Source organism: Leucoraja erinacea, chromosome 39, assembly GCF_028641065.1.
Source record: "Leucoraja erinacea ecotype New England chromosome 39, Leri_hhj_1, whole genome shotgun sequence".
Lineage (NCBI taxonomy): Eukaryota > Metazoa > Chordata > Chondrichthyes > Rajiformes > Rajidae > Leucoraja > Leucoraja erinaceus.
The window spans coordinates 5,341,993-5,630,350 of record NC_073415.1 but is presented as its reverse complement, the minus strand read 5'-3'; the positions used below and the strand labels follow the sequence as shown (position 1 = coordinate 5,630,350).

The window sequence follows — 288,358 nt, the reverse complement described above, 5'->3', positions numbered from 1 at the left end:
AATCCCTTCCCTCAATTGTCTGGGCTCTGTGCCGTCCCTGGAGCTGACCCACTGCACCGAGAACAAATGGAAATATAAAGTAAGGCATGAAGTAACTGAAAGGCAAGGGTCTGTGTCAAGTGTGTGTGTGTGTGTGTGCGCGCTTATGCATGTAAATGTACAGTAACTTCATTGATGCCCTATGGTGATACATATTTTATCATCCAGCACAGGGAAGTGGTGAAAAGGATTGAAGATTAAACATGAGTTAATCTGCTGACAAACTGCCCGCATCTGGTTTTAAGGGCGGGTAATCAGTATCATGAATCAATCGTCACCCTGACGATAAGGGCAGAAAGGCACCTCTACTGGAGCGAAGAGGGCCAAGAAAACAGGTCCAACTATGATCGCCTATCAAAGCCATAACTATACAGTTGGGGCGGCATGGTGGCACAGCGGTAGAGATGCTGCCTTACAGCCCACAGACCCCGGTTCGATCCTGACTACGGTTCTGTCAGGACGGAGTTTGTACGTTCTCCCCGTGACCGCGTGGGTTTTTCCCGGGTTCTCCGGTTTCCTCCCACATTCCAAAGAAGTACAGGTTTGCATGTTAATTGACTTGGTAAAGATTGTAAATTGTCCCTAGTGTGTAGGATAGTGTTAAGTGTTAGTGTATGGGGATCGCTGGTCGGCGCGGACTTGGTGGGTCGAAGGGCCTGTTTTCGCAATGTATCTCTGAACTAAACCAGCAGGCCAGGCAGCATCTATGGCCTAAATGGACAGGACACATTTGGGTTGGGCCCTGTCCAGTTTGGCCAAAGCAGAGTTTACCTTCAGCAGTCCAACACATTAGTGCACAGTGGCATTAAAACTAATAAGATCTGTGGCTGGAAAATACAGATAACAAAATTAATATTTATCAAAGCTAGTCAGAATTAGTCATTGCAAATCCCTCAAGGCTTTTAAGTATTTAATGAAACAAATATTACTTTCTGTTATAATAAGAAAGCACTCCCTCAGATAATTAATGATACCTCTCAGAAAACGACACATTTTTTAAGTCTCTTTCAGAATCAAATGCCCGAGGTCAGTTGTTAAGAACATTTTGGGTATGGCATTTCACTCAGGATGGATTCTTGCTTGCACTCAGCTGTGACTAAATGAGTGCACAACAGAGCCTGAAAGGTCTACTGACCAAGCTGTGGTGTGGAACTGCATTCCAATGACAGGCCCCTGGCATTTCGAACTTGAGATTCAAGTTATGCAGGAAAATGATCTAAGACCGACGGGCAATTACAGCGATGGTCATGGCTCTGGGAGACCTGTTTGCTTAAAAAATATAGTATCAATTGATGGTGATCAAAGTGGAAGAAAGCAGAAATTGTACTGTGGCACATAGAAAATTTCAGCAAGACGCAGGAATAACTCAGTTATTGGACCAACATCAACCGCGATGTGTTTTCATACATGAATGGCCACTAGGCATGCCGTTTCCTTCATTTGTCTTATTTAAATGTTTCCCAGTCTATTTCTCAGTGATTAAACTCATGACCTTAACTAAAGAATGTTCCAATCCCGACCTGAAGTGTTCCCAGTACATGATGTTTAAAATCACAGCCAGGTGAAGTCACGTTTTGCAATGAAATTCCTTCCTGATGTTGGTGAATCCGCCTCATAGTGGGAAGCCTGTGCTAGGTTTCTTTTCCAAATGTTGTCTTATAATTCACTGCTGACCAGCAAGACAAAGGGACTGTGATATCATGAAGGAGATGTCTACCAGCAGGCTCAATTCTGGTGCACCAGCAAGAGATGGGACTCGAGAATGGGACTCGGGTGGCATGGTGGCACAGCAGTAGAGTTGCTGCCCTATAGGTTCAATCCTGATTACGACGGGTGCTGTCCACACGGAGTTTGTACATTCTCCCCGTGACTGCATGGGTTTTCTCACGGTTTCCACACATACTTCAAAGACATATAGATTGATTGGGCAATTGGCTGTAGTAAGTTGTAAAATTGTCCCGAGTGTGTAGGATTATATTAGTGTACGGAGTGATTGCTGGTCGGTGCAGACTCGATGGGCCGAAAGGCCTGTTTCTCTAAAGTCTAAAGTCAAATCTAATGAATTCTTACACCTGATAATGATCTAGTATCCTAGAAGGTCTGCAGATATGCACATCGGGGTAAAAATCCAACCTTGGTTGGATGTGCCCGAATAGACTTTCCATGTGGAACTCTTTTTCAAAAACTCACTTCTGTTGCTGCAGTGGAATTTAAGAAGTGGAATTCAATGCACACACATCAGCATATTCCTTGTATAAGTGTTCATCTGTAGTGCTCCTGACTTTGGAATCAGGCTAGTAAACTCGCCATCAAACAAACTCTGAACTATAACAGCCTATTGCACTTTATCTATTTATTTATGTGTATATATATATGGTCTATGTGCTATATAGACACACTGAAATGTTCAGTATTTATGCTTACTATATTCTGTTGTGCTGCAGCAAGCAAGAATTCCATTGTCCTATCTGGGACACATGACAATAAACTCTCTTTGACTTGACTTAAGTGAAGTAATATCACTGGGAGCAGAATTTTGAAGAACTTTCCTATGTCCAACAATGCTACCCAACCGTACAAATATTTGGTGTCATTCCTTGGCCAGAAATGAAGCCATTTCCCACAAACATGTAAAACAATCTTTGATATGTGGCAGCACAGTGGCACAACTGGTAGAGCTGCTGCCTCACAGCGCCAGAGACCCGGGTTCAATCCTGACCTCAGGTGCTGTCTGTGTGGAGTTTGGACATTCTGCCTGTGACAGAGTGGGTGGAAACCCACACCCCAAAGACTTGCGAGTTTGTAGATTAATTAGCCTCTGTAAATTGTCCCCATGTGTGTAGAGAGTGAATGAAAAAAAATGGGATAACATAGAACTAGTGTGAATGGGTGATTCATAGTCAGCATGAACATGGTGGGCCAAAGTACCCGTTTCCATTCTATATCTTTCAGTGATTCAATGGGTATGGAGTCTTGTGGAAATATAATGGGTGAGGGTGTTGACATTAGGAGTACAGTAGGAGGTTCATGAGCCAGCTCGCAGGCAATGTGATTAGAATTTCATTGTCCTGTCAGTTTGTGCAGGTGCTCGCTATGGGAAGAAAAAGTTAATTCCTGAAACTCTCAATAAAGATAAAACGAATAATTGCTAAATCTGAAAGATTGAGATTAAAAAAAGCAGAGCACTATGGAAATACACCGCAGGTCAGTCGGTGTCTTAAACGTTTTTCTTTTAAGTGCTGAGCCATCTATTCTATTTTAAATGCTCGTGGTCTTACCATATATTTGCAATAAATTCTGTTTCTGTTCAAAAAGAACAGGAGAAGGGGAAAAATAAACCTATGCCATTCCTGTAAATATTGTTAATGTTTTAGCCACTGTTTTTGTTGTACTTTGGATGCTAATTCTTCTGCAAAGCAGCCCTAGGCAGATACAATGTGTAATACTTACGAGCTGTTCTCATTACAATTGTTCCCATTACACATTGCACATAGGAATGACCAACATCCTTGTCCATTACGCTTCAGATCATTATTTATGTACATATTAGTCTCAATGCCAGAAATAACAACAGTCATATCAGACTTAAAATTTCCAATCCTTATTTGGGAATATCAAGTGAAAGAATTTTTCCTTCCTGACCCTAAAAAAGTTTCCCGTGACATCATTAGCTCCAGTACACAAGTAACTGCGTGTCTGAGTTGACAGTGGTGCAAACCGGTTTGATAGTGTGGTTGTTTACGGACTTTCATTGTGGTTTCATGTGAGAGACTCATACGTTCAGAGGTATTGGTCACTCTTCCATATCAAGCACCTACAAAAACTGACAGGACAAACAGATTCCAACCACTTGCGAACATTTCTGGTGAGCTGGCTATAAAATGGCACAATAACCTCCTAATGTACGCAGAGATAGATAGATTCTCGATTAGTACGGGTGTCAGAGGTTGTGGGGAGAAGGCAGGGGAATGGGGTTAGGGGGGAGAGATAGATAAGAGTGTATGGTGGAGTAGACTTGATGGGCCGATTGGCCTAATTCCGCTCCTATCACTTATGACCTTATGTACTCCTTAAACATTCGACAATCAAACATGGGTACTGCCCAAATCAGACCCTAACTCTACAGTAACTAATGAAAATTACAGTGGATGAAATTACTCCAGATTATTGAAGGCAGCAAAGCTTGCCTCAAGGAGAACATTAGAAACATCTCAATGTACAACTAGTAGAGCTGCCGCCTCGGCCAGAGATCCAGGTCACTTGCTCTCCACCTCCTCTCCCAGATAAATATAAATGAATGGTTTAACTGAATAAGATGCTCATCAACACACAAGGGTGTTGTGAAAGAAAAACTGACAGGTAGTGACTGGAAATTAGATTAGAGAGAAAATGGTAATCAGATCTATAAAGGCTCCAGTGTACTAGATTCTCTGTTTTGCAATGCTGGTGGAACATTTGAATCATCATAATAGGATAACACAAAACTTGTTCTTCCTGAAGGAGAACTTTGATATATTAAAAAAAACTACACATGAAGCCTTGGGAACGAGTTTAAATTCTCTGCGATTGGCCCATATTCGATTTACAACAACATTAATAAATAGAGTGTTAAAAGAGTTTGTCACATCTATTTGAGAAGTTTATTGTTTGTTTTAAATTGCTATATTGAGCACTTTTTTGTTCCACTGTTAATCCCCTCCAGGTTAACTTGATGGTGCACTCTGTGCATTTACTGAACAGACACACAAATAGCTTGTTCTGAGATTTCTCCCAATGCTGCTACGTGAGATCTATTGGTAAGGTGTAAAACTAATAAGCCCTGCGATTTAATTCCAGAGGAACTGCAGTGTAAAATGGGGAGGTCATGCTAAAACAAAATTGAACCTTGATTGGACTAGACGTAGAACACAGATTTGAGTTGGAGTCTTACAGCACAGACACAGACCCTTTAGCACACATTGCCCAAGCTGTCCTACATGCACCCATCTCAACAGGTAGCAAGGATAAAGCCCAGGATGACAAAAATGCTGGAGAAACTCAACGGGTGAGGCAGCATCTATGGAGCGAAGGAAATAGGCAACGTTTCAGGTCGAAACCCTTCTTCAGACCCTTCTTTGCCACCTTGTGATACAAAGAGTGGAACAAGAATTCTGTTGCCACAAAATCTATGGAGACATCATAAGTAAACCTACTTCTGAACTGATATTAACTCCTGTCATTAAAAAAATATTATGTAGCATTTACAAAACTGGATAAAAAACCTCTGGGCAATTCATTTCACATGTCATGTTTTGTTTTGATGTACTGCAGAAAACAATTTCTCATCAATGGATCCACCTGTTTAAAGTATGAGCCAAATCCAAAGTCCTAGCTTGGCGAATTGTTCAGGTGCTCCCAGTGTAATAAGAGTACATGGGCTGAGATCCCACTGCTCAGCAGAACAACAGGTGAAACGGGGAGCATTAAACGTGATGAGCTAATGTTGTAAAAACCTGCCATAATTCATCGCATGACGTCTTATGAAATTGACGCTCGAATTAGGACTTGTGAGGGGTGGGCAAATAGAACCATAACAAGAAAAGCTGGAAATCTATAGAAAGTCACACTGCAGCTGAATTGATTAAGAAAAAGGAAAACAGTTTTAATATGTAGAGCAATAGGGGACGGGGAACAAAAGGGAAGATTTATTATAAGGTGGAAGGCAGGAAAAAAATATCACAAAAAGGAAAATGTATCAAGGTAACAAAAGCCGAGGAGGAAATTGTACAATGATTATCTGACGCATAAATGAGGATGATTACCAATAATTATCTGATTCACATATGGTTATCGCAATGATTATCACAATGATTATCTGAATCACAAATAAGGATACTTGAGAAAGGCACTGGAAACTGTCAGCACCCATGGATCTATAAAATGAGCAATGGCACTGGTCACAATGGACAGCTAAAGTTCCTGTACAAAATATACATAGAATTATTAATTTCCACATAACTCATGGAAAACAGTGCCCCTGCGCGTTGAGAATTCTGCGCAGTTTGCTGCGAGGAGCAAAAGCATTGTGACGTCATCCAGCTCGCTTCAGCACATTAGATTTTTAAAAGATGTCAGATCGGTGAACAATTGTAGTAAAAAGCTCGGGAAATAATGAATGATGATACTTTTACAATCCAAAATATAACTTCACCAAGAATATTAAAGCATGGAACATAGAAAAATAAAAGCCACCACATGATCAGACCCTTTGGCCCACAATAACCATGCCGAACATGAGGCCGAGTTAAACTAATCTTCTCTGCCTGCGTGTGATTAAACTAATCTTCTCTGCCTGCGTGTGAACAATATTTCTCCATTTCCTGCATATCCGTGCACCTTTTAACATTGCTAAAAGTCAAGATGCACCAAATGCACAGAGAAAAATGAATGACTAACAGGGAGAAGCCAATCTGCAACTCAATCAAATGGTTCAGGTACTATTGCAATCACCATTTACCCTCACAAACCATGGAAAATGTGACGCCTCAGCAGTTTGTAAACACCACCAAAAGCTTGAGAACATGCAGAAGTGGAGATGGTATCAGGATTTATTTATGATTCAGATTTGAACTGCCTGATTGAAAAGCAATGAAACACAAGGCCAGTGTCTTCAGGAGTGTAGGTGTGGGAATGGGGGTCATATCCCATCAAACTGTCACATAGGAGGTATTCACACACCATTGAGATTGCAAAAGGAAAGAATGCAAGTTCCCATAGGTTGCATCCCTTCAGGATTGTTGCTTCCAACAAATTTCACACACACTAAAAAGTTCATGCTTGCTAATGTTATGACATGCCCACTTTTCCTCAGAAACAGCAGGATCTATCTGATTGCATCAATTGCTTGTTTTCCAAACAAGTTAAATGTGAAAAGGAAAGGTAAATGCTTCTTTCCAATTCATCACAGTCCCACAATGTGCTTCAATGCTGACTACACTACTACGATAACAATGATTTTGCAGCCTTTTTCATCAAGGCAAGATAGAGACACTGTGCTCGGTTATTTTGTCTCAACATTCAGCTGTTATGCCACCTCGGGGTTGGAACATTGAAAATAAACATGGACGTCCTTGCAGAAAGTGTATGCGAAAATAGGATCATAGTTGACCAGAGTTGTACAGTCTGCCAGTATTCATTGCTTAGTCTTCCATGATCAGAATGACTTCTCAGAGAAGTTACTAAAGGTTTTGCACCCCAACAACTATCAATACTTCCAACAGGGGGGGGGGGGGGGGGGGGGGGGGGGTGAAGGCAAATGATGAAGAGAAAGCAGTACTTGTACTTAAGACCAACTCTGGACTACTTTTTTGAATGCACTTAATGGTGTTATAGCAGTTAGTGGCTGAGGCAGCAAAGGCCATGGAGAAGCAGTTGGAGAGCAGAGGTAGGAGATCCAGAAGTAGGGGTGATCTACCACAGATAATTCAGCAGCTAATGAGGGCTGGAGCTACAACATGTATTGTACATTCTCCAACACAGGGAGAAAGTAGGATGGTGGAGTCATGGGATTCTACCCGCTACTAAACTGTATAGGAGCTCCAAGGGCTGCTGGTGTAAATTGCACCTCATGTGTAGGTGTGTGGTAAATCTGGGGGGAAATTGCTGACAATATCGAGAGAATAAAAATTGGATTAGATTAGCGTAGGATTAGCATAAATAGATAGTTGAAGGGCAATGTGGATTCGATGGGCCAAATAACCTGTTTTGATGTTGTATCTCTCCCATTCTCTCATTCCATAACGTCAGTGGATCCTGCATATACTACCATGAAAACTGTGGCCAATCCACACCTAAATGCTAGACTTGCAAGTGTCTGCTTTATATTACAGAGAGTTCAAATTACGGTCTTGAGTAATCCGGTGTAAAGTTGCATGCTGAAACCAGACTTTCAGTCATGCTTCATCTGCACAGCACCAACTCTGTGCCTCTTTCAGCTGAAGCATATGTCAACAGATAAGCTGTGCTGCTATCAGCTCCTTCCAAATTTCCAACGCATACAGACCCATGAATTAAAGCAAAGGGGCATCGAACCTCTTTACTTGAGACTACTGTCCCAGGTTTGTAGTTACTTGTGGCTATGCTGAACACCCTGTCCATCACACCTAGTTGTTCACTTACCTTATCTCAGCGACTTTAGAGATAAAGTGTGGAAACATGCCATTCGTCCCACCGAGTTCACGGCGACCAGCGATCACCTGCATATAGGTTCTATCTTACACCAGGGGCAATTTACAGAAGCCAATTAACCTACAAACCTGCACACTTTTGGAATGTGGGAGGAAATTGGAGCACTCCGAGAAGACCCGTGGTCACAAGGAGAACGTGGAAACTCCGTGCGATCAGCACCTGATGTCAGGATCAAACTCGGGTCTCTGGCGCTGTAAGGCAGCAACCCTAATACTGTGCCACTGTGCCACCCGTTACAATTAATTTATAATATAGTACTTCTGTCATAACATACATGAAAAATTATTAAAAATGGAAACAAACATCTGAAGCTACAGTCTGTGTTGGAATATTCAGGTGAGAATATATTGCCCCATTTATTAGATAGACCCCTGCAAACTACATTGTTGATTGCTCTCAATATAATGCACTCAATTTTGAACTCACAAAAATTACACCAAGAATCAAATTCTGTTTAGGTTAGAGATTTAGTTTAGAGATACAGCACGGAAACAGGCAATTCAGCCCACCGTGTTCATGCCAGCCATCAATCACCTGCTCTATCTAGTTCTACGTTTCCCATTTTTGCATCTACTCCCTATGCACTAGGGGCAATTTACAGAGGCCCTACAAGCCTGCACATTTTGGGATGTGGGAGGAAACTAGAGTACCCGGGGGAAACTACACAATATTAGGGAGAACGTGCAAACTCCACACCGACAGCATCCAAGGTCGGAATTGAACCTAGGTCTCTGGTTTTGTGAGGCCGCAGCTCCATCAGCTGTGCCACCCTCATCAAAAAGTATTGATAGTCGTGCATCATGAACTATCTATCGAAACAAAGATATAAAATGCTTATTTTTAAAATGCACTAGTTGTCAATTGTCTGTTGGGCCACAAAGTGAAGCATTTATCAGGACAAGCCACAGCTGTCTGACTTCAGCAGCTTTTACAAGGGTTAAAAATACCAATGGCTCCTGATGACTCCGTTGACACTCACTCTACGCAAAGTGACAGGCTGAGTGGGTTAGAGAAGTGAACTCTTTGACATTTGCAGCAGAGGTCAGGTGCAGTGATATTAGACTTTGCGCTGACAGTTCCATCAGAAACGATGCTTTGTGGTCATGCACCAGGTCTGGAACAACTCCAGCGTCACCTTAAACCACATTCAGAACTTTTGTGAAGCCAATTTACCAAATTCCTCCACATCACAAACACAATAGAATGAAGTAGCTTTCTTCCTGCACCACCATAGGTCCCTCCTGGAGCTTTCTCCCATGTTATTTGCATATCTACAGTATTTTTTTACAGCTCTCTCTTTTCCTGTGATATTAAATGTCCACTGGCCAGGGATTTACCCTCTCCCCTCCCACCCCGCCCCAACTACCAACCGACTGAATAACCTCCCTTGCCCCCACTACCAATCCCAACCCAATCAATGATCCTCCCCAACCACTTTTCCCAACATGTGTTAGAAAGAACTGCAGATGCTGGTTTAAATCGAAGGTGGACACAAAATGCTGGAGTAATACAGCTGGACAGACAGCATCTCTTCTGTACAAAATATGCATGTTAGTAGGGCCTCTGTAAATTGCCCCTAGTGCATAGGTAGCAGATGCGCAAATGGGGAAACATAGAACTACAGTGAGCACAGTGGGCTGAATTGCCTGTTTCCGTGCTGTATCTTTGAACTAAATCTCTAAACTAAACAGAATTTGATTCTTGGTGTAATTTTGGGAGTTCAAAATTGAGTGCATTATATTGAAATCAATCAGCAATGTAGTTAAAGTGCTGAGCAACCGGGAGATCAGGTAAGTTAAGGCGGACTCTCCAGAGTTAAGTTAAGGCATAGATCTCTCCAGAAAACCTCTCCTAGTTTTTCCTCTTTCAATGGTCATTCTCAGTGGAATTGAGAAATCCCAATAATCCACTGTGGTGAAATTTCACTGCCCGCAAGAAGAAATTCAAGGTTAATAAATAGAGTGCTTTCTGGGAAGCTCTCCTTCCTTTTAAACAGTCATTCATTCTAATAGTAGTGCTTTGTGCTGATGTAATTTGTATTTAGGTCCAAGAACGAATAACCCAATGAACTCACATTGTTTTCCAGGCCGTTAGTGACAAAAGCCAGCTCGGAGTAGAGGTGAATTTATTTATTGGCTATGTGATTATCAAGAGATTCATACTGATTTCTGTTACGTATACGCAGATTGGTCAGGACCACATAACTTTGCGATGCAATGTCAAATTAAAATGGGTATATGTTCTAAGGTGGAAACCAAGGGCAGTGACCCAGTCTAATGTCAACTGACAAACAGGCAAATGGTCTTCATAAAGGTGATTGGTTTTGACAGCTCAGGCTGTGCTCTTGTTTATTTTCGGTGGGGTAGGAGGTGGTGGCTTGTATTCATTCTGTCTCAGACAATAAGCAGAAGTTGGAAAATGCAAGGGTGTTGACACGGCGCAACGCTGCAAAAGCGCTGCCCTCAGAGGCGGTGATTGTGCTGCTTCACACAGCAGCATGGCTGTCTTGGATGGGAACCAGGTCAGTGAGCTTGAGCACTGTCACACGGACCTTATTAAGATAATAAATGGGTCAGTTTCCAGAAGCCAGTCTGGAAGAACTTGCCAAATGGTGAGGAAGCACACTGAATCAATTGTTTAACTATGCCACCCTGCTGCCCATAGTACATCAGCCCCCTCATCCCCTCATCACCATCCTATGCCAACCAGTTATCATTTTTTGCTCATGAATACAAGTTATTTGGAGCATCGTGTTTAGCTACCAATGTGTCCCCATGGAAACAAATTTGCACTTGAGAGACAGTTCCAGTATCAGCACCCTGAGAGACCCCTTCCACCCCTGCAACGGACTGTTCCAGCTGCTACGGTCAGGCAAACGCCTTCGTTGCCATACGGTGAGAACGGAGAGGTTGAGAAGGAGTTTCTTCCCAGAGGCAATTCGGACCGTAAACGCCTATCTCACCAGGGACTAACTCTACAGAACGTTTTTCCTTCTATTATTTATTATGTAAAAGAATATGTGTGTTATGATTGTGTTTATAATTTGTTTGGTTGTTTTGTTGTTTGTCTTTTGCACAAAAAATCCACGAGCATTGCCACTTTCATTTCACTGCACATCTCGTATATGTATGTGACAAATAAACTTGACTTGACTTGACTTATGCCCCTGTCCCACTTAGGAAACCTGAACGGAAACCTCTGGAGACTTTGCGCCCCACCCAAGGTTTCCGTGTGGTTCCCGGAGGTTTTCGTCAGCCTCCCTACCTGCTTCCACTACCTGCAACCTCCGGCAACCACCTGCAACCTCCGGGAACCGCACGGAAACCTTGGGTGGGGCGCAAAGTCTCCAGAGGTTTCTGTTCAGGTTTCCTAAGTGGGACAGGGTCATAACTATCTGGAGAGAAAGAAGAACTGAGTGACTTTTCCTGCCAGCTCTGAGGTTGTAAGGTGGCCAGGCCATGTAGCTTTTACCTTAAGGGAATTTTCCAAGGTTCAGCTCAAACAATGAGAATGTTGGTTATGTTTTTATCTTTTGAAAGTTCTCCAGCCACGCCACATTCTTGCAAATAATTCCATGGCCTTTGATGCCTTCCTGCCTGTGAGCTTAAGTGTTCAATTTAGCTTAGTTTAGTTTAGAGATACAGCACGGAAGTAGGATCTCCAGCCACCGAATCCGTGCCGACCAGCGATCTGCGCATGCTAACACTATCCTAGGGATAATTTTGTAATTTTACCAAGCCAATTAACCAACGAACCTGTACGTCTTTGGAATGTGGGAGGAAACTGGAGCTCCCGGAGAAAACCCACGCAGGTCATGAGGAGGCCGTACAAACTCCATACAGACATATACAGACATACAGTCAGGATCGTAGTCTCTGGTGCTGCAAGGCAGCAACTCTACCATTGTGCCGCCCTTTGAATCATAGCTAGAACCAATCCTATTTGCATTTAACACATACATTTCAAAGAGGTACAGTTTAAATAAATGACCACCAACGAGCAAGTCTGTGGCAGAGATAGCTAGATTCTTGATTAGTGCAGGTGTCAGAGGTTATGGGGAGAAGGTAGGAGAATGGGGTTAAGAGGAAAATGTAGATCAGCCATGATTGATTGTTGAGGATAGACTTGATAGGCCAAATGGCCCAATTCTGTTCCTATCACTTATGACAATTAACAATCCCCTGATATCCTGCAAAACTATCAGGAGACACGGAGCATGACACAGAATTTCTTCCCTCTTGCTGACAAAACAGACAGCTTTTCCTTTTACGTGCAAGGGCAAGCAATGTGCTTGCCAACTGCTCTATATCGTGGGATGTCACAAGTGATTCTGTCCTAAGTCCACGATGAAAAACGTGCACATTTCAGCATGCATCCTGAGATAGAGATCAGGAGCAGGAGTCATGGTTTAAATTCCCTTCCCCAGGACAGGGATAAAAGGCTAATTGTATCCAGAATCACCCAAATTAAATTAGTAACTCAGTCTAGGCTGGGAATTAAACCTGGGATGTAATCTGCAATGCTGATAGAATCTATAATGTCCTTGAGACTCTTGAAAAGCGCCCATAAATAAAATTTATTATTATTATTATTATTGGTGGCATCTTACTATTAATGAATGAGTGAATTTCAGCTGAAAGAAATCATTATTTTTGAGCACTGCTTAAAGAAACCAGCTGATAGCTTCATCTGCTTGTAAGGCAACAGCAATTTTACCCACGGTTCCACTTTAGTTAATACCAGCTGTTCATAAAGACACAATTTGAGTTGCAAAAATTTCCCATATTTTAGCACTCTTCTATCTTGGCTTCCAATGATGCTAATCATATACAACCCTCAAACTGTGATTTTGTTGCGATTTAAAAAACGTTGATCTGAATTACAGGCGATGCTATTGACTTCTGGAAGATCTAGGTTTTAACAATTTTGGAGACCATTCGGAGAATGTTGCGTTGCTCTCTACTAAATACATCTCGAGTAGACCAAACAAAATTGGGAGCTCTAGGCCACACCCGAGGTCATTTCAATGGGTTCTTCCTCAAAATTGTGGCCAGCAATGCCAGAAGAAATTGGGCATAAAATGAGTCCACATTCATCAAGTTTTAAAGAAAACAAGAGAGAGAGACTTCTGACAAGAGGTAGCATCAAAAGGCAGCACAATGACAGAGCTGGTAGAACTGCTGCCTCACAGCACCAGGGGCCCCATGTTCAATTCTGACCCTGGGTGCTGTCTGTCTGGAGTTTTCACAATCTCCCTGTGGCCACATGGGTTTTCTCCGGGTGCTCCAGTTTCTTCCCACAACTCCAAGACATTCAGGTTTGGCTGTTAATTGGCCTCCGAAACTTGTTCCTAGGGTGTAGGAGTTGGATGCAAAAGTGGGATATATAGAACTAGAACTAGTGTGAATGGGTTTCCATGCTGTATCTCTAAACTAAACTGAAACTTTCTTCACCTGACCTCAGATAGTAGCTGTCAGGGAGACACACTACAACCTAGCCAGCGATCGTTCACCTAGAGCTTTTTGAAGATAAGAAGGCAGCTTTTTGGAGCAATGAGCACAGGGCAGACGAATGGCATGCCACTGAAGTATGTATAACAATACGAGCACTTCAGCCTAAGATCACATTCAAACACTGTGGACTTAGACAGCACAGTTTTATTTGCTTTCTACAACAGAGATATGTCAAATATGGCAAAAATAATCAAAAGTTTGGAGCAAAATTCTAACAAGGCACTCCTGAATTTGGCAATAGTGTAGGCTCATGTTTATTCCCTTTAGCACAGAAAACAGGTAGCACAGTGGCGCAGTTAGTAGAGCTGCTGCCTCACAGCACCAGAGGCCCAGGCTCGATGTTGACCTTGGGTGCTGTTGCGTAGAGTTTGCATGTTCTCCCTGTAACTTCCTGGTGTTCCTCTGGGTGCTCCGTTTTCCCCCCCCCTCCCACATCCCAATGTGATTTATAGGTTAATTGGATGCTCCCCCTCTTCTCATTACGCCACCTATCTTTCCTCACCACTCTCATGGAGTAGGGTCTCGGTCTAAAATGTCAGCAAGATGGCAATGGTGTGTCAGTTACATGGTGTGAAGAGCTAACAAGAAGTGGAGATATGGAACCCCATGTTAATGTGAAGTAAATGCCAGACTTCTTTTAACTAGTATTGGCAACACACTTTGGAACACAAGATGATTTTTTTTTTTTTTTTTTTTTTTTTTTAAATTAGAAGTACATTAAGTTGCAGTAATACACACCACATATATCTCATTACATTTGTTGTACCCCTTCATTTTGGAACTTTAAAAAAGATAGAAATAAAAGAAGTAAGGAAAGTGAGGAACACAAGATGATAATGCCACTAAGATTAATTTAGTAATCCTCCTGGTTAGACTATTATGGAGTTTCATCACCCTCCCCAAGAGGGAATTCCTACTGAACCAACGGTTTGCCTTCCAATGGAAGACACAAGACCCTGACTGGACTGATCATTAACAACCTGGACACCATACAGAATTTAGTTAATAAATAATGAAATGTTTTCAGACCATGTTCTTTTGACAGTGCTCAGTCAGATAAAACTGACTGGAAACTTATTAAAACGGTGCAAGAATGTTTAAGAATCACTCACCCTTATCATCATGCAGAAGAAACTACCCACTTCTGAGACAGGCCTGTGGCTCCATCTGGTGGTATGATTAAAAAAGACAATTAAATGTCATTCATTTTGAACACACATACAGCCTTAAATTTATTTTTTTGCTTTCCTAAGCGACAAGGGCTGAATGACAAGGTTACAACAAGGTTAGATGGAGTAGTGAGATAAATTAGCACGATGACTTATTCTATAACTTTGAATAACGTGACAAAGAAATCAACACAAGTAGCTCAAGTAGGAAAGAAGGCATATGGTATATTTGCCTTTATTGGTCTGGGCATTGGATATAAGTCAGGAGGTCATGTTGAGCTCTATAATACTCTTGTTATGTTACAATTGAAGTATTCTATGCAATTCGGGTCACCCCAATATAAGATGGACCTGGCTTTGGAGGGGGTGCAAAAGAGTTTTACCAGAATTCTGAGGTATTAGCTACAAGGAGCAAACTTGGAAGTTTTCTCTGGAAAGCCAGTGTCCGAGGGGAAATCCGATTAAAAAAATATATAAAATTATGAAGGGGTGTATATACTGTATATATATATAGGGTAGACAGTTAGAACCTCTTTCTTGGTGGAAATGTCAAAGACTAGATGGCATAACGTTAAGTGAAAGGAGGAAAGATTAAAGGAGATGTACAGGAGGAAGTTTCACATGGATATGTAGGGAATGGAGGAATATGGATTATGTGCAGGTAGATAAGAGTTGTTCTTGGCATCATGTTTGGCACAGACATTGTGGACTAAGGGGCCAATTCCTGTTCTATGTAATACCTTTCACCATCATGTTTTAAAGTTCATTTCAGCCGAGTATGAACTTCTTAAGTACTTTTTCAAAGTACATTTTGTGCATAACAGCTTCCCACAAACAGCAACATGGTAATAGCAAGAGGCTCTTTTTTGACAATGTTAAATGAGAATAAATGTTGGCCAGAACACCAGTTACAAAACTTGACATGCTTCAAAATAATGCCATGAAATCCATACTCCTGAGACAAAAAATTCCCACCTCCAATCAACCTTGCTTTAGTGACAGATTTGTATATCGTTTCAAGGATTCTTTCCTTTAGTCACTTTGATTCAAGATTCCAATATTCAAGAGAGTTTATTGTCATGTGTCCCAGATAGGACAATGAAATTCTTGCTTTGCTTCAGCACAACAGAATATAGTAGGGATAAATAAATACAGAGCGGAACAGATCAGTGTGACCATATACCAATGAATATGTATATATATACATATATACACACATATATATGTATATATATATATATACACACACACACACACATAAATAAACAGATAAAGTGCAATGGGCTATTAATGATCAGAGTTTTGTTTGAGTTGAGTTTAATAGCCTGATGGCTGCCGGGAAGCAGCTATTCCTGAACCTGGATGTTGCAGATTTCAGGCTCCTGTAACATCCAGGTTCAGGAATAGCCGCTTCCCCACAGCCATCAGGCTATTAAACTATTAATTGAAGACAGCGGATCAGAAGACAATCAATACACACTCACGAGACATTCAATGCCGTCGAAAGATAAATCATCCAAACACAGTCTCTTGATTAATAGTTTCTTTATTATAGTCGTAAAAACAGTAAGATATTCATCCAAACTTCTTATATAAGTACATTTTAATTTTACTCGTGGTCATACTCGTGCATGGTCGAAAGCTGTGACCTCTCCCCCATGCTTCTTCAAACTAAACTAACTACTAGCGAGTCTGCGCGATAAACCCAGCCGCAAACACGCCTCAGACTACGTATAAATCCTACCCACATAATTACAGCAGATAAAATTTAAAGGTAACTGGTTATAGTTATAACTCACTGAGTTAAGCTAAATGGCTATTAGACTCGCTGCAACCCATGCACTTTCTTTATCTGCAATTTCTCTGTTGCAAGCAAGTCAGAGTGGTAATAGGATGGATAGTTGAAGTGATGAGTGACTGGAAGTTTAGAGCTGGACTTGCAAACTGAGAAGGTGGTGATGCTTAGAGTGGTCACCTAACCTTGGTTTCCCAGGAACCAAAGTCATGATGTCAGCACAGACTCTGTGAGTTTAAGGGACTATTTTGATGCTACATGATTCATCTATTTGTACTAAGTGCTTGGAGTTAGCAATGAGTCCGGCAGCATCTGTAGAGGGAATGGACATGCGATGTTTTGGGTCAGGACCCTTCTTTAGACTCCGGAGTCTGAAGACGAGTCCCGATCAGATAAGTTGCCTGTCCATTCCCTCCATAAATACTGCCTGATCCACTCTTCCTCCAGCACATTGTCCTTTTGCTCAGGAATCCAGCAGTTTTTTGTGTCTCCGCCTTTCATTGAGGCACCTTACAGTCTTCTTGGCCCAACACCAAGTTCTACAATACGATTAGATATGATTATTCTATTTCTCTTTACACCTCCTTGCTATTGGTATTAGTTTATTATTGTCATATGTACACAAGTAAAATAAAAATCTTTTAATGGATGCTATCCAATTAAATCAGATCAAATCATAAATGAACACAATCTTGCCATACACAACCACAACAGATAATGCAAAGAGAAAAATACCAGAGTGCAGAATGTAGTTTAGTATACCTAGTAATCCTGATAGATTTGCAGTTGGGAATACAGCTTTACAAGAGTAGACTCTCTTCTGGGACCAGCACGTCAAGCACCATCACACATCTGTGCCAAATTTCACCATCAGTCCTTTTCACCCCTGCATTCCTCTGCATGTTAAAAGCTGTGGGCTTGATAGACACAGGGGCCACAATTTTCTCTCATTTTCATAAAATCAAAAAATTCTCTCATTTTCATAAAATCAAAAAATTCTCTCATTTTGATGTAAACATTTTGATGCCTCAAAAAGGCTGGCAGTATCATCAAAGACCCACACCATCCTGGCCACACACTCATCTCCCTGCTACCTTCAGGTAGTAGGTACAGGAGCCTGAAGACTGCAACAACCAGGTTCAGGAATAGCTACTTCCCCTCAGCCATCAGACTATTAAACCTGGCTCGGACAAAACTTTGATTATTAATAACCACTTTCTGTTATTTGTACTTTACCAGTTTATTTATTCATGTGTGTATATATTTATATCATGGTATATGACACATTTATCTGTTTTGTAGTAAATGCCTACTATTTTTTCTGTGTGCTTAAGCAAAGCAAGAATTTCATTGTCCTATACAGGGACACATGACAATAAACTCACTTGAATTTGAACTTGAACCTCTCACAATTTACTCTCATTCTGATTTTTTTTTAAAAAACTCACACAGTACTTGCGGTAAAATTTCAGTTTTCTCTCATTTTGATTGCAAACTCAAATTTGTTCCCCCATTCTGATTAAACATGCAATTTAACTTTCATTTGGATGAAAACTCACCAAATTACTCTCAGTTTGATGAAAACTCATTTATTTTGTCTCCCCCTGGATTTGATGCTGGGTTTTGTTAAGTATTTCCAGCTGAATTTGACTTAATTCCCTCAGTATTTCTGATCTTTCGAAAGGAATGATTTTTATCACCAGATTAGAATGTTGTTAATGCATATTTTTGTTAATGCATTAAAAAAAACTATTCTTTTAAAATCTACAAAATGCACTTCAACTTGATACTGCCTTCCTACAACAATTCCTAATAACAAAATAAATCAAACTTTATTATCTAAATTATATTATTTAGCCCCTATTTGGAGAATATTTTAAAAATATAATTTAATCAAAGCAGGATACAAATTCAAAAGACAAAAATAAATTTATATTTTCAATGATTTGATTTATCTTTGATTAGTATTATTAAAATAAAGATTTATCCCCCCCCCCCCCGCCCCATCGGTTAATATAAACCTCGAGACAAAAATGAATTTATATATTATTTTAATGTTATTTCATAATTATAATTCTAAAATACATTATAAAGATTTCTGCAGTACCATGTTTCTCTATAGATGTATTCCCCCATTTGGTTTGGATAATCTAAAGAGAGCATAAAGCACGGGTTTTGTTTTAATACATATAAAATATAATATATATATTAGTATTCTTAGTCTTAATAAATAATTGCGAAAGTTCTATTCGACATAGTCAGGTGGAGACAAAAAGAACTCGACTCCGCCGGGACTCGAACCCGGAACCTTTGAATCGCTTCACCCACTAGAAGTCCAATGCGCTATCCATTGCGCCACGGAGCCACCTGTTGGATCCAAGCTGGAAATAGTCTATTCATTCTCGCATCAGAAGCGTACGATAATCACCTCGCATTTTCTGTCGATTCTCATCGCCTTGCAAAGGTGGCGTCTAAATGTTTCGACTCCCGGAGGTTCGGAGTCGCGAACGAGCTTCCATTTCACTTAATAGATATAGTTTAATTGGGTTTTGTTTTAATGTTAGTGTGAGAGTGTGTGTGAGGCCGGAGTGTGGTGAAGCGCTGGCTGCGACCGCTAGGAGCTCCTCGGCCCGGCTCCGTGTGACGTTAAGTGTGGGGGCGGGGGCGCGCTCGAGCCGTTGCCATTGGCAACACCCTCGGGGCCAACGGCCGCGGCCGTTCGATCTTTGGTTCGAATGTCGGCGCGCGCCGCGGCCGTTGCGTTCAAAATGGCGGCGGCAGCGCCTCAGATCCAGATTCAATTTTAATTGTCATTGTCAGTGTACAGTACAGAGACAACGAAATGTATTTAGCATCTCCCTGGAAGAGCAACATAGAATATGATTTCAATAAATAAATCTATTTACATGCATACAGTCATAGTGTTTTTCCTGTGGGAGGAGTGTCCGGGGAGGTTTGCAGTCACCGAGGTACATTGTTGAGTAGAGTGACAGCCGCAGGGAAGAAGCTGTTCCTCGACCTGCTGGTTCGACAACGGAGAGACCAGTAGCGCCTCCCGGATGGTAGGAGGGTAAACAGTCCATGGTTGGGGTGAGAGCAGTCCTTGGCGATGCTGAGCGCCCTCCGCAGACAGCGCTTGCTTTGGACAGACTCAATGGAGGGGAGCGAGGAACCGGTGATGCGTTGGGCAATTTTCACCACCCTCTGCAATGCTTTCCGGTCGGAGACAGAGCAGTTGCCATACCATACTGTGATACAGTTGGTAAGGATGCTCTCGATGGTGCAGCGGTAGAAGTTCACCAGGATCTGAGGAGACAGATGGACCTTCTTCAGTCTCCTCAGGAAGAAGAGACGCTGGTGAGCCTTCTTGACCAGAGTCGCCTAGCCCCGCAAGCTTCGACCTGAGTGAGTCCATGCACATAACACACGGCGGCAGCAGCAGCTGACAAGCAAGGGCCCACTGATAGTTCTGCCTACTCCAACCGCAGATGTAGATTCTGAAAGAACTTCAGAGGGTGATGAACCTTTCGTCCACAGTGATAATACAACATCATAACCAGAACCACAACCAGAGCATGATATCTCAGATAACATGCAAAATCCAACACAGACAGATAGATGCATGTCTAGTAGAGTTGCAAGAACACCTAAAAGATTTGATAATTTTGTTATTTATAAGTGTAACATATAGTTGGCACAAAGCAATGTGTCCTTTATTTGGTTTGTCACACCACATTTAAGGAAGATGTGTGGAATGTAACAATCATAAGTACCAAGTTTAGATAAACGGTTTACTTTATGCATGGTTATTACTGCCTGGTAAAGTATGCGGGGTATAATGGTTTAAACATCAGGTCTTGTTTGCGTAATCAAATAAATTTTATAAGTTTTGGTGTTACAGTAAGGAGTTTGTGTAAAAGATCATAAAGAGTGAAGATTGTGTTATCTGCGTCCAAGTTAAAGGGGGAGGAGTGTTGTGTATGAGACTATGAATGGTATAATTGAATGACTTGCACAATTGTACGCATGTGCAGTGAGACTCAAGATGGCGATTTCAATACAACAAGCATGTTAAATTACTGGTGTGTTCCGAGTCTTATTTTAAATCAGATTCCAGCACCAATACATCACAATATTCATTAATTATTTTCAGCAACTGGACTAATCACTGCTCAAATAGCTGGGGAGTGGGAACTGAACCCACGTCAACCATCTGTTGGAAAGTTGGATGGGCCAAATGGCCTTCTTCCATGAGCAGGAAGGAACTACAGATGCTGGTTTACACTGAAGATAGACGCAAGATGCTGGCGTAATTCAGCTGGCCAGGCAACATCTGGAGTGAGGGAATGGGTGAAGTTTTGGGAAGGGTCTCGACCCGATACATCACCCATTCCTTCTCTCCAGAGATGCTGTCGGGCTTCTTCCATGATGGAGAGGTCTCTGATTCCAAATTGTTAGTGAAAATGTTTTGTTCTTTCCAATTGGTATGTTGGAATGCTTTGGTCATCCAGATCTGACAATGCCACTGTAAGAATTATTATTATCACCAGTTTGCTTGCCCGAATCGGAATGATGAGGAGACACAAGAGAATGCAGACAATTGAAAAGTATAGCACAGGAACAGGCCCACGATGTCTGTGCCGATCATAATGCCAAGATAAACTAATCTCATCTGCCTCCACATGATCCATAACCCTCCACTCTTTGCATATCCATGTACCTATATAAAAGCCTCTTAAACATTTTACCATCTCTCCTCAGTGCACTAATCACCCACTGGCCCCAGTCTCACCTCTTTCCCATTCCTCATTTTGCACAGGTTATCTTTGCCCATCGAAATCTGACAATGCCATTATAAGATGTCACCGGTGTATGTCCGAGTTAGAAGGATAAGATGCACAGGGGACGAGATGCTTCAACTTCACCTTCACCTGTCCAGAGTCCACCAATCACTCGCATTCCCCAGTCATCTTAAACTCATGTTCACTAGACTCCTCTGCCTCTTTTAAAAATATATTGTTGATTATATCTATGCCCCCTCAAAATGTTATAAACCTCCTTAAGGTCACCACTCAACCTCCTACATTCCAACTAGAGTAACTCCAGCCTCTCCATTCTCTCCTGATATCTTCAGCCCTCCATTCCAGTCAACATCTTAATTACCAAACACAAAGTACTGGACAGTCTTAGCGGATCACTCAGCATCTGGGGAGGGAATGGATAGGTGATTATTCGAATTGAGACCCTTCAGTCTGAAGAAGGGTCCCCACCTGAAACAATGCCTGTCCGTTCCCTCCCCAAATGCTGCCTGGCCTGCTGAGTTCCTACAGCCATAGATACAGTTCCTACAGCCTTTGTGTTTTGCCTGAAATTCCAGCATCTGTAATTTCTTATCAACAATTGATGAGTCTCGTCTTCACACCCTATATGGTGCTACCACATTCAATATATTTTGTATAAAATTACAAGTATAACAAGTATAACAAATATCCTCGCTGATTTGGATGGAGGAAGGGAATTATTCCAGATATCCTGCTCTCCTATAGATATTCCTCATTCAACATCATTGTAACAGAATGTCTAATCATGATCATATTGCTGCTTGTGGAAGCTTGCTGTGTGCAAATTGAATAGCTTTTCTTCCTTCAGCTGGGTGTAGTGTAGAGGGCTCTGACCAGTTGCTACAGCAAAATATAACAATAAAATAATCAAACCTGTATAGAAGTGTAAATAATGTAGGGAGGGGGTGGTTCATACTTGACAAAAAACAACAATGCTATGAAGATTTCTGAACCCATTGCTCGATTCACATAAGATTGCAGCTCCAAGGATTGCGACTCCAAGGATGCCAATCTGATTTCTAGGTGTATTATGTTAAATATACTCCCACTGCACAATATGGCACACAAACATGCTACATTTTTCATGCTATAAGAAAGCATAGATTTCAGAATGCAGGTGAAATGCTTCCAGCAGAGGGTGCACGTAACCAAAAGAACTTTCCAAAAGCTTCAGCATTACAGTCGCTCATCGGAAGCCAATGTGAGAACAGAATACCATTGCAAGGGGACAGAGTTCCCAGGGAGAAAGGAAATGGATTTCAGTTGGCATAGTAACAATCACATTATCTGATTAACCTCGTCTGGGAAACAGGTAGAGACCGACATGATTTATGACTGATGATCAAACTCCAGTATTATGTTGATAGAGCTTAAGCCTTTGAGAGTGACGAACCATTGACTCATTCATATATGGAGGCCATTTGGCCCATTGTATCTATACTACTTCTTTGAAAGGACTGTCCAATGAACCCAACTGTCCCACAACTCTGAAATTGGTCTTCATTTATGAAAACGGCAAATCTAGCTGAAGGAGTCAACAGGATGGCTCGAGTCAAATCAAAGAGGCCCAAGAAGGGAGAGGCTTGTCCGCACCAACCCTAGATCGCTGTCATCCTTCCAGTAGCCCAGAGGGAAATGAGTAAATGCTAGTAGTCACCTGATTAATACAAACAGGAAGTGCAGCCTGACTGGTTATCCCCTGTTGCGGCTTGGGTTTTGCTTCAAGGCAAAGTACATGGCAACTAACTGGGGAGAAAGGATTGGGAGAAAGAACAAAATTGAAAGATATAATTGGATACTCGCAAAGGCACAATGGATCAATTCCTTCTATGCCATTTGAATTTATGATTCACCATATGCCGTTTACATTCAATTAATATAATAGTATAATCCACTCATTAAATGCCTCAAACCATTCCAGTACTGTAAACTACAGCTAGTGAATATTTAGTTAACTGATGTTGGTAGTGGCCACTTGCCAATCTGCGCCTCCCTATTGTTTGAATGTACTGAAGAAGTTAAACATTGATGTGAAAATTATCATTGGGACTTAACTTGCATCATCTGACACTTGATTTCATTACTTTATTGGGCCCACTAATTGTTTCAGGCAGCAATCATAGTTGTTTGAAAACAAGTAATTATCTCAGGTCAATAGGTGCCTAGGGAGTCTTTCAAGCTCAAAGGATGATTTGCTCCCACTCTAGTTTTGGATAATCGAAAGAGGCTAACATGTTTACGCAAGAATGCTGATTCTTCCACAAATGGAGCAAAAAGAAAAGTGGGTCTGTATTTTAGGATAATGTACACTTCCGCTGCTATTTGCGCATTGCCTCTGTGTGCTCCTGTCACTGAAACTCAAGGGTCTCAGTCCCATCCCAAATACTGCTCAATTTTAAACAGGGTTTCCCTTCGGTGATTGTGAATGTTACATTTCTTCTAGGTGGCTTTAAGAACATCTTTGAAGCACTTTCTCTGCCTTCCTAGAAATGTCTGCCTGTTACTGAACTCAAGGTAGAATGATTGCTTTTGAAAGGCTGGTGACAGACATATCCACAATGCATCTCATTCAATGAAGGCTGTTGAATATGACCAGGCCTCGCTGCTCAGTACATTGAGTTCATCAATCTTGCTTCACCTCTCCTGCCAAATGACTTGCAGGATTTTGTGGACATAATAATGGCACTATTTCTCCAGTTCCTAAGGTCTCTACTGTGGGTTGGGATTGACCCAGCAATGATCACTACTGATCCATAGGCCAGGAGCTTGAGATTTTGGCCATTGTTCATCCTTCATCAGCCAAGGGATGACTGTTGCACTGCAGGTGATGAATTTTGTTATCAATTTCTTCACCATGAAAAAGAAATGTAACACTCAAAATGGAGGAGCATTTTGGATGATCCAAAGAACCATGTGCTTTGATGAAGGTCCTGGGATAAGAACATTAATTTGCAGTTTCAAGCTACAATTGGTTATTGTAGGGAGCAGTGATTATAATGTAGCAAAGCAAGATTAGTAGTGGACATTTGTCTTCTGGATGTTTTGTGTGAGAACCATCTTTTCACTAAATTAAAGGAGTCAATGATGTGGAGCATGTTTTCTAAAGTCGGACTATCTTGACTTTGAAGAAGAGGCAACAGAAATTGAACAGTTTTCTGCTCCAAATGTAGACCAACACTCCAGTTGGAGGTGAAGTGCAGTGTTTCAGTGAGGAAGTTTGATAGATCACAGATTCTATATGATTGGGCAGCAGATGTTGGATCCAATGGCTTTTGGAAGACAGCCACATCTGAAAGGAATCATCCATATTTGGGCGGTGTTAAATGTTTATACAGTATCAAAAAAGATTTTATGGTTGGAGCTGTCTTCTGCATTTTTCATTGATTTTTCACATGCAGCAATATGTTCATAGGATTTCTTCATGGAAATTTGCTATCATAACTCCTCAGCTGATATGAGGGGACAGATGAGGAGGATCTTTGTGAGGACTTTCCCTGCATCAGATAACTGGAAGACCCCACTATAATTACCGTAATAAGACCTCCATTCTTGAGGAACACCAGGTTACAGATACTATAATCAGAAGCCAGAAAAAGGAGGGAAACTGGAAGAAATTAGCGGGTCAGGCAGCATCTGTGGAGGGAAATAAATAGTCGGTGTTTTGGATCGAGGCTTTTCATCAAGGCAGTGGCTATGATCATAGCATTTCTAACGCTCTCTTGCATTCTCTCATCATCTTATATGTGGGAAATGAGATCATGAGTTAGTGTCAAAAGTACTTCTCCACCATGTTTTAATACATCTCAATGGGATTTCCCCGCTCCAGAGGCCTTGTACAACAAAAGATTCCCACATTTGTCATTCAGAAGATAGATTTAGGAATGTCTTCCCCAGACTGGATGAAGAAGCAAATTAATTGCTTGGAGATGGCAACAGCAAACTCAGTTGAAATTATATAAAATAACATGTGAATTTGTATCACTATAAATGACAGGTAAAGTAACAGACAAAGATATTTGTTTAAAAAGGAACTGCAGATGCTGGAACAATTGAAGGTAGACAAAAATGCTGGAGAAACACAACGGGTGAGGCAGCATCTATGGAGCGAAGGAATGAGTGACGTTTCAGGTCGAGGCCCTTTTTCAGAACAAAGATATTTTGTTCATTGTTCATGATTCTGCTATTGGTATGAATTGTAGTTAAGAGTCCAACTGAAATATGAGTCCTAAAGTACTTAATCTTGCATTATCTACAGTTTATACCAATACTAGAATGATGAGCAATGAACAAAATATCGTTGTCAAAATACTTAACCTGTCATTTAGCAAGATTAAGTACTTTAGGACTCGTATCTCATTGTGGATTTGGTAGTTTTGGGATAATGGGCCTGCTGTCAAACATTATAACCCACTCAGTTTCTACTTTGCACTTTGAAGTTACATCTTTGTGAATTCTCTAAAGTCCACAATCATAACACATATTCTTAGTTCTATTTATTATAACTACCTCACCATTATAAATCGAGAAACAGTATTAATGTTCATTAATATTAAATAAAATAATATTTTGTATAATAGGCATGAATGGATCTGGAAGGCCAAATGACCTATTTTGGGGCTACTCATTCTTTGCACTGTTTTGCAAATTAGGCTTCCGGCTAGAATAACCATCCTCTAATTGAAGGAGCACTTATGCCAAATAGAGCTCACCCACCTGCTGCTAATTTACATCAAATCAGCAGTTGAACCTAATGCTCTGTTCATTTGTTATGGTTCTTCAGCCACTGTCTAGAGCAGCAAAAAGATTTGAAAAGCCTTTAATTACCTGTTGACATTTTGTTTGAAACAACCAAGGATAAATGTGTGTTGCTTCACCAAATGAAACAGTCAAATGTTTTTCCTTCCTAGACTCAGGTCTCCGACTCCCTTGATGATTCAGTGCAATAGAGTGAAGTTTTGATGATATTTACTTTATGACTTCCTTAGTTTGTACTCACATTTATTGGCCTCTGGCTTCCAATCCCGTTCAAATAACTTTTCACACTCCAGGCTAGTACCTTTCTCTTAATAACTATTGAGGAAGTGAAAAAGTTAAACAATCCCTAACAAAAGCTCAGGATAATGTCCAGAATATATCCAGGAGGTCCTGCAAGCTACAGTCAAAGTCTTTAACTCTAGTCAGGCACATTTTAACCTTGATTGGCTTATTCCTACCTCGTTGAGACTTGCCTGTTTGATCATTTGGCTGTTTTCATGGAATTCCTTTGAGGCAGCTCTGAATGGTATGTCGGTAATGTATCGACAAGTCTACACTGAACAAATGCCTAAAAAATAACTCACTTACATTGTTGATCAGCAAAGCAACTGATTTCAGCCCCAGACAAAAAGTATCTTACTGGGAAACAGTCCATTTGTTGATAGACTCAAAATGCTGAAGTAATTCAGCGGGACATGCAGCATCTCTGGATAGAAGAAATGGGTAACGTTTTGGGTCTCAATCCAAGACATCACCCATTCCTTCTATCCAGAAATGCAACCTGTCCCGCTGAGTTACTCCAGCATTTTGTGTCTATCATCGATGTAAACCAGCATCTGAGTTCCTTCCTAAACAGTTTTCCACTTAACTTGTTGCAATCATCAATGTTGTTGCTTAAACCAAATAAAAATGAAACATGTTATTTTGCTAGGTGGAAAGTGCCTAGACATTTTCCCTATGAGATTTAAACTCCTTGCGCTATCCTTCAGGGGATAAGATAGTATTGTAGTTAACTTGGAATCACAAGGAACTGCAGATGCTGGAATCTTGAGCAAAACACAAAGTGCTGTAGTAACAGGCCAGGCAGTATCTGTGGACAGAAATGGATAGTGACATTTTGAGTTGGGATCCTTCTCCAAAGATCCTGAATCTGACCCTGATAATAAATGGTCAGTGACACTTATATTCTCTTGCATAAATACTTTTTATTTGAAATGTGACATCATTCCATGACCCCATCTGCTTTCAGTTGGGACAAATGATCCAAGGGCACTATTTTTCCTTTGTTTTCCAACCAATACTATCCCCTTCAAAATAACTTTATTTATATTTGTGGGAGCTTGCTATCCATAATGTGACTACTGAGATGACCTGATTATGAAATTGACCATTAATAAAAAAAATCTTGGTTGACAGTATACATTTTTGGGATGATGTGACTATAAATGCAAATTGTTCAATTTTGTGGAAAAAAATTACTCAATAATTGTCAGCTATTCTTCAATACATCCATAAGCTTCTTTCGAAATATTTTATTTTACGTTTCTGGATTTTAAAAAAAAACTTGAACTATGAATTCAACATTAATTTTTCAAAGCACATTATTATGTAATTGTTGTTGTCGGCCCAAAGCCAAGATCCAGTTACCCAGGCACCATGATAACATCACAGTTCCAACAGTAGAGATTTTGAGGGGTTAGGACTACAATAACACATACCCCATTGAGATGTCGCTGGTGCAGGCATTCCAAAACTGTCTAACTGGGATATGTCTGCTTGGCTGTGTTTCGAACACATTAACAACAAAATGAAAATAAAAAAATACCAACATCCCCTATTAATTACTTGCTGGATCACAACAATATTGATTATGTTAAGTTAAAGAAAGGCTTGTATTACAAGGATAGGAGCATTTTACCATCCAATGAATTCTAATAACCACGTCCAAGGAAATGCAAGCACAATTTACATAATTTCTTCTTGGCAATTAGCCCTTGCGGCCCTAATAATATTCTGATGAATCTGGGCTGCACTCTGTTAACATAACTTTATTTTAGTTTGATACTCAGCAGAGTACAGAGTATTCCAAATATAAGGTAGATACAAAATGTTGGAGTAACTCAGCGGGACAGGTAGCATCTCTGGGGAGAAGGAATGGGTGACGTTTCGGGTCGAGACCCTTCTTCAGCCTGATCAGAGATAGTGAGTTTGCTGAAAATATGATTTGATAATGAATCCAAAAGACAGCAATACAGAAGATGGGGTATTGTTCCCAAGTTTACATTACAACAGGGACGGAGGCCACAATAGGGCAGAGTGGGAGTGGGGTAGAGAATTGAAGTGTGAGGGAAAAAAGAAAACTCAGTGACACCGCTGTGGCGACTGCAGGTATTCTGCAAAGCAATCACCACATCTGAGGTTTGTGTAAAGGAAACCACCTTGAGAGCACTGAATGGAATATATTACCTTAGAGGAAGTGCAAGTGGATCATTCTTTCAACTGCAGGGAATGTTTGAATGGTAGAAAGAGAAGAGATAAAAGAACAGGTGTTGCACCTGGTGCAGTTGTGTGGGAAAGTGCCAAAGCAACCTGGGGCTGAGTACTATTACACCAAAACCAGTGTCCAGGTGCTAGACTAATATTTGTATTTGAATCGGCAGGATTTGGAATACCGGAAAATATTTGTCTCTTTGATTGATACATCACGTCTCGGTGTTATTAAATAACTATGAGCATCCAACTTAGGCCGATGTTTGGGTTCAGTGAGTCAAAGACGGTCTAATCACAGCTGGTAAGTAAAGCTATCAAAACAAGCAATAATGGTGTATGAAAAGCAAAGGAAGATGGATGCTGGAAATCTAAATGTGGAAGAGAAAAGAGCGTGATGAAATACCTGGCAAGATAGGCTGCATCTGTAGAGAGAGTAAACTTCACACAAAGGGTGGTGGGTGTATGGAACAAGCTGCTAGATGAGGTAGTTGAGGCAGGGACTATTCCAACGTTTAAGAAACAGACAGGTACATGGATAGGACAGGTTTGGAGGGATATAGACATGGAGGGATATGGACGGAGGGATATGGACATGGAGGGATATGGACATGGAGGGATATGGACATGGAGGGATATGTACATGGAGGGATATGGACATGGAGGGATATGTACATGGAGGGATATGGACATGGAGGGATATGGACATGGAGGGATATGGACATGGAGGGATATGGCAGGTGGGACTAGTGTAGCTGACACATGTTGGCCAGTGGGGAAGTTGGACCTGTTTCCAAGCTGTAACACTCTATGACTCTCTCTCAGGAGAGAGAATAAACTGGGTAAATGTTACAAATAGATAACCTTTCATTACATAATCTGATACAGTCTTGAAATGGTGACTATCTGAAATTGCTGAATTCAGTGATGAATCCTGAGGGCTTTACTGTTCCAGGTCAAAAGATCAGACATTGTTTCTGAAGCATATTTTACTGGAAGAGGGTACAAAACTAAAGACAGAGGGGGCAATGGGGGAGTGGGATGGGGAATTAAAGTGACAGGCAACTGGAAGCTCAAGGTCACCTTTGCAGATTAGATAAAGCTGTGTTTCATAAAGTGGTTCGATTTCTCCAAATAGAAGAGACTGCATTGTGTACACTAAATGCAATACACTAGAATGAGAGTACATCAACCATGGATTCACCTGAATTCAAACTGGATCGCTAGATAGCGAGAAGGGGAGAGCTAAAAGGGCAAGTTGCAAGGGAAGTTTTGGTGGAGATGGAAGAATGAAGCTGGAAGTTGCAAAATGGTCCCTTTAGATTGTTGAAAGATGAGAGAATGGGAAGATGCATCCAGTGGTGGCTTTCAGTAGCATAAATAATCGAGGAAATGTGTTAAATATAGAGACTGGTGGGTGGAAGTGGGAGGACAAAGAGATTCCTATATTTTTGTTGCGTGGGAGAAGAGGAGGTTAAGAACAGAATTGTGGGAAATGGAACAAATGTGATTGAGAGCCCTGTTAATTATGAAGAGGAGTCACAGCACTATTGACAATTAAGAAGAAAGGAAAACATCATTATTTTTAATTGCTGTCTAGCTGCATGAGGAGAGACGTGTAATGCCATAGCAATACTCTGGGTGATGTGTGTTTTTGCTGCCTATGCCAACTTGGAATTAAAACATCGACCATAAATTTGTCAAATTATAATATAAAACTCAACTGGTTAATCTCAGTTCAACCTGCCCCCTGTGAGAAGTGTTGATATCAGATTTCACTCTTGCACCATTTCTCCTCTCTGACCCAACAAGCCCCTCAACTGTGTCAAACAGAAGTAAGAGTTCCTTCAACACATCGTACAAGCAAGGAAGTGTAGATGCTAGTTTATAGACTACTGAGGAGAAGTCCCGACCCGAAATGTCACCTATCCACGTTCTGCAGAGATGCTGCCTGACTCGTTGAGTTACTACAGCACTGTATGTCCTTTCCTTCAATACAAAACTGAATGCTTTAAGAAAAAGGTGACTCACACCACCTACTCAAAGATAAATATAGTTAGCCAATAAATGTTAGGTTATTCAAGCAGTGATCATCCAGCCTTTGCCATTTGCCATAATGATAAAAATGAATCCTAATAAAGTACTTAACAGCTTGAAAGAAAAGAAGGATTTTGTTGAAATGGTGCAACAGTATGAGTGAATGAAGCTGTCATCTCTTCATCAAGCAAATAGTTCCAGCATCAATTAATTGAATTCTGCAGCATAATTACTTTGAATGCTTGTTACAGACATCATTGGTTCAATGGAAACGTGCAATAGTGGGCTGAAATCATCTGTAAATTTTCCTGGAATGAATGAAGCTTGCAGAACATTCATTTGTTCATTAGTCCAACTCCCTCTTTTTGAAAAATATTACTTAAATTGCATCCTGCATCCTTCCAAACAGTGAATATCGCTCATAAAACTATAGAACAACTTATTTTTGACAATTGTCTTAAATCTGTGTGTTTTTTGATTAACAGTCCATCTTACCGAAGCAGCTTTTCCCTAACTAAATGAAGTCCCTCAAATTTTGGATTCCTCTATTGAATCTTCTCTTTTCCTCTTCTTTGATTTACTTCCCCAATCTCTTCATTTTATGCTCACTGGTATCTTGAAGTAGATGATGCAGAGTGAATTGCATAAAGAAAATTCAGCCCGGTATCAGAAATGTTGTATTCCCTCTGCATGAATTACACAGAATTGGTCATGCATCAAAGACTATTTGGTCAGTGCTGGTGTGTATGACCTTTTACAAGCCTTCTCCACCTCTCTTCATCTCAGTTTATTCCTCTTATCGTTCATTCGTCAGTACCTTAATCTCGTTTCTCCTGGTCTGCTCTATTCCTTCTGTATTTCTATCATAATCACCATAACTTCATCTCAGTTTATAAGCTGAGATGAGGAGAGGTAGAGGTTTGTAAAGGACATAAACATCAGCACTGACTAAAAAATGTTAGATTTCTATCAAATCACTATAACATACCCTTTTCAAAAAGAGTTCCAGCTTGTTCAATCTTACCTGAAGGGTGGAATCTCCTATAGTTCTGAAATTAATCTTGTAAATCACTTCTGCACCTTCTGATATGTTTTGTTATGCTTTTACAATATGGACACCAGAATATGTTTCATTAAACACTGTATTTGCTAAGCTGCTAATGATGAACATTTAGACTGTAAGAGAATCAAGGGTAATACTAAATGGGCAGGAAAGTGGAGTAGAAGCCCACAATTATATCAGATCTGATTATATTAAATGGTTAAATAGTGAAGTGGGTTGCATGGTCTACATCTGTCACTTGTAATGGTTTTATGTGATCTCAACTGTCTGCTCTAATCAAGGTTTGATATATTTTACGTTCCTGCTTTTTAGTTCTACCTTCAGAAATGAACCCGTTGTTTTGCAGAAGTCCAAAGAGGCTGCAGATATTGGAAACTACAGCAAAGAACAAACTGCTGAAGGAACTCAGTGGGTCAGGCAGTATCTGTGGAGGGAAATGGAAGGGAATGGAAGACTTTATTGTCATCTGTGACAAGGCACGGGGAATTTCTTTGCTTACATACCCAAGGTATGCAAATAGACGCCACAACTCTCCTTGTTACTGTCAGCTCCTCCTTTGTTCTCCCCTCCCCCTCCAGGTCCCCATTGTTCTTCCTCCACTCCCCTCCCACTGGGTGGTCCCACCAAGGCAGGTCCTCCATTGTTCATTGTTCTTCCCCCTCCCTCACCGCGGTCCCCCCACACCGGGTCAGATACCATCATCAAAATAAAGAAGGGTGCTGACTCAAAACATCGTCAGTCCATTTGCCTCCGCGAATGTTGCATTAGGGTTTTAGCTGTACGTCTCCATGGCTCTTAACTACATGCACTCAATAAATGTAGCCATTTAAGAGAGATGTAATGCCAGTCCCCATTGAACTAAGTGGCAGGGCCCGGCAAGCAGAAGCTCTTGGGTAAAAGCCAAAGCATCTATTATTCATCACTGTCTGCAAGTGCTGCCAAATCTACCTGGGTGTGTCCTGAGGTTTCATCGTATGATCTTGCTGTGTGCAATTCTGTTTGCCATGCTACAGGAAGGATGTGATAATGTTGGAAAGCGTGCAGAATAGATTCACAAGAATGTTGCCAGGACGAGGTTTAAAGAAAGATTGAATAGGCAGGGACTCTTTTCCCAGGGAGGGCTGAATTTACAGATGTTAATGAGTTTCTTTTCTCAGGGTAAGTGTGTCTAAAACTAGGAGACAGAGTTTTAAGATGAGGGAGGAAATAGTTGAAGGGACTCTGAGCAGCAAGCTTCACCCACAGTGTGATGGATATATGGAATGAGCTGCCATAGGAGGTGGTTGAGGCAGGTGCAATTGCAATATTTAAAAGACATTTGGATAGGTACGATGAAAGGAAATGTTTTGGGAGATATGAGTGAAATGTAGATTGATAGGATTAACATAAAGAGGCAAAATGTTTAAGAAGGTACTGCAAATGCTGGAAAATCGAAGGTAGACAAAAATGCTGGAGAAGCTCAGCGGGTGCAGCAGCATCTATGGAGCAAAGGAAATAGGCAACGTTTCGGACTGAAGAAGGGTTTTGGCCCGGAACGTTGCCTATTTCCTTAGCTCCATAGATGCTGCTGCACCCGCTGAGTTTCTCCAGCATTTTTGTCTAACATAAAGAGGCATGCTGGTTGGTTGGCATGGACAAGTTTGGCTGAAGAGCATACTTCCATGCAGAAAAACTCTAGTACATTTCCCTCTTGCCCTGGCCTTGGCAGTTTAATATCCAGCTATTTTTTTTTAACATTTCTGGTATTGTCACAAATGAAAAGTACACAATTATTACATACACCTATTGCACGGTGCAGTACTCTAGATGTTTTGATTGCTGAGCAACCCTTATGGTTGGTCATCTTGATTGGGTATTTGCAAGAGGGAAGGGCACTGTTTGCACAATTTATCCAGTTCCTGATCTGAATGACATGCATTAAAGGTAGGCAGATTTGCTGTCAGGTGTCCTCTACACTAAGCTAAAGGGTGGAGTACAGTACTGGGATATTCCACATTCTGTGGGGGTGCCCTGCCTCTCAAACGCTCAGTAGACTAGTAGCACTAAATGGAATCAGAGTTGTCACTTTATTTGTTAAGGGGTTGCATAAGGAAATGACTGGCTCTGCTGCGTCACTGAGGTTGTGCTCCCCATCAGGTATGAGTGTACCTGTCAACTCTCTTCAGACCCCTTGCATCTTGCTAGCTAATAGGTTTCCCTGGAGGTGCGGCTCCCCAGGGCTATGTTGAGGTGTTCTGCCACTTCTTACTAAAACCTCCACCCTAAATGGCTGTACCTTATTACAGGACCAACAACCGGAGAAAAGAAGGTGAAGGTAGGCAAGAAAAACTAATCGGTGGTTCTTTGTGGCACAGAAACTGAGACTTTGCGAGAAAAATGTGTGGAATGTGATTGACGAAGTGGTTGAGCTTTCACTCTGTATTTGCAAAGAGAGTTGTGTCAGACTTGTACAAACCAGTACCAGCGTGTTCAGGCTACTGTAGCCATGAGAAAAGTAATATTATTTTCATTAAAATGGAAAGAAATATTTGGAAGGAACATTAACCCATGTAATTAACTTTAATGTTTTTATATAAGGTAAATAGAGAGATTGTTCCCATTATTGGGTGAAATGAGGACATAATTAAATTGATATACAAAGGATATGAGGGGCTGGTAGGAATTACGAGGAATACAAGGAAATTGTTTTTTTTTTAAACTGCGGTTATGATGTGCAGATTGCCACCTTTGAGAGGAGTGAAAATATACTTTTCAGAAAAGAGCTGAAAAAGGTTGAGGGAAAATAATTTGCAAGCCTGTTGTGAAAGAACATGGATAGACACAAAATGCTGGAGTAACCCAGCGGGACAGGCAGCATCTCTGGAGAGAAGGAATGGGTGATGTTTCGGGTCGAGACCCTTCTTCTCACAAACAAATTGAGTTGAATGATGAAGAACCAGCAGAGCCTGAATGGGCAAATGGCCTCCTGTGCCATAACGATTCTAACTTCTGAATTAGCTCTTTGTCAATTTCTTGCACTGTCAGCTAAAGCATTTATAATTTTTGATGGAAGAATTGATACAAATCAATTTTTAACATCTGAACCCTGTTCCAATAAAAACACTTCTTGTCACTTTCATAAGAACACTGGAAAATAGAAGCAGGAACAGTCTAAAGAAGGGACTCGACCTGAAACATTAGCTATCCGTGTTTTCCAGGTGTGCTGCCTGTCCCACTGAGTTACTCCAGCACTTTGTCTTTTTCCAAAAAGGAAGCAGGTACAGGTTATCGGACCCCTCCTCTTTAATACAATCATAGCTCATCTATGCTGACCTTAACTCCTCTTTTGTGCCAGTTTCTCACACCCCTCAATTCCTTAAATTTCAAATATTTTTCCACCTCTGTCTTAAATGTATCTAATGCATCTGCATCCCTTTGGGGTCCCTTATTTTCTATGCAGCTTTATTTTACAGCTATGCCCATTTGATCATAACTCTCCCACAGGTTTTCTGCCAGGAGTCTCCATAGGCGGGTAACTGCCATAGAAAGAGGGAATAAGTTTATTGGCCAAGTAGTCACATACAAGGAATTTGCCTTGGTGCTCTGCCCGCAAGTGACAACATGACATAGAGAGACAGTTAGGAATGACACATAGAACATTAAATATTGAGACTGCTTAATCATCATAGAGCAGAGTTTCAAATTCTTATTGGTTTGAACTACCCAGCATCAATAAGAATGATGTTTTGAATACTGCACCTACAGTACCTCTCCTCAGAACTTCCCAAAACACTTCACAGTTAATGAAGTAAAAGAGATAGACTTTGAAGTGCTGTCATTGTGATAGTAGATGAAAATCAGCATCCAATCTTTGCTGAGTGAGTTCCCACAAATAGCAATGTCATAACATATAGATAATCTGCTTTTAATCATTATGGATTAACATAGGCCAAGATATCAAAGAATCATAACAAAATCTAGGAAAAGGCCATTTGGCCCATTGCTTTTATTCCAGTTCTGCATCTCCTAAATCAAATTTCCAGTACGTGATCGCAAATCATTGCTTCCTCAGGACATGTTCACACATGTTCTAAATGCAATGAGGATGTCTACCTATTTCTGTTCACTGTGAGGGAGCAAATTCAAGACCTCTAACACTGTCTGAATAAATAAACATTCCCTCATTCCCCTCTCATTCTTTATTTCAAACAATTACCTCCGAATTATTGGTTCCTCAAACCGGAAAAATATTCCTTCCTTCTTTTTCACTCTGTCTGGACTAAGTCTCCACGCACCCTCTGTATCAAAATGGCCCTAGCCCATCCTCATTCTCGCCTATCATCATATAATTTTCCAATCCTGATAGCTTTCTCATGACTCCGATGCACTCATTCTGGTGCAATCACACGTCATGGATTATATCCTGCTCTTCTCATTAAATGATGCTGTGGAAACCTTTCACCTAAGAGAGAAAACAATGCCTTGATGACACATCTGATGGATGACTCCTGCTCAACATTCCCTGACTGGTGTGCCATCCTAGGATGGGCCTTGAACCAATATCCTTATACGGAGAGAGGCAAGATTGCTACCCTTGGGCCATGCCAGACAACATCAGATAAGATTGCCGTTGGGGTTAGCACTTTATATTCTGCGTGAGAGATAGAACTCAGTTAACACTGTTACAAATGAGCCATACAGTTAAACAACGCTGATTGATCTGCGCCCTCTGTTGACATTTCTACTTCCGGATTTTCAGTTCAGCCTGACTGGTTAGATTTGTATATCATAGGTTAGGGCAGCATTTTGTATTCATTAATTCTCACAAAAAATAGCAGAGAAACCATAAACAGGGAAAATTATAACCACCTAATTAGCAGATCTTAGCAAGCTGGATTGCACATTTTTACACATACTGATTATTTCCCCCCCCATGGGGTCTGAATAATTCATCTTCTGGCACTGAGATCAAATGGGTTCAAAGTTCTTATCTGCTGATTGCATTCAGCTTTTGGGAGAGCTGAATATCAGAGGGTAAGCCAACATCGTCAAACACATTTAGCATAGGAACTGAAGATATATTTATCCTCAGTGAGCCTCCATTAGGCTTTTTATGACCATTTTATTTCACTTTGGTCTTTTGGAAATATTTCCTGTTGATTTGGAAGAGGTTTTTTTCTGTGTGGTGCAGAATAAACAGTCCGGAAATCATCAACTGAATGATTATTAAGGAAAGACTTGAATTTTACACCACTTCTTATAAAATCAAGGTACCTCATAGAGTTTTGTAGTCAAAGAAGGATTGTTGTAGTCAGTCAGTATTGCCATTGAACACACATAATCCTCCAAAATTTCAGCCACCTCCAACGGGATCCCACCACAAACCACATATTCCCATCTCCACCCCTTTCCGCCTTCCACAGAGACCGTTCCCTAGCAACTCCCTGGTTATTGCCCCTGTCCCACTTAGGAAACCTGAACGGAAACCTCTGGAGACTTTGCGCCCCACCCAAGGTTTCCGTGCTGTTCCCGGAGGTTGCAGGTGGTTGCCGGCGGTTGCAGGTAGTGGAAGCAGGTAGGGAGACTGACAAAAAACCTCCGGGAACCGCACGGAAACCTTGGGTGGAGCGCAAACTCTCCAGAGGTTTCCGTTCAGGTTTCCTAAGTGGGACAGGGGCATAACTCTTTCTCCAGAGATGCTGCCTGACCCGCTAAGTTACTCCAGCATTTTGTGTCTATCTTTGCTATAAATCATCATCTGTAGTTCCTCCCTGCATGGTGCATCAGTGATAATGGATATTCTGATTTAGTGATCTAATTATTAGTACAAGGTGTAACTTGGCATTAATCTCATTTTTTTTTTCCAGTGGGCTACTGATAACGTATAATGGCCTCTGTGAAAGATCCACTAACAAAGGAGCTGGAGGAGGAACTAAAACTGAATACCGATGATATCCGTAGCCATGCCTGGTTCCATGGTCCTATCCCACGGCAGGTTGGAAATCTCTGTCCATTTCCCCCTATGTCTGTGAACCATGAAAATAATATTTAAGTAATTTCATACCAGCTGTATAATTTGCCTTTTCATAATTACCAAGGATTATGCAATTGACATTTTATTTCTTTTGAAGTTAAGCACCTTTGTCACCACCTCAGGGTCATTCTGTGTCACTCCAAAATTTAAGTAGGCACTTGGGGCAGCATGGTGGCGCAGTAGCATAATTGCTGCCTTGCAGCGCCAGAGACCCGGGTTCGATCCAGACTACGGGCGCTGTCTGAATGTAGTTTGTATGTTCTCCCCGTGACCACGTGGGTTTTCTCCAGGTGCTCTGGTCTTGTCCCACACTTCGAGGACTTGCAGGTTTGTAGGTTAATTGGCTCGATAAAAATTGTAAATTGTCCCCAGTGTGTGTAGGATAGTGTTAGTGTACCGGGTGATAGCTGGTCAACACCGACTGGGTTGTCCAAAGGGCATGTTTCCGCGCTGTATCTCTAAAACTAAAACTAGAACTAAAGCTTTGTGGCATCAGTCACTTCTGCATTCTTTTGGAGTTTTGACAGAGGGATGCCATTCCAAGTGCATCACTCATAAAGGAATCTTGTAGGGGAAGGTGGGCCACATTGCGTTGCCCATCTACTAGGTGAAATTTCCCTCCCCCTGTATTTAATTCTGCTGGTCCCGATTCCTTCTATCGTTTCTATAAATACCATACCCAGTGATTTTGCAGATACTTTTTCTACCCTTTATCCCAATGCCATTGATTCTGCCGGATCTTGACCAGTCCCCGTTCTATTACATTCACGAACATGTAGCAGGCAGGATTGGGTGTTGATCGTGAAGATTGGTTATCAGTTGACTTTTGGTGTTTAAAGTAGGAAAATGCTCTAATCCCAACCTGGAAACTATTATTTATAAAAATAAATTGAAAAAGCAAAGAATTCTTTTACTTTAGCTGTTGAATACTAAATGAAGGCTGATTCACCTCTTTGTTAATTCAGGAAGCCGAAGTTCTAATAGAGAGAGATGGAGATTTCCTCATCCGAGAGTCTCGCTCCAGTCCAGGAGACTTTGTACTGAGCTGCAGCTGGAAACATGAGCCTATCCACTTCAAGATCATCCGCGTGGTCCTCCGGCGTAAGGAGTCCTACACGCGAGTGCTGTATCAGTTTGAACAGGAGAGCTTCGATAACCTCCCAGCACTGGTACGATTCTACGTGGGGAATCGCAGACCGATTTCAGAGGAAAGTGGAGCAATAATCTTTCATCCAATAAACCGCATTGTACCCTTAAGATGCATTGAGGAAAAACACAGATCGGCAGTAGGTCAGAGATTACAACACAGAGAACAGGCAGCCAGAGGCACTGATCAAAATAAAAGATTCAGTTTAAATCTATCCGGAGGAATATCGTTGGACCAGCTTGAAGTGGATAGCAATCTTCTGAGGTAATTAATGATTTGGATTCATCAATCAGTTAAACTCCCCAATGGCTTCATGTCAAGTTTAATAGATTATAAAGTGTAATCCATCATCTTCCATGCTCCATAAACATGGGTCATCAAAACTCTTCTGATATATGCCAGCATTCACCATGTGCCATTCATTCACCGTTCCCTGAGCTCACTGACCTACATTGATTCCAGGTTTGTCTGCACTTAAATTTAGAAATCCTTGTTTTCAAATCCTTCAGTGGTTTGGCCTCTTCCAATCACAACAATTTTCTCCATCCCCATCCAGTTTCCCAATTCTCAAACTTTCTGTGCTGGGAGTTTATCGAAGCTCTCCTGTTCAAACTGTGCCCTAAATTTCTCCAGCCAGCTATCTTTCTCTTCCCCTTTATACCTTAAAGCTTTTGGTGACATAACTTGATTTCTCATTGAAAGTTTGGTCACTCTCTGTAAAGTGCCTTGGGAATCTTTCAGTGTACTAATCCCAACAGAAGCTGGGACATCCCTTGAAATCCACAGGGAAGGAAATAAATAAATCAGACAGAGATTTCTCTAGCAGGCAGTCTGATGATGGGGAAGAATAATATTAGGTTTGGCCATGAAGCTTGGATGGCTCTTTTCAATGAGGAAGCACAAGACTTCAATGAACTATTCAATTAGTCCCCCTGTAACAATCATGTGCACATTTTCATCCTTTAAATACATCCTATTTCCTTGTGAGGGTTACTATTGAACCGACTTCCACCAACTTTTCAAACAATTTATGCTCGATCAGAACTCACTGCCCAAAAAATATTTTCACATTTATTCAAAAGTCTTCTCCGACACCCACTCCTCTGCCACTGGGAACTACTTCCCTTATTTACCCTATCAAAATTATTTGTGATTTTAAAAGCCTCAATCCAAATCTTGTCTTTGCTGGAGGAGGTAATATATGATTAGGATTAATTATTAATTTTGCTCTTGTTGTCTCTCCTCACACTATCTGCATACTTGAGATAGCTGCAAACCTCCTTGTCGGCCAGAAAACGTTTGGTTGGAGCCCCATTGAACATTAATATCCAAGTTCCCAATGCAATACTAAGACAGTTGCATTTTATACATTGTGGTTTATTGTCAGTTGGTCTTCGAGTCCTCAGTAGTTACAGAAGAAATATGCTGAAATGGAGAAATAAATCAACTCTCAGAGTATGTAACTAATATGATTAATGTTTCCCACATTACAGCATTTCCATCAATAGACTGTAGATTGTTTAAAGGTTATGAAAACACTATAGAAATGTATGTTCTTTAACATTGCCAGTTGTATTTTACAATATCAATTTTTTGGTAAAGTGTAATCAGCAATGGCATTTCTATGTTTATCGGCATGTTTTTATGGCAGGAATAAGGACAAGAGTGGCAGCCATCCAAATATTCTGGACTGGATTGACAAAAGGCCATTGCAATCTGCCCAGTCTGACAGTTACCTTTCTGGAGGTGAGTCCATTTAGAAATCTCTCTGGGACTAGATGTATTCTTATCCAACTTGGAGATTTTCCCTCGAAGATAGACCCAAAATGCTGGAGAAACTCAGCGGGACAGGCAGCATCTCTGGAGAGAAGGGAAGGGTGACGTTTCGGGTTGAGACCCTTCTTCAGACTGAAGAACGGTCTCAACTTGAAATATCATCCATTCCTTCTCTCCAGAGATGCTGCCTGTCCCGCTGAATTACTCCAGCATTTTGTGTCTATCTTCAGTGTATAACCAGCATCTGCAGTTCCTTCCTACATTGTAGATTTTTCCTGCTGCATTATTATTTCAACTTTTGAAATAATATTTCTAGACGGTAATATTTTATGCAGCTGCACCATATTCTCTTTGATCTGGGGACTGAGTGTTGTTGTGGGATAAAAGTGGTAAATTATGAGCATGGATTGTTTATACTGGTTTTGTGTTCCCTGGAGTATAAATCAAAAGAGATGATTTTAATTGATGTATCTAAGATAATGAAAGGACTTGTTGAACTATTTCCTCTAGTGGGAGAATCCAAAACAAGGAACCTTAAATTTAGAACTAAGCCATTCAGAGTTGATGCAAGGAAATACTTCTTCACTCAAATAATTGTTCCCCAATAGATAGACACAAAGAGCTGGAGTAACTCAGGAGAGAAGGAAAGGGTGACGTTTCGGGTTGAGACCCTTCGTGAAGAGTTGTGTGTTGTCAAGCTAGAGGAAGGAATGTAGGTGGAATGGGGAGGGGAGAAATGGGCGCAAGTCCAGGCGGTAGTAAAGAAGAGGGGTGACCCGAGGATTCATGCTTAAGATGTTTGGGAAAGAATGACAAGAGATTCAAGGCAAACAATTTTCTACATTAAATACCTCTGAAATGACAGCGGAAGCAGAGGCAATGGTGAGCTTCACAAGAAAATTGGATGAATATTCAAAGGGGAAAATAATTATTACATATGGGGCAGGATTGTGAGAATGCAACTCATTGGGTAGTTAATTCATGGAGCCAGCATGGGTTCAAATGGCTTCTAAATGTCCTTATCCTTTTATAATCATGTTGCCTATCTTTGTGGTTAGTGTAAGACAGATGTGGTTATAAATTGGTGAAGCAGGTAAAAGTTATGACTGTATTCGATGTGGGGTTTTCATCCGTTTAACAAGCTGTTATTTCTCAGTTACCTTTTCATTTAAGCTCTTTGACAAGTTCCCACATGATAGGCTTGTTGAGAAAGTTAGTTCAAGGTGGTTGGTAAACTAGATCAAAGATTGTTTTGGTGGTGGGAATAGAGGGTAGTGGTGAAGGGTTATTTTTCTGACCATAAGTCTGTAACAATGGTGTATGAGTGCTGGGATCTTTGTTGTTTGACATACGTAAGATGCATAAGAATGTCTGTCGTCTGATAAGTACTTTTGCCGATGACACAAAGATTGGTGGACATGTAGATAGCGAGGATGTTTGCAGAAAAGTGCAGAGAGACATAGATCAGCTGAAAAGTTGGGCAAAATGTGTAGGAATGGAACATGAGCCAGACAAGTGTAAGGTAATGCATTTTGCCTCGACTACTACTGGTTGGTAAACATCAAGAAACTTAGAAATGACAATGCACAGAGGGAGTTTGAATTGCAAATTCATATTCTCTGAAAATGGCGAAACAGATGAATAAGATAGTATAAATCACAATTTAGTTTGCTCGCCTTCATGGCCAGGGGTATCGACTATAATAGTTGGGACATCATATTACAGTGATGCAAGATACATTCTGAAGAAGGGTCTCGACCCAAAACATCACCCACTCCTTCTCTCCAGAGATGCTGCCTGTCCCGCTGAGTTACTGCAGCTTTTTATGTCGTAACAGTGATACAAGGTATTGGCTAGTCCACACTCGCAGTTCTGGTCGCACCTGAAAGAATGCAAATAAAATTTACCGGGAATGTTATCCAAAATGGAGGCCTCTAGTTAGAAGGAGAGATTGAATAGGCTAGGGTTGTTTTTATTAGACCCCAGGAGGCTAAAGAGGGACCGTATGAAAATGAAAGGACGAGTACATTACGAGATTAACATAATTCACCATTTATATTAACACTTGTGTTTCTCTGCCACAGGACCCAGGGACTTCATTCAAGCAAATGGGACGCAGAAAATCATTCGCTCTTCGTCTGTAATGTATAGAGCAGGGAGTGATCCATTAATCAACCCGAAAGTGGGCTTAAGACGCCTTGGTTCCCAGTCCAGTATTGGATCGAGAGGTTCTGAAGGACAGTTGTACTCCAAGGCACCTCCAAAGCCATTCAGAGTTCCATCTGTCATGGTCACAGACACCCCACACGATCCAAACTTGGATGGAAATGTCTATAGTGAGCTGGTGCCCAATATACAAATACAAAGTCAGACACCCTCACCGCCAAAGAGTCATGTGGAGAGATTACGAGCTGCAGAACGATCGCAGGTCAGAACTCGAATGACAGACACCAATTTTTGCCTCCTGGATTTAGATATAAACTCAATTTCCATGAAGGCATGCCAGGAAGAATTTGTGAAGGATGATGGCTGGTCATTCACTCGGCCAGAACTGGAAGCTACAAGCTCATTTAAACTTGACACCTTTACATCAATCTTACTTCCCTTTGACAACAGATCTCTAGATCCGAATGTGCTTAAGCGTCTCAAAGAAATATTTCATGAAAATGATGCAAAGACTATTGCACAGCATATTCTGAAAGAGGATTGTCAGGTACATAAGTGTTCGTGATCAGCCTGTTTATTATATGTCCTTGCTCTTAGATTTATTTTGCATTGCTTTCACCTTTAAATAATTTATTTGAATAGGTAAACGGTAAATAACTGGCTCTGCGTTTAAACCTCTAGTAGAGAAAGCAGTGAGAAATGCCACATGAGGCCATTTGGCCCATTGGGACCATGCAGAGTAGCAGAGGCTCCCCCATCAATACTCCTTTACTTGTATCCTTATCACTCACCTGCACAAAGGGATAATTTACCGTGACAGAACAGAGCTAAGATTTAGATGCTTTAAGGAGGTCATAAATATAACTAAACTTTATGGTCTGTCTGTAGACATAGACTTGAACTAGAGGCCATATAAATATAATAAATCTAATAATGAAATCAGGATTACCTGTCAAACAGAAAATGGTTAAGTTATAGAAAAGTATGTAGAGACAGAACCATACAGAAACAATTTTGAGACCGGCCCCTCAGCTCATTTGCCACACCCATTTTTACACAAATCGTACCCTAACCCATTTTATTCTCCCCATATTCCCATCAGATCAACCCCCACCACTCACTTGGACACTAGACGCAGTTTACACTGGAATAATAACCCGTGCAGTCCTAATACTAACTACACCACCCCCATTACAGCAGTAGGCCATTCATCTCCTAGAGTTTGTGCTAGCAATTCAACCAGTCCCATCCCCCTGGCCTTCAAATTACTTTTAATCTGCCTATCCAATCCCATTTGTAAAATAACCCAAATTGATTTTGTTTCACGACCCTATGTGCAAGTTTCTTCCAGTTACACAAAAAAACATATTTCCCCTTGAACATTTGCCCAGAACATTAAATTTGTTTCTGGTCCCTGAAGACAGCTTCTCTCTATTTACCCAATCTAAACCAGTGTTGATCTTGTATACCGCTTGTGAATAAAAACTAAATAAATATGAGCAGGAATAAACCAAACAGCCCACAAGCCTTCACCGCTACTCATTAAGATTATTGTTGATATTCTACCCATTTTCCACTAGTCATTTCCTCTGTCATTTCCGTGCCATTTTTCACTACTGTCCCCTAAAGTTCAGAAATCTGTAGACTAATGTCTTGAATGAACACAGTGGCTGATCCTCCACCGCCCTCTGTGTGAGAGAACCTCAAAGATGAGGAAAGTTCCCACCTCACTTCAGTCCTAAACGGTCTACCCTTTATTTTAAAACTGTGCCACTGGTCCTGCACAGCTCGGGGGGAAAACCTGCCCTGCAGAAAGCTTGTCAAATCCTTGAAGAATGGCGAGTTATGATGGGATTTCTTATTTTTCTGTACACTGGTTAACACAACCCCAGTCTGCTCCATCTCTGTTCACTCACACTGCAAACCCTCTAAATCTGAAACCACTCAGGTGAATTCTCATTTCACTCTCTCAGTGGCAAATACATTCTTTCTTGGGTAAAGAGACCTAAACTATACCCCAGGTGCAGTCTCAGTTATAATGAGACTTCCATCCTTTTTTTCCCCCAATCATTTTGCAATAAAGCTAACATACATTTTGCCTTTTCAATTGCTTGCTGCATCTGCCCAATGACCTGTGATCTGAACACCTAAGCACCTTTGATAATCAATGTTTTCCAGTCTCTCTCCACTTAACAAATATTTCAGAGTTCTATTATACCTACCAAAGGATACTACAAGCGGCACACTTCCCACACTATATTCCAATAGTATATTATCACCCACTTACTCAGCATGTCTCCTTCTCCTCTTCAAATCCTCTTTCTCCACGATTGCAATATTCAACCTAATCTATTATCAACACACTGATCCAGCTTATGAAAAACTGGGGGCCCAAACAGCAACCCCTGCAGTACATCACTATCACAGCCGGCCAACCTGAGATCAATCCATTTATTTCCACTCTTTGCTTTTCATCCGAGTACAAAATCTCCATCCATGTCAGTTCCTTACTTCCAATTCCATGTAATAATAATAATAATAATAATAATAATAATATATTTTATTGTCATTGCACAGAGGTGCAATGAGATTTGGTATTTTATATTTCTCTGCTGACCAACCTCCTGTGTGAAATTTATTTCAGTCCTAAGCGGTCTACCCTTTATTTTAAAACTGTGCCACTGGTCCTGCACAGCTCGGGGGAAAAACGGGTGGTGAAAATTGCCCAACGCATCACCGGTTCCTCGCTCCCCTCCATTGAGTCTGTCCAAAGCAAGCGCTGTCTGCGGAGGGCGCTCAGCATCGCCAAGGACTGCTCTCACCCCAACCATGGACTGTTTACCCTCCTACCATCCGGGAGGCGCTACAGGTCTCTCCGTTGCCGAACCAGCAGGTCGAGGAACAGCTTCTTTCCGGCGGTTGTCACTCTACTCAACAACGTACCTCGGTGACTGCCAATCACCACCCCCCCCCCCCCGGACACTTATTATTATTTATTCAAATCGTTTGCTATGTCGCTCTTCCAGGGAGATGCTAAATGCATTTCGTTGTCTCTGTACTGTACACTGACAATGACAATTAAAATTGAATCTGAATCTGAATTTAGTGATAATGGAATTCTTCCATCCCATTATTCTCATGAGTTCCATTTCCTTCCTATTCTTGCTGCTGACATTTGCACATGAATCATTGTGAGGAAAGCCATAATGCTATATACATGTATATCAGTAGTGGTCTTCAGTGGCCCCATATACTCTGAAGGAAAAGTCTTGGTGTCCACAAACATTTGTCATTTGAATCTAGACTTCAATGTAAATGTTGAATGTTTGTGTGCGGTTACTTGCAGAATAGGTAAGCCATTACACCAGAAACTGAGGACTCCTTTGGAAACAAAGTAGGAGTAGGAGCAGCAAATTATTTTAAGCTCACAGTAAGATTGATGTGCTTTGGAATACACAAAGTACTGAAGTAACTCAGCGGGTCAGGCAGCATTTCTGAAGAACATTGATAGGTGAAGTTTTGGATCGGGATGCATTATATCCAGAGATGGTGCCTGACCCACTGAGTTAGTCCAGCACTTTGTTTCTTCTTTTGTAAGCCAGCATCTGCAGTTCCTTGTTTCTTCATGTGCTTTGGTCTTGTAGGTGGCTCGCATCATCAATGTGTCCGCAGAACAGAAGAAGATGATGGGCGTGAACTCAGGACTTGATCTGATTACGTTGCCTCATGGACACCAGCTGAGGATGGACCTCATGGATAGGTAATATATCAGCAATACCAACAAAGCACTCAGTAACATTAGATACAGATTCTAATAGGTCTGAGTTTCTGTTGTGGACAATTGATAAAGAAACTATGACTGTTTTATAAAACAAACAGAAACCAAAAGCAGCAGGTCAGACCGCATCCGCTGAGATTATTGCAGATTAATGACTTTTTGTCCATAGATATCTTGCCACAAGAAATAGATGCAATCCTGGATAAAGTGGATGTGGAGAAGATGTTTCTACAAGTGGGAAGAGTCTACGAACAGAGGCCAGAGCCTCTGAATAAAAGGTCTCTGTTCGTAAGGAGATGAGGAGGAATTTCTTCAGTCAGAGGGTGGTGAATCAGTCCAATTCAAAGCCACTTTCACGACCTAATTCACAACCTTTTTTACTCATGGCCATTTTTCATCAGGCTAGGAAAATGCCTCGACCTAATTGATGCCACGAGTATCTACGACTAGCATCACGACCTGCCTTCGACCTCGTGACGACCATGCTGCTGCGAGTATGAGTCAAGGGCAAACTCGGCAGAGGTCGTCAATTAGGTCTTGAAAGTGGGACAGGCCCTTAAGGCTGTGGAGGCCATGTCAATGGATATTTTTAAGTCGAAGATTGGTAGATTCTTGATTAGTTCGGGTATCAGGGGTTCTGGGGAGAAGGCAGGGGAATGGGATTAAGAGGGAAAGATAGATCAGCCATGATTGAATGGCGGAGGAAACCTGATGGACCGAATGGCCTAATTCTGCTCCTATAATTTATGAAGATGAATTAAAATATTGTTATTAACCTTCACCTATTGTTTTTATTCAGGCATCATTTAATAGCACTGGGTATTGCTGTGGACATCCTAGGTTGCACAGGAAGTGTTGGACAAAGATCGGCAGTGCTGCATAAAGTTGTCCAACTTGCAGTTGAGCTGAAAGATTCCATGGGAGATCTTTTTGCATTCTCAGCAGTGATGAAAGCATTGGAGCTGCCTCAGGTACTTGGATGGGTACCTGTGTTTTTACTTTCTCGTTTCCCACCTCTTGGGTTACTTTTAGTCTCTTTTCAATTCTAACTCCTCCGAGGACTTGAGAATCACAACAGAGCATAATCTGCATCCTTCATATGTTCAGCAGAGTTAAAAATTGAATGATTAGAGCATTTCACAGAACGAGGCCATAATCTCCGCTGTGCCAAATCATGATCTAATTAGCTTCCGCGTCCTACTTTTTTCCCCTAACCCTGAAAATGTTTCCTTCTCATGTGCATGCACGTCCTATTTGAATCTGCTTCCACCACCCTTTTCCAGCAACTCATTGCAAGCATAACAATTAAATGCAGAAAAAAAATATTATTTTCTCCTCATCTAATTCTGTTGCTATTTTCAAGTTCTTGAACCTCTGTTGGGTTTAGATTGTTTCATTATTTGTAAGTCAGGGTGATTTAATGATACGGAATTCGATCAACTACATTTGTAGCAGTCCCCCAAATCCAAATTGGGCTGAGTCTCTTTTAATTTATTTGAACGTAATTGAGCAAGAAGCTTGAAAGCTGTGAAGACAGGCTTCCACAGGCAGCAAGAATTCAGAAATCACTGACTGAAAGGGCAGTGAAAGAAGTTTCATTCGTAACTTTCAGAGGGGAATTGGATGAATACTTAGAGGGGAGAAATTTGCTGGGCTGTGGAAAAACGAGAAGGGAGTGAGTCTAATTTCACGGTTTTTCCAATGATCCAGCACAGGCATCATAATAAAACCAAGTCTCTGCCTTGCTTAACTCCGGTATGATCCTGTGTGCCTGGTAAATTTCTGGTGGACTTTAGTAATGTAACTGTGCAGATGTAACAGAATAAACCTGTAGTCTATTATACCACAACGTGAGAAATGCCCTGCACTTACACATCAACAATTGAAAGGTGGACAAAAATGCTGGAAAAACTCCATAGATGTTGACTCACCCGCTGAGTTTCTCCAGCATTTATGTCTACCTTCGATTATCCAGCATCTGCTGTTCCTTCTTGAACAATTGAAAGGTGATCATTTTCAGAAACAATTTCAACAACTTCATTTTTTTTAATTTGATTTTGATTTTTGATGACTGCTGTCCATTTCATAATCATTAGTTCTGAATGTATTTTGTGCTTGGGAATACACTCTGGGCAGGCTCAGGAGGCACTTGAATATAGCGGGCAATAAAGTTGCCCATATCTGATATTCTCATGCTGTACAGAAAATAATGATTATAATCAATGCACATTTTTAAAAGGTTTTCCCATTCCTGGTATATATAGGATTGCAAAGGTCAGATTTTTAAACTGGCAAGTCCAGCTATCTTATTGCAGACCAGATATCAAACCACCATGGTCTGCTGGTGACTCTAGGGTTATTCAGAGTAGAAGATTATTCAACCCAAGCCTGTTCCAAGATTCTCATTTTAGCTGCGGATTTCTCAGTAACCTTATCAACAATAATCTATCAATCTTGGTCATAAAAGCAACAGTTGGTTCATTGTACACTGTCTTTTAGAAGAGGTAGTGCCAGTTTCCACTACGCCGTGTGCCAAAATGTGTTTTGATTTCACTCTTATACAATCAAGCTTCCATTTTACGATTGTTTCAAATTTCCCCACCAGGTTAAATTATCTTATCTCTATTCACCCTTTCAAATCTCTTAAACATTTTAAACAACGTCAAAACAAGCCCTTAATGAGTTAGTGAAAAAGTGCATGCTTGGGATACCGTTTGAAGAAGGGTTTCGGCCCGAAACGTTGCCTATTTCCTTCGCTCCATAGATGCTGCTGCACCCGCTGAGTTTCTCCAGCTTTTTTGTGTAACCTGCTTGGGATACAAGTTGGTTGTGATATAATTTGAGCATAGGCTGTGTAACATTTGCTTGTATTCATTTGTTTAGAAGATTGAGGGTTGATCGAGATATCTTCATATGATTTCCTACAGTCTTCTAAGTTTAAAGGAACACCAGACAGTATTACATAAAATTAAACAACCCATTCTAATCACATAACAGTCCAAACAGTTTCATTCTGTGACCTGACACTGAAATCCCTCTTAGTCCAATATATTATTTGAAGTGCTGTACACAAATCTGTTGGTATTTGATCAAGGCTGTGAACAATTCAAGCAACATTTCCTTCCCTTTGAATTCCCTCCCCACCTCCAACTCCAAGCTAATGGGTGGCGGTAATTATAATTTTGTTCCTTGACCTTACTGTATTCGGACAGTCGACCAGTAATCTAGAGACCTAGATTAACAATCCAGAGATATGAATTCAAATCCCACAGTGACTGCTGTGGAATTTACATTTCAGCTAAAGGACTGGATTTTTTTCTTAAATTGGAATTTATGATCATGACCACAAAAATGACAGAATTTTTAAAAGCTCTTTATGGGAGAAAGCCATCCTTACTTAGACTGGTCAAAATGTGGCCAGCTCCGCAACGATCTAGTACAGCACTCAGTTCAAAAGCATTTATGGGTCGACAATAAATAGTAGTTTTGGCAGTGACATTCGCATCCTGAACAAATGAAGTAAAGGCAATGAAATGTTAAAAATGTATTGTGTCATTTGGAGTTTGGGAAAGACTTCATAGAAAGTAGAAACTATTCAAAATAAAATCTCAAAATACAACTAATTAGCAGGAACTTAACAAGTTCTCCCACAACAATCTCTCCACATAATGGAGTGAGTTAAAGATAGTTACATAATTCAGAGTTTCCCCGTAAAACCAATTCTGGTCATTTACGACTGTTGTGTCTGCGGATGGCTGAGAAGGGTAGTTAATCTATGCTGGCCTCTTATGCTGGCAGCCTTTACAACGGCCATGTCAACCACATGAAAACCTGGGAACTAAACCTCCACTGTTGATTGGAAATTGTTCAACTCCAGAAATAGAGTAACGAGGAGTTAGAAAAATCCCACTGTTGATGTTAATTTTTTTTCTTCTCCTTCCAGATTGTGCGTCTGGAACATACGTGGAGGACTCTGCGCAGAAATTACACAGAAAGTGCCATCAAGTTCGAAAAGGAACTCAAACCTTTCTTCAAATCCTTGAATGAGGGAAAAAGTAGGTGTACATTTTCTAGAAGATAGACACAAAATGCGGGAGTAACTCAGCGGGACACAGTCTGAAGAAGGGACCCTGTGTGTAGGAAGGAACTGCAGATGCTGGTTTATGCCATATATAGACACAAAATGGTGGAGTAACTCAGCAAGGCAGGCAACATCTCTGGAGAGAAGAAATGGGTGACGTTTTTGGCAATCGATCCCTCTTCCGACTGAAGACGGTCTGAGCAGACTGATCAGTTCAAAGGGTCTCGACCCGAAACATTGCCAGTCCCGCTGAGTTACTACCGCATTTTGTGTCTATCTTTGGTTTAAACCAGCATCTGCAGTTCCTTCCCACACTATACATTTACTAGAAACAGTTAATCGGTGATGTGGGTCTTTGACCAGATGAGGGCAGATTTAAGTTAGCATTTTCAGAACAAAATATCCACCCACAAAATTGTTTTTATTTTAAAGTTATGTTCAAGTGTACTCCAAGGCCTCAGTATTCATACACTTCTGTCATTCTATGTATCTGCTGAGCAGTAAACCCTGCAGCTGAAAGGAATGGTATCTGTAGTAGTTAACTAGGTCTCGTGATTAACTGAACAAATCTTATCAGTTTGGATAATTGGTACAAATGAGAAGAAATCATGTGCATTCCTACGGCAAACACATTATTTAACGCTTTCAGTAGCTTCAAGCTGGATAGTCATGCACAACAAAACAAAGAATAAGCTACAGTCTGTTACTGAATGGTGTGCAGAGACATGGAGATCTAGGATTTATAGAATGCAGAACAGTACAACATAGGAAGAGGCCCTTCAGCCCACAATGTTTGTGCTGAACATGACGCTTCAGCCTACACATGATCCATTTCCATCCAGATTCATGTGCCTAGGTAAAAGATTCTTAAACACCAATTTCATATCTGCTTCCAACACCATCCCTGGCAGTGCCTTCCAGGCACCTACCAATTTCTGTGTAAAAAAAAACCTATCCTATACAACTTTATAAATACACAAGGGGGAAAAAGGTAACTAGAGAGAGAGTGGGACCCCACATGAATCAAAGTGGTCACCTCTGTGTGGAGCCACAGGAGGTGGGCAAGGTCCTCAATAAGTATTTCCCCTCTGTATTTACTGTGGAGAAAGACAGGAGGACGGAGGAACTTGGGGCAGTCAATGGAAGTGTCTTCAGAGCAGTCAGTGTTACAGTGTTATGGTCGAAGAGGTGCTGAAGGTACTATCTTCTATGTCTTCTAGACAAATCACCAGAACATGAGTATATAGATCTGAGGGCATTGTGGGGAAGACAGACGTAATTGCTGGAGCCCTGGTTGAAATTTACGAGTCGTCTTTAAATACAGGAGAGGTGCCAGAAGACTGGAGGGTGGCAATATTTTGCCTTTATTTGAGAAGGGGCTGTAGGGAAAATGCTGGGAACTATATGCCAGTGAGCTTAACATCGGTAGTTTGAAAATTACTAGAGGGTATTCTGAGGGAAAGGATCTGTTTGGTAGCACTCCTAGAAGAAAAAATTACATCCGAGGACCGGTTCCTTCGACCCACAATGTCCATGCCGAACATGATCAACTAATCTCATTTGCCTGAGCATGATCCCTATTCTTCCATTTCTTGCACATCCTTCTTGGTTGTGCAAGAAAGGCTTATAGTAACTTGTCAGTTTCGTTGGGAAGAATGTGCCTATCTAAAAGCATCTTAAAGGCCACTCCCGTATCTGCCTCCACCACACTCCAAATAATGTGAGGCATTTATACTACATCAATGATGTTATACAAATTAAAGTGAAACATTCTAAAGATGTTATTTTTCAACCCAGGCGAGCTTCCTCTGCAAAGTACCACCATTCCGCACATTTTGCCTATTATCAGGCTAATGGAGACGCATTCCGTGTCTGATTTTATGGAAAGCTGGGATAACATTGAGTTGGAGTGTGGATTCTTGTTAAAAATGCTGGAAGCAGCTCGCGTTGTGACAATGCACATTGCAACATACAGAGCCAACGCTGAAGGCAAACTAAAAGGTATGTTCCTCTTCCTATATTATCTAACACGATTAATGTTAAATCCAGTGTTTCCTTTCAGTCCCAGGATTGATCCCAGGTCTGGTGTCTCAGCTGTGCCTCCGTAAGTAGCTTTCTTGCCTCTGCCAGAAAGTCAAGGGTTCAAGGTCCATCTAGATCCTAACTGACACTCCCGATGGAATACTGAAGGAATGTTGTACACAGAGATACAATCTTTCAGATTAAACATTAAAGCAAGGCCCCTCTCCACTCTTTCATCTGGATATAAAAGATACCGTGGCAATGTTTTGAAGAGTTATTTATTCTGTACTAATACTTGTTGGATGTTATGGAATATAACCATTACCATACAGCACAAGCCCAGCTTCGTCCCACGCACGAAGTACCCATCTGTACTGGCCCAGTTTAGCAACACGTGCATTGTCGCTCTCTATGTCTTGGTGATTCTAGGAGCATGGGACAAAACCCACACAGGTCACAGGGAGAACGGTTTAAACTCTGCCCAGACGGCATCCAGTCAGGATCAAACCCGGGTCACTGGCTCTGTAAGGCAGGAACTCTACTGCTGTGCCACCGTGCCATCCCTTCCCTAATAATTTTGTACACCATCAGGTAACCTCCTCAGCCTCCTCCATTCCAAAGAAAACAAAGGCAGCCAATACAGCTGAAAAGCAGTGAGGAGGAGAGACGATATATCTCAGCAACATCTTCCCATAAGGTGGTGATCAGAACTGTACACAATACTTCAGCTGTTGCCTAACTAATATTAGTTAATGTTATATTATATGAGTCTGAAGAAGAGTCTCGACCCGAAACATCACCCATTCCTTCTCTCCAGTTCTGCTGCCTGTCCCGCTGAGTTACTCCAGCTTTTTGTGTCCATATTCCAATATGTTGTAAACTTGTACCATAACCTCCTTGCTGTTATATTCCTTAGGAAATCCTGGGAGAACATATGATATTACAAGTATCAATTACAAAAATGATCTTCCATCACTCTATATTACAAAGCTAATTTTGGATCCAATTTGCTATTGAGCCCATGGACTCATAGCTTTTTTTGTTTATTTTCTCACACAAGCCCTTGAAAATGCCTAACTGAAGCAATATGATACTTTGGAATTAAGCACTGAGATAGATCTATTTCATTTTTCTCAGTGTACCACACTATTCTCTACGCTATCAACAACACCAACATTCATATCATCTGCAAATTGACCAATCGTACATTCAAAGTGTTATTATATATGTAGTATAAAGTGTTAGCATCATCCATGGGCTATAATATAATTTAAATGTTTCACAGGTGGTTTAACAAAATTCAATAGTGGCGCATGTAGAAAGATATAACACATGACCAAAAGCTTGTCAAAGGGGGTTAATTCTAAAGGAAGAACTGGAGGGAGAGAGTTTTATATGTTGAAAATTTAGCGGGGACCAGAAAAACGCTACGACTTTTTGCGCGACTGAAGGGACTACTCCCGGCGACCACATGGTGACAAACTAGTCGCCTGTAGTTGCCTAAAAAAATTGCCCATAAGGTCTAAAGTTTAAAAAATCTTCCAAAGTTGGTAAGGATGAAGGAGTTGACAGAGATTGGAATTGCTTTGGTTACATGCATTTTACATATTTAGCAAAATACTTTAGAAAAATTACAAACAAGTGCTTGCATGGCTGAACCTTCATGAAACAACAATCACTCTGACACAACCTCCCACACAGTATATTATGGGCTGTATGAGCCCGATGGGAACCAAACATTACAATGCGCCCATGAACGAAGGAATGGGTGACGTTTCGGGTCGAGACCCTTCTTCAGACAGAAGAATGGTCTCGACCCGAAAAGGTCACTCTTCAGAGATGCTGCCTGTCCCGCTGAGCTACTCCAGCATTTTGTGTCTATCTTGTGTTAAAACCAACATCTGCAGTTCCTTCCTACACATTACAATGCGCTCTCTGTCTTATCCCATCTGATGAATCTCTGGGGATTGCCCGTCATGGCCAACGTTCATAACCACAAGGAAATAGCAGAGGAAGTGATAGTGTCACATTGGGTCAAGAGGCTTTCCTGTGAGGCTGGAACTGGGGTTGATGTATTTCAGATTTCAGAGGGTCCTGTGAATGCTCAGCTAGCTCACCGACTGCAAACTGAGGCCTGGAAGCAAAAATGTTCAAACAAACAGACGCACAACATGAAGGCTCTCGGGTCACACTTTCTGTCAATCTCTTTCTCACTTCCTCATCTCATGCTTTTGCTTTCAATTTGTCTCATCCTCATTCTCCCTCCCATATGTACTCCTTCTCAATTGGAAACCCAGAATTGTCACAAAGCAAATAATCCAGTCATGGACAGCTTTGTGCAGTTCAAATTCATTCTTCAAATATGCAGTTCAATTTCAATTTCAAAATCCCTTTTCAAAATGAGAAATCTGTGTGAAATGTTGTCATCTGCATCCTCTTTCGTAAGAATTAGGAACCAAAATGTGGGCGCAACTACATTTCTGTCATGGGTCAAATATTAGGTCAAAATGAGAGTGGAGAGGCACAAGTCCTCCACCAACCCTCATCCTGATCCCCCTAATGCGCCTGTCCCACTTAGGTGATTTTTTAGGCAACTACAGACGACTAGTTTGTCACCACATGTTCACCGGTGATCGCCGGGAGTCGTCTCCTCAGTCGCGCAAAAAAGTCGTAGCGTCTTGTCACCGCTAAATTTTCAACATGTTGAAAACTTTTCGCCGACAGTGGGTTTGATGCCAATGAGCGTAGCTTGACTTCGCCTGACGTAGGGGTTGTCGTAGGTTGTCGCCAGGATGACGTAGGTTGTCGCCGTTTTTTTGCCGAACTGCTACGACTATGACAGTCGCCGGCAGTTGCCTAAAAAAATCGGCAAGTTGGACAGGCCCATAATTGTGGACAAACTGCCTTTAATCATACTTATCCAAGACAGCACTGGTTGGAAACTACAGATCACAGCGCTTTGAGAGATTGTCCTAATTTAAGCTCTCCCAGGTATCACATCGAGGCCATGTCAGAACGTTTCGACCAGTTAGTAGTTTTGTAACTAAGACGAGGATGAAAGCAGAAACCTGACCCATTTGCCAAGGCTCATTTCTGTTGTCCCTGCACAGCATGGGGCTGAATAAGGTTCTAAAGAATCGTCTCAGTGTAGTTCCTGCTCTGAGTTTAACTACTTCAGCTCAGCTGGATTGTGCCACAGGCACTGAGGTTAGACTCATTGTCCCCGAGTTGAAAGGAGCAATATAACAAATAAGCCGAGATTCTTGCTTCAGATCACAACAAAGTGAATCCTACTGAAGGTGCATCTCTATTCGAGAAGATGAAACGATATGGTATTGTGTGTTAATTCAGAAGCCTCTTTTGTTTGAATCTCTAAATGGAGTTTGAGCAACTTTATAAAATGTAATGGAGCGTTAGTAACTATCTTCAGGAAAGAAAAGGGCGACCTAATCCACGAATTAAAAACAGTGTCTTTGACCTTCAAACTCGGGGGCACTCGCCTGGAAAACCTCGAGCTGGAGCGACCGTCTGCGTTAAAACCGCGAGCTGGATCGACCGACCACACACACACACACGCACACACGTCGCGAAGGCGGGGGCCAGGGAAAGCGGGGGTGCGCTGTCTGCACGTTGAAGAGGAAGGTAAACGGCTGCCACAGTGTACGGTAACACCTTTAGAGAGCATGGGGGGGGAGACAAGGGGAGAGAAGTGGAGAGAAGGGGGGGGGAGAAGGAGTGGAGACACTTTTAAGAAGTTTAATTAAGTTTAGCGGGCATTTTACCTACCGGTAGGTTTTCCTTAGTCCCGAAAACTCCAATGAGCCAATCAAAATGCCCGGTCAGCGAAGGAGACTGCTTACGGCTGCCCTCGACTGCCTGTAACTGAATAGCGACCCCACTCCACTGCACTACGAGTCAAAAAGACCCATGCCAGCCAAAGTTTACTCGCGGAAAATTTTTCAACTTGCTGAAAAATTTCCCGCGACCTAGCTGAGGCCACGACCATTCGGGAACTTCCCTTGAGCATGAAGGAGAGTTCCATCAACATCATAGGACCTCCTAAGAACCAAGTGTCGACCATGCTGCGAGTTTGAAGGTTGAAGACACTCTTCTAAACTCGCAGATTAGGTCACCCAAGTGGGACAGCCCCTAAAGGCAGCAAATTGGAAAAAGAAAAGCTTATTGGGCTCCCCATCTCAGTCACAAAATTAAGAGTTTGTGTTTACACAAAGTCATTAAAATGGTCAATTGGCTGGGAGCATTACAAAGTTAAATTTAACAGCAAATAACTCCATACATACTGTATGAATAAAAGCCTAGTTGGAGAGAGATTTTACATTGGAAGCATTAAGAAAAAGTTGGGAAGGTTAGTATGTTTAAGCATTGTAGCTGAAGGCACAACAGCCAATGATGGAATAAAGTGCATTGAAACATTCAGGTGTCAGAGGTTAGCTGGAGAAGGCAGAAGAATGGGGTTGGGAGAAAGAGATAGATCAGCCATGATTGATTGACGGCGTAGACTTGATGGGCCGAATGGCTTAATTCTACTCCTATTCCTTATGGTTAGCAAGAAATTGGAAATATGTGAGCACTGAGGTTTCAAAGTTATTTCATAGAGAAGTGTTTCTGTCAACTTACACTCAAGAACATAACTGATTGAATTCTGGTTCCCCTCCTAACATCACTACTTCAGCTAATGGGCATTCTTTCTTTTCCAGATGTTCAAGTTAAAGACGAACTGTTGGAGGCCTTCAAGACAGAATTTGCTCTGAAATTGTTCTGGGGAGCTAATGCAACTGAAGTTGCTCGCAATGATAGATATGAGAAATTTGATAAAATTCTAAGTGCCTTGTCACGGAAATTGGAGCCGTTGGGCCATTCAGAGCTTTAGGTGGGCAGGGCAGACATCCCTCAGGAGGAGCGGCCATTATGAAAAACGTACCACTGGTGAAGATCTCCTAATGTTCAGTGACTCATGAATGAACAATGTGCATAAAATGAGTTAAGTGCTTTATCCCACATATGGGAAATGTCTTGTTCTTCAGGGCACGGATCCCCAACAGTGTGGAAAGTATTACTTTTTGACAGGAAACGTTGCTTCTTTGATTGCACCTTCCAACGCCACATTCTCTAGCACTAAGGAAAACAAGACCGGCAGCAAGGGAAAACCATCACATCAATGTCTCACACTGGATGCATATCTGGATATACAATCTGGAGATATAGTTCTGAAGTTCCTTCATGTTCACCGAGTCAAAATCCAGCAAATCTGTATCTCAATAGTGCTCTGGAAGCACCCTGTGTACATGGATTACAACAGTTTGAGGCAAGTGACTCGTTTTCACCATGTAAACAGCAAATGTAGGTGGACAATAAATGCTGCTTTTGCCAGCAGCAACCACACCTGCGGAATTATTTTTGTCTTAAATCCATTCAGATCCTATGCCCATCGAGAGAGAGCTGGTGTTATAATGCCATTCTGTACCTATGGGAAATAAATTCTGGCAGTTTTTTACCAAAACTGGTTGAATTTCACAGTGCCAGAATCAAAGGAATTGCAGCATAGGAGTTCCTTTACACTGGGAGCACTTAGCTATTCTGAAGAAGAGACCAGCCGAGAATGGAATGAATGGAGGAAACAGTGGTCTCCTACCGATGGTCAAACATTTCACCCACTTGTTTGTTGCCTTTGACATCAGAGTGAGCCACAGTATTTAGTGAAACCGAGCACCCCCTCTATTTTGTCAAGGTGCTTCAATGGCTATTTTGTCAAGGTGCTTGTTATTTTTCCTCCCTCCTTGTTGACTCCTACCCCGAGATTATCTACATGGAGCACATCACACTATAGACCATTCTGACTACAATGGTTATTATAAAGTCGATACAACATTTACAGGGTATTGAAAGCAACACACTAGCATTTGGGTCTGCCACTATTGAAATCGGTTCTCGTTAGACCCATTCATAGTTTCAGTATGTATCAAATTGGTTTTAGTCTTTATAACACAAAATAATGGTGATGCCTTAAGTCATTTGGCAAGAGGCAACTGGCCATGAACTTGTAAATGAAACTTCATGGGCGTTTAGGTAGACACAAACTGCTGGAGTAACTCGGCGGGTCAGGCAGCATCTCTGGAGAGAAGGAATGGGTAACGTTTCGGGTCGAGTCCTTTCTTCAGACTGATGAAGACTTTATGGGCCTTTAGGCTTCTGGCCTGGGTTTTGGCGGTTATTTTCAGTCTGTTTCTCACTTCCCAAGACCATTACATAATTCTACAGCAGTGTAGGACGTTTCATCTCATAGACTTCTCCATAGCTTTCAGTCTCAAAGTCAAAATTCCCAACCAAATCAAAACAGGTAGTGAGAATTTCATTCATAAAAACAAAGTGCAATTGCTGATGTGTTAAGAGACCTTTCCCATCTCCCAGCAACTGAAATAGTTTAGCCACTGAATTAATTAATGAATTCCTTATTGTCACGTGACAAGTCACAGTGAAATTCCTTGTTTTGCATACCAAAGGTATGCCAAGAGTTGCCACATAAAGGGCGCCACCAGAATTACAAAGTATCCGGCGTCAGATCCTCCTTTGTTCTCCCCCCTCAGCGGTTCCCCCATGCCGGGTCCTCCTTGTTCTCTTGATACCGTGTGTATCAAACCCTGTTGAGGAGACCATTGCACTTGTATCGGCACAGGAATATGCAAGAAGTGCTTGCACAGACTGAGCCTCCCCCTAGTGATGGCTAGGGTGGAGCGATTGGAGAAAATCTGAAAAAAAATACAACGCAGATGCTGCAAATCCGAGACAAAAACGGAAAATTCAGGAAACTCAGCACATTAGGGATGAAAAATGGAGATAATGTTTCAGGAGGGAGACCTTTCATCTTCAGGTTAGTTGGTGATCAGGCAAACATGCAAAGTTGCCTTTATTAAGTTTCATGATGACTGAGACATCATGGCTAGATAATTCTTACTCAAGCTATTTAGGAAGTAACAGAATAGATCGCAAGTCTGATCTCAAACCATGGCAAGTTGATTGAACTGCCACCAAGATTTTCTGTAAAGGATTGTCTGAACTGCATTATAAATCCTGTACAAATATTTGGTTATTTTTAGCATAAGGGTGATCACATTATACAGAGGTCAAGACTGAATCCACAAGGCCTTAATATATCAGTTATTAAGTCCTATAGATTTTCTGTTTGAGATAATTATTGTTTCTGAAAATACTCAATCTTGTTTTCCCACTACAGTTGCAATTAGTAATTCACCTGCAGCAATCATTAAAGCAAGTCTATCTGAGTTCAACAGGAGCCAACCGTGAGTGTGGGTTTGGGCTCAATCTATGTCCCATCAAAACAGTGTTGGGATGGATCAGATTGGTTATTCTGTGCCAGCACACAACTGTACTCTATCCAAATCATTTTGACTTGTTGTCATCCATACTAGTTGAACAGTTAATCAGGGACTACACAGAGTTATAAAATCATACAGCATGGACACAGGCCCTTCAACCCAACTCATCCATGCCGACCAAGATCTAATCTAGTCCCTGCATTTGGCCCACATCCCTTTAAACCTCCTATCCATGTTCCAGTCCAAGTAGCTTTTAAATGAATGAAGAACTTGACCCAGAATGGAGGAACATCTAATGAAGTTGACCTCGGGGACTGGACAGGGAACAGTGTTCAAGATCAGGAAGTAATTTCCCAATTTGAAGTGAGGATGTGTGCAAACTGCCTCTTGGTTAAGTTAGGTTGGATGTGAGAGGACGACAGGGGCTTGGGCTCAGGTTGGTTGTGGTCATTTCAAGTTTTTGTTTCATACCTGAGCAAACACACCTCACATCCAGTCCTAACCCAGTCCCTGAAAGCCATGTCGGATACCCTCTAGGCCACAGGCTACAGCTACAACAACTTCCACAGTGAAGCTTAATGACCTGGGCAATCAATAGTTTCCAGGTCTGGCTAATGTAAGCACCACTTCATGAGTGGGACTTGGTAGACTCTCAAGCACTGGAAATTACTTGCTTTTAAACACATTCACCTTTGGTTTTTCCTCTCCCCACAAATTTCAACATTCCCTCATGACAAATCTTATTCTCGTCAGAACGTCTACAGCTAAATAATAACTGGGAATGAAATGTATCCCAGTTAGACGTTGCTAACCACAGGAGAATATCAGTCGTCAAACATTAGATGTCATTAAAGTCAGTGCATTTTCCATATGTGAACACAAGAGCTAACAGGTAGAGACTGCACAGCAGTAGTGAATTCATAAGCACTGTCGTGGTGCCAAGATTAAAACTTCAGTATAATCATAAATAGGATATAATATCATCCATGTACAACATCCATGTAAACAGGTTGGCATGATGGTGCAGCGGTAGAGTTGCTGCCTTACAACAACCTGAGTTTGATCCTGAGTACGGGTGCCGTCTGTATGGAGTTTGTACCTTCTCTCAGTGACTGCGTGGGTTTTCTCCAGCAAGCTCTGGTGTCCACTCACACTTCAAAGACGTACAGGTTTGTAGAGTAACTGGCTTGGTACAGATGTAAAGTCTCCCCAGTATGTGTAGGATAGTGTTAGTCTATGGGGTCATCGCTGGTCAACGGGCCGAAGGGCATGTTTCCGCGCTGTATGTCTAAAAACTAAATTGTTCCTAGTGTGTGTAGGATCGTGTTAGTCTATGGGGTGATTGCTGGTCGGCACAAAGTCGTTGGCCTGTTTCCATGCTGTATCTCTGAAAACTAAAAAAACTAAATTGTTCCTAGTGTGTGTAGGATAGTGTTAGTGTGCGAGGATCGTTGGTCGGCATGGACTCGTTGGGCCGAAGGGCCTGTTTCCACGCTGTATCTCTAAACTAAACTAAACCTGTGTAGAAGGTCATTCTTAATGTACCCATCCTACTGAGTGTTCCGTGAGAAGTTTCCTTCCCCATGCTAACTCCCCCATGATGTGGGACCTCACTGAATGAATGGGCTGCCAGTGGGCATCCGTTAAACAGCAATGCAGACACCAGAGGATCCTTCAGCCTGCGAATGATAAAATCCAAAAGGCATGTGAGAAAACAAGCAGCATTCTGGAGCCCCACAGTAATTTTCATAAATTACTACACACTCCAGATCAACTCTGGAGAATTATCAACTTTTCCCAGCACAATTTCCTCTTGTCTCTGCACTGCCCCTTCACTCAGTAAACAAGCTGTCTCTGTAATGATAGGTTTTGCCAATGGAAAAAAAAAAGAAAATTCATTTCCAATCTGCATAAACAAAAAAAAATTACAGTACTTTATATCAAAGGGCCTCCACACAAAGCCATTAGTTGCATCTCTTATTAATCATCAACATTATGATATGATCATTTCTTCAAATGACTTCACATTTCTTTGAAATCTACCCAAGTTAATAAAGTATCAAGGGTTTTAACTCCTTACCAAAAAGGCAGCCCCACTAAATTCTGCAGTGAGAAACTGACAATAAAATGTAGAAAAATAGTTCAAACATTATTACTTCAAAGATATCAAGCAACAAACGGTTGTGGAGCCAGAAACTTGCAGACTTCATTGACAACGCACAGAAAGAAGGCATTCAGTCCGACGACAGTGTCTATGCCAGTCCTTTGAAAGATCGGCCAGACTTCATTCACCCCCACCCACTGTTTCAGTAAGTCTATCTTCCATTTCTTGTAAAACTCTCATCAAAACATGTTTATAGAATTCGGTTCCAGCTCCTTTTCAGGACAACTCTGGGTAAAAAAAATAAACTCTTCACCTCCCCTCTGGGCCCATTGCCAATGTTTTTAAATGCGTTCAGACATGACTAATTCAAGAGAGGTTAAACAAAATGTTGGAAAAGCCTGGGGAATTTGTACAATATCCATAAGAAGACAAGAAATATATCAGTTAATGGGAGATGCAGGTTGAGTTTTGGCTGGATGGGTCCTTCGAGGGCTACGTTGCTGTAAGATACTTACAGAATTCAGGAAATGTCAGGTGTGTTAAATTAATTCCCAATTTCCAATCTAGTTAAATCATCTTGAGAATCTGTAACATGTGGACAGGAATAAAGCATCTGTTGTAAAGACACTCAAAGAATTCTGGACTGTAACTCTCTAGATAGAACGTGCATTAAAATTCTGTGCAAAGTGTGCCAGGAAATGGTTAATGCTTCACTTCACAGTTGGTTTCTTAAAAACCAGAAGCTGAAGACTGGATGATTTTTCCATTTGGCACTTATCTCATAAGGTGGTCAACCGCACACTACGGAATGTTTCTGATAGTCATCCAAAGGAGCATCCACAGGCACCAGAACAATGATGGCCAGGGTTCAGAAATATGTTGCCTCAAAATCTTGCGGCTTTATTGTGGATTTTCGCTATGTTGTGGTAGCCCTGTTGGGTCATTGGTGCTTTCCCCTTAAAAGATTGGGCTGCCAATGCAGTGTGGTGCTGAGGAATTGCTATACTGTTATTGATGACGTATTTTTAGGAGTGGTTGGATTTAAAAAAAAGCTCATTTTTGTTTATGGAGGTTTATAGAAGATCAAATTCTCTGACCATCAGAATGCTGTTGTTCAAAACTCATTCTACACTAATTGACTTTTATCTCCATCACACCCATTCCTTCTCTCCAGACATGCCGTCTATCCCGCTGAGTTACTCCGCTTTTTGTGTCTATCTACAGTGATTGACTATGTTTTCATATTACAAAAGGGACAATCCTTCAAAGATTTAGTTGTAAAAGTTTCTGGGATTTCCTGATGAGTTCCAGTATATTTTTCTTTCGTTACGTTTGTTTTTGCAAAAGTCAAATTTTAACCGTGGCCAGCCTGTATGAAGAGGATGGGGAACTGGGGGGGAATAATGGTAAGGTGTTTTCCACGGCATGTTTGTGTTAGGGGGAAACCATTAGATATTCCTGCTCTAGGTTTGGAGGAGTTTCATTAATAACCCAACATGATAGTAAGCTGAAGGTACACAAAAATGCTGGAGAAAATCAGCGGGTGCAGCAGCATCTATGGAGCGAAGGAATTTGCTTCGCTCCATAGATGCTGCTGCACCCGCTGAGTTTCTCCAGCATTTTTATGTACCTTCGATTTTCCAGCATCTGCAGTTCCTTCTTAAACATGATAGTAAGCTGATCCCAACCGACTTGAATTTAAGGTAAGAGGGGGAAAGATTTAATAGGAACCTGAGGAGTAGCTTTTTCACACAAAGGGCGTTGGGTGTACGGAACGAGCTGCATGAGGATGTAGAGGCGATTACTATCGCAGTGTTTAAGAAACATTTCGACAGGTACATTGATAGGACAGGTTTAGAGGATATGGGCCAAACGCGGGCAGGTGGGACTAGTGTAGATGGGACATGTTGGCCAGTGTGGGCAAGATGGGCCAAAGGGCCTGTTGCCACGGCGTATGATGATTGTACTATGACTCTGACTTCAGATTATTTAGAGATGGGGAGACCAATAAAACCTAGAAGTAGTCTGCATCAGGTCAAGAAGGGCCTCGAATCAACATTTTACGAAGTTCCTGCTTCTAGAGCTATGAAAGGAAACCACAGTTCTCCCTGCCCAAACCTCTCCCCATGCCTTCTCCTGCTGAACATTACACTAATGATTCACCACTTGCCTTAGTGCAGGGGCTGCCCCTTCAGACTACCCTTTCCCCACATCCAATGCCAGTTAGCTACTCTCATTTCCCGAACAGATCAAGTAGGAGTTCTTTCAACATAATATGTTCCTAGAATTAAAATGATATGCATCTCATGCTGGCACCATTATGAACACTGGCAGCCTTCTCCAGAAAGCACAAGCATGCTCAAACTCAGCTAAAACAGGCGTGACTTTTTACTTGGGCTTACACAAGACATTTGATATTAGTTCCACGGGGATGCAAGGAAGCTGGAATCTTGCACAGGACACAAAGTACTGGAGTAACTCAACGGGTCAGGCAGCATCTCTGGAGGACATGATAGGTGACGTTTCAGCTCAAGACCCTTCAGAATGAAGGATGGTCCACTCCATATACACTAATGCAGCTTTTAAATATTAAAGATTATGGAATGGAATGGCAAATTACTTGGCTGCATTGAAAACTGGGCTCAGTAATAATGAAAAAGGTAACTACAAATAAACGGAGGGGGGGTGGTACCTATTGGAAAGGATTAGGTAGAGAAAAGTCTATTCTCAGTCAAAGTAGAGATGACATAGTAACTCCCTTCAATCAACATGGTCTTAGTGATGGAGATGAATTTAATACGCACTATTTGTATTTCCATTGCAAGAAAGTAGCCTGTATTTATGTGATAAGTTGGTGTAGTTTCAGTCATGCTTTTTACCTTAGCTCTTTGAAAAGATTTAGTTTTACTGTTTGCTGTACAATAGACTGCTGTGAATCTAGTTAAGTGGCCCACACTATCTTCTAACTTGTACAGGGAGGAACTGCAGATGCTGGTTTACACCGAAGATAGACACAAAATGCTGCAGTAACTCAGCGGGTCAGGCAGCATCTCTGGAGAAAAGAAATAGGTGAAATTCCGGGTCGAGACCGATCTTCAGACTGAAGAAGGATCTCGACCCGAAACTTCACCCAGCAATAGAATTTTGTGTCTGTGCTCTAACTTATTGGCAAAAGAAGCCCCACATTAAGTAACAATGTCAATGCTAGTTATTGACAGAGGTAATCCCACTATTAGTCAAGCCTGGAGACTACTCTGCTGCAAGTGACTGGGATTAATTTTTTTTGAACTATTTTTTACTCACTGCATTTTGCTGAGACGTTATTCTGCTTTTATTGGAAGGAACTCCAACAACAGCCAAGCTAAATGAGTAGCATCTTTCAAAACAACGCAGGAAGATCAAATTATGTTGTGGGCAATGGCAGAAATCAACCTTCCGGAAAATCCCTTTATCAATTCAAAACACTGACATTTTTGGGAACCCACTGAACACAAATTGGCCTCTGAGCTTCAAATGTACATCATTGGTTGTAAAACCTCTGTACAAAATCTATGTCATATTTCAGTAAGAATATCTGTGACATAATAAACATCTGTGCCCACAACAGAGCCCGGACTGATTATGCATCAACATGTCTGAAAAAGTTAACCTGAAAAACAAGATGTGGTGTCTGCTCTCTGCAGCACACATTCTGTTCCCTTTTACAATAAAGAAGCATAAAAGACATCTTTCCAGGACACCTTTCATGAAGAATTTGTTGAAGGTTAATTACTGCTGTAACTTTGGAAGCAAGGCAGCCACATGCTCCAACAAATGACATTATTCTAAAGACCAGATGGTACATTATATAGACAATATAGATAATAAACAATAGATGCAGGAGTAGGCCATTCGGCCCTTCGAGCCAGCACCGCCATTCAACGTGATCATCCCCAATCAGTACCCCGTTCCTGCCTTCTCCCCATATCCCCTGACTCCGCTATTTTTAAGAGCCCTATCCAGCTCTCTCTTGAAAGCTGAATCTCTTGAAATTATGAATACTGAAGCCAATTTAATGCACTTTGAAATTATCAAGTAGACACAAAATGCTGGAATTACTCAGCGGGTCAGGCAGCATGTGTCTGGAGGAACTGCAGATGCTGGTTTAAACTGAAGACTGACACAAAAAGCTGAAGTAACTCAGCGGGTCAGGCAGTATCTCTGGAGAAAAGGAATAGGTGATGGTCTGAAGAAGGGTCTCGACCCGAAATGTCACCTATTCCTTTCCTCCAGAGATGTTGCCTAGCCTGCTGAGTTACTCCAGCATTTTGTATGTCTTTGGTTCAGGCAGCATTTTATCATCATATCAACATATGTCATCTTATCAACATATTATCAGTACCTTTAATGATAGCAAGAATATTGCTTTGTAAACCAAAGGCAATCATTTTGCTCTTAAGTCATGCTGAGGCATCTTCTAACATCTATCCCAAAAGTACAGACTTAGTCTTAGACCATCATCTCATCAACAGCACAATGCCTCTGAGCAGTTTGTATTTGTACTGCTTTGTGTGTGTACATCAGGCACAACTTCCAGGCTAAAGGCACCAGACTAGGATGACAGTCTGGTTCAGAAAGCGATCCAGGACAAGCTAGCCAATTTTCTTACAAAATTGGCTGAATAAGAGGACAATAGACAATAGGTGCTGGAGTAGGCCATTCAGCCCTTCGAGCCAGCACCGGCTGATCTTCCATAATCAGTACCCGGTTCCTGCCTTCTCCCCATATCCCTTGTCTCCGCTATTTTTAAGAGCTCTATCTAACTCTCTCGTGAAAGCATCCAGAGAATTGGCCTGAGGGAGAGAATTCCACAGATTCACAACTCTCTGGGTGAAAAAGTTTTTCTTCATCTCCGTTCTAAATGGCCTACCCCTTATTCTCGAAGGTGGTAGTTGAAGGTTGTTTTTCCAGAGGCATGTGACCTGGAGAATGGGATTGAGAGGGAAAGGTTGATCAGCCATGATTGAATGGAAGGGTAGACTTCATGGGCTGAATGGCCTCAATGAACATATTTATTTACTTTTCTCCCACGAAAATTCCACAAAATTTCAATCTTGAGCAATGATTTGTGAACTCAGTAATGAGAATTTTGACTGCAGGAATGGCCAGGAGATGCTGGTACTTGCATTTCAGAAATGGCCCTGTAACTCTCAAGGACCAACTATAACCCATAATCAATGTACATCGCATTAGAAGGAGCAACAGCAGAAATAAAGTCAAAAGAACGAGTTGTGCAGCCTCTTCTACATTAATATATTCTTGGAATTAGTTTCTGTTTTCAGTTTGGGAAACAAAAACTGCCATTTCTCAAGAGCTTCACCAAGGCAGAACACAGCCAGCTAATTAGATATAGAAGCACAATGTTCCCAGCTAGAATGGCCCCAGGTGGGTTCTGAAATTCAGAGTAAAAGGTTACAGTCGACAATATACAGCAACACATCCTCACTGGGGACCATTTGTACTGGGAAACATTCCATAATGAAGTCAGCAGGAAAACAAAATGGGAACAAATCATTGCCTTGGTGGGGAACCGTTAACATGTTGCACAGAGACTTTCTCATGAAAACTAAAAGCATTTCCCTCGCAGTTTTTGCATCGCGTTCATGATCCCCAAAGGGTGCAGTTAATTAAAAACTTGGTGTAGTTGTTGTAATTCAATAAAATCAGCAGCAATTTACACAATACCAGGTTCCCACGAACATCAATAATCTGTTTTAGTAACTTTTAATATGGGATGAATATTGACCAGCAGATCAGGAAGAAATCCCCAACGCTTCTTAGAAACGACAGCATGTGTTCCTTATTATTTCCATCAAAGAGAGTAGACAGGGCTTGTGTTTAATCTCCCACTAAAAGACAGCACCATCCACCCCCTCAGTGGGGCACTCAAAGGCTGACCTAGTCTTCCATGCTTGTTTCGAGAGCAGCACTTTCAGCAAGACAACTATTGCAGTAAGTTCTATGCAAATATTATTTAACCAATTAACTGGACGGGACAATGAAATCCTTATGCCCCTGTCCCACTTAGGAAACCTGAACGGAAACCTCTGGAGACTTTGTGCCCCACCCAAGGTTTCCGTGCGGTTCCCGGAGGTTTTTGTCAGTCTCCCTACCTGCTTCCACTACCTGCAACCTCCGGCAACCACCTGCAACCTCCGGGAACCGCACGGAAACCTTGGTTGGGGCGCAAAGTCTCCAGAGGCTTCCTAAGTGGGACAGGGGCATTACATGCTTACTTGCTTACTTGGTGCGAGCCCAGTTGGAGCACAGGGGGGAGGGAGGGAGAGGGATAAAAGGGGAATGTTGGGAAGAAAGGGAGTTTGTTAGAGGTTAAATTGGAGAATGTAATGTTTGTACCATTAGGTTGTAAGCTGGCCAAGCAGAATACAAGGGGATGTTCCTCTTTATGGATGGTTGCACTCTGGCAATGGAAGAGGCCCAGGACAGAAAGGTCAGTGTTTGGTTGGGAAAGAGAGTTAAAATAGTGAGCAGGTAGACAAAATTGCTGGAGAAACTCAGCGGGTGAGGCAGCATCTATGGAGTGAAGGAAATAGGGCCGAAACCCTTCTTCAGACTAAAATAGTGAGCAACCAGGAGATCCAGTAGACCTTGGTGGACTGAGCCCAAGCGTTGCCTTTAATAATTAAAATCTACTACTACTAAATATTTATCTGTATTTACAACCAGATATACAGAGGATTCTAATTATACATTAGTAAGCCAAAACTCACTTAGACCTCATATAATGAAACACAAAACATTATAAGCATTTTGCACAACTGTTTGTAAACACCAGAAGATTTTGCCAGTTCATCGATTTCCAAAGAAGACACTGGAGAAAGCTATAAATGAACATTGAAGAGGCTATTAGATCGGCATGTGGATAGGCAGCGAATGGAGGGATATGTTGGACATGGATGCTGTGTCGATGGGCCTGTTCCTGGGTTGCACTGTTCTATATTCTAACATAATGAATACAGAAGGGGACAATCAGCGGTTGCTGGAATTCTACATTTCCTGATGTAACAACTGCTAATTCTGATGGCGAATAGCTTTTCACAGTCGGCAACACTTCACGACTGACTGCAAAGACCAGGCCAATATTTTGAACAGGAATCCCACACGTACATTGGGCCATACACACAAACAAAGCGGCGATGGCTTCCCGCTGAGAAGGCAAGCATTCTGCTGGAAGAGAATATGTGGGAAGTGGCAAAACTCCATTGACTGCCTGTGACAAACAACGCGGTTGGTGTTGCTCGGGGTAGGAAAACAATGACAGCCAACACAAACCTCTCCTTTCAGAAGGACTTGGCAAACCACCACCAGAGTGTTTAAAAATCAGACAAGCCACTTTGAGAAACAGCAGCCAATATCCATGCCATTGGTATAGACTATCCTGATGCAAGAAGCTAGGACTCCCCAATTTATGGAAGAAACCGTTTGCGACTAAACCTACAGGAGAGGTTCTTGGCTTTACGGCTTTCTTGATTAGTAAGGGCATCAAAAGTTACGGGGAGAAGGCAGGAGAATGGGGTTGAGAGGGAAAAATAGATCAGCCATAAATATATATTTATGAACCTGAAGAAGGGTTTTGGCCCAAAACGTTGCCTATTTCCTTCGCTCCATAGATGCTGCCGCACCCGCTGAGTTTATCCAGCATTTTTTGTCTACCTTCAATTTTGCAGCATCTGCAGTTCCTTCTTGAACATAAATATATATAATGGCTGTAGACTTGATAGACCAAATGGCCTAATTCTGCTCCTATGTCAATAGATAATAGACAATAGGTGCAGGAGTAGGCCATTCGAGCCAGCATCGCCATTCAATATGATCATGGCTGATCGTCCACAATCAGTACCCCGTTCCTGCCTTCTCCCCATATCCCCTGACTCCGCCATCTTTAAGGGCCCTATCTAGCTCTCTCTTAAAAGTATCCAGAGAACTGGCCTCCACCGCCCTCTGAGGCAGAGAATTCCACAGACTCACAACTCTGTGAGAAAAAGTTTTTCCTCGTCTCCGTTCTAAATGGCTTCCCCTTTATTCTTAAACTGTGGACCCTGGTTCTGGACTCACCCAACATCGGGAACATGTCCTATGGTCTTAATCTCGAAAGACAATGGACAACCCTCAACAGAATCCACACGCTACATGGACAAACAAAGAAGCTGCTTCCTAACCAAAAGTGCAATTAGAAACAAAAGACACAGCATAGAAACAGGCCCACTGAGTCCATGATCACCTGTTCACACTAGCTCTATGTTATTCTGAGTATCCCAAATATCACATAAATCCAGTCACCAATATTAGTACAGGAGGTACCTCACTTTCTCATTGAAGAAACTTCAGACTGAATGGAAGGATGACACCCGAGTATTTTCATTTCGTCCAGAAAACTAACAACAATAATTTTTTCTAAGTGCTGCAAAGAATCTTGTTTTTGAAGTCCTACCTTCAAAGATAGCCCTGCCTTGAGCTCAGAGGATCTTTGAACTAAGCTATGAACTAACTTCAAGGACGTGAAACCAAGAACTGCAGGGACCAGAACACAAAGCGCTGGAGGAACTCAGTGGATCAGGCAGCATCTCTGGAGGGTAGACAAAAGTGCTGGAGAAACTCAGCGGGTGCAGCAGCATCTATGGGACGAAGGAAATAGGCAACGTTTTGGGCCAAAACCCTTCTTGAGACATCTCTGGAGGGAGTGGATGGGTGACGTTTTGTGCCGGGAGCCTTCTTCAGACTGCAGTGAATAGTTGCTTTGCCCAGCCATTCATGTAGTTTGCCCAGAAGACCAGAGTCTCTTTGCTAACTCTGTATAATATCTACCCTTTTTACTGGCACTAGACATGTGTTCACAAGTTTTGTCTGTGTGTGTGTGCCTGAAAAAATCTAATTGGTACCAGATGCGCTGAGCTGAACCAAAGTACAGGGACTGACCCAAGTCAGTAAGGTGTAAGGTCAGGTCAGTAAGTTACTGCAGCATATGCCAAGCCAGAACATAATTCACAAACTACCATCAGGGCTAAATATTCCAGTGAAAACTTTAATACCAGAGCTTGGAGTGATATCAGTGACTATTTCTTCATATAAACTCTGGAGATTTGATTCACTCACAAACCACGAATGTTACTGGGGAGGCCAGCATTTCTAGCCATCTACATACATTTCCCATTTAAGATAGATACAAAAAGCTGGAGTAACTCAGCGGGTCGGACAGCATCTCTGGAGAAAAGGAATAGGTGATATTTCGGGTCGAGACCCTTCTGAGTTACTCCAGCTTTTTGTGTCTATCTCCAGTTTAAACCAGCCTCTGCTGCTCTTTCCAAAACAATTGTCCTCTAATGGAGTGGCCACTTCAGAGATGCCTCTGGAAATCAAAAAGCTGCAGATGCTGAAAAGTCGGAAGCGGAAAGCACTGGAAACACTCAGCAGGTCAGGCAGCATCTGTGGAAGCAGGTAGCTGCCGGAAACACTCAGCAGGTCAGGCAGCATCTGTGGACAGCAGGTAGCTGCCGGAAACACTCAGCAGGTCAGGCAGCATCTGTGGAAGCAGGTAGCTGCCGGAAACACTCAGCGGGTCAGGCAGCATCAGTGGAAGCAGGTAGCTGCCGGAAACACTCAGCAGGTCAGGCAGCATTTGTGGAAGCAGGTAGCTGCCGGAAACATTCAGTAGGTTAGGCAGCATCTGTGGAGGCAGGCACAGAATCTACGTTCAGAATTCTGAGTTGGTAGAGTTGCTCCCTCACAGCGCCAGCGACCCAGGTTCAATCCTGAGCTCGGCTGCTGTCTGTCTGGAGTTTGCACGTTCTCCCCGTGACATGTGGGTCTCCACCGGGTGCTCTGGTTTCCTTTCCCATCCCAAAGACGTGCGGTTTGTAAGTTAATTGGCCTCTGTACATTGCCCCTAGTGGATGCGAAAGTCAGGTAACAAAACTAGTGTGAACAGGTGATCGTTGGTTGGCATTAACCCAGTGGGCCAAAGGGCCTGTTTCCATACTACATCTCTAACGTAATTTCAAGCTGAAATATTAACTTTGTTTCTCTCTTTATAGATATTGAGAATTTCCCACATTTTGTTTTTATTTCGGGGGACAGTTCCTAATCAATGACATTATTGTCACAAGGTGCCAGACTAGATTTAGGGCAACATATTTACTTCCTGCAGATATTTTTTTAATTCGTATGGCTGTATGGTAACCAAAATTTCACTGGACCAATTGGTGCAGGTGACAATAAATGAACTTGAACTTGAAACTCAACTAAACTGAGTTGTAGAACCATCTGATAGTTTCCTCACTATTATCATTAATACTGCCACTTTCTCTCTCTTATTATTAATCAATAAACATAATAATTTAGGTTTCACAAAAAAGCTGGAGAAACTCAGCGGGTGCAGCAGCATCTATGCTGCGAAGCAAATAGCTGACGTTTCGTCCAGAAACTTTGCCTGTGTCCTTCGCTCCATAGATGCTGCTGCACCCGCTGAGTTTCTCCAGCTTTTTTGTGTAACCTTCGATTCTCCAGCATCTGCAGTTCCTTCTTAAACATAATCATTTGTTTTTCTTCCACATGAAGCAAAGCCAGGTTTGGGAGCTCAGTTCAAGTTTTAAGATGGAGCTTGAGAGTCATCTTTTCGGGCATGGCAATGAGACATTTGGTGCCAGCGTGTTTAACTAGTGGACTAAGCAGCCATGATATCACCAAATGTAGAACACACTCGTGGGGCTGAATAGCCTCGGCCAGATTCTTAAATAGGTGGGATCTCCATTTCATTAGCCTGGCTCAGATATTTGTACAAATTGATTCACATTTCTCTAAAGTAGTTCAGCTCAGTGTCACATGCATCAAGCTACAGTGAAAAGCTTGAGTTGTGTGCTAACCAGTCAGCGGAAAGACAATACAAGATTACAATCGAGCCATTTTACAGTGTACAGATACATGATAATGGAATGACATTTAGTTCAAGGTAAAATCAGTAAAGTCCGATCAAAGATAGTCCGAGTGTCACCAATACAGTAGATAGTTAGTTCAGGGCTGCTCTTTAGTTGTGGGTGATTCAGTTGCCTGATTAAAGTAGGGAAGAAATTGTCCCTGATTTCAAAGTATTTCAAAACATTAGGTAGAGTGCCTGCTGCAAAACTCCAAGCCAAATTGTAACCCACAGGATCACAAGACTGTTCATCGGAATGTATCCTATGATGTGCAACGCATCATAAACTTCTTCAGACAGATGTCCAAAGAAAAGGTCAAAATTGGCACTCTGCATGGTGAACACTGTGAAAACAAGTCATAGAATCATATACAGTGTGGAAACAGGCCCTTCAGCCCAACTTGTCCGTGCTGGCCAACATGTCCCATCGACACTAGTCCCACCAGCCTGCGTTTGGTCCATATCTCTCCTAACCTGTTCGATCCATGTACCTGGATAACCAGACCATCCATCGGTTTGAAGAAGGGTCTCGACCCGAAACGTCACCCATTTATTCTCTCCAGAGATGCTGCCTGTCCCGCTGAGTTTCTCCAGCATTTTGTGCCTATCAATGTACCCAACAGTTTCTTAAACGTTGGGGTAGTCCCAGCCTCAACTACCTCCTCTGGCAGCTCGTTCCATACACCCACCACCCTTTGTGTGGAAAAAACCATCTCAATCCACAGATCAGGACCATATCCAGTGTCTTTAATTGAAACTAAAACAGGGCGTGTCAATTGAGGGCAGGAATGTTATATTCCAAGCCATGATCATAACCAATGAGTCCACAACTGACCCAATCTCAGTGCAGATTGGTATCAGGCAAGACTGTACCTGCAATTGCCTCAAAAATCTCCTCCAGCTTTATACTGCAACGTGGCACCTCTCGCACGCTTCCGCTGAAGCAGAAAGTTCCAAGTCCAAAGGCCCAACCCTCTCCCTGTGTCAAACCTCCCTCTGGCAATAAACGCTGGAGCAGATATTCCTATATCTTCAGTGATGGCAAACTGGATGGGAAGCATTTGGCAGTCTGAGCAAAGGCACATTTAGATTAGGAGAACCAAAAAACCGTGTCAGGAAAGCAAAATAGTTTTAATTAACCCTGAATGAAATAATAAAATAGGTCAAATAATAACACACGCCAGCATTAATTTTCAATCGATCAGGAGCGGCACGGTGGCGCAGCGGTAGAGTTTCCGCCTTACAGCACCCGGGGCCGAACCAGACTATGGGCGCTGTCTGTACGGAGATCGTACCTTCTCCCCGTGCCCGTGTGGGTTTACTCCGAGTGCTCCAGTTTCCTCCCACACTAAAAAACTTACAGGTTTTTAGATTAATTGGCTTTGGTAAAAATGGAAAATTGTCCCCAGTGTGTGGTGTGTGCTAGTATAGTGGGGATTGCTGGTCGGCATGGATTCGGTGGGCTGAAGGGCCTGTTTCCGCACTGTTTCATTGAACTGAACTTTTCAATTAAGACACAAGGTGTTAGAGTAACTCAGTGGGTCAGGTGACATCCTGGAGAACATGGATAGGTAATGTTTCGGGTCAGGACCCTTCTTCAAACAGATTGTACGTGGGGTAGGGGAAGCTGGGAGAGAGGAGGTGCAAGCAAAGCTTGAAGCCTGGCAGGGAAGAGCAAAGGGGGCAGGACAAAGCCTGGCAATCAGTTTGGCCGCAGGTCAAGTTGGGGTTGTTTTGGCCATGGGTCGGTTGGGCTTATGTATTGGAGCAGATCTTGAGCTGGGAGAACACTGCCTGTACTCACCTAGTTTGGAAAGTACGGCCACTACGCACAGGTTTCAGAGAGCAGGGGGGGATTGGAAGCACAGGGCATCTCCGACTCCATCATTTGAGATGGCCCTTGGTGCAAAGAGTTGGTGCCCGAACCTTGGACACGTCTGCCAATGGCACTCCATTACAGTGTACCATAATCCAGTGTATCAACAGCACTCCGCAGGTTTAGGAGGATATGCTAGATATATGTCCTGGACTGTGGGTCTAATGTAGATGGGGCATCTTGGTTGGCATGGGCAGGTTAGATCAAAGAGCCTGTTTCCATGGTGTACTTTATAACAATGCACCATCTGTACATTGTGGCCCACACTGGCAATTATACACTAACTACTAATGAGGCAGTGGGCCATCACATGACAGAGCACGTCACTGCACCATCATTTTACAGCATAACCGATTGGTAATTCCGTCACCATCAAGTCATAGAGCACAGATACACGGCCCTTTACAGCAGAACAAGGTGGCCCATCTTGCTCATCTCTCCTGGATGGCGCAGCTGATGGAGAGAGCCGCTGCCTCACAGAGGGTTCGATCCCGACCTCGGGTGCTGGACGCGTGTGGAACTTGTGCGTTCTCCCTGTGTCCGCGTGCGATTTCCCCGGGTGCTCCAGTTTCCTCCCACATCCCAGAGACGTGCGGGTTGGTAGGTTAATCAGCGTCTGTAAATTGCCCCTAGAGTGCAGGATGTGATTGTGTGACAACATAGAACTAGTGTGAACGGTTGCTCTATGGACTCAGTGGGCCTGTTCCACGCTGTATCTCTAAACTCAACCAAGAACACAGCACATGTACAAGAGCTGTTAGGCATGGAGTCCTCAGTTGGAACAGCATTTTATTACAGGATTAAAACCGTGCAGGAAAACAACCAGGTTACTGTCCTATTGTAATGTGAAGCGCAATGTAGGTCTCTACAACATCATAAATGCTCCATGACCATATATTTTCCGCCACGATTTAACAAAGAAACTACATTCTGGACAGCTTACCATGTACCACAGAAGAACCACCAGGACTGTTTGTGTTAGGACCCGGCAGAATTAGTGTCAGGGCTCAAAATGTCCTCCTCCTATTCACCTCCGACTTAGAACAATTCATTGATTTATTTCGATAATATACACTGAAAATATCAATAAATTGGGCAGACATTCAATTTTAGTGAAGTTGACTCCGAATGATTGCACAAACAGATATAACCATCCAAGCCAAGACAAGACTGCTGCCCGCAACTTGAAATCTCCAGAGAGAACCCCCCCATACTTGACTCCAGCTTCCTCCAGAATCCACGGCCTAAACTAGTTGCAAGTATTGTTGAGCAACAGCCCCACCTTCTAAAGCATTTCTGGGTTGCGTGCCTCATTTCGGAGTCCCTCCCCCATGCAATAACTCCCCTCTATTGATTACATTCCAGCAGTCCATTCACATTGTGGGCGCCACAGCCAATTTTGTGCCCATCTGCTTATCAAAATGGCCGCTCCACTCCTCGAACGCGGCCTTGTTGCCCGTGGTAACGCGATGCTTTAGGAAGCCAAGTTTCCTGTCCCAGGAGGCATTTCATCTGAGCGCCTCATAGCTTCACACACACTCCAGACTATGCTCTGAGTGGCTCCAACCCATACAAAGGATTTCTATTTGCATAATAGAAATGGATAGTCTATGTAAAATATCTATATAAAAGAATGGCGTCAGTGATCTGCAATTAAAAGTCAGGAGCTCACCCCTAGATACAATTATTCCTACACAATATGTACATTAGAACAGTATTTACTGTACCAGCACAAGGCAGTCTTCCTACAGTGAACTGAAAGATCAGAAATGCTGTCTTAATTATGTGCTGAAGATATTACAAATGCAACTAAATAACTCTCAGGATTTTGTTTCCAATGTGAGGACCAGTAATGGTCAGGTCACCCTCGTCCCTCTCCCACTTTTCCACGGAGCTGTCTGTCCTAGAGAAGGCTCCGTCAGGATGGAGTTCACGGATGGAGAGCGAGCCACCCTGAACCTGAGGGCAAGTCCCACAGTCACCGGCACCAGTCGCCTCACATGCCGCCGATGGAGACCTTCACGTAGGACGTGGGGACGTAGCCTTCCTCGCCGTCGTTCCGCCTGACCCGAGTCCACCCGTCCCCCTTGTCCTCCTCAATCAGGTGAAGTACTTCTCCTTCCGCCATTGCAATTGTTCCTTCACTGTTTCCTGCAAGGATCAAAGCAGCTCTTGACTCACAAGGTCCTTCAATGCCATGTATGTACACGTACACACACGTGCGCACACACATGCAGGCATGCACACACATACACACGCATGTATGTACACACAGACACACACATGCACGTATATACACACGCATGTACACACGTACGCGCACACTCACGCATGTACACAACACGCGTGCGCACACACAAAAGTACACACACACACAAACGTACACACACACGAACGTGTACACACACACACGCACAGGTTCTCTGTGATCGCATGGGTTTCTTCCGTAGGAAAAGGGTGCAAAAGGGTTCACAAGCTACAAGTTACAGGAGCAGAATTTGGCCATTCGGCCCATCGAGTCCACTCCGCCATTCAATCATGGCTGATCTGTGCCTCCTAATCCCATTTTCCTGCCTTCTCCCCGTAACCCTTGTCGCCCATTGCAATCAAGAATTTGTCTATCTCTGCCTTAAAAACATCCACTGACTTGGCCTCCACAGCCCTCTGTGGCAATGAGTTCCACAGATTAACCACCCTCTGACTAAAGAAGATATTACCTGGATGAATTTTCGGGAAATTGCAATAAGTTCAGATATATTTTCTGTCTCTGCCTTAAAAACATCCACTGACTTGGCCTCCACAGCCCTCTGTGGCAATGAGTTCCACAGATTAACCACCCTCTGACTAAAGAAGATATTACCTGGATGAATTTTCGGGAAAGGTTTAATAAGTTCAGATATTTTTCTTTGGACTGTAGGAGGCTGAGGGGTGCAAGATTATGAGGGGCATGTATAAAGTGAATGCTCTCAGCACACACACACACACATTCTCAGCGCACACACACGCACACACACAGACACGCACACTCTCAGCACACACAAACACACACAAAGCTGATCTTCCCTAAGCTTACCGTCAAATGGATACATGGCAGTTGATTTTCCAATTGGATGAATGATATCATCCACTTCAAAATCATCGAACTCTGAGAGGGGTGGAGGCTGTGGCAATGGTTCCTGCAATGGTTCCTGCAATGGTTCCTGCAATGGCTCCTGCCCACTATCATCGGAGTAGGTTGTATCCGGACTGGTTTAAGAGATGGAGGAACAAATCAATTGACAAATACCTGATCTTTTGAAATCAACCTGCATTCTTGGCAAACCGAAATCTGCTGGAGAAACTCGGCCAGCTCAGCGGCATCCGTGGAGGGAGAGAAATGGTCGACGCTTCGGGTCAACCCGTGCACGAGAGCCTGATGCAGCATCCGCAGGTTCTTGTTTAGCTCCGTTTAGTTTAGAGATACAGCGCGGAAACAGGCCCTTTGGCCCAATGAGTCCGTGCCGACCAGCGATTAACACGAGCCTATGCACACTAGGGACAATTTACACTGATAGTAAGTATACAAATACAAGGCATCTAACCTAGAAACCTGTACATGTTTGGAGTGTGGGAGGAAAGCAAAGGGCTCAGAGAAAATCCTCGCTGTCACGGAGAGAACGTACAAACTCCGTACAGACAGCAGCCGTGGTCAGGATCGAACCGGCGTCTCTGGTGCTGTAGGGCAGCAACTCTACCGCTGTGTCACCGTGCCACATGTGTCTTCATTCTTTAGATATTAGCTGTGATTTCACTGGTGGCACATTCACCTCGATCATGCGATTCAAAGTCAGAGTTAAATTCAGAGTTATAGAGGATGCATCTAGCCCTTTGGCAAAACTCAGCCACATTGGCCCAGATGCCCATTGACCCAGAAGCCAATCCAATTTGCCCGCATTTAGCCCAAATTCTCTCCAAACTTTTCCGATTCATCTACCAATCCGAATGTTTCATAAGCATTGTCATTGTCCCCAGCAGCACTGATCCAGCAGACTTGCCCAGGCTGAGATCCCAATGTAGTTGAAGCTTCATTACAATAGAGAGATCCAGCAAGGAACCCACTCACAAGGGAGCAGTAGAGTGCCCCTTGTAGCCAGGGTCCGGAGGGCAAGGAGCACCGCCACTCCACCTAGGGTCCGTAGAGAGAGGAATGGCTCTGCTGTCAGCGATCGAAGGACTGGTGACGGGATCTAGGGAGAGGGCAGGGCTGAAGATGCCCAGGTTGGGTTGCTCCTAGGCCTGGCTAAGCTGGCCATGCGCGAGTCACGGGATTACGTCCGTGCCCGGGTGGTGTTAGAGAAGGTGGCGTTATTTGTAACATAGTCGTATGAAATTTAATGCCTGAATAGTTTGGTGATTTTGTAACATGGTGGTGGGTGTATCTCGCTCGTAATCAAATGAATTATTTTTGATACAAAAAAAAGAGCCCACTCACCTCCCTTTATCGTGTGAGCCATTGTTGTTGTTGAGGGAGGGCGACTGATCGCAGTGCGGGGTGCACTGTACAATGCTCTCACTCCGCGATACAACTTTCCCTTCGGCATCCGTCAGCCAGGACTTGGAAAAGAACAAGCGATTTACTGTAAGTCAACGTTTCCCATGTTACTCACTCCGTTCCCCCCCCCCCCCCCCCCCCCCCCCTCCCACCCCCCCCCCCCCCCCCCTTCAATGTCTCCCCTTCCTCGCCCCCTCCACATTCCACAACTGGGGAAGGCTAAAGGTTTCAGCTGGTGCTGTACAGTGAGGCCCTTCCCTTTCCATTGGCCATCCTCTCTTCACCGTGTGGGACCGCACAGCGGTAGAGTTGTTGCCTTGAACCCCTGTCCCACGGTACGAGTTCATTCCAAGAGCTCTCCCGAGTTTCAAAAAAATCAAACTCGCGGTAAGCACGGAGAATGAACGTAGCGGGTACGTCGGAGCTCGGGGACGTCTCTTAGCGGCTCGTAACGCTAACGGCAGATACTCGGGAAGACTCGCTAATGGCAGGTAAGCACGGGAAGACTCGTGAAGACACGAGAGCCCCGAGTACCGACGAGTGGCCATTATCGTAAATCGCCGAGTTCGAATCAGGGCAAACTCGGGGAGAGCTCTTGGAATGAACTTGTACCGTGTGGGACAGGGGCTATTACAGAGCCTGAGATCCGGGTTCAATCCTGACTACGGGTGCTGTCTGTATGGAGTTTGTACGTTCTCCCTGTGACCGCGTGGGTTTCCTCCGGGTGCTCCGGTTTCCTCTCGAGTTCCAAAGACGTGCAGGATTGTAGGATAGTGGACCTTTGTAAATTGCCACTAGGGTGTAGGATAGAACTAGTGTACGGGTGATCGCTGGTCGGTACAGGCTCGGTGGACCAAAGGGCCCGTTTCCATGCTCTATCTCGAAGCTTAACTAAATGTGACCTATGTTCAGGTCTGGTAATAAAGATTTATTGACAGGCTGGGCTCCACACAATGCACAATAGAGCAATTCTCACAAAGCCTTTGTACCATTTTATACCCAGGGATTCTGCCAACCTCACGCAGTCTGTGTAACTATCTCTTCCATTCAGGGGCGATGGATGGAAAATGTGGCCTTCAGATGCCAGGAATGAAGAATAAACCTGTGCATTAATTGCGTTCCCTTATTCCTCTGCTGCTGCATGAAATCCGATCCTGGCTTTTAACTCCCCAGCTCCAACGTCCCATCTCCCCCGCCTCAATCTCGACCACAACGCCACTCACATACCCAGCCTGACCCTGTCTGCAAGGCAGAGTAGACTCGATGGGCTAAATGGCCTAGGGTCTGCTCCGATGGTCTTATGGTGGAAGAGTTGCCTTTCAGTAGAGACCGATGCACAGATCGATGTGAATAGTTCCAAGGTTCTGTCCTGAAGGAGAGACTAATAATTCTCCATGGTTCCTTGGCCAATATTTATTTCCCGTACAACATTAATAAACCAAAATTGCAATATTATCTCATTGCTCTTCCAAGGTGGAGTTAGCCGCACATTGCAGCATGTGTATTTTGGGAAGTGATGCAGAGTGTCCCGGGTCTTTGGTGCTTGGACCCTACCTCATATTTCTGCAGCTCGTGATGCAGTCTGTCGATATGCTGGTTAGTCTCTATTATCCTGGGCTCAAGGCTATTTGGATCTCCCATCTGTGGGTTCCGCTGGTAAACATCTTTCATTTTATCCAGAGCTTCACTGCAAGAACGAGACAAGATGCAATTTAACCCTTGGGTCCCCAGTTCAGCTGCAGAGAGCCAAGTCCCGTCCGTATAGCCCAGGCATACAGAGCAGCAGACTCTCCACCATATGATGCGATAGAACATTATCCCAGGAAGGAAATTGATCTGCCAAGTCATATATGCACATGTTCTGTGTTCTGTGTAAATAATGAATGTCAAGTTTGGCCGGTCACGGTGGCACAGCGGTAGAGTTGCTGCCTTACAGCGAATGCAGCGCCGGAGTGCCGGGTTCCACCCCGACTGCGGGTACTGTCTGTATGGAGTTTGTACGTTCTCCCCGTGAGTTTCCTCCCACAATCCAAAGATCTACAGGTTTGTAGGTTAATTGGCTTGGTATAAGTGTAAAAATTGCCCCTGGTGGGTGTAGGATGGTGTTAATGTGCGGGGATCGCTGGTCGGCGCGGGCTTGATGGGCCGAAGGGCCTATTTCCACGCTGTATCTCCAAACTAAGGTGTCCAAAGGCAGAGTGAGTGAGCATCACTGCCTAGCCTGACCCTGTCAGTCGGTCAAACACCCACAAAGCCACTAGAGGTAGACACAGAATACTGGAGTAACTCAGCGGGTCAGGCAGCATCTCTGGACAAAAGGAATAGGTGACGTTTCAGGTCGAGACCCTTCTGCAGACTGCAAACTATGCCTGGTTCATTACCTTCCCAAGCATGGGGACTATTGTCAACTTAGTTAATTAATCCAGACCAGGACATGGAGAAGGACGTCTGCATCTCTACCGAGGAAGGGGATGTATCCCTGTGTCTATATCAGCGGGACAGAAATGGGACCAGCCTGTCTGTCGCCCTTCCGCAGGGAAGGAGACCGTGTATCTGTTTCTACAATAACTGGATAGTTATATGGATGGGAAGGGAATGGAGGGTTATGGTCTGAGCGCAGGTATATGGGACTAGGGGAGATTATGTGTTTGGCACGGACTAGAAGGGTCGAGATGGCCTGTTTCCGTGCTGTAATTGTTATATGGTTATATGGTTATTATACAACAGTCTGTCTCTTGTTTCAGAGAGGGAACAGTTTGCTTCTTTCTAATCTAGAGAGGGAGGCCGGGGAAAGAGATAGTATGAGGGGGGAGGATTTGGATTGTGTCCGTCTTGCAAGGTAGATTGTGTTTGTACCGGAACTTAAACAGTCCAATACTTCCTCTTAAGTTGCAAGGTAGGTTAGATGTCAAAACATTGTGATCAATTGCAGCAATGAATTAGTCTCTTGGTATTGCTGACAGAGAGGGGGTGGGCAACACTACAGTAGAGTACACATAGAAAACATCCCATTCGGCCCTTCCTTCAAGGCAGTAGTACCTGCCTTCTCTCCATACCCCCTTCAAATATTAACCCCCTCTTAATAGCCAGATCAACTACCTTCTGTGAGAAACAGATTCACCACTCTCTGTGTGAAAAATACATCTTGGTCCTAAAGACTTACTGATGTCCTTAAACTGTTATTCCCCAATTGCTGCACTGAATTAGTCTCTTGCTAGTGCTGACAATAATCGAGTCCAAATTTTGGGCAACACTACAGCGGTAGAGCTGCTGCCTCATAGCACCAGAAACCAGGGTTACACTGCTTCATTTTAAGATAGAAAATCGGTCCAGGATGTTCCCCCAAATATATACCTTCAGTTACCTCTGGTCAACTTGTTTCTGCAATTCCCTGTTCAGGTCATCGATTTTCTGCTGAAGTTTCTTCCTGCGCTGTTCGGGTGGGAGGTGACTGAAGTCTTCAGACACTGCCAGCTGTAGGGAGCAAGACCAGGTTAGTGACGGGGACTGTCGGGAAGGTCAAAGGCAAACGAGTGAAGGGGAGGGTGGAATGGGGGGGGGGGTTAGGGATGAATGGGAATTAGAACAGCACGAGTCACCACTCGGCCCTGTGCCAGCAAACCATTCAATATGTCATGGCCGATCTCATCTCAGTCCCCGTTCCTGCTTTCCCCCCTATTTCGTTAAACTGTGAGCCCATCATGGGGGGTAGAATGGGACAGGGGTGTCCCCAACATCTCCAGAGGTAAGTTACTCCCTCCTGTTGTGGTATGTAGCTTTCATTGCAAAAGGATTTGAGTATCTGCAGTTCTACTTCAGTTGTACAGGGTCCCTTGGTCAGACCACACCTGGAGTATTGCGTACAGTTTTGGTCTCCAAATCTGAGGAAGGACATTATTGCCATAGAGGAGGGAGCTGAAGTTTCACCAGACTGATTCCTGGGATGTCAGGACTGTCTTATGAAGAAAGACTGGATAGACTTGGTTTATACTCTCTAGAATTTAGAAGATTGAGAGGGGATCTTATAGAAACTTACAAACTTTTAAGGTGCCAGGTTGGACAGGCTAGATGCAGGAAGATTGTTCCCGATGTTAGGGAAGTCCAGGACAAGGGGCACAGCGAAGGTGGATAAAGGGGGGGGGGGGGGGGGGGGTTAAAACCGAATGGGAATTAAAACATTTTTCACGCAGAGAGTGGTGAATCATCTCTGCCTTCGAGCCAGCACCACCATTGGCTATATGATCATGGCTGATCATGGCCCATCAGGCTAAGGGGATCAGGGGGTATGGAGACATTCCTACGGGATTCCGTTAGCCCATAAGAGCCACATCAATGGGGGTAGAATGGGACACGGGTGTAAATTCCATTCCAGAGGTAATTACCACCCTCCCTTTGACATGTGTTTTATGCAGCCATTCAACTGTAGCCGCAACTCCACCTATCTGCCAGTCAACTCCACCCCCCCTCACCTGTACACCTGTATCCACCTATCACTTGCCTGAAGATAGACAGCAAACGCTGGAGTAACTCAGTGGGACAAGCAGCATCTCTGGAGAGAAGGAATGGGTGATGTTTCAGGACAAGACCATTTGTCCGAAGAGGGGTCAAAGCATCACCCATTCCTTCTCTCCAGAGATGCTGCCTGTCCCACTGAGTTACTCCAGCATTTTGTGTCTATCACCGGTGTAAACCAGCAGTTCCTTCCTACACATATCACTTGCTTGACTTTGTCCCGATCCCCAACTCTCTTTCCCAGCTTTCCTACCCCTACTGTGATCAGTCTGAGGTAGAGCTCTGATCCAAAACATCATCAGTCCATTCCCAGATGCTGCCTGACCCACTGAGTTCCTCCAGCACTTTGTGCTTTCCTCAAGACTCCAGCTTCTGCAGTTCCCTTTGTGTCCAGTCGGAATTGGACTGCCTAACTCACCATGACTCCCCTGGGCAAGTGAAGCACAAATGTTTTCTGTCGATTTACACAGTGCTGTGTTCATCATGCCAATTGCTTCTCAAAATTGCCGTTCAATTTAAGACCCATTCCTGCATTATTTTCCAGGAAAATCTTCAAATTCAAGAGTCTTTGTTTCATAGCTTATTCGTGCCTGGGTTGTTGAATCAGCTATATCCCGAAATAGAACGTTACAGCACTTGTACAAGTGCTTCAGCCCACAATGTCTATGCCAAACATCAGATAACATCCCCCCCCCCCCCCCCCCCCCTCGGACACTTATTATTATTTATTCAAATCGTTTGCTATGTCGCTCTTCAAGGGAGATGCTAAATGCATTTCGTTGTCTCTGTACTGTACACTGACAATGACAATTAAAATTGAATCTGAATCTGAATCTGAATAAACACACCTGCTCTGCCTGCAATGAAGCACATGGACTTCCCTGCTTAGCCACATACCTATCTGAAAGTCAGTATTGTATCTAACAGCACATCCAGGCCCTGTCCACCCTCACGTCCTTTAGACTTTTACAGAATGTAAAAGAATTTGACTCCAAAGGCGCCTCACCTTTGTGCAATATAATGGATTCCATAAACACCAGTAATTCCTATCCAACAACAAGGCTCACCATGTTCCTGCCCAACTTCACTTCCTTATCAGTAACATCTTAAGATCCAGCCCAACAGTGGAATTCACACAAACTAGCACTGAGAGCAAAGTTAAAATCCACTGATCTGTCTTTACAGCCAAAAATCTAATGAGCACTTTTACAAAATAAGTTAGTCAAAAAGACCAGGAGTAGACAGAAAAAGCTGGAGTAACTCAGCGGGTCAGGCAGCATCAACTATTCCTTTTCTCCGCAGATGCTGTCTGACCCGCTGAGTTACTCCAGCTTTTTGTATCTATCTCTGGTTGAAACCAGCATCCGCAGCTCCTACCTACGTGCTAATGGCCATCTGCGGTTTTAGGAAACAGGAGCTCTACACTGATTGAAATTTAAGATTGAAACTCAGGTCAGCTCAGAGTTGGGTAAGTCGTCATTCCTGTATCCCTCCCAGCACTGTGTGTGGGTGTGTGTGTGCGTGTGCGTGTGTGCGTGTGCGTGCGTGTGTTCTTCCTTCAGCACCATGTCGTTGCTGAAGCAGTTGTGCCTGTACATACACTCCCATATCGCCACCTGGGTGAGTACGGGTGACATTGATCAGTCTGTGTGTGTGCGTGTGTGTGTGCGTGTGTGTGCGTGTGTGTGTGTGTGTGTGTGTGTGTGTGTGTGTGTGTGTGTGTGTGTGTGTGTGTGGGTCACATGAGGAGTTAAGAACCCACAGGAAAATGATCTCAAGAACTGTGCTTGCCAGCAGGCGGCAGCACTGAGCAACGCACACATCTACAAGACTCACCATCAGACAATGAGCCCCTTCACCACAGAGAACAATGGATATCATGTCGTTAAAGACATGAAAACAACAGGCTGTTTAAAACTAATTTATTTTTTAAGATCTTTGTTTTAGTTTGGACACACCTTGCTAGAACCAGCAAGCACAAGGACTGCAGGTGTTGGAGTCTTGAGGTAAACTGGAAGAACTCAGTCAGTGGGTCAAGCAGCATTTGGGGAGGGAATGGATGAGCGATGTTTTGGATCGGGGCCCTTCTTCAGAGTGGGGTCCCGACCCAATATGTTCCCTCCACACATGCTGTGTGACACGCTAACTTCCTTCAGCACCATGTGCTCTGCTGAAGCAGTATTGTGCCTGTTACATACACTCCCATTATATCTCCACCTAAACCAGGCTAATGAGTACGAGGTGACATTGATCAGCAGAGCACCACAGTCAAGCCAGACCATCCCTCTGCCTCCATAGAACCTGGCCGACCCACCAAGTTCAGTGTCTGAAGAAGGGTCTCAACCTGAAACGTCACCCATTCCGTCTCTCCAGAGAACCTCATTCTCTATATTAAAAATAATATGCCCCACATATCTTCTTTCAACTTTGCCCTTCTTAACTAAGAGGCATCCCCTCTGGTATTTGACATTTCCATTCCTGGAAAACAGGTTTTAACTGTCTATCTTATTTATGCTTCTTAGAATTGTATATAATTCTATCTGGTCTTCCTTCCGCCTCTGGTGTTCCAGAGAAAACAATCCAAGTTTGTTCAACCTCTGCCTGTAGATTGTACTCCCTAATCCAGATATCGTTCTGATAAACCCTTTCCAGATCCTCCACATGCTTCATGCAATGGGGCGACCAGAACTCCATGCAATACTCTAAATGTGGCCTCACCAAAGCCCTGTAACGCTGCAAGTTGACTTCCTGATACTCAATGCCCCAAGCAATGAAGTTGGTTGTACTAACCGTATTTGACACCGTATTTGGCAAACTATATTTGATTCTTAAAGCAAGATGCAACTTTCTGGTCATTGCCTGCAGCCAAGCTGAGCAGCGTTGCAGGTAGAGCTGCAACCTTGCTGCACGCAAGTCCAGGGTTCGATCCTGACCTGCGGCTCTGTCTGTCTTGCATTTGCACGCGCTCTCCCTGCAACCGTGTGGAGTTTCCTCTGGAGGTTTCCCCAAAACTTAGTAGTAACAAGGAACTTCAGATGCAAACTAAAGATTGGCACCAAATTCTGGAGTAACTCAGTGGGTCAGGCAGCATCCCCGGAGAACATGGAGCAGCAACGTTTCGGGTCGGGACTCTTCTTCGGGTTGATCGTAGGGGTTGCTGGAAAGAAGGCCGAGAGAGAGGAGGGTCTCGACAGCGTCTATGGGGCCATATTCAACATGTAGGGATGAGGAGGTGATAGAGAGCTGGCTGCTGGTGTGAAGTTACATGGCCTCTATAAATTAACCCTGGTGTAGGAAGATGAAGTTCATCAGCAGCTGAGACACTGAATACGTTGTGGGGAAATCAGAGGAGGGATCGGGACTTGAGGGATTGCTTTGACAGGAAGCCACAACTATCAATGGGCTGAACAGTGTCCCTTGTCACAGGAGCACATAGTGCATAGGAGTGGCCAAATCAGATTCATAAAAGCTTTTACATGCTGGGGAAACTCAGCGGGTGAGGCAGCATCTATGGAGCGAAGGAAATAGGCGACGTTTCGGGCCGAGACCCTTCTACAGACCACGTCTTACATAACTTCCTTGCTGTTTATCCCAGCCTGTTTATAAAAGCCAAGAATGCAAGTTTCAACCTCGGGGGCAACTTGAAACCGCCAGCTGAGAGTGGAATTGTCAGCCCTTGCTTTGTAATACATCACTGCAAACTGGTTCGGCTGCATAGTTAGTTGCACAGGAACGATATCTATTCTCTAGTTTTTTTTTGGATTTTAGTCATAAACCCAGACATATGACATCTGGCAGGAAACGGGGAGCGCGAGGAGAATAGCATGACGTTCTTCCACGTGGTCCTAAAGCCTGCCTGCCAGATTTCATGACACGGTGCACTGAAGCTGGTGACACACCAGTACCTTCCCCACCCCCTCCCTCCCCACCCTCCAATTCCTTGACCCAAAATCACTTTTTTTTAAAAAGAAAACACAAAACCATCCAACAATTACATAAATGGTCAGATTTTACAGCACACTTCGAGATCATCTCTGAGCATGCTTAGAATTCCAATGGACCAAATCACTTCCTATTCACCATTGCACAAAATTCCTTTCTAACCTAATCAAAACACTTAAAAGGATATCCCAAGATATGGCTGGAAAGAATCTTCTAATTAAAAAGATATGTATTAACCCAGAGAAGATTGTATTCTCTTTAAGTGGATGTGAATACATACGTTTGTTTCTCGATGGCACAGGAGGAGGCCTTTAGGCCCATCGAATGTGTGCTAGCCCTCACTTTAAATATTTCCCAGCAGTCTATTTTCCGAACTTAAAATAAGACACAAAAAGCTGGAGTAACTCAGTGGGTCAGACAGAATCAATGGAGAAGAGGAATAGGTGACGTTTCGGGTCGAGACATTCTCCTAACTTCCCAGCTGAACATTTCAAAGCAATCTTTGGGCCAGTGTAGGTTTAGTGTATATCAGATTGTCTTTTTACTTTGACATGTTTAATTAGTAAGGGTTTAGTTTAGAGATACAGCATGGAACAAGGTCCTTCGGCCCACCGAGTCCACGCCCACCAGCGATCCCCGTACACAAGCACTGTCCTATACACTGGGGACAATTTATAACTGAAGCCAATTAACCTACAAACCTGTACGTCTTTGGAATGTGGGAGGAAACCGGAGCACCTGGAGAAAACCCACTCGGTCACGGGGAGAACGTACACACTCCGTACAGACAGCACCCGTAGTCAAGATCAAACCCGGGTCTCTGGCGCTGCAAGGCAGCAACTCTACCGCTGCCAAAGGTTACAGGGAGAATGCAGGGGAACGAGGTTGACAGGGAAAGCCATGGTTGAATAGTGGAGTAGATTCAATGGGCTGAATATGCTCATCCTGCTCTTATGTCTTATGGTGAGTGTGAGTGAACAGTTCAAGAACAGTTGAAGAAAGACTGGATAGACTTGGTTTATACTCTCTAGAATTTAGAAGATTGAGAGGGGATCTTATAGAAACTTACAAAATTCTTAAGGGGTTGGACAGGCTAGATGCAGGAAGATTGTTCCCGATGTTGGGGAAGTCCAGGACCAGGGGTCACAGCTTAAGGATAAGGGGAAATCCTTTAAAACCGAGATGAGAAGAACTTTTTTTCACGCAGAGAGTGGTGAGTCTCTGGAATTCTCTGCCACAGAGGGTAGTCGAGGCCAGTTCATTGGCTATATTTAAGAGGGAGTTAGATGTGGTCCTTGTGGCTAAGGGGATCAGGGGGTATGGAGAGAAGGCAGGTACGGGATACTGAGTTGGATGATCAGCCATGATCATATTGAATCTCGAAGGGCCGAATGGCCTACTCCTGCACCTAATTTCTATGTTTCTATGTTTCATAATGTGTTCGATGAACTGAAACAGGATGGATATAGACATATAAAAAAAAAACACAAAGTGTTGGAGTAACTCAGCGGGTCGGACAACATCCCTGGAGAACCATGATGGCTTCTGCTTCGAGTCGGGACCATTCCAGACATATTGAGTAAGTAATGCAGCTTGAAAACAGGCTCAACGGCCCACAGAGTCCATGCTAACCCATTCACACTAGTTCCATGTTAGCCCACTTTCACATGCACTCCCTACACACGGGGCGTAGTTCACAGAGGACAATTAGCCTACAAGCCAGAGATCCGTCTTTGGGATGAGGGAGGATACCGGATCACCCGGAGGCTGTCTGGTCAGGTCCGTCACACTCTGGCAGAGGTGTGATTGTTCCTGCTGGTGAAGTTAGTTAAAACCTCACTCTGTGTGACCAATACTAGGAGGCAAAGAGTCACACAACATGGAAACAGGCCCTTCAGCCCATTGTGGCTGCACTAACTCTCCACAAATCCCACTTTATTCTCTCCCCATTCCCACCAACTTCCCACAGATTATTCTTTAAGTAGACGTGGATACAGGCTTTTGTTTCTAAAATTATCCGATGGCACTGGAGCCATTCGTACTAAAGAACAAGGGCTCAGGGAGAAGGAAGTGAAGCTACTGATAACATATGGTGCAGCAGTAGAGTTGCTGCCTTACAGCGCCAGAGACCCGGGTTCGATCCTGACTATGGGTGCTGTCTGTACAGAGCTTATACCTTCTCCCTGTGACCGCATGTTCTCCAGGAGCTCCAGTTTCCTCCCACACTACAAAGACGTGCAGGTTTGTAGGTTAATTGGCTTCTGTAAAATGTAATTTGTCCTGAGTGTGTGGGAGAGTGCTGGTGCACAGGGAGATCGCTGGTCGGCACAGAACCACTGGCCACTGCAAAATGAGTCTGAAGAAGGGTCTCGACCCGAAACGTCACATTCCTTCGCTCCCTAGATGCTGCCTCACCCGCTGAATTTCTCCAGCATTTTTGTCTACCTTTGATTTTTCCAGCACCTGTAGTTCCTTCTTAAACACTGCAAATTGCCGTTTGGGGCTACAATCTATGGGGTGGGTTGAATAAATTTGGAAGGTAGACAAAAATGCTGGAGAAACTCAGCGGGTGAGGCTAGCAGGCATTTATGGAGCAAAGGAAATAGGCCAGGTTTCGGGCCGAAACCCTTCTTCAGAATGGTCGGCGAAGATCAATGGACCAAAGGGTCTGCTTTGGACTTGTACAATGCGATAGTCTTCTGCAGATTAACTACTCAATCCCCCCCCCAGCTAGTCCATACCTTGTTTTTTTTGCCGAACGGCCATCGCTTGGTCTTGCTTTTGCCGATGGTCCTTTGATCAACCTTCGACTCTGATTTCAGGGAACCAATACTGTTTTCCGATGACGTTCGATTGATCAATTGGCTGTAGTCTTCAAATTCCAATTCCCCAGGCCTCTCAAATCCTGACTTGTGGGCCTCAATCAAAACACAGGAATCCTGATTTCAAGACAAAACACCAGAAAAGACGCGACAGATTAGTTTTTAATCTATTCTGCTAATTGTACACATGTTTATAATACACTGTAGTTGCTTCTGCAATAGCCCAGTGGTTATTTAACTGGATTCACACCCAGAGTCCTGGGCTACAAACATAACTCTGGAACCCACTGTGGCTTCTGAGGAATTTAAAAGTAAAACAAAAACCACAATTAGGAATAAGAAATTAATCTCAGTAATGGGATTTAGTGACATAAAAAATCTGTAGCCTCCCTTTGATCTGGTATTTTGTTGGTTCACATGTTTGATCAATGGTGTTTTATCATTAATGTATTTTTATGCTGTCAACAAAATAGAGAGAGTACAGAGGAGATTTACTAGAATGTTGCCTGGGTTTCAACAACTAAGTTCCAGAGATAGGTTGAATAAGTTAGGTCTTTATTCTCTGGTGCGCAGAAGGTTAAGGGGGGACTTGATAGAGGTCTTTAAAATGATGAGAGGGATAGGCAGAGTTGATGTGGACAAGCTTTTCCCTTTGAGAATAGGGAAGATTCAAACAAGAGGACATGACTTCAGAATTAAGGGACAGAAGTTTAGGTGTAACATAAGGGGGAACTTCTTTACTCAGAGAGTGGTAATGGTGTGGAATGAGCTTCCCGTGGAAGTGGTGGAGGCAGGTTCGTTGGTATCATTTAAAAATAAATTGGATAGGCATATGAATGAGAAGGGAATGGAGGGTTATGGTATGAGTGCAGGCAGGTGGGACTAAGGGGAAAAAAAGTTGTTCGGCACGGACTTGTAGGGCCGAGATGGCCTGTTTCCGTGCTGTAATTGTTATATGGTTATATGGTTATTATTAATGTTTAGTGTTTTCTGAGTCATTCGTAACTGTCACTGTATGTCATGTTGTTACTTGTGGGCGGAGCACCAAGGCAAATTCCTTGTATGTGAATACTTGGCCAATAAACTTACTGACTTACTCTACGCAAGTGCAATCAAGCTGTACACGATTACAATAGGTAGTGCAAAGAGAAAAAACCCAGAGTGCAAAATATCATGTTACAGCTCTGCAGTTACTGAGGAAAAAGTCCAAAGTTCGCAATGAGGTAGGTTGGAAGATCAGGACTACATCTTAGCTTATGGGAGGACCGGCTCAAACAAGCACAGGCTCACACAAATAAACGTATTAAAAAATTGTACTTTCCTGATGCAAGAAGAAAATTACTACAACTCGAATTAAAGTGAAGAGCTGCTCTGGAATGGGATGCTGCTGTTGTACGTGGTTTAATTGTGTAATGTATGATCTGACTGGATTATACGCAAACAGAGATTTTCACCATAACGCGGTACATGACAATAATAAATCAAACTCTCTGGAAAACTATGGTGGACGATTCGTTAAATATATTAAGTGGTCGATAGTTTCGTTTTGTTTAGTTTAGAGATACAGCGCGGAAACAGGCCCTTCGGCCCACCGGGCCCCCGCCCACCAGCGACCCCCGCACATTAACACCATCCATCATACATAACACACTAGGTACAATTTTTACATTTACACCAAGCCAATTAACCTGCAAACCTGCACATCTTTGGAGTGTGGGAGGAATCCGAAGATCTCGGAGAAAACCCACGCAGGTCACGGGGAGAACGTACAAACTCCGTACAGACAGCACCCGTAGTCGCGGTCAAACCCGGGTCTCCGGCGTTGCATTCGCTGTAAGGCAGCGACTCTACCACTGCGCCACCATGACTGCCCCGTTCTTTCTTGATGAAAGAATTGCAGATGATGGTTTAAATCGAAGGTAGACACAAAAAGCTGGAGTAACTCAGCGGGACAGGCAGCATCTCTGGAGAGAAGGAATGGGTGGCGTTTCGGGTCGAGACCCTTCTTCAGACTGATGGTTCTTGAACTTGGTGGGGTAGAAGGACCGTTAACATGCTGTAAGACCTGATAATTACGTATCGTACGTACCCCGTTTGCATTCACCGACTCGGCAGCTTTCTTCATCTCGTCCAGACACTTCCCAACGATGGGCATGACCTTCTGCTCCGTGTCGGCAAACATCTTGTAGGCCTCGCACAGTTTCCGTGTCCGCCGCTCATCCATGTCCTGGAGCTTCTGCGGAAACAAGACACAATGCGTGGTCAAAGGTGAAAAAGGCCCCCCAGTATACGGGGCAAAGCCAGGGACACGCGCTACAGTCACACAGACAATAGACAATAGGAGCAGGAGTTGGCCATTTGGCCCTTTGAGTCAACACCACCATTCAATGTGATCATGGCTGATCATCCCCTATCAGTACCCCGTCCCTGCCTTCTCCCCATATCCCCTGACTCCGCTATTTTTAAGAGCCTTATCTAGCTCTCTCTTGAAAGCATTCAGAGAACCCGCCTCCACCGCCCTCTGAGGCAGATAATTCCACAGACTCACCACTCTCTGTGAGAAAAAGTGTCTCCTCGTCTATGTCTCCTCGTTCTAAACGGCTTACTCCTTATTCTTAAACTGTGGCCCCTGGTTCTGGACTCCCCCAACACCGGGAACATGTTTCCTGCCTCTAGCGTGTCCAAGCCCTTAACAATCATCTATGTTTCAATGAGATCCCCTCTTTCTAAACTCCAGAGTGTACAAGCCCAGCTGCTTCATTCTCTCAGCATATGAGAGTCCCGCCATCCTGGGAATTAACCTTGTAAACCTACGCTGCACTCCCTCAATAGCAAGAATGTCCTCCCTCAAATTAGGTAAATATTAAAGACTCAAACTCAGGAAATAAGAATGTGGATGGTTGGTAGGTTTGCCAACACGACTATACTGTCACATTCCGCCACAATTGAAAATTAATCTTCATTATTCAATGACTGCAAAATAAGTCAGGTCATTTACTGTTCAGCTGCGTGGAGAAGGTGTTTGTAGATGGACCAATGGTGAGGACTAAATGGCTTTGGGGAGAGGGGTCATGCTACAAATTCACCAGGCCAGCGTTGGAAGATAGAAGATAGACACAAAATACAGGACTAACTCAGCGGGCCAGGCAGTCTCTCTGGATAAAAGGAAAAGATGAAGTTTCGGGTCGAGACCCTTCTTCAGACGTGGATAAAGAGAATAGAACGGAGACCAGGATTAAAAGAAAAGGTCAACAAAAACGATTCTGAGAAATCTTAGTTCATAGATGCGTACTCCCATGAAGTGGGTTTACGGGAAAAGAATGAGGAAGTGAGGATTGCTGCATCAACAGCTAATACAAAGTTAATGAATCAAATGGCTTCATCCTCTGTCAGGGTGATTCTATCATGCTTTGATGCACCTTCAAGTTGCAAGAAGACCTTCAGATGTAAGGTAGCCTCACAGCACCAAACTCCTCGGTTCAATCCCAAACCTCAGGTGCTGTCTGTGACGTGTGGGTTTCCTCCGGGTGCTCCGGTTTCCTCCCACATCCCAAAAGACGTGCGGGTTTGTCGGATAATTGGCTTCTGGAAATTGTCCCTATTGTGTCGGGAGTGGGGAAGTGGGATAAAATAGAACTGGTGTGAACAGCGATCAAATGTCATCGTGGGCCCAGTGGGTCAAAGGGCCTGATGTATCTCTGAACTAAAACTAAATTAATATCCAGAGGCCTGTGCCACTGTTCCAGATGTAAATTTCACCTCACCACAGCATCCGAGGAAAATAAAGAGTTTTACCGTATCTCGGTGACCTAAAGGTTGGAGTAATTCAATGAATCTGGAATTGGAAGCAAAGAGCATTAAAAATGGTGTTAAACTTACGTTGAAAACATTAGGCATCTCCACAAAGTAAAATTCATTCTGGTCCTTGTTGTATTTCTGTAGCTGAGAGGCGTACTCATTTTTGCTCTCTTCCGCCATGTGGTTTCGTAGATTTGCTTGTTGTTTCGCCTGAGGAGAGAGCAAGAGACACTGGTACTTCAGCAGTGAAGGAACTCATTCACTATTCCCCCGTCAAATGCCCGGGGCAGCAGAAACCCAGGCGTTGCTGCTTCACCACTGATCAATAACAGCAGCCAACATCTTAGCAGTCTCGTAATCAAAGAGGGAACATTGCTCACCATGGGTCCAAAACAAAGGACGCAACATGCTGACGTAACTCAGTGGGTCAGGCAGCATCTGGAGAATGTGGATAGGTGATGGAAATCCGAAGAAGTCGGAACAAGCATTTGTGGAGAACATGGATAGCTGACATTTCAGACCGGGACCCTTCTCCAAATTCGGAGTTCTTCAGACTCCCGTCAACTATCCCCGTTCACCAGATGTTCAAGAAGGAACTGCAGATGTTGGAAAATCGAAGGTGGACAAAAATGCTGGAGAAACTCAGCGGGAGCGGCAGCATCTATGGAGCGAAGGAAATAGGCAACGTTTCGGGCCGAAGGGTCTGAAGAAGGGTTTTGGGCCAAAACGTTGCCTATTTCCTTCGCTCCATAGATGCTGCCACACCCGCTGAGTTTCTCCAGCATTTTTGTCTACCCCCGTTCACCAGATGCTGCCTGATCCGTGGAATTACTCCAATACTATGTTATTTTTTGGTAAACCAGCATCTGCAGTTGCTCGTTTATCTATCTTATTCATCATAGGTACAGTTGACTACGTAGTTTGTACTACCAGTAGTTCTGCTACAATGCACGTGTCTCCCCCCCTCCCTCACGCCCCCCCTCCCTACCCCACCCCCACGTCAGTCTGTAGAAGGGTCTCGACCCGAACCGTCACCTATTCCTTCACTCCATAGATGCTGCCCCACCCGCTGAGTTTCTCTAGCATTTTTGTCCACCTTCGATTTTTCCAGCATCTGGTTCTTTCTTAAACATTTCCTGAACGTGAAGTGGCTATGACACTATCGACGAATTAGGGAACATTACTTGTCTTACGCAAGGCTAATAGGTTATAATGCAATTTTGATTGCAAACTAGAGAACCTCTGAAAAGTTCATTTGGAAATTGGCAAGCAAAAAAGGAGTTGGGAAAATAAAATGTTTCTACATAACTTCCCTACTGTAATCAGACACCGTCGTATCTTAAGAACACAACTGCAGTGGATTTCCATTGAAGTTGACAAGTGATAGACACAAAATGCTGGAGTAAATCAGTGGGACAGGCAGCATCTATAGAGAGAAGGAATGGGTGACGTTTCGGGTCGAGACCCTTCTGCAGTTCCTTCCTACACAAAGTTGACAAGTGATTGCTTCCAGGCAATGATAAACTCTGTTAAACGATGTAACATTTAGCCATCAGTATTTTCAGCTTATAGTAACAGTAAGTTTATAGTTATTAGAAAGACCTCTATTATTGAAATTCCTGAGGAGAAAAATAACTTTGTTATGGTGAGTGAAACTCCCTGGCCCCAAACCCCCTTTTCCCCTTTGACACAATTGTCTTCATTCTTTATAATGCAATTTTCTATAATACGAAGCTTCTTAGGAATGTAATTATCCAGTCGTAGCAAATCTGCCTGTGTTATGGTCTTTTGCATGCCTCAGTGTGACATGCATATAAAGTTATGAGAGACATTAACAGGGTAGACAGTCAGGATGGAAATAATAAATACTAGAGGGCTCAGTATTTAGTTTAGTTTAGTTTAGAGATACAGCATGGAAACAGGCCCTTCGGCCCACCGGCTTCATGCCGACCAGCGATCCCCACACATTTTTCAACAATCTCCCCACACACACTAGGGACAATTTTTACATTTACCAATTTACCTACAAACCTGTACGTCTTTGGATTTAAAGTTTTAAAGTGAGAAAGCCTGAAGAACGGTTTCGGCCCGAAACGTCACCTATTTCCTTCGCTCCATAGATGCTGCTGCTCCTGCTGAGTTTCCCCAGCACTTTTGTCTACCTTTGATTTTCCAGTATCTGCAGTTCCTTCTTAAACAAAGTTAGAATGGCAACGTTTAAAGGAGATGTGTGGGGCAACTCTATTTTTCCCCGCACATACAGAGAGGGTGACGAGTGCCTGAAACGGGCTGCCGGGTGTGGTGATTGAGGATATATATGATAGTGGCATTTAAGAGACTTTTGGTTAGGCTAACGGATATGCAGGGATTGGAGGAATATGGATTATGTGCAAGCAGATAGACTTGGTCTTGGCATAAATTTTCCATGCTGACATTGTGGCCAAAGGGTGTGTTATTGTGCTGTCTATGTTCTATATTCTACGAATACACCAGTTTCCTCCCAATCCTAAAGGCATGTAGTTTGGTGAGATAAATGTCCTCTTTAAATTGCTCCTAGTGTGTAGGTAAGCGATAGAATCTTCAGGCTAGGTGATGAGAATGAAGGACGAATAATACAATGGGATTAGTATAAATGAGTGGTTGGCATAGACTAGGTGTGCTGAAGGGCCCACTGTATAATTACGACTGTAGGATCTGAAACATACCAGGAGAAAGGTTAAGTGCTCGGCCAGCGAGAATAACCTAAAGGATTTGGCAACACCCATGAGCCTGAAACATTAACTAGGTCGTAACAGCTGGATTTAACTCATTGTTTACCTTCTCCACGTCTGCTTTGGTCGTGTTGATATCGTTGTCAACTTTCTCCGCATTCTGCAGAGCTTTCTCTGCCTCCTTGCAATCCCGCTCAAATCTTTTCTTGGCCTGTGGAAAATGTAACATTAGACTGTACCCACGATTGGCTGTTTCACATCCCTGCTTCTTAAACGCAGAGGCACACAGATCCTGCTTCCAGCTGAGCTGCCTGGGATGGAACTTGTACAACTTCAGCTAGTTTCAGCAGATCACCCATGATGATAAATTAAAAAAAAGCTCAGAGCTCCCTGTAGCAGACAGCAGTGAGCAAGTAGAGCCAATGCCTCATTGCTCAGACAGTCTGGTTTGCTCCTGACCTTAAGTGCTGCCCGTGTGGAGTTTGCACGTTCTCCCTGTGACCACATGGGTTTCCTCCCACATAGGGCGGCACAGTAGCACAGCGGTAGAGTTGCTCCCTTACTGCACCAGAGACCTGGGTTCGACCCTGACTACGGGTGCTGCCTGTGCGGAGTTTGCACGTTCTCCCTGTGACCGCGTTTTCTCCGGATGCTCCGGTTCCTCTCCCACATTCCAGGTTTGCAGGCTAATTGGCTTCTGTAAATTGTCCCTAGTGTGTAGGATAGAACTAGTGTATGGGGTGATCATTGGTCAGCGTGGACTGACGGGAACTCTTTCCGTGCTGTATCTCTGAAGCCTAAATCCTAAATTCACTGCAGCCTCCGCAGTTCGTGAGTGGCAGAAACTGGACTGATGTCGAGAGACTAAAATGGAATAGGTGGGTACATCAAAGAGCTGCCAAGGGAGGTAGTTGAGGCAGGTACTATAACAGCATGAAAAGGACACCTGGCCAACTGCATGCATGGGAAAACATTTTGAGGTATATGGATAAAATGCAGGCAACTGGGACCAGCTCAGACGGAGCACCTTGGTCAGCATTGACGAGTTGGGCTGAAGGGCCTGTTTCCATGCTGTATGTCTCCAGTATTGTGTAAATGGGTGGTCAAAGGTCAACGTGGAGAAAGTGTCTGCACGTCTCACTACAGAAATGTAACGATGACCCTCGGACTGTCCTCGAACCAACTTTGCTGGCTTTACCTTGCACTAAATGGATCGATTGTAATCATGTATTGTCTTTCCACTGACTGGTTAGCAGGCAACAAAACAGTGGTACACGTGACAAAATAAACTAAACTGAACTGAAACAGGAAGACATAACTCAACAGAATGGGGGGTGAAAGGGAAAAATGGATCAGCCATGATCAAATGGCGGAGCAGACTTGATGGGCCAAATAGCCTAATCCTGTCCCAATGCCTTATGATCTTGTGAACGCAACGCTCCCATCGCGGTAGTAAGGAGCTGTAGGTGATGTGATTGATGTGAAACTGAGGCCTCCTGTTACAGATATTGCTTCAGAGACTGGAGGCGATCCCCCTGGTGTCTGCAATGGTGTTGCGTGATCTGTTTTCCATTCTCTGCCGTTTTCGTGTATCCATAACCCACACCTCTTTGCAAAATAAAAGATTTAGCTCACGGTTAATCTGGTGGACTCACATTATCTAGCTGCTTATAGCTGACTTCCAGATTCTGTTGGGCTTTTCTTCCATCTAGAAGATGCTAGAACAGAGAGAGAGAGGTCTATTAGCACAAAGACTCATTCATGCTGGAACCCACACCTCTTTGCAAAATAAAAGATTTAGCTCACGGTTAATCTGGTGGACTCACATTATCTAGCTGCTTATAGCTGACTTCCAGATTCTGTTGGGCTTTTCTTCCATCTAGAAGATGCTAGAACAGAGAGAGAGAGGTCTATTAGCACAAAGACTCATTCATGCTGGAAGAATTGCATAAAATTCCCAAAGGCAGATGTGGTGTAAAATATCCACGCCACAGGAGGATAGTTGGATAAGGCCAGGTCAGGCTCACATTTAATGAAAAGTTAACAAGGTCCTTTGTTGACATCATGTTAGTTCCAACCTATTGTGAAAGTCTAATGCACTGGCTGAATAAACAACTCCGAGCATTCGCCTCCAGTTCTTAAAAGCCAATATCTCTGTGGAGTTCCCACATTCGTTGCTCAGTATTATAAAGTCCCATGCATTGATTTTGGGGAGTTGTCACAGTGGATTTCTGAGCGTGAAACCGGAACTACTGTCGTTTGCAAGAGGTTTACGGAGCAAGGGATGTGCGTGACCTGTGTGGGGAGATGGTTGGATGTGTGGAGGGGAAGGGTGAAGGAGGTGGAGGGTGAATGAACAAGTTAGCAATGCACTGTACCATCTTGCGTTCCTGCTTGTTCTCATACAAATATTTAATCAGTTCAGCAAAGATGTACTGTATCAGATTCTCCGCAACAACCTCTCGCTGCCCGGCGTAGTCATTCAACTCATTGAGAATGTTGATGAAGGTCTCATACTGGGAGAACCTACAAGGAAAGAGAAGTTAAAACAAGTTTAGTTCAGAGACCCAGACCCTTCAGTCCGGTGGGTCAACACACACCATTGTTCACCCATTCACACTAGTTCCGTATGAACATTGACTTCTCTAACTTCAAGTAGCTCTCTCTCCATCCCCTCCCCCTTCCCCGACCCGTCTTACTGCCTCCGACTACATTTTATCTTTGTACTGCCCACTCCCCTGACATCAGTCTGAAGAAGGGACTCGACCCGAAACGTCACCCATTCCTTCTCTCCAGAGATGCTGCCTGTCCCGCTGAATTACTCCAGCATTTTGTGCACACCAATTTAAACCAGCACCTGTACTTCTTTCCTACGACATTAGTGTGTGTTATCCCTCTTTCTAACTCCCTACACAATTTACAGAGGCCAATTAATCTACAAACCCACACGTCTTTAAGATGCAGGAGGAATCCGGAGCACCCGGAGGAAACCCAGAGGAAGAACATGCAAACTCTGCACAGACAGCATATGAGGTCAGGATCAAATCCGGAGGTTAGGAGAGGACATGATTGAGGAATATCAAATTATGAGCGTATAGACAGGAACCTTTCCCGGATATCAGAGGTAGATAAAACTCACTGACTGCCATTACATCTGGATAGAGTGGCGATCCCACTGTGGGAACTACAATACACCTCTCTCCAGACGCTCCAAATCACTTTCCATCAAGAAACGACACAGGGAAAGGGGCAACCTCACCGTCGCGGAGCTGGCCGAGTCCAGAGCGGGTGGAGCGGTGGTGGAGCGCTGCTGCAGCCCGACCTCCGGAGATTCGGAGGCTGCAACTGTGGGTCTGGCGGACGGCGGCACCGGGAGCCCGCGGGTCCCTGGAGGGAGACCGCTTTTCAGGGCTCCCGCAACAGCGACTTCTCCTGCCCGAGTTGCGGGGTTGAAGAGCTCCTGGAGCGGGGCCTTACAGCACCGCCCCGCGCGGCTTGGAATGGCCGCGGGACTCTGCGAGCGCACGCTGGGGGCTCTAACATCAAGACCCGATGTGCGACCTTGCATCACCCGGCGTGGCTTTAATGGCCGCGGGACAATCGCCATCGCCAGCCGGGGGCTTTGACTTTGACTCTGACATCGGGGGGGGGGGGGGGGGAGGGGGCAGGGGAGAGATAAGTTTTTTTGGCCTTCCATCACAGCAATGTGATGGATGTTTATGTAAATTATGTTGTGTCTCGGGTCTATTTGTTTGTAATGTATGGCTGCAGAAACGTCATTTCGTTTGGACCTCAAGGGGTCCAAATGACAAATAAATTGAATCTTGAATCTTGAACCATGAGACAGGGGAGATGAAGGGTTGCATTCCTCTCCACAGGTGCTGCCTGACCTGCTGAACTCGCCCAGCAGCTCCCCCTTTGTTGCTGCGCATTCCAGTACCTGCCCTCCCCCTTGTGACACTAAATGCCCCCACATCCCAAAGGGAGCTCTCACTGGCCAAGGTGCACGACAGTGGAGCCAACTACAACTCACTTCAGTTCCTGGTCCTCTTTCAGCACTCGTTTGGGGCTGTATTTCTTCACCAAGGTCCTGGGGAAAAACAGTAAAACAAATCAGACGTCCCACCATCAGTCCAGAAATCACAAGGAGTATGTATCCATGTTTACCATGGCGATAAACCCAATTATTTGGCTAATTTTGTAAATCAACTTTTCACCATTTTCTCCTGGGTTGCTTTGACTCCTGGAGGTTCCACAGTAGCTAGCTACCAAGCAATCAGAAAACATGACATTTCTATTTGAGAGTTTCAGTTTAGTTTAGATATTCAGCAAGGAAATAGGCCCTACAGCCCAACGAGTCCAGCCCACCAGCGATCCCCGCACACTAACAGTATTCCCAATACACTGGGGACAATTTACAGTTTTACCAAAGCCTATTAACCTACAAACCTGTGTGTCTTTGGAGTGTGGGGGGAAACTGGAGGACCTGGAGAAAACCCACACAGGTCACCGTGAGAACATACAAACTGCGTACAGACAGCACTCATAGTCCAGATCAAACCCGGGTCTCTGGCACTACAAGGAAGCAACTCTACCACTGCGCCACTGTGTTGCCTCTAAGAGTGCCTGGAGCATGCTGCCGGGTAGGCAGATATGATAGTGGTGTTTAAGAGGGTAGGCGCATTGATATGCAGGATATGGAGGACAAGACTTATGTGCAGGCAAATATAACTAAATATCCCCTCGTGTGTCGGATAGAACTAGTCTATGCTGGTCAATGCAGACTCGGTGGGCCAAAGAGACTGTTTCCACATTGTACCTCTAAACTAAGCTCTAAACACTCGCCACTCTCTGTGTAAAACAACTGCCCTGCACGCCCTTCAAGTTCAAGTTACATTTATTGTCACATACACCAATTGGTGAAGTGAGACTTGAGTTACCATGCAGCCACATAAATAAAATAAACACAACACGATAGAATTTAACGTAAATATCCCCACACAGCAGAATCAACGTTTCCCACTGTGAGAGAAGGCAGCATAGTTCAGTCCTCTTCCTCTTGTTCACCCGTGATTCACCCTTCAATTCAGATTCAGATTCAGATTCAGATTCAATTTTAATTGTCATTGTCAGTGTACAGTACAGAGACAACGAAATGCATTTAGCATCTCCCTGGAAGAGCGACATAGCAAACGATTTGAATAAAAAAATAATAAGTGTCCGGAGGGGGGGGTGGTGATTGGCAGTCACCGAGGTACGTTGTTGAGTAGAGTGACAGCCGCCGGAAAGAAGCTGTTCCTCGACCTGCTGGTTCGGCAAGGGAGAGACCTGTAGCGCCTCCCGGATGGTAGGAGGGTAAACAGTCCATGGTTGGGGTGAGAGCAGTCCTTGGCGATGCTGAGCGCCCTCCGCAGACAGCGCTTGCTTTGGACAGACTCAATGGAGGGGAGCGTGGAACCGGTGATGCGTTGGGCAATTTTCACCACCCTCTGCAATGCCTTCCGGTCGGAGACAGAGCAGTTGCCATACCATACTGTGATGCAGTTGGTAAGGATGCTCTCGATGGTGCAGCGGTAGAAGTTCACCAGGATCTGAGGAGACAGATGGACCTTCTTCAGTCTCCTCAGGAAGAAGAGACGCTGATGAGCCTTCTTGATCAAGAGTTTAACCTGGATATGTAAACTTCATGCTGGTTAGTCTGGACAATCATGGTTCATCTCCATGCGCACAGTGACTTTGAACGTCATGTTAAGCAGGCCTAGTCTGGGATGATGGAAGTTTGTCCAACGCAATCAATTTTCGATTTCAGGCAACCCCGGTCTTCTTCACTGTCCACCACTTTGAAAAGGGGAACTGTGTCCCAGACGGGACAGTCGCTTCCTCAACTTGGTTCCCCTTGTACTTCTGCCCAACAGGATGTGGATATCTCAATCACACACAACAATCAATCACAATAATGCTTTATTAGCCAAGTATGTTTTGCAACAGACAAGGAATTTCATTTGCCAGGTCAGTCATACAACTAAAAAGCAACGGAACACACAAAACGCATTTTAACATAAACATCCACCACAGTGACTCCTCCACATTCCTCACTGTGATGGAAGGTGAAAAAAGTTCAAATCTCTTCCGTTCTTTGCTCTCCCACGGTCGGGGGCCTGGAGTCCTCCGTTGACGGGATGATCTTGACTCCCGTAGCCGGCGGCGTTAGGGCCCTCCGCATCGTGGCGATCAGCTCCTGCGTTTGGTGTATTGAGTCTTCCCCAACACTCAAGACAACAGCTGATTGTTTGCACGTTCTCCCTGTGACAGCGTGGATTTCTTCCCGGCGCTCCGGTTTCTTCCCACATTCCAAAGACGTGCAGGGTTGTAGGTTGATTGGCTTCGGTGAAATTGTAAATTGTCCCTAGAGTGTTGAGTAGTGCTAGTGTACGGGGCGATCGCTGGTGGGCGTGGACTTGGTGGGTCAAAGTCCCTGTTTCCACGCTGTATCTCTAAAGCCTCCTCAGTTTTAAGTCAAGCTCCACGATTTTCTCAGTTTAAATAATTCCCTGACCTTTTTCAACAGGATACAAGCGCCCGAACCGATATTCAACCTCGTCCTCATCCCACTCATGGATTCCACAGGCCTGTTATTGCATGGATAATACATCCCACCAATCATCACTTCCTTCCTGGCAACCTGGAAGTCTAAACAGGGATGACAACAGCGTGCCAAGGTATCGGAACAACAAGAAAGTCTTGTCTCCTAATCTGAAGAAAGACATTCTTGCCAAAGAGGGAGTACAGAGAAGGTTCACCAGACCGATTCCTGGGATGGAAGGACTTTCATATGAAGAAAGACTGGATAGACTCGGCTTGTACTCGCTAGAATTTAGAAGATTGAGGGGGGGTCTTATAGAAACTTACAAAATTCTTAAGGGGTTGGACAGGATAGATGCAGGAAGATTATTCCCGATGTTGGGGAAATCCAGAACAAGGGGTCACAGTTTAAGGATAAGAGGGAAGTCTTTTAGGACCGAGATGAGAAAATAATTTTTTACACAGAGAGTGGTGAATCTGTGGAATTCTCTGCCACAGAAGGTAGTTGAGGCCACAGTTCATTGGCTATATTTATGAGGGAGTTAGATGTGGCCTTTGTGGCTAAACGGATCAGGCGGTATGGAGAGAAGGCAGCTACAGGATACTGAATTGGATGATCAGCCATGATCATATTGAATGGCAGTGCAGGCTCGAAGGGCCGAATGGCCTACTCCTGCACCTATTTTCTATGTTTCTATGAGAGATTAAAAAGACCATTAAAAAAAAAAAAGCTCTTTGAATTCTCTTGCTTAGATTGTATTGTAGATGGAGGAAAGTTATGGCCCAAATAGGGAATGAGGGTGGAGGTGATGGGAGACTAATGGTGTGGTCTGGAAACACATGCCAAGTTGTCAGTGCAAGGTCCTACCCGTCTCTGAAGGTGGGCTGCCAACTCACCTCAGCTGCTTGGCGTAACTCTGCTCTATTTCACTGCGGTCCCTCACAAACTTCACATACTTCTCCACCAGTTCGATCCCCCACTGGGTCTGCCGTTCTATGATGTCATACTGGTCCTGGACACAGGAAGACAAAAAACACACGATAGTCAGGTAAATGGAAAAGTACGTTTTTCATGGCGTTCTGTAAATGGAAATCAACCAATGGTTTAGTTTAGAGATGTAGCGCGGAACAGGCTCTTCGGCCCATCCAGTCTGCACTGCCCAACGATCCCCGCACACTAACACAAGCCTACACACACTAGGGACAATTTACACTTATACCAAGTATACCGACCCAAGCCACTTAACCAACAAACCAGTACGTCTTTGGAGTGTGGGAGGAAACCGAAGATCTCGGAGAAAACCCATGCGGTCACGGGGAGAACAAACAAACTCCGTACAGACAGCGCCCGTAGTCGGGATCGAACCAGGGTCTCTGGCGTTGAAAATGTTGTAAGAAAAAGACAGCAACTCTACCGCTGGGCCAATTCTTTACTGGACAGTTCTTTACTGTCAGAAGACAATACAAGTTCATAAGTAGACACAAAAAGCTGGAGTAACTCAGCGGGACAGGCAGCATCTCTGGGGAGAAGGGATGGGTGATGTTTCGGGTCGAGACCCTTCAGTCTGTTTTTTCGATGTGTGGCAATGGGAACCTGCTGCCAGAGGTGGTGATGGAGGCAGATACAAGAGTGGCATTTAAAAGGCTGGTCGATAGGCACATGGTTATGGAAGGATTGGAGGGATATGGAACGTGCAGGCAGTCTGAAGAAGGATTTCGGCCCGAAACGTTGCCTATTTCCTTCGCTCCATAGATGCTGCTGCACCCGCTGAGTTTCTCCAGCACTTTTGTCTACCCTGGAACGTGCAGGCCGATGAGATTAGTTTAGGTTGGCATCATGTTCAACAGGGACATTGAGGGCCAAATGGCTGGGTCCTTAGCTGCACTGGTCTCTGTTCTAAGAGCTGAGATCGGTGGAGTTAGTTTGGCTGTGTCTCAGACTCTGTCTACACACGGTATTTGGATGTTGGTCTACAGAGGTAGGAATCCCCGGCCATTTCATAAAAGTAAAGTGACATCCGCCAAGGAACCTTCCCGAAGCTTTTTCTCTATTGTCTGCAAATTGGGAACGGCCCAGTTCAGCTGCTTCAATAAACTGTATTGTTTTTGCTTCAACCTTTAGCCGGTGCCAATAAACGTTCAACGCCAAGTGCTGAATACACTACAAATACTTGGAAGAGACTCAGAGATGGGGGGGAAGGGCGTGGGTGACGGGCAGAGAGGGTGGTAGGGTCAGTGAGATTCTCATACATACAAGCTGAGAGAAAAATTAAGGATCTTATAGAAACATATACAATTCTTAAGGGATTGGATGGGCTAGATGCAGGAAAAATGGTACCCATGTTTGGGGGAGTCCAGAACCAGGGGTCACAGTTTAAGAAGGGGTAGGCCATTTAGGACTCAGCGGTAGTGTTACTGCCTAACAACGCCAGAGACCCAGGTTCGATCCTGAGTATGGATGCTGTCTGTGTGGAGTATGCATGTTCTCCCTGTGACCACGTGGGTTTTCTCTGGGCGCTCTGGTTTCCTCCCATATACCAAATCCGCGCAGGCTTGTAGATTAATTGGCTTCTATAAAGTGTCCGTAGTGTGTAGAGTAGAACTAGTGTATGGGGGATCGTTGGTCGGCATTGACTTGATGGGCTGAAGGGCCTGTTTCCATGCTGTATCTACAAACTAAAATGAATTGGAGGAAATGGTGGAGTTTTGAGCCAAACATTAAATGACCACTCACCCCCCTCCCCCCCCACAAGTGTTGCTTGACCCGGCACTTTGTGTTTTGCTTAAGACTTGACTGGACATTAACGCAGCAGGAGAGAAAAGAAAAATAAAACTCTGCCGGAATATGCGATCAGTCACTTGGCCAGGTCTTTGGAACTAATCCAGTGTCTCTTTCTCTGACCCAGTGCAGCCAGAGAGCTGGACTGCAACAAAATAATTCAACCAAAGAGCAACACTGTTCTGTGAGTAGTTTGATGCCAATTTGCTGTCACTACAGCTTATAGATAAGATACAATTATTCTGCAATGAAGCCACTATTATGAAATTTATATCTACTTATTCAAGTACTGTTGTGTTTTCAGAAACCATAATTAGCTTGACATTTAACTCTCCAAATCTGATTTGTAGGCTGTTATTTCTGCATTATCAACCCAGATGGGCGATTTTACAAACATCCCAATACCAGGCTCACTCCTGTGTTATAGCTAGCCAAAACATAGACCCCATCTCCCTCTCACTCCACAGGCTACCTGGCCTAAAGGACGATCAGCATTTGCTGCTTTATTTTATATTGCCAACATCTCCAATAATGTTGCTCCTAGGATCAATATTACGTGCACTATTGCAATCTACAAGAGTTTCTTTTGTTATGGTAGTGTACTGGATAAGCAAACAGAAGTCTGATCCAGTCGCTCAGAGACACCAGTTCACATTCCACCTTGGGGACTTTAAGTCAAGTAATTAAATGAATCTGAGATTACAGTGAGTCTCAGTAGCAGTGACCACGAACAACAGCATGGTCGTGAATGATCATCTCTTTTATTGAAGTCCTTCCCAGCCTTTCCCCACGCTATGACTAAAAGCATACAGCAATGTGACTAAAGGGCCTGTCCAATTTACGTGTCCTTGGCACGCAAATTACGCGACCTCGTGGTCGGGTTGAGGCGTATGGGCATCGTATGGCCGCGCGGGGCCGGTCCCACTTAGAAGTGCGGAGGGGTATGTAGTTGAGCGTGACATTGCTCGGGGCTCCGAAATTTTTGTAGCGAACGAAATCTTCGCCGGCCAAAGTGGGACGGGCCCAAGACCCTGGCTCGACGCAACGTCTCGCCTCCAACAGCAGCAGAAGCAGGCAAACGATCGCCGAGCTCGGCCTGCGGCTCACGGCCGTTGCGGTCTGGATCCGCCCCCACTTCTACTCCCAGAGCGGGCGGGGCCAAGAAAATTGAAGATAGACACAAAATGCAGGAGTAACTCAGCGGGACCGGCAGCATCTCTGGAGAGAAGCAATGGGTGACGTTTCGGGTCAAGACCCTTCTTTTCAGACTGAAGAAGTGTCTCGACACGAAACGTCACCCATTCCTTCTCTCCAGAGATGCTGCCGGTCCCACTGAGTTACTCCAGCTTTGTGTCCATCTTCAAATGACGTCACGCGCTCCAGACGGAGAGGGATGCAACTCTGCTGGAGGAACTCGCTCAACACATTTAATTGGAATTAAGACTTTCTGCCCCTTAAGTTAAATTGCTGGGAGATTCAAAGTCAGCCACCAGCTCAATGCTGATTCAAGTTGTCATCTAACTTGGCTGTTAATGTTTAAAGAGTTGCTACATATTGAGGGATCCCATCTTATTGAGGGATTCCATCTCCTAAATTATATTCCTCTACACAATGGCAAGGCATGCTAAGATAGATATGGATGAATGGGTGGTATTGATGAACGAGACTGGATCACAGCTTGTAAATACGAGGCTACAATTACCTGCAGAAGCCAAGCCTTACTGGCTTTATCTTGCACTAAATACTATTCATGTTATCCCCTCTATATCCAGCTTGATTGTAAACATGTATTCTCTTTCCGCTAACGGGATAACACGCAACAAAAGCTTTTTACTGTACCTCAGTACACGTGACAATTGAATGAATGGTTTGACTAAATTAACTAAATTCAATTAACTAAACTAAAAACTAAAAGCAACTCAAACTAAGCTAACAAATCCAGAGTCACAAGTTCAAACACCTCCAAGGCTGCTGCTGTGGTATTAAATTGAATTAATATTTTTCTGATTAAAAACAATCTTAGTGACTGTGACCACAAATTTGACAGATTATCATTATTGATGAAATCTCATTTGCTGATGTGCTCTGGGGAAGGAGCTCTGCCGTCTCACCCAGTTTGGACTGAATGTGACTTTAGACCCAATGGCAATGTGGTTTGACTCTTATCCGCCCCCTGAAACTGCCTGGTAAACCACTTAATGGTTTAATAAAAAAACAAACAATTGGTTTGTTACAATAGAAAATGAGCCACAGTTGTTCAAGGCACGAGCTTCTCAAGCGCAATAACGAATGGGCAACAAATGAGGGCTTTGCCCACTAGATCTCCATACCCAAGGTTAAATAAATGGAAAGGCGGCACGGTGGCGCAGCGGTTGAGTTGCTGCTTTATGCCCCTGTCCCACTTAGGAAACTTCTGGAGACTTTGCACCCCACCCAAGGTTTCCGTGCGGTTCCCGGAGGCTTTTGTCAGTCTCCCTACCTGCTTCCACTACCTGCAACCTCCAGCAACCACCTGCAACCTCCGGGAACCGCACGGAAACCTTGAGTGGGGCGCAAAGTCTCCAGAGGTTTCCGTTTAGGTTTCCTAAGTGGGACAGGGGCATAACGGTGCAGATTTCCCGACCGAAAACTCCACCTAGACATGTTCTCCAGAGATGCTGTCTGACTGCAGAGTTACTCCAGCCCTTCATGTCTTTTTTTTTTTTAAAGATACCAGCATCTGCATTTCCTTGCACCTCCAGATAATACTATCCATAATTACAATCAAGTCAAACTCAAGTTCAATAAGTGGAGCAGAGGATAAGATACTTAGTGTAGAATATGGTACTTGGCATTTTAGCGCATCGGATGTTAGACTTCCTCAATGAGGTAGAGGTGAATCGGACAGTACCCTGGCATGCATGGTCCTTTCAGAAGCCTGATCGCAGAGGGGAGGAAGCTGTTCTGTACGGGTGTCCGAGGTTATGGGGAGAAGGCAGGAGAATGGGGTTAGGAGGGAGAGATAGATCAGCCATGATTGAATGGCATAGTAGACACAATGGGCCGAATGGCCTAATTCTACTCCATATGACCTTATTACTTCAGTCCGGAACAAGGGATCACAGTTTAAGGATAAGGGGGAAGTCTTTTAGGACTGAGATGAGATTTTTTAATTTTTTTTTACACAGAGAGTGGTGAATCTGTGGAATTCTCTGCCACAGAAGGTAGTTGAGGCCACAGTTCATTGGCTATATTTAAGAGAGAGTTAGATGTGGCCCTTGTGGTGAAAGGGATCAAGGGGTATGGAGAGAAGGCAGGTACGGGATACTGAGTTGGATGATCAGCCATGATCATATTGAATGGCGGTGCATGCTCGAAGGGCCGAATGGGAGAACACCTGCACCTATATTTTGATGTTTCTATGTTTCACTGCACCGAAGGTAGTCCCGACACAGCCCCACTTTTGTGCTCCCCCCCCCCCCCCATCCCCTCCGCCACCAATGACAATTTCACCGCAGTGTAAATAATTAGAGTCTCTTGGACACACTCAGCAGGTCAAGACCTGACCCTACGACTGTCACAGACAGTGTACGTTTTTATTGTAGATGTTCAGCATCTGCTGTTTCTCACTGGTTGGATCCTGTGGCGTAGAAATGGCCAAGAACTCACTTCTTGCACAGATGTTTAAATTATACCGGAAAATGGAAGGAAGCAACTGCTTCTAAAAATAGCAGCATATTCTGTGCGCGCGCGCGCGTGTGTGTGTGTGTGTGTGTGTGTGTGTGTCCCCTCGATAATGCTGCGGTGTGGTTTCGATGGCACTCTCTGTGATACAAGTTGACAGGAGGTTTCTGTCTGCATCGTGTTCAGCTGAAAGAGAAAGAAAGGCGATGGCACCTATCGCAGCCATGAATGTCGTCCAGGGCTTTACTGCCAACGTCACTTTTAATCTCAGAACCGCAGCAACAAATTTTTCGTGAAATTAAACCTCAACAACGGACAATCCACAAGCGATCGCAGCTGATTGGAAGCCAATCCGGACCCGAGGACTTGTCATTTATTTTAAACCCACTCAAATACTAAAGGGTAGAGAAACTCAGCGGGTGAGGCAGCATCTATGGAGCGAAGGGAATAGGCAACGTTTCGGGTCGAGACCCTTCCTCAGAAAGCAGTGTTGTATTGGGTGCAGCTCACCAACGCTGCTCAACAAAACACCTCATTCATCATAATCTTTCGTGCCTTTGTCTGTCTCAGACACTGTACTGGCTGCTTTCTCTTTTGTTTCTTTGAGAACATGAACTGGCATAATACAGAATTGGTGAATAATGGGATGGGCATCCCCTGAATGAAGGTGCAGTGAGTGCTTGGGTATCTTCAGATGGGGAAACTCAAAGGTTCCCAGTAATCAACAGGATGACTGTACAGATTGGAATGTTACTTTTTCTTTATTTCTTCTCAGCTGAGTGAGTCAGAAATTTGGTTAGGGTTGGCTTAAAGGGCCTGTCCCACTTAGGCGACCTTTACATGCGACTGCCGGCACCCGTGATAGGTCGCCGAGATTTTCAACATACAGTCTATGGTCGTGAGAGTTCTCCAAAGAGTCGTAGTGTCTTTTGTGGTTGCCGCTGAATTTTCGACATGTTTAAAATCTCGGCGACTTATCATGGATGCCGGCAGTTGCCTGTAAAGGTTGCGTAAGTGGGACAGGCCCTTATGGGTATAGACTCATTACAGACTTGCATTGATATACAGTCCATTTCCCCTTCCCCTTCCATCACCCCTGCACGGGAGACCTGACCTTTTCTCGTCGGGTTTCCGTTATCGTTGGAGCTGCAACGAGGAGCGGCCTGCAACAGGAAGAGACCGGGGACTCTGGTGCCGACGACTCACCGTCGCCGTCGCGGGGCTGGCCGAGTCCGGAGCGGGTGGAGCGGTGGAGGAGCGCTGCTGCTGCTGCTGCGGCTGCGGCCCGACCGGAGAGTCGGAGGCTTCAACGGCAGGTCTGTGGACGGCGGCACCGGGAGCCCGCGGCTCCCTGGAGGGAGACCGCGTTTCAGGCTCTCGCAACGGCGACTCTCCCGCCCGAGTTGCGGGGTCGAAGAGCTCCTGGAGCGGGGCCTACATCACCGCCCCGCGCGGCTTGGAATGGCCGCGGGACTCTGCGAGCGCACGCCGGGGGCTCTAACATCAAGAACCCGGTGTGCGACCTCGCACCACCCGGCGTGGCTTTAATGGCCGCGGGACAATCGCCATCGCCAGCCGGGGGCTTTGACTTGAACTCTGACATCGGGGGGGGGGGGGAAGGGGGCGGGTAAAGGTTGCGTAAGTGGTTTTTGGGCTTTCCACCACGGGGATGGGAGGGAGGTTTATGTAAATTATGTTGTGTCTTGGGTCTATGTGTCTGTAATGTATGGCTGCAGAAACGGCATTTCGTTTGGACCTCAAGGGGTCCAAATGACAATTAAATGTATCTTGTATCTTGTTGGCAGATCAACTTCCCGCCTGGGATAAATAAAGTCCTATCACATCATATGGTATCGTAAAACTATTCTGGGGCATTTCAAAGCATCTTGATGCACTTTGCAACTGAAGTCAGTGTTGTGTTGTGTTGTGTTGTGTTACGGGAGATAGGACAATCGATCAGCAAGCTTTGGCAGAGGCAGTCAGGACCTTTTCCCCAGGGTGGAAATGTCAATGACAAGAGGACATAGCTTTAAGTTGAGAGGGGCAAAGTTTAAAGGCAACCCTCGCCATTGTGCCTGTTTTTTTGATGTTGGACTATGTTAGTATATTTCTCAATAAGAATGGTGTATGTATTTCCATTTTAAGCCGTGCCATTTTAAGCATACAGAAGAGGTTTCTTCTCAACTCTGTCGTCAATGGCCAAGTCACTTATTTTGTAATTTGGTGTGTTTATTCCAGACACACAAGGCAGAGGAAACACCAGGTCCACATTGACCTTGTCAAGGTGTGTAGGTCATAGCAAGACCCCGTTTTGTTCTGCAACAAGCCCAGTCCGCTTCATCTCTCCCCAAAGGAGTTTTCCAGGAATCGGTCTACTCAACCCACTCCATTACATTTTCGCAGCGCAGTGTTCTGACATGCAAAACTGCGATACACAATATTCCAGCTGCAGTCTCAATGGGCCTCATCAAAATCCCTGTGAAACATCTACTCTTAAACTCAAATCCTCTTGCAATAAAGGCCAGCATTAGCCTCCCTAATTGTTTGCAGTACGTAAACTTCCAGTAATGTGTGCGTTACACCCAGTTCGCTCAGAACACCAACACCCTTCAACTTCTTATGATTTAAAAACCATGCTGTGTATCAAAGCACGCACAAAAAAAATCCTCGTCCTGTTTGACCAGTGACTGCGCGCAGAGTAGCTATCGAGCTGCACGCTTTGGGAACCCCAACTGCAATCAGGGGAAGGAACGCTGGCAAAGTTTCAGACACAACCTGTTGGAGCAACTCTGGGTAAGGCAGCATCTCTGGAGAACAGAAGGGTCTTGGCCTGAAACATCACCCATTCCTTCTATCCAGAGATGCTGCTTGTCCCGTTGAGTTAGTCCAGCATTTTGTGTCTTATCTCTGGAGAACATGGTAATATTTTGGGTTGGGAGCCTGCTTCAGTCAAGATTCCCTGTTTCTGGCTTGTTTCACCCTCCTCATCATTAGCTGTTTTTAATCAATTTCTGGTAACAAATGATCAGTAAATGAAATCTGAGACCTCTACGTTTATTTGCGGGAAGGAACTGCAGATGCTGGTTTACACCGAAGATAGATGCAAAATGCTGGAGTAATTCAGCGGGATAGGCAGCATCGCTCGAAAAGAAGGAATGGGTGATGTTTTGGGTTGAGACCCTTCTTCAGACATGCTTATCACAGGCTCTGCAGCAGAGGCTTTCACTGGTGGACTGCCAAATTCTCATCCATTATAGGAAACAGAATGCAAACCATTCAGGAGGGTTATGCCCCTGTCCCACTTAGGAAACCTGAACGGAAACCTCTGGAGACTTTGCACCCCACCCAAGGTTTCCGTGCGGTTCCCGGAGGTTGCAGGTGGTTGCCGGAGGTTGCAGGTAGTGGAAGCAGGTAGGGAGACTGGCAAAAACCTCCGGGAACCGCACGGAAGCCTTGGGTGGGGCGCAAAGTCTCCAGAGGTTTCCGTTCAGGTTTCCTAAGTGGGACAGGGGCATAAGAACATGGGCTCATGAGTACAAGGACACAAGGAAAAGGCTACCTATTCTTTCAAGCCTGCCTACTCATTCATTAGCACTAGGTTAAGATGTATTGTAGTCACATGTACCGAGATACAGTGATCAGTTTAGTTTTGCATGTTATCCAGATATATCTTACATAAATACAATCAAGTCAAACTCATGTGCAACTGGTCGTGCAAAGGAGGAGATGCAGAATATGGCTCTCAGTATTGTAATGCATCAGTTATATTAATATAATCCAAAATCCACATTGGGATGTAGTTAAATCAGACACTACCCTAGTTAATGGATGAACTGCTCAGAAGCCTGATGACAGAGAGCAAAGCTGTTCCTGTACCTGGTGGTGCGAGCTTTCAAGCTTCTGCACTGTCTGCTGAATGGGAGCAGGGCGATGAAAGAATAACCGGGATGGAACAAGTCTTTGATTATGATGTTTCCGTCACCAAACTGCCTCAATGTCATATTTCAACAGTGTCCCTATATTTCCTTAATGTCCAGAAAATGTAGTGACATGTGTTTTGAATGAATGTAACAACCAAGTCTCCTTTGCTCTCTGGGATAGAACATTGGAAAAGCACAGTGAAGAAATGTGGGCGTCACGGAAGCATAGCGGTAGAGTTGCTGCCTTACAGAGCTAGAGACCTGGGTCCAATCCTGACTACGGGTGCTTTCTGTATGGAGTTTGTACATTCTCCTCGTGACCGCATGGGTTTTCTCCGGGTGCTCCGGTTTCCTCCCACATCCCAAAGAGGTGCGGGCTTGTAGGTTAATTGGCCCTCTGTAAATTGCCCATAGTGTGCAAGTGTGATTATTGTCATGTGTCCCTGTATAGGACAATGAAATTCTTGCTTTGCTTCAGCACACAGAACATAGTAGGCATTTACCACAAAACAGATCAGTGTGTCCATATACCATAATATAAATATATACACACATGAATAAATAAACTGATAAAGTGCAAATAATAGAAAATGGGTTATTAATGTTCAGTTTTGTCCGAGCCAGGTTTAATAGCCTGATGGCTGTGGGGAAGTAGCTATTCCTGAACCTGGTTGTTGCAGTAGATACAAAAGTGTGGATAACTTAGAGCTCACGTGAATAGTAGATTCACTATTCAGTGGGCCAAAGGGCCTCTTTCCATGCTGTATCTCTAAACTAAACTAATATTCTGCTTTTCTATGGTCGATAACTTCATATTGTTCCACATTAATATTCACTGCGTGTTCTCGCCCACTCACTCAGCCCGCCTTGAAGGCAGTCTCATTATTTAAAAAAAAACTTTCCTGCTAATATGCATCATCTAAATGGATTATAATTACATTGATGATTCATGGTGCATGTTGACTGTCCCAGGAAAGTACATGGAGGGTAGATACAAAAAGCTGGCGTAACCAAGCGGGTCAGACAGCATAGGTGACATTTCGGGTCGAGTCTCTTTGTCAGACCTCCAGCTTTTTGTGTCTAACTTCAGTTTGAACCAGCATCTGCAGTTCCTTCCTACACAAGTTTCATTATTTAATTCATATGTTTAATCGATAATGTTTTATTATTAATGTGTAATGTTTTATGTGTCATTCCTAACTGTCACTGTATGTCATGATGCAGGCGGAGCACCAGGGAAAATTCCTTGTATAAACTTATATAAACGTATTCATTCATTCATTCAAGTACACAGATGGCACTGAGACAATACTTGGGGTGGGAGATTGCAACCTTCACCTGGTCCGCCCTGTTTCAACGAATGCAATCAACCTGGCGAGCACAATCAAGTAAGATCAGATAGAACAAGTTGTCCTACAACTTTAGGCTGTGCACGTCATAGGAGACAGTACTTTACCCCAGGAGCAAGCATCCAAAATGGATAATTAATCTTGAACACACTATTATCCAGGATAATTCTAGACCATCACCAAGCATTAAAGCAGTAAGGGGCACAGATTAAACCACAGATAGGTGGACAGTCAGAAGTCTTTATCTCCAGGATGCAAATCTTAAAGAATACAGGCCCATAGCTTTAACTTGAGAGGTGGAAATTTTTAAAGAGATGTAAGGGGCATTTCTTTGAGTGGTGGATGCCTGCAACACACTGCTGGGGACGATTGGAGAGGCAGACACGATAGTGGCAAACACAATGGAGCAAAGAATGCCTTCCTGCTATGTTCCCTTCCACAACGTCACCTCTGCCCCACCTCCACCATTCATGCATGATACAATAGTAGCTTTAGATAGGCATGTGGATACACAAGGAATGGTGAAATATGGATCACATGCACACAGCAAAAATTAGTTTACATTTGCATCAAGTTTGCCACATCTGGCCAACAACTAGAGAGCAGTCCTGAGCTGCTACCCAGTTCATTGGAGACCCTCAGACTATGTTTGATAGGACTTCACATTTCACTAAACATTATTTAGGTTATTCCCTTTATCATGTATCTGGACACTGTGGATGGCTCGATTGTAATCATGTATTCTTCGCCTGGTCTTCAGAATAATGTCTTCCTGTTCACTTCCCTTCTTTAAAGTCATTTGTGCTCCACCTCCACCTAACCCATTCAATATGGCATAAACACTATATTCAGTCTGAGGATGGGTCTCGACCCGAAACATTACCCATTCCTTCTCTCCAGAGATGCTGCCTGTCCCGCTGAGTTACTACAGCATTTTGTGTCTTTCTTGAATTTAAACCAGCATCTGCATTTCCTTCCTACACACTATGTTCTGCACTCTGCTCATTTTCCCTTTAACACTGCCAGACGCACTTCCCGATACAAAGCTTTAAACAGCAACTTTTCACCATGCTAAACCAATTCTAACACCTTACAATGCAATGCGTACATTGGCCTGTTTCCTTTATCAATGTTACTTTTTTGCATATCTTTTATTCATTGTTCTTTATCTCTCCACATCACCGTCTATTTATCTCGTTTCCCTTATCCCTAACCAGTCTGAAGAAGGGTCTCAACCCGCAACATCACCCCTTCCTTCGCGGTTTATTCCGAACAGCTCCGTCACAGAGGACTCTGTGATTTACAGACTGTTCCCAGGGTCGCATTCGGAGACTGACATCGAGTGCTGCTGGAAGGTCATCAACTCGGTGAAAGATGCTCTTTGGTCTGCCTGAGCATTGTTGACCACCCAGCGGAGTGGGATGTCTGTCGGGGAATGTTGCCGACTGGCCCGCTGCAGACTGCAGGAGTACGTGTTGAGGGACACACTGCAGCTCGGTGCAGCCAACGCCAAGGCTCGGTGTGGGAGGACCACAGTCTAGGGACCTTCATCTGGGGTACATGGGGGGGGGGGGGCAGGGTGTGGTGGAGACACCCCTCAAAATAAGGGAAAGGATTCCACGCCAGTGGGTCACATGAGTAGCAACGGTGTGGTGTAAAATTGTAATTTGGGGAAACTGTATTGAATGTATGTACACAAAATTGCTGGAGAAACTCAGCGGGTGCAGCAGCATCTATGGAGCGAAGGAAATAGGCGACGTTTCAGGCCGAAACCCTTCTTCAGACAATGTATGTATAGCCTCCGAGAATGTCAGATGGATGGGATCATGTGTTGTATATATATTTATTTCTCGAATAAAGTCTATTTTGAAATAAAAATTCCTTCTCTCCGGAGATGCTGCCTGTCCCGCTGAGTTACTCCAGCTTTTTGTGTCTATCTTCAGTTTAAACCAGCATCTGCAGTTCCGTCTTACACAGTCTATCCAACACCTTTAAAGATAAATATCTATTATTCCAGGGTGTGGATTCATTCAGTCTTCTCAGATAGCTGTGAAACTGGTTTAAACACTTGCCTTAACTGCAAGGCAGTGACATCATCCAGGGCAGTAGGGTGGAAAATTAGGTGCCTGATGGTGCAGACCGAGACAGAAGCAGAGATACAGTCGTTGATCAATGTCTCAAACATTCCTACTTAACCACAATGACTCATGGCGTTGGCTTCAGTAACTCCATTCCTTTCCTGTATATCCACTCCGCCAGCATCGTCAGCTCTTTCAATGACTGTCAAACCGTGGTGTGAGTGTGGCAGTCCCACTGCACCCTTGAATCAGTTGGAACTAGAGTGCAAAGTCAAGTTCGGTGTTCGGAATAAACTGTGAAGGAATGGGTGATGTTTCGGGTTGAGACCCTTCTTCAGACTGGTTAGGGATAAGGGAAACAAGATAAATAGATGGTGATGTGGAGAGATAAAGAACAATGAGTAAAAGATATGCAAAAAAGTAACATTGATAAAGGAAACAGGCCAATGTATGCATTGTAAGGTGTTAGAATTGGTTTAGCATGGTGAAAAGTTGCCGTTTAAAGCTTTGTATCGGGAAGTGCGTCTGGCAGTGTTAAAGGGAAAATGAGCAGAGTGCAGAACATAGTGTGTAGGAAGGAAATGCAGATGCTGGTTTAAATTCAAGAAAGATACAAAATGCTGGAGTAACTCAGCGGGACAGGCAGCATCTCTGGAGAGAAGGAATGGGTAATGTTTCGGGTCGAGACCCATCCTCAGACTGAATATAGTGTTAATGCCATAGAGAATGGGTTGGGTGGAGGTGGAGCACAAATGACTTTATAGAAGGGAAGTGAACAGGAAGACATTATTCTGAAGATACAGCGAAGAATACATGATTACAATCGAGCCATCCACAGTGTCCAGATACATGATAAAGAGAATAACCTAAACAAACAAAATCTGAGGAAGGGTCTCGACCCACTGCATCCCCCACATCCATGCGAGTGTAAGGAACGGTAGTTCAAGTTCAAGTTCAAGTGAGTTTATAGTCATGTGTCCCTGTATAGGACAATGAAATTCTTGCTTTGCTTAAGCACACAGAAAATAGTAGGCATTTACTACAAAACAGATAAATGTGTCCATATACCATGATACCAATCCGAAATGTCACCAATCCATGCTGTCTGAAGAAGAATCCAAACCCATGTATGTTCGCCAGAGATGCTGCCTGACTCACTGAGTTACTCCAGCACTTTGTCGCTTATTTTGTAAACCAGTACCTGCAGTTTCTTGGCTCCAACAAATAACGGCCAGCTTTCCGACGGGGGGGAGGGAGGCAGAGATGGGGCAGCCTCTTTGGTCATTTACACATGAACGTCCTCCCTCAGAGTGCCCCTCATCTCCAATGGAAGAGAGTGGTGCTAACTTTAGAGAGCAAGAATTAAGCCCAGAGCCTTCTTGATCGTCTGACTTGGAAATGTATACAATTTGGCCAGAGCCAAAAGGAGGCAAGTTGGGCCATTACATTCCAAACTAATGATTTTAATCTAAACTTATTTTCCAACTCTCAGCATTTTGTGTCCATCTCAGATTGCGGCCCTGGGCTTTATGGCAAATCTAGTGCATGATCAGGTACCTCTGAAGTCTTTAAGAAGGAACTGCAGATGCTGGAAAATCGAAGGTAGACAAAAGTGCTGGAAAACCTAAGTGGGTGCAGCAGCATCTAAAGAAATAGGCAACGTTTCGGGCCGAAACCCTTCCGGGTTTCGGCCCGAAACGTTGCCTATTTCCTTCGCTCCTTAGATGCTGCTGCACCCGCTGAGTTTCTCCAGCACTTTTGTCTACTTCTGAATTCTGCTGAGACTTCTACAAATCTTGGGATGAGTGTGTTTCTCCTCTACAACTAATTCCCTCAAATCTCTTGCCTCCTAGCTTAGTTTAGCTTAGGGGACTGTCGGGTCGGAGGGCCCCGCCTCACCCGTCCCAACGTAGTGCAGCCCGTGGAGTGCAGCAGCCCGTGGCCCCGTCGGTCGGCAGCCCGGCCAGCTGTCTCCGACCTTCGGACCTTCGCTTACCACCGACACCACCGCCCCTCCTTCTCAAGGTCGATCATCGATTCATGAGTTGGATGGGGTGTCGGGGCCAAAACTCCTCAGCTGGCCCGCCGGCTGGACCTTGCGTGCAGTCCAGCACCCGGGCCAATTCATCATTCACCCAGCCATGGCCGAGTCGGTCAACGAATTGCCGCCAGGAATGTGTCCCCTATTTTGACCTTTTGTCCTTTATTTGGAAGTGAGAATGTTGGTAACCCTAGTCTCACATCTCATTTCCTCACCACCACTACCTCGCTTCTTGTGGATTCGGTTTCTCCCAAGAAATTTCAGTTCCCTGGCAGATGACAGATGTCATCGAAAATTCCCGTGTGGTAGGAAAGTCTGCATCGTTCCAATTCAATGCAACTCTCCCCGTTCCGCAATTGACTGGCTGGCAATAGCACAGCCTGGCAAACTGCAAGGAGCACAGGTACTGAGGCTGGTTAATAATCATGTGGCAGACGTCAGCCTGGGGATCAGGCCCCCAGTCTCCGTGCAATATTTAGCAAGGGCAACGTTAGCTGCACCTCCTACTTTGGGGCAAATATCAAACAGAGTAACAGTTCAGGAACAGGCCCTTCAGCCCACAATGTCCATGTTAAACATGATGCCAGGTTAAACTAATCTCCTTTGCCTGCAGAAGATCCGTATCTCTCTATTCCCTGCCATGTGTGTGTGCGTGGTCCGCTGAGTTATTCCAGCATTTTGTGTCTACCTTCCATTTAAATCAGCATCTGCAGTTCTTTCCTACACTTGTGTGTGTGTGTGTACAGTATAATATATAGTATATTTATATATATACACACACACATACAGATACACCTGTGTGTGTGTGTGTGTGTGTGTGTGTGTGTGTGTGTGTGTGTGTGTGTGTGTGTGTGTGTGTGTGTGTGTGTGTGTGTGTGTGTGTGTGTGTGTAGGGTAGTGTTAGTGTGCAGGGATCACTGGTCAGCGTGGAAGCAGAGAGTCTAAGGGGCTAGGTAGGGCTCTTAAAAATAGCGGAGTCAGGGGATATGGGGAGAAGGCAGGAACGGGGTACTGATTGTGGATGATCAGCCATGATCATATTGAATGGCGGTGCTGGCTCGAAGGGCCGAAGGGCCTACTCCTGCACCTATTGTCTATATCCGCGCTGTATCTCAAAACTAAAGTAAACTAAACCTGGTAAAGGGAAAAAAAAAAACCTTTGCTCCTGTAATTCTATCGAGTAGTACTTCAAACAATCACAGAACATAGGACCTGAGCCCAAACACATCATCAGACCAGCACTGCGCCAACTATCTGAAGAATGAAATAAAGTTTAGCTTCGGAAACACCAGGTAGCATTAACAGGAAATACTTTGGAGAGTGGCATTAGTCTTTAGTGTTTGGACTGAATGGGAGCCAAAGTGTTTCCAACCTCAGTGGCATGAGAACCTAGTGAGTAAAGAGAGTGCCACAGAGGTTCAGGTGTGCGTGTGGAGGTTAACTCTGGGGGAAGATAGCCAGCTGGTGGCAACGATCCAACACAGCTTGGCAGTGAAGTGCATGAACTTGGACCTGGTGACACAGCCACAGCCTCGACCACACTGGACTTCATCCAGGGGATAGTGGATCTCTGGCCCAAATACTCAGGAACTTCAATTACAGATGTATTCGGAGTATCTTAATTTTTAAGGATCGGATTTTTGTACAGCCAACGTAAATCTTAAAAGGAATTAGCACAATCTATTTTTCTATAGATGTAGCATGTAGGTAAAACAGTAAGTGTCGGTGGAACTCAGCATGTTAGGCAGATAGGTCGATAAGTCACGTTTATGGGCAGAAGCCAGACATAAAAACAGTTTTTATCCACGAGTAGTTGCTCTACTCAGCAGCCAAAAATCTGTAGCCTCCCTTTGATCTGGTATTTTGTTAGTTCACATGCTTGATCAATGGTGTTTTATCATTAATGTTTTATTATTATTATTAATGTTTAGTGTTTTCGGGGTCATTCGTAACTGTCACTCTATGTCATGTTGTTACTTGTGGGCGGAGCACCAAGGCAAATTCCTTGTATGTGAATACTTGGCCAATAAACATACTTACTTACTTAAATGCCACCAGCTTAAACAATCATCTGGCGAGCATATTCTGCTGACAAAACTAACAGGCAGTCAGTGGTTTCAAGCATACATCATATTCCAATCACTGGACCAGTGCAAGGCATGACAAAACAAACATGCAGAAAAGCGTCAACAGACCCTGTGCCGTTTTAGTCCGCAATATTTGCAGATCCAGAGAAATATAACTGTCCCTTCCTGGAATAAAAACAAGCACATTCCAGACTAAAACATGCAACAGGTCTGGACAAGCGACTGCTTCTCCCATCTTGCAACACGTTGTACATCTCACAGTGAGCAATGGGAACCAGTCCTGCATTAGTGCCATACTTCAAAGGGTTGGCTGGAATATTTGAGAATAGAATGCACCATGAGTTTCAGTTATGGAGGATAACAACAGTTCAGCTACAGGCAGGATACGCAGCCAGATATATCAAGGGTGGGCTGTTTGTAGGGGGGGGGGGGAAGGACAATTTTCAGAAACTGTAGATTCTTCAGATAATCTCATTGGTCTTCGGATGTTCAAACAAGCAGGTTAGGACAGGACTCAAATGTAATATCTCATCTCTAGCATAGCATCAGTATTTGAGTCAAACTCGAAATAGGGCCCAGCTCAAAGGAATATTGAATATGAAGAATAATGTTGAAATTCTATAGTGGCAATAATGTCACTCAGTATTTACAGCTAATAAAATACATTTAAAGTGGAAGTGACATTGTAATGCAGGAATCAATTTGCAAACAGCAAGTTCCCACATTCAGGATTGATAAAGACCAAATATTCTCGTATTTTTGAATGATTTGCTTTAGGGATAAATATCGGCCTGGACTGCAGGCAAATTCCCCTTGTCTATTACAAAATGGTGCCACTGGATCCATGCAACAGTATAAGATTGCCTCGGTGAGATCGAGCATGCAAGACTCAGCATCAGACGAGATCATGCCCCAGTCTCCAAACTGAGGTTTGTGCCCCAAAATCTCCCAACTTGAGGGCAGCTGTATTATGCACCAATCCATAACTGGGACATTGATAGAAGTTGCTCAAACACAGAGTGTTTATACTGTGATTAGGAGAAGAATGAATACACTCGAGGATCACAGTTACAACACATTTGGGTGGCACAGTGGTACAGTTATGGTGCCGCACGGTGGCACAGCGGTAGAGTTGCTGCCTCACAGCGCCAGAGACCCTGGTTCGATCTTGGTTATGGGTGCTGTCTGCACGCAGTTTGTATATTCTCCCCATGACCTGCGTGGGTTTTCTCTGGGTGCTCCGGTTTCCTCTCACACTCCAAACGCGTACATGTTTGTCGGCTAATTGGCTTGGTAAAATAGTAAATTGTCCCCAGTGTGTGTAGGATAGTGTTAGTTTGCGGTGATCGCTGGTCGGTGCGGACTTGGGGTGCCGAAAGGCCTGTATCCATGTGGTATCTCTAAACTAAAAAAAACACTAAAGTTGGCCAGAGACATGGACTCAATCCTGATCTCTTGTGTTGTTCACTGTTGCTGCTTGGCTTTCCCACAGATGCCAGATTCTCCCCACATCACAAAGACAGGTGGGCTTTTAATTATCCATACAACCAGTCCCATGTGTGGGGCAGTTAATGGGAATGTGGAGAGTATTGGAAATAAGATTGGGAAAGGGGATTTCTCATAGACTCATTGCACAAACTGGCTTCCCATGTTCTTAGAAAATATGGACAGAACATCTGCCAAATTTGGAAAGCCGCACCTCAAAACATCTGTCAATATAACAGATGACCTCTGGTGCATGTAAGACACATTGCTCCCAATTCTCCTCACCACACATCACGTCTCACTTCTACCAAACATCCCTCGAGGCTCGAGTTATTGGGAAATGATGCGACTTGGAAAACATGGATTTTTCCAAAAAGTATGTGTAGCCCTTATTACCTAATTATTACTCTTTGAATAATAATAGTACTATTAGTAATTACTGAGTAATAGTACTATTACTATTCAATTAGCATTACTATTAGTTGCTCTCTGGCTGCAAAAGAGGATGTACTTTACTCGTGAGTAACAGAAACATAAGAAACTGCAGATGCTTAAATCTCAATCAAAGCACAAAGTGCTGGAGGACTCAGTGGGTCAGGCAGCATCTGTGGGAGGAATGGACAGATGATGCATCGGGTTGGACTTTCCTGAAGAAGAGTCCAGACCCAACATTTAAGAAGCAGTTATTAGACAGGTACATGGATAGGACAGGTTTGGAGGGTTACGGACTAAATGCTGGCAGGTGGGACTAGTGTAGCTGGGATATGTTGGCCGGTGTGGGAAAGTTGGGCCGCAAGGCCTGTTTCCACACTGTATCACTCCATGACTCTAGACTCTATGAGCCAAAACAGCGTTTGTCCATTCCCTCCACAGATGCTGCCCGATCCATCGAGCTCCTCAAGCACAGTGTGTACAAATGTGTGAGCCATTTGATTTCCGAACCGTCAAATGCCAGATTATTGGTGTTTTAAGGTACATGAATGATTATCAGCAACTCTTAGTATAGTTAAGTTCAGTTTATTGTCACATGTAGCGAGGTATTTGTTCTGTGCTAACCAGTCGGCAGAAAGACAATACATGATGACCATCGTGCCACTTACAGTGTATAGATGTATGATAAGGGAATAACATTTAGTGCAAGGTCAGACGGGAGTAAAGTAAGGATCAATAATCCCGGCCATGCCAGTCTCTGGAAAACGAGGATGCAGGAAGGAGCAGTGCGGGAGAATGCAGGAAGGTGAGGCCAACTCGCGTTACAACCCACTGCAATAAACCTTCCCTCATTGTCTCCACGGCAAGTGCCTGATCAATGGAACAAAAGAGGAGAGGACCTGTAATCGGCAACTAATGAGGGAAAACAGTGCAGGGCTGAGCTGTGCAAGCTAAACCCAACACATCTGGAGGAAGGAGGTAATTATGGAACGGGTCAAATTAAGTCCAAAACATACGGCATGCAAAGACAAACACCCATGAAAGTACAAATGCACACCTACGCAAATGCAGAGAGAATCCAATCCTATTGCTATTGACAAACGGCAGGCTTTGTTGGCAACGTTCTTTGTTGACCAAGCAGATCGTTCGGTTATTAAACGTGGACTGTTTTCCAAGTTTAGTTTGGAAATACAGCATGGACAAAGGGCCCTTTGGCCCGCTATGTCCACACCAACCAACACTCGTTCTATCCCACCCCATGGGTTCCCCATGGGGTCAATTTACAGAAGCCAATTCACCGACAAACCTGCATGTCTTTGGAGTGTGGGAGGTAACCCGAGCGCTCTGAGAAAATCCACCCAGTCACAAGGTGAGCATAATAACTCCATACAGACAGCACCCACAGGCAGGATGGAACTCGGGTCTCTACCACTGCCGTCCTCTGGGGTTTTCTCGGGAACATCGGTGGTTGTTAGGAGACCTCATGGAAGTATATAAAATTATCATCACAGGCATAGATTATAGGTTATAAATAGGTTTGCCAACTGTCCCGTTTTAGCCGGGACATCCCGTATATTGGGCTATATTGGACCGCCCTTGCCCCGTAATTGACCGCTACTACTCGGGGGCTGTTTGGTCGGAGCGCCCAGTCCGGTCCCGCCTCACTCGTCCCGATGTAGTGCAGCCCATGGAGTGCAGCAGCAGCACCTCGCCCGCGGCCCCGTTGGTCGGCAGCCCGGCCAGCTGTCCGAACTTCGGACCTTCGCTTACCGCCGACACCACCGCCCCTCCTTCTCACGGCCGATCATCGGTTAATTTGGACGGGGTGCCGGACTTTGCGCGCGACATCACGCCAAAACTCCTCAGCTGGCCCGCCGGCTGGTCTTTGTGTACAGTCCAGCACCCGGGCCAACTCATCATTCCCCCAGCCACGGCCGAGTCGTTCAAGGAATTGCCGTCGGGAATTTATCCCTTGTTTTGACCTTTTGTCCCTTATTCGGGAGTGAGAATATTGGCAACCCAGGTACAGAGCCGGCAGGCTTCATTGAAGCTGCATTCCATTAGTGTGGCAATACTCTGGGAGGAGATCTGCATTTATTTATGGTTAGAAACATTCTACCTCTCTCCTTCTGATGGCTCAGTCTTGAGATGGAATCAGTTTCCCGAACTAAAGGGTTCACCATCCTCAGTACTTAATCTGAGCTAGTGTGCCGTGTTTATTCAAATTGTAGTTAGCGTCCCACACAATAGAGGGCAGGAAAGATAGAAATCTATCATGGGTTGGGTTCCACTCACAATCAAACCCCTGGGAGATGCTGGCGAACAGTCTAACCAAAGTACGGCGAGCTTGACACCATCTAAACCGAGGTTACACACTTCAACCAGAACGATGGAGAGTGTCTCACTCATCTCAGCACCGTGACCCAGTGGTAGAGTCGCTGCCTTACAGCGCCAGAGACCCGGGTTCGATCCTGACTACAGGTGCTGTCTGTACGGAGTTTGCACGTTCTCCCTGCGACCTGTGTGGGCTTTCTCCGGGTGCTTCGGTTTCCTTCCACACTCGAAAGACCAACAGGTTTGTAGGTCTGAAGAAGAGTTTCGGCCCGAAACGTTGCCCATTTCCTTTGCTCCATAGATGCTGCTGCACCCGCTGAGTTTCTCCAGCTTTTTTGTGTACCTTCGATTCTCCAGCATCTGCAGTTCCTTCTTAAACACAGGTTTGTAGGATAATTGGCTTGGTAAAATTGTTAAATTGTCGTTAGTATGTGTACGTGTGTTAAGTGTGCGGGGATCACTGGTCAGCACCAACTCATTGGGCCAAAGGGCCTGTTTCTGTCCCACTTCTCTCTAAACACCTGTGCTGCGTCCGTCCTTGTACCACCATCACATTTAACCCATTGCAACAGTTAACTAAAACTACCCTTCTATCCACGCTAAAGCTGCACCCAACTTTAGAGCAAGGTTCACTGAGGCAGCAATAACCAGGGCAAATCTTTATTCCAGGTCTAAATGACCCGTGACTCTTTTGTTTAAGAGTTTCGGATGTGAAACATTTATTGCTTCTCTCTCCGCAGACTCTGCCGTGAATATTTCCAGCGTTTTCAGTTTTTTAATCTAATTGCAATTGATCTCGTCGTCCAGCCTCCCATTTTTTAAAGCCACACCCTACCCAATTACCTCTGGCAAAGGTATCATGTAACTCGGTGACAAATTCTCTTTGGTAATACTCCAGTGGTTAGTTTATTACATTATAAAGGCCCAGATAACAGCAAGCTGCTTCATTGTTCAATTAGCAAAGCCCTAGAATGATCTAATTAACCTTAATTGTTCTCCGAGCCACGGCATGTTAAAATGTTACCAAACCATTCATAAGAGCACAGAAGGAGAAAATACTCAACCCACCCAGTCCATGGCAGGCAAAGGACATTCTAGGGGACATTATCTAAATGGTGGCCGATTGGAAGGGGGAGATAGCGAGACCTGGATTCACCAGTCATGGGATCAGGTGCAGCAGAGCATAACAAAAGTTTGCTGGAGGTTCTACTGCAGTTGTAACTCACCTGGAGGGTCAGTTTTGGTCTCCAAATCTGTATTTAGAGGGAGTGCAGAGAGGATTTTTGATGTTGTATGAAGAAAGACCTTGGTTTATACTCTCTAGAATTTTGAGGGGATCTTATACCCAAAATTGCAAGGGGTGCACGAACATCAATTGTCCCGAAAATTGGGACAAGGGGTCACAGCTTAAGGATGGTCAAAATCCGCAAGAAGAACTTTTTTCACATAAACTCTCTGCCCATTTCTTGTAATTGGTGGCAACCATAGGGATCATTCCAAGTGGCATTGGATCACCATATTTTTTGACCAGACCTGCATCAAAGCTGAATGCTCCACTGCACTCGACATGGAGCAGTCCCAAGGTACAGCTCATCTCCCGAGTTTGTTGCTCACCTTGAAGATAGACACAAAATGCTGGAGTAACTCACCAGGCCAGGCAGCATTACTGGAGAGAAGGAATGGGTGACGTTTCCCATTGTCACCCATTCCTTATCTCCAGAGACATGTCCCGGCTACACTGGTCCCACCCGCCTGCGTTGGGTCCATATCCCTCCTAATCCTCTCCTATCCATCCAGAGGCAGGCAGTGTGGCAGTGCCCGGAGGAATGCATCGCAGGAGCCAAGGCTCTTCACGACAATGTGCTCTCCTGCTGTAGCTGTGATTGTAAATGCAGCAAGAACCACCAAAGGACAGGGGGGGTGTTGTGTGAAACAGCGCTGATGTCAAGATGGGATTGGAATGACCGCAACAGTCTTGGAACTCCCCACAGAAGGCTGCGGAGGCCAAGGCAATGGATATATTTACGGCAGAGATAGATTGATTCTTGATTAGTACAGGTGTCAGGGCTATGGGGAGAAGGCAGGAGAATGGGGTTGAAATGGAAAAATAGAGCAGCCATGATTGAATGGCGGAGTAGACTTGATGGGCCGAGTGGCCCAATTCTGCTGCTATCACTTATGATCTTGCAATAGGCACGGAGGGAACTCTGTCCACGTTGCACGATCCTGCAAACCAAAAGGTAGCAGCTGGTGGTGGGGGGGAAGAGGAACAAGGAGACGCAGAGCAAAGGTCGGGGCGGGAAGGTCATGCACCACACTCACAACCTCAGCCGAGCTGACGCAGGGTTTCTGACAGAAAACCTCAGGCGAGCTGAGATAGAGAAACCATTTCTGTATTGCGTTTGCAAAATAAAATCCCCATGGGAAATACCAATTGTCACCAACCAGAGTCCACCTACAATCAGAATGGGAGGCCAGATGACACTCATCATGCTCGCTCTGAGGGGTCTGTGTGTACTGATGATCATGCCTTTGTCTTTGAGAGGAATAGATCACGTAGACGCCCAGAGTCTCTCGTCCAGAGTTGGGGAAATCGAGAACTAGAGGACATAGGTTCAAGGTGAGGAGGAAAAGATTTAATAGGAACCCGAGGAGTAACTTTTTCCACGCAAAGGGTGGTAGGCATATGGAACAATCTGCCAGAGGAGGTAATTGAGGTTGGTACTATCACAATGTTTAAAAATTATTTAGACAGGTACACGGATCGGACAGGTTTAGAGGGATATGAGCCAATTCGAGGTAGGTGGGGCTAGTCTCACTGGGACGTAGTGTCACTGGCCGGTGTGGGTCAGTTGGGCAGAAGGGCCTGTTTCCACGATGTATGATTCGGGCCGAAACGTTGCCTATTTTCTTCGCTCCATAAATGCTGCTGCACCCGCTGAGTTTCTCCAGCATTTTTGTGTACCTTCGATTTTCCAGCATCTGCAGTTTCTTCTTAAACACTGTGGGCTGAAGGGCCTGTTTACAAGCTGTATCTTTGAATCAGTTTTGCCAAGGTAACAAGTAGCCATTTATCCAAAAGCAGGAAGAACTGATGAAATCTCAGCGTTAACACTGTTCATCTAGAAGGAGATATGGTCAATACACTTGCTTGCAAAAGAAACCCCCGTCTACTAAAGCTCTCTCTTGCCCTGTGTGTAAGATCCACACGTACAGCACGGAAACAGGCTGTTCAAGCTCATTCTGCACCAAACGTCAGAGCTGGTGAGGCAGATTAGAAGGGAACTGCTCTCACAATCCTCCCCTTTGTCTTCGTGTCAGCTGGGATGCAAGATATTTTCAGAAACCTGCTCTCCAAGGACCAGCCTTCTCTCTGTCAACACCAATTACGGAGCTTTGATCCGAGACACAAAACAGTGACAGAAGTGGAGGAACTGGTCTTTGGGGCGTTCCACCTCTCCCATCCAGTGAGAATGTTGCCACTGATAGGCATGCGAAACATTTACCCGTGATGCAAACATTAACGAGCTTTGGAATACGCCCATTATGATCGGGACTGGGCTGGACATGTTCATGGGACAACGAAGCAATGGGGTGAAGAGAGGGAGACGGAGAGAAGGGCAGCTGGTAGAGCCGATGCCTCACAGGTGCCAGACATTGAAACATAGAACATAGAAACGTAGAAAATAGGTGCAGGAGTAGGCCATTCGGCCCTTTTGAGCCTGCACCGCCATTCAATATGATCATGGCTGATCATCCAACTCGGTATCCTGTACCTGCTTTCTCTCCATACCCCCTGATCCCTTTAGCCACAAGGGCCACATCTAACTCCCTCTTAAATATAGCCAATGAACTGGCCTCAACTACCTTCTGTGGCAGAGAATTCCAGAGACTCACCACTCTCCGTGTGAAAAATATTTTCCTCATCTCGGTTCTAGGTTCGATCCTGACCTTGGGTGCTGTCGGTGTGGTGTTTGCACGTTCTCCCTGTGACCGCTTAGTTTCCTCTGGATTCCTCCCACTTACATAGAAACATAGAAAATAGGTGCAAGAGGAGGCCATTCGGCCCTATGAGCCAGCACCGCTATTCATTGTGATCATGGTAGATTGTCCCCTATCAATAACCTGTGCCTGCCTTCTCCCCATATCCCTTGACTCCACTAGCCCCTAGGGCTCTATCTAACTCTCTCTTAAATCCACTTCCCAAAGATGTGCAAGTCTTGTGGGTTAATTAGCCTCTGTAAAATTGCCCTGTGTGTATACGGAGTGTATGCAAAAGTGGGATAATACAGGACCAGAACAATTGATCTTTAGTCGGCATTCACTTAGTGGGCCGAAGGGCCTGTTTCCGTGCTGTATCTCCAAACTAAACTGGTAACAAAGAGCACAAAGTGCTGGACTAACACAGCGGGTCAGGCAGCATCTCCAGAGAACATGGACAGGTGACGTTTCGGGTCAAGATGTTTCAGACAGCTAAAGAAGGCTCCTGACCCGAAACATCACCTATCCACATTCTCCAGAGATGCTGCCTAATGCACTGAGTTACTGAAGCACTGTGTCCTTTTATGCAAACTGGCATCGTCTTTGTTTCTAAACTAAAAAGGGTCAGTGAAATCAGAATTACATGTGTTGAGTATATGATTACAACAGGTTTAGCAGTTTAGTTTTGATACAATGTAGAAACAGGCCCTTCAGCCCACTGAGTCCGCGCTGAACAATGATCACCCGTACACCAATTCCATCCGACACACCAAGGACAATGTATAAAGGCAATCAACCTACGAACCTGCAGGCTGTTGGAGTGTTGAAGGAAAACGGCAGACCCGGAGAAAACCCACACGGTCACAGGGAGAACATACTAACTCCGTACAGACAGCACTCGTAGTCAGGATGGAACCCGACTTGACCTCGGTTGAGTAACCTATCCGCAAAGTGCAGATGGGTGTGTGGGTGTGTGCCGTGTGTGTGTGTGTGTCCGTGTTTATGTGTGTGTTTGTACGCGTGTGAGTGCACGTGTGTGCGTGCGCGTGTGTGTGTGTCCGTGTGTTCACGCATGTGTGTGTGTGTGTGCGCGTGTGTCCCCGTGTGTGTGTGTGCGTGTGTGCGTCCGTGTTTATGTGTGTGTTTGTACGCGTGTGAGTGCACGTGTGTGTGCGTGCGCACGTGTGTGTCCCCGTGTGTGCGCGCATGTGCGTCCGTGTGTGCGCGCGCGTATGTGTCCGTGTGTGTGTGTCCGTATTTATGCGTGTGCTTGTACGCGTGTGAGTGCACATGTGTGTGCGTGCGCGTGTCCGTGTGTGCGCGCGTGTGTGTACGTGTGTGTGTGCGCGCGCGCGTGTGAGTGTACGTGTGTGTGTGCGTGCGTGCGTGTATCTGTGTGTGCGCGAGTGTGTGTGTGTGTCCGTGTGTGCGCGTGTGAGTGTACGCGGGTGAGTGTACGTGTGTGTGCGTGCGCGTGTGTTTGTGTGTGTCCGTGTGTGTGTGTGTCTGCTCACGCACGCGTGTACACATGTCCTCAATGGACAACAGGTTTCAGACTCTGGACTCTCTTGCTGAACAAGAGGCAGGAGCGAGCCAAGTCTGCAGCCACAGTGAGACCCACTCTTCTTCTCCCAGCTGCTCCACCAGCATTCAGCCATAACTCAGCAGGAAATGCTATCAGCCCAACGTCATGAGGTTTTACAGTTAATAGAGCAGATAATCTGGTCACAATCACGTTGCTGTTTGAGGAAGTTTTCCATGCAAAACATTGGTCACTGTATTTCCTGGCTCCACTTCAGTGGGATCAAAGAGAGGGATACAGGGCAAAAAACAAACAATCTAGGCTCAAGTCCAAAGTAGTACCTTACAGAAGGAAACCATGCTACTGGGATTTTGAGTAAAACAGGTAGTGCTGGAGTAAGTCAGCAGGTCAGGCAGCATATTTAGAGAACATGGATGAGTGACTTAAGAAGGGTTCCAATCTGAAACGTTCCCTATCTATGTCTATGTCCCCCACCTATATAAAAAATCTGCTAACCCACCATTCTACCTCCAGGTCCCTCAGGTCGTCCGACTTGGGGCTACTGACTACCCCGCGGTCCAGGTTTAAGCTCAGGGGCGACTGCACTTTTGCCTGTGGAACAGCATCCCTCTCCTCATCAAAACTGCCTCCTCCACCAGTGTCCACAATTTATCCAGATTTATGGTAGGACAGAATAACTGGCACTTCTTTAAATGGAAATGTCTCATACCAACTTTTCCGAAATACTTAAAGACTTAAAACCTATGTTTTACTCACAAGCATTTCTTGAGGTCCTCTGAGGGACGCTGTATGTATGTATTGTTAGATCTATGTCCCATTGTATGTAGCATGGTAGTACCTGCACCGATGTAAAGCACCTTGGTCAACGAGAGCTGTTTTTAAATGTGTTATAGAAATAAAACTGACTTGACTTGGTTCTTCAGAGATGCTGCCTAACCCGCTGAGTTATTCCATCACTTTTTGTATAATGAAAACCTTAACCTTTTTGGTTTCCTCAAATGGATAACAGATGCGAGGTACTCTTTTAAATGTGGTTTTGTACCTGCCTCAACCACCTCCGTTGGCAGCTTGTTCCATATATCCACCACCATCTGTGTGAAATAGTTTTTTATCCTGGATGTTACAGTTCATCCACCATCGATTGCCCATCCTCAAGTGAGTACCCTTGAATAGAGCGATTTGCAAAGTCATTTCCAAGGCAGCAACGATAATGGGTCTTCTTCTCCCAGCTGCTCCACCAGCATTCAGCCATAACTCAGCAGGAAATGCTATCAGCCCAACGTCATGAGGTTTTACAGTTAATAGAGCAGATAATCTGGTCACAGTCACGTTGCTGTTTGAGGAAGTTTTCCATGCAAAACATTGGTCACTGTATTTCCTGGCTCCACTTCAGTGGGATCAAAGAGACTACAGGGCAAAAAACAAACAATCTAGGCTCAAGTCCAAAGTAGTACCTTACAGAAGGAAACCATGCTACTGGGATTTTGAGTAAAACAGGTAGTGCTGGAGTAACTCAGCAGGTCAGGCAGCATATTTAGAGAACATGGATGTGTGACTTAAGAAGGGTTCCAATCTGAAACGTTCCCTATCTATGTCTATGTCCCCCACCTATATAAAAAATCTGCTAACCCACCATTCTACCTCCAGGTCCCTCAGGTCGTCTGACTTGGGGCTACTGACTATCCCGGGGTCCAGGTTTAAGCTCAGGGGCGACTGCACTTTTGCCTGTGGAACAGCATCCCTCTCCTCATCAAAACTGCCTCCTCCACCAGTGTCCACAATTTATCCAGATTTATGGTAGGACAGAATAACTGGCACTTCTTTAAATGGAAATGTCTCATACCAACTTTTCCGAAATACTTAAAGACTTAAAACCTATGTTTTACTCACAAGCATATCTTGAGGTCCTCTGAGGGACGCTGTATGTATGTATTGTTAGATCTATGTCCCACTGTATGTAGCATGGTAGTACCTGCACCGATGTAAAGCACCTTGGTCAACGAGAGTTGTTTTTAAATGTGCTATAGAAATAAAACTGACTTGACTTGGTTCTTCAGAGATGCTGCCTAACCCGCTGAGTTATTCCATCACTTTTTGTATAATGAAAACCTTAGCCTTTTTGGTTTCCTCAAATGGATAACAGATGGGAGGTATTCTTTTAAATGTGGTTTTGTACCTGCCTCAACCACCTCCGTTGGCAGCTTGTTCCATATATCCACCACCATCTGTGTGAAAAAGTTTTTCCCCCTGGATGTTACAGTTCATCCACCATCGATTGCCCATCCACAAGTGAGTACCCTTGAATAGAGCGATTTGCAAAGTCATTTCCAAGGCAGCAATGATAATGGGTCAGGAGTCACATACAGGTCAGACCGGGCAAGGACTACAGATTTCCTTCACTGAAGAACCCCATTCAGTCCTGGTGTCGACTGACTCCCCTTATGCCCCTGTCCCACTTAGGAAACCTGAACGGAAACCTCTGGAGACTTTGCGCCCCACCCAAGGTTTCCGTGCGGTTCCCGGAGGTTGCAGGTGGTTGCCGGAGGTTGCAGGTAGTGGAAGCCGGTAGGGAGACTGACAAAAACCTCCGGGAACCGCACGCAAACCTTGGGTGGGGCGCAAAGTCTCCAGAGGTTTCCGTTCAGGTTTCCTAAGTGGGACAGGGGCATAAACCCTCCCCAATCTTTGCACATCCCCAATCCTTTCCACTCGTCACTTTAATTCTACATTTCATGCATGTTATGGGGTCAAGGTAAGAGCGTTCACATCGCAGCCCTGTTTCCACAAATCGTTCCACCACCACCCACAAGAAGCACAAGACAGGCACCATTGTGTGCAGTTGCCGAGACACGTTTTCAACTCTGGCTGGACAACTTCTAATCTTGTGTGTGGACCCGATAAGAAGATGCATGTTATGTTTCATGACTATTGGTAGACCAATTTTCCTCCTGAGACAATATTAAGTTATATCATGTTGCATTGTATCATATTAATAAGCCAGATGGATTTTGCCCACAATCCCGCGGTTTTGTTGTTATTGTTACAAGCTTTTTATTTTTTTTTAAAGATACAGCATGGAAACATTTTTTTAAAATTCCAGATTATTAACCAGAATTTAAATCAGTTGTTGGGAGTCGAACTCAAAACTCTGGATTCCCAACCAGCTTAATTATCAACTGCACCACTCAGTCTGACACCCAACATAGAGGGCACAACCATTATCAGATTGTTGCTCATTGGATCAAGTGGATCGCAATTTAGCATTTCCAAATTTCCCACCCATCGATGTTTCAAAAGAACCCATTTTGATGGAGCGTGCACAGGGACATCCAGAGTCCAAAGTCTGAAGGGCTGAACTAAAGAAAGAGGTTGGGCAGGCTATGATGTTGTTCCTTGGAGAGCAGGAAGCAGAGGGGTGATCTCATGAGGTGTATTGAATCACAACGGGAATAGATAAAGGTGAATGCAGTCATTTTCCAGGGCAGAGGAATGAAAAACTACAGGACATGGGTTAAAGGTTTGAAGAGAAACATTCAATAGGAACCTCAGGGACAACTTTTTCCACATAGAAGGTGGTAGGTGCATTAATCGAGCTACCAGAGGTGGTAGACACAAAAAGCTGGAGTAACTCATCCGGTTCGACATCCATAGATGCAGCCCTGCTGCTGCCTCCGTTTGTTGTCATCGGCCTGACTGAGGTGAGATGACAGGGCTCACCACGGGGAGGTCGACAACATGAGCCCTGAGAAGACTGATGAAGAGTCTCGACCCAAAACGTCACCTATTCAGTTTCTCCAGAGATGGTTCTGCGTAAACCAGCATCTGCAGTTCCTTCTTACACATTTTAAAGCAATGTCGCTACTTCACACCAACAATGTGGCTACAATCAAAAATTGAATTGTTTTCCCACCCCCTCAATACTAGCTGTTTAAATGCGATACAAACTCAAAAAAGAGGGGGTTAAATGCAATTAAAATGGGGAGGGAGGAGTTAAATGCAAACAAAATCTGAACAATACATAATGATAAATGCGACCTTTGTACATGATAAATTTCAGTTATAATTAGAGTGATTTATGCTCCTCGGAAGCCAAGGTAATTTGCTGAGGCAACAACCGTACTGCAGGAATGCCTCACTCCGCAGGTTGAAGTTAGAGAGTGCCAATTCTCATCCTCTGCTTTGCGATGGATGCTTGGGCTTTTGCTGTAGAGTTGCTGCCTTACAGCACCGGAGACCCGGGTTCAATCCCAACTACGGGTGCTGTCTGTACAGAGTTTTACGTTCTACCCAGAACTAGGGGTCACAGTTTAAGGATAAGAGGGAAGTCTTTTAGGACTGAGATGAGAAAATCATTTTTTACACAGAGAGCGGTGAATCTGTGGAATTCTCTGCCACAGAAGGTAGTTGAGGCCAGTTCATTGGCTATATTTAAGAGGGAGTTAGATGTGGCCCTTGGAGCTAAAGGGATCAGGGGGTATGGAGAGAAGGCAGGGATGGGATACTGAGTTGGATGATCAGCCATTCATATCAAATGGCGGTGCAGGCTCGAAGGGCCGAATGACCTACTCCTGCACCTATTTTCTATGTTTCTACCCGTGATATGCGTGGGTTTTCTCAGATATCTTCGGTTTCCTCCCACACTCCAAAGACGTACAGGGTTGTAGGTTAATTGGCTTGGAGTAAATGTAAAAATTGTCCCTAGTGGGTGTAGGATAGTGTTAATGTGCGGGGATCGCTGGTTGGTGTAGATCCGAAGGGCCTGTTTCCTCTCTGTATCTCTAAACTAAACCAAACTAAAACTCCACACTGGTCAAAGTCTAACTACTTAAGCATTGGATTATGGTTTAGATCACCTTTTTTAGTTTAGTTTAGTTTAGAGATACAGGGCTGGAAAATGGGATTGAGACGGAAAGATGGACCATGGTAGACTTGATGGGCCGAATTCTGCCCCTAGAACGAATAATTGAATTATATAGAATATAATAGAACATGGAATTGATCGCCCCTTTCTTTTACTTGTGGACATACAGTTGCATTTCCAAACCCAGAGTCTAGAGCTACAGCCTCTTACATGTAATCAAAATCCATGGTCCGGAATGCAATCAAAATCAGAATCATCTATGTTATCTCCATTAACACAAAGAAGAAAGTGATATCTTAATGCATCCAATTTTCACTTATAATGAGTGTGATTCATAGCTAAAGCAATTTGCTCTTCCTCTGTAGACTCAACGCTCCAGAGACTTCAGTGGTGTTATCTCCATCTGTTCTGTCAAGAGGTCATATTATTGTCACGTGTACCGAGGTACAGTGGAAAGCTTTTGTTTGCGTGCTGTCCAACTAAATCAATTCATATACCAGATGACCATGCAGTGCAAAACGGAAGTAAACAATGCAGAATATAGTCTTACCACTGCAGTGGAAGTGCAGATAGAAAAAAAAAAAGAGCAAGAGCAACAATGAGGTAGAGTGGAAGATCGGAAATTCATCATTGAATGAGGATTGGTCTGATATAACAGCAGGGCAGCAGCTGTTCTTAAATCTGGTGCTAGGTGCTTTCAAGCTTTGGTATCTTTGACCCAAAGGGAGGGGACAGAAGAGAGGATGGTGACAGTACGAGTGGTCCTTGATTATGTGGGCAGCGCGGAAGATCAGAGTTGGATTCTGATCTCAGGAGCTGCCTGTGGTACGTTCTCCAGGTGACCCAGTGTGGGTTTCCTCCGGGTTTTCCAGTTGCCTCCCACATCCCAAAGACGTGCAGGTTTGTAGGTTAAGTGTAAGTTGCCCCTGGTGTATAGGGAGTTGATGAGAAGTGGGATAACATCGAACTAGCATGAACAAATGATCAATGGTCTGTGTGACCCAGTGGGAGTGTGTCCATTCTGTATCTTTCAATCAATTTTTTTCCCAATTCAATATCAATATCTTGAATTCACTGCTTAAAAATAAGGGGGTGCCATTGTCAGTGTGAAAAAGATACATCTTCTAGATGCACTGGGACGCATCCTCAGTGATGTGATGTGGGGTCATCGGGTGTTTCGGGTCTCACAACATCAGACCCCCTCGCCCAGGCGACCCAGCCGGGGTTGATCAGGCCCCGACTTGTGTCCCAGCAGCAACCGCCCACGGATCAGCCATCTTAGTAACCACTCTGCAGGGGGTTGGGAGACTCTAGTGCGTGGAGGGACTGGGCTTTGTTGGGCGAGTCCTGGGCGGTCTCACCAGGTTCAAGGCCTGCGCGCTGTACCTCTTTCTCCTTCTCCGAGCATTTCATTCTCGCCTGATGGATTTTTAGGCCACGGTGGTTCATTAGGCCTTTCCATAGGTGAGGTCATACCTAATGAGGTACATTTAATTGGCAAGAAACGTGGAGCCAATTTCCACACAGTAGGATCCCAAACACTGCATAGTGGCAACGACTGAATTCTGTTTTTACTTTGGGAGACGGGGAGCAGGGAAATTTCTGCAAACCTTTTCTTCGAGACTTTCTTCCTAAAAGGATGGCGGACACAAGTCTTCCAATATTTTTACAGCTGAAGTTGAAAGATTTTTAAAAAGGGAATGAAATGTCAACATGGATAGATGAGAATACAAAGTTTTGAGGTGGCAGTCAGATCAACCACGATTGTATTGAATTGGAAATAGCTTCAAGAGGTTGTATTGTCCTGAAGAGATACATGTCCAGCACCTCTCAGTGCTGGAGCAACTCAGCAGGTCAGGCAGCATCTCAGGAGAACATGGATAGGTACCGATTCAAGTTGGGACCCTTCTTCAGAATCCCCTCCCCTGACTCTTAGTCTGAAGAAGGGTCTCGACCCGAAATGTCACCTGTTCCTTTTCTCCAGAGATGCTGCCAGTCCCACTGAGTTACTCCAGCATTTTGTGTCCAATTCAATGCGATTGTGGCTAATCTGACTGTAACCTCAACTCTGTATTCTCCTCTACCCCGTGGTAACTTTTCATCCCACTTTTTTAAAATGATCACGTTCTGCCTTCAAACTATTGGAAGGCCTGTGGGAAAAGATGCAGGAGAAACGCCAGTCTTCCTTTACTCTTGTATAATTCCAAGTTGTAACTAAAGCAAGGACAAATCCCTTCCCCTGAGAGTTTCATAACCCGCATAACATTGCAAGGAACTGCAGATGCTGGTTCACAAAAAAAAAGAAAAAAAGTACTGGAGTAACTCTGCTAGTCAGGCAGTATCTCTGAGAACATGGATTGATGTTGTTTCGGGTCAGGACCTTCTTTAGGCTGAAGACAACGTACCTCAGTGACTGCCATACTCAACAACGTACCTCGGTGACTGCCAATCACCAATCACCACCCCCCCCCCCCCCCCCCCCCCCCCCCCCCACCGGACACTTATTATTTTTTTTATTCAAATCGTTTGCTATGTCGCTCTTCAAGGGAGATGCTAAATGCATTTCGTTGTCTCTGTACTGTACACTGACAATGACAATTAAAATTGAATCTGAATTGAATCTGAATCTGAAAGGTCCTGGCTGGAAATGTCACATGTCCATATTCTGCAGAGATGCTGCCTGACCTGCTAAGTTACTCCATCAATCTCCCTGGAGATTTCGTCACAGTCCCGCTGGATGCTTGCCAACATTCAACACAGGTCACAGACTTCCAACTATCCTAATTGACAACCTTTCTGGCATTGCCGCCCTCCCAATCTAATCCCGCAATGTTGTTTGCCAGACAGATCAACCCAGAAAAATGGGCAACCTTTGAAACAATAAGGGATTGTAAACTGGATAACTCTCTTTCTTCTGCTTGGGGTAGGACAATGAGTGGGAGCTCAGCACCATGGCAACAGGATTCTTGGGACTGTAGTATCAGCCACATGAGCCAAGATGGAGCCAAAGAGGCTACAATATGCCAAGACAACAGAAACCTTTTCCCCCCAGCGTCACAGCTCAAAACTTGGATGGGTAACGCCCTTCATGATTCAAGCCTTCAGTACTTCATAGATAGACACAAAATGCTGGAGTAACTCAGCGGGACAGGCAGCATCTCTGGAGAGAAGGAACGGGTGACGTTTTGCGTTGAGACCCTTCTTCAGACTGAGATTCAGAGGAGATGGGCAGCTTACACCACAGCAGTATGAATATGCCTACACACCAAAGTATTTCATAGCTAATTAAATATATATATATTTTGATGGGTGCACATTGTTAATAGATTATTCAGTCGGGGTTTGAATAACAATCCAATTGGCAGCAAAAATGGAGAATGTTAAATAACAAGTTACTAACCACATGTTCAATGCCTTTATCATTGCACCGTGTAATACGTTCATCGTACATACGTTAAATGACTAATTCTGACACTGCTCTGCAGGAACAATAAGTGGAATGATAGCAATTCGAACAATCCAAGGGGAAATCTGCTTGCAATAAATATCCTTGCAACAAGTTCAATGCAAAGCTCAGTTCTGGTCATCAACTTTAGGATGTGAAAGTACAAGAGGCAATGCAGAAATGATTCAGGACTAAACTCGGAACAGGAGCAGGCCACTCCGCCTCTTGAGCCTGGCATACCAGAAGGGTTCCAACCCAAAACGCCACCTATTCCGTTTCTCCAAAGATGCTGCCTGACCCGCTGAGTTACTCCAGCATTTGTGTCGGTCTTCGGTATAAACTAGTATCTGCAGTTCCTTCCTACCATTCAATCTTCTGGGGAATCATCTGCCCTGTGTCACTTCTCCTTTTCTGCACCAGTTCCCCATTGCCCTTGAATGCCTGTTCTTACAAATGTATCAATTTCCCCCTTGAAACACCCCCAGTAAATCTGGCTGCTACAACCTTTGGTGGTGGTGGGTGGGGGGGGGGGGGGGGGGGGGAGGGGGATTCTAGACATTTGTCACCTTTGGTTTGAAACAAAAACTCCAGGCAACTTCTGCTTTCAATGATAGCGGTCTAATCATGACCACATCCTCCCATTGAAGATTCTCCCGAGAATAGATTAATGAACTGGGGTATGAATCAGCCACCAAATTGGCAGCAAAATTTAAGAATATTAAAATAAGAGTTAGTAGTCTCGCCCATAAACAGATTCAATGCCTCATCATGCACGTGAAAACATCCATCCTGTCATGCACCCTAATGATCCCACCTTTCTGTCCTGGGCCTCTCCTCCGTGGCCAGAGTGAGTCCCACCACAAATTGGAGGAGCAGCACCTCATATTCCGCTTGGGTAGTTTACACCCCAGCGGTATGAACATTGACTTCTCCAATTTCAGGTAGTCCTTGCTCTCTCCCTCCTTCCCTTCCCTTCTCAGCTCTCCCACAGCCCACTGTCTCCACCTCTTCCTTTCTTCTTCCCATCCTCCCCCTCCCCACCCCACTGAAGAAGGGTCTCAAACCAAAACGTCACCTATTACTTCGCTCCATAGATGCTGCCTCATCCGCTGAGTCTCTTCAACATTTTTGTCCACCTTCGATTTTTCCAGCGTCTGCAGTTCTTTCTTAAACAAATGTACGTTCCAATAAGGCCATTCCTTGTTCATCTAAACTCCAAAGCACATGGATCTTCAGCTGCTTGCAATAGCAATTTACCAGAATGGCTCTAAAGATGAGAATAAAATGGAGGGATGGAGTTGCTGCCTTATAGTGCTTGCAGCGCCGGAGACCCGGGTTCGATCCTGACTATGGGTGCTGTTTGCATGGAGTATGTACGTTCTCCCCGTGATCACATGGATTTTCTCAGAGATCTTCGGTTTCCTCCCACACTCCAAAGACGTACTGGTTTGGAGGTTAATTGGCTTGGTACAAGTGTAAAATTATCCCTAGTGTGCGTGGGATGGTGTTGGTGTGCGGGGGCCGCTGGTTGGTGCGGACTCGGTGGGCGGAGGGGGCCTATTTCCGTGCTGTATCTCTAAAACAGAAAACTAAAACACAGGTCAGTCAGCATCTGTGGATGGAAATGGACAAAAGATGTTTTTGGTCAGGACCCTTCTTCGGTATCTGTGGTCTCTGTGTATCTCTCCAAGGACGAGGGAGTGAGCTCAGAGGGTCGACTGGACAGGTCAGGGGCTGCGGGTCTTAGAATCACAGGAGATTTATGGAACACAAGGAAGCTATTTAGCCCCTTGTCTATGTTCCAGCTGGCAAAAAAGAGCTCATCCCACCCAGCACTGGGCACACGCTTCTTCTAATGTGCAAAACATGCAGAGAAGAGCTTGGATAACCTTGGTTTCACCTCATCAAAAATAATCTGGTATTGATCATTATTCTAGTATTGATCAACAGGGAAGCTGATTAAATTAACACAGCAAACACATTCAATGTTTGGGAAAGAAGAGGGGAGAGGTGGGGTGGGGTCGGGCAAGAATGGCTATAGTCTGGACTTTGGTGCCTGTGAGAGGTTGAAACAGGGGGGCTTACAAAGGGGGTCCCAAGAATGGGCTGTCGAGAAATATACCCTGGTACATGTGACAATAAAGTATCTTTCATTCACAGGTAGACAAAATCAGGGCAGACTGTGAGAGTGTGATTCTACAGAGTTATAGGGAAGGAGCAGGGAGATGGAGCAAATTGTTCTCCTTGGACCTGGTAGATATGATGGGCTGAATGGCCTCCTCCTAGACTATATCAATTTGTGGTTGCTTTCCTGATAATCTTTTTAAAAAGCATTATTTCATAGTTGGAGGCAAGAAACTGCTGTTGCTGGTATCTTGAGCAAATTGCAAAGTGCAGGAATAACTCGGCAGGCCAGGCAGCATGTGGGGTGCGAATGGATAGGCAACGTTTCAGTTCAGGACCTCTCTTCAGACTGAAGACTTCAAGAGCCGAAGAAGGGTCCCGAATCAAAACGTCACTTATCCATTCCCTCCATAGATGCTGCCTGACCTGCTGAGTTACTCCAGCATTGAGCTTTGCTCAATATTTTGGTTTCTCAGCATCTTCACCCTCCTCTGCCAAGCAGCATTAGCAAAGCCCAAGCAATACCATATTATCTTTACCATTGGACCATTTTGGCCCATTGGATCTGTCAATTAACCATATAACCATATAACAATTACAGCACGGAAACAGGCCATCTCGGCCCTACAAGTCCATGCCGAACAAATTTTTTTCCCCTTAGTCCCACCTGCCTGCACTCGTACCATAACCCTCCATTCCCTTCTCATCCATATGCCTATCCAATTTATTTTTAAATGATACCAATGAACCTGCCTCCACCACTTCCACTGGGAGCTCATTCCACACCGCCACCACTCTCTGCGTAAAGAAGTTCCCCCTCATATTACCCCTAAACTTCTGTCCCTTAATTCTGAAGTCATGTCCTCTTGTTTGAATCTTCCCTATTCTCAAAGGGAAAAGCTTGTCCACATCAACTCTGTCTATCCCTCTCATCATTTCACAAGCAATCCAATCCTTCACTCGTTTCTCTGGAAGCTTTCTCTCACATGGTGGTGAATCTGTGGAATTCATTGCCACAGAAGGCTGTGGAGACCAGCATGGATATGTTTACGGCAGAGTTAGTTAGATTCTTGATTAGTACTGGTGTCAGGGGCTATGGGGAGAAGGCAGGAGAAAGGGGTTAGGAGGGAGTGATAGATCGACCATTATTGAATGGGGGAGTAGACTTGATGGGCTGAATGGCCTAATTCTCCACCCATCATTTATGAACATGAACTGATGAAATACACCCATCAACACCCTGGTTCTCAGCCACACACCAACATTATGGCACTTTATTGGTTCAGAGGCTTACAGTGTGGAATTAGGCCCGTTGGCCCAACTCGCCAACACCGACCAACATGTCCCACCTGCCTGCGTTTGGCCCACATCCCTCCAAACCCGTCCTATCCACGAATCTGACTAAATGTTTCTTAAACATGGAAGGTACGTGGAAGGAAGCTCAAACATCTCGGGGAGGATGAACATGCAATCTCCGAACAAAAGAGTGCTCAAATTCCAGACCCAGACCCAGGCCATTGGAGCTTTGAAGCAGCCGCTCTGAACTTGCGGGATCACATCATGCATTAACCGATAGTAAAATGCAAAGATCCTATTGCGAGCAAGATAGCCCACTTGATGAAAAAGACGTAGTACGGCCATGGGCAGATCCATGGGTAATTTTCAGCCCCATTTCCGTAACCGGCTTCCGTCTCCGCTCCAAAGATCCCGTAGCGGAGCAAAGATACTAGTGCGGAGACGGAAACCGGTTACGGAAACATCCTCGTGAAAATAAAAGTTATTTGGGAAAAATCTTCTCCTCATTTTCAGAATTATAATTTATTAACACAAACTGTTCCCCCGCAACGTTGATTACACTGCCAGTCGGGTCGGGTCGGGTTACGGAAATGGATGAAAAAAAGGCCCACGTTCTGCTCCGTTGCATACTACACGTCAGCCCATTGCATTTAGAAGGAGTGGTCTATCTTGCTCCGCTAGGATCTTTGGTAAAAAGAGTCTCCACAAATAAATTGGGAAATGCAATGATTAGGCGCGAGCACAAGAGGAATGCTGAGCATCCAATATAAACACATATCAGGCAAACATCTTCACAAGTTGCAATCTCACCAGCAAATCTGTGGGCTCTTCACATCTGTAACACTGTCTCATTTTCACAACCAGACAAGATAGTGTTAGCCAATGGTTCTGATGTTACTACATCCATCTGCTTTAGTGTCACCAAATCTTGGGTGGGGGGGGAGGAACGAGGGTGGAATTGTTAACTATGGAAATATAATATGATTTAATTAAAGGGACAGGTTTAAATTACCGAAGATCGACACAAAATGATGGGAGCAACTCAGTGGGTCAGGCAGCATCTCTGGAGAAAAAGAATAGGTGATGTTTCGGGTCAAGACCCTTTTCATTCTGAAGTGGGATCTCGATCCGAAATATCACCCATTCCTTTTTTCCAGAGATGCTGCCTGAGCCGCTGAGTTACTCCAGCACTTTGTGTCTATATTCGGTGTAAACCAGCATCTCCAGTTCCTTCCTACATAGGTTAAAATAGCCATTAAAAAAAAAAATTATTAATTTTTTTTTTTTTTTTTTTTAAATCGCCAACATTTTTGCTCAAAGAACAGCCAATTCAACAGGTGAGCCACACACACCACTCGTACATAACCAGAGGTTACTCCACACTGACAGCTGCGTCAACACCAAGTGTCCCCAGTGATGGAATACAAATCCTGAAATCGGCCGGTTCAGCAACCAAGATATTTGGCCGAGTTTCATGACCTTTCTTCTCCCAATAGGACCCCAATTATTTCTACGGAGCAATTCTCCTGCTCACAGCTAGGACCAGGAACTACCAGTGAAAGAGAGCACAAAGCAAGAAAATAATACTAAACCTTTAGAATTCTCTGGTTTAGCCTCAATTAATCCCAGGCGCCACATGTTCGGAAGTCATGGGGAAGGGATTTGTTAGAAAGATACAAGGGATGAGGGCAATTCAGTGCAGAAAACCTGGGATTGTTATTGGAGGTTCAATAGACAATAGGTGCAGGAGTAGGCCATTCGGCCTTTCGAACCAGCACCGCCATTCAATGTGATCATGGCTGATCATCCCCAATCAGTACCCCGTTCCTGCCTTCTCTCCATATCCCCTGACTCCGCTATTTTTAAGAGCCCTATCTAGCTCTCTCTTTCTCTGACACTTTCAGTCTCAGAGAAAGGACATTCAATAGCAATGGGGTTGAACAAGGTAATGAGACCAATCTTATTTCTCTGCAGAGAACAAGGAAGAATTTCACTGCTCGGTTTCATAAATTCTAGGAGCAGAATTAGGCCATTTGGCCCATCAAGTCTACTCCGCCATTCAATCATGGCTGATCTATCTCTCCCGCTCAGCCCCCATTCTCCTGCCTTCTCCCCATAACCCCCGACACCCGTACTAATCAAGAATATGTCAATCTCCACCTTTAAAATATCCATTGACATGGCCTCCACGCAATGAATTCCACCATTCATTGCATGGTTTATGGTGTCAGATGCTCCATGAACTCAGTCGCCACAGGGAACCGGGCCTCATTGCAAAAATAAAAGTACTGGCTGAACGAAAAAAGGTGATTGAAAAACGACCTCTCGTTGGACATGTAGGCTGCAGCTTAAATCCATTGTTTAAAAAGCCTGGCCTTGATTTATTACATTTTTGGAACGAATTAGCACAGGAAATCTTCCCATTGGATCCTGTGTTTCCTTTGTACATTCACTGACTGCTTATCCTTACCTGCCCTTCAAATCAAGTGATTTACTCAGCTATTTCGCAGGACAATTATGACTTCAGTATCTGGAGACACATGTAGGCCAGGAGAGGACGGCAGATTCCCCACACTAAAAGGACATCGGTGAAGCAGATGGCTTGTTACTGCAGCGTTTGTGGATCACTCATTTAGCTAATATAGTTCCATCGCAGATCGTTTTAAATTAATTTAATTACCCCAGCTGCTGCTTTGGGACTCCGCCATCAATCTAATTTGGAAATATGTTGCTGTTCCTCCATCATAAGTTCATGAGCGATAGGGGCAGAATTAGGCCAATCGGCCCATCAAGTCTACTCAACCATTCAATTATGGTTGATCTATCTTTATCTCTCAACCCCCTTCTCCCCATATCTCCTGACACCCATCATTGGGTCTAAATCCTGGAACTCATTACCAACAAGCACCATGGGAACATCTTAACTAGAATAATGCACTGAATCAAGTGACGCATCACCAACTGAGCAAGAACATCTTGCGATGGGCAATAAATCCTGGTCTGATCATTGATGACCAAGTCCCTTGGTTGTTACTATCCTTGGGAACTGTACTATAAGCTCCCGATTGTAATTGTAGCTGGCAATGATACAGAGGAAAGCGACATTTAATCTATACAGACTTGGCCATGCTCAAGTGAACTTTCTCCCAACATGTTCCTGATGTTGGGGAAGTCCAGAACCAGGGGCCACAGTTTAAGAATAAGGGGTAAGCCATTTAGAACAGAAATTAAACACTTTTTCTCCTAGAGAGTTGTGATTCTGTGGAATTCTCTGCGTTGGAGGCCCATTCTCTGGGTACTTTCAAGAGAGAGCTAGATAGGGCTCTTAAAGATAGCGGTCAGGGGATATGGGGAGAAGGCAGGAACGGGGTACTGATTGGGGATGATCAGCCATGATCACATTGAATAGCGTTGCTGGCTCGAAGGGCCGAATGTCTTCAGACAGAACATGGCTGAAGAGCAGGATAACAGCAAGAACTAGAGTTTAGTTTAGTTTATTGACATGAGTACCAAGGAACAGTGAAAAGCTTTTTGTTGAGTGCTAACCAGTCAGCAGAAAAAAATGATACATGATTACAATCAATCGTTCAGTGCACAGATACATGATGAAAGCAATAATATTTATTGGTGATAGTAAGATAGGATTCCATAGAACTTGCATCAGGAGAACGGAGCAGAACCTCTTCAAAATCAACATACTTTGAGGAATTAAGGGTCCTGACCAGAAATGTCACCCATCCATGTTCTCCAGAGGTAAGACAGCGTGCAGGAGTAGTTCAGCCAGTCAGGCAACATCTCAGAACGTGGTTAGGGGAGATTTTGAGTCAGGAACCTTCTTCAGAGTTGCTGCTAGAAGATGCTTCTTCAGAGATGCTCCCTCTGAGTGACTCCAGCAATTTGTCTTTTTTTGTACACTGGCATCTGCAGTTCCTTGCATCTCCATGAAATATAGGAAGACAGTAACCGCAAGATTGAAGTGGGGGTGGTGATGGAGCAATCAGCGTGTAGATAAGACACAAAATGTTGGAGTAACTCAGCGGGACAGGCATGGGTGATGTTTCGGGTCGAGATCAGAAACGTCACCCATTCCTTCTCTCCAGAGATGCTGTCTGGCCCGCTGAGTTACTCCAGCATTTTGTGTATATCTTTGGTTTAAACCAGCATCTGCAGTTCCTTCCAACATGTTCCAATCAGCATGTGGATGTAGGTTTTCGTTGCTGCAATAGTGCCAGGCTCCAGTCATCACCAAAGATCTTATAGCATCTTTGGTCATCACATCCTGCAATTCACACCCCTAAACACCTGTTAATGACCACAAACCCATCATAAAACCACCAAAGTCTGTGAGCAACTTATCAAGACCCACAATGAGAGCAATTTGCATTTTTTTTTTGCATTTGCATAACACAAATTTAAGAGGAGCCATTACCAGCAAGACTTGAGAGCGAGCCACATCAAGGGAGATGATCAAAAGCTTGCTGGATAGGAATGTTATAAATGAAAGAGAGGTGGTTTTAAGAGAGGCGAGCGGCACAGTCAAGGGAGATCATCAAAAGCTTAAAGGTGGGCTGGATAGGAACGTTATAACATGAAAGAGAGGTGGGGAAGTTTTTAAAATGAAGAATTCCAGAGGGATCATGTAACAAAATTCGAGGGGTTGGACGGCGGAGCAGGAACAGTACCCGATGGGGAACCTTTGATGTACATCAAAAGGTTCAAAAGAAAATAAAGGTGGGCCTGCCGATTGGTACGTTTGCAGATGACACGGAAATTGGCTGAGTTGTGGACAGTGGGGAAGTTTGTTAAAATGACACAACAGGAAGTAGATTGGTTGGGAATATGGGCACAGTACTAGAGTTGCTGCCTTGCAGTGCCAGGGACCCAGGTTCGATCTCGAGGACAGACACTGTCTGTGCTTTACCGTTTAAATGAGCTGAGGAGTATTCCCCATCTCCCACCACTTCAGGTCACAAGATCCAGACAATAGGGAGCAAGAGAAGACACAAGAGACGGCTGGTGATGGAATCTTGAGCAAAACACTAAGTGCTGGAGGAACTCAGCGGGTCAGGCGGCGTCTTTGCTAGCGAGGGAATGGACTGACCATGTTTCAGGTCAGGGTCCTTCTTCAGACAGATGGCGTCGGGGAGAAGAAAGCTGGAATGGAGAGGTGGGGGCATTGAACGCAACACGAGAAAAGCTCACGTTCATAAGGGATAGGAGCAGAATTAGGCCATTCGGCCCATCGTCTACCCCGCCATTCAAACTCTTGGCCGATCTATCTCTCCCTCCCAACCCCGTTCACCTGCCTTCACCCCCATAACCCCCACACACCCGTAGTCATCAAGAATCTATCTCTCTCTCAGTCTCCGCCTTAAAAATATTAATTGACGACCTCCACAGCCGTCTGTGGCAATGAGTTCCACAGATTCACCACCCTCCGACTACAGAAATTCCTCCTCACTTCCTTCCTAATTGAATGTCCTTTAATTCTGAAAAACCGACACAGAAAAGGAAAGCAGAGGGAGATCAAGAAGTGGAGACACACAAAAACAAGGCAAAGAAAGGCAGGCAGACAGAGAAAATGGCAGAGAATTACTTGCAGTGAGCCAGCCTGCTCGAATTGTATGAGGTGGTCGCTATGGTAACAGAAAGATTCGGAATAAATAAATATCACAAGAGTCACTTGATGGTTTGCAGGTCAAAAATAAACACTTCAGGTAACATCATGAAATTATTTACCAAGCATTTAATCATATTGGTTTCAGACAAACTGGATTTCCGAAACCATTTCCCAAAGAACAGGGGGGGGATTATCACCAGGGAACGCCTGGGGTTGCATGCCTGATAGAGGGGGCAGGGGAGAAACTGCAACCAGTCTATGGGTCTCTTGGATTTTGATGGGGGTGGGGTGGGGGACACGGGAAACAAATTATCCAAGCTTGCCATGTCTGGATAGAAGGAATGGGTGACGTTTTAGGTCAAGGGCCTTCTTCAGCCTAGCTGTAGGAAGAAACGTCACCCATTCCTTCTATCCAGAGATGCTGCCTGTCCCGCTGAGTTACTCCAGCACTCTGTGTCTATCTTCGGTGTAAACCAGCATCTGCAGTTCCTTCCTACACGAATTCCAAGCTTGCTATTTCTAATCGCCATCAAATACAATCATGAGGGGGCTAGATCTTGGATGCCTTGGTTGCACCATGGACTTCGGGCTTTGCGTTTGTTTTTGCACTATTTAAATTTTTTTTTAATGGAACTCTTTGATGTTTTTAACATTATCAATTGAGCACTGTAGTTACAAACATATTGTGCTATTGCATGTAGGGATTCCATCATTCCATTTTGGTATATATGACAATAAAATACTCCTGACAATGTTTCAGGTCAGGACGCTTCTTCAGTGTTAAGTTGGGTTCCCACCTGAAGTGTCTTCTGTCCATTTCCTCCACAGATGCTGCCTGACCCGCTGAGTTTCTCCAGTACTTTGGTTTTGCTCAAGATTCCAGCATCTTCATCTTCAGGGTTTAATTTATATCCAAGCAGATCCATGCAGGCAGTGGGATGGACCAATAAACAATAGGTGCAGGAGTCGGCCCTTCGAGCCTGCACCGCCATACACTGTGATCATCCATCCACAATCAGTACCCTATTCCTGCCTTATCCCCATATCCCTTAACTCCGCTATCTTTAAGAGCTCTATCTAACTCTCTCTTGAAAGCATCCAGAGAATTGGCCTCCACTGCCTTCTGAGGCAGAGAATTCCACAGATTCACAACTCTCTGGGTGAAAACGTTTTTCCTCATCTCCGTTCTAAATGGCCTACCCCTTATTCTTAAAATGTGGCCCTTGGTTCTGGACTCCCCCAACATCGGGAACACGTTTCCTGCTTCTAGCGTGTCCAAACCCTTAATAATCTTATATGTTTCAATAAGATCCCCTCTCATCCTAAATTCCAGAGTATACAAGCCCAGTTGCTCCATTCTATCAACATAAGACAGTCCCGCCATCCCAGGAATTAACCTCGTGAACTTACGCTGCACTCTATTATATCCACTGAGCACCGTTGGAGTACAGGTGGAAGTTGTCCCATACACACCGTATCTTGGTCAATGCTTCACTTCCAACCGCAAGAATCTCTGTGGTAAAAAGCAGGAAGCATTTCACCTTCCTCCACTGGCAGGTGATCCACTAGCATCTGCCTCCACTAGAACCCACTCAGATTTCCCACTCCCAAACTTTCTCCCACAAAAGCCCACCTCTGACAAGCAAGGCTGAACTGATGGGTGAAGATGCTGGCAGCAATTTCATGTGATTCCAGTCCTATCTCACTTCCACATTCAAGTAGGAAGCACTCAGCCCATGCTTAGTATACCTCTGCTGACACTGGTTCCCTCAACATCCTCATCCTCCTCAACCTGAGCGCAGCCTTCGATACAGTGAACCATAACATCCTGCTCACCAGACTCAAAGACCTCAGCACTGCACTCAGCTGGCTCCGTTCCTACCTTTCCAACAGATCCCACTTCATCTCTCTCCACAACCACACCTCTGCTACAGCCACAGTCACTCAAGGCGTTCCCCAAGGCTCCGTACTCGGCTCTCTTCACCTCTGCCTATCCTTAGCCCCACGTCCCCCTCCCTTTTCATCTGTGCATTAATTGCCTCATATTGTGTTTTGAATTGTATTCTGTCTTTACTTTGTGTACTAGTCATGTCTCTACTATTTATTTAATTCCCCTTACATGTTTTTCCTCTACCTGCTAAATTTTTTTGTACGGTGTCCTTGAGACTCTTGAAAGGCGCCCATAAATAAAATGTATTATTATTATTATTATTATTAGTATCAGCTGAGATCATCCAAATGACCTTTGGCACATACATGGATAAAATAGGTTGAGAGGGATGTGGCTAAAGGTTGGCAGGTGGGACGAGTGTTGAGAAGGCATCTTGGTTGGCATGGGCAAGTTGGGCCGAAGGGCTTGTTCCTGTGCTGTATGGCTATGAGCCAACTGGCTAAGCCTTAATTACTAAGACTGTGTGGACACTGTGGCAAATAGAATCATAGAGTGTGGAAACAGGCCCTTTGGCCCAACTTGCGCACACAGGCCAACATGCCCCAGCTACTCTAATGCCACATTTGGTCCATATCCCTCCAAACCTGTCCTATCCATGTACCTGTCTAACTGTTTCGTAAATGTTGGGATAGTCCCAGCCTCAACTACTCCTCTGGCAGCTTGTTCCATACACACACTACCCTCTGTGTGAAAAAGTTACCCCTCAGATTCCTATTATCTGCCTGCACAGCAAGGAAGGACAGTAAATGGACCTTACGTCCAATATCAGCTGCACACTACTTTGCAGCTTCATGTGACATTGAGGATTCAGTTCTTGGCTGAGTGGCCGCCTCCTGTTCTCACCATGGGGCAAAACTTTCAAAAACCGATTAACATGGTATAAAATGCAGGAAGTGCCTTTATACCCGATGGAGAGATAGCGAGATCTGAGGATAACCACAGGCGTTTACTGAGACGATCATTAATCATGATTCTAAAGATAAATAACACACAGGTTGTATTGAGGACACAGACAAGGTGAACAGTGTTATTGCAAGCCAGAGCAGGCATGAACACCCAAAGTTCAATTCACAATGAATCTTTGATATGTTCATTCCACGTGTACAAACTAGCTGTTTGACCAGTAACCCCGAAACCTGGACTAGTAATCCTGATGTTAAATTCCAGGGTTCAATACCCATATCAGCTGAATGGGAATTTTAATTCAGGGAAATAAATGATCTGAAAGAAATGAAAGTCAGTATAGCAATGAAAAAAATTGGACCAGTAAAATTCACTTGAGTTACAAAAGTCTGTTAGGAAAGGAAATCTGCTGTCCTTACTTGGTATGACCTACCTGTGGCTCCAGACACACAAAAATGTGGTTTATCTTAATTGTTCTCTTAAATTGGTACCATGAGACTCCCAACTTAAGAAGAATAAAGTCTAGGCAACATTTGGAAATTGACAACATCAAGTGATGCTGGAAGATCACCAACTCGGTGAATGACTCTCTTTGGTCTACCCAAACTTTGTTTGCCTGGCCCGCTGAGATACTCCGACACTTTGTGTCTATCTTGGGGAATGTTGCCGAATGGTCCATTCCAGACTGCAAGACTGCACTGAGGGATGCATTGAAGGTTGGTGCAGCCAACATCAAGTTGCTGCGGGGGAGGACCACAGTCTAGGGTCATTCTGTTGCTTGACATTGAGGGGCTGAGATCCAAGGGGCTACCCCTCTTTCAAGATGAGAAATATGACCCCAGGGGGGGCCACATGAGTGGCAAGGGTGTTTTGTTTAAAGATACTGTACGTTCAAACACTACTGAGCATAACATTATTTAATGCATAGACACTGATGTGTGAAGAGGCTTATATATATATTATAGACACAAATATATATATATGTAAAGGTTATTTTGGGGGGGGGGAAAAGGGTGACAACTTGTGAAGGAATTGAAACATTAAAGGTGGCTAAATCAACAATATGTAGGAAAGAACTGCAGATGCTGGTTTAAGATGAAGATAGGCACAAAAAGCTGGAGTAACTCAGTGGGACAGGCGGCATCTCTGGAGAGAAGGAATGGGCGATGTTTCGGGTCATGACCTTTTAGCCTAAAGAAGGGTCTCGACCCAAATCATCAACCATTCCTTCTCTCTAGAGATGCCGCCTGTCCCGCTGAGTTACTCCAGCTTTTTGTGTCTGAGATGGTGTTAAATGCCAGACTAAGCGAGATAATATCACAGGACAGATGAATCGCTCAAAGGGCAATTTCATGATTTTCTTTTGGTAATTTAACTTAAGCTAAAATGGTAGTTTTGTAATGCAAAGTGCCTGGTTGAGAAGTGAATGTAATATAAATAATCCTTTTCTGTCTGAAGTTTAACTGCATCAGGCAAGAGGTTGAGACACAAGTTGTGTGCCAGTTGACCTAAATAAGTCTGTGTGATGAGTTAACCAGTCCCAGCAAACTAGGAATGAATACAAAGCTTTTCTCCAGCGTTCCCAGTTGAAATTGTCCAGCGTGTACTGCTGGAGAGAATCCAAGTCTGAACGTTATGCAAGCAGAGAACTGGATATGTAGGAAGGAACTGATGCTGGTTTAAACCAAAGATAGACACAAAGTGCTAGAGTAACTCAGTGGGTCAGGCAGCATTAGGATGGGTGACGTTTTGAGTCGGAACCCTTCTTCAGACTGGAGGTGAATGTCAGATAACCAGAATTCGTTGAAATAGCCCTGTATAACCCCTGAACCGACTTCCAAAGGCGCATCACTGCCAATTCATTTCACCACGACACTGAAGTAGCAGCTTCGGGAAATAAGGCTCGAACCAAGTTCAAAATGCAGAAACAAAGAACTGCAAATCCTTGTTTATACCAAAGATAAAGATTTGGGTCCCAAGACAAAACGTCATCGATCCTTTTTCTCCAGAGTTGCTGCCTGACCTGCTGAGTTACTCCAGCACTTCATGTCTATCTTTGAACCAATTTCATCTTGATCCAAGACTTGAATAAGACTGAAATAGGGTCCCGACTCAAAATGTCACCTATCCATTCCCTCCATAGATGTGTAGGAAGGAACTGCAGATGCTGGTTTAAACCAAAGATATACACAAAAAGCTGGAGTAACCTAGCATCTCCCTTGACACCAGGCTGGAGTAACAGGCAGCATCTCTGGAGAGATGGAATGGGTGACGTTTCGGGTCGAGATCCTTCTGCAAACTGAGAGTCATGGGAGGGGGTAGACTAGAGATGTGGAAGGGTACAAGGGGAATGTAAAGTGTGAAAAGGACAGATCAAAGCAGACGATGATCAAGGAAATGTAGAATAGTTCATTGTTGGCTGATGGGGAGGTGATAATGAGGCCTATGTCAGGGCTGCCAACATTGAATGAGAGTTGGGAGTGAGAAATTGCGAGAGACCAAGCCCAAGGGAGCATAGCAACCGGGGGGAGGGGGGTGGGGGGGAGAGGGTGTGGGAGGAGGGTGTCCCCCCTCCCATTGGTACAGAACTTTTGCATTTTTCAGCTTGAAATTGTGCAATATGGTGCATATTGTAGCGAGTCTTTTAACTATACTTGAATGCAATATATACGCTTTAAATTGGATTAGCTATGAATAAGGTTAGACTAAATTACATTCCTAATTACATTCCACAGTAGAGCCCAGGCTCTGATCAACAGGTGCAGCACATGAATGATCTTAGTGTTTTCATGTTTGGAAATCAGGTTATAATCAAACACTTGGCCCATGTTGACCAATCTGGGTCTCACTGCACACCTGGTACTACTCCTGGCCCTGACTCCAGTTGCATACCTTCTCTCATTCCTGTCCCTGAGTCCAGCCTTACCTGGCCCCCTATTCTACCCTGATCATAGCTGCTTACCTGCTTAGGTTCCCAGTGCTGAACACTCCCATTGTCCCAGCTTTGACTGCACACCTAGTACTATTCCAGACCTTGACTGGATGCACACTTGGCCTTGCTCCTAGCTCCTCTGCACTGACAATATATCTGGCCCACACATAAAGCCCCATATCTGACCCCCTGGACTTAACCTTTTACGTTCAAGTCCACAGGTGCTTATCTAATGCGATAATCTTTTCTGGGGCACTTCACAGACCAAATTATGTATAACAAAATTTGCTACATCCATTGGCTTCCTTGTTATCTAACATGCTAGTTGCTTTGTCAAAGAAGTCATCAATTGGTTGAACACAATTTCTCATCCATAAAATTATATTCACTCCGCTGTATATATTCTGTCACCATTTCTTTCATTTTCGTAACAAACTGTCCTGAAGTCATCTTCACCCCCAATATTTTCAGTATTTTGCGGTCTTCCTCTCAGCTGGGACTTTTCCGAAATGCAAAGTCCAATAACTATATTTAAGCAATATTATTCTATTAAATGTGATCTGGAGAATACATAATTCCGACAGAGCGTGAGAAATTTGTGATCAGCGTGAGAATTTGTTCAAATGCGTGATTCTCATGCTCAAAGCGTGAGTTGGCAGCCCTGCCTATGTTGTGAAATTAGTCAGAGAACTACTAGTGCTAGAACTAGCCGTTCCCAGATGGGTTTCAGTGTCCTCCTGATTAATTTTACTGTTTGTATGCCTCCTTGTCACCTTCCCTCAGCCAACAATGAACCCTGCACAAATGCGCCTGACTCCCCGAGTTCCTCCCACACTGAAATCCACCATCAGAGGATCGGGCATATTGGCAACCCAACCAAGCTGATGCTTTAACTACATGGTGACATAGTATTGACAGTCTGAGTCAGTGACAAGTCAAGAATATGTGTGTTATGATTGTGTTTATAATTTGTTTGGTTGTTTTGTTGTTTGTCTTTTGCACAAAAGTCCGCGAGCATTGCCACTTTCATTTCACTGCACATCTCATATGTGTATGTGACAAATAAACTTGACTTGACTTGACTTGACCAGTTCACTGCATTTCATCAATACTTTACAAGACAGGTTCCAGGAATGTGCGGGTTAGTGTACGATGAGCGTTTGACAGCACTGGGCCTGTACTCGCTGGAGTTTAGAAGGTTGAGGGGGGACCTCATTGAAACTTACAGAATAATCTTCTTATCGAGTCCACTCACAAGACTAGAAGTTGTTCAGCCAGAGCCAAAGATATTAGAGGATCTAGTAGACTAAAGATCTAGTATCTTTGGCCAGAGCTGAACACATTTCTCGGCATCTGCATACAATGGTGTCTGTCTTGTTGCTTCTTGTGCATGGTGGTGGAAAGACTGGTGGAAACAGGGCCGCGACGTGAACCTTGACCTCGACACAATAATGAAAGGCACAGATAGAGTGGATGTGGAGAGGATGTTTCCACTGGTGGGAGAGTCTAGGACAGAGGAACGTAGCCTCAGAATTAAATGCCGCTCTTTTAGAAAGGAGATGAGGAGGAAGTTCTTTAGTCAGAGGGTAGTTCATCTGTGGAAGTCATTGCCACAGAGGGCTGTGGAGGCCAAGTCAGTGGATATTTTAAGGCTTGAATTCAGAAATTCTGGAATAGAACTGGTGTCAAGGGTTCTGGGGAGAAGGCAGGAAAATGGGACTGGGAGGCAGAGATCAGCCATGATTGAATGGCGGAGTAGACTCGATGGGCCGAATGGCTTAATTCTAATCCTATAATTTGTGAAGAACAAACAAGTTCCAAACACAACGGCGCAAGTGGTTTTCATAGCGACGAAGTGGTTGCTCCAAACAGCAAATCTGAGCCTGTGAGCTCTCGTTGGGAAATGCATATTAAGACCTCAGTAAATCAGACAAAGTCCAACTCAAGTGCCAAAAGCAGGGCAGGGAATCAAAAGGGGAATAGAATACAGCGCAACCACAAAGCACAGTGACAGCACTGAGTCAGAACTGTGCTCTAAATTAGGACAAGTGCCTCATCGGCAAGGGCACCATCCCACAGTGGTGCAGTTAAAGATACAGTACAGAAACAAGCCCATCGGCCCACCGAGCCTGCATCGACCAGCAATCCACACACACCAACACTACCTTACACGCACTAGGGACAATGTTTACATTTACACCAAGCCAATTAACCTACAAATCAGTAGGTCTTTGGAGTGCGAGAGGAAACCGAAGATCTCGGGGAAAACCCACGCTGGTCACGGGAAGAACGTGCAAACTCCGTACAGACAGCAGCCCTAGTCAGGACCGAACCCAGGTCTCTGGCGCTGTGAGGCAGTAGCTCTACCACTGCGCCACCTTGCTGCCCGAGTTCTACGCAAGAAACACAAGGCCAGTGTATGTAGCCTGTTCTCACTCTTTAACCCTTTGAGTCTCAATATCACGCAAGCCTTCAATAGGATCGAGAGGAGATTTGATTGCATGCATGGGCAGGTGGTGGTTTAAAATAAGTAGAGAGGGGAAAGATGATGCAATCACTCGATGGTGAAACACCAAGGCATTAAAATCTGGGGGAGGCGTGGGGGGAGGCGAAAGAGATTTTAAGAAAAGTTTAAAAAAAAAACTAAGCTGGATTGCCTGTGTGGTGGTGGTATTCGAGACAAATCAGGATCTTTTTTCAGGCTCTGGCAGTTCAGTTCTGAACCTCAAATAGACACAAAGTGCTGGAGTAACTCAGCGGGTCAGGCAACATCTCTGGAGAACACAGATAGATGGCGTTTCAGGTCGAGATTCTTCTTCAGACTTGATTCTCAACCTCATCTTCACAGTGAAAGTAAACCCAGCCTACGCATTATCTCTGCCACCCAAGTCGATATTGTGGTGAAGACAAATCGTGGCAGAAGGAACTGCAGTTTATGAGAGACAGAAAGTGCTGGAGTAACACAGCGGGTCAGGCAGCATCTCTGGAGAAAAGGAATAGGTGACATTTTGGATCGGAACACATCTTGGCAGAAAAGGAATAGCTATAAGTGTGCTGACCATTTATCCAGAGGTGCTGGCTGGCCTGCTGAGTTGCTCCAGCATTTTGTGTCTATCTTCAATCTTGTGGTGAATCTCCCCTGCAAGCTCTGTGGAGCAATTACATCAATCATGGCTGTGGGTTCACCTTCAATGCTCTGTTCCGTGTACATCGAACTGAACGAGAGGAGGAAGGGTGTTGCTTTAAAACCTCAATAGTCAAAGTCAAAGATAAACACAAAATGCTGGAGTAACTCAGCGGGCCAGGCAGCATCTCTGGAGAGAAGGAATGAGTGATATTTCGGGTTGAGACAGCTTCGTCAATCTGAGCCAAAAAGTCACCCATTCCTTCTCTCCAGAGATGCTGCCTGTCCCGCTGAGTTACTCCAGCATTTTGTGTCCACCTGCGGATGAAACCAGCACCTTCCTTCCTACACATACTCAAAAGTCAAGGCGGATTAGACTAGGTTTCAGCTGGTTTACCATTACAATAGACAAGCATATCCAGGAAATGCAGCTGGTTTACCATTCGGCCATCTTCGAGACTAGGGCTGCTTTCTGTACGGAGTTTGCACGTTCTTCCCGTGACCAGCGTGGGTTTTCTCCGAGATCTTCGGTTTCCTCTCGCACTCCAAAGACCTACAGATTTGTAGGTTAATTGGCTTGGTGTAAATGTAAAAATTGTCCTTAGTGCGTGTAAGGTAGTGTTGGTGTGTGTGGATTGTCAGCACCGCCATTCAATGTGATCATGGCTGATCATCCCCAATCAGTACCCCGTTCCTGCCTTCTTCCCACATCCCCTGACTCTGCTATTTTTAAAGAGCCCTATCTAGTTCTCTCTTGAAAACATGCAGAGAACCTGCCTCCTCCGCCCACTGAGGCAGAGAATTCCACAGACTCGCCACTCTCTGTGAGAAAAAGTGTTTCCTCATCTCCGTTCTAAATGGCTTACTCCTTATTCTTAACTTACAACCTTGCGGTGTCAGACTGTCGTGACGCTGATCACTTGCCACAGGAGCAGGTCTCAGGGACGGGCAGCCCTGACTGCTCAATGATCAACCATGCAGCTGTGACCACGTGACCTGCTCGGGCCATCTGCTGTGGTCGGATGCAAAGTTGAATCAGGAACTAGACTCTGGCAAGAACAGGAAGTTACAGAGTAGATGAGTACCACTGGAGAAATTCCTCATTGTACCTTGCACAGAAAGTACAGCACAGAAAGAAGCCATTCAGCCCCAAGTAGTTTCGTTTCGGTTTAGTTTGTTGTCACGTGTACCGAGGTACAGTGAAAAGCTTTTGTTGCGGGCGAACCAGGCAGCAGAAAGACAAGGTGGACAAAAGTGCTGGAGAAACTCAGCGGGTGCAGCAGCAGCTATGGAGCGAAGGAATAGGCAACGTTTTGCGCCGAAACCCTTCTTCAGACCCTGATCAGCCATGATCATATTGAATGGCGGTGCAGGCTCGAAGGGTCGAATGGCCTACTCCTGCACCTAATTTCTATGTTTCTATGTCTATGTCTCTATGAAACATTGCCTATTTATTTTGCTCCATAGATGCTCCTGCACCCGCTGAGTTTCTCCAGCACCTTTGTCTACCAAGGAACTGCAGACAAAGATACACACAAAATGCTGGAGTAAAATGTCTGGAGTAACACAGCGGGACAAACAGCACCTCTGGGGAGAATGAACCAATACTGCATGGAGTGTATTATTGGAAGGCATCTGACAATACACTAATCTGGAAGGTTTGGGACACAAAAATAAAACAAATACACATTATCAGTTAGTTTTACACACTTCACTGTCTAGCCAAAGAGGAAGAGAGAGTCGCTGGAGAGAGATTATCAGCTCATTAAAAGTAACAGTAACAACATCAAAGCAATATTGTCAGTCATGGCAATTGACTGTAAGCAGGGGAATGGGTTTGTACTCAGCAGGGATTCTCCCTGCAAATTGGGGCACTTACAACAATCATGCACCAATCTTAGCTCAATGTAATCCTCGCACCTCTGAAATTCAGCATACAGGTGAGATAGGCACAACATGCTGGAGTAACTTGGGTGGACAGGCAGCATCGCTGGAGAGAAGGAATGATGATAGACAACAGGTGCAGGAGTAGGCCATTCGGCCCGTCAAGCCAGCACCGCCATGCAATGTGATCATGGCTGATCATCCACAATCAGTACCCCGTTTTTGCCTTCTCCCTTGACTCCGCTATCTTTAAGTGCTCTATCTAACTCTCTCTTGAAAGCATCCAGAGAATTGGCCTCCACTGCCTTCTGAGGCAGATAATTCCACAGATTCACAACTCTCTGGGTAAAAAGGTTTTTCCTCATCTCTGTTCTAGCCTGCCCCTTATTCTTAAACTGTGGCCCCAGGTTCTGGTCTCCCCCAACATGTTTCCTGCCTATAGCGTGTCCAATCCCTTAATAATCTTATATGTTTCAATACGAACCCCTCTCATCCTTCTAAATTCCATTGTATACAAACCAAGTCGCTCCATTCTTTCAACATATGACAGTCCCGCCACCGCGGGAAATAACCTTGTGAACTTACGCTGCACTCCCTCAATAGCAAGAATGTCCTTCCTCAAATTTGGAGACCAAAACTGCACACAATCCTCCAGGTGTGGTCCCACTTGGGCCCTGTACAATTGCAGAAGGACCTCTTCCCTTTCCATATCTTGACTGGTTGAGATCTTGCAACATTTTTAATTTCTCTGTCAAGAAAGGGTGACCTTCTAAAAAAGTCAGAAGAAGGGTTTTGACCCGAAACGTCACCCATTCTTTCTCTCCAGAGATGCTGCCTGCTGAGTTACTCCAGCATTTTGTATCTATCTTCAGTGTAAACCAGCATCTGCAGTTCCTTTCGAGAATTAAACTGAGCTCATATAAAGAGTAAGTAAGTAAGTAAGTTTATTGGCCAAGTATTCACATACAAGGAATTTGCCTTGGTGCTCTGCCCACAAGTACCAACAAGAGTACAAGTGAGTTCCCTAGCTGTTCAGCCCTCAAAAGCCACCACCATAAACCCACCGCTTTTGGGTGGGATATTAATGGGTGTCTGCAAACAACTACCTGCACTTCAAAGGTACAGGACGGAAGTTTTCTCTTATGCAAAGAATCACAGAAATGTCACTAATATCCTAGACCTCTAGGCAAGTGAGATCAAACCATCGTGCAAATGTCACTTGCGATTGAACTGAATAACATGAAATATAGAACAGTGCAGCACAGGAACAGTGTCTGTGCCGAACATGATACTAAATTAAACTAATCTCCCATCTGCATGTGATCCATATCCCTCCATTCCCTGTATATCCATGAGTCTATCCAAAAGTCTCTTCAATGCCACTATCTGTCTCCCCCACTCTCCCATACCTTTTCCAGATGTATTCTTTATTCAGAATAATGTGTACCATAAACAAGAACAGTCCAAAAACAGCTCAGCAGCTAAACATTCTGTACATTCATTAGCATTATATTTGGAAGTGTTCACAAACCTATCATTATACCATGCAGGTAGACATAAATACTGGAGAAACTCAGCAGGTGTGGCAGCGTGTCTGGAGCGAAGAAAATAGGCAATGTTTCAGGCCCGAAACCTTTCTTCAGACTAATCCGCATCTGCAGTCCCTTCTTATACATTATACCATGCAGCCTTGCCAGTCATCTGGCTCCCCCACTCGTGCTGGCAGTGTGTTCCCCTCTTTCAATTCCCTCGCTAGCCCCAGTTCCATCAGATCAGAGCAGCTATGTACAGCGGGTCAGGCAGCATCCCTGGAGAAAAAGGAAAAAGGATGGATGATTCGGGTCGGGACCCTTCTTCAGACTGAACGTGGAGGGGGGGGGGGGGGGGGGGGGAAACTAGAGGTAGAGGACCCCATCGTTTAACCATCATCCATCCTTTTTCTCCAGAGATGCTGCCTAACCTGCTGAGTTACTCCAGCATTTCGGATCAATCTTTGGTATAAACCAGCATCTGTAGTTCCTTCCTGCACATTCAGAGCTGCTATGCGTCTACCATGGGAAAACAGTAAGCGTTTAAAAAAAAACATTCACGCCCTACATATTATCTCTTCTCCCCTCTCCCATAGGGCAGAGGGTACAAAAGCTTGAAAGAATGTACCACCCGAATCAAGAACAGATTCTCCCTGCTGTTGCCAGACTTTCCAACTCACTTCTCATAAACTCATAGCCCTGTCCCACGGTACGAGTTCATTCCAAGAGCTCTCCCCGAGTTTGCCCTGATTCGAACTCGGAGATTTACAGTAATGGCCGCTCGTCGGTACTCGGGGATCTCGTGGACATTTTTCAACATGTTGAAAAATCTTCACGAGTCTTCCCGTGCTTACCTGCCATTAGCGAGTCTTCCCGAGTACCCGCTGTTAGCGTTATGAGCCGCTAAGAGACGTCCCCGAGCTCTGACGTACCCGCTACGTTAATTCTCCGTTCTTACCACGAGTTTGATTTTTTTTAAACTCGGGAGAGTTCTTGGAATGAACTCGTACCGGAGGACAGGGCTTTAAGATAGACACAAAATGCTGGAGTAAGTCAGAGAGAAGGAATGGGTGACATTTTGGGTCGAGATCCTTCTTCAGGCTAAGGGTGTATTCCCGATTTTCCTGATTGTAATCCTTGCACTGTTTTTTATATGTACTTACTCTATAGTTGTAACACAATATTCTGTACTGGTACACATATGTATGGGTTGATTGTACTCATGCATGATATGATATGCCTGGATAGCACTCAAAACAAAGATTTTCATTTTATCTCCGTACACGTGACAATAATAAATCAATACTGATACCTGCCTTTGCACTTCATCACGACACCTTTATCCAACTAAATTGAATAGCTGACACCGGATAAGGTGGTCAAGAAAGCTTTTGGCACATTGGCCTTCATCGGTCAGGGTACTGAGTAAAGAAGTTGGAACGCTATGTTACAACTGTAAAAGGAACTAGTTTCTGACGAGTCAAAAGAGCACTCAGAACAACAACAGGCTCCTCTCCCTACGTTGAACGGAGCGGTTCAGGAGATCCTTCACCCCTGCAGCCATTAGATTTTATAGTACGGACCGCTATGCTGTAGGGGGATGCGTTTTTGCTCTTTTAAAATAAAATTAATTATTTAATTTTTAAGTATTTATTGTTCTCAGGTATTGTCCATATTGTATTTTATGTCTGCGCTTGTTTTGAATGTGTGTGTTTGTTGGTTGAGGGCTTCTGGACATCTGAATTTCCCCGAAGGGATCAATAAAGTATTTATTTATTATTATTATTACTATTACTGATGCCACAGTCGTGAATATTTTATTCAGTTTTGATCACCCTAATTTGGGAAAGACGCTGTTATGGCGCAAAGAGTCCACAGAAGATGTATGAGGACGTTGCCAGGACGTTGTACGATAACGGACATTATTCATCCCCGGAGGGAAATTGATCTGCCAACAGTCACAACACACAAGGTACATGGAAACGTGAAATTTAAGTGAAAACAAACAGTAAAAGACAAGCGACTGTTGGCTGGATGACGTTTGCACAGTCTGTAAACCAGAACGAATGAACAAACAAACACAGGCAGAGGATTCTTAAACTAGAGTGCACCCCCACATCGGGTCCCCCTTTATTCTGCCACCGTCCCGCACTGCGGTCCCCACACACTGGGTCCCCATTATTCTTCTTCACGGCAGTCTGAGCTACAGGGAGAGGTTGGGCTGGCTATAAGTGTATTCTTTGGAGTGTAACAGCGGGCGGTGTGAGAGAGGGTCTGAGTTTGGCGATGTTGCGGAGATGAAAGAAGGAGGTTTTAACGACATGGCGGATGTGAGGCTCAAGGGAGAGGGTGGAATCAAAGATCACGCCAAGGTTGCGGGCCTGGGGAGATGGGGGGACAGTGGTGCCGTCGATGGTGAGAAACTATAACATTCAAAAGACATTTGGACAGGTAGTGTACATCGATAGGAAAGGTTTAGAGGGATATGGACAGAACGTGGTGGGCAGGTGGGACTAGTGTAGATGGGGCACCTTGTTCAGCATGGACAAGAAGGGCCGAAGGGCCTGTTCCATGCTGTATGACTCCCACCCAAAGTCAACTCAGGCTGTTGTTTAATTTCGTGCCCAGAAACTTTTTTTGTGAAAAATATGCATAGAAACATTCACAAGATATCTCACTGGATAGTAAAGAAATGAGGGATTAGGACATCAAAGTGGCCCCAAGGACAAAGATCAACATGATCTCATTCAATACCAGATAGGCACAAGGTGCCAAATGGCCGATCCCTGTTTCTGCTTTCCATGTTCTTATCCTCTCCATTCCAAGTTATTCCCAATATCTGTCAGCGAATTAACTTTTGATCTGCTTTGTTAGCAAATATACTCCCAGGGCCAATCTCATATTCTGCTCCTCCCAAACTAGCCGTCCAACCACAATCCCATCTTCCCCTCCCCACTAACCTCTTTCCCCCTGAAGTTGGCTGCCACTACAACTGCGCCTTGACTTTCACTGAAATAAAGGGGGGGATGCTGGAAACGCGCTCAGCAGGTTCGACACTATCTGCGGAACGAGTTAAGAGTCAAAGCTTCAGATCTGGAACCCTTCAGCAAAATCGAGAAGCGTTTCAAACTCAAGGTTCCAGATGCGAACATGAAGTGGTGCACTTTGAGAGTTTGAATGCAAGGGGAGAGCATAGAGTTCATGGCAAGACCTTTAATTAACAGCATTGAGGGCCTGTCCCACTTGGACAACCTAATCCACGAGTTTAGAAGACCTTAGATGTTGAAAAAAAAGTCAAGGTCTTGTTGACTTGCCGAAGTAAAAGACCTCCTACGCCTAAGTCTACAACCTCTTACAACCCTCGTCTTGTCTTTTTTTTTTTTTTTTTTTTCACACAGAGAGTGGTGAATCTCTGGAACTCTCTGCCACAGAGGGTAGTTGAGGCCATTGGCTATATTTAAGAAGTTAGATGTGGCCCTTGTGGCTAAGGGGATCAGGGGGTATGGAGAGAAGGCAGGTACGGGATACTGAGTTGGATGATCAGCCATGATCATATTGAATGGCGGTGCAGGCTCGAAGGGCCGAATGGCCTACTCCTGCACCTAATTTCTATGTTTCTATGTTTCTAACCCCCCTCGACCTCAGCCTTCCACACCTAAGACCAACTACGACTAGCTACGAGTGGAAAATGATCACATGATAAAATGATGTCATGTTTGCATTTTTTTTCGCGGGCCTGTTATCGACCTAAGACTATCATCACGACCTACCTACGACCTACCTCCGAGTAAATAATATCCATTTTTTCCTTGCCAACCTTTTTTTATTACTCGTGGACATTTTTTATCAGTCTGGAAAAAACGCCGCGACCTGCTTGAGGCCACAAGTACGCGGAGACCACTCACCAGCATGAGGAAGAGTTACGAAGACCTCCTAAGACCTCGTGGCGACCATTCTGCGAGTACGAGTCAAGGGCAAACTCGGTAGTGGTCGCCAATTAGGTCGTGAAAGTGGGACAGGGGCTATATAATGTCGGAAGGAACTGCAGTTGCTAGTTTGTACCGAAGATAGACAAAAAGTGTTGTAGCAATTTAGCTGGTCAGGCAGCATCTCTGGAGGAAAAGGATGGGTGACTTTTCGGCACTGGCTGGGTCTGAAGAAGGGCTTTCACCCGAAACATCACCCATCTTTTTTCTCCCGAAATGCTGCCTGACCTGCTGATTTATTCTAACACTTTGTGTCTATCTTCCCCTTGCAGCATTAATGTGCAGAGTGTAAGAAGCAACTGCAGATGCTGGTTTAAACCGAAGATAGACAAAATGCTGGAGTAACTCAGCGGGACAGGCAGCATCTCTGGAGAGAAGGAATGGGTGACGTTTCGGGTTGAGACCCTTCTTCAGTCACTTTAATATACAGAGTTTAGTTTAGTTTATTGTGAGAAGTATTGAGGTACAGTGAAAAGCTTTTCTGCAGCATTATTGCTCTTTCCACTGATGCTGTTCGATCAACCGAGTGAGGGATCTTGGAGTCCAGGTTCATAATCTACTAAAGGTGGCAGCACAAGTAGATCGGGAGGTAAAGGGAATGTATGATTTTAGCAGTCTGAAGAAGGGTTCCGACCCGAAACGTCACCCGTCCTATTCTCCAGAGATGCTGCCTGGCCTGCTGAGTTACTCCAGCACTTTGTGTCTATCTTCGGTATAAACCAGCATCTGCAGTTACTTCCTACACAGGCGTATGATATGCTTGCCTTCATTGCTTAGGAAATTGAGTATAAGAGTCAGGAAATAAGAATGAGACTTTGGTTGTGCCGAATTGTACGATACAGCGTGCATTTCTGGTCGCCCCATTACACAGGCGCTGCTTGAGTAGCTGAGTGTTCTAGTACTTTCAGATTTAATACACAGATGCCAACGTCTGCAGTGATTTTGATTTTCATTTGAACTCTAATGACCTGTCCAAGTGCCTGCTCAAGAGAGGCACAATATTGCAGACAGCATTTATCATTCAATCAGTATCATTAGAACAGATTAAGCAGTCATTATCATCTTGTTTACCATCGGGCCTTGCCGCTACATTACAAATCCACTCTACAGCTACTTCCCTGGATACAAAATGCTCTAAACACGATCATGAAATGCATGACCCAAATATAAAACATTTAAATATAACCAAAGGGAAAACAGGTGGGAATCACAATCAGGTCAATGCCAAACAAGCACATGGTAAATGTTCCTTTTGTGATGTCCAAGGAAACCAGATTTGCAAAACCTGACCTAGTATTTTGTTTAAAGTCAAGATAAGGAGAACCAAGGAACTGCAGATGCTGGTTTACACAAAAGGACAAAGTGCTGGAGGATCTCAGTGGGTCAGGCAGCATCTCAGGCGAATATGAATTTGTGATATTTTGGGTCTGGATCCTTGACATTTGGGGGGGGGGGGGGGGGGGGGGGGGGGGGGGGGGGGGGGGGAAGAGGCACAGGGATCTTGAACAAAATGCAAGAATCTTGAGCAAAGAGAAGAACTCAGTGGGTCCAAAACAGATCTCCAGTTGCTTAAGATAATAGTCTGCAGCTGATGTTTCTTAAGAAGACAGTCAGCTGCAATATACGGCTGAAGAAGGGTTCCAATCCAAGACATCACCGATCCATTCCCTCCACAGATGCAGCCTAACCCACTGAGTCACTCCAGCACTTTGTGTTCTACATACGATTTCAGCATTCAGATTCAGATTCAGATTCAATTTTAATTGTCATTGTCAGTGTACAGTACAGAGACAACGAAATGCATTTAGCATCTCCCTTGAAGAGCGACATAGCAAACGATTTGAATAAAAAAATAATAAGTTTCCGGGGGGGGGGGGGGGGTGGGGATTGGCAGTCACCGAGGTACGTTGTTGAGTAGAGTGACAGCCGCCGGAAAGAAGCTGTTCCTCGACCTGCTGGTTCGGCAACGGAGAGACCTGTAGCGCCTCCCGGATGGTAGGAGGGTAAACAGTCCATGGTTGGGGTGAGAGCAGTCCTTGGCGATGCTGAGCACCCTCCGCAGACAGCGCTTGCTTTGGACAGACTCAATGGAGGGGAGCGTGGAACCGGTGATGCGTTGGGCAATTTTCAGCATCTGCAGTTCCTCGTGTCGCCAATGGGCCTGTCACACTTGGTGATTTTTTAGGCAACTGCCGGGGACTGTCATGGTTGTAGCAGCGCCAACCTACGTCCTCCTGGCAACAACTTACGACAGCCCGTACGTCAGGAGAAGTCAAGCTACGCTCATTGGCGTCAAACCCACAATCGCCGAAGATTTTTCAACATGTCGAAAATTTAGCAGCGACCAGAAAGACGTTACGACTTTGTGCGACTGAGGAGACGACTCCCGGCGACCACCTGGGAACATGTGGCGACAAACTAGTCACCTGGAGTTGCCTAAAAAAATCGCCTAAGTGGGACAGGCCCATTACTCTATAAACAATCTCCACAGCTACTATCTGGCCTGGGACTAGCTTAGATGGGGCATCTTGATCAGCATAGACGAACTGGACCAAACGGCCTGTTTCTGTGTTGTACGACTCATGAGTATTTCCAACATTTAGTTTACTTCAGGGATCCAGCATCTGCATTTTTTCCATTTTCAATTAATTAAAGTGGGTGCAAGGTCATTGACCTGAAACATCAGCTCTGCTTCTCTCTAGATGCTGCCTGACCTGCTGAGTGATTCCAGCACTCCTTTTATATGTAAAAGGCCTTGACACTGAGAATTTCGAACAAAAGAAAAGTCATGAAAAAATACTCATGTACATGGTACAAAGACAACTCGGGAGAGAAACTTAATTGTGTAATTTCTCAAATAGGTGGTAAGAATGGGCAGAGGGAACAGACAGTTTCTGCCCAGGCAGCTGAACCCTTCTGTCACCAACTAGAACGTGGTGGTCCTGACATATAATTTGCTTCATTAGAGCCCTCAGACTATCTTTAATCGACTTGATCTTGCACTAAACATTATTCCCTTTATCCTGTGTCTGTTTACTGTGGATGACATGATTGTAATCATAAAGTCTTTCTGGTGATACTCAAAAAGCTGGAGATACCCAGCAGGACTGGCAGCATCTCTGGAGAGAGGGAATGGGTGACGTTTCGGGTCGAGACCTTTATTTCTGACTGGATAGCACACAAAAGCTTTTCACTTTACCTCTGTACACATGACAATAAACAAAACTGGATCGTTTTGTTTAGCGATTCAGCACGGAAACAGGTGCTTTGGCTCACTGAGTCTGCACTGACCAGCGATCGATCACCCCCGTACACTAACACTATCCTACACACGAAGGATAATTTATAATATTTACCAAAGCCAATTAACCTACAAACCCGTACGTCTTTGGAGTGTGGGAGGAAACCAGACCACGCAGGGAAAATGCACGCAATCAGAGGGAAAACGTGCAGACTCCGTACAGGCAGCACCTTTAGTCAGGATCGAAGCCAGGTCTCTGGCGCTGTCGGGCAGCAACTCTGCTGCCATGGATAGCTCTTAATGGTTACATTGAGGAACAAGTGGCCGCTTGTGGACAATGATTAATATTAAATCAATACTAGTATTTGTACATGTAGTGGTAAGTGAAATCTATCCTAGTAATCTCCAGGTCAAAGGCCAAACTAATTTTGACCTCAGAGAGGCACGGTGCTGGAGTAACTCAGCAGATCAGGGCGTCATCTCTGGGGAATGTGGATAGGTGACATGCCAGGACTCTTCTACAAACTCACAAAGTGTTGGAGTAACTCAGCCTGCAGAAGAGACACGACGCAAAACGTTACCTATCCATGTTCTCCAGACCAGCTGAGTTTCTCTGGCAATGTATGTTCACTAGCATCTATCTGCAGTTCCTTGCTTCCCCCAATTCTGCCCTTGTTCAGCACATCCTCCTCCCTCCAGAAGACTAAGGAGCAATAAAGACCACGTTCCCCAGTGAATAGACACAAAAAGCTGGAGTAACTCAACAGGTCAGGCTGCACCTCTGGAGAAAAGGGAGAGGTGACGTTTAAGTACCTATTCCTTCTCTCCAGAGATGCTGCCTGACCAGCTGAGTTACTCCAGCGTTTTGTGTCTATCTTCGGGGTAAACCAGCATCTGCCGTTCCTTCCTACACATCCCCTAGGGACAGGGTCTATTCGTTCATTGTCCAGTGGTGCATTCGAATAGACAGAAATAGGTGGGGGGCTGTAGATGCTGGTTTAAACCAAAGATAGACACAAAAAGCTGGAGTAACTCAGCGGGTCAGACAGCATATCTGGAGGAAATAAATAGGTTACGTTTTGAGACCCTTCTTCAGAAATTGGGTCGTTTTCTCGAGAAGGGAACCCGGAGCAACAGACGGAATAGGTAAGAATGCGAAAATCAAAATACTACATATGATAAATCAGCAACGTAGCACCTTAAAACTCGGTGCTACTCGAACAAAAGACCACAAAAAAAAATCCCACGGCTATCGCTCACACCACAAGGGGAAGCTCACCAAATGGCAAAAGATTCTCCAAGCAGGAACAGGGTGAGGAAGAGACTGGGCATTCTTTCAATGGGGCAACACAGTCGCGAAGGGCCGAGCGCCCAGCTCGCAGCAGTGATCCCGAGAGAATACGAAATGTATCCGGTTCGTCGCATGCATCCAACTAAATAAAAAAAATCTCAGACCCTATCACAACCAACACGAACCACAATAAATGGCTGGTTTGCTTTCGGGGGTCGAGTACAATCTCCAATTACCGCCCCTAAAAGTTCGAGCTCAAAGCTTTGTAGATTAAATCAAATTATAAAAATACACAGATACACTAAACAGGATTCTCCAAATCAAAAGCAGACAATCGTTGGAACGAAGGGGAACCTAAAGAAAGAAAACAACACCAGGAAAACGTCGACAAACCCCCCCCCCAAACCTTTCAAGTCAGAGCTTTGAATTTTGCCTTCGTTAATGCAGTTCAACAACAAAGGGTTAAAAGGGAATTCATTTCATATTTCCAGGAAGAATGGCTCTACTATTTGGGCGGGTTTTATTTCCAATGTTTGTTAAGAATTTAAAACAATACACATCACACACAAAAAAAATGCTAATGAAAAAAAGGGGAGAGAGAAACGCGAGCAGAAGGGTCGCAGTGAAGTGTCACGGAGTTAGAAAGCCGACCACTTCGCAGTTTTAAAAGGATGCAATTCTTAAAACCAAAACAAACAACAACAAAAAACCCTCTGTAATTTGTCCAGAGGGGGCCGAAATGCCTGCTTCTTCATACAGCAGATAGATCCACACAAGGAAGAGAGGCTGGAAAGGGGGGAGAATAAAGTTTTGGTGGGACATAAACTGGTCTGGACCATATTAAGTCGACAAGGTGAGAATTTAAACTTTCTTTGGGGAAATTTCCGTAGCTCGTTGAGCCGAGCTTCAAATGCACCAGGAAACTCGCCAGCAACAGACTGTGGACATGAGATTTCTTGGCGTTTTCAAGCAGTACTCACCCATAGCTCCGATCCCCACTCCATAGCGTTGCAACTTTCTGTAATCCGGGTTCGGGTACAGACCAGGACACAAACCGCACTGGCTCTTTGCTTTCCTGATTTTTCTCTCCCACCTTCTGCCTCTTTGTTATTTTCTCTCTCTCTTTCTCTGGGGAAAGAAATATTGCTGGTGGGAACTCCTCAGATGAATGAAGTTGCTAAGATTCCCCAAGCTGTAAACATTACCCCAGCCCTGGATAATTTCACTTCTGCCAATTTCCCTGCGCTGCGCAGCCTCGCGTCATCGACGCCAATTTCACCTTCAAGGCTCAACTGCGCCTCCCGCTGTTGACGGGAGGAACAGCGAGCGCTGCTGCCCTCCACTCGAAATGTGTCTGCAATGCAGCACTGGGCTATTGTCTGAAAGCAGATGCTTGGAATCAGGAATAAAGGCAGGAAATGCTGGAAATACTCAGCGGGTCACGCAGCTTCAGGTCCCGATGGGAGGTCACCGACTTGGAACATTAACCCTTGATTTGCTTTCTCAACGATTGTTGCCTGATGTATTGAGAATTTTTACAATATACAATATTTATTCATTGTCATTTCGACCTCGAATGAGGCTAAAACGAAACTCAGTCTGAAGAGGGTTTCGGGCCGAAACGTTGCCTATTTCCTTCGCTCCATAGATGCTGCTGCACCCGCTGAATTTCTCCAGCATTTTTGTGTACCCTCAAACGAAACTGTTTCTACAGCCATACAAACAGAAACAATTTCTACAAGACACACAAACAATTCAATTCACACAAACATCCATCACAGTGAATCTCCTCCTCACTGTGTTTAAGAAGAAACTGCAGATGCTGGGAAATCGAAGGTACACAAAAAAGCTGGAGAAACTCAGAGGGTGCAGCAGCATCTATGGAGCGAAGGAAATAGGCAACGTTTCGCCCGAAACGTTGCCTATTTCCTTCGCTCCATAGATGCTGCTGCATCCGCTGAGTTTCTCCAGCTTTTTTGTGTACCTCCTCCTCACTGTGATGGAAGGCAAAGTCTTTTCTCTCCCCTGTGTTCCATTTTTTCTCCCGATGGTAAAGCTCCAGGCGGGCGATGGTAAGTCCCACGGCGGTGTACGGCCCCGCTCCAGGTCTTAATGTCTCAATGTTGGAGTTGGTCTTTGTAGAGAATATTTGCACGTTTTTGCAATAGGTGTGCACAGTTGACTGGGCATCACTAATAAAGCTTACACGCGTTGTAAAACGACAAAGTGCTGGAGGAACTCAGTAATCCAGGCAAATATTGTGGAGGGAAAGGGACAGACAATGTTTCAGAAAAGGACACAAAGGTGCTGGAGTAACTCAGCATCTCTGGAGAAGGTGGCATTACACGTTGGGACCCTTAGAGTCATAGATTGATACAGTGTAGAAACAGGCCCTTCAGCCCAACTCGCCCACACCAACCAATAATGTCCCACTTGCCTGTGCTTGGTCCACAACCGTCCAAACCTGTCCTATCCATGTACCTGTCCAACTGTTTCTTAAACGATGGGATAGTTCCAGCCTCAACTATCTGCTCTGGCAGCTTACTGGTTCCATACACCCACCACCCTCTGTGTGAAAAAGTTACCTCTCGGATCCCTATTAAATCTTTCCCCCTTCACCTTGAACCTCTGTCCTCTGGTCCTCGATTTCCCAACTCTGTGTAAAAGACTCTGTGCATCTACCCGATCTATTCCTCTCATGATTTTGTATACTCTATAAGATTGCCCCTTGTCCTCCTACGCTCCATGGAATAGAAACCGCATACTCAACCTCTCTCTATAGCTCACACCCTCTAGTCCTGGCAACATCCTCGTAAATCTTTTCTGTACCCTTTCAAGCTTGACAATATCTTCCCTAAAACATGGTGCCCAGAACTGAACACAATATTCTAAATGCAGTCTCACCAACATCTTATGCAACTGCAACAAGACCTCCCAACTTTAGACCCAGGACATCACTTGTCATATGGAGGAATGTACCTCCAGATTCAGGAACAGTTTCTTTCCCACTGTTATCAGGCAACTGAACCATCCTCTCATCAACTAGAGAGGGGTCCAGGCCTACCATCTACCTCATTGGAGACCCTCAGACTATCTTTAATCGGACTTCACTGGACTTTATCTTGCATTAAACATTATTCCCTTTAACCTGTATCTGTACACTGTGGACGGCTTGATTGTAATCAAGTATAGTCTCTCCACTGACTGGATAGCACGCAACAAAAAAGTTTTTCACTGTACCTCAGCACTTGTGATAATAAACTAAACTAAACATTACCCCTCGTGTGTTGGGAGTGAGTGTGGAAGAGGGATGACACGGAACTAGCGTGAATAGGTGATCAATGATCAGCATTGTCTTGGTGGGCTGAAGAGTAGTTTCCATGCTGTGTCTTTCAATCACTGAATCAAAAACCTATCAACCTGCACATGTATATATATATATACACACACACATGTATAAAAACAAACAAACAAACAATAATAGTGAAAAACGATAAAACCACTTTCCTCCAAGTCTGAAGAAGGGTCTCAACCCGAAACGTCACCTATTCCTTTTTTCCAAAGATGGTGCCTGACCCGCTGAGTATAAATATATATATATATATATACACACACACAAAAGTATAAAAGCAAAGAATATTGTGTGTGTGTGTGTGTGTGTGTGTGTGTGTGTGTGTGTGTGTGTGTGTGTGTGTGTGTGTGTGTGTGTGTGTGTGTGTGTGTGTGTGTGTGTGTGTGGTGTGTGTGTGTGTGTGTGTGTGTGTGTGTGTGTGTGTGTGTGTGTGTGTGTGTGTGTGTGTGTGTGTGTGTGTGCGAGTGTGTGTTGTATGTGTATATCTATGTTTACATATTTTACTTCTCTTGTGCTCCTGCAAGTAAGAATTGCATTATTTAATTGTTCTGTTTGGGACATATGACAATAAAACACTCTTGACTACCAGGCTTCCCGTGGGGCTATGGGTGAGTGGTGCAATATTGCGTGGGGGACCAGGCCTCCCGTGTGACAGGGCCACTTGGTCTATTTACACCTAAAATTCTGCATGGCAATAGAAAAAAAAAAGACTGTGCACAAAGTCATGACAATAATACAAATCTCCCTACGTTTAAATCTAAATCATTACTATACATGATGACACCGTGTGAATTCCTTCAATTTAGCAAAACCGTGGTCATGATCTTTACCATCTGTAAACTCCAATGGGGACCCGTGTGGAAGTCAGCTGGGTTAGAAGATTTAAACTTAAAGGCATAACTTTAACGTGATAGGGGTAAAGGAGATGTGCGGGGCAAGTTTTTTTTAACATAAAGAGTAGTGGGTGCCTGGGACACATCGCCAGGGGTGGTGGTGGAAGCAGATACGATAGTGATGTTTAAGAGGCGTTAGCATGGGCACATGGATATGCGAGGAATGGATGGATATGGATCACATGCTGGCAGATGAGGTCAGTTTATCCTGGCATCATGTTCGGCACAGATATTGTGGGCCATAGGGGCCTGTTTCTGCATGGTACTGTTCTATATTGTAATTCTAAAGATCCACTACCCATTAGATTAAGGCATTTCCTCTTTTCTCAGTACTGAATAGCCAACCCATCAAGAGAGAGGGCTCTCAAAGATAGCGGAGTCAGGAGATATGGCTGGGGAGAAGGCAGGAACGGGGTACTGATTGGGGATGATCAGCCATGATCACATTGAATGGCTGTGCTGGTTTGAAGGGCCGAATGGCCTACTCCTGCACCCATTGTCTATTGTCTATTTATCTCGTGACATCAATGTGATCTCTGGTTTTAGATATCCCCGCCAGGAGAAGCAGCAATTCCACATGAGCACTTATCAAGCCCGGTAAAAAACAGTCGCTGCCTTGCAGCGCTAGAGACGTGGGTTCGATCCTGCTATGGGTGCTGTCTGTACGGAGTTTACATGTTCTCCCCGTGACCACGAGGCTTTTCTCAGGGTCTTCCACTTTCCTTCCACACTCCAAAGGCATACAGGTTTGTAGATTAATTGGCTTGGTAAAAATGAATATTGTCCCCAGTGCATGTAGGAGTCAAGTCAAGTCAAGTCAAGTTTATTTGTCACATACACATATGAGATGTGCAGTGAAATGAAAGTGAAATGAAAGTGGCAATGGTAGTGTTAGTGTGCGGGGGTCGCTGTTCAGCACGGACTCGGTGGGCTGAAGGGTCTGTTTCCATGCTGTATCTCTAAACTGAAGTAAAATGCACGGAAACAAGCTCCTCAGCTTAGCTGTTCCACTCAGACCAAGATGACCCGTCTAAACTGGTCCTATTTGGTTGCATTTGGCCCCTATCCCTCTAACACTTTCCTGTCAATGTTCCTGTGCACATGTCTTTTAAACTGTTTCTATGTTTCTCCTTGGGTAGTGAATCCACATCTGCACGCAATATTCCAGCTTTGGCATTGTATAATCGCAGTAAAACTCCTGCTCCTCATAAAAGAAAGGCCAGCATATGTTGGCCTCCCTAATAGCTTGCTGAACCTGCACATTAACTTCCATCGATTCATGTACCAGGAAAGGGAGGGGAGAGGAAGGTGCATGAATGTCGAAAGTCATGATCCAAGCAGGTGCAATAAAGAAGAAGAGAGCTGGGTCATAATCGACAGCAAGAGTGAAGAAACTTTGGAGCCATGTACAAGAAGCTGCACAGTTAATAATGTACTGGAGAATGAAGTGAGGAAAAAGACACAAGGACACATCCGCCACCTAATGGCTTAAAGCAGTTCCACACTTACAATGCCTTCTGTGCAGAGAGCTTAGTACTAAACTAACAATTGGATTCATTATTAATTCTACAATAAATTTGGGGATTTTTGTACCAGAAACAAATATCAATGGCAGAGAGACCATAGGTCTACCAGAAAGGAGAATTGAAGAAATTAATGAAACACAATTAGGAGGTGATGATCTGGATCCCAGGGTTTTGAAAATTAAGGCTGATTGTTATCCTTCAAAACACAATAGACCCTTGAATGGTTCCTTCAGTTTGGAAAGTAGCAAAGACGCCCCACTGTATCAGAAAGGAGATGGAGAAACTGGGGGAACTTCAGATTAGTTGCTCTAACATTAGCAGGGAGAGTGCTAGAATCTATAATTAAGGAAGTGTTAACAGTTTGGAGAAACTGTATGGTATGTAGGTATAGCCTCCGAGAATGTCGGATGGAGTTTTGAAAGGATCATGTATTGTATATAATTATTTCTCGAATAAAGTCTATTTTGAAATATTTAAAAAAAAATTCCTCGTGCCTAAGATCAAGTGTATTGGAGTTTTGTAAAACCCATGAACCACTTTCACGACCTAATTGGCGATCTCTGCTGAGTTTGCCCTTGACTCATACCCAGAGCATGGTCGTAGGAGGTCTTCGTAACTCTTCCTCATGCTCGTGAGTGGTCTCCGCGTACTCGTGGCCTCAAGTAGGTCGTGGCGTTTTTTCCAGCCTGATAAAAAATCTGCACGAGTAAAAAAAAAGTCGGCATGGAAAAAATTGATACTTTTTACTTGTAGGTAGGTCGTAGTAGGTCGTGATGGTAGTCGTAAGTAGTTGCAGGTCGGCAACTGGCCCGAGAAAAAAAATGCAAACATGACATCATTTTATCATGTGATCATTTTCCACTCGTAGCTAGTCGTAGTTGGTCTTAGGTGTGGGAGACTGAGGTCGAGGGGGAGGAGGAGGTTGTAGACATAGTCGTAGGAGGTCTTTTACTTCAGCGAGTCAACACAACCTTGACATTTTTTTCAACTCGTCTAAGGTCTTCTAAACTCATGGATTAAGTCGTCCAAGTGGGACAGGCCCTTAAGGATCATGTACTGTTTATATTTATTTCTCGAATAAAGTCTATTTTGAAATTTAAAAAAGTTAACAGCTCAGTTAGAAAATAATAATAGAATCTGGCAGAGCAAACATGGAGTTAAATCATAAAGTCACAGTTCACGTACCTGCTAAATTTTGTTTTGATGTTGCAATGAGTAGAAAACAGTGGATGGAGTGTATTTGGACTTTCAGAAGAGGTATTACACAGAGAGGGATAATTGTGCTGGCATGGATGAAGGATTGGATAAGGGATACCAGGAGGTAGGAATGAACATGCCATTTTCCAGTTCAGAGCCTATGGCAAGTGAGTTCCCCAGTTATACATAATCTATGTATATAATGAATCACATGAGAGGTTAAGGGAAATAGGCAAAGGCATGGCGCATGGGAAATGAAATTTCCTCATAGCAAGATGTGTTGTAATATATAAAAGTTTGCTAATGATGCACAGCTTAATGCTGGTGTTCAAATTGAGCGTTTTATTGACAAATGCACCGGAACAATGAAATTCTTACTCGCAGCAGCACAACAGGGTTGTAAACACAATACTCAATAGTTAATATCACAAACAAAAACGAAAGACAAAGAAAAAGAAACCCGATGTGGTGCAAAAACAAAACAAAGTCCGAAGTCCCTCGTGCAACCAAGGCAGTTCGTAGTTTAGTTGGAGTTCGACACAAAATGCTGGACAAATTCAGTGGGTGAGGCAGCATCTCTGGAGACAAGGAATGGGTGACGTTTCGGGTCGAGATCCTTCTTCAGACTGAGTTCTGTTGTAGTTGGAGTTTATTGTGTTCAATAGTCTAGTGGTTTTGGGAAGAAGCTGATCCCGAACTTGAACGTTACAGTTTTTAGACTCCTGTACCTTTCCCCCGGATGGCGGGACTGAAATGAGAGCATGGCAAGGGTGGTGTGGGTCCTAGATGATGCTGGCTGCATTTCTGAGACAACGCCTCATATAAATCCCTTCGATGGAGGGGAGGTTAGTACCCGTGCCGAATTGATCAATGTCCACCACTTTAATCTCCTTCGTTCCTGGGTGTTCAAGTTGCTGAACTGGACTGTCATGCAACCAGTCAATATGTGTTTTTTTGTGAGAAGGATGCAGAGAGAATTTAAAGAAGGGGTGACAAGTACATGAAGGCAGGTGAAATATAACATGGAGGTATACGAGGATATCCAGTTTGGTGTACCCCTGGTTTGAAAAGCTGCAGCAATCAAGATAAATCATTTTACAAGTGAAGTGAAGTCCTTTTTCATGACAGATCTTTAATGTGGCCGGGCAGACCATTCTACAGCTGAAGACAATCCAACAGTAATTTGGCATTTTGGAGAGATTGGGGATAGGAACGTTTTAGGTTTAGCCAATGATGCACATTGACTGCGAAACTTTAAAATAGTGACCACCATATGAAACACAGTTATGGTAAATATAAGGAAGGAAAAACAGGTTGACAACAAATAAAAAAGTTTGTACATTTACCATGCAAAACACAAAGTGCTGGAGAAACTCAACATGTCGGGCAACATCTATGGAGGAAATTAACAGATGACGTTTCGGCTTGTTCAGATTGGGTCCCTCCACTGATACTGCCTGATCCTCTGTGTTCCTCCAGCATTTTGTGTTTTTCTTAAGATTTCAGCATCTGCAGTTCCTTTTGTGACTCCACATACATATAGGGTCATGTTCACATTCAAGAAGATGCCTACTCCACTTTAATTACATCATAACTGGAAACAAGGCAACAGTCCTCAATTAACTAACATTAATAAAACCCACAAAACAAGTTCAAGAGGAACTTCAATTCAATTTAACATTTAAATTCAATTGACCAATATATAAAAGATCATGGGGTGAAGGTCCATGCATGCAGATTGTCCAACTCAGACAGCATCGTATTTTTCAAGAGGTTAAGTCCAAATGCACAATATCTTTTCTTCCCTCTTTGAGAATAGTCTGCTTAAAATTTCACAGCTGGTACTTCAATCGCCAGCTGAGGGGATGAGGCATCCTTCAGTCAATAACTATCTGTGACGCCATTTTGATTCATGGCTGGGTGTACATTGATGGGAGAGGGTTACAAAATGGGGCGCAAGCTGGCCGAGCCATGTTTAGGCGTCTTCCTCCTCTTCCTCGTCCTGTGAGGAGCCGGCTCTGTTGGAGGTTACTGCCGCAAGCTGTGCCTGCTGAGCAGCCTGCTGCACCTCCAGCCACTCCTGCTGCGCCAGTTCAGTCTGCTGCTGTCGAGCCTGAGGGAAAATGGACACAATCAGGCCGGTTCAAAACAGAGATCCCTCGCTGCAGCTCTGGGGTGGATGTGGCGATTCATGATGATCGACGGAATGAATGGGAAAGGTTTTGAGGGATAAGGATCAAATGCAGGCAAATGGGATTATCAAGGATGGGCATCTTGCTTGGCATAGAAACATAGAAAATAGGTGCAGGAGTAGGCCATTCGGCCCTTCGAGCCAGCACCGCCATTCAATATGATCATGGCTGATCATCCAAATTCAGTACCCCGTTCCTGATTTCTCCCCATATCCCTTGATTCTGTTAGCCCTAAGAGCTGTATCTAACTCCCTCATGAATACAGCATAGACGAGTTGGGCCTGCAACATGCAGGATGAGGAAGAGTTTCTTCCCTACAACTATCAGGCTGTTAACTGCTACAACCTCCAAATAAGCTCTGAACTACATGGACTTGAGGGCAGCAGTTTTATCTTTTTGCACTATTATTGTTTGTTTTTATGTGTGTGTGGTTACATATATACACTGAACTTTTTTTTTCATGTATTACATCGTGTACAGAGTACTATGTCTACTGTGCTGCTGCAAGTACGAATGTTATTGTTCTGTTTAGGATAAATGACAATAAAACATTCTTGACTCTTGACAAACTGAGGGAGTGCTGCACGATCAGTGGAGCCATCTTCTGGAAGACACACAAGATCCCTTGGCGCTATTTTGATTCGGAGCAAGAGAGTTCTTCCTGGTGTTCTGAATATTGGTCCTTCACCAACATCAGTGTACCAGATTATCTGTTCATGAACTCATTGCTGTTTGTGAGAACTTGGTTTATAGAATTTGATTGTTGGATTTCTTAGATTTCATCTTCAAACGCATTCAAATAAATATAAATGATTCTGGGATGTCCCAAGGCTATGAAAGATCCCTTTATGAAGTTCAAAAAACTCTCATTTGGTCATACAGCGGTTGCTGTTAATAGATTAGACGGCACTAAAAATAAATCTGATTTCATCCTCATCTCAAATCTACTTAGCATCTAATTCCTCGCAACATTTTCACCTACATGGGGTTTATAAGCCTCTCAAACTATGGATGGCACGGTGGCGCAGTAGTAGAGTTGCTGCCTTACAGCGCCAGGGACCCAGGTTCAATCCTGACCTCGGGTGCTGCTGTACTCAGTTTGTATGCTCTCCCTGTGACCACGTAGATTTTCTCTGGGTGCTCCAGCTACCTCTCACATTCCAAAGACGTACAGGTTTGTAGGTTAATTGATTTCGGTAAAAAATGTAAAATTGTCCTTGGTTTGTAGGATAGTGTACGGGTCGTCGTGGATTCAGTGGCCCAAAGGACCTGTTTCTACATTGTATTTCTAGAGTGTAAAACTAGGGAGTTGAACAAAATCTGTTGGCAGCACCAGTGTGAACCAACCACTGCATAACACTGTCCGTTCATTATATAAACATCCCAAATGAAATGACCTCGACAACAAAATGTAGGTCAAGCTGGCCAGACAGGGATCAGGAATCAATCAGTTCAGAGCAACATTTCAACAATGAACTTCATAAACAAACTGTGTGGTATGCGGCACCTAGTAATAACTGAGACAGCACAGTCAACCCTTGCACCCAAGAACTGGTCATGAATTTGAGAATCGATAGCTCCAGCCAAACCAAAGACGGAAAAGCGACTATTCATATAACTAAACACAAAGTCCTGGAGTAACTCAGCGGGACAGGCAGCATCTCTGGAGAGAAGGAATGGGTGATATTTCGGGTCTGAAGAAGGGTTCGACCTAAAATGTCACCCGTTCCTTCTCTCCAGGGATGCTGCCTGTCCCGCTGAGTTACGCCAACATTTTAGTGTCTACGTTTCAGGTCAGGAGCCTCCTTCAGACTAACTGGTAGTAAGGGTCAGAAAGCTGGAAAATAGACGTGGGCAGGACAAAAGCCTTAAGTGATAGGTGGATACAGGTGAGAGGGTTTGACAGATGGGTGGACAAAGGCTAGAGATGAAAAGGAGACAATAGAGTGTCAGATAAGGAGAGGGATGAAATTCAAAGCTAGAGGGAGGGCTGTAGGTAGAAAAAGGGGGAGGGAAAAGAGGGACGGGATAGTGGGAGAAATGGGTGTGTACTGGGAGATGGGAGTGTACAGGAAGCTACTTCAATCAAAATGGCTGTGTGGCATTGTCAATCTAAAATGGAGAGGAAAATAAATTTACCATATTTGCTTCACCAGTTTTTAAGCATATATAAATAAGTTTGAAATAAATAAAATCCTGGCCCCATGTAGCACAGCTAATGTCTTGGCAAGAATAGACTTAAGGTTACCTTACTGTAAGTATATGTGGTTGATCTCAGCAAAATGAGTGGCAATAGCAGCTAGCAGTGATGACAATGCTTGTTGACTCCGGAAAGTCTAGCCACAGAGTGGAAAATAGAATTCGAAGAAATGTAAACAGCCACAGTCCTAATCAGTACCTAGGATGTTGTAGATTTACACAAAATACTGGATCAAAACCCCTGTCCCACGGTACGAGTTCATACCAAGAGTTCTCCCGAGTTTGCCCTGATTCGAACTCGGAGATTTACGATAATGGCCACTCGTCGGTACTCGGGGCTCTCGTGGACATTTTTCATCATGTTGAAAAATCTTCACGAGTCTTCCCGTGCTTACCTGCCGTTAGCGAGTCTTCCCGAGTCCCTGCCGTTAGCGTTTCGAGCCGCTAAAGGACGTCCCCGAGCTCCGACGTATCCGCTATGTTCATTCTCTGTGCTTACCACGAGTTTGATTTTTTTTAAACTCGGGAGAGCTCTTGGAATGAACTCGCACCGTGGGACAGGGCTATTACTCAGCGGGACAGACAGCATCCTGAGAGAGAAGAAAAGGGGGATGTTTTGGATGCTGCCTTTCCCGCTGAGTTATTCCATCATTTTGTGTCTATCTTCGGTGTAAACCATCATCTGCAGGTCCTTCCTCACCAGGATATTGCAGTTTGCTGTTACAGCATGATTAAATGTAAATGAAAAAGAGTAAAGAATTGATTTACCAGAATGTGTCTGGGATAGCTGAACATTTTTGTTATGTATGTGAAGATCTGTGATTGTCTTCCATTGACTGTGAGACTAATACTGAGAGAAAAAATTCAATTACTCAGAATTAACAAGTGCTTTGATAAGTGTATTGCAAGAGGATACAGAATTACGCCAATTGGCGAAAGAAACCCAGGGGATACGAGACAATTTTCTTTGGCCCAGTGTGATATGATCAGCAATATCTGAGACGGTGATGGAAGGAGAGTCAATGAAAGCGAGTTTATTGGCCTCTATAAACTGCCTGTAGATGAGAAATTGAGGTGACATAAAACTAGTGTGAACAGGTTGGCATGGACTCGGTGGTCTGAGGGGACTGTTTCCATGCTGTATCTTTCAATCGAATGTACAGTACAATGGAGAAGATCGAGGGATGAAACTCTCTGGAGAGTTCCTTCACAGCTACAGGTCAGAGATGGCCTTCTCCTGAACCATACCATATTATGAAATCACTCTTCATCAATCTTTATTCCCAGAGGAAACCATTGATAATGCAAGGATGGCAAACACTCCACAAACATAGTTCATGGAGGAACTCATTTGGCAGGTTTTGCTCCCACTGAGAACTAAGATGGGAAGTATAGAAAAACGGCATGCAATGCAAACAAACCAGTTGGAGATAAGGTCATGGAAATAAAGAAAACATCAAACGATATCAAGCTTAGGTTTTATAACTAATTTTTTTACTAGAAAGGGAAGGTGGCAAAGAATGTCAGTTGTGAGATTTGGTTAACATAAAACTAAATGGAGAAGAAACAAGTCTTCAAAGTCCCTCAGAATGGAGTACTTACTTTTGCAAACAATTCTTGCTGCTGACGTAACAGTTCCTCCTCGGGGATCCCCAGCTTCTCGAGACGAGAGTTGGCTTTCCTCCTTTCGAGGGCGACTGTCTTACATTCTTGTAGGACCTCCTTGACTTCAGTTATGTACGATCCAAAGCCTAAACTTTCCAAAGCTGTGTTCCAAGATAATAATAAACACTTTTGACGTTCTTACGGGCAACGAGAATTTGTGCCGAGTTAAAATGATTGACAATTAATTTACATGTAACCGTCCAGTTCCAAACTATTCCTATTTGTCAGAGTGAATGTTTACCAAGGGAACAGGAGAACTTCATCCAGCACACGGCACCACAGGGACATTGTAACACCAACCAAAAGTGGGTGGTTTTGCAGATAGCGAAGATGGTTGTGAAAAATTGCAATAGGATCTTAATCGATTGGCCAGGCAGGCTGAGGAATAGTTGATGGAATTTAATACAGAGAAATGCGAGGCGTTGCATGTTAGGAAGTCTAACATGGGCAGTGCCTACACAATGAATGGTAGGGCTCTGGGGAGTGTTGTAGAGCAGAGGGATCTAGGAGTGCACGTGCATGGTTCCTTGAAGGTGGAGTCGCAGGTAGATCGGGTGGTCAAAAAGGCTTCTGGCACATTGGCCTTCGTCAGGGAGAATATTGAGTAGAGAGTTTGGGAGGTTATGTTGCAGTTGTGTCAGACGTCGGTGAGACCGCGTTTAGAGTATTGTGTTCAGTTCTGGGCACCATGCTATAGGGAAAATGTTGTTAAGCTACAGGTACAGAGGTACAGAGAAGATTTATGAGGATGTGGCCAGGACTTGAGGGTCTGAACTATAGGGAGAGGTTGAGAAGGCTGGGATTATTCCTTGGAGCACAAGAGGATGAGGGGTGATCTTATAGAGGTGTATAAAAACATGAGAGGACTAGATCGGGTAGACGCACAGAGTCTCTTGCCCAGTGTAGGTGAATCGAGGAACAGAGGACATAGGTTTAAGTTGAAGGGGAAAAGATTTAATAGGAATCTGATGGGTAACTTTTTCCACACAAGGAGTGGTGGGTATATGGAACAAAGTGCCAGAGGTGGTAGTTGAGACATTTAAGAAACAGTTGGACAGGTACATGGGTAGGACAGGTTTGGAGGGATATGGACCAAGCGCAGGTGGGCCGAAGCGCCTATTTCCACGCTGTATCTCTAAAATAAATTAAAAGGTAATCTGCAGAGGTGGTGTGAATAACGTACCTTGTATGGTGTGCTCTGGTGAGATGGTTTTTTTATCAGACTTGTTGCAGATTTCATTTGCTTCTGAGGATAGTAAATGGATAAACTCAGTGCAGCAGTTCACCACCATCTCCCTGGCGTCATTCGCGACCCTGATGTTGGGTAGGATCTCTTTGATAATCTTGTTGATGGCAGCTCTTGGAATAGTTAAGTCTTCGTCATTGCTGCCGGAAGACGAGGCCATACTCCTTTTTTTCATTTGTTATTCTTTGAGGTTTGCTTCCAAAGGGCTCTCCCAATTCAGATATGGATCTGCCAAGTCACACGAATACACAAGCCTGCGTAAATCTGATCCACAACACTGTTTGATCCAATAAGATACAACAGCAAAGCATAGCTGAGCACGAGGAACAGAGGATTAAAATATGCTCCCGATACCCTGAAAAACAAAACAAAAGACTTTTCAATATGAAAGCTTGCACAACTGCACAATTAATTGATCAATAATATTCACAGACAATAGTGTGAATAAAGCAAACAGACCTAGAGAAACTCAGTGGCTTCAGCTGCAGTGGGTAGCCCTGTGTTTAAGATAGGTTTGATTCAGCTGAACCTACGTAGAGTTTCACAACAGCTTGTGGGAGAGAGAAGTCAGGTAGAGCAGAGAGGCAAAGGAAGGTAACAGCAGGGAATAGGGTCAAGTGGGCATGGGGAGATATGTAGAAGAAAGTATGGGGAGGAGGGGGAAGGAAGAGTATTTTTAGGAAGGGGGGTATTTTAGAAGGTGGAGGAGTGTTTCCAGAGAGGGAGGGATGTTTGGAGGGAAAGAGGAATGTTTGCGGAAGAAGGTGGAAAGTGTTGGGGAAAGAGTGAAGGGAAAGGTTTGGAGAGGAAGGATGAAATGGGAAAATATAGAGTGTCATGGAAGGTAGTTGGTTGAAGTGAATGTTTGGGGCGGTGCAGCCATGAGGGAGTGAAGGGGTGCAATGGATGAAGAGCGGGTGTTTGAAGGTTACCAAGTGGAGGGGGAATGTTTGGAGGAAGAGGATGTTGGGGGAAAGGATGTTAGACTGTATTGGGATGCAGAGAGGGTGGGGGTGGAGAGGGAGTGATGGGAGAAGCGGGGGTGGAGGAAGGTTGGTGGTTGGATGTTTGGAGGGAGAGCATGCTGGAGTGGAGGTATATTTAGAGGGTGTGGGCATTGGGATGGTGATTGGAGGCAGGGGATGTTAGTGGTGGACATGGAGTGCATGGATGGAGATGGCGGTGCAGCTGCAGAGGGTGTTTGCAATGGAGAGGAATATCTTTTATGGGATGAGCATGTTAGAGATGGGTAGGACAGCGTTCGTAGGGAGAGGATGTTAAGGGGTTTGGAGGGAGACAGTGTTGGGGTTCAGGGGGTTTGTTTGTTGGGAGGTTTAATGGAGGGTGGAGAAGGTGAACTTGGAGGGGCTATTGGGGGCAGATGGGGAGAGTTTGCAGGAGCTACCGGCATTCAAGGGGAAGAGTTTGGAAGGGCTATTAGGGGTGGAGCGGGAGGATTTGTAGGGTGGTGGTATTGGAGGTGGAGGGGGAGTGTTTGGAGGGAACGAGTGTTGGGAGTGGAGTGCCTGGAGGGAGGAGGTGCTGGGGTAGACGTGTTTGTAGAGAGGGGATGCGAGGGGAGGAAGAGTTTGGAGGCCGGGGGCAGCAGGGGAGAGTTTGGATGGAGGGGACGTTGGGGGCGGAGGAGGTGTTGTGGGGGGAGGGCGAGTTGGGTGCGGAGGGGGAGTATTCGGAGGGATGGGGTGGAGGGGGAGAGTGTGGGGGGAGAGGCTGTTGGGGATAGATGGTAAGAGTTTGGAGAGAGAGGGGGTTGGGGGGGACGGGGAGGGTTTGGGGAGACGGGGTGCAGTGGGAGCGGTTTCAGGCAGAGATAGCTGGGGATGGAAGGGGTGAGTTTCGAGGGGGGTGGTGTTGGGGGCAGAGGGGGTGTGTATGGTGGGATGGGGTATTGGCAGTGGAGCGGGAGGGTTTGCTGTGTCGGAGGGAGGAATTTGGGAAGGAGAGCGGGGTTGGACGGGGAGTACAGTTTGCAGACACAGGATGTTTGCACAGAGGACATCAGTTGGTTGGAAAAGGTAGTTTGGATGGGTGGAGATGTCGGGAGGGTGTGTGAAGGGAGGGGATTGGAACAAAGCATGAATGTTTGGTGGGTGGGTTTGGGCGGAAGGAGTGTTGGAGGGGGAGGTGGAGTGTATGGAGGGAGGGTCTGATCTGGATGAAATGGAATGGTTTGAAGGTGGAGAGTCTGTTTAGAGGGAGGGGGTGTTGGGGGTGGAGGGGGTGTGTTTGGTGGAAGGGGTAGCTGGGAGTGTAAGGGGGTGTTTGGAGGGAGAGGGTATTGGGAGTGGAGGGGGAGCATTGGGAGGGAGGGTGTGTTGGGTGCGGAGTGGAATTGTTTGAAGGGAGGGTGAGTTGGGGGTGGAGGGGGCGTTTTCGGAGGGAGGGGATGCTGGGGGTCGAGAGGGGGCATTTGAAGAGATGGGCTACAGGGACTGGGAGGGGAGTAATTGGAGAAAGTAGTTGGGGATGCAAGGGGTATGTTTGTAGGGTTGGGTTGGAGGGAGGGGGAGTGTTTAGAGGGAGGTAGAAGAGAATTGTTTGAAGGAATGGCATGCTGAGGATAGAGACGGAGCGCTATCGTGGAGGGGGAATGTTGTTCTGATGGTGGGGGAGTTTTGGAGCATGGCAGTTTGGAGGGAAGGCAGGTCGAAGTGGTGGGCAGCATTTGCGGATATGGGTTGTTTGGATGAAGAGCGCTGTTTGGATAGATGAAGACATTGGGCGAATGGGATCGGAAGGAAGCCTGAACATTCGGAGGGAGCGAGAACTGGGGCGACGGGAGGCGATTTGGAGAGAGCTGGTGATGGGTTGGAGAGGGCGAGTTGGGGTATGAGGCAGAGTGATAGGTGGGAATAGGCGTCGGGGATGGAGAACGTGTACCCAGAGGTAGGCCATGTTGGAGGGAGAGGGGACAAGGGACGAGAGGGCATTGCAGCGGGATTGCAGGGAGAGGGGACAAGTTGGGGCCGTAGGGGAAATGTTTTGAGGGAGGTGGCGTTGGGGGTGGAGGTGGAACATCTGGAGGGAAGGGCTTTGGGGGTGGAGGTGGAGAGGTTGGAGGGAGGGCGCTGGGCACTGAGGTGAGCTGTTTGAAGTGAAACGGGTTGGGAGCGGTTGGGGAGTGTTCGGACAGAGGGGATTTGGGGCTGCGAGGAGAGTGTTTGGATGAAGACGGTGATCGGGTGGCGGTGATGAGTTTGGAGGGAGGAGTAATGCTCGGAGGGAGCGAAAGGGGGAAGCTGTTATGTTTGGAGAGACGGGGTTTAGGGAGAGAGCGTGGGTGGGGGGAGAGTGGTTTGAGAGAGGGGGAGTGTTGAGGGAGTGAGTGGAGGGGCAGGGGGTGTTGTGGGAGAAGATGGTGCTTGGAAGGAAGTCGTCTGGTAGGTGGAGGGGCAGTATTTGGACGGAGGGGGTATTGGAGGTGGAGGGGGAGTAATCGGAGGGAGGGGGTGTTTCGAGGGGAGGGCAAGTGTTTGGAACGAGGGGATGTGGGTGGGGGAGCAGTGTCTTGAAGAAGGGGTTTGTGGTTGGAGAGAAAGGGTTTGTAAGGAGACAATGTCAGGGGTGGAGTTGGTGTTTTTGGAGGGTGAGGATTTACAGGGGGGAATTTGGATTGTTTGTTGCGAGGGGGTGCTGAGGATGGGGGTTGGGGGTGAAGGAGGAGTGTCTGGAGGGAGGGGGGAGTTGGGGGTGGGAGGTGGGGTGTTTGGAGGGAATGGGTGGTGGAGAGGCAGTGGGGAGTCAAGGGAGAGGATGTCGAGTGAGAAGATGTTGGGAGTAGATGAGGAGTAAGTGAAGGGAGGTGTTTCAGGGAGTGGAGGGTAAGTGTCTGGACGGAAGGATTGCTTGATAGAGAGGGAGAGTTTTGGGGGGGATGTTCGGGATGGAGTATTTAGAGGGAAGGATTGCTCAGCGGCTGGAGGCTGCATTTGGAGAGGAAAACGAGAGTGACAGGGGAGAGTGCGGAAGGTGAGGTGAAGTAGTAGTAGTTAGAGGATGGCTTGTTCTGGGTGGAAGGGAAGTACTTTGAGAGAGGAGTGTTGGAAATGCAGGAGGGGTGGAAGATTGCAACCTTCACGTGGTCCGGCCTGTTTTGACATGCAATCAACCCGGCGTGCACAATCAAATAAGATCAAATAGAACAAGTAGTCCTACAACTTTAGGCTGTGCACGCCATACGCAAGAAGAAGAAGGAATGCAGGACAGTGTTAGAGGAGAGGGATACTAGAGATGGTGAGGAGTTTTGGGGGAAGAGGGCGTTGGACACAATTTTTTTAGTGGGCCACAGGGTTCAGTGTGCTGGTGATGAGAAATAATGGTGACTTAGGAGGCAGAGGGTCTTGGAGGTGTGTTTGGAGAGAGGGCCTAGGATAGGAGGGCTGTAGGGGATGGAATGGAGGTGTTTTGAGGGAGCGTTGGAAAGGAAGGAGGAGAGGTGTTTGGAAGAACAGTGTTGCACAGTGAGGCAATGTTTGAGGACGGAAGCAGTGATTTGAGGGTGAGGTACAAGTTTTTTAGTGCACAGGAAGAATATTTTGTGGAAGAGGAAGTTTGATTGAAGCTACATGGTAGAGTGTCAGTGTGCAAACTTGTGGAAGAGGTGCTGTAGCTAATTGTGGAGAGTTCTGCGTGGGACAGGCCTGAGGGCCCAACAGTTGTGGGGTTAGAAATTATGACAGCCAGGGAAGAAAAACTGTTGTAATTGTGTGAGAGCTGCGGAAGGATATTGGTTCGCAGAAAGAGCTGGTGAATTGAGGGGAGGGGAGGGGAGAGTCAGGAATCTGCTGGGAAAGGAATGAGGAGACGTTAGATGGGGTGTACAGACATGCGGTGCTGGTGAAATGTCTCCGTGAGGGTAGGAATGACTGGGAAGGGTTTCCGTAGATGATTGACTTTGCAAGGTAGCTGATACGAGAAGATGCCTTAGAGTAATATGTGGAATCAGAGTTATCGGGAAAAGATAATGGAATTGGTGACGCAGATGCTACAGATCTGGAAAAGAAATAAAACAAGCTGCTAGAGATACTCAGCAAGTGAGAGGAAGAAATTGTCAACAAGCGGATCGTACACGTTCAAATGACAGGCAAGGAAGAAATTGTAGAAATGTAATTAGGGTTCAGTGATGCTGTTGGGGGAGGTAAATGCACTGAGGGTAGGAGATGAATTAGAGTGATGGGAAGGGGTTTGGAAGGGCGGGAGGAGGGAATAGCAGTGGGAAAATTGGGGGGATGGTGAATAGATGTGGTGGAAATGGATCAGTAGAAGGGGGTGGGATTGATGTAGTGGGAAGGGGTAAGTGCGGAGAGGATGGGGTCAATGTGGCAGGGGGGGTTATTGTGGTGGCAAGGGGTAGGAAAAGGAGGAAGGCATGGATGTGGTGGGAAGGGAGGATGGGCTTGACTTGGGAAAAGAGGTATGAGGAAGACAGGATAGGGTTGATGTAATGGGAAGGATGCAAGGCTGCAATTGATGTGGGGGGAAGAGAAGGGATTGATTTGGAGAGGGGGGGGGATGGGGTAGGAGGATGAGCGGGGAGGATTGTTATGATGGTAAAGGATTGATGTGGGTGAGAGGGAGGAAGGAGGGTGGGGGTAATGTGGAAGGGAGGTTGGGATAATGTGGGGAGGGGGAACGAGTAAGAGGATGGGGTGAAAGGAGAAGGTGAGGGATTGCTGTGCAGGGAAGGGGTTGCTCTGGGTGGGTGGGTGGGGTGCAGGGAGGATGGGGTTGTTGTGGGGGAGGAGGGGGTTGATGCAGTAGGAAGGGATATGAGGAAGGGGAGATTGTTGAGGGTAGGAGGGAGTTTGATGTGGTATGAATGGGCAGGAGGAGGAATTGGAGATTGTCGATGGGAGGAAGGAGTTGTTATGGGGGAGGATGGGGTTGATGTAGGAAGGGATATGAGGAAGGGGAGATTGTTGAGGGTAGGAGGGGGTGTGATGTGGTATGAATGGGTAGGAGGAGGAATTGGAGATTGTCGATGGGAGGAAGGGGTTGTTGTGGGGGAGGATGGGGTTGTTGTAGGAGGAAGGGATATGGGGAAGGGGAGATTGTCGATGGGAGGAAGGGGTTGATGTGGGGGAGGATGGGGTTGATGTAGGAGGTAGGGATATGGGGAAGGGGAGATTGTCGATGGGAGGATGGGGTTGTTCTAGGAGGAGGGGATATGAGGAAGGGGAGATTGTCGATGGGAGGAAGGGGTTGTTGTGGGGGAGGATGGGGTTGATGTAGGAGGAAGGGATATGAGGAAGGGGAGATTGTCGATGGGAGATGGGGTTGATATCGAGACTAGTTGGTGTGAAAGGCAGGATGGGGTTGATGTGGTATGAAGGGGCAGGAGGAGGAATTGGAGATTGTCGATGGGAGGAAGGGGTTGTTGTGGGGGAGGATGGGGTTGTTGTAGGAGGAAGGGATATGGGGAAGGGGAGATTGTCGATGGGAGATGGGGTTGATATCGAGACTAGTTGATGTGAAAGGCAGGATGGGGTTGATGTGGTATGAAGGGGCAGGAGGAGGAATTGGAGATTGTCGATGGAAGGGTGGGGTTGAAGTCGATGAGGTTGATGCAGAATGAAGGGATATGAGGAGGGGGAGATTGTCGATGAGACGGTGGGGTTAAGGGCGGGGTTGGTCGATCAAAGATCCGGTAGGGTTTTTGATGTCGATGAGAGGATGAGGGCGATGCGGTATGAATGGATATGAGGAGGAAGCGGAGTTTGTCGATGGGGGGGGAGGGGGACGGGAGTGATGGGGTTGGTCGGAGGGTGGCTGTGGGGGTCGGGTCGGGGAGGAGAGGGGGTTCCGCAGTTACCGCCTCCCCCGGCGTCACTCCGGGACTCTCACGTCTCCCTCTCCCGCGATCTTTACCATTTTCTCATTCCAGGAGCCGCTCCACCCGCACCGGAAGCCGCTGCCAGCGCCACTTCCGTTTCCAGGGGTAACCGATTTTCAAAAACTAAATTCACCTTAAAACATTTTTTCCAGTGATTACCATAATTCTATTTGCTCCTTCATTAAATCCCCATGTCTGGGAGGACGCTATATATTTATATTTTATGACAACAGTGCATTCGCGCGTTGCATTCTGGGGGTTGTAGTTTAATTCTGCTGTGGTGTTTAAATTCAAAACTTCAAGTTCAAGTCAAGTCAAGTTTATTTGTCACATACACATACGAGATGTGCAGTTAAATGAAAGTGGCAAGTGAGATTATTGTCATGTGTCCCTGTATAGGACAATGAAATTCTTGCTTTGCTTAAGCACACAGAAAATAGTAGGCATTTACTACAAAACAGATAAATGTGTCCATATACCATGATATAAATATATACACACATGAATAAATAAACTGATAAAGTGCAAATAGCAAAAAGTGGTTATTAATAATCAGAGTTTTGTCCGAGCCAGGTTTAATAGCCTGTGTTTAAGAGGGAAGAATCGAAGGTTACACAAAAAAGCTGGAGAAACTCAGCGGGTGCAGCAGCATCTATGGAGCGAAGGAAATAGGCAACGTTTCAGGCCGAAACCCTTCTTCAGACTGAGGTTAAACCAGGTTTAATAGCCTGATGGCTGTGGGGAAGTAGCTATTCCTGAACCTGATTGTTGCAGTCTTCAGGCTCCTGTACTTTCTACCTGAAGGTAGCAGGGAGATGAGTGTGTGGCCAGGATGGTGTGGGTCTTTGATGATACTGCCAGCCTTTTCGAGGCAGCGACTGCGATAAATCCCCTCGATGGAAGGAAGGTCTTATTACTAACAAACCTTATTTATCAAAACCAACACCTGCTGAGAACTCAACACAAGTTCAGAACAAAAACGTTTATGTGAAGCTAGCGCCTGCAGTTATCAAAATCTTCTGTTTGCCAATTATTCCTTAATTTCCATAATCTTTTCCAATATTAACACATCTTGTAATGTAATTTTATTTGTATGTATTTATTCTTTTCAAAATAAACAGTTTCTATTTGATCATCTTTTAATCTGGATTTTTAACTTATGTGTTGTGTTTTAAAAACTATATAAATTATGATGTTTTTATAAGTGATATACCAAGATTCTATATGTGTTTTATGATATATTTAAGAGGGAGTTAGATGTGGCCCTTGTGGCTAAGGGGATCAGGGGGTATGGAGAGAAGGCAGGTACGGGATACTGAGTTGGATGATCAGCCATGATCATATTGAATGGCTCGAAGGGCCGAATGGCCTACTCCTGCACCTAATTTCTATGTTTCTATATTTGATATGCAATGCATTTTTAATGTAATGTTGCCCCTTGTCTGGACCTTGAGTCCGTAATAAAGTTTATTATTATTATTATTATTATTATTATTATTATTATTATTATTATTATTATTTGTTTCTGAGCTTTTTTAATCCATTAAATGAGCTTCTCGGTGGTGAGCGAGAAGTCCCGCCTTTGTAGGGCGGGCTGTTACTTGATTGGTCCGTTGTAGGCGGCGTGTACAAAATGGAAGGTGGCTATTGGTTGGCGGACACGTCGGTCAGTGACGGTTGCCGTCGCGGATTGGCTCTGAGGGCTGTCCGTCACACGTGGTCCCCTCCCCCCCCCTCCGCCGCTTCCGGCAGTGCGGTGATGAGGATGATGGCTGGTGGTGGAGTTGGGTCTTTCTTCCTGCTGCTTCTCGCCGTTGTCGGGACTACAGGGCGGATCCATCGCCTCACACTCAAGGTAGGCGGCATCTGGTGACCTTAAATACCTAACTCAATGGACGGCAACCAGGCTGGAAGCTTCTCTCCTTCCTTCCCGATGTCTCAGATGCCTCCATCCATGGGGTTGAGATCTCGACCTGAAATGTCACCTATTCCTTTTCACCAGCTGAGTTACTTCAGTACTATCTTAGGTTGGGGGTTGGAGTTGAGGTTCTCACGCCTCACATTCAAGATAGGAATATTTTGGAGGACCAAGAAACCAAAAACCAACCAAGGCGGCATCTGGTGACCTTATATAAACACCTAAGCCAATGGACGTCAACCAGGCAATCTTCTTGGTCATGTTTAAGAAGGAACTGCAGATGCTGGAAAATCGAAGGGACACAAAAATGCTGGAGAAACTCAGCGGGTGCAGCAGCAGCATCTATGGAGCGAAGGAAATAGGCAACGTTTCGGGCCGAAACCCTTCTTTAGACTGGGTTCTTGGTTGGTTGGTTTCTTGGTCCTCCAAAATATTCCTTCCCTTCCAATGTGTCTGAAGAACATCAGTTGTCCTGGGCTTGAGGTTCTCTCGCCATCTCCAGCCCCCCAAACCTAAGATAGACACAAAAAGCTGGAGTAATGCAGCGGGCCAGACAGCATCTCCAAAGAAAAGGAATAGGTAAAGAAATAGCTTTTCCCACTGAGAGTAGGGAAGATTCAAACAAGGGGACATGACATGAGAATTAAGGGACTGAAGTTTAGGGTTAACAGAGGGGGAACTTCTTTACTCAGAGAGTGGTAGCTGTGTGGAATGAGCTTCCAGTGAAGGTGGTGGAGGCAGGTTCGTTTTTATCATTTAAAAATAAATTGGATAGTTATATGGATGGGAAGGGAATGGAGGGTTATGGTCTGAGCGCAGGTATATGGGACTAGGGGAGATTATGTGTTCGGCACGGACTAGAAGGGTCGAGATGGCCTGTTTCCGTGCTGTAATTGTTATATGGTTATATTATATGGTAACATTTCAGGTCGAGACCCTTCTTCAGTATAGACATGAAATGTCGCCTATTCCTTTTCTCCAGAGATGCTGTCTGACCCGCTGAGTTACGTCAGCATTTTGTTTCCATCTTTGGTTTAAACCAGCATCTGCGTTTCCTTCCTCCACCCCCAACCTCTTCCACATTGACCTAGCATTGGTGAAATGTTCGCCTACAACTCTTTACGCTCGAAATGTCGCCTAACGGTATCCACTTTCCAGCCCACATTGACAACACACAAAGTGGCAACCATTTAAGATTGGCGTTGTCACTGTTCCATATTGTATGGGGAAAATGTCATCAATTTCAGGTTCCCCTTCAAGTCCCACACCGTCCTTGACCTGGGTCACTTGAGCAATATGACCACTGAAATATCAGCTAATATGTGATATAGTGCGGAGCTGAAGGAGGGTTGTACTTTTGGATGAGATGAAATATCAGCTAACACTCCATTGCTTGCTGGTTCTTACAGGTACTTTATTTTTAGAAAAAGAGAGGATAGTCATTGCTGAGTTTTTCTAATATTCATCAGCAATCATCATGATAACTGATATCTCATGACTATCATGTCACTGTTTATGGGAATGTGCTTTGTGCATGTTGCTTTTCTCTCCTATGTTACAGTATGGGCTACTCAATAACATTGTTCATGTAAACTTTCGGTTGTCTTATCATCGTGATATGGTAGTGGTAATTCACGACTCTCCTTGCTGGTGATGTCCTGCCTTTTGTTCTATGGAGTGAATGAAAGAGATAACGGAAAGTGGTGCCGGTCTTTCACGGGCACTGACCGCCCCGCTGTTGAAGAGATCGACAAGAGGCCCTGTCTCAAAATGGCAGCTGGCATCATCAAGGACCCACACCACTGTGGCTACATTCTAATTTCCCAACAACATAAGGTTGATGAATACCACAAACTAAACTAAACTGCCTGGGTAGCATTAGGGAATTTGGGCTTTGTTTTGTTTGTGTACTATTTTGTTATATTTATTGATTTATTGATTGCTTTATTATATTATTTATTGAGTAGTGTTTACAAACCTGTTATGCTGCTGCTGGAAGTAGTAATTTCATTGTTCTTTTCTGGTACTTATGACAATTAAACACCCTTGGATCTTGAATCCATTCGATGACAGAAACAGAGGCATTGTTCTATTGTTACACAAAAAAGCTGGAGAAACTCAGCGGGTGCAGCAGCATCTATGGAGCGAAGGAAATAGGCAACGTTTCGGGCCGAAACCCTTCTTCAGACCGTTGTTCTATTGTTAGGCTACAGTTTTTTTACCATCTCCATCATAAGCATTTTCAAATGCTTTTTTCCTTTATCTCTTCCTTGACTCTAATTGCCCATTGGTGAAGTTTGGACTACATTCCCAAACCTGCATCCTCTATCTGTGTTTATTTCTCTGCAGGAGTTGTGATTAGTGTGCTAGCTAGGGCAGGGCCCATCTGTGTTACTTCAGTACATTGCCAGTGTACTTGGTTATCTCATTTGTCTTTAATAATGCAGTGTGTTTAGTTAGTATCTGCAGGTGTTGGCCAGTAATCTGAATCTCCCCGAATCTGTTGGCCAGGTTGGAAGCTTAGCCACAATAAGATGAACACATTGATCCTGGAAGAAACAAAGTGTTGTCTTGTGCGGAATGCATTAAGGAAATGTAGATGCTGGTTTATAAAAAATGAAAGACACTCCATGCTAGAGTAACTCAGTGGGTCAGGCAGCATCTCTGGAGAACATGGATGGGTGACGTTTCTTCTTCAGACTGCTGATCCATGTTCTACAGGGATGTTGCCTGACCCGCTGAGTTATTCCAGTACTTTGTATCTCTTTTTCTGTAAACCAACATCAACAGTTCCTTGCTCCTGCACTGTAACTTCTAGTTTTGTTATCTATGTGGACTGCAGTTACTCACTCAGTGATTCTGACGGCACTTCCAAAGCTTTGACCTCAACCACTTATGAGGACAATGGCAGCAGATGCATGGGGAGGAGACCAAGCTGCTGGTCCCCCTCCAAGTCATGCACATTATTGAATTGGAAATATATCGCTTCCCTTGTTGGGTTGAAATCTTGGAATTCCCTACTTAATAACTGTTGGAGTATCTTCACCAGATACAGAGCAGTAGTTAAAGGAGGAGGCTCACCACCACCTTTTCAAAGGCAATTTAGTGTGGGCAAAATCCTGACTAAGGGTGCTGTCTGTACGGAGTTTGTACATTCTCCCTGTGACCGTGTGGGTTTTCTCGGGTACTGCAGTTTCCTCCCACATCCCAAAGACGTGCAGGTTTGTAGGTTAATTGACTTCTGTAAATTGTCCCTAGTGTGTAGGATAGAACTAGTGTACAGGGATTGCTGGTTGGTGTGGACTTGGTGGGCCATGGGATCTGGTTCCATGTTGTATCTCTAACCCAAACTAAGCTAAAAGCCGTCAAGAATCTAAATTGCGAGGTCAGAAGTTGTTTAGATTTATTATTGTCATGTGTACTGAGGTACATTGAAAAGCTTTTTTTCTGTGCAATCCAATAAATCAAACAATAATATACATCAATACAATCAAGTCAAATATAAGTATACTAGATCGAGCATAGGGTTATAAGGTCATGTGATAGGAGCAGAATTAGGCCATTCGACTCATCGTCTATTTCGCCATTCAAACATCTCTCCCTCCTAATCCCATTCTTCTGCCTGCTAACCTCTGACACCTGTACCAATCAATAATCCATCTATCTCTGCCTTAAATATTGACTTGGCCTCCACAGCCTTCTGTGGCAAAAAATTCCGCAGATTCACCACCTTCTGACTAAAGAACTTCCTCCGCAGCAAGATACAGAGTGCAAAATATAGTTCTCAGCACTGTAGTGCACCAGTTCAAGCACCACGTCCAAAGTCCGCAATAGGTTTTACAAGAATGTGGAGGATATGGAACTTGCTACCTTAGAGTGTTTGAGGTAAGTAGTGTAGATGTACTTAATGTGTGGGGGGGACGGGGGGTGTAGGGGAGAGAAACATAAAAGGGAGAAGCAAATGGATCAAGTTGGATGAAGAAAGATGGTTGGAATTCAAAATGTAAACTGGTTGGGCTGAGTACACTATAGAAACAAGCCATGCAATTGTATGTAAAGTCCGGAACAGAAGCTACCCTAATCTGTGAAATACTATTCTGTGTTTGAATAGCTGAGTCATGAAAGGCAGAAGTGATAATTTGGTATTTTGTCTTTGTAATTTATTCAGCACATCCTCAATCTCTGCACTTTTTAAAATTCTATTCCCATACGCATCCCTGATTGTAATGATTTTTCCAATTACTTTGTTTCTTACAATTCTCCTTTAAATTGCTTTGCCGGCCTTTCTTGGTTACTAGAGGTCATAGCCTCAGAATGAAAGGGTGCTCTTTTCGAAAGGAGGTGAGGAGGAACTTCTTTCGTCAGGGGGTAGTTAATCTGGAACTCATTGCCACAGTGGGCTGTGGAGGCCAAGTCAGTGGCTATTTTTAAGGCAAGGATAGACAAATCCCTGATTAGAACGGGTGTCAAGGGTTATGGGGAGAAGGCATGAAAATGGGATTAGGAGGCAGTGATCAGCCATGATTAAATGGCGGAGTAGACTCGATGGGCCGAATGGCCTAATTCTATATCCAGTGAACTGATTACCTAGCCAATTACCCTGTTATTTGTGGCCTAGAATTGAACATAGGCGAAGAGCACATTATTGTTGAACTGGTTAAAGATCCAAAAATTCTTAAAATGCCATCCTGTCAGTATATGACTTGTTGAGATGGATCTGGGGTGACCGGTTTATTTGGTGTTTATGTTGGAATCCAGCAGAAGTTAAGGCCACAGCTTTTGGCTGGAGGATAGGTTTAGCTTTTTGAATTCAAACAAAAGCAATAAGCTCCACCACAGGTCACGAGTTAGGCTGTTGTAGAACTAGTTAGTTAATCCCATATTGCTGTGCCTTCTCTCTGTGGAACATACTATCTTTCACAATTCTCAAAAATTGTTCCCTTTTGAAAGCACCATCAGAAAATAATGGAGGAACAAGGAACTGCTGATGCTGCTTCACAAAAAAAGATGCAAAATGCTGGAGTACCTCCGTGGGTCAGGCAGAATCTCTGGCGAACATGGATACCTCAAAGTATGCCTTCATTGAAGAAGTTTTTTTTCACCAGTCTGAAGAAGGGACCCAACCCAAAATGTCACCTATCCATGTACTACAGAGATTCTGCCTGACCCACAGAGGTACTCAACTTTGTGTTTTTGTTAATCAAAACATAACACATTTCCCTCGTGTCCTCTGCAGCTCTTCCTGTCTCTGGAATGATTACAGATCTATCATTAGATTACTATAAATAAAAGTTGTGAACCTGCATTAGAACTTCTGAAAACTGTTTAGCATTCTCTGGGAAAGATTGGCTGACCTAGATCAGGGGTTTCCAAGCTAATCTGTGGGATGCAGGAGAGAAATTCTGAAAATTATTTTGGTTTATGTCTTTGACTTTTTTTTATAATGGGGAAATCAGCATCTCTGGAGAGAAGGAATGGTGACGTTTCAGGTTGAGACACTTCTTCAGACTTAAGACTTTTTCTGGGGATGTAACTTTTCCAAGGATGCACCTGCTTAACTGGGCCAGTCTACACTGATGCTCTGACTGTGGAGTAAACTTGTCAGACTACCTTCAAAACCAAAGGCACCCTCTACAAGTGGTGGAGGCTCTTATTGATGTTAGGTTAAAACGTGCACTGGCAATGGAATTGAACTTAAATTTAGAAGAAGGTACACAAAAAAAGTATGGGGACATTTTGATGCAGAACCCATGTAGTAACTAATTGGAGGCAAGATGCTGGAATCTCTCGTGAAACACAGAGTGTTGGAGTAACTCAGCGGGTCAGGCAGCATCTACTGGAAGACGTAGATGGGTGACTTTTTGGGTTGAGACCCTTCTTCAGCCTTGAGACTGAAACACCGCTTCTCCGTGTGCTCCAGAGGTGTTATCTGACCCAATGTGTTACTCCTGCCTTTGTGTTCTCATAACTAATTGGGCTGGATCTTGTGGTCAGCAAGAGTAAGCTGCCCACATAACTCCAGCAACTTCCTGCTATGAGCTATTCTGATGTTTGTTAGTGTCAGCCGTAGCTTCAAGCAAAAACATTTAGTTTTTACAGATAGATATCATGGAAATAAAGCCTTTGGCCCACCAATGTCCACACTGTCCATCGATCACTTGTTCACATTAGTTATCCCACTTTCCCATCCTTACCCTACACACCGAGGAGAATTTACAGAGGTCAATTAACTAAAAAACCTGCACATGTGTGTGATGTGGGAGGAAGCCAAGTTGCTAGAGGAAACCCACACAGTCACATGGCGGATGTGCAAACTGCACATGGACAACACCCGCGATCAGGATCGCATCGGGGTCTCTAGCTCCATGAGGCACCAGCTATGCCACTGTACTGCTTCTGCTATACAGCATTCTTTAAACTGGCTGGGGAGTCAGTTGAATATAGAACTGTACAGCACACAAACAGGCCTTTTGGGTTATGGATCATACATAAATAAGCATCATGTTCGGCACAGACGTGGGTTGAAGAGTCCTGTTCCTGTGCTGTACTGGTCAATGTTCTGTGCCAGCTGCCATGTTGCTATTGGTTTTATGCCGATCCACTGTTCATGTGGCTGTAATTGAGAGAATTATGCAAATTACTTGTTGTTAATACTTTTCGCCTTGAGTCGGAAAAAAATCATCAGGAGATCACTTAGTTTTGTTATTTTTAGAACTTGGAAGATATTGAAATATTATGTTGTTTGTTTGATTAGATCTTCCTCGCATGCAAATAAAAGAAGCGTCCAGGCCCAAAATGTCACCTATCCATGTTCTGCAGCGATGCTCCCTGATTTGCTGAGTTACTCCAGTTTTTCAGGGCTTTTTTTGTAAACTACCACCGCAGTTCATTGTTTCTTGCAAATAAATCTGCTTTGGGATGTGAATGAAGCGGAAATTCATGGTGGAAACCCACGGTTTCTGAAAATAAGTTTTCCCCACACACACACACACACACACACCAATGGCACAGAGGCACAGCTATTAGAGCTGTGCCACTTAGCGCCAGAGACCCAGATTTGATCCTGACCTCCAGTACGGTCTGTGTGGAGTTTGCACGTTTGCCCTATAACCACGTGGGTTTCCTCGGGGTGTTCCGGTTTCCTCCCACATCCCAAAGACGTCAGGGATTATTTTTTTTCAAATCTGTTAATTCCCCTTAATGTGTTGGGAGTGGATTGGAAAGTGGGATGACAGAACTAGTGGAACAGGTAATCGAAGATTGCCAAGGATTTGGGCCTGTTTCCACGCTGTATCTCTAAACTAAACACTGGCTACTTGGAAGAAAATTGGTGGATATGGGGATATAATATGCAAATGAGGACATGAAAATGCAACCAACTGATCTGCCTGCACTGTCATTCTATGAGTCATACAATCGAACCTCTTTTTTTTTTAAAATCGATTGTGCCCACAATTTTGTTAAAAGCAATTAAACTATCTTTAATCATAGACACTGACACTTTGTCTCATGAATGTTCAACAGTAGCAGAAGCTGTGACATGGGAGAGTTGTTCGAATAAGCAAAGGGTTTGCATCAAGCATGAAATGTCACCAGAGTACTAAAATAGCAATGACCTGCCATTTCCTGATGGTTTTTAGTGCGTTGCCGAGAGTTAAGTAATATCAGTCACCGATTTGTAGAATGGCTCCGTGGTGCAGCAGTAAACACTGCCTCTTGTAAGGAGGAGTTTAAGTTAGAGAAACAGGGAGGAAATAGGCCCTTCAGCCCACCGAGTCCACGCCGACCTGCGATCACCTGTACACTAGTTCTATCCCACACACTGGGGACAATTTACAGAAGTTAATGAACCTACAAACCTGTATGTCCATGGGGGGAAACTATAGCACCTGGTCACAGGGAAAATGTACAAACTTCGTACTGACAGAACCCGGAATCAGGAATGAACCTGGGTCTCTGGCGCTGTGTGTGAAGCAGAAATCCTACAACTGCCACACTGTGCCAACTTGTGTTTGATTGTGACCTTTGTCGCTATTGGTGTGGAACTTTGCCTGGTGTCTCTTTGGCTTGCATTGTTACGGTGTGGTTGCTTAGTATAACTTATGATTTATTGAGACAAGCATTTGTACTTTAAGATTTATTAAATTATTGTATTGAATTTCTCCTCCACATGCCATTGTGGGGTTTGAACTTGTCTATGGATCAATGGTCCAGAACCCTGGCTGTAAGCCCAGTAGCTTGAAGTCGGCAACACAGTGGTGCAGCTGGTAGAGCTGCCTCACAGTGACAGAGAAACAGATTTGATCCTGACCTCGGGTGCTGTCTGTGTGGGGTTTGCACATTCGCCCTGTGACAATGTAGAAACAGTGGTCTTGACCGAAGAAGGTTCTTGACACGAAACGTCACCTCTCTATGTTCTCCAGAGATGCTGCCCGACCTACTGAGTCACTCCAGCATTTTGTGTCATCCTGTGATCATGTGGGTTTACTCCGATTTCCTTCCACATTCCAAAGACGTGCGGTTTTGTCGGTTAATTGTCCTCTGCAAATTGCTTTGAGTGTGGAGACAAGTGGGAGAGCAAAGAACGGGTTAGCATGGACTCAATGGGCCGAAGAGCTTGTTTCCAGGTGTATCTCTAAACTAAATTAGACCACCTTTACTGCTGTACACTCCCAAATAGTAACTCCAATCAAAAAAGGGAAGTGTGCTTTTCTAGGCCTTGTGACTACTCTGCACTTCACACTACATTCTATTGTCAGTGCTGGTTACTTTAGTTTAGAGATGCAGGGCTTTCGGCCTCCTGATTCCGCATCGACCAGCGATCTCCGCACACCAACGCTATTCTACACACACTAGGGACAATTTCCACTTATACCAAGCCAATTAACCTACAAACCTGCATGTCTTTGGAGTGTGGGAGGAAACCGGAGATCTCTGAGAAAACCCACACAGTCACGGGGAGAAAGAACAAACTCCGTACAGACAGCACCCGTAGTCGGGATGATACCTGGGTCTTCGGCGCTGCAAGCACTGTCAGGCAGCATTTCTCCCGCTGCGCCACCATGCTGATAAAAACTCCTTGTGCACAGCAGAAATACAATTCAAGTATTATCTGTTGCATGATGTTGATTGAGAGGCCTGTATTGCACTGTGCCCAATATTTAATCTGGTTGCTATCCTTGGAAATAGTCACCTGGAATATTTTATGACCACCATCTGTGATGGTTAACAGGACCATGAATCAATGTCAATAATGTTTTTTTAAGAATGTTTAACGCTTTATGTGTCATTCCTAACTATGTCATGTTGTTACGTGCGGGCGGAGCACCAAGGCAAATTCCTTGTATGTGAATACTTGGCCAATAAACGTATTCATTCATTATCCAAATTGCAGGACAACTGCAGTCAATAGTTTGGAGGTGTTGGTTCATGTGGTCAAGTCTTGAATGAATCTTGGTCCTATAGTCTTTTGATTTGAATACACTAATGTTCCCCGTTTTCCATGGCAGGCAATGTAGCACAAAAACAAGATTGGTGTTGATATCCTAATGTGTGATCATTATTAGATTTACTGCAGAAATAGGAATGGTTGAATGCTTCATCAGCTATAATCCAATATTTTAAAAAACTTCTCTAATGACAAATAATAATGAAATAATGGAAACAAAACATTTAGGAACAAGGAACTGCAGATGCTGGTTTACACAAAATGACACAAAGTGCTGGAGTAACTCGGCAGGCCAGGCAGCATCTCTGAAGAACACGGGTAGGTGACGTTTTGGGTTGGAAGAAGGGTCCAGACCTGAAACGTTACTCATCCATGTTCTCCAGAGATGCTGCCTGACCTGCTGAGTTACTCCAGCACTCTGTGTCCATCAATGAAAAAAACATTTATTCATTTAGAGATGCTAAACGTGGGGCTAAATTACAAATATCATTGATCAGATAATAATCCATACCTTTGAGGACCTGTTCTATCAGTTCCAGAATTTTTCTTCTCAGCCAACATGTTGAATGATATGTGGTCCATTGCCAGGGGCGGTTAGCACATTCTATGTTAGAAAGTTGTTAGCTTGTATCCCATTCCACAAAATATTAAAAATCCACAGGTGCTGACTTTGAATGAGATATTAAACTGCTTATTGGTTCAGCAATTATTTAAATGCCATAATTTACATTATGAAAGGCAGTCACCCTGATAGTCTGGCTGATACCAGTCCCTCGACTGAAGTTACATAACATTTTCTGGTCATTATCATATTGCTGTTTGCGTGGAACCCTATGCAAAAAAAAAAAATAATATTAATTTAAAAAATATGCAATACTTTTTTGCTACTTTTGAACTGAGTATACTTGCAAAAAAATATTTAATTGGCTGTGAAGCTCATTGGCACATTCTGCTGGGTAGCAGAAGGCTTTCACTGAGAAGAAGGGCTATTTAAGAGTGGTCATCATTTGCAAGGCCAGTGCTTGTCTGCTACTGAGGCACAAGCTGGATAGCAAGGTATGTCTCTCTGTACTCATATTATTCTCACCTTTTTTTCTTTTAGGAAGATACAAGGTCAAGAGTTCACTTGAACACTTTTGGGTACTACACTAATGGAACCTTGTTAGTAAACCTTACAAGTCTACACTTTAGAACAGACATCGCCTTGGAGAAGATTTTAGTAAGTACTGTACTGCTAACGAAATGTTAACCTGAGAGAGATGCAATTTCACTGATCCCCTTCTGTACTGCAGAGATTGGTTGGATAACAATTCCTTATCGCAACGATGTTCTCTTTGCTTGGAGAAAATTGCTGCCAGTATTTTGTGCCCCAAAGAACATGCAGATTATGTGATCAGATGGGAAGGATGTCTAAGATGAGCTCGATAATAGCTGACCAATAACTTTGGAATTCTCCCAAAAGTCGTGATGTTTAGTTTAGTTTATGTTCATGTGTGAGCATAAGGCACAGTGAAACGTTTTTTTTGTTTCATGCTACCCAGTCAGGGGAAAGACTATGCCTGATTGCAATCAAAGTGTCCACAGTGTACAGATACAGAATAAAGGGGATAATGTCTTGAGCATGATAAAGTCCAGTAAAATACAATTAATGATAGTCTGAGGGTCTTCACTGAGGTAGATGGTACGTCAAGACCACTCTCTAGGATGGCTCAGATGCCTGATAACAGCTGGGATGAAATTCCCTGAATCTGGAGTTTTCACCTGGAGACTTTTCACACTTGCAGTTCCTTGTTCTACATCAACTTCCACGTGCGCCCTGAAGCCTGGCGTTGCTTCATGTTCATCCCTCTCTTGATCCCTCTGCTATCTTTAAATCCAAGCTGAGTAAACCATGATCCTCTCCAGCTGAACGTGAAGAAACATTAAATCAGTCCCTCAGTGCTGCACCAGAAGCATCATCCTCAACTTTCTAACCAAGATCTGCAATGGGGACTTGGAACCCACAGCTTTTGACAGGAAGAGATGGTGGTTTCACACCTTTTGGTGTAGCTGCCTGATGTTTTCAAGTAGTGAAAGGAACAAGAATGTTTTTCAACTGACATCAAACTGGGTGCAGTGCTTGTTTGTGTAAATTGTGTCTCGGTCTGACGTTGTTAACTTTGGCTGGGAAATAGCCCATTGATTCATGACAGTAGATTTGGAGGAACGGAAAGATGAGGTAGTCTATATGGAAATGATACAAGTGGGTCAAGCAGTGCGGTACACTGACGCAGCTGTTAGACCTGCTGCCTCACAGCACCAGAGCCCCAAGTTTGATCCTGACTTCGGGTACAGTCTGTGTGGAGTTTGCACGTTCTCCCTGTGACAATATGGGCTTCTTCCAGGTGCACTGGTTTCCTCCGACATCCCAAAGACGTGCAGGTTTGTAGGTTAACAAGCAAGATTATAACAAAGGTGCAAAGGCCTTTATTCTCCTTACCTCTATCTGGTCTCTACAATGAAATATTGCACTATTTGGATGAGTTGCAATTCCAGGACAAGGGGTCACAGCTTAAGGATAAGGGGGAAATCCTTTAAAACCGAGATGAGAAGAACTTTTTTCACACAGAGAGTGGTGAATCTCTGGAACTCTCTGCCACAGAGGGTAGTTGAGGCCAGTTCATTGGCTATATTTAAGAGGGAGTTAGATGTGGCCCTTGTGGCTAAGGGGATCAGGGGTATGGAGAGAAGGCAGGTACGGGATACTGAGTTGGATGATCAGCCATGATCATATTGAATGGCGGTGCAGGCTCGAAGGGCTGAATGGCCTACTCCTGCACCTAATTTCTATGTTTAATTCTGTGGTGTTCAAACGTGCCCCAAAGACTGTGTTGCCGTGCTATCAGTGAATGAAATACCTTTATTTGTCGTTGTAAGCACTGCATACAACAAAATTTTTATTGCCACTCCATTGGTGCATAATATACAAACATAAAAACACAGGACACAATTCAAAAGCAGTGTTAAACTAGGTATCATGATAGGTAAATCGGTATTGCACATGGTGATAGTAAAATGCAAGGTGGGTGGCAGCATGGAAGGGTGCAGCATGAATAATACTCAGTGTGTTTTCATATTGATGTAATACAATCATCATTTTATGTAATACATATATAATATGTGGAAACACGAGAAACCGCAGTTGCTAGAATCCGGAGTCAAACACGGGAGTGCTGTGAGCCTTCTGAGTTCAAAGATGGGTCCAAACACAAAACATTGCCCTCCAGACAATGCCTTGTCCACTGAGTTCCTCCAGCACTCTGTGTTTTAAATGCAGCATGTGGTTCTGAGAGGTGTCGCAACAGCAGCAAGAAAATGCAAAGAGAATTTTGCACTGCTCATTAATATTAAAATTTGATATCAGTTGTTTAAAAAAAATTGCTAATGTATATTTTTCTCTCTCTCTCTCCCCGTGTATTAAAAAAACCTCAGATTGGGTTCAGCCTTTCAAAACCAAAGACTGAAGGTGTGACACCATATACCGTAAGTACTACTGAAGAAATAGTGCAACACATTTGGAGCCCAGAATATACTGGTGCATTGCACTCAATGATAAGCTTTTTAGCCATAGTCACGGGTCCAAAAATAAGAATAGCACTAGCCTATATCAACATTAAAAAAAACTGCCAATAACACTTGCTGTTTCAAGTCAAGTCAAGAGAGTTTATTGTCATGTGTGTCAGATGGGACAATGAAATTCTTGCTTGCTGCAGCACAACAGAATATTGTAAGCATAAATGCAGAACAGTTCAGTGTGTCTAGATAGCATAGACCATATATATACACATAAATAAACAGATAAAGTGCAATAGGCTGTTATAGTTCAGAGTTTGTTTGATGGCGGGTTTAATAGCCTGATGGCTGTGGGGAAGAAGCTGTTCCTGAACCTGGATGTACCAGATTTCAGGCTCCTGTACCTTCTACCTGATGGCAGTGGAGAGATGAGTGTGTGGTCAGGATGGTGTGGGTCCTTGATGACGTTGGCAGCCTTTTTGAGGCAGCGACTGCGATAAATCCCTTCGATGGTGAGGAGGTCAGAGCCGATGATGGACTGGGCAGTGGTCACAACATTCTGCATTTTTGTTGTTATTTGCAGAATATCTAGTCTAAGAAATAAACAGCACAGTAATAGGGTGTTTAGTGTTTCGCCCAAATGTGCTATTTATAGGCCTCTTTCAATGCCCAGGGATCTATTGTAACGCACAGAGAACATGCAAGAAGTTATTCCATCGTTCCTTCTAAAAGATGGCATTTGCAACATTACGAGGAATGATAGAGACGCTGTCTCACCGCGCAAAAGACTTGGATTCAATCCCAACCTCGGGTGCTGTCTGTGTGGAGTTTGCACGTTCCCCCTGTAACTATGTTGGTTTGCTCTGCATGCTCCTGTTTCCTCCCCCACCCCTAATACATGGGGGTTTTCAGGGTGATTAGCTTCTCTAAATTGCCCCTACTGTGTAGGGAGTGGATGCAAAAGTGGGATAACATTGAACTGGTGTGATGACTAGATGGTCGTGTGGATTTGGTAAGCCAGAGAACATGTTTCCATCAATAATCAATCAATATTGTGCTCATGTATGTGATGCCATTTGATGCAGTCTTCCAACTCTAGACATGGTGGTGGAGAAGAGAGATGAGAGTGTTCACCTATTCACACCAGTTCTGTGCTATCCAACGTTCCCATCCACTCCCTACACACCAGGGGCAATTTACAGAGGCCAATTAACCTACAAACCCACACGCCATTAGGACGTGGAAGGAAACCAGAGCTCCTGGAGGAAACACAGGGAGAATGTGTTCCAAACTCCACATAGACAATACCTGAGATCATGAACGAACCGGGATCTTTGGCGCTGTGCGGCAGCAGCTCTACCATCTGCACCACGGCACTGGCCTCTTTATGCTCCCAACGCTTAATAAAGTTATGTTTCTGCAACAGACGGACAACTCCGACATGTGTTTGCTGAGGAAGTACAACAATCCCAATGGTGAATCCATCATCCTCTTTAAGTTTGACTTGAAGAATAAAACGTAAGTATTTTCTGACGTAGAAAATTTTATTCTGTGTAAAATGTTGGGAGGGGACTTGGGTTAATTTTTCTCATTTGGACAGATACATGGATAGGAAAGCTTCAGAGGGATATGGGCCAAATGCAGGCAGGTGGGACATCTTGGTCGGGAAGGGCCTGCTTCCCTGCATGTATGACTCTAAAAGAAGACCATTCAGCATGTTGTATCTACCCTGACCAAAATATAACTGTTTAGACTAACACCACTTCTTGGCTCTGGTGCATTGCCCTGGAGACATTAGGGGCTTATCCAAATACTTTTATAAAACATTCAGTGTTTTTGCTTCAGCTACCCTTTTAGACAGGAAGTACCCAAATGTTCTTTGGGTGAAAACATTCTCAAATCTGCCCTCTATTTTCATCTCTACTCACAACCTCTTTCCTTGAACATTAACATTGTAATTCTGCACCAACAGAGTGTCTATGAAGAAGTCTGGCCCACAAACGCAGTTGTTGATATCGGATTCGGCTCTTGATGGCTCAGCAAGGGCAAAGAAAGAAGAGAAACCAGCGCAGGACAAAGGGGGAAAAGTAGAAGAGCAGAAGGTGCAACCTTCAGGTAATGAGCTGTATTTAAAGAACTCATCTTTACAAACTCCATACAGACAGCACCCAAGGTCAGGATCGAACCTGGGTCTCTGGTGCTGTCAAGCAGCAACTCTACCGCTGCGCCACCGTGCCGCTCTTGCTCCAACTTGAGCTAAATTCAGTATTTGAGAAAGACAGGCAGCATCTGTGGATGGAATAGACTGGTGACGTTTGGGGTTGGGAGCCTTCTTCAGACAAGCGCTGATGACTGGCCTCAACATGGTAGAGGTCAACTTGCCAGATTACAACGGCACCTCCCTTGACAATTGATTTGATGACAATATTGGGATTGTCACAGAGAGAGCAAAGGGTGTGAGGCTGAAGTGGGCAAGGGGAATGGAGAGGTCGTGATGGTCGATGTCGCAGTGGCATTTGGAAATGAAAAGGTCTAGGAAGGGTAGAAGGCCAGCAGGAGGGCAGTCAAAAGGAGGAGGAATGGTGTAGACAGGAAGATGGGGTCATCTCTGGGAATCGAGGAATCCTTGACATGGAAATGGACACAGAGGCAACAGAGTCTGAAGACGACTCCCAACCTGGAATGTTGCTTGTCTATTCCATCCACAGATGCTGCCTGACCCGCTGAGTTCTTCTGGTATTTTGTGCTTTGACCAATGCAATGTTTGACCTATTCAGCAACTTAACCCCTTGACAGCCCAACATGCAACCGTGGGAAGGAGAAATAGCATTGCTTCCAACAACAGCATATTTGGGCTAAATGTTCTAGGTTGTGATGCAGCAGTCTGATATCCTTGGACCTTCATTTCCCCAAAGTTTAGTACAAGAGGTGGTCGCATTGAGGGAGAAGAAGCAGGGAATGTCCAGAATCATGCAGTTACACTCTCAAGATTAGAAGTCAGCTGTTCAGCATGAGAACACATTTCCACCAAGCATTCATTTTTGTAAAACAAACCTTTCATGTTGAAATTCTGTCTCATTAGGCAAAACCAGAAGAAAAAGAGGAACGGAAAATAATAAAAACAAAGACGTGACGAAAGGAAAAGTGGAAACTAAAAAGGTTAGTCTGTTTAACTTGATATTGGAATCCGATGGCCTCCGCACAAAAAATGAATACCAGGCGGCTGAATAACTTCATGATGGCCCAGCCTGTAATAGACACCGAACAAGAAAAGGCAGAAAGACAGCACTAGTTGGCAGATAGCCAACTTGAAAAATGATTTTATGTCTTTCTTGCAGTGTGCCAGTATGTTGCCATTTCTCACTTTAATGTACAATGTGGTTCTTGAACTCTGTTCAATTCTACCAACGGGAAGAATGTACAGGAGCCTGAAAACAGTGACCATTAAGTTTCAAGAATAGCTTTCTCAGCATAGCTGCTTCTTAACGCCACATAACACCAAACTCAGCAACTATGGACTCTCCTTGGTTCCACTAAGGACCTTTTTAATACATTAGTATTACAGTTATTAATGTATTGAAATTTAAAAAGTTGTTATATATCGTCTATAGCATTTGCAGGCCTGTTAAGCTGTTGCATTGAATTTCATTGTTAGAAACATAAGAAAATAGGTGCAGGAGTAGGCCATTCTGCCCTTCGAGCCTGCACCGCCATTCAATATGATCATGCTGTTCATTTAAAATCAGTACCCAGTTTCTCCATATCCCTTAATTCTTTTTGCCCTAAGAGCTAAATCTAACTCCCTCTTGACTCTTCCATTATCAGTACAGATAACAATGAAGCACTTGTGTAACAGAGAGTAATACAGCACAGAAGCAGGTCATGCTGACCAAGATGCCTCATCTAAGCTATTCCCATTTACCTACATTGGGCCCATATCCCTCCAAACCTTCCTATCCATTTACCTGTCCAAACGTTTTTTTAATGTTGTTATAGTACCTGCCTCAACCACCTCCTCTGGCAGCAAGTTCCACATACCCACCACCGGCGAGTATATAGGTCGGGGACTTGTACTGGAAGTTAGTTGGCACGTTGGTCTTGAAAGACCCAGGATTTATGTTTAAAGTCTGAGGTTTTCTTTTGCTAATTTTTGTGATCCGGCTTTCAATGGCTCCATAAAGATGCAGCGCTTGCTATGATCCAAACTTATTCTCTTTTCAAAGTGGACTTGTTCACTCCTGTTATTGTCACTTCGAAAGGACGTCTGGCATAGCACCAGCCCCTGTGAGAACTTCAAGCTGCATGAACAGCCATTTGTTTTAAAACATTCCCACATGCAGACAAACCAAGTAGCAATTTTGGATTATTCATTAAACTCCATAGATAAGATTGGTTTGTAAATGTGTGATTATGGTCAAAGCTGAAATATGAAATTTTTTTTAAAGTAAAAATAGTATTTTGAAATATCCATGTAACAAAATTACAATGAGCATTAAATTTGTTGGGCAAGAATGCTAAGCATTAATTATAGCCTAGTATGCCATTTAAAAACCTTCAGGAGACGGAGACCTGTGTTTGGTCTTGTCCTCGAGTGCTGTCTGTGTGGAGTTTGCATGTTCTAGCTGCGACCACGTGGGTATCCCCGGATACTGCGGATTCCACCCATGTCCCATAGACGTGCGGGTCAGTAGGTTAATCGGTCTCTGTAAACTGTCCCCAGCGAGTGGGTAAGGGATGGAATCTGAGGGGAGTTGATGAGAATGTGGGGAAAATAAAAATATAACCTCAGTGCAGATGGGTGGTTGATAGTCAGCACTGAATCGATGGGCCGAAGGGCCGGTGCTGTATGCTGCTAATTCAAACTCACCGACATTGTACAATTCTTACTGTTTTAACACTTGCCATCATGTAACAGCAAATATTGAGTAAACCATAATAGCTAACATGTGTAAACCAGGTATCTAAAATTTAACAAGGCATGATCCTACAAGCAGCAAGTTGATGATCAGTGAGTCATAAATGTTTGGTAGATACTTGTCAAGCTAGAATTGCCGAAAGGAACTAAAGTGGAATATCTGGCACCCTGAGGTGTTGGTATACACAAAATGCTGGAGTAACTCAGCGGGTGAGGCTGCATCTCTGGAGAGAAGGAATGGGTGACGTTTCGGGTCGAGAACCTTCTTCAATCTGAAAAAGTGTCTCGACCCGAAACGTCGCCTATTCCTTCTCTCCAGAGATGCTGCCTCACCCTCTGAGTTACTCCAGCATTTTGTGTCCACCTTCAATTTAAACCAGCATCTGCAGTTCTTTCTTACACACCCTGAGGAGTTGTATACGTAAGATGAGGTATAATACAGGTTACATTTTTGGTGCTTTCGATAACATCCTGAGAATGACAGAGCCAATAGCTATTTGCCTGTGCCCTGATGCCAAGTTTGCTTGGTGCCTCCTGTCAAGGCTCTTTCATTTATTTCCCCCCCCATAGAGGGCAAAACCGGAAACGCAAGAAGAAACCTTCAAGCTGGGAAAAACGAATGATTCCTACAGCTTCACAGTAAGAAACGTTTTCTTTTAAAATTTGAATTTAATTGTAAAGCCATTGGTTTGATTACAATAATTGAATGTTTTCTTGTTGGCAGTTCTATATGAAGGTTCCATCACCAAATGTGCAAGGACTTTATACACTCCGTTTTCATAATTGCTATGAGGCACATTCGGGGAACAAGATTGTTCCATTCGATATGACTGTAAGTACGTAGGGGGTGCAGGGATGGGATAGAAAGTCCAATGCATGTATTTATTTTCCAAAGTGTCTTACAAGAACCAAAGTAGATGATAAGACAAGCATGATCTAACTGTGTAGGAAGGAACTGCAGATGCTATTTTATACCGAAGATAGTCACAAAATGCTGGAGTAACTCAGTGAGGCAGTCAGCATCTCTGGAGAGAAGGTATGGGTGACATTTTGACTCCTCTGAAGAAAGGTCATCACCCGAAATGTTGCCCATTCCTTCTCTCCAGAGATGCTGTCTGTCTCGCTGAGTTACATAGAAACATAGAAAATCGGTGCAGGAGGAGGCTATTCGGCCCTTCGAGCCAGCACCACCATTCATTGTGATCAAGGCTGATTGTCTCCAATCAATAACCCGTGCCTGCCTTCTCCCCATATCCCTTGAATCCACTAGCCTCTAGCTCTCTCTTAAATCCATCCACTGCCCTCTGTGGCAGGGAATTCCACAAATTCACAACTCTCTGGGTGAAAACGTTTTTCTCACCTCAGTCTTAAATGGCTTCCTATTCTAAGACTGTGGCCCCTGGTTCTGGACTCGCCCAACATTGGGAACATTTTTCCTGCATCTAGCTTGTCCAGTCCTTTTATAATTTTATATGTTTCTATAAGATCCTTCTAAACTCCAGTGAATACAAGCCTAGTCTTTTCAAACTTTCCTCATATGACAGTCCTGCCATCCCAGGGATCAATCTCGTGAACCTACGCTGCACTGCCTCAATCACAAGGATGTCCTTCCTCAAATTAGTTACTCCAGCATTTTGTGTCTTTCCATGATCAAATTAAGTGGAGAACTGGCTTGAGGGACTGTGTCGTCAATGTCATTGCAGCAAATCTATCACACTAAGAATTCCTGACCGTCACAAGAATATTTTTCTCCACACTTTATACTTTTTATTCTTCAGACAGATAAATGGAAGCAAAATACGAAAGTGCTGGAAGAACCCACCAGGTCAGGCAGCATCTGTGGAGGGTAGGCAACGATTCAGAATGGAATCTGCAGTTCTGTGTTGCTATCATTTTTGAATTGAGATACTAGCACTGGCCAGCTCCATTCCCAGCCCACTTCTGAGTTTGTTTTTAAGATCCGTAATTTCATTAGGGATTAAACCTAAAATGATCTAAACCTAGAAACCGAGAAGGTTTCACACGAAGCAACGGTTGTAAAAATAAATCAGCGTGGTTATTTTTTGCATTACAGTTATTGTTGTCAATAGAACAGGTGATAGCATCTCATATTTTAAACTTGTATCATTTGTTTCTTAGGTTGAGATCACAGCAAAAAATCCTCGGAACTATCTTTCTGCTGGTGAAATCCCATTACCACTGCTGTACCTGGTTATGGCTGGATTCTTCTTTACTGCAGCCTTATTCTGGGTTTATCTACTTCTTAAACACAGGTAAAGCTGTTTTGCCACTCAGTATTTAAACTGCACGCGTGGAATATGTTGTACTGAAGTACTTCTCATCGTTGAGATGTTGGCCTCACCAACAAGATCAGCATTTAATACCCATCCCTACTAACATTCTTGCTGTGCTTCTCAGAGGGAACTGTACTGTTGTGGGGTTTTAGTCTTGTGTAAGCCAAGTGTTCGGCATGGACTATGTGGGCCGAAGAGCCTATTCCTGTGCTGCACTGTTCCATAGACCCGGTCTTGTGCTGATCTATGATCAATACAGCCTTTCGTGTCTGTGCCAAATATGATGCCAAGTTCAACTGATCTCATCTGACTGTTCATGATCCATATCTCTCTATTCCCAACGTGTATGTGCCTGTATAAAAGACTCTTAAACACCACTATCGTATCTGCCTCCACCGCCACCCTTGGCGATGCGATCCAGGTCCTCACTACTCTGTGTTTTAAACAAAAAAGACTTTCCCTGCACATGTCCTTTAAACTTACCCTTTCTCACCTTAAAGCTTTCCACCCTGAGGAAAGGTTCGGACTGTCTACCTTATCTATGCCTCCCCTACTTACCTACCTACGGTCTACCTTACTATACTTCTATATATTCCTATCAAGTCTCCCCTCAACCTCCAACGTCCAGTTCCGATGTTTTATGTAAATCAGGCAACTTGCTTCCCGAAGTGAGAATGATGAACCAGATGTGTTTTGCTACAATCCCTTATTTTCCTAATCCCAATTTTTTTAAATTTCAGGTTTATCTTTAGGAGTTGAATTTTAATTTATCTTCAAAATAACCCTCAGTGACCGGAAAAGGGGCAGAATTAGGCCTTTCAGCCCATCAAGTCTATGCCATTCAATCATGGTTGATCTATCTTTCCCTCTCATCCCCATTCTCCTGCCTTTGCCGCATAACCCCTGACACCCGCACTAATCAGGATGATCTTAATCTAAAAGTAATGGACTGCATGTATGTATTCCCTCTCTGCCGTCCATAGCTACATTCATTCTTGATTGTTATAAAACTATTGATGCGCTGTAATATTGTATCCCCCAGGTACAGCGTGTTTAAAATCCACTGGCTGATGGCTGCCCTGGCATTCACCAAGTCTATCTCCATACTGTTCCATGCTGTAAGTACAAGGCTGTGAACACAGCTAAATTACGATGGCACTCATTTCAAACAGGTCTCTGCGGTTCCTGTTAGAAGTACTTGGATTAGCTTTCTTGTTGGCCCCGATTTGAACGCTGGCTTGGCTGAAGTGGTTCAGCAACAAGCCAGCCAGCGGGTCACAGAAGCTCGGTCAGGTGAGCTGAGATTAGATGGATTAGGCTGCAGCAATTATCCTTCACAGGGTAAGCTGCAGCAGATCGTAAACACAGTATATTTGCTTTTCCCCTCCAGTTGCCTGTGCTGGAGTATTAAAGTCTGGTTCCATTGTGACATCCTTCACGTACGGCCTTGTATACTTGGATATAAAGGATTGAGACTTGGTTACCTTCACCACAAGGACTGTAACGAGACGCTGCTCACCTCTTCCCAAGGACAGTTAGAAATGGGCGTTAATTGTGGCCCGAGGATATTACATTCATTATGGGTCCAAATACTGAGACACAGATCCAAAAAGTGAATATGAAAAATAACTTAAATTAAAAGCAGGCATGAGAGAATAATATAGTTACATGTATCGATGAACTAGATGCGCTACTATCGACAGTAGTCTCTAACTGTGAATTACTTTACATTATATGTATCGATGAACTAGATGAGTTACTATCGCAGCATTCAAGAAACATTTAAGTGTGTTTATATTTGTAAAAGTGAACGCTCTGCATTCCAAACTCTGCTAGCGGCGAATTGTTGCATTTCACAACTGTTTTGTGGAGAAGCTTGACTATCAGTTAATGCATGATGTGATCCCGCAAGCTCAGAGCGGCTGCTTCAAAACTCCAGCGGCCTGGGCCTAGATTTTGTGCACTCTTTTGTTCGGAGATTGCATGGTCATCCTGTGTTCATCATTGGTTTCCCCTAGATGTTTGAGATTCCGTCCATGTACCTTCCATGTTTAGGAAACATTTAGACAGGTACATGGATAGGACAGGTTTGGAGGGATATGGACCAAACGCAGGCAGGTGAGACTAGTGTAGCTGGGACATGTTGGCCGGTGTGGGCAAGTTGGGCCTGTTTCCACACTGTAAGACACTATGACTCTATGAATGTCTATCGACAGTAGTGCTGGAGGGAACAGTGTGCCTGGGCTCAATGCAGTCTATTTCACAGTAAGCCTAGATCATAGAGTGAAGGAAAGAGAACCTTTGATGGAAGCAACGACTAATTCCACAGATAAAAGCAGGGTCATTTCACGAGAAAATAAAGTGATCATTGTAGGCTAATTACAAGCATGAAATTGATCTCTTTCATTAACAATGGCTTAATCACCAGGCTTGACTGATGGTGAGTTGCCCAGTCATCTCCTCTATTAATAGTTTGAGCAGTCACCAGGATTAGAAGTTCATAAAGTCCCATGGGTTGACAGGTTTATTCATAATGGATTAGTTTGTTTGTGCAACTGATCCCAACTCTCTGTGCAGTAACTGATGAATTGGAAGTGGAGGAATAGTCTCCTTCCTGCAGTGACCCAGCTGGGTTTAAGGCCTTGGGTGCAGCAGCTGAAGTAATAATTACTTCATAAAGCACAGAAACTGGCCTCTTGGCACACCAAGTCTGCACTGAGCCTCAAGTACCCGTTTGCACTAATCCCATTTTATTCCCTTCAACTCGTTCCCATTGATGGATGGACACTCCCGTCTCTATCCAAGACGGCAAGAAATTGTGGACGCAGCCCAGACCATCGCACAAAACAAACTCCCATCCATTTACTCCATTTTCCTCACGCTGCCTCGGCAAGGACAACAGCATAATCAAGGACAAGTATCATCCCAGCCACTCCCTCTTCTCCCTTCTCCCCACAAGCAAGAGGTACTGAAGTGTGAAAACATACACTTCCAAATCCTGGACCAGTTTCTTTCCAGCTGCTATCAGGCAACTGAACCATCCTTTTGTGAAACAGCAGACTCTCGGACTATTTTTAATTGGACTTTACTGGATTAGACATTATTCCCTTTATCACGTATCTGTACCCCATGCGGGGTTCAAATGTAATCATGTATTGTCTTTCTGCATCCAGGTGACTAAAGGGACAATAAAAGAATAAAAATGGCAGAGAGGAGGGGTGTTAGTAGGTTGGTTCTCTAAAATTGGAGAATTCAATGTTCATGCTGTTAGGTTGCAAGCTAACCAAGCGAGGTAGTCAGAGGTGATGGGGAGAATGGGGTTAGGAAGGAGAGATATTTATATGATTCAATGGCAGAGTAGACTTGATGGGCCGAATGTCACATGATTCTGGGCAGTGGGCAGGTGCTATAGACCTGCACGGGAAGGTAGACGCTCCCGCCCCCCACGAGTGTGGGCAGATGGGACTCATCAGCCTGGGAGTCTAACTAGGAGAGGGAAAACTCTGATTTAAAACCTCCACTGCCTTGTGGCCATATCCAGTCATGGAAAAGGCTCCTGGAGTAAACCTGGAGAAAATCCAGAGTCGGAGCCCCTAAGGCAGTTTGTCGTTGTCTACAACCTCGCTCTGGCAGCTCCTGCAACGGCACTGGTGCCAAACTGTAACGGCCCTGCTGTTCCTTTGGACGTGGAGAGGGGGGACATGCTGCATGGGCAACAGCCTGTCCTCCATACGACATCGATCGCCCAGGCTTGCATCCGACCAGGATGCATCACCCATGGTCAGTCATGACCGAGGGGGGTCTACTACTACCACTACTACTTATGATTGTATGAGACATAACATAGAACTGCAGTTCCATGGTCAGCGTGAACTTGGTGGGCCCAAGGTCCTGTCTCCACGCTGCATTTTTAAATTTGAACTAAAAATGTTTGCAGTCATTATTATAATGATGTGTTTATTTCCAGATAAACTACTATTTCATTGCTGTCAAAGGATCAGCTATTGAAGGCTGGGCTGTGATGTACTACATTACCCATCTGTAAGTATTTGTTCGGCATGGGCCTTGGCTGGCCAGAGAAAGCTAAAGTTCCTGCAGCACTCAAATGCCAGTGTTGAAATCAGCCCAGAATAGAGATTGAACCTAGACTCTGCCCGAGCAAGTACTGGATTATGTCTCTGGGCCACCAAGAACATTTGGTTTATTTAGAGATTAGTTTAGGTTTATTATTGTCATGCATACCAACAGTACAGTGAGAAGCTTTTGTTTGCATGCTATCCAGTCAAAGGAAAGACTATGCTTGATTACAATCTAGCCATCCACAGTGTACAGATAAAGGTTACACCATTCAGTGCATGATGAAGTAGGATTAAAGATAGCTCAAGGGTCTCCGATAATGTATATGGGAGGTCAGGAATGCACTCGAGCTGATAAGAGATCGCTAATCAAATTCCACTCTGTGCTGAGGTAAATGAAGGCAGTCCCACCAGAAATGATCTTGGGACTTAGTTGAATATCTGTCCAGTTTTATTTCTGCCCAGAGAAGGTTCAAGACTTGGGTGGATAGGCTGCGAAACACAACGGTTATCACAATGGTCATCTCTCCATGAAAGAAAAGCTGTATCTCTGAAGTCTAAAGTCTCAGTGTTATGCTGAGTTTGAGACTTCCACCCATACAAGAGTGGCACATAGATAGGAAAGGCCAAGAGGGATATGGGCGGTGGGACTAGCTTAGATGGGACACCTTGGTCGGCATGGACAAATTGGGACAAAGGGCCTGTTTCTGTGCTGTATGGCTCTATACAACAGCTAAAATAAATAGTTCCCAGTGCACCTGCAGATTTACTCTGTAGTATTGGCTCCACTCGACAAGGTCACATTTTTAATGCTCTGTTAGAAATCGTAAGCTACTTCAGCCTTGACACTGCGGGTAGCACTTGTGTCGGGTAGAGAATGTGAGCGCTTCAAATCTCATTCCAAAGACTTCAGCACAAATCTTGGACCAACTCAAATGCATTACTGAAGGTGTTTGGTATTGCTGCAGATGCAATGTTTCAGATGCGATGTCAAACCAATGCCCCCTCGCTGTTCTCCTGGTGGGCTGTTTAGGAGGAGATTAGCAGAGTTCTTGGTATTCTGGCTAATACCTTAATCTTCAGTTATCACCCTAAAACGCATGATCTCGATGTTTATGTGAATGGGACCTTGTTGTAAACAAATTAGGGAACGGTAGCGTAGCAGTAGAGCAACTACCTAACAACAACTACCGCACACCCAGGTTCGATTCTGACTATTGGTGCTTGTTTGTACGTTCTCCCCGTGACCTGCATGGGTTTTCTCCGAGATCTTCGGTTTCCTCCTACACTCCAAAGACATACGGGTTTGTAGGTTAATTGGATTGGTATAAAACATGTAAAATTGTCCCGTGTGTGTGTGTGTGTGTGTAGGGTTGTGTTAATGTGTGGGGATTGCTGGTCGGTGCGGACTTGGTGGGCCGTAGCCACTGTTTCTACACTGTATCTCTAAACTAAACTAGACTTGCATGTATTTACAATAGTGATAACATTTAAGTTGATGTAAAGTACTTAGAGACATTTTAGACCATGAATGATGTAGTATAAATACCCTTTCCTTTAGAAGCAAAGAAACACAGATGCTGGTTAATACAAAAAAAGGACACAATGTGCTGGAGTAACTCGGCTGGTCAGACAGCATCTCTGGATAGGTGAAGCTTCAGGTTGAGACCCTTCTTCAGACTGAACCAGTACTCACCTAGCAACTTCAGTCTGAGGAAAGGTCTCGATCCGATACATCACCTATCCATGATCTCCAGAGATGCTGCTTGACCCGCTGTTACTCCAGCACTTTGAGTCCTTTTACATTTTTTCTTTAATGGATTTATTGTTGAGCTTTGAAACCATTGTGTAATTGTATTAAACAAAATAATTTCACTCTTCAAGTGTCTGTAACAATTTAGCCTGCATGTTCTGTCTTGTTCCGCAGGTTAAAAGGTGCCTTACTCTTCATTACTCTGGCCCTGATTGGCACAGGCTGGGCCTTTGTGAAATATATTCTGTCTGACAAAGACAAAAAGATATTCATGATTGTGATCCCACTACAGGTAAAGAAAGTAATAGTTGTAATTGGAATTCCTTTTGTGTAGACTTCTGAAGACTTATCAATATGCATTAATGAAACTGGATGTGCTGCCTCATAGTGCCAGTGACCCTAGGTTCAATCCTGACCCTGAATTCAACCCTGTCCTGGGGTGCTGTCTATGTGGAGTTTGCACCTTCTCACTGTAACTCTGGTGTTCTGGATTCCTCCTGCAACCCAAAGATGTGCAGGTTATGGCCACTGCAAAATGCCCCTAATGTAGAGGCGGGTAGAAGAATGTAGAGGGATTGATGTAGGATTAGTGGTTGGCGAGTATGGATTCAATGGGCTGAAGGACCAGTTTTTTTTTTTGCTGTATCTACCCAAGACCATCTTATTTTCCAAGTTCTTCCTCTGCATGGATTGGGTTGAGATGAAAGCAGCGCATTCAGCCCAACTAATCAATGTTGGAATTTAAGCATCACTCCAGCCTCCCTACAACAAAATCTATCATCATCAATCCTCTGCAAAACACAAAGTGCTGGAGGGATTATCAGGTCAGGCAGCATCTGTGGAGGGAATGGACAGATGATGTTCTGGCTCAGGATCCGTCTTCAATTTGAAGGGCCCCCAACCCAAAAAGTCATCTCTCCATCCCCTCCACAGGTGCTCCCTGGCCCACTGAGTTACAACGCCATTCTGTGATTTGTTCAAGATTCCTGCATCTGCAATTCCATAATTATCCTCTATTCCATTCTTGCTCATGTTTGTCCAGCCTCCCCTTGAATGCATCTGCATTATGTCCCCCAACCATTCCTTTGACCACATGCTTGACATTTTCACCACTCTTTGGGTAAAGAAGTTCCTTAAATTTCTTTGGATTTCAGTCTATTAAGTGAATCTAGCTTCGATTTTACTGGATAGAACCATTTTCTCTCTCTATCCACTCAATCAATACTTAATTATAAAAACCTCTTGTAGAGGCAAGGAACTGCGGATGCAGGTTTACACTAAAAAGACGCAAAGTGTTGGAGTAACTCAGTGGGTCATGGAGAACATGGATAGGTCATGTTTTAAGTCAGGACTCTTCATAAAAACATTGGTTACCCATCCGCCTATTGTCAAGAATTTTGTTTGATCTTTTGTTATATATACCTTGGCATCTCGAGCATCCTGCCGTGTATGCTCTTTGCTGTAAGACCCGTGCTGAGCCTCGATGGAGTTTTATTTACCACATATGCAACTGCACGGTGAAATTATTTACCAGTATATTACACATGCAGGCGCCACTATTTTTGGCACCATTATTCACAGTCCAAAGTCTGGTCGGCCCGCGCACTCGATGTACTAGAGCAGTTCCCGTGAACCGACCATAATCTCCTCTCCTCGTTTGTGTCCCGGGGGCACGTCCTGCAACCGACCATGAAGACACTGGAGGCATTACCCCCAGTGACGGCCCTTGTTCCTCACGTCCACTATCTCCAGCTCCGACCGACAAGCCTTCGGGCATCTGAAGACCATGTCCATGGGGCACCTGATGCTGCCAGCCTTGCGCACTTCCCTGTGGGATCAGTGGGTTGGGGACCTCCCTGTAGGACGTATCCACACTGTTTATTTTCCCTCATTAGTTAATTTTTCCATCAACCAGTCCACTGAAGCATCCTCCTGCCTCTACTAACTCCACATCTGGGAATCACATGAAGCCCCCACTGTTCAATGACTTGCTGCACAGCACCAAGTGTTCCGGTAAACGACACAACATGTTCCCAATGTAAACCGTTTATGATCTGAACACGCCGTACTAGTTACAAATTAATCACACTAGTTTTAAGGAAAGAATGCACTTATCCAGGATTAAAACTTAATTTTTTTCGAAATCCTTAAGGTCGTTTGTTGTGATGTTGTGAACATGTAATGTTGTTTAAGTGGAAAGAAACTACGTTACTGCTGCGTCTCCCAATGCAATTCTGGTGTCTGTTGCCAAAATGTGGCGCCTCTTGCACGTGGGTTCAGTAGACTATTCATTCCTGTACTCTTGCTAAGTGAGATTCAGGGCCATGGTAATATTCTACTGGACTGTATTGTAGGGAAAGTATTTCACTGCCATGTTCATCTTCAATGTTGCTTTTATTGTCACACGTGCTAAGTGCTAACGCAGTGAAATACTTTTCCCTACGAAACAGTCCAGTAGAATATTACCATGCCCCTGAATGCCGATTAGCAAGTATACAGGAATAGTCCACTGAACCCACCTGCAAGAGGCGCCACATTTTGACGCCAATTTCCAAAGCCCACGCTCCAGTTCTTCTGAGCAATGCTTGTACCAGGAATGTCCCAGGCTGTTGTGGGCTTCCATCCAGCCACCCCCTTGCAAGCTACTCAATAAACTGTGACAGGAAAGACACTCAGCTTAACCCAATTGCATTTGCATTCTTCAAATTAAATAATGCATATCTACTGAGTCATTGAAAAAATGTGCTATTATTGCAGGCCAAAATGGAGGGTGTGCAAAAGCTAAATGCCTTTTTTTAATGTATTTTTGAGGTGCTGGCAAACACAGCTTATATAATCATTGAGTCGACTGAAGAAGGGACGATGGACTATGCGTTGTGGAAGGAAATCCTGTTCCTAGTGGACCTTATCTGCTGTGGGGCGATCCTGTTTCCAGTGGTTTGGTAAGGATTGGAGTATTCAAATATGTTGAATTGGTGGGATGACGTAAGGCGAGAGCTGGCTTGGGAGTGGACTATTACCTGTGGTAGCACAGATTGTACCATGTATAAAATGTTATGTAGTTGTGTACGACTGGAATACAAGAGGGAGTGGACAAGAGTTTGTGTCGGGGATGTTGTGTGTTGGTGCTGAAGAGCTCCCTATTGTGGTCAGTGGTGGGTACTGCAACTGAGCGGTCCTTGGATTTCTCATGGATCTTTTGTTCCACTTTTCCTCAAAGATCCTATAGCAATAGGATCTTTACTTTTCCTGAGTCAACAATGCAGGCCCTGCTTTGTCCTGTATCTTCCCATACCTCCAGTTTCCCCCTCCCTGACTCTGTCTGATGAAGGGTCTCAGCCCGAAAAGTCAGCAATTCCTTTTCTCCAGAGATGCTGCCTGACCTGCTGAGTTACTCCAGCATTTTGTGTCTATCTTCAGTGGAAACTTAATCGATTGGTAAGTGTCCACACTCTATGGAAGCGAGGCCAGACCAGTGTCAAAGAGTAGGTCATGTCAAAGCAACCATCTCAATCCCGCAAGATGTTAGCTCAAGTAGTGATTAGGATTTTGACAGAAGATAGATACAAAGTGCTGGAGTAACTCAGAGGGTCAGGCAGCATCTCTGGAGAAAAAGGATAGGTGATATTTTGGATCGGAACCCTTCTTCAGACTGGTTTTTGACAAGTTTGACATGCTTAGCATCAGCACACAGGATGATTTGAATGTTTAATTATTTGGATAAAACCATTGAAATTTGCCAATTTAAAATATCCTTTCTGTTCGCCCTTGTATTATTCAGGTCAATCAGACACTTGCAAGAAGCCTCGAGCACAGATGGTAAAGGTAAGCTGAACCGAGAGAGCCGGTCCCCCTGGTGAATTTGTACTCCATTCTTGTTGTGTCTGCTTAGCATGAACGCTGAGGGCCTGTGGGAGGGTTTGCACATGTGATATGTGTTGTGCAGCTCATCCAATGCATAAATGTTGGTCTTTACTTTGGTTTCAGTCACTCTTTGTCCACAACACACTGCTAAAGGAACTCAGCGGGTTAGGCAGCATGGTTGGGGAGAATGGACAGGCGACGTGTTGGTTTAGGGACCTTCTTCAAGCTGATCAGTCTAAAGACCTGAAATGTTGCCTGTCCAATGTTCTGCATGTATCTGACGGGAGAAACTGGCTAACAGCTGAAGGGTTATCCACCTGAAGCATTAACCATGATCTAGTCTGTGTGCAAGCATTGACTTAGGAAGAGGTGATAAACAAGTGCAGAAGCGGGCACTTGTCGGCTCCGAAGTCCAGAGTCCGAGAGGCTCCGAAGTGGGGCTTCTCAAACTCTGACAAGTGCAACTGTGGAGAGATACAGACATTGGCCCACCTACTGACTTGCGGCAGAGAGCCATGCACTGCGGACCATCTCCACAGAGGCACAGATATGGCACTGGTTGTGGCAAAACCATGGCAGAACATCGTCTGACACACAAACGAACGAAGGAGCAGGAACGAGGTCCCTTTTCTACCTTCACTTCACTTTTATACAATTCCCCCTTACACCTTGATTCTTTAAGACTCTAAAACTTTGAATCTCAGTCTTTAATGTACTCACTGACTCAGCCAGCATCCATCGCCCTCTGGTGTAGAGACTTTGAAAGCTTGACAAGAAATATATTTCCATCTCCTCTCGTCTCCTTCCTTTAAATAAGGGAACATTAAATACAAATGGCAGATGGAGGAAATCTAAAGTTGAAGGAAAAAGATCATAGAACAGTAACAGGCCCTTCAGCCCTCTCTGTCTGTGGTGAACATGATGCCAAGAGCAAACTTTTCCTGCTTGCACAGAATCCATCATTCCCCATGTGCTTATCCCAAAGTGTCTTCAATGCCACTGTCTTGGTTTCCTGGTCCTCCAAAAATATTCCGAGTGGAGGTGGCGGAGGGTGGACTTGGAGAAAAAGAGCTATCTCAAATTTAGTTGCGTCTGGTTGGGTAATTGGTAGGGTGAAGACTATCCATGTTTTAATTGTGTGGGGGAAGAAAATCTGCTTCCATCACCACCTCCAGGTAGCACATTCCAGGCACTGTGTATATAAAAATAATACATCTCCTTTGAACTTTGCCCCTCTCACCTTGAAGCCTCTGGTATTTGATATTTCCATCCTGGGTAATAGTTTCTGACTGTCCACCCTAGCTACACTTGTCATAACTTTATATGCTTCTATCATGTCTCCAGAGTTCCAGACAAAACAATCCAAGTCTATTCAACATCATGGCCTGGAACCATTGGTGGAGATGTCAGCCCCTCTATCTATTTTATTTCGTGCCTTGGAGAATTTTGTGTAACTTAGAACATTGCTACGTGGTCTTATCCCTACAGAGGAAACTCCCCTCCTCCCCAGCCACTCTCGCTACTGTTTGACTGTCAGATAGAAATGAGCGTCTGAGAATCGTGTTGAATATGTTCACCTACAATTGCAATTAGGATCTGTGCTGACCTTTCTTGGATCTTTTAGTGTGACTGTCAGTCGTGGGCATGTACTGTAACATAAGTCCGTGTGTTTAAACAAGAAAGGGAGATGAGAAGAATATTTTGCCGAGACAAATCTTGTAATGTGATCTGGCTGTATTTTATGTACTCATTTTAATTTCCCTTCCTGTATCTGCAGCTGCAATGAATCTGGCGAAGCTGAAACTCTTCAGGCATTTCTATGTCATGGTAGGTCTAGGCATGGGTGGGATTTTGCTTCTAGTCTAGGGGATCCTCTGGGTCTGAAGACTGTTCCCAGATAGAGGAGCAGTCTCCAGTCTCAGACTTGGAGTGAGTAACATTCAGGTTAATTCGGCTTTTTGGAGGCAGTGTTGCAGACTGGTCAGTCCAACTCTCAGCTCAGTTTAGTTTATTGTCACATATACCGAGGTACAGTGAAAAGCTTTTGTTGTGTGCTAACCAGTCAGCGGAAAGACAATACATGATTACACTCGAGCCATATACATGCTCCTCTGCTTGTGAACTTATAAAGGTTTCATATCGTGACATTAGTTCAGAGAGTTAGCTGACTCTTTATCCTACCTCTCTTGTTCTGGATTCTCTAACCAGCTGAGGCTGAGAACATCCATGTATGAACAATCAGGATAGGTGAGTTAGGTTGATGGGTTAGATGTGAGTGTCCCGTTCTCCCTTCTGGATGAGGGGTGATCTAATTGAAACATATCAATGTCACAGGTGTGTTAACAAAGTTGATGCTAAGAAGCTGTTTCTCCCACATCGAAAGTCCAGAATTAGGGGTATGGGTTTGGGACATGGAAACAGCCATTTAGTTTAGAGATGGTGCTTATGATTTTCTACTAATTGTTATTTTCCTCTTGCTCAGATTGTCTGCTACATATATTTCACCAGGATCATCGCAATTCTTCTCAAGTTCACTGTTCCATTTCAGTGGCAGTGGATGTATAATGTAAGTAAATGTTGGTGGTTCTAATGAATGCTGGCTCTTTTATTGCGGGGGGGGGGGGGGGGGGAGACCAAGGAGCTGCTACGTTGAAACATGTTAAGACTCCAGTCCTTCTCGTGCGTCTTTCTGGCATGGGCTGGGAGAGGCTGCTTTCTCCAGCATAATGTATGGGAATTCCCAATACAATTGGGCTCGGAAATTGAACTCCATGTGAAACCCAGTGTTGGGTTGACCAGTACGATGCCCAGCGGTCAGCCTGAGACCAGCTGAAGGCCATATCCCTGAGAACCCTGGAGAATTCCGCCCATTGCAATTTTATCTTATAAACTATTCACATCAATTAATTTATTCAAGGTAGACAAAAGTGCTGGAGAAACTCAGCGGGTGCGGCAGCATCTATGGAGCGAAGGAAAAATTCTATTTTCCTCTTGCTCAGATTGTTTGCTACATATATTTCACCAGGATCATCACAATTAATTTATCCATCTGTAGGGAAGAACTGCAGATGCTGGTTTAAATCGAAGACACAAAATGCTGGAGTAACTCAGCGGGACAGGTAGCATCTCCCTGAGAGAAGGAATGGGTGACGTTTCTGGTCGAGACCCTTCATCTGAAGAAGGGTCTCGACCCGAAATGTCACAATTAATTTATCTGTGGGAGATAACTAGAAGAACAATTATTATTACAGCTGAAACCGGTTTATTACAAAAAAACACTGAGTTATAGCTGCTTTCAATGGTTTGCAGCAGACCGTTTTTGCAGTCAAAACCTGCCTGTATAAAACTAGAGGCTTCTGCAATGGAAACTAGTTGCACTGATTATTTTAATCTGGTGATCTAATTTATTTCAAGTGTGGTTTGTCTTCTGAACATTACCAGGTTTCCGGGCGGTGGTCTACAAACCTATGTAAAAGATTTTGCGCACTCAGTTATTTAGAATATAGAACAGTACAGCTCAGAAACAGAGTCTTCAAAACTTTGTGAACAATCACAAAGTTTATTTGCATCCTGTATCATTTAAAACATAGAATAGTACAGGCCCTTTTGCCTCCTGAAACACTTGCTACGTTACAGCTGTAGATCTTGGTATTGGTTTGCCTGTTCAGTTGTAAGATTGGGCTGGTATAACAAGTGACTGAATCATTCTGCCTATTCTTTTTGGCTGGTTCTGATTTTGGTTTTGAAAAGTAAATTCTCTTTTAGTTTCTAGTGGAGGTGTCATCACTCGTGTTCTTTGTACTGACCGGGTTCAAGTTTCGACCGGCCTCCAACAACCCCTACCTACAGCTGGCGCAGGATGAGGATTTTACGATGGATGAAGTGTGAGTATCGACCAAATGTACCTTGGCCTTGTTCCATCCCCCTCCTCTGCTCACGTTGCCAGCCTTGGTGACCAAAGACCCTATAGCGAGCAAGATAGATCACGTGACGAAAAAGATGTAGTACGGTCATGGGCAGATTCATGGGTGATTTTCGGCCCCATTTCCGTAATCGGCTTCCGTCTCCGCTCCAAAGATCCCGTAGCGGAGCAAAGATACTAGTGCGGAGACGGAAGCCGGTTACGGAAAAGTTCTTTGGTAAAAATCTTCTCATTTTCAGAATTTTAATTTATTAACACAAACTGTTCCCCCCGCAACGTTGATTACACTGCGAGTCAGGTCGGGTTACGGAAATGGATGAAAAAAAGGCCCACGTTCCGTTGCGTACTACACGTCAGCCCATTACATTTAGCAGGAGTGGTCTATCTTGCTCCGCTATAGGATCTTTGTTGGTGCCTAGTAGACGCAAGCAACAACAGATGCTGTTTTACAAAGAGAGACCGAACATCTGCAGAAGGAACTCGGTGGGACAGGCAGCGACTGTGGAGGGAATGCACAGGTGATGTTTCAGGACAGGAACCTTCTTCAGACTGGTTGTCTTTGCAGTGACTTCAAAGTATTTCGATGGAGAACTTCTGATTTGATACTCCTGTCTTAGGGTTTGAGTCTGGTAAAATAGGAATAGATAACTCTTTCTAATCTGTCTGAAGGAGGATCCCAACCCAAAATGTCGCCTGTCCAATTTCCGGGCTGGAATGTTGGGAATCCCTTCCGCAGATGCTGCCCGACCTGCTGAGTTCCTCTGCACTTTGTCTTCTGCTCCAGCATCTGTAGTTCCATCAATGACCCTTCCATTATCTTGTCTTCTCCAGGCTCACCGAGTCGGGCTTGTTGACAGGTGTAACGAAAGTGAAAAAGACCAGCAATGGACGAGAACAAATTCGAGACTCCTCGGTATGAAACCGGCCGTTTTTGGATTGCTCGATTCCACGGCAACGAGGCCTGACCCTCCAGCTAGAAATTGGGAGAAAGAACTGGTACAGGAAATGCGAGTGGTTAAAATGTGTTGGGCAATCACTGGCTCCTGTTGCAATTCCAGTTCGCTAACTGTTAGAGTGCAAATAAAGTGGTTCCTTGATCTGTACATATGTAATACATATATTATATCTTTCTATGATACTCTAGCAGGAAGTATTTTATTTCTGAACCTCTATGACCAAACTCTTAGGATCAGTGGAGAACGACATTGTTGCAATATACTTCAGTTACTGTTTCCCTGTGTGGTTTTTCTGCCATCCTTTGGCAGGGAAGCACCAGTGGTTTTTATCTGCGAGTCTCCTCTTTGTCAGCAGCACTTTGTGCTGTGTGATAACCCTCTCTTTCTTCTCTCGTCTGCATGGCCTTGTATTTGAAGGATGGCTTGCCCCGGCTAATGTGTCTCCCAGCTAAGCCTGTAGCTGAGATCCTTGCCAGGAAAGCCGAACCACAACCGGTTTGACAGCATGCGGGCATTATTTAATTCTGTTACTCAGCATCTGGTACTGGGAGGTAATTGATCCACAAACTATTGGAGCATATTAGAGAGAGCTTCTCTTGTAATTGATCGCAGTGAAATGTTTAATTTTTTTTAATTTTTGGAAGGGAATAGGACTGGTGGTAGGAGGTGTTTAGAAACAGCTCCTGAAAAGCTTCACCTTCCCAGAGTGAAAATGATTTGCCAGCACAGTGGTGAGACGCCTATCTTTATGTAGGTTACTTGTGTCTGGGCAGTAACCTCTCTCCAAGCATCCCAAAGCTCCAAGCATCCAAAGCTGGTTATACTTCAGATTTCCTGTTATTTGTATAAAGACGACTCCTTTTGTACTATTTTTTTCCTTTGCAGTGACTTTATATCAGTTCTATAGTGAATGTCAGCTTTGCAACTCCCGTCTTTGGGTTTGAGTCTTTGCATCCGGCTGGTATGATAGGAATTGATAATGTGTATAAAGATTGACATTGAAGAAAACTGTATAAGGGTATAAATATTTATAATTTTCTTATGAACTGGTGTAGAAATTTGTATTAAAATAAATTTCAGTGCTTTTAAATTACAGTAAGATTAGTGCTTAAATTATGGGATTCTTGAACTGTCCAAACATTTTTTTTACATATTATGTTCTTCTCGTGTCTTTGTGTTGCTCATCAATCTGTTGTGCTCCTTGTGTGATGCCTCTCGGCCCACCGTGTATGTGTTTTTTTTGGGTACAGCTGGCCTTTCCGAGTGGCTACTCCTGTGCAAGGTTAGACGATAAGTATTGGGTTGCTGCTGACCATCAGAGCAAGTGCCTTTTCCAGCCGTATTCTCGATGCTCAACATACGCACCAAGAAAGCTGCCTTCTCCGGCTCGAACGGTGGCATTTCTGCACCCATGTCCTGTACATATAAGTTGCTGTGATATCCGTGTGCAGGTTTAGAGAGACCACATTAAAGCAATGATTAGTACCATAGTTTTCATCCGAACCCATTTTTAATTTATGGTATTTTGTCGCCTGCTTGGTGTATTTATTTTCTCCGTTTAAATAAGTTTATGCTTTGAAATGATTCAATGTTGCTGTAATGAGATTTTAATTTGAAACAAATAAATTGTATACCATTGGAACAAGACTCCGTCCTTCTGTGCCATGAGGTTTGTAGCAATCCTGGATGGGAAGATGTGGACACGAGGAACTACAGATGCTGGTTTACAAAAAAGACACAAAGTGGTGGAATAACTTAATGCATCAGGAAACATCTCTGCAGAACACAGCTAGGCAACGTTTCTGGTCTGAAGGGTCTCGACCTAGAGCGTAGTCTATCCAAATTCTCCAGTGATGCTGCCTGACCCGCTGAGTTACTCCAGCACTTTGTGTTTGGACTGAAGAAAGGGATTTCTGTCCTAGAAACTACTATGCATCTCTGGCACAGATAAGGTGGAATCTAAAACTAGAGGGCGTAGGCTTAAGTTGAGAGGGGAAAGATTTAAAGGGGATCTGAGAGATAACTTCCACAGACAGAACGGCCTGTATATTGAACGGCGGAAGTGATAGTGGGAGGGTACAATTACCACATTAGAAGACGGGTTTAAAAACAACTCTGTATATATTTTTTAAAAAGCATTTCCTGTACATCCTTAAAATGTGCCCTTCTCGCCTTATAACTATGTCCTCTAGTCTTTCACAATTCCATCCGTGTGAAAAAGGTTCTGACTGCCCACATTTTATATACCTCTGTCAGGTTTCCCCTCATCCTACAATGCTCCACAGTAAACTATCCACTTCTCCTTGTAGCTAATGCCCTCGAATCCAGGCAGCATTCTGGAAAACGACATTAATTTCTGCACCTCTTCCCATCCGCCCCGGTAGTTACAACAAGTTAAACGTCAACATATAAAAACAATAAAGTAATATAATTATATTAATACAAATAATCAGATTAGTGAGTTAGGAAGTTTATTTCATTTTGGGTGTGAATTTGGATCCTAGAGATTGAACAAATAATTACATTACAATTAAACACAAAGTACATGCTATATAACTCCAAGATAAGTGGTCAACTAAGAACCAAGCCCGAAGCCAAAGCATTATCTAACTATCTAACTGAATATCCCAACTTATGCTAAGGACAATAAATAACTCTGTATGCAAAAAACATGTTAAATAGCTCTTTAAAAAAAAACTAATCCTATAGATCAAGTGTATCATTGGGGTTATCAAGTACATCATGGTCCGGGGCGATAGGTTCTAGTGTCTCAATACATAAGCCAATTTTTACTGTTACAGAATTATTGTATCTTTTTCCTGTCAATATATTTTATCCCCTTTATGCCCCTGTCCCACTTAAGAAACCTGAACGGAAACCTCTGGAGACTTTGAATTGAATTTCCTTTATTGTCATTCAGACCTTTCAGTCTGAACGAAATTTCGTGCCTGCAGTCATACGTACAATAATACACAACAGAACAGACAGTAAACACAAATTAACATCCACCACAGTGAGTCCACCAAGCACCTCCTCACTGTGATGGAGGCAAAAATCATCTTAGGTCTGCAGTCTCGTCCCTCCTCTTCTCCCTCTGCGCTGAGGTGATACCCCACCGGGCGATGGTAAAACAGTCCCGCGGCTCACCGAGCTCCGCGAACGGGCCGGTTCAAACTCCGCGGCCTGGGGTGGTCGAAGCTGCCGCCCTCCAGTCCAGACTTTGCGCCCCACCCAAGGTTTCTGTGCGGTTCCCGGAGGTTTTTGTCAGTCTCCCTACCTGCAACCTCCGGGAACCATACGGAAACCTTGGGTGGGGTGCAAAGTCTCCAGAGGTTTCCGTTCAGGTTTGCTAAGTGGGACGGGCGTAACTTTGTAGAATTCATAGAAACATTATAATTGCAAAATCACTGTAAAACTTGAGGGTTTTGTATAGAAGTGTAAAATGCAATTCAACTACCTGAGACAGACGGAAAAAGCTGGAGCTACTGAGTTTGATTGAAGGGTCTCCACCCGAAACGTCACCTATTTCTTCTCTCCAGAGATGCTGCGTGTCCCGCTGAGTTACTCCAGCTTTTTGTCAACTACTTGTGACATTGATGTTTCCTGAAAGCTAGTTCTTCACGTTCGTGATCAGTTTGGTGAAATTGCATGATTACGAAAGCAGTTGCAAGTGACAACTCTGAGAAAGTTTAAACTTATCTTGAAGAGATTCCCATGATTAAAAAGTAAGTTGTAAAATGTTCGAACGGACAGGTTTCCTGTGTTGTCGGCATACTTCATTGCCGTTAGTGGTGTGTACAGCATGTTAGTTTGGTAACGAAAAACTGGGTGTTCCATTTTTATCACTTTGACAGTGGCCTTGTAAAAATAAAAATAATTAGTGAAGTGCTAAACGTGTTAAATCCCAGGTCAACAATCATGCATCACTCTTGGACACAAAGCTGGATTAACTCAGCGGGACAGCCAGGAATTGGTGACAATTTGGGTCGGGACCCTTCATCAGCCCCGCAACGTCACCTATTCCTTCTGTCCCGCTGAGTGGCTCCAGCTTTTTGTGTCTTTCTTCGGTTTAAACCAGCACCTGCACACACATCACCTTCTCTCCCACAATCTTCACCTGCTATTGTGCTTCGAAGGAACCGCAGAGGCAGCTGTAAACCAAAGATAGACACAAAACCGTGCAGTAACTCAGCGGATCAGGCAGCATCGCTGGAGAAAAGGAATGGGTCGAAGCCATTCTTCAGGTCTCGACCCGAAACGTCACCTATTTTCTCCAGAGACGCTGTCTGACCCGCTGAGTTACTCCAGCTTTTTGTGTCCAGCTGCTATTGTGCTTAGTGTCTTCCCCATGTTGATGAAATCAACCACCATTCAGTCTATTATTTCAGCAACAAATATTGAGATATTTCTTCTGAAAACACTCAGCATGGCAGGCACCAGATCACATTTGGAAAAGGAAACAGTTAACATCTCAGGTCCAAGAGCCTTGGTTTCTCTTACCCAGTTAGAACCGATCAAGAGTTTTGGATTTAATATTAACTGCTTCCTTTTCCAGTTGCTCTCTGACCTTCTGAGTGTTTCCAAATTTCCAGCAAGTTGGGTTTTTTAAAGTTTGAGATTTGTTCGATCCACCGAGTCTGCTGACTTGCGATCCCCATTCACTATCTGACACACTAGGGCCAATTTACAATTATACTGAAACCAATTAACCAACAAACCTGTATGCCTTCAGAGCATGGGAAGGAACGGGTGGACCCGGAGAAAACCCATGGGTTGACAGGGAGAAGGTACAAACAGCACCCGTAGTCAGGATCGAACCCGGGTCTCTGGCGATGTGCTTCCTGCTGAAGGTCTCACACCATGAGCAGACGGGGGAGGACCAGCTAATCCCCCTATCAATCACGTTCAGTAGCCACACCAATGCATTAGATGTAATGCATATAATTCATGTATCAATTATATACTCTCTAGGGGAATTACCCTGCTTTGTGGGAGGATGCTGTAGCTATCTCCCCCTAATTCTTTAAGCAGACGTTTGCTTATTGACTGCACGTCTCATCCCATCTTATTACCAAAGGGTTTTTTTTAATTATACCAACTAAATTTAAAATAATAACCTGCCAAAGATTAGATACCGACTCATCCCTTGATAAGTTACAGACAACAGGTTAAGCTGTTATATTTGTTGCTGTTTTTGAAAATATTACCTTCGCAATAGTCTCAGGCGACTGCCCCAATGTCATAAAAATATCATGAGCAGCAGGCAGGTAGACCTCTTTAAAGTACTGGATCGTCTCAGAGTCCGTTCCTGGATATTCTGAGCAAGACACTTCTTTCATTAGTTTCATTTCGAATTCTGTGTTTACTGGGCCAGGTTCAATCAGTGAAACACTGAAATGAAAAAAAAATGCTCATTAAATATTGCTAGTTCCATAACATGGATTGGATGTGATGCAGTTGATGTGTTCAGGAATTGGAGAACTACTTAAGTTACTTTGAAAAGGGGCAAGTAGGAAAAAAGCTGTCTTGGGGGAAAGAAAAGTTTCCATGTAGCCTCCCCACAGCAATCAGACACCAATGTCACAAGAACATAGCTGCTACTTTCATTGTGGAAAGCAATTGCTTCTATGGGCACTTGTGCAATGTTACTCCATTAAATAAATGTGTTATTCAGCCTTTACTACTTTAGCTTACAGAAACATTATTAGTTAAGACATTTTTTGAAATTTTTGCAAGGAAAAATAAGTCTGAAACTGTTGTGTCGTTAACTCTACTTTTCCCCATTGACACAACTGTTTTTATAAAATGATTTTCTATAACAAGGTTTCATCATAACGTGCCTAACATGTTATAGCAGGACATCTTATACAGCACTTATGGGATGGAGAACAAGATTAGGTTAGCATGAAGCTAATGTTAATGAGTGCTGAGTTGAAGGAGAGATGTGCTAGAGGCAGGAGAATAGAATAGATACAGGATATGGGAACTGTAAGGTGAAAGGGAGTTGTTAAGACTGGAAGAACCAAAGGATGTTGCTGAGTTAACTGAGCACTCAAATAAGGAGAAGATACTGCCATAAATGAAGCTGTCCTACAACTGTTTGATTTAAGAATACAGAATTGAAAATGCACTTTCTACAGTGGGTCATTCTGCAACAGGCCCGAACTCCATCATTCACTGCTGGAGCTCGTATGGGGGAAGTTATTGCTCCCAGGAGCATTCAATATTGGGTGCTGCTCCACTGTGCAGTCCTGGGATGAGACCTTCTGCAGTAAGAACACAAATAAAACTCAAGAAGCTGGAAGCCTGAGCAAAACACAAAGTGTGGACAAAAAATGCTGGAGTAACTCAGTGGGACAGGCAGCATCTCTGGAGAAAAGGAATGGGTGACGTTTCGGGCCAAGACCCTTCTTCAGACTGATGTCAGTGTATGTAGTGGAGGAGGGAATGGGCAGGAGACGCTTCGTCAGACTCTGAAGAGGCATCTGTTTAATTCCACCAGCATTTTGTATTTCTACCCTGCTAAAGTAAATTTAGTTTTTAATTTAATTCGGAGATACAGAAGGGAAACAGGCACTTTGGCCCACTGATTCCCTGCGCAGTAACTACCCTACACACACTAGGGACAATTTACATTTACACCAAGCCATTTAAACTACAAACCTGTACGTCTGGAGTGTGGGAGGAAACCAAAGATCTCTGAGAAAACCCACGCAGGTTACGGGGGGAACATACAGACAGCGCCTGTAGTCAGGATCAAACTCGGGTCTCTAGCACTGTCCCACTCGGGCATCATTTAAGCTTCAAGACGCATGACGCGCGGTGATCTAGGCAGTGACGCAGGGTGCCCCAGGATTTCGGGATTCACAAATTCTTTGCTGCCATCAGCGTGATGTGTAAATGACGCCCAAGTGGAACAGGCCCTTAAGATAGTAATTCTACCGCTACGCCACCGTGTCGCCCGATTTAACCGATCTTCTCTCCTTCGCCTACCTCAAATAGCGACCTCCCCTCATTCCCCACTCACTGATCTCGCCACCCCCATCAACCTAGTTAGCCCTGGCTCCAAACAGCATGTTGCTTGGAAATAGCCCACTGAGCTCGGAGACTACTGCAGTTTGACCAATTAGCCCCCAAATGAGCTGTTCCCCTTGTGAGGATCAATTACAACATTTTATAAGTGTTTGTCTACAAACAAGATTCACTGTACCAAATATTTCTTGAAGAGGCTAATGAATGGCCAGTTTCTGCAAACATTCTTGGCATACGCATAAATACATGCACTTACAATATATTGAACTTCAAAAGTTGAACGGCAAGACTTTCGCAAAATCCTTCCAGTGCAAACTTCGAGGCAGCATATACATCATTGAATACAATTCCTGTCCAAATACAAAATCATTTTTTAGTGAATATTGAAGACCAAATTACTTTAAGGCATTTGTACATATGTGTGTGGAAAGGTTTGCAGGACAATGGGCCAAATGCAGGCATTGAATCTAGCCCAGTCAGCCAACAAAGGCCTAATTCTATTTGTATAACTTCTCAGACGCAGTTGCAGAGTAATTAGTCAATCAAATCACATAATCTGTTTAGCAATGGCAAGCAAAGGTAAGTTTCTTCTAGCCTGTTCAACCTCTCCCCCCGGCAACATGCTCATAAATCATCTCTGTATCTTTTCCAGCTTCATATCTTCCTATAGCAGGTTGACCAAACCTGAACACAATACTCTTAGTGCAACCTCACCAATGTCTAGTACAGGGTACAACTCTTACCTAGATCACAAAGTCCAAACAAGCTTAAGTACGACGTTATAATGATTATGTCACTGGACTAGCAATCAGAGTTCTGCACCATTATTCAAGGGTTGCAAGCTTGAATCCAACCATTGTAACTGGAGAATTTTAATTCGTGTAATTAAATGATTGTAATTGAATAATAATAGAAATTAATAACTCAAAATAGCAACAAAACGAATCTTGTGACATATACAATAACTATGAAACGACAGTAGAAACAAAGAACTGCAGATGTTGGTTTATACCAAAGATAGTCACCAAGTGCAAGAGTAACTCAGCAGGCAGGCAGCATCTCTGGAGAAAAAAGATGGGTGATGTTTTGGGTCGGGACCCTCTTCAGACTGGTTCCCTTACTACTCAATTTGGTTCACTAATGTTTTTCAGGAATGACATTAATTCTCACATTTTTATCTCGGCTGGCCTATATAGAAACATAGAAATTAGGTGCAGGAGTAGGCCATTCGGCCCTTCGAGCCTGCACTGCCATTCAATATGATCATGGCTGATCATCCAACTCAGTATCCCGTACCTGCCTTCTCTCCATACCCCCTAATCCCCTTAGCCACAAGGGCCACATCTAACTCCCTCTTAAATATAGCCAATGAACTGGCCTCAACTACCCTCTGTGGCAGAGAGTTCCAGAGATTCACCACTCTCTGTGTGAAAAAAGTTCTTCTCATCTCGGTTTTAAAGGATTTCCCCCTTATCCTTAAGCTGTGACCCGTTGTCCTGGACTTCCCTAACATCGGGAACAATCTTCCTGCATCTAGCCTGTCCAACCCCTTAAGAATTTTGTAAGTTTCTATAAGATCCCCTCTCAATCTCCTAAATTCTAGAGAGTATAAACCAAGTCTATCCAGTCTTTCTTCATAAGACAGTCATATATAATCCACCAATGCGGTTTGACTCTCAACTATCTCCACACTCCAAAGATGACGAGCCCCCAACCCAGCCATTATCTCAATGCCGGACCCCAGCAGGGAAACCTTTTAATATCATGATTCACAAAGCGCAAGTCTGACAATTCTGGTGGCACAGATCTATTCCAGAACTTTGAAGAGATGATGGTACCTTGGAGACCCATCACACTGCTCATCATGACAAGGTGACCACTTTTTCTTCTCTTCATAGCCGGCAACACTGCCTTAACCATCCGGACAACGCCAAAGAAGTTTGTGTCGAACATACTCTTCATTTCTTCCATGCTCAGACTTTCTATTGGACCGATCTTTCCAATCCCTGCGTTGTTCACTGCGCACATTAAAGCAAATTAATTACGAATCAATATCACAAATGACAGATGCAAACAAGTATTGAAAGCAAAACAATGTCCATTCTAGTTTTAAACCAACAAACTTAATTAATGCAAGGTAGACAAAAGTGCTGGAGAAACTCAGCGGGTGAGGCAGCATCTATGGAGCGAAGGAAATAGGCAACGTTTCGGGCCAACACCCTTCTTCAGACTAATCATTAATTAATTAATTCATGTCCTTGATTCCCCTACTCTGGTAAAAGTCAATGAACATCAATGGGTAACACTGCAATGGTTGAGTCATGCTTTGTACAAAGGAAGATAGTTCTTGTTGTTGGGGGTCAGTCAAAGTTGCTGAAGGACTTCCTTGAGGCAACGTCCTCAGCCCAACAATCTTTAGCTGCTGCATCAAAAACCTGCCCTTCTACCATAAGCTAGGATGGTTACTAATGATTACATTGTGGATAGTTCCATTTGACACTCTTCAGCAAATGGGACAGTCCACATATACATGCAGTAAGACCTAGGCGATCTGCAGGGATGGGTTTGTAAGTTACAAGTAGCATTCACTCAATAGAAGTGCCAGACAATGTACTTCAACAAGAGACAGTCTCACTCCATGCCCCGGACATCCAGTGGGAATATCATCACCCATCAACTTCCTGTGGATCAGCATGGACCATAAATTCAACTGGACCAGAGGGTATTAACTATAAGGAGAGGCTGGGCAAACTTGGGATTGTTTTCTCTGGAGTGCAGAGGCTTATGGAAGACATGATAGAGGTATATAAATTTATGAGAAGCATAGATATGGTAGATAGAACCTTTTAACGATGACGGAAATGTCTGAGACGAGAGGGCATAGTTTTGAGGTGAGGGGGCAAAGTTTAAAGATGATGTGCAGGTTAAGTTTCTATATTTACAGGGAGTGGTGGGTGCCTGGAACACGCTGCCAGGGGTGGCGGTGGAGGCATTTAAGAGCTATCAGACAGGTGCGTGCATATGCAGGGAAGGGAGGGATAAGGATCACATGCAGGCAGAGTGGACCAAAGGGCCCACTGCCCTCCTCTGTGCAACTCTGCAGTGAAATGTGGATTCCTCCTCCTAATGTGGAGATAGATCCACCCTGGAAAAAATTCCAATTCCCCAGTGAAAAGTAAGCAAGACTCTTGTGGGCAAACTCAAATATCTACACACAAAAATTACATCTGAAATGTAAAAGACAAGAGGTCCCATTGACAAAAAAAATGCATTTTGCATTCAACATTTGCAAGCCTGAAAGGGAGGGGTCTGTAGACGTTGATTGTCATACACCCAACTCGCCCATGCCAACCAAAGGCCCCATCTGAGCTGGTCCACTCGCCCGTGTTTGCCCCATATCCCTTCACACCTTTCCGATCCTGTGGGATGCAACAGCCCATGGAGAAAGTGTGGAAACAGACTTACTGTGGAAGACATGAAACACTTCACTTCCTTACCCAGAATGTCAACTCTTTCACCTTGAAGACTGTTGAGGCATTGTGTTACCGACTCATCACTGCACACGTCCAACTGTTGGATGTGTAATGTCTCGTTCAGTCTTTCCCCAGCAGCCTCTTCAAGCTTTCCTTTACGACTTAAGTTTCGCATCGTAGCAATAACTTTAAGAAAAAAGAGCGAACAACAGAATCAGTAAGTATGGTGTTCCCTCCTTCTCCGCACCCACACCTAAGTTTCTCATCATCAGCTTCTCAGGCTTCCAGTCTACACAGCAGATCATCACACCAACCAGGTCGGAAAGAGTAATCCCAAACACAGTGGTGCAGCAGTAGAGTTGCTGCCAGGGGGGGAGGGAGTGCAGGCAGGATAACGTCTGTCAAGTGATAGGTGGATACAGGTGAGCGGGAGCTTTGATAAGCAGATGGTTGGACAAAGGCCAGAAATGAAACAAGAAAAGATGTAAGAAAAGAGTAGGAGAGGTGTGTTTATGGTGCCAATAGAAATGCTCAATGCTCAGTCCAAGCTCACAGCTCAAGCTCAGTCCAAGCTCGCAGAAAAATATCCTTGCATCTCCCAACATTAAGAAACTTGCAAGGTAAATACTACCCGAAGGAGTTAATGCTGGTGGTGAGAGCTCCGGTGTGTTAATCAGAATTCGATGGAAGAACTATCCCTGCGCAAATAACACCACGTGTTTCAAGAAAGAATCCAATCCTCTTATAATAAGCTGCCCTTGATTGCAGTATGTTGTACATTGTAAATTGGGATGACAATTGAATTAACGGAATGTTGAAGAAAAATGTTAAAATAAATCAAAAGATACTGAAATTTAATTTGTTGAATGCATAGCAAGACTGATGTACAGAATACATTGATCTTCCTTGCCAGGTAATTATAGCTCCCTGTATACTGTGTATCAGATGAGAATTGTAATTGATTATGTATTCTAGGCCTCTCTGGCGTTTTCCTCTTTTGTTGATAGGTGCTACAGCCTCCATATTTGCCCTGGATACCTTCTTAGTGAAATACACTTCTCTGGCTATTAACATCACACTGCCGCAGAGAGAGTGACCCCACCATTAAAGCAGCGCTCCAGATTCATCACGGTGGAAGCGCGGTGGACAACCCGCACCCTCTCTCGTAAAGATCCTTCAAACAGGCTTGAAAAATAACACTTTCAATATCATGTACATGGGCGGACAAAATGTAACATTAAAATGCAATATGAATGCCTAATCTACTTTGGATTCAAATCTTGATGACTTTCTATAATGTATTGGTTCTAATAAGATGAACCAGAGACTAAAGAAAATGATCAGCTTTTACACACCAAAATAAATACCCAGGAAAGTCTAATCACTAATAATACTGTAATTAAGAAGATGCAACCGGGGACATTTATAAATTGCTACACTTCCCAAAGTAAAAACAGATCAAATTTCAAAATGCTTGTGATATACTCATTGTTTTACTTGGTTGAATGCTCAACTATGTGTTTACTTAACGCTATTGTGATCTTTGCAATGTTCAATAATTATTGATCCAGAAAGATCAGTATGTGGGAATAGTTTTAAATCATTTCTCAAACCGAAAGGAGTCTATTTGAAGGACATAAAGAATAACATCTCCACTTATTTAATATGCTAAGTAATAGAGCTCCACTTTGGCATGCAATATTATTTTGTTTAAATTAGCATTAAGTTAGTAAAATTCTTACCATGAAATTGTTTCTTGACATCATTGGCCAGTTGGACAGCAAGATTTAGACCAATTCCAGAGGAGCATCCTGTAATCAACACTACCTTCTGCCCGTCCTTTGCCATTGGTGTTTCACCTGCAGAGTGAGAGGGGGAACTGGAGAGGATGAAGGCTCAGGCAAAGCCGATCAGTCACACAGCAACAGTAAGCTGCTCATTAAACATGTGGGCGACGTGTAACCAACCACGCTTAGACCCGCAAGGTTTAGGAAGACGCAAACAGACAGGTTCTTTGAGGAATATAAAGAAAGCAAACGAGAACTCAAGCAGGGATCTAGGCGGGCCAGAAGGGTCGCAAAATGTCATTGGCATGTTGAATTAACGAGAATCCCTCGGCTTTTTATTTAAAACAATAGAGTCATTAGGGAGAAGGTAGCATGACTCAAGGTTAAAAGAGGGGACTTATGCTCGGAGTCAGAGTATGTAGGCAAGGTTCTAAACAAGTACTTTAATTTGAATTTAGAAGATTGAGGGGGGATCTTATAGAAACTTACAAAATTCTTAAGGGGTTGGACAGGCTAGATGCAGGAAGATTGTTCCCGATGTTAGGGAAGTCCAGGACAAGGGGTCACAGCTTAAGGATAAAGGGGAAATCCTTTAAAACCGAGATGAGAAGAACTTTTTTCACGCAGAGAGTGGTGAATCTCTGGAACTCTCTGCCATAGAAGGTAGTTGAGGCCACAGTTCATTGGCTATATTTAAGAGGGAGTTAGATGTGGCCCTTGTGGCTAAAGGGATCAGGGGGTATGGAGAGAAGGCAGGTACAGGATACTGCGTTGGATGATCAGCCATGATCATATTGAATGGCGGTGCAGGCTCGAAGAGCCGAATGGCCTACTCCTGCACCTATTTTCTATGTTTCTATGTTAATTTGGTATTCACGAAAGAAAAGGACTTTGGGGATAGTGAGATTAGTGTGGGGCTTGAGCATTCTGAGATTGAGGTGGTGATGTGGGATTCTTGAGGAGTAACTTAGGTTGCGTTTCAGATTGTGCTTGAAAGAAACAGAAATGTGTTTGGATGTAGGGTTGGCCAAGCTATGCCCCTATTACAAACGACTTCTCCTGCTGCATAAATGAAAAGTCAACAATTAGGTGGCAACTTGGATGCACCATTAAAGGGGGAATAAAATGGGAATGGTGAAGAAACTGGAATAGAGAATAACGTTTCTTAAAGGATCAATTTGACAATTGGATCATTGATGTATTCCCAAGGGACTAATGTTGGTTAGGTGACATTGGAACAACTCACCATTCTTCCCATTGGGTCCAATGACAATGGCCGTTTCATGCAAGAAATTAATTAATTCTAGCATTGAGTGGAAAGTGTGGAGATTCAGGCTGTTGAAATGGATCAATGTTGATGATACTTGCCCAAAAACTGCAGGCTATATATAAAAATTAGGTTGGAGGGTAAAGGATGCTTGAGCTGTTCAGCATTATGAAGGGATTTGCAATGAGTACAGCTAGGAGTTTCTTGTTTGTCTAATCTTGGGCATTCATTTGAATACCATAGTTTTCAACATTTTTACCTGTTGGACAAAGATCTAAAAACTTTGCTGCACATTTTGAGTATGAATTCAGCGCATATTTCTTCAGACTGTGAAGAAGGGTCTCGACCCAAAACATCACCCATTCCTTCTTTCCAGAGACGCTGCCTGTCCCGCTGAGTTACTCCAACGTTTTGTGTCTATCTTTGCATATGCAGTTCCTTCCTACACATAGCAGTTGTCCCCATTGTGTTGTTTCAGACATTGAGTTTGTTGTAAAGGAATTCTTGGTCTACTTTGGGCTCCGCTGGCCTTCCATCTCCTGAACCCTCTCCCCAGGGTGCAAGCTATCAGGCTGACCTGGATACTGTTTAACTCCACATATGGGGAATGCCAGCTGTTGCACTGTCACCAATGAATGGAATGTGATTTGGGAGGATTTTGAGTCTCTCATTGATCGAGTTAATCAAGTCTTTGATTGTCTTCAGACAATCAGCTTGCAATAGTGAACCTCCACTGTACTGTCTCATTCACACGGCTACATACCTGGAAACTCCACATTGACTCGAATCCCAGGCGTAGACTGGACACCATCATTCATGAAACTGATAAGAAGCTTGCACTGTTTACCAGCAGCCTCGGAGAAGTATGCGTGATTCATCATCACTTCTTCTTGTCTCCACTACTGTAAAAGTGTGAAGAGATTTGGGAAGAACTGTTTGATGGTATTGGGGGGCGGATGGTAGTGAAAGTAACTGCATTTCACTTTGCATGAGGCTCCCCACTGCTTGGATAGTGGAGGTAATTAATGGCTTTGGGGTGGTAGATGGAGTACCAAAAAACTGATGCCCTTGTATATTGGAGCAGCAACTATCCCGAAGTGGAGTGTGTTCCATAGTGGTTTGTTGCAGGATACCGTCTCTAACCTCACATAATCCAAGTTAGTTACTGGTCAACTTGATCGTTGCAGAATTAGCAACAGTAATCAGTAAAATTACAGTATCACCATCGAACGTTGAGAGTAGTTAGATTAGTCATTTTGTTTGAACCTTGTATGACAATAAACGGCCATCTATTTTATTCTAGATTCTTCCATCCGAGATAGAACAGACATGCTCTGCCATTCAATCATGGTGATCTATTTTTCCCTCCTCAGCCCCATTGTCCTGGCTTCTCCCCATAACCTTTGACACCCTTAATAATCAAGAACCTGTCAATCTGCACTTGACTTGGTCTCCACTCATTTACTCTCCCCTTAGCACAGACCCTTGCACCAGTTTAAAATAAAGGTTAATATTTGTACCTTTTAACCTTCTACCTCAATGCTCGCCATGCCTGTTCACTCACTCTCAACAGACCCCCAGCTCCAGAAGCAGGGAGAACCAATCTCTTCCATGCATTACTTCCATGTATTAATAAATGCGTTTTGATAAGTCTTACAAACAAACGTGCCCAGGAAGCATTTTTATTTGACAATGAGCATAAATCATGTCCAGAGAAAGAACATTCACAGGATTTCACAAGGAACACCTTGATTTTGCACATCGTGAAGGAACAGTTGTGTGACAATTGCAAGTATTTCTGCAATAAGGTGATTCTATGAAACCTCATGTTCTAGATTGAAGGTCACTTTAGCAAAACAATTATGTCACAGAGGCAAAGGGGGTTAGAGGGCTACAGTTTCACTCAATTGTTAATTTTTTTCCCCACAGGACTGGACTCAATGGTGAAAGTAGCAGCTGGGATTGAATCAATGCTGTCTGATTACTGCAGGAAGACATTCTTTGCCCCCTATACAGCTTTTTTTCTACTTGCCAATTTCTAAATTAACTTTTAAGTGATTATCTGTTCCCATTATACTCAATTTGGCTTGCATAATACAGTGTTCCCCAATTCATCAATCAGATAATATCCAATTTGCATTGATGGCACACAGGTTACATGCACCAGTGGTGGGTAATAGAAACTGGGTTCATGGGAACTGACTGCAAAAGTACTCATTGTATATAATCTCAGTATCAACTACTGTAGATTGGTTTATGCATGCAACCAATCATATATAGCTCAGCATCACTAACCCCACCTTACTGTATCATTTATACTACCACCCACTTCCTATGCTACGGAGATCGATAGCAGTCTGGAGTCAGTGACTACTGCCTGTGACCTGCAAGATATCCACCGACCCCAAGGTGGTACCTGTTGTTCGTGCACCACACCGTGTGTCACACGCCATGAGGGACAGGGTTGAGTCCATGTTAAACAGTATGGTCTCCATGGGCGTGCTGGAAGCAGTCAGCGAGCCCACTGGGTAGGGTACCACCATGGTTGCTACTCTCAAAAAGGATAACAATGAAATCCGTGTGTGCATCAATCCAAAAGACTTGAAGCATGCCATCAGGCGCCCCCACTAGCCCATGAGGACAGTTGAGGATGTTGCGGCTCAGATTGGACAGGCCACCGTCTTCTCTGTCCACGGTGCAAAGCGCTCTTTCTGGCAGATACCGCTGGACAATGAGTCATCAAACCTCACCACGTTTTGTACCCCGTTTGGCAGATTCAAGTTTCTGCGAATGCCATTTGGTATCAACTCTGCCAGTGAAGTTTTCCAGAGGACCATGGAACAGCTGTTCGCTGGCCTACCGTGCGCTATCATTGTTGACGATATCCTGGTGTATGGCAAAGATGCGACAGAGCACGACCAAAACCTACGGCGTGTCTTGGAGCGGGCACGTCAGATCAACCTCAAGCTCAACCCTAACAAGTGCAAGTTCCGGGTTTCAGAGGTCACCTATGTTGGCCACGTATTCACTCCCGACGGCCTCAAGCCCGATTCACAGAAAGCTGCCGCCATCGCTGAGATGCAGGTCCCCACCGACGTGCTCGGCCTCCAGCGTTTCCTGGGTATGGTGAACTGTCTTGGAAAATTCATACCAAACCTCAGCGAATTGAGCTCGCCCCTGCGACAACTGACTAGAAAGGACATTGCTTGGTTCTGGTTCCCGCAACATCAACAAACATTCGACGCTTTAAAGTCCAAGCTAACCAGTGCACCAACTCTGATATTCTTCGATTTGAAATGCCCTGTGACTATCACCTGTGGTGCCTCGCGATTCGGGCTCAGTGCAGCCTGCCTGCAATCGTCTGCCGATGGTACATTGCTCCCCGTTTCATATGCCCCCCCGTACCATGACCGACACAGAACAACGGTACGCACAGATCGAGAAAGAGCTGCTGGCTGTCGTCTTTGCCTGCTCCAAGTTCAAGGACTTTATCTTCGGAAACGCTTTCACGGTCAAGGCAGGCCACCAGCCACTGGTGACGATTCTGAACAAACCCATCCATGCTGCACCAGCCCGCCTGCAACGCACGATGATGCAGCTCCAACGTTTCGACTTCACCCTCGTTTATAAAAAGGGTACAGACGTGCACGTTGCGGATACTCTCTCGAGCGCCTTGAGCATCCGGGAAGAGCTTCTGGTTCTCGGCGTTGACTTTGTTCCTAATAAACGACTACAGAGCCTAGCCGAACATACTGCCACCGACGCCACCCTCAAAATACTCTCATCAGTGATCAATGGGGGCTGGTCAGACAGGCGCGGTAGCGTACCAACAGAAGCACAGCCGTTCTACCTGGTCCGCGACGAACTGGTCATATAGGACGGTGTCATAGTCAAGGGCCACAAAGTAGTGATCCCCTCATCGTTGCATGATAAATACTACAATGAGACGCACCCGAAGCTACACTGACCCATGCACAGAACCTGTTCTACTGGCCTGGGATGGCCAAATACATACGGGACCATATATCCTCTTTCCCCACCTGCAACAGTCTTGCACCACACCAGCAGAGGCAGCCCCTACTGCAACAACCTGCACCGGCCCTGGCCTGGATGTCTGTAGCGGCAGACATCTTCGAATGGCGCGGCAAGCACTACCTCGTTCTCGCCGACTCTTTTTCAAACTGGTTTGAAATAGACCTCCTGACCTCCCTCACATCTGAGATGGTCATCCGAAAACTAAGGAAACACTTCTTCACATTCGGCTCACCTGTCCGTTTGCAGACCGACAACAGTAGACAGTTTACCAGCCACGAGTTTAAGCTCTTTGCCAACCGATGGAATTTCCACCACGTCACGAGCAGCCCTGAGTACCCACAGAGTAACGGACTTGCTAAACGGGGTGTCAGGAACTGATGGAGCAATCGCGCCTGGCAAATTCGGACTTTTACCTTGATCTCCTGAACCTCAGGAACATTACCAGAGACTGGACCCTGGGATCACCAGCCCAGCGACTAATGCCCAGGACAACAAGACCTCCGATCCCGATTGCTCAGCAGAAGCTGATACCTCGAGTGCTGGAGCCTGCCTCAATCCAAAAGCGTATTCAGGAGAAACACGATATTCAGAAACGGTCGCACGACAAGTCATGCAAACCTCTCCTGCCTCTACAGGTTGTTTGTTTACAAACTACCAGTGGACATTCCTGTCTGGCTACTGTTGTCGGCACAGCTGACGCGCCTCGATCTTACCTTGTGGACCATGAGGGGACAGTCTACCGCAGAAGTCGTCAACATCTACTTGTTGTACAAGAACCCCGTCCACCGCTTCAGTTCAAGCCATTCGCTGCCGATCCTTCTACCAATCCCCGCATGCCCCACACCCCTCGCATGTTCCATACTCCTCGCCTTCCATACGAGGCACGGCTGTGCCTAACCCCTCCTGCACGTTTCCCCTTTCAGTCACCACAAGCCTCCTCCGCGGCTTTCTCGCCTCCGGGTCCACCGCCTCCCTCTAATCTTTCCGGTGAAGGAGGGGATGACTTGGTTGTACGCGTTGGGGCCGTGTCAGTAGACCGCCTGTTAGATATGGCGAATTTGTTTAACTTTAGTGGCATGGATGCTCACTATACTAACTCTTCAAAGGGGAAGGATATAGATTGGTTTATGCATGCAACCAATCATATATAGCTCAGCATCACTAACCCTGCCTTGCTGTATCATTTATACTAACACCCATTTCCTATTCTACGCAGTTCGGTAGCAGTCTGGAGTCAGTGACTACTAACATGTTATCAAGCCTGTATGTACATTAAAGATTATCTTAAAGTTACGCGTTGTGTAGGTGTCATATTTACAGGTGCATGTTTAACCAGCAGATGCCTGGCAAATAGTTGCCAATGTGTTAACATCACCCACATGGTTGAATTATTTCTCACCCAACAGACCATAGTCAACTAAGCACAAGATTTAGCAGTCATCATCAATTAGTTTAATGCACAGTTACAAAGATTGTGTGTAAAATTCATAACAGCTTAAATTACACTGAAACTAACACAAGTTCTTGGTCCATTGTTCAATAATTTTAGATCACAAAAAGCAAAATGCCGCAGGAACTGGATATGCCAAAACAAATCTATTAATACACAGTAGTCAAGCTGAGTCTGTGGAGGGAGGAGACTTTGAGCCTTTATCTCCCGCCACACTCGGGAGAACGTACAAACTCCGTACAGACAGCATTCATTGTCATGATTGAACTGGGGTCTCTGGCGCTGTAAGGCACTGTCCCCCCTTAAAGGTGGGCCACATGTGTTACCTGACCATCCGAGCATTTCCTAATATTATCCATTTTTAAATCCACCATTCGCACTCCCCAAAACATTGGCAAAACAAACACCCTCAATGATCGATGTGATTTAGATACAAATCCTACCTCATTACTGGCAGGCAGTAGTTAATGCAGAATGACAGTCTCTTTGGGCCCAGAGTGGAATGCAAAGTAGAAACCTTGAACTACTAAATAATGTGCTGGAGGTGAGAAAGTTAACACTCGTGCATTACTAACCACCAAACAACCCAAATACCAACACTTGAAATAAAAAGAGAAAAAAGTTTAAAATTCCAGTGCTGAACCATTTACAAAACAAAAAAAGTCAAGTTTATTAAATATTTCCTCACACGTAAATGCTATCAATTTGTTGGTTTAGTAATGTAATGACCATGCCAATGCATTATTCGCCTACTGTTATCTCAGAGTACTTTGGCTGTTTCCTGCCTTTTACAGAGCACCCTCTCAGATACCAAGCCTGTAGATAACAAATCAAACCAATCTACGATTCAAAGAAACCACAAAGTAACTCAGCGGGCCAGGCAACATCTCTGCAGAATATGGATAGGCAACGTTTTAGGTCAGGACCCTTCTTCAGATCCATCTCTTCTCCAGAGATGCTGGATGACCCACTGAATTACTCAGGCACTTTTTGAGTGTGTTTTTTTTTGTTTTTTCAATGTAAACCAGCATCTGCTGTTCCTTGTGTCTATGATTCAAGAAAGTCACTATACTTTGGCAGATTGCCTGGGATTAATAAAATAAAAATTAGCCCGATAAGTCTTTATATATTCAGTCAAGTCCTTGCATGAGGAGGGAGGGCGGTGTTTATTTATGCACCCGCTCCACCTTCATAGTCAGCTTGCTTGCGGCAGCTTCATCAATAAACCAGTGCACCTCGCCCTTGGCCAGCTTGATCCGAGCAGCAGGTAGTGGGTTTTTCTGGTGGCCTTCCAGAATATCCTGGGCAAAGGCAAATGACAGATTACTTAGACATTCAACACTGCTACACATATTGACACAAAGTTCGGGAATAACTCGAGCGGGTCAGGCAGGCAGGCAGATGGGACTAGATCAGATAAACATCAAGGCCAGTGTGGACGAGTTGGGCCAAATTACATGTCTCCACACCGTGTAACTATCACACTGCGATTAATAGTCATGAAAACAAACAAGGAGCGAAACACAGAATTGGCTTGGGTCAAATTACAGTTGTAGCTACTCAAGTGCCCCTATCACTCTGCTTTTGCCGACCCTGAACCCCCTTCCCCTCCCTTCCCTTTTTATTTTCCCACCCACTCCCTCTGTTGGTCCCATCCAGCACTACCTCTTATTCAGTTCCATTCTTCACCCTTTCCCGTCAGATTGCAGAATCTCCAGCCTTTTGTTCTCCACTGATCCCCTCCCAGTCTCTGCTACCGTCTCCACCCCTTCCTTCCTCGACCTGACATATTTGCCAAACAACTCATCTTCCGCTGTACCTAAATATATCGCCTGGTCATTCTTGTCACCCCGACCCCACCTATCTATACTGGCTGCTTCCCTTTTTCAGTCTCAATGAAGGGTCCCAACCCGCAATGTCAACTGTCCTTTTCCCTCCACAGATTTTGCCTAACAATTTTGCTGCAGAATAATTGCATTTGCTTTCACAAGACCTGTGAAGAAACACTTGTGGTCTCAACTGCAAAATGGGATTGATTTTTTAGTAATGGGAATTAAAGGTCTTGGAACTAAGGCTGGCATGATAGGCTTTAGGTACAAATAGCTTCAATCTATATTTACAATGGCTGAGTGCCTATATTGCCTGGGACAGGTTCTTACCTTTAATATTGATGCCTTACTCTCGCCTGTCACAACAAAGACGGCACTGCGGGCAGCATTCAGCAAGGGAAGGGTCATAGTTATGCGTTTCGGTGGTGGCTTTGGAGAGTCACTAATTGGAGCAATTATCTTGCTTTGTTCCTGTTTCAAAACAGATGCAATAACACATTAAATGGAGTTGTTAAAACTTGCTGGCTTTAATCACCAATATTAATTGTGAAACATTTCAATGGACATCGACATCATTCATTTCTGCCCTTCATTTACTTTGCCCTCTATTCATCCATTAAAAGCAGTTACATTTATCCAACACCTCCCACAGCCACAGGTCACAACGAGACAATGAAATAGTTTAAAAACACGGAATGACACAAAAAAACCCACAAAGTGGTGGGTTAACTCAACAAGTCAGCAAGCATCTCTGGACAACATGGATAGGTGACGTTTCGGGTCAGACCCCTTCTTCAGCCTTAGAAAAATAGTTTGACTGTAATGCAGGAAAGGTGATGAGTTCTAGGTAATGCAAGTAGTTGCCAAGGTGCAGGGGTGATGGTCTGAAGGATCACAGAGTCTGAGACTGCATCAGGGGGATTGTGAAATCAGCTGCTAGGAGATAATTGAGGGTGGTGCGATTACAACATTTAAAAGATATTTGGACAGATACATGGACAAGAAGGGTTTAGAGAGGTATGGGGCAAACGTGAGAAGGTGGGACTAGTGTAGATGGGACATCTTGGTCAGTATGAGCAAGTAGGGCCAAAGGGCCTGTTTCCATGCAGTGTGATTCTATGAGAATAAACTTTTCCATCCAGAGAACACAGAATCTACCTCCGCCAGAAAAACTTTAAAGGAATCGCGGCAAGTTAACTCAAATAGTCTCAGGGCAAATCCATCCATTTGGAAATAACTTCCCTCCAACACAAAGAGTGTGTGTTACCTGTAGCAGGGGGTGGTCCGGGAAGAGGGAGCATGTGTGCCCATCAGGGCCGATTCCCAGGAGCAGCAAGTCAAAGACTGGTATGTTCTCACCTGGAAACAGCTGAAGGAGAAAAACACAGACGGAGGGTCAACACAACACAAGGGATCTGGAAACGAGGAGTCCTGCTCGAGGTGACAATGTTGGTGGAGATCAGACAGGGGGGGGTACACGTATGGCACTGAGAAAGGAAAGATTTTGGAACCCGAGGGGGCAACTTTCTCACTCAGAGGATGATAAGTATATGGAATGAGCCAGAGGAGGTAGTTGAGGCAAGTACAAAAATAGTTTAAAAAATATATTTTTTTATTAGTAGTGTACAATAATAAGACATGAATAACATATTACATTTTGTGTACAACTTCTTATTTTAAATTTAATAGTAAAAAAAGAAAGTGAAAAAGGAAGAAATGGAGAAAAAGAGAATTTTATATAAAGTAGTGATATTATTAGTTCAAGAGGAAATAGTAAAGAAAAATCCCATGGGGCTGTATAGCCTGAAGGAGAAAACAAAAAAGTAATGTGAAATAAGAATAAAGAAGAAAAAGAGAGAGAAAAAAAGAGGTGAAAAGGGGATATACCTACTTCGTATCTTTACCCACCCCTCACCCGGTTCTGAAACAATTAATTTCTAAGTTTGCGTGTCACCATATGCTTGTAATAAGTCGATAAAGGGAGACCAAATCTTTAAGAATTAATCCGATTTGCCTGATAGGACGAATCTCATATCTTCAAGATGTAACATTTCCGACATATTTGAGATCCACATTTTGAGCGTTGGTGTGGGTGCATTTTTCCAGAATTTAAGTATTAGTTTTTTTGCCGTTATTAAGCACAAAAATAGTATTTAAAAGACATTTGGACAGGTACATTGATGGGAAATGGGACGAGCTTAGATGGGGAATTTGGTCGGCAAGGGCGAGTTGGGTTGAAGGGCCTGCTTCTGTGCCATACGACTAGCACCAACAAATTCCTTGCCATGAAACGCCATGTGGGGCAACACAGTGGTGTAGCTGGCAGGAAGAGCTGCTGCCTCACAGTGCCAGAGACCCAGGTGCGATCCTGACTTGTGTGGAGTTTGCATGTTCTCCCTGAGACCTCCCGTTATTTCTGAAAGTTCTCTGCAATTCATGATGTCTTTTGCCAGTGAAAACATTCCCCTTGTTATTGATGATAATTCCAGTCTGGAACTAGTTTGCATCAAAAAACACTGCTTTATAGAATCCTTCCCGCAACTCGCATCACTCCAATTATCCCCAAGAACCATCAGCACCTTTGGCCTAATATGAAGAGAAAGCAGGTCTCAATTTCTGTCCTCGCCATTGCACCAATTGAATGCTGCAATGTACAGGCACACCATTAAATGCTGGCCAGTACTGTACCTCTCTCAATTTCTCCGCATACTTGTCTGCAGCTTCATCCACAGGCAGCGAGGGGTTAATTGCAACCACTTGATTATTGGGAATGGAGATCTTGGAGAACAGTTGCTTCTGAAACAGATAATGCAGTGGTTTTAGATTTACTTTTAAACACGTGTACAAGATACAGTGAAAAGCGTTACTTGCATGCTATCCAAACAAATCGGAAATACTAATCCTAAATACAATCAAGTCAAACTCCAGTTTGATAGAGCAAAGGGGAAGATACAGAGTGCACAATGTAGTTTGCTGCCTTACATCGCCAGAGACCCTGGTTCGATCCAGACCAAGGGTGCTGTCTGCACAGGCTTTGTACGTTCTTCCTGTGGCTGCGTGCATTTTCTCCGGGTACACTTAGTCCTAATTTGGTTGACAACAGCCCTAAGAGTCAGCCTCATCTAAAAAACCATTGACCGCAAATGTCCCCAACCATTAATTCCTTAAACCAAGCAGTGACCTATTCCATTACCAGACTCAAGAAATCCTCAACTCCTGCTGTGACACATTTGGACCATTAGGAGTTAGATAGGAGTTTGAATGAGGATATGGCCCCAATGTAGGTAAATAGGACTAGCACAGAATGCCAACTTGAGGATGAGGGGAAGGAACCTTACACCTTGAAGCTTACCAAATAGTGAAAGGCCTGGATAGAGTGGATGTTTCCACTACCAGAGGCCATAGCATCAGAATAAAAGGATGTACCTTTAGAAAGGAGATGAGGAGCAATTTCTTTAAACATCCGTGGAATTCATTGCCAGACAATCTGGCAATGAATCTGTGGAATTCATTGCCAGACAGTGATGGGGGCCAAGTTAATTAATATTTTTATGGCAGAGATTAACAGATTCTTGATCAGAGGTTATGGGGCGAAGACAGGGGAATGGGGTTGGGAGGAAAAGATAGATTAGCCATGATTGAATGGCGGATTAGACTTCATGGCCTAATACTGCTCCTAGAACTTATGACAGGGCAAGCCGAAGGGCCTGTTTCTTTGCAATTATTGCACCATGTTTGTATGGCATTGTTTCTCAAAGCCCAAGACTGACCCTCTGCTCATTCCCTAAACCACCCACCCACCTCTCATCCTCCTCACTACCTGCGCCGACCACCCACCCCACTGACAAATCCTCAACCTCCCCTTGCACCCACCACTCCCCCTACCCAAACCGACCACCCATCCCTCAGTCTCCCCTGTACACACCCACCCCCATATTCCCTACACACCCCCCCCATTCCCCACCCCCCCCCCCATTCCCCACACCCCGCCATATTCCCCACCCACCCCCACCATATTCCCTACACCCACCCCCCCATATTCCCTACACCCACCCCCCCATTCCCTACACCCACCCCCCATATTCCCTACACCCCCCCCCATTCCTTTCACCCCCCCCCCTACACACCCCCCCCCATATTCCCTACACACCCCCCCATTCCCCATACCCCGCCATATTCCCTACACCCACCCCCATATTCCCTACATACCCCCCCATTCCCCATACCCCCCCCATATTCCCTACACCCCCCCATATTCCCCACACCCCCCCCCCCCCCATATTCCCTACACCCCCCCCCTACACCATTCCCTACACCCACCCCCATATTCCCTACACCCCCCCATATTCCCTAAACCCACCCCCCCAATTCCCCCATACACCCACCCCCATATTCCCCACACCCCCCCATATTCCCTACACCCCCCCCCCATATTCCCTACACCCCCCCCCATATTCCCTACACCCACCCCCATATTCCCTACCCCCACCCACCCCCCCATATTCCCTACACCCCACCCCCATATTCCCTACACCCCCCATATTCCCTACACCCACCCCCATATCCCCTACACCCACCCCCATATTCCCCACACCCACCCCCATATTCCCTACACCCACCCCCATATTCCCTACACCCCCCCATATCCCCACACCCCCCCCCCACATATACCCTACACCCACCCCCCCATATTCCCTACACCCACCCCCCCCCATTCCCTACACCCCCCCCCATATTCCCTACACCCACCCCCATATTCCCTACACCCCCCCATATTCCTTACACCCACCCACCATTCCTAACACACGCCCACCCCCCCACGCCCCCTGCACCCACCCATCACCCATAACTCACCCTCTCCACCCTGCACCCACCAATCTACCCATTAAACCCACCCCCATTCCCTACAACTACCCCCTATATTCCCTACATCCACCTACACTGACCACCCAACCCCCACCCATTATCACTCACCCTCTCCACCCAACCCCCCCAGTCTCTCTCCCCTGCCCCCACCCCTCCCCTGCCCCCACCACCCACCCCCCCCCCATCTCCCCTTCCCCCACCCTCCTCTCCCCCCCCGCGGGCCCCGAGCGCTTTACCCGGTACAGGCCGCATGTGCTCTGCGGGTCGTCGAAGGGGACGAGGCGCTCGTCGCAGAAGCCGAGGATCCAGCGCTGACTGTCGGCTCCGGGCGCCCGCGCCTCGCGCTCCAGGGCGGCGGGTAACTCAGCCGCCAACAGCGGCACCAACCCGCCGCCCGACACGGCCACGGCGAAGCGGCCTCGGCTCTGGACCGCCTGGCTGGCGGCGCCCAGCACGAATGTACCCAGGGCCGGGCCCAGCTCTTTAGGCGACGGGAAGACGCGGACCCGGGGAGACAACATGGCGGCTCCGGCTGGGGGAATGTCCCGCCCCCGACGCTTGATTGGCCGAGACCCCGTCAAACCCGAACTTGATTGCCCCATTCCAACGTCAATCTCCCGTCTAAAGCCCGCCCCCACTGGCCCTGATTAGTTATCTGTAATGTGATTGGTGCCTGGACTGAGCGGCCCGCCCTTCGGTTATCTCCGATTGGTTAAAACCAACGTCAATCATTCCTGTCTGATTAGTGATTGGCTCATCAACACAGCAGTCACAATGACTCGACAACCTGCCGTTCGGCCCATCTATTGAGAAAGACTATCCCCTCCAATGCAACAAGATCAAGATTTCCAACTTGGTCAGATCAGGAAAGTCATCTTTGTGACCCAGGAGGTGTATTTTTTTGTGTATGAAGGAACTGTCAACACAAAATGCTGGAGTAACTCATTATTGAGGCAGTCTACTCGTTTTCAAGAGTGTTTAATTGGTACTAAAATTATGAGCAATGAAATCACGTGCAGCAGCATACCCAGTTTGTACACACAATATTCAATAAATAAATAACATATACATACAATACATAACACACAACAAGTTTAATAAATAAATCACAATATTAGTGCAGATTAAAACACAGGTCCCTTGTGCAACTAAGACATTTTGTAGTGTGACGTTTAGTCAGCGGTTGTCGTGTTTGATAGCCTGATGGTCGTTGGCAAGAAGATGTTTCTGTACTTAGTCATTGTTTTCAGGCTCCTTTACATTCTTCCTGTTGGCGTGAGTGAAATGGCCAGGGTGGTGCGAGTCTTTGATGATCCTGGCTGCCTTTTTAAGGCAGCACATCCTATAGAGATCCCATTACTGAAGCAGCTGAATATTGGGCTGAGGACATTACTGAAGAAGTTGCTTAATCCAATATCAAAAACTATTAAGTGTGCCTTCCTGGAATTCTGTCAATGACCAGAGTGATGGAATCCTGAAACAATCACCATCTTCCTTTGCGCAGGTGTGTTTCAGCCCACCTTGTCCAAGCCAACGTTTGCCTATCTATGCTAATCCAATTGGCCCACATTAGAACAATATCCTTCCTTGTCCTTATCTCGGTAGCTGTCCACATGCTTTTTAAACATTGCAACTGAGACTGTCTTCATGAACAGATTTTTCCCAGCTGTTCACAGGCAACAGAGTCGTCATCTCACCAGAGGGCAGTCCTGAGTATTTACCTCATTGGAGACCTTTGAACTATCTTTAACAAAACTTTACACTAAATGTTGTACCCTTTATCATAGTTCAAGTGGAAGGTTACAGCTCTTTTCAGTGGCTCTTGAAAGAGCCTTTGTTGGACTGAATAAGATGGAGGGTTTGGGGGCTCTCGAGAACTATGGAGCCTCAAGAGGTCTAAATAAATCTAGATTTGTCGAGATTGCCAGACTGAGGAACACACACGATCACAGAATTGGTGAATGATAGTGCAGCCTCAGAGAAAAAATAATACCATCTCAAGGTATACCACCAAAACGTCACCTATTCCTTCGCTCCAGAGATGCTGCCTCACCCGCTGAGTTTCTCCAGCATTTTCGTCTACCTGCCATTATCAATATATAATTCTGGTTATTTTGAAGACTAAATCCTTGTTTAAACAGTTTTTTTGGCACAACCAGTTGTACGTATTTGACTTAATTTAATTCATATGGATGGAATGATTTGACGGAATAGCGTGCAATGTTTCACTGTATCTCGATACATGAGACAATAATAAACCAGCACTTTAATTTGTTTCCCTGTATCTCATCACACCCGCCAAAAATAAACTACTACCCCATTTTAACAACGAAGAAAGTCAAACAGACGGAGACTCGTGTATAAGGTTATAGCTCTTTAAAATGGCTTTTATAAGAGCCTTTGTGGGAATGAGGATGAAGGGACGTTGTAGGTGCTCTGCCCGCAGATGAGGCAGGCCAGCTGGATGTCCTCGGAGATGACGGCAACATCTCGACATGGATCCGGCCACCATAAGCCTCGCCGTCCTCCTGTAGAAACCCCAGGGCTAAACTCTAGAAAGCCGGGTCCTGAAGGATGCCCCGCACCATACGCTGATCTCTGGCAACGCATCTCCCTCAGATAGGCTCATCTCGTTTTCACACCTTACCCTTCCTTATCTCTGTGTCTCCCTCTCCCGACTCAGTCTGAAGAAGGGTCTCGATCCGAAACGTCATCCATTCCTTCTCTCGAGATGCTGCCCGTCCCGCTGAATTACTCCAGCATTTTATGACTATTTTCCGTGTCAACCAGCATCTGCAGTTCCTTCTTACTCATCTCGTTCAGAGCCTGGCCATCATAAGCCAAATAATCGCGGAGCCTCGGGCAGAAGTCAAAATAAATCTAGATTTATAAATATTGAGTGTCAACAGATATAGGGATAGCCGGACTGAGTTACAGACTCGACCACGATGCTGATGATGGAATAGTAGACTCAGGGAGTCAATGAGCCAATTTTAATTACATTTAAAGCCTAAATCCTCGTTTAAACTTGCATTTCCAATACACCGATCGCAGTACTTAGACACTTCCAAGTGGACTTATGTATGTTGGTTATACTATATCGTGCATATAGAACGTGTTAACTGGATAGTACGCGGTTTTCACCAAATATTATAGAGGAGCTCCTCTAGGATCTTTGGATTTCACTGTATCGAGGTAGATGTGACAATGATTAATCCATACAAATATTTAAACAGTATAGGTGAAAGAAGTTTTGAGGCGTTCTCCCGCGAATGTCTTCGGGGACGATGGTAACATATGGACGGCCAACTGGTATCCCGGGCCTTGCTGTCCTCCTGTAGCGCAGATCCATCCATTCCCGCCACCAGACACCTCTCTCCCAAGGAGATCCACCGCGGGGAGCGAGTGTCCCTCCCGCCTCCCATGCCGTCAACAACTGGGCGGCCTTCACTCCGGCCAACTTGCCCACCTCCCGCCTTTTGTTGCTGACAGGAACCTGGTAGACGCGGGCAAACCCCTCGCACTTTCAATACCTCCCTTCCATCGTATCCTACACTTTTACACCAAGTTATTATTTTTAAACTCGAAACGGTGAAACTTATATAGTTCTTTACCCGAGCATTGTACCGTGGATAGACGCAACAAGCTGGAGTAAGGCAGCATCTCTGGGTTCTTCAGACTGTTACAGTGAAGCCTGTCAGAGCTCATTCAACCACGATCCTTTTTTGAAGATATTAAGAGCAAATAATATGTTGATAGTTAGACTGAGATACAACTCATCCACAAGTCTGATCTCTGGCGAATGACTGTGCAGCCTCAAGGAGTCAAAACAACCCATTTCCAATAAGCCATTCTAGTTATCTTGAAGACTAAATCATTGTTTGTGTTGTTTTGCTCCCGCGCATTTATCATCCGTGAGATGGCCTATTGTACGCGTTGTGTATGGTTTGATTGTATTCGTGTGGATAATACACAAACAGAACTCTTTATGGCGTCTCGGTACGCGTGACAATAATAAATTAATACTACAACAATGAAGAAAGGCAGACTGACAAAAAAAGACGAGGAATCGGGAGAAAGGTCGCAGCTCTTTTCAGTGGCTCTTGAAAGAGCCTTTGTTGGGCTGAAGACATGGGGCGGTTTGAGGCGATCTCCCCGCGGGTGAAGCGGGCTTGTCTTTGGAGATGATGGTAGCACCTCGACATGGTCGGTATCTTGGGCGCGCTGACCTCTTGACCGTTCCAGTAGAGCCGAACTCTGCAAGCGCCGGTCCATCTTCAAGTCTGTGAGGATAAAATCTCCTCACCCGGATCTCTGGGAAGCCCCCTCATCTCCACTGTGCCTATGTCCCTCACGGTCACACCACCCATATCACGTTACACCTTTTGCGGGGACACTCGCTCCGGCAATGCTACCTTCCACTCACCGAGACCAACACGACAGACAGAGTATGGCAGCAGAGATCCTACAGTGAGGATCTTTGTGTGTCAGGGTTTTCGTCCATCCGTTTTTATAAGCAGCGGCAAAAACCGCCTCCAACGTTGATTGGCTCCGTCTCCAAACAACCTGACCTGGCGAACAACACATGGAGAAGTATCTCGACCAGAAACGACACCCATTCCATTCCTTCTCTCCAGAGATGCTGCCTGGCCCGCTGAGTTACTCCAGCTTTTTGTGTCTATCTTCGACACATTGGTTGCGTTCAGTTGTCCCTCTGAGAACCCCGCTACTTCAGGAGTCAGAAGTAATATGTGCTCAATTTTAAGAGATGGATAAGAATTCATAAGTTCCACGAGCAGGATTAGGCCATTCGGTCCATCAAGTCTATGCCATCATTCAATTCTCAACTCCATGCTCCTGCCTTCTCCCTATAACCCTTGACACCCCTACTAATCAAGAAATCTGCCAATCTCAGCCTTAATAATATCCATTGACTTGTCCTCCACAGCCGTCTGTGGCAACAAATTCCACAGATTCACCAGCAACCGACAATATAAATTCTTCATCATCTTTGTCCAAAGTCACGGCTTAGTTTTACTTTATTATTTTAACGTGTACCGAGATACAGTTAAAAGCTTTTGTTTGCGGCTACCCAGTCAAAGAACATGAATACAAGCGTGCACAGTTCATAAATAAAGAGTACAGCAGTGCAATATATAGCATTGAAGTTCAATTAAACATAGTTCAAAAAACTCTAATGAGATAAATGGGAGGTCAGTCCAGTGACCATGCACAATAACCATAATTATACACCATTTGCGAAAGCTGCTTTTAACATCTATCATAGTGCAAGAATTGGATTGCAAGGAGCAGTTTTATTAAAATCCATTCTAAGAATTGGATGTTTGTTCAAGGTGAGCTTTTGTTAAGCAGTTCTTAGTTTCCCTTGAGGATGAAAAGAGTGTCTCTTTCTCTCTCTTGCTGTGTTTCATGAAAACCGTGGTGTAATAGCGACATTTCCACAGCTGTTATTAGCTTGGGATCTTGGTTCGATGAAGAAACAATTATTTTCGAGTTCAAACACCATTCCTGTTGGAGGAGTCTGTGCTCCCATGCTCTGCTGTGCTTCAGGGCAGCAGAAGTTGGCATTTGGAAGAAACTGAGCCAAAGTGTTGTAGAACTGTAGACCAATTCTAAGCAATAGCACACAGTCATATCCTTCGTGATTGAATAGTCAAGGTAATTTGTTGCAAGTCTCTTTGTGGAGTTAATTCTCATTGCTGTCTCAAAGATGATGGCCATCACTTCATCATCTGCTGGGTCTCCGTCACAGAAGCTGTGATAAGGATGCCATCACTGCTCGCCACTCTACAGCAGAGGAAAATAAATTCTTATGAACATATTCAGTACATAAGGCGGCACAGTGGCGCAACTGTTAGAGCCGCTTCCTCACAAGCCAAAGACCCGGGTTCGATCCAGACCTCGGGTGCTCTCTGTATAGAGTTTGCATGTTGTGCCTATGACTGCGTAAGTTTCCTCCCACATCCCAAAGACATGCAGTTTTGTAGGTTAAATAGCCTCTGTAAAATTGCTACTAATGTGTAGGAAGTGAGATGGGAAAGTGGGATAATGGATAATGTAGAACTAATGTGAACAAAGAGTGGTCAGTGTGAACTGGGTGGGTTGAAGAGCCTGTTTCCATGCTGTATCTCTAAACTAAACTAAAATTAACTTCAGACAACAACAGACGTGTGGCATATCATTCAAACTGAAATATTGCAAAAGGATTTGAGTATAGGAGCAGAGAGGTTCTACTGCAGTTGTACAGGGTCTTGGTGAGACCACACCTGGAGTATTGCGTACAGTTTTGGTCTCCAAATCTGAGGAAGGACATTATTGCCATGGAGGGAGTGCAGAGACGGTTCACCAGACTGATTCCTGGGATGTCAGGACTGTCTTATGAAGAAAGACTGGATAGACATGGTTTATACTCTCTAGAATTTAGAAGATTGAGAGGGGATCTTATAGAAACTTACAAAATTCTTAAGGGGTTGGACAGGCTAGATGCAGGAAGATTGTTCCCGATGTTAGGGAAGTCCAGGACAAGGGGTCACAGCTTAAGGATAAAGGGGAAATCCTTTAAAACCGAGATGAGAAGAACTTTTTTCACGCAGAGAGTGGTGAATCTCTGGAACTCTCTGCCACAGAGGGTAGTTGAGGCCAGTTCATTGGCTATATTTAAGAGGGAGTTAGATGTGGCCCTTGTGGCTAAGGGGATCAGGGGGTATGGAGAGAAGGCAGGTACGGGATACTGAGTTGGATGATCAGCCATGATCATATTGAATGGCGGTGCAGGCTTGAAGGGCCGAATGGCCTACTCCTGCACCTAATTTCTATGTTTCTATGTTTCTATGAACGAGAGAGGATGATGTTACCTGTGGTACAATTTAGACTTTAGACTGTGGAGATACTATGTGAAAACAAGCCCTTTAGCCCACTGAGTCAGCGTTGACCAGCAATCAGCCCATACACTCACTAGCACTATCCTACATACTAGCGACAATTTTAATTTACAATGTCGGAGGAAACTGGAACACCCAGAGAAAACCCACGTGGTCACAGGGAGAACATACAAACTCCATAGAAACAACACCCTAGTCAGTTTCGAACACAGATCTCTGGCGTTGTAAGGCAGCAGCTCAACGACTGCACCACCCCTAAATTCATGGTGGAAGTCCCAAAGAGAGCGCAACAATTATCTTGGGAACTTCTGAACTACGCAAAGGAAGAAAGGTCTATTCGGATTTTGTTGCTGGAAGGTGGTACTAGGATTGGCCCCATGATGTGATGTCTCCTATGATTTAATAGTTTAGTATTTCCACACTGACACACAGGCAACAAGGGGGTCAAAACTTTGATCCAGCTGGGAGAGTAAAGAAGGCAGTATCATCTCAACATCAGTATTACAGGCGATCAGCACAAGGCTTCAGTAGTCAAGAGTATTTTTATTGTCCCGAAATAAAATAATGAAATTTTTACTTGCATCGCTCTCAGTAGCTACCAAAATAAACAATAAATTGTTCAATAAATAAAAAATATATATATTACGAAAACAAAGCCCAAATTTGTAAGGTCATAAGTGATAGGAGAAGAATTGGGCCATTTGGCCCATCAAGTCTACTCCACCACTCAATCATGGCTGATTAATCTCTCCCTCCTAACACCATTCTCCTGCCTTCTCCCCATAAACTCTGACAACCGTGCTAATCAAGAAAGTCCCGAGTGCAATCAAGGCAGTTCAGAGTTGAGTTGGATTCATAGTGTTCAACAGCTGATGGTTGTTGGGAAGCTGGACATTACAGTGAGCAAGGTAAGATTGAAGCATCAGCTTTACTAACAACTCGGCAATGTTCAGTGACTGTTCTGGTGTTGGTGGAATATTGAACAGAGATCAGATTAAACCCACTTACCATCTAAGTTGATGTATTATTGTGGCGGCGTCCTTGGGTGAAACTATCTTCTTGTTCCTACACATCACAGAAAACAACCTCTTGCACTGGGTTACCACCTTAATGGAAGATACAAGTCATTGGCAGATGGAATTGAAATCTGATAATTTGGAAACAAAGAACTGCAGATGTTGGCTAATACAGAAAAAGGCTCAAAGTACTGGAATAGCTCAGCAAGTCTGAAGAAGGGTCTCGACCCGAAACGCTACCTATCCATGTTCTCCAAAGATGTTGCCTGAGCTGCTGACTTACTCCTGCACTTTGTGTCCTTTAATTTGTATCCCACTGTGTTGTAGAGTGCTATATGTACTAAATGCTGGAGACCCTTTGAACTGAAATGTTAACTCTTTTTTTCCCCATAGACATTGGGTGTGTCCAGCATGTTCAGTTTTTATTAGAGTAAATTACAGGTACAAGGAAGGACCAGTAAACAGGGGAATTTGGCAAGAGATCAATAAATGAGGGAACAGAGAGGGGAATCAGCAAATGCTTCTTTTATCTGGAAAAGAGAAAACTGATGTGAACTTTCATAAAATGTATTAATGAGTATGGATATTCCAGCACAGCCGTAAGGGCCAAATGGCTTCCATCCAACCAGTAACAGTTCTATGGTTCGATGCGGAGAATATTAGTTTCCACATAATGTTCAATACAAGGGCCCTTTAATAACTCCATTAGGGAATTAAGGCAAAAACTATTTCAGTTGGATAATGACAAGGAATTTCAAGGATTGGAAGCAAATGCTGTCCCAGGATATTTCGCAGAAGCAGACAGTGATAAGAGTGGTGATGGAGGCGGGTTTTATTGTGATAAGATTTATTATTATAAATTCTTTATTGTGTATTGTGTGTTCTTTATCATTGTACCGCTGCTGACAAATTAATTTCACTTGCACTTTATGTGCAATGTGACGAATAAAACCGTATTGTATTGTATTGTATTGGGCACGACAGTGGCTTTAAGATGGGCACATGGATATGCAGGGAATGGAGAGGTATGGATCACATGCAGGTAGAGGAGATTACATTAACTTTGCATCACGCTCAGCACACACATTGTGGGCTGAATGACATGTTCCTGTGCTGCACTGTTCCGCATTAACATGATAAAAACTGGCATAGACCAGTTGGGTAGAATGGCCTGTGTTTTTGTACAAAATGTCATGTAAATCTCTGCTCCGTACCTTGGGATTTAACACACAGAGGATGATGAAGATGAAGAAACCCTGGAAACTGTTGACAATGGTGAACAAATACGCCATCACTATCGTTTCCTCATCAAAGTGGAACAAGCCAAAGATCCAGCTGCAACCCAGAATAAACACTCGCCCGATGGCTTTAAACGTCAACATCCTGCAACAAAGCAAGGTCAGTGAGATATACATCATGTTCAATATGTCTGCATGAACACTCAGCTGCAAAATTCAGTCTCCACCATTCACACTAAGCATACTATGTGGTAGTGTCAGCAAATCCTGCCTCTGGAACCTATGTCATTAAAGTCAATTAATAAAATTTCAACAGTACAGAATAACCTGCTGCCAGATATTATTTCATACGTTTCAGTCTAATGTATTTCTAAGCATTTAATTTGACATTAAATCATAGAGTAATGAAATTACATATTTTCTCTCAGAGTTCCCCTGCCCCTTCTGCTTTGTGTTGTTCAGTTCTCTTCGTGCTGAACCTAGACAGTCTTTATTTGAGACTGATAACGTTGGAGCAACCTCGCAGATCACGCAGCATCTCTGGAGAACATGGATAGGTGATGTTTTGGGTCGGAACCCTTCTTCAGATAAAACGAGGGTCCCCAATGAGGTGTTTAAGAAGGAACTGCAGATGCTGGCAAATCGAAGGTACACAAAAATGCTGGAGAAACTCAGCGGGTGCAGCAGCATCGAAGTGCGAAGGAAATAGGCAACGTTTCGGGTCTGAAGAAGGGTTTCAGCCCGAAACATTGCCTATTTCATTCGCTTCTAGATGTTGCTGCACCCGCTGAGTTTCTCCAGCATTTTTGTGTCCCCAATGAGGTAGTTGGCAGCTCAAGCACCTTAAATAGTTAGAGACATACAGCACGGAAACAAACCCTTCCATGCTGACCAAAATGCCCCATCAAAGCCAGTCCCATTTGCCCGCGCATAGTCCATGTCAAGATTAAAGAGTATCGATATGTATCGAAATGGAACAATGACATTCTTATTTGGCAGCATCACAACAGGTTTGTAAACACAGTACTCAACAGTCCGTCTAAATCAGTCCTAGCCATAAAAGTCTGGAGATCATAATGGGACTCACCTAGTGTCTTTGAGCTTTGACACTTCAATATCTCGTTTGTCAATTTCTTTCTTTAAATTCCAGAGCGTTATCAGGAAAAGGAATGTATTGATCTGTTGGAAGATGCAAAAATCAAAAAAGAAAATGGATAGAATAAATTGGGAAGGTATCTGTGGAACTCATCTCCAGCCCACAAGGGACCATAGCCAAGCAAGAGGATAAAGATTTGTTTGTTGCAGGCCCAGAAGTCTATTTCCTGCATTATGACCAGACACCAACAAAGACCTCTGAACTCTGTCTGAAACATGAAGGTACGTGTGTGAAACCTTAATGTTGCAGTTTTATTCAGGTCTCTCACAAACCCAACAACCATTTATACCTTTGAGATCTTTTAGCCATAAATTCACCATCTCTATGTTTAATCTAAACCTAAGAATAATCACCATATAATCTTTATTACCAAGACATTTCTATACAATTTTCATTCATATTTTAATGCAAAAACCTCATCATCCCCAAACTGAGGCTCAATCTGTGTAAGGCATCACTGGCATTAGGAGACTCCTTAGTATTGTACACAATGTAATGAAGTGCCATCATGCAATACAGCTTTGAGATAGAGCTTCCAGCTTTGAGATAGAGTACCTGCTCTGAGAATGGCTTGTTCTCACTCAAAAGGTGGCTAAGCAACCTTTTGTATTGATAGAGTGCAGTAGAAAAAATAAACATTATACCATGTCACATAATGAAATGCGAGTTCAGAAGACCAAAGTTTGATCGAGAGGTGGGGTCATTTTCGTGGAGAGCACAGGGGCAGATAGGTTTAGTGAGAAAATCCCTGAAATTTGATCTTGAGCAGTTGAATGCAAGATGGGAAGACTAGCAAGGAGGTTGTAGACACAAAAAAACTGCAGATGCTGGTTTACAAAAAAAACCCCAAAAAGTGCTGGAGTAACTCAGGAGTCAGGCAGAAACTTCTCTGAAGAAAGTTGTAAAGGTAACAAAGGGTTCAGGATAAATGAAGGTTTCAGCAGCAGGTTACTTTGCTACATATTTGAAATATAATATGTACCAAAATGTACTTGTAGATCACTATCGCAATTTAGATAATTTAAAAGATTACCCAAATTATGAGGCACACTGGTCCCAGGAAGCTCCAGTTGAATCTCCTCTGTTTTTGTAGCCAGCAGCTGATGTTAATGAACAGAAGAATTGAGATTAAGTATTAGTATATGGTTTTTTTAACCAATGTCACATGCTGATCAATATGCAGTACATCAGATCATCATTGTACACAATGTTAACCAGATCAATGACAATTTCTGTCCACTTTGGTAATCGTGGATTGTGTTTAGATATGGCAATACTTTACTGAACTGTATGCAAAAAAATAATATCACTTTGCGTTTGGACATGTGACAATAAAGTACTATTGACCATTGATAGAATATAGAATAGTTTCTTTATTGTCATTGTAACATGAACCATGTACAACAAAATTTTAAAATGTCAGCCAGTCAGTGCACCATTCAAACATTTCTAAAAGCTAACGATACATACAAGGTAAAATATTAAAAGATAAACAACTAAAATAAATATCACGAAAATATCGTATCACGAAAATGATCATACATCGGTCTTGAATATCCAGAAGCATCTCATCTCTCCCACAGAGGAAGAGAGTAGATTCACCTCATGATATACAGGTGTGCCTACTGCGATGGTGTAGAAAATGATCTAACAATAGACTTGCCTGGGATAATACGGGTGATTGAGTAGTCTGCAGGAACTCAGCAAAGAGTTTGGATGATACAGCTATCTGCCTTGTTACCCCAGGGATAAATGATAACCATGAGAATGGGAAAGATATAATGGGCAAAAATAAAGTTTAGTGTCTTAGCTCTTCAGAGTCATTCAGAGTTATTAATATTCTTATTTTGGTTCAATACATAAATAAATATAGCCATTGAAAACAATTTGTATTCACTTCAATAATTGTTTTGAACTGCAATGGTGTCTCTTATCTCCTCAGTAGACAGTGTGTCAAGAATGACGGAACAATTTCTATTGTAAGAGCAGAGAAACATAATACATTACTTACTAGTTGGGTGATCCATAGCCGTCAGGGTAGATAGCAGCAGAAACGACCACTATTACTGCAGGAATCCCGTAGCCACATCCGTACATGTACTTGCCCATTTTCTCCGACTTAGAAATTCTTAAATTCTTGATGTTTCTGACCAACAGGTAGAGCTGAATTCCTTCCAAAAACATCCACACAAAGGCCGACAGGAACAAGTAATGTAAAAATCCAGCTATAACCCCACACACAATCTGAAACAACAAGAAGTTACGATGAGGGGCTGTCACAGCCCAATTGCATAATCACAAAGTTTTCATTTTATGAAAATGTAGGAATAGCGAGCCTTCCGGGTTTACGAGGACATTTTTTTTTTGATTGATTGAAAAATACAGCATGGAAACTCTCGGCTTGGCCCACTTGAGTTCACGCTGACCATCACTTGTTTGTTAGAAGGTGGACACAACATTCTGAAGTAACTCAGCGGGACAGGCAGCATCTCTGGAGAGAAGGAATGGGTGAAGTTTCAGGTCGAGATCCTTCTTCAGGCTTAAGATGGAGAGAACAATTACACAAGCGGGTGCTACTGGCAATGTCTGTAGTTCAGTAAGTTCCTTAAAAGGGGTAGAGATTAAAGTTTTTAAAAAAGACACAAAGTGCTGGAGTAACTCAACGAGTCAGTCGGGGAACATGGATTGGTGACGTTTCGGTTGGGACCCCGATTGTGGGACATATTAATGTTGCTTTTCCCTGCAGAGATTCCCTCATTTCTCTTAATCAATAATTTAGCATAACCTATTTCTGTTTGTATCATTAATACTGCAGAGAGCGGTCTCAGTTGCTTCCCCAGGGCATCGCTGATATCTTACCCGGTGTCCAGTTTTGTTGATTCCTATAATGAAGAGAAGTTCTGCCAGGAAAAGGCTCACACACAGCTGCATGTGTGTGATAATTATAGCACTCTTAAGCTCCTCCCAAAGGACTATGGTTCCAATAGTAACAATGAGACACACAAGTGACACAGGAATCCCAACGTCTGTAATTACAGTTAGGGCATATGGTTCACCCTGCAAGGGAAGAGGAAAAGCACATTAAAATAGTCTGCCTTTGGAAGAATCATATTCAAGAGCCCCGACCACGGGAGAACAAAGATGGGAAGAGATGGAACTTTTTTTCCGCCTTCCATCACAGTGAGGAATGTGGAGCAGTCACTCTGGTGGATGTTTATGCTAAAATGTATTTTGTACATTCAATTGCTTTTTATTTGTATGACTGACTTGGCAAATTAAATTCCTCATATGTTGCATACTTGGCTAATTAAGTATTATTGTATTGTGTTCTTCATTATTGCTGTTATCAGGCAACTGAACCCTTCCTTTCACCAACTAGAGAGCGGTCCTGACTTCCCATCTACCTCATTGAAGACCTTCGAACTATTATTTATCGGACTTGACATCTTGAACTAAATGTTATACCCATGATCCTGTAACTGTATGCTCTGGATGGCTTGATTGTAATTACGTAAAGTCTTTCCACTGACTGGATAGCACGCAGCAAAAAATATTTTTACTGTCCCTCGGTACACGTGACAATAATAAATTAAACTAAAACAAATCGATTCACAACTTAACTAATTACAGGTTTATAAAAATCTGTTCAATTTATTTTATTAATTCATGTGGACATTGCTGGCCCAGTCAGTATTTATTGTCCACCTCCAGGAGGCTGTGGTGAGCTGCAGTCTGCTTATGGAAGATATGAACCCACAGTATCATTGGGAAGAGGTCTGAGATTTAGATCCAGTGATGTTGAAAGGACCAGTGACATATATCAAAGTCAGGATAGTGTTGACTTGGAGGGGAACCTGCAGGTGGTGGTGTTTCCTTGTAGAAGCTGCCCTTGATCCTTCTGGTGTGGACGTTTGGAAGTGCCGTAGTTGTAGACTGGGCGAGTAACTGCAGTGGATTTTACAGATGAAACACATTGCAAGCCAATCTGTACTGGTTATGGAGGGACTGAATGTGGTGTGCATAGACTCTACCAGTCATTCCTAAAATGGACATGTATTTGCAACAGACTGGTGAGGATCTCAAAAAGGTATATCACCCACCTTGCTTTACCCACTTCCTAAGCAGATATCTTCCAACATCTATTTTTTTGCAGGACATATGGCCCGCTTAGTTCCTTGTTAATGGGCAGTGAATTATCTCCTCTAGTCTGAGCGGGTCTATGGTAGGTACTGGGTAAACTACCAACATGAATTCTACAAGGCCAAGTCAGTGGATGTGTTCAAGAAGGAACTGCAGATGCTGGAAAATCGAAGGTACACAAAATTGCTGGAGAAACTCAGCGGGTGCAGCAGCATCTATGGAGCGAAGGAAATAGGCAACGTTTCGGGCCACAGTCTGAAGAAGGGTTTCGGCCCAAAACGTTGCCTATTTCCTTCGCTCCATAGATGCTGCTGCACCCACTGAGTTTCACCAGCAATTTTGTGTACCTTCAAGTCAGTGGATGGTTAGGTGTCAATTACATAATGGTGAATTTTGTTATCAAATCGAGGCCGAAGACCAGGTAAGGAGGAGATTCAAGAGACTGCAGATGCTGGAATCTTGAGCAAAGTAGAAAGTGACCTTCTTAACTTCCTAACTCTGAACTTCTTAAGTTCCCCTGTTGCAACCTTGTGTAGCTGTAGCTAACGCTAACCTTTCTCTTAATTTCCCCTCTTGTCATGTTGGAAGTCAGGCCCCACATTCGTTGGTGAGATCGCATTTAGAATATTGTGTTCAGTTCTGGGCACCAAGTTATAGGAAAGATTGAAGCTTGAAAGGGTTCAGAAAAGATTTACGAGGATGTTACCAGGACTAGAGGGTGTGAACTATAGGGAGAGGTTGAGTAGGCTTAGCCTCTATTCCTTGGAGCGCATGAGGATTAGGGGAGATCTTAGAGAGGTATACAAAATCATGAGAGGAATAGATCGGGTAGATGCACAGAGTCTCTTGCCCAGAGTAGGGGAATCGAGGACCAGAGGACATGGGTTCAAGGTGAAGGGAAAAAGATTTAATAAGAATCCGAGGGGTAACTTTTTCACACAAAGGGTGGTGGGTATATGGAACAAGGTGCCAGAGGAGGTAGTTGAGGCTGGGACTATCTCATCGTTTAAGAAACAGATGGGCAGGTACATGGATTGGACAGGTTTGGAGGGTTAGGGACCAAGCACAGGCAAGTGGGACTAGTGTAGCTGGGACATTGTTGGCGAGTTGGGTCTGTTTCCACACTGTATGACTAATAAACATTTATACCTTCCATTTGAAAGGAGCAATCAGCAGAGCGAGGTTGGAGACCTGGTTGCACTGGCAGCGGGTGTGTGTTCCATTGGAATCTTGCAAACTGCATCCATCGGGAGTCCAGTAACTTTCTTCAGGTGCGTAGTTCCAGTGGGCACATTGCACGCTCCAGCCATCATCTGGTTGCTGTGGAGAGCAAGCTTTTCACGGCTGTAACCTGGCATGGAACCATCCCTCAATGCCCAGAATAGTTCTCAACTACTGGCTCAACTCTGTGCTAATTCGGCCCAGCAGAGGAAATGAAGGAAGCTGGTAGAATACAGCCAGTATATTCTTGCATACGGACAAACGCTGTACGGGGCCAAATGCAATCTTCTCCACCAGTTTCCACATTTATAGTCTGATCCATTGAATGGTTGAATGGAAGGTTGTTAGTGACAGAAAGATCTGGCTAGTATTGAACCCTTGTGTAGCTATTCCATTTGGGTTGGTGGGGGAGGGGGGGGGGGGGGGCAGGGTGATGCAGCTGGTGGATTCTGGGCTTGATAATAACCCCAGGTCTGAGTGGAGTTTGACCTCACTGGGTGCTCTGTTTTCCTCCCACATCCCAAAGATGTGTAGGTTTGGAGAGTTCATTGGCCACTGTAAATTTCCCATAGTGTGTGTGTAGGGAGTGGATGAGTGGGTGGAATAACATAGAACTAGTGTAAATGAGTGATCGATGGTCGATGCGGACTCGATGGGCCAAAAAGCTTATTTCCATGCTGTATCACACTATGGACACACTGAACTGTTCTGTATTTATGCTTACTATATTCTGTTGTGCTGCAGCAGGCAAGATTTTCATTGTCCTATCTTGGACACATGACAATAAACTTTCTTGACGATCTCTAAAACTAAAAAACTAAGCATGAATACCATTCAGAGACAGGTTTACGATCAATGATACAGACAGGGCGGCAAGGTGGCGCAGCGGTAGGGCTGTTGCATTACAGCACCAGAGACCAGGCTTCGATCCTGATTACGGGTGCTCTCCATGTGGTGTATGTACATTCTCCCCATGTTTTCCCCCGGGTGCTCCGGTTTCTTCCCACACTCCAAAGACTTACAGGTTTGTAGGTTAATTGACTTCTGTCAATTGTAAATTGCCCAGTGTGCAGGATAGTGCTAATGTACGGGGTGATCGCTGGTTGGCATGAACTCGGTGGGTTGAGAGGCCTGTTTCCGCGCTGTATCTCTAAACTAAACTAAACATCAGCTAAACACAGCATACCAGACAGTACAACTCCTTACAAACCTCTGTTTGCCTGAACGTGAAGTTAAGCATCGTTTTGGGGTCATGGTTCTCTCTGTTAGTCATCACAGCTGAAACTACATTGGAGGCTAACTGAAATGATGTCTGATTTCCGCCTGAGGTGCTGAGCTTGAAAGGACACCCCTTGAGGATGGAATCCATGTTGCTGTAGGCAATCAAAGCCACAGCTGCAACATCTGTCAATGGAGAAAGAGAGAAACAAATGAACTGATGGAGGATCAGTAACCCGAAACATTCTTTCTTCAAAGAGCAAAAAACAAACCGCAGGGGGAACTCAGCGGGTCAGGCAGCATCTGTGGAGGGAAAAGGGCAGGCCACATTTCAGGTTAGGTCCCTTCTTCAGACTGTTGGGAGTGGAGGGGAGAAAGCTATCCAATAAAGGATCCCAACCCAAAACGTTATCCGTCCATTCCAGTCCATAGATGCTGTATCTTGTTCTGGTCCATTTGACAATTGACTCGTGACTCTTGTTCTTTGTAACTGAAAATGTTTGTGTCTATGCAAAACACCAATGGTCCATGAACTTTCTGAGAAGTATAATAGTATATTTATTGCTCAGATTGTCTTTCACATTTTAGACTAATATCAAATTGTGCACCTGCTGACTTACCAACCCCGTCCATTCTAATGAGATGCTTTAAACTATGCACTAACGATTAAAATGAATAAAACCTAGAGGCATATATACCTGATGAGACCTTTCTGAATCACTCTGCATGTTGGGAAACAGACATCCCATGTAAGCGACTTACATCAAATACAGAATAGTAAGCTATTGTCATCAATTTACCAAGGCTACAGACCTGCTCCTGATAAGACCATCAATTGGGTTTTTAATGTTGATGTAACAGGAGATTGCAGATGCTGGAATCCTGAGCAAATTAGCTGCCTTCTTTTGCAGGTCTGATCTATCTAAACTCAGTCTTTCATCAATACGAGTGGTTTCATCTGCTTATTTTAAATAGCCCATCAAGCCATTTCGTGGTCGTAAAGATGTCTCTGTTGCCACCTATTCAGGACAGCAATGGGGTGGAAGATTGCAACCTTCACGTGGTCCGCCCTGTTTCGACGAATGCAATCAACCCAGCGTGCACAATCAAATAAGATCAAATAGAACAAGTTGTCCTACAACTTTAGGCTGTGCACGTCACTCACAAGAAGAAGGACAGCAATGGTCTGACAGAGGCACAAAAGACTTCAGATGTTGGAATGATGAGCAAAACAAATTGCTGGAGAAACTCGACGGTTCTGGCACAACTGGGGATGCAAAGAGCAGGCTAAAAAAGGGCTCCCACTTGAGATGTTTTCTGTCCATTCCCTCCCCAGATGCTGCCTGACCTTGAGTTCCTCCAGCACTTTGTTCTTTGCTCGGGGTTTCAATATCCGCAAAAACAATCTACAGTAATTCATGAGTGCTGGAGTAACACAACGGGTCAGGCAGCATCTCTGGAGGTAATGAACAAGCATTGTTTTTGGTCGGGAACCTTCTTCGAGTCTGAAGAAGGGTCCTGATCAAAATGTCCAGCTCTTTGTGTTTTGCTCAAGATTCCAGCATCTGAGGTTCATTGTGCCTATGGTAAACCGTACCTTTACTTCGTAACAAAAATAAGACATTTGCTGAGAATAATTCCATTTCAGAAGAATTAACACAAACAAATTAGCATCAAGGTGGCACGGTGGCACAGTTGCTGCTTTACAGCACCAGAGACCCGGGTTCGATCCTAACTACGGGTGCTCTCTGTACGGAGTTTGTACATTCTTTTCATGACCAGCATGGGGTTTTTCCAGGATCTCCGATTTCCCCTTACACACCAAAGAATTATAGGTTTGTAGGTTAATTGGCCTGGTATAAGGGCCCATTTCCACACTGTATCTCTAAACTAAACTAAACAAATAGAATTAATTGCTGTTACCATCGGTTTGATTTCTAGTGATGGTGTTTCGATCTATATCCACAGCATTGCCTTTTGTCTGCAGACTTATTATGTCAGAGGCTGAACTGTTAAGTCCACGAAGGTTCAGTATTTCCACACCTAAAAATACAAAAAAGTAAATTGTAAATGTATCCTGGTGAAGTAACATTTATTCCAAGAATGCTCCATCTTCTGCTCAGCATAAATTATATAGTTCCCAGGAATAAACCGTTGAAATGTTCCATTACATGGACATAGGTCATTACACAGGATGTCAAAGTGAATTAAATACATTTTGGAGCATATTTACTGTCACAATGTATGAAATAAAACAGCTAATTTGCATACAGCAAATTTTTACAACAGATGTGTATAACTGGATAATCTGTACCTATGAATGAAAAACAACAAACAGGCGCAGATGCCAGAAATCCGAAAATAAAAATAGAAAACAATGCAAACAGCATCTGTGAAAAGAGAAACAGAGTTAATGTTTTATGGCAATGATCTCTCATCAGAGCAGAACAATTACTCTTGTTTTCCCCTTCACAGCTACTGCCCGACTAGCTGAGTGTTCACAGCATTTTCTGCTTTAAAAAAAGCACAAAGTGCTGGAGCAACTCAGGGGCTCAGGCATCATCTCTGGAGAACCTGGACAGGAGATGTTTCGAGTCAGGAACCTTGTCCAGACTTATTGTGGTCGGGAGTGGGGGAGGGGTGGAGGGGGCGGGTGGAGAAAGCAACAAAGTCTGGTGCGGGTGAGTGATAGGTGGGTACAGGCGAGGAGGGGTTTTGGTAGGAAGATGGTTAAGACGAAGGGTCCCGACTCGAAACATCAGCTATCCATGTCCTCCAGAGACGCTGCCTCCCCCACTTTCTGTCCATTATTATAATCCAGCATCCGCAGTTCTCAGTCTATATTATGTGTACCTCTACCCCATTGATGGTCTTTGGATTTAGTTCATGGAACTAATGCGCTCCAATGCTGAGGGCTATATTCTGCATTCAGTATAGAAACATAGAAAATAGGTGCAGGAGTAGGCCATTCGGCCCTTCGAGCCTGCACCGCCATTCAATATGATCATGGCTGATCATCCAACTCAGTATCCTGTACCTGCCTTCTCTCCATACCCCCTGATCCCTTTTGCCACAAGGGCCACATCTATCTCCCTCTTAAATATAGCCAATTGAACTGTGGCCTCAACTACCCTCTGTGGCAGAGAATTCCAGAGATTCACCACTCTCTGTGTGAAAAATGTTTTCCTCATCTCGGTCTTAAAAGATTTCCCCCTTATCCTTAAACTGTGACCCCTTGTTCTGGAATCTTGTATCTTCCCTTTTGCTCTACCGGCATATCCGATATGTTTGGATAGCGTGCAGTACAACACTTTTCACTATTCCTCAGTGCACATGACAATAATAAATCTAAACCAAAGCCTAAAGTTAGTAAATGCTATTCCTCACAGAGCAGAAGCAGAGAAGCAGAGAAGGTTCACCAGACTGATTCCTGGGATGTCAGGACTGTCTTATGAAGAAAGACTGGATAGACTTGGTTTATACTCTCTAGAATTTAGGAGATTGAGAGGGGATCTTATAGAAACTTACAAAATTCTTAAGGGGTTGGACAGGCTAGATGCAGGAAGATTGGTCCCGATGTTGGGGAAGTCCAGGACAAGGGGTCACAGCTTAAAGATAAGGGGGAAATCCTTTAAAACCGAGATGAGGAGAACTTTTTTCACACAGAGAGTGGTGAATCTCTGGAACTCTCTGCCACAGAGGGTAGTTGAGGCCAGTTAATTGGCTATATTTAAGAGGGAGTTAGATGTGGCCCTTGTGGCCAAGGGGATCAGAGGGTATGGAGAGAAGGCAGGTACGGGATACTGAGTTGATGATCAGCCATGATCATATTGAATGGCGGTGCAGGCTCGAAGGGCCGAATGGCCTACTCCTGCACCTAGTTTCTATGTTTCTATGTTTCTCACAATATATGCTCCATAATCACAATACAAGAGAATATGTCAAATAAAAGATGTCTTCAGAATTTACCAATGTTAGTCAACTCAATGCTGCTTTCTTGGTCTTGTAAACTCAAGGTGGCACCAACGACAGCATTTTCCACAGTCTGCAGGAACACAGATGCTAAATAAAGTCGCTTATCGATTTCTAATTCGCCCCACATGGAATCCTTCTCAAGAAGATCGCTTCCAGTTGAAATCACTTTCTGCAAAGAACAAATAATTTCATTTTTGGCGCAGGAAATTCTTAAGTGCTGAGAAAACTTTAAAAGATTTTTCCAACATAGTTAGTTTCGAAGTCTCCAATTCTTCTTCAGGCAACATTTCACCAGTGTGCGTTTGCAAACCCAGTGAGCTGGCATGGGCAATATTTTGAAGCATTGATGGCATGTTCAGCACAGTCATTATGGACTGAATCCCTGTGCTGTATTGTTCAATGTTCTATATCCCTTCCACTATCAGGACCTGCTATTTCCACCTCAAAACACTACTGCTCTCTGTCTCAACTCATCTCGAGTGAAGACTTGGGGTGGGAGAATGCAACCTTCATGTGGTCCACCCTGTTGCAACAAATGCAATCAACCTGGCGTGCACAAACAGAAGATCAAACAGAACAAGTTGTCTTACAACTTTAGGCTGTGCACGCCATATGCAAGAAGAAGAGTGAAGCCTTCACTCATGCCACTGTTACGCCTAGATACTGTATGACTCCTCCAGTGCTCCCCTGAGCAGTTATGAAACAGTGAACCCTGAAAGAGTGACGGGGTATATTTTTTCTAGTGAAGTATCTTTCAAAAGGATGCTTTGGATTTCCATTCCTCAGTCTTACCTCTCTCTCACCATCCCATCGCTTGTCACAGATTTACCACTCTCCCTCTCTCTTTCTTCATCTTGCTAGTGGTCTGACACCTCTCTTAATGAATTTTCAACCCTGTCCCTCTCTGATATCATTCCATAACAACCAACCTCCCATCTCCTCACTCCCTGTCAGAATTTACGGTATGATTAGTGTTAGTGATGTTGAATATGGGTTATATATTGACCATAACATACAGGGATGGTGCATGGTAAAGGTGGTACACAATGAAACCCAGCTGCCAGAACTCAGAGCATCTTCAGCAATAAGTATGGAAAGCAATGGGACCATTTAAATCCTTGTGATGTCAGCTATGGATCTGTTAATGATTGAGAAAACCATTAGATCTGAGCAGAGTCAGCAAAAGTCATATCATAGTGAACTACACAGCATGGAAACAGGCCCTTCAGCCAACTCGTCAGTGCTAACGACAAGTTCACAAGTTATATGAGTAGAATTAGGCCATTTTGCCCATCGAATCTACTCTGCCATTCAATCATGGCTGATCTCAGCCACTTAATCCCACTTTCCTGCCTTCTCCCCATAACCATTGACACCCATTCTAATTAAGAATTTTTCCATGTCTCCCTTAGAAATATCCACTGACTTGGCCTCCACAGCCCTCTGTGGCACTGAGTTCCAGATTAACTACCCTCTGACTAAAGAAGTTCCTGCTCACCTCCTTTCTAAAAGTCTCCTTGATAGACAACTTGGTCAGCATAGAGACGTTTATGGTCCATATCCCACTGAGCCTTTCCCGTCTATCTCTTTCTTAATCGTATCTGCCTCTAATGCTTCCTCTGCAGTTCATTCTGTGTCAGATTGGGATACTTTCTGTACATGTTCTGCATTTGCCCTTCTTTTGCATTTTCTTGTCTTTTTTTATTTTTATTTTCTGTGTTTTTCTGCTTTAGTTCCCTGCCTGTCCATAATACCATTAAACAATATCTCCTCCATGTTGCCAAGAATTTGGGCTGAGATTTCAGACTCACAGATTGATTACCGTCAGCAAGACTGGATCTAAAACATATTTAATATAAAATCCTGAAAACCAGTAGGTATATAATATGCTGTACTAGTCCACGGATTACAATAAATCCTGTAGTAACCAACTGCAGGAAATCACCTGGTAATCCAAATGTGGAAACTAATGTGATACATAATACTTTTAATCTTACTCCCCGGATGTGAATTATTGATATTGCTCTGTGGAAAGCAATGCAAATTGTAATGAGCCATTACTAACCTGTATTAAAAGGTCATCATTCTTGTTTTGGCACTGTTTATTCACTAAGATAACAAGTGAATTAATCACAGAACAATATTGGTGAGAAGAAAACCAGGGGAGCTGTGAAAATAAAACAAAATGAGGTGTGAAGATTTCTACTTGGTGCTTGTTTGGTTCGATTTAGTTGAATGGTTCAATGGTTCTTTATTGTCAAGTATGCACTGCACAGTGGAGTTCTTGCACCTGTCGCCATATTTTGGCACCAATTACAAAAGAAAAAGTCCAAAGACCATATGCTGGATGTACTGGAACATCATGTAAGCCCCAAGCTGCTGCAATGACTCCTCCATCGCCCTGGACCACCAAACGACGTCCCTCTCCTTGCCTGACTGCCTCCATTTAGTTTAGATATACAGCATAGAAACAGGCCCAGATGACATCGAGCACCCGTTCATACAATGTTATCCCACTTTCTCATCCACTCCTTACATAGGGGCAATTTACGGAGGCCAATTAACATACAAAGCCACACGTCTTTAGGATGTGGGAGGAAACCACATTTTGCTACAATTCCATGAAACGGAGAATTAACTTGTTTTAAGTTATCCAACATTCAAAATCTTAAGAGGTGTTCATGAGTAAAATATTATATATTATATATCATAGAATAAAATCAGTCTGAAGAAGGGACCCAATGGAAAAGTGCCTGCCCATTCCTTCCTCATATGCTGCCATACACGTTGAGTTCCTACAGCATTTTGTATATTGATCAAGATTCCAGCATCTGCAGTCTCTTGTGTCTCTACAGATAGACGCGCGTGCACATATTCACATAAATCATTTACTTACACACGGGTTATGACAGTTTCCACACATATATTGTGGATACAAACATGGATGACATTTACGTAGAATCAAATATCACAGATATACATAGATAAATTGAAGATGCATGCATAGTCATGGATTTATGCAACTGTCAACAGGAAATAAGGAAATGTTCATTTCCCAAAGCTCATATTGTTTGCTTTGTTGGTTACGAAACTGCATTAAAGCATGTCAAACACATCTTTTAGCACAGATACTTTATCTAGAATAGACCCCTGAGAATGACGTGCCCCAATACCTGTGCCTGCTTGTCCCAGTGAATGAAGCTGCACTGCGAATTGTTGAAATAGTTCACATCTGTAAGAACATTTACACATGAAATTTTAAAATGAGTGGATTTTTTTTTTTTAGCAGAACAAAAAGTGCTGGAGGAACTCAGTGGGTTAGGCAGCATCCATGGAGGAACAGGCAGGTGAAGATTCGGGTCGGAATTATTCTTCATATTGATTGGAGTTGGGGGTGGGGAGAAAGTTAGAAAAGAGAGAATCTGAAGGAATGGCCCAACCTTAAACGTTGCATAACCACTGAGCTGATGAGCCGCTGAATTCCTCTAGCACTTTGTGTTTTGCTCAAGATTTCAACATCTGAACTGTCTTGTGTCTCTGTAAGACCATTGCTTAACCTTGCTGCCTTGAATAGTGGCAATGGGCCACTTTTGCTATCACAAAATGGCTTGAAGGAGATGAGAAGGAATTTATTTTGCCAGAGGTTGGCGAATCTGTGGAATCCATTGCCACAGAAGGCTGTGGATATTTTTAAAGCAGAGATAGATAGATACTTAATTAGTACGGTGTCACTGGTTATAGGGAGAAGGCAGGAGATTGGGGTTAGGAAGGAGAGATAGATCAGCCATGATTGAATGGTGGAATAGACTTGATAGGCTGAATGGCTTCATTCTATTCCTCTTACATGATCAATGCCAACAGCTGAGTCGGATTCCTTGGGACAGTACTAAAGGAATGTTCACTGTGATAGCTGCCATATTTACAATGATGCATCAAAATGAAACCCAATGTGAACTTACGAGATCTCATTTGAAGTGAAGGGACATAAGCCTGGTGTCTTGGCCAAACTTTGTGCCTCAATCAATATATCTAACAAGGCACCAATTCTCTGATTCTGGAAGCTTGCACTGTGCAGATTGCTATATGCTTTCTGGTTACTGATTTTCCTACACTACATCAGTGATCACACTTTAGAATTAGTTCATTGGATGCAAAACACTTCAGGATGTTCTAAAAGGGTTACAATAGGTTGAAATAGAGTTTTCTCGAGGCATGAATTTAATTGTACTCGAGGCTTTTAGAATGATCAGATAACTTCACAGTCACTTTTGGTAAAACCAGCTTCTCAGTGCCAGAATGTTACTTCAAGGTCTCAAAAGAGCACGGCAAGATTTGAACATATGGTTTAAGTTATCCAACTCTCACAACCCTTTTTGCCCCTTCCATTAGGATACCTATCTCAGCTTGGTTCAAGTAGAGTCTGTCCCATTGTTACCATTCTTTCTTTTCCCATGACTAGTATGAGTGCCCCACCACCTTTTCAACCGCTTGTTTCTCTTCCTCACCTACTTAGATTATTTATACATCAAGCTGTACATGGGCCAAGCAATAATGCATCCATTATAACTCTTGGTCTTTAATACTTAGCAGAATATGCACATTTTTTGATTTTCATTTACCAATGCATGTACTGTTCGTACAGGTGAAACTTCCAGGTGTATTTGTGCAGTTTTCCCAAGGATTACACGGATTTGAAAGGCATTCATTAATATCTGAAATCAAAACGCACATCAGTGTTGAACACATGTCTCGACCCAAAACGTCACCTATTCCTTTTCTCTGCCTGACCCACTGAGCTACTCCAACTTCTCATATCTGTCTTCAGTTTAAATGAACATCTGCAGTTCCTTCCTACTCAGTATTTTATTAGATTCAATAATCAAATCTGACCTTATCCCTATGCTCTCAGAATACCCTTTCACCTCAAAGTTCCAGCCAAGAGGTAGCCAAATCCACCGGCTCATGTGCACACTCAGGTGTGGTGCCCCAATTGAAATCAATGGATCACGCTGCTGCATGGGAATCTCAAGCTGAAATCCCACAAGGCCAGATCACTGCTAGTTAGCCAAGCTCCCGGGATGCCAGTGTCACAGCCGCCCAACAGTTCCTCCATCAGCAGGTCACTGAGGAATGGCAACGGTTCGATGCAGGGGCGGAAAACCCGGGGGGGGGGGGGGGGGGGGCAGAGGGGACACGTCCCCCCCCCCATGTTTTGAGAGGTGGGGAACATCCCCAAGTTTTTGTGATCCCGATTTTAAAATCTCCACTTTCCGCGAGGGTAGTGGGGGTGGGACTGAGGATAGAGTGCGGTGATTGGAGGAGGGAGACGCGGCACAGACCTGCGCCTCATCCGGAGCCAGGATCGATCCCGGTCTCCGGCGCTGTCCTATCCCCACCCGAGTGCCCCCACCCCCACCCCAGGGGTGGCCAGAGTAGTCGGGAGTCAGCCACGAACTGTACCCCCAGGCCCACAGCCAGCGCAGAGAAGCAGCGCTAAACCCAGCTCCACTCTGCCTGTCCCGCCAGGTTAACCTGCCTGGGCTTGCGGGAAATATGGCCAGCACAGAGAAGCAGCGCTGGTGTCCCGTCAGTCCAGACAGGGCTGTAGTTAACCCGGTGAGACAGGCAGAGTTGAGATTGTGCCCAAAGATCCTAGAGGAGCTCCTCTAATATATTTGTTTGATCTTCCTAAGCCTCGCGGCCGCCAAAGAAAATTATATCCCCCGTCCCCTCCATGTTTTGATAGCGAGTTCCGCTCTTGGTTCGATGGGTCACCTAGCTGGTGCTCCCCCTCAGTTAGACAGACTTCATCCTTCTGCCTCTGCAACTCTGTTGCACCACACAGTTGCCTATCAGTCAGCTAGCCCAGAATGATGCTGCGCCTGCCTAGATAGGGCAGTGTGACGAGGTTACAAAGTGCTGGAGTAATGCAGTAGGTCAGACAGCATCGCTGGAGAACACGGATAGGTGACATTTCGGGGAAAGACCTTTCTTCAAACCCGAAATGTCACCTCTCCATATTCTCCAGGGGTGCTGCCTGACCCGCAGTGCTACTCCAGCACTTTGTGTTCTTTTGTTACAAACCAGCGTTTGCAGTTCTCTTGTTTCTACAGAGTGAAGAGGTTTTTTGTTGTTCTGCACAGAACATCTACAGTTTTCCCCAAAGTCAAAAGCTTCCTTCCAATCATACTTAAGCCACTAGAGTGTCACTACATAACCACACCGCAAGGGCGGTCATGCTGCGGTAGAGTTGGTGCCTTACAGTGAATACAGCGCTGGAGACCCGGGTTCGATCCTAACGACAGGTGCTGTCTGCACGGAGTTTGTACGGTTTCCTCCCACACTCCAAAGACGTACAGGTTTGTAGGTTAATTGGCTTGGTAAATGTAAAAATTGTCCCTAGTGGGTGTAGGATAGTGTTAATGTGCGGGGACCATTAGTCGGCACGGACCTAGCGGGCCGAAGGGCCTGTTTCCACGCTGTATCTCTAAACTAAAAACTAAACACAATTATAAAGATAAATATTTCAGTTTACATAAAGAAATTTGTGTTCAAATTTCAGGGTCATTTCTTACCTCTGCACACGATTGAAGTTCTTTTAGTTATAATTCTAGTTGGTAGGTACGGGTTCGCACATGTACAGTGGTGCTTGTTGGGTTTATTGAAGCACTTTTTATGTACAGTACAAATTACAACTGAAAAAGATCCTGTCGTCCTGTGACAACCTAAGTCTGGAGTAAAGGGAAGCAAAGTTAGTACGATTGTTAAAAAAACAAAACACAATGTGCTGGATTAACTCAGTGGGTCAGGCAGCATCTCTGGAGAACATGACTAGATGACTTTTCAGGCAGGACTCTTCTTACTAAGACTGTTTTTATCTTTTGGCAAATTGTAGTATATATTTATAATTTTAATCTCGTTGTTAGAGATAAGGATTGATCCTGTTTGGTAAACGTTTCACATGGCATTTCTCCAAATGACCAGTACAACTCCATCTCACAACACCCAACACATTCAGTGCTATTACTGCTCTCTTTGATCTTCATCTCTGTTACTGTTATGCTTCAACAACTTTGAAAAGGAAATTGAGGTATGAGAGAAACTTCCGAGGAAGGAACTCAGTTGCATGGAGGCTTTGATGAAGCTGAGATCGATTTCCTCAGAGTAGAAATAATTTAAGGGATGATTTAAACAGGTGGTTCCAAATCACAAAGAATAAACAGTGAGAAAATGTTTCACTACCAAGGTTTTGGGTATTTGTAATTACTGCCATGCTCTCTACTTCTTCAATGGTAAATTGATTCATTGAAACATACAGCATGGATACAAGTCCTTTAGCCCACCGAGTCCATGATCGACCACCCGATCACACTAGTTCTATGTTATCCCACGTCTTTAACCATTCCCTGCACACCAGGAGCAATTTACAGAGGCCAATTAACCTACTAACGCGCATGTCTTTGGGATGTGAGAGCAAACCGGAACAAACAGGGGAACCCTACACGGTCACGAGGACAACGTACAAACATAATGTTAGAAACATAGAAATTAGGTGCAGGAGTAGAGGCCATTCGGCCCTTTGAGCCTGCACCGCCATTCAATATGATCATGGCTGATCATCCAACTCAGTATCCCGTACCTGCCTTCTCTCCATACCCCCTGATCCCCTTAGCCACAAGGGCCACATCTAACTCCCTCTTAAATATAGCCAATGAACTGTGGCCTCAACTACCCTCTGTGGCAGAGAGTTCCAGAGATTCACCACTCTCTGTGTGAAAAAAGTTCTTCTCATGTCGGTTTTAAAGGATTTCCCCCTTATCCTTAAGCTGTGACCCCTTGTCCTGGACTTCCCCTAACATCGGGAACAATCTTCCTGCATCTAGCCTGTCCAACCCCTTAAGAATTTTGTAAGTTTCTATAAGATCCCCTCTCAATCTTCTAAATTCTAGAGAGTACCTAAACCAAGTCTATCCAGTCTTTCTTCATAAGACAGTCCTGACATCCCAGGAATCAGTCTGGTTCATGAAATCAAATTCTTCCGTTTTGTGGGTTGGTATTGAAACTAAATAATGGAATTGCTCTTCTTTGACCTGCACTCAACAGTTTCATCCTAGATATTTCCCCTCAATGAAGTCTTGGAATTTCCTGAAAGTGAACACCATTTCCAAGGCAGTTCTTCATACAAGCCAGAAGCATGAAGGGACTGCCCCAGTCCATCATGTGTACTGACCTCCCCACCATTGAACTGATCTATAGGAGGAGCTCCCTCAATAAGGCAGCGGCGTCATCAAGGACCCTGGTCATGCTTTCATTTCACTCATTCTATTGGGGAGAAATTATAGGAGTCTGAAAACCATGACCACCAGGATCAAGAAGTTTCTTCCCAACAATCATCAGTCTCTTAAACACTCATCTCTCCGCTACCATCGGGCAGGAGGTACAGGAGCCTGAAATCTGTTACATCCAGGTTCATGAACAGCTTCTTCCCCACAGCCATCAGTCGCCAACAGATTCTGAACTGTAACAGCCTATTGCACTTTATCTGCTTATTTATGTGTATATTGAACTGAACTGTTCTGTATTTTTGCTTACAATATTCTGTTGTGCTGCAGCAGGCATTGTTCTATCTGGGACACATGACAATAAACTCTCTTGACTTGACTTAACTTGACATTACATTATGAAGAGTACTGAACCATCCGATCATTAACCAAAGAGCGGTCCCAACCTACCATCTACTTCATTAGAAACCCTCGGACTATCTTTAATTGGACTTTACAGGACGTTATCTTGTACTAAATGTATTCTCTTTATCCTGCATCTGTACACTGTGGACAGCTTGATTGTAATCATGAATAGTCTTTCCGCTGACTGGATAGCATGCAACAAAAACGTTTTTTCGCTATATCTCTGTACACATGACAATAATAAACTAAATAGATATTTTGCTGCTGCAGGAAAGAATTTCATTGTTCAGTATTCAGTATCTATGACAATTAAACACATTGAAAATATGAGCATAAAATATGTTTGAACGTCAATGAATCTTTTCTCTTTACAATTGACCGTGGGAAAACAGTATAATTGGTAGATGTTTAAGAAAGAACCTGCAGATGCTGTTAATATCGAAGGTAGACACAAAATGCTGGAGTAACTTAGTAGGTGAGGCAACATCTCTGGAGAGAAGGAACTGGTGACGTTCCTTCTGCCTCACCCGCTGAGTTACTCCAGCAAGATTGGTAGGTGAACTAGGGGATGCCTAAGATGCTTTGATGGATCATGTGGATAGGCTCCAAGAGCAAAGCTAACCAGGTAAACAGTTCTCAGACCTGAAAAGTCAACTGTTTCTCTTTCAGTCGATGCTACCTGATCAAATGTATGATTCCAGCATTTTCTGATTCTATCATTATAGCTAGTCTTGCTGCCCACCGGACTGAAGAACAGTTCTAATGGAGGCCCTCGTTTGATTTTCACCCCTATTAAAAGATTAAGGAGCAGGGCAGAGGGCATGCTACATGTTCCAATCTAAAACTCACCAATGTAGAATTTTCTTGGGTTAACAAAGTACCCAGGTGGACACCACCTTTTGTTGGAAATAATTCCACCATTGATAAAGAGTGGGTTAATCTCTGCAAGGAAAGAAAAGACAAATATTTGAAAATTCACAATTACTTCCAATTTGTGCCAAAAAGACATAAAGTGCTGGACTAGGTCAGCGGGTCAAAGGATAGGATGTGTTTAGGGTCGGGACCCTTCTTCAGACTTAAGGGTCCTGCCTCGAAACATCACCTTTGCATGTTCTCCAGAGATAGACTCAAAATGCTGGAGTAACTCAGCGGATCAAGCATCATCTCTGGGGAAAAGGTTTCGGGAACCAGCTAAGTTACTCCAGCATTCTGTCTTTTTTTGTAAACCAGCATCTACAATTCCTTGATCCTACAACAATCCTTGTTCCTACAATGAGCCCATCTATTTGCAGTACCCACGTGCCACACAGCGACCAAATTACCCCACTGACTTATTGAAGACACAACAAACTGCATAAGCTTACACAAAAAAGCTGGAGAAACTCAGCGGGTGCAGCAGCATCTATGGAGCGAAGGAAATAGGCAACGTTTCGGCCCGAAACGTTGCCTATTTCCTTCGCTCCATAGATGCTGCTGCACCTGCTGAGTTTCTCCAGCTTTTTTGTGTAACCTTCGATTCTCCAGCATCTGCAGTTCCCTCTTAAAAACTGCATAAGCTGTCTTATTTAAAAAAAAAATTGTATCCCAGGTGCCAATGCAAAACATCACCTACCTGAGTTACTCCAGTACTCATATGATTAATAGAAGAATATAGCTCGAGTCTATAAACTAGGACCAACTATTTTTCAACATACATTATTGCTGTGAGGAAGTGATTTGTGAATCCTGATTTACCTTCACAGTTTGTTGAAACGCTTCCGCGTGCAGTATTGCAGTCACAATGCAAGTGTGCAGGTGATGCGATACACATTGCATTCGTAACGCATGCCTTGATACGAATAACGGCATCAATGTCACACTTCTCATAATCTGAAAGGCAGAATAAGTGTTAGTGAGTTCATTTTAGCTTTGGTGAATTAAGATGCACAGTGAAAACAAATGAATGTTTTGACTGTGGGGAAGCAAACGTTGAAGTAAAAATTCTCCTTTGTCAAGTCAAGTCACGTTTTATTCGTCACTTGCACATAAAGTGCAGTGAAATGAATTTGCCAGCAGCGGTACAATAAAAAAAAGAACACACAATACACAATAAAAATTTACACAAACATCCACCACAGCATTCATCACTGTGGTGGAAGGCACAAAAATTGGTCAATCCTCCTCCATGTTCCCCTGTGGTCGGGACCTCAACCCTCCGCAGTCGCCGCTGCGGGCGTCCAGATGTTCAGACAAGGTAAGTCCCGAATCAGTGCCTCCCCACCGGAGACCGCGGCTTCACGTTGGTGTAGGCCGCAGGCCGGCAGTCGAAGAGTTAAAGTCTTCGCCGTGCCGCAGCCAGAAACACCGCAGAATGCAGGGCTCCTCTCCAGGGATCCCCGGCGAGGGATCCTGCTCAGGATGGTAAGCCCACGCCGCGCCCGCGGTAGAAGTTGGCCGCATGCCGGCGGTAGGAGCTCTTTTCCTCCTGGGTCTCCAACGAGGGATCCCAGGCCCAGGACGCTGCCAGCTGGAGCTCTGCAGACCGCAGATTCAGGCTGCCGCGGGCCAGCGAAATTGGTTGCTCATGTTAAATTTAGGAATATGTTAGTGACTGCTGGACAAATTCAAAGTCATTGAATAGACAATAGTTGGCCAGTAGGCCATTAAGCCCTTCAAGCCAGCACAGCCATTCACTGTGATCATGGCTGATCATCCACATTCAGTACCCCGTTCCTGCCTTCTCATCATATTCCCTAACTCCGCTATCTTTAAGATCTCTATCCAACTCTCTCTTAGAAGCATCCAGTGAATTGGGCTCCACAGCCTCCCGAGGCAGAGAATTTCACAGATTCACAACTCTCTGGCTCTCTGGTTAATGGAGGAAACATTTGAAAGCAGTATGGAATTAATGGCCATGACTAAACTGCACGTTTAACATGCCCTTTAACTGACAAGATGGAAAGAGTGCAGAGAAGATTTACAACAATATTGCCAGGAGTTGAGGTCCTGAATTGTAGGGAGAGGTTGGGCAAGCTAGGACTTTATTCCTTGGAGCACAGCAGGATGAAGGGTGTATAAAAGCATGAGGGGACTTGATGGGGTGAATGCACAGAGACCTTTATCCTGGATAGGGGAATCAAGAACCAGAATACACAGGTTTAAGGTCAAAGGGGAAAGGGCGGCAGTGGCACAATGGTAAAGTTGCTGTCTTACAGCGCCAGAGACCCAGATTCATCCTGTACGGATGGAGTTTGTATGTTCTCCCAGTGACTGTGTGGGGTTTCCTGGGTGCTCCAATTTCCTCCCACATTCCAAAGACGTACAGGTTTGTAAGTTAATTTGGCTTTGGTAAAACTTATAGATTGTCCCAGGCGTGTGGGATAGTTCCAGTCTCACGGATATCACTCGTCCGACTGTATCCCGAAACTAAACTAATATTTACCAGTGACTGTAGTTCAAAATCATTCATTTGCTGAGAACCATATTGGGATGATCCAAGATTGTAAAAAGATATTACACTACATAACGATTCAAAGGTTCTTTATTAGTCACATACACCAATTGGTGTAGTGAAATGTGTATTGCCATTGCAGCACATAAAAAAGAAAACAACATAACAATAATAAAGAGATTTAACATTAAAAAAAAAACAAAAAAAAATCCCCCCACAATGGCCCCCATTATGAGGGAAGGCACAAAGTCCAGTCCTCCACAGTCCCCCATAGATCTCCCCACCTCTCTTTCTTCAGCAGTTTGCAACTCACCAATCAAGATGTGATCATTTTGAATGTTGATGTAAGGATTGCAGTTGTCACCCTTTATGATAAATTGGTGAATTAACATGCCAGCATACTTAACTGTAAGGAAAAGATAGTGTGGTTAGTGTGGAGGGATTCATGCCTGATGCGAGCAATTGGGATTAGTGAAGATCGGCGTCATGGTTGGTATGGACCAGTTAGGTTGAAGGGCCCCTTTCTTTGCTTTATTGCTCCATGGGCTCTTGACGTGACCATAGAACTCCAGTTGGAGTTACAGCTAGCTCAGTCCACCCACAGATCAGTGATAATGCGCACATTAGTTATGGTTAGATAACATTTTGCATCTGTGATTTACCAGCCCTTTGAAACATAGAAAATAGGTGCAGGAGTAGGTCATTCGGCCCTTCAAGCCTGCACCGCCATTCAATATGATCATGGCTGATCATCCAACTCGGTATCCCATACCTGCCTTCTCTCCATACCCCCTGATCCCTTTAGCCACAAGGGCCACATCTAACACATTATTTATTCATGTGTTTTGTAGTCAATGCCTATTATGTTCTGTTGTGCTGAAGCAAAGCAAGAATTTCATTGTCCTATCAGGGACACATGACAATAAACTATCTTCAATATTAATGTATAAGGTTAACTGCAGTGAGAAAGATCTCAGATAGATCTCAGGCACCTTTAATGATTCAGCGTGATTGCTCAATCATCAAGAGAACGCAATGTCATGTTTGCTTGGATAATGCGGAAGTTCCTCGTATGTTGCAAAACATACTTGGCTCATAAAGTAATATTGTATTGCAAGTTAATTTGTTTTGAATCTTCTGTGCCTTGTTCTTTGTTTTAACGATTGTCTTCCCAAGAGTGCCAGTCATTTGACAAATAAGCAATTTAAACCCAGGGATATCAGAGTAGAATGGGACTTTGCTTACCATCACCCGGTGGGGCCACAACATCGTAGGCCTGAATCACCTCAGCGCAGAGGGAGAGCAAGGAGGGAAGAGACAAGGACTTTGTGGCTTTTGCCTTCCATCACAGTGAGGAGGTGCCTGTTGGATTCACTGTGGTGGATGTTAAACTGTGTTGAGGGTGTGTTTTGTTTTTATTCTATGTTATGACTGCAAGGTTAAACCATTTTGTTGTACTGTAAATGTGCAATGACAATAACGTTTAATCTATTCTAATCTAGAAACAAGGAACTCATGATGAATTGTTCAACTCCTGTGAAGTACAATTTATCTCTATAAACACAATGAGTCAAAGATTATCAGGAAGAGAGAAGCTTTATTTTTTTTCCTCTCTCGCTCAACCACAAAGACATCAAACACTCAAGTACCTGTATATAATAAATAAAACAGCCTGCATTTATATAGCTCCTTTAATTGAATAAAATGATTCAAGATTCTTCACAAGAGCGATTATTAAACAATATTTAACACTAGGCCACATGAATAGGCATTGGAATAAACTTTTGGTCAGTTGATCAAGAATGCATTTAAGAAGGAAAGTGACA

The 288,358-nt window shown here is 44.2% G+C and overlaps 7 protein-coding genes, 1 long non-coding RNA gene and 1 other non-coding gene across 13 annotated transcripts; 2 read left to right on the top strand and 7 right to left on the bottom strand.

Annotated features, from left to right (window-relative positions):
• Positions 1–14,489: 14,489 nt before the first annotated feature.
• Positions 14,490–28,179, bottom strand: LOC129714319 (uncharacterized). The gene is made up of 3 exons (XR_008726333.1): positions 26,580–28,179; positions 18,850–18,892; positions 14,490–14,945 (listed from the first exon to the last, which is right to left on the bottom strand). It is a non-coding gene; the product is annotated as an uncharacterized LOC129714319 (long non-coding RNA).
• trnar-ucu (transfer RNA arginine (anticodon UCU)) lies at positions 19,023–19,107 on the bottom strand. The gene is given in 2 exon segments: positions 19,023–19,058; positions 19,071–19,107. It is a non-coding gene; the product is annotated as a tRNA-Arg (tRNA).
• A 5,727-nt stretch (positions 28,180–33,906) lies between the features above and the next one.
• On the top strand, positions 33,907–58,309 carry LOC129714451 (breast cancer anti-estrogen resistance protein 3 homolog). Of its 2 annotated transcripts, none has more exons than XM_055664053.1 (10): positions 33,907–34,233; positions 37,772–37,899; positions 38,904–39,349; positions 40,737–40,831; positions 42,946–43,574; positions 46,672–46,787; positions 47,605–47,776; positions 50,749–50,860; positions 52,684–52,887; positions 57,627–58,309. In XM_055664053.1, exons 2-10 carry the CDS (start codon positions 37,792–37,794, stop codon positions 57,797–57,799), a joined length of 2,055 nt encoding a protein of 684 aa, XP_055520028.1. In that variant the 5' UTR covers positions 33,907–34,233; positions 37,772–37,791; the 3' UTR covers positions 57,800–58,309. The 2 variants fall into 2 exon arrangements, with proteins under 2 accessions (XP_055520028.1, XP_055520027.1); XM_055664052.1 differs by having other exon boundaries at positions 33,909–34,239.
• Positions 58,310–75,967: 17,658 nt separating this feature from the next.
• On the bottom strand, positions 75,968–171,253 carry LOC129714452 (cdc42-interacting protein 4-like). 2 transcript variants are annotated; one of them, XM_055664055.1, is made up of 14 exons: positions 170,970–171,253; positions 105,008–105,123; positions 101,562–101,618; positions 99,907–100,054; positions 99,355–99,417; positions 97,635–97,739; positions 94,899–95,027; positions 93,109–93,255; positions 90,939–91,136; positions 83,108–83,217; positions 81,298–81,430; positions 79,684–79,805; positions 78,286–78,458; positions 75,968–77,363 (listed from the first exon to the last, which is right to left on the bottom strand). In XM_055664055.1, exons 1-14 carry the CDS (start codon positions 170,991–170,993, stop codon positions 77,209–77,211), a joined length of 1,680 nt encoding a protein of 559 aa, XP_055520030.1. In that variant the 5' UTR covers positions 170,994–171,253; the 3' UTR covers positions 75,968–77,208. The 2 variants fall into 2 exon arrangements, with proteins under 2 accessions (XP_055520030.1, XP_055520029.1); XM_055664054.1 differs by lacking the exon at positions 99,355–99,417 and adding an exon at positions 99,184–99,246 and having other exon boundaries at positions 170,970–171,252.
• On the top strand, positions 117,384–229,446 carry LOC129714453 (protein GPR108-like). Its single transcript, XM_055664056.1, has 19 exons — positions 117,384–117,387; positions 192,863–192,967; positions 203,581–203,697; positions 205,950–206,000; positions 207,457–207,548; positions 208,003–208,145; positions 209,113–209,189; positions 211,516–211,584; positions 211,670–211,777; positions 213,085–213,218; positions 214,282–214,357; positions 217,207–217,280; positions 219,243–219,360; positions 221,880–222,010; positions 222,850–222,893; positions 224,710–224,759; positions 225,415–225,498; positions 226,698–226,816; positions 227,686–229,446. Exons 2-19 carry the CDS (start codon positions 192,872–192,874, stop codon positions 227,771–227,773), a joined length of 1,671 nt encoding a protein of 556 aa, XP_055520031.1. The 5' UTR covers positions 117,384–117,387; positions 192,863–192,871; the 3' UTR covers positions 227,774–229,446.
• On the bottom strand, positions 178,070–191,219 carry LOC129714454 (protein Dr1-like). 3 transcript variants are annotated; one of them, XM_055664058.1, is made up of 4 exons: positions 191,148–191,219; positions 184,197–184,614; positions 182,951–183,114; positions 178,070–179,070 (listed from the first exon to the last, which is right to left on the bottom strand). In XM_055664058.1, the coding sequence occupies exons 2-4, from the start codon at positions 184,432–184,434 to the stop codon at positions 178,933–178,935; spliced, it is 540 nt and encodes a 179-aa protein (XP_055520033.1). In that variant the 5' UTR covers positions 184,435–184,614; positions 191,148–191,219; the 3' UTR covers positions 178,070–178,932. The 3 variants fall into 3 exon arrangements, 2 of the variants coding, with proteins under 2 accessions (XP_055520033.1, XP_055520032.1); XM_055664057.1 differs by having other exon boundaries at positions 191,092–191,179; XR_008726351.1 differs by lacking the exons at positions 178,070–179,070; positions 182,951–183,114; positions 191,148–191,219 and adding an exon at positions 184,719–187,936 and having other exon boundaries at positions 184,443–184,614.
• A 142-nt stretch (positions 229,447–229,588) lies between the features above and the next one.
• On the bottom strand, positions 229,589–244,308 carry LOC129714457 (retinol dehydrogenase 8-like). The gene is made up of 6 exons (XM_055664060.1): positions 240,058–244,308; positions 238,340–238,501; positions 236,681–236,860; positions 235,099–235,192; positions 233,018–233,201; positions 229,589–231,668 (listed from the first exon to the last, which is right to left on the bottom strand). Exons 1-6 carry the CDS (start codon positions 240,161–240,163, stop codon positions 231,441–231,443), a joined length of 954 nt encoding a protein of 317 aa, XP_055520035.1. The 5' UTR covers positions 240,164–244,308; the 3' UTR covers positions 229,589–231,440.
• Positions 244,309–246,833: 2,525 nt separating this feature from the next.
• pgls (6-phosphogluconolactonase) lies at positions 246,834–254,166 on the bottom strand. Its single transcript, XM_055664059.1, has 5 exons — positions 253,786–254,166; positions 251,372–251,479; positions 249,951–250,052; positions 249,014–249,154; positions 246,834–248,155 (listed from the first exon to the last, which is right to left on the bottom strand). The coding sequence occupies exons 1-5, from the start codon at positions 254,149–254,151 to the stop codon at positions 248,021–248,023; spliced, it is 852 nt and encodes a 283-aa protein (XP_055520034.1). The 5' UTR covers positions 254,152–254,166; the 3' UTR covers positions 246,834–248,020.
• A 4,406-nt stretch (positions 254,167–258,572) lies between these two features.
• LOC129714434 (adhesion G protein-coupled receptor E3-like) lies at positions 258,573–287,106 on the bottom strand. The gene is made up of 18 exons (XM_055664024.1): positions 286,846–287,106; positions 284,837–284,971; positions 283,952–284,044; positions 280,991–281,146; positions 279,035–279,127; positions 277,589–277,647; positions 276,481–276,582; positions 274,410–274,584; positions 272,364–272,483; positions 270,433–270,626; positions 269,151–269,321; positions 266,721–266,918; positions 265,873–266,105; positions 264,895–264,961; positions 263,793–263,884; positions 262,682–262,850; positions 261,460–261,557; positions 258,573–259,357 (listed from the first exon to the last, which is right to left on the bottom strand). Coding segments are annotated over exons 1-18 (2,235 nt in total). The 5' UTR covers positions 286,925–287,106; the 3' UTR covers positions 258,573–259,356.
• Between the last annotated feature and the right edge of the window lie 1,252 nt (positions 287,107–288,358).

Bases quoted from the DNA above. Each gene is read 5' to 3' on its own strand.
- LOC129714451 (XM_055664053.1), top strand. From the start codon at position 37,792: ATGGCCTCTGTGAAAGATCCACTAACAAAGGAGCTGGAGGAGGAACTA. The intron at 39,350-40,736 runs GTAATTAATGAT...TTTTTATGGCAG, and splicing joins GTGGATAGCAATCTTCTGAG to GAATAAGGACAAGAGTGGCA. The intron at 43,575-46,671 runs GTACATAAGTGT...TTGGTCTTGTAG, and splicing joins TTCTGAAAGAGGATTGTCAG to GTGGCTCGCATCATCAATGT.
- LOC129714452 (XM_055664055.1), bottom strand. From the start codon at position 170,993: ATGGAGTGGGGATCGGAGCTATGG. The intron at 91,137-93,108 runs GTACGTACGATA...TCTTGAAATCAG, and splicing joins AGTCGGTGAATGCAAACGGG to GATTCCTGTGTTTTGATTGA. The intron at 78,459-79,683 runs GTGAGTGGGCTC...CTCTTAAACCAG, and splicing joins GGCTCACACGATAAAGGGAG to TCCGGATACAACCTACTCCG.
- LOC129714454 (XM_055664058.1), bottom strand. From the start codon at position 184,434: ATGAAAAAAAGGAGTATGGCCTCGTCTTCCGGCAGCAATGACGAAGAC. The intron at 183,115-184,196 runs GTACGTTATTCA...CTTGGAACACAG, and splicing joins ACCAGAGCACACCATACAAG to CTTTGGAAAGTTTAGGCTTT. The intron at 179,071-182,950 runs GTAAGTACTCCA...ATTTTCCCTCAG, and splicing joins AGCAAGAATTGTTTGCAAAA to GCTCGACAGCAGCAGACTGA.
- LOC129714453 (XM_055664056.1), top strand. From the start codon at position 192,872: ATGAGGATGATGGCTGGTGGTGGAGTTGGGTCTTTCTTCCTGCTGCTT. The intron at 209,190-211,515 runs GTTAGTCTGTTT...CCCCCCCCATAG, and splicing joins GAAAAGTGGAAACTAAAAAG to AGGGCAAAACCGGAAACGCA. The intron at 226,817-227,685 runs GTGAGTATCGAC...TGTCTTCTCCAG, and splicing joins GATTTTACGATGGATGAAGT to GCTCACCGAGTCGGGCTTGT.
- LOC129714457 (XM_055664060.1), bottom strand. From the start codon at position 240,163: ATGGCAAAGGACGGGCAGAAGGTAGTGTTGATTACAGGATGCTCCTCT. The intron at 236,861-238,339 runs GTAAGGAAGTGA...TAATGTGCGCAG, and splicing joins TGAAAGAGTTGACATTCTGG to TGAACAACGCAGGGATTGGA. The intron at 231,669-233,017 runs GTAATATTTTCA...TATTTTTACAAG, and splicing joins CGCCTGAGACTATTGCGAAG to GCCACTGTCAAAGTGATAAA.
- pgls (XM_055664059.1), bottom strand. From the start codon at position 254,151: ATGGGGCAATCAAGTTCGGGTTTGACGGGGTCTCGGCCAATCAAGCGT. The intron at 250,053-251,371 runs GTACAGTACTGG...TTTCTCCTTCAG, and splicing joins ATGCGGAGAAATTGAGAGAG to CTGTTTCCAGGTGAGAACAT. The intron at 248,156-249,013 runs GTAAGAACCTGT...GCCTTTGCCCAG, and splicing joins GTAAGGCATCAATATTAAAG to GATATTCTGGAAGGCCACCA.
- LOC129714434 (XM_055664024.1), bottom strand. From the start codon at position 286,924: ATGTTAATTCACCAATTTATCATAAAGGGTGACAACTGCAATCCTTAC. The intron at 269,322-270,432 runs GTTTGTAAGGAG...TGCTCTCCACAG, and splicing joins TCACGTTCAGGCAAACAGAG to CAACCAGATGATGGCTGGAG. The intron at 263,885-264,894 runs GTAATCTTTTAA...ATCTTCCAACAG, and splicing joins CAGTGTGCCTCATAATTTGG to ATCAATACATTCCTTTTCCT.